Below are 288358 nucleotides of genomic sequence, written 5' to 3'. Positions count from 1 at the left end.
ATAGTGTTTTCTATTTAAAGTGATTCAACTGAGAAGAACCAAGTCTTTCATAGGTGGTCATCACATAATCTTGCTAATAGTGTGTACAATGTGTTCCTTGTTCTTCTTGTTTCACTCAGCATTAGTATGTGTAAGTTTTTCCAGGCCTTTCTAAAATCAGCCTTTTCATCATTTCTTATAGAACAATAATATTTCATTACTTTCTTATATCATAACTTAGCCATTCCCCATCTGATGGGCATCCATTCATTTTTCAGTTCTTGCCACCACAAAAAGGGCTGTTACAAACATTTTTGCATGTGTGGGTCCCTTTTCCTCCTTTATGATCTCCTTAGGGTACAGACCCAATAAAGACACTGCTAGATTATAGCCTTAGGGCATAGTTCCAAATTACTCTTCAACAATGCTTGGATCATTTCACAACATGACCAACAATGTATTAGTGTTCCAGTTTTCCCACATCCCCTCCAATATTTGTCATTATCTTTTCCTATCATCTTAGCCATTCTGAGAAGTGTGTAGTGATACCTCATAGTTGTCTTAATTTGCCTTTCTCTAATCAATACTGATTTAGAAATGCTCTGGAAGGAAAAAGGACCCACATGTACAAAAATGTTTGTAACAGTTCTTTTTGTGTAGCAAGGAACTGGAAAATGAGGGAATACCCATCAGTTGGGAAATAGTTGAATAAGTTGATATATAAGAGTGATAGAATATGATTATTATATAAGAAATGATAAGTAGGCTGATTTTAGAAAGGCCCAAAAGACTTACATGAAATGATGCTGAACTAAACAAGCAGAATCAGGAATACATTGTACACAGTAACAGCAATATTATGTGATGATCAACTTTGATGACTCTTTTCAACAATGAAGTGATTCAAGACAATTCCAATAAAAATCCACATCCAGAGAAAGAACTATGGAGATTGGATATGTATCAAGGCATGGTATTTTCATCTTTTGTTGTTTGTTATTGATTGTTTTCTTGTTTTTTTTTCTTTCTCATGTTTTCTTCCCCCTTTGATTTGATTTTTCTTATGCAGTATGATAAATATGGAAACATATTTAGAAGAACTGTCCATATTTAACCTATGTTGGATTGTTTCCTGTCTTGAAGAAAGGAGGAATTTTGGAATTTTAAAAGGTTTTGGAAAGGTGAATGTTAAAAATTATTTTTATATGTATTTGGAAAAATAAAATACTATTAAAAAATAACACTTTAAAAATAGACTAGGCCAAATGGTAAAAGAAGTCCAAAAATCCAGTGGAAATGAGCTCCTAAAAAGCAAAATTGGCCATATAGAAAAATAGGTATAAAAATTCCCCAAAGGAAAAAAAAAAAAAACTCCTTAAAAAGGGGAATTAGCTAAATGGAAAAGGAGGTCTTGAAGAAACTAATTCTTTGAAAGTTAGAATTGGGCAAGTGGAAGCTAATGACTCCATGAGACAATAACAGTAAAATCAAAACAATGAAAAAATAGAAGAAAATGTGAAATGTCATTGGAAAGACTTTTGACTTGGAAAATAGATTGAGAAGAAATAATTTAAGAATTATTGGACTACCTAAAAGCCATGATAAAAAAAAAAGGACCTGAACATCATCTTTCAAGGAATTTTCAAGGAAATCTGAACCTGATATCCTAGAACAAGAGAGTAAAATAGAAATTTAAAGAACCCATTGTTCATTACCTAAAAGAGATCTTAAAATTAAAACCCCCAAGAATATTGTAGCCAAATTAAGAAGCTCTCAGGTCAAAGAGGAAATATTGCAGACAGCCAGAAGGAAACAATGCAAATATCATAGAGCCACAGTCAGGACAGTACAAATTTCTTCCTATGCTGAAGGATCAGAAGACTCAAAATATAATCTTCTGGAAGGCAAAAGAATTGGCGTACATCAAGAATCACCTACCCAGGAAAAATAAGTATTAATTCTTCAGACAAAATTGGTTATTTAATGTAATTGAGAGCTTTCTGTAATGCTGGAGAAACTGAGGCAAGATAGAGATTAGAGAATATTTAATAATTTATTTAAAAGGGAAAGATTTACCAGGACCAAATGGATCCATGGTTTGGTCCCAGGGCTGAATGAAACTATAGTCTCCAAGAATCCATTAAACAATGTGAGTTCTCAATGATCTATATACATGTGGTTCAGATTCAAGAGGGTAGACTGAGGCAGGAGTGGAGTCAGGGTGCTGAGAGAGGGAACAGGACTCTGACGGGGTGGGGCAAGCCACCAGAGCTGGGATGGTATAATGGGGGAAGAAATTGGAGATGGGGAGAGGCATCTTGATAAAATAGTATCTGATATTCCGATAGTTTGGGATGGGGAGAGGCATTCTATTATTCTAAAATATAATATCTTTTATCCTTATCAAATATTCTGATTAAGAGGGAGGGATGGTTTTACAGGATTGAGTAGAACAATTAGGGAAACTGAGTCAGGACAATAAAAGAGAACTGTGGCATAACAATTCAAGCATTCCTGATGAAAAGACAAAAGCTGAATAGAAAATTTGATTTTCAAATACAAGACTAACTAAAAAGCTAAACATGAAAGAGAAATCATAAGAGATTCAATAAAGTTAAACTGTTTACATTTCTACATGAGAAAATGATATTTATAACTCCTAGGAACTCTTATTATTAGGGTATTGAGGAGTACGCATAAGTGAAGGACATAGGTGTGAGTTGACAATGGTGAGATATCAAAAAAAAAAAAATTAAAATGTGAAGATAACAATGAATTGGGAGAGGGGGAAGGGATACATTTAAACTAATATCACATAAAAGAGGCATGAATGAGAGTTTTTTACAGTGGAGGGAGAAATGGGAACGAGGGAGTGGCAGGCAATGCTTAAAGCTTACTCTCATCAGAATTAGTTCAAAAGGAATAACACACCCACTTGGTTGAGTATAGAATTGTATCTTGCCCTATGGGGAAATAAGAGGAGAAAAAAATAAGAGTAGGAATGGGATGGGGAAAGACTAATAGAAGGAAGGGTGGGTTGAGGAAGGTAGCAGTCAGGGGAAAAACATTTTTGAGAAGGGACAAGGTGAAAGGAGATAGGGAGAAGAATAAGTTGGGGGGGGGAGTAGGATGAAGGGAAATAACAATAACTGTGAAGGTGAATGGGATAAATGCACCCATAAAAATGAAAGTGGATAGCAAAGTGGATTACATGATTTATACATATGGATGATACTGTAAGCAAATTAGAGGCATACAGAATATTTTATCTGTCATATTTATGGATAAGGAAAGAATTTGTAACCTAAAAAGTGTTGGAGAGCATTACAAAATATAAAATGGATAATTTTGATTAATTTAAATTTAAAAAAGTTTTATACAAACAAAACTAATGCAGCAAAGATGAGAAGGACAGTAGAAAACTGGGGAGTGGGTAAATCTATAACCAATTTATCTGAAAAAGATCTTATTTTTCAATATATAGAGAACTAATTTGTAAGAATACAAGTCATTCTTTACATGATAAATGGTCAAAAGATATAAATAGTAAATTTTCAGTAAAAAATCAAAGGTATCTAAGGTTACATGAAAAATACTTTAAATCATTATAGATTAGATAAAGGCAAATTAAAACAACTCTGAGATACCATCTCACACCTATCAGATTGGCTAATATGATAGAAAAGAGAAATGACAAATGTTGGGAGGGATGTAGGAAAATTAGTTATATATGATTGTGATAAAATACTATTCTGCTACTAAGAAAAGACAAACAGGATGATTTCAGAAAAAAACTAGAAAGACATGAGATTTGATGCAAAGTGAAATGAGCAGAAGTAGGAGAACATTATACATAATAGAGTTAATATTATATAATAACTGTGAATTAGTTATATATTCTCAGTAATACAAAGATCCAAGACAATTCTGAAGGACTTATGCCCATGTTATTTTCATTTTTTTTTTTTTACCTTTCTCATGGTTTTCCTTATATTTTTCTTTTTCACAACATGATTAGTATGGAAATGTTTAAAACATTGTACATGTATAACCTATATCATATTGCTTGCTGTTGTGGGAGGTGGGGTGGGACAGGGAAGAAGAGAGAAAAATTTGGAACTTAAAATTTTACAAAAATGCATGTTGAAAACTATCTTTACATGTAATTGGAAAAATAAAATACTATTAATTGAAAAAAATGCCTTTACATTTCCAAAAAAAAAAAAAAAAAAAGGGAGGGGAATTTATTTATAGTTTGTTCAACTTATTTTTTCTAAGATTGCTATAATGGGCTGAGGCTTGAGTTGATGCACTGAGGTCCCAAGCACATGAGGCTAAATAGTAATTGGACCATACTCTATTAATATATGAGCTTGGAGAAAGAATGGCCCCCACCCACTCTTTGTGCAAGTCCTGATGTGTTGTATAGGAAATGACAATTTTGGTGGGTGGAGGCAGGGGAGTGGAAAAGGAAGGGGAAGGAGAGACTGCTTGCATTTGCCACTGCAACGGCTTTTCAGCTCAGATTCCCCCCGTTAGCTGGCTTCCTGTCACAGCTGCCCATATTGCTATCGCAATCCTCATTCATCTCTTCACTTCAATAAAGATTGAAGATTTTTCCCTTAACCTGAATTCCTGACTCCAGCTGATTTTAAATACACAGTCATTACAGGTTGCATTATTTAAGTACTCAATTTCTTGTTCTAATAATCTGGTATTTTCTATTTTTATACATATTTATCCATTTCATTTAGATTATCCATTTTATTGGCAAAGTCATTCCTATAATTTCTTTTTTGGTTGTTAATTCACCTTTTTCATTTTTGATACTTTAGTTTTCTTGGTTCTTTCTTTTACATCAAGTTAGCTAATGGTTTTAGTTTATCTATTTTTAATTTGAGATTGAAAGCCCATTTACATAATACCTCACTGAAAGAGATAATTACTAAATCCTTCATGCCTGCAATAGAGCCATTTTGATTATATTTAGTTAAAAAGTTTTGGTACAAACAAAGCCAATGCAGATAAGATTAGAAGGGAAGCAGTAAATTTGGAGGGGGGGGGAAATTTATATCAAGGGTTCCGATAAAATACCTCATTTCTAAAATATATAGACAATTGACCCAAATTTATAAGAATTCAAGCCATTCTCCAATTGATATAAATGGTCAAAGTTTATGAACAATTTTCAGATGAAGAAATTAAAACTATTTCTAGTCATAAAATGCTGCTCTAAATCACTATTTATCAGAGAAATGCAAATTAAGACAACTTTGAGGTACCACTACACACCTGTCAGATTGGCTAAAATGACAAGAAAAGATAATGATGAATGTTGGAGGGGAATGTGGGAAAACTGAGACACTGATACATTGTTGGTGGAATTGTGAACTGATCCAACCAATCTGGAGAGAGATTTGAAACTATAGCCAAAGGGCTATCAAATTGTGCATACCCTTTGATCCAGCAGAGTTTCTACTGGGATTATATCCCAAAGAGATCTTTTTTTTATTTATTTATTTAATAATAACTTTATATTGACAGAATCCATGCCAGGGTAATTTTTTTACAACATTATCCCTTGCACTCATTTCTGTTCCAATTTTTCCCCTCCCTCCTTCCACCCCCTCCCCTGGATGGCAAGCAGTCCTATATATGTTAGATATGTTGCAGTATATCTTAGATACAATATATGTTTGCAGAACTGAACAGTTCTCTTGCTGCACAGGGAGAATTGGATTCAGAAGGTAAAAATAACCCGGGAAAAAAAACAAAAATGCAAATAGTTCACATTCGTTTCCCAGGGTTCTTTCTTTGGGTGTAGCTGCTTCTGTCCATCATTTATCAATTGAAACTCAGTTAGGTCTCTTTGTCAAAGAAATCCACTTCCATCAGAATACATCCTCATACAATATCGTTGTCGAAGTGTATAATGATCTCCTGGTTCTGCTCATTTCACTTAGCATCAGTTCATGTAAGTCTCTCCAAGCCTCTCTGTATTCATCCTGCTGGTCATTTCTTACAGAACAATAATATTCCACAATATTCGTATGCCACAATTTATTCAGTTGTTCTCCAACTGATGGGCAGCCATTCAATTTCCAGTTTCTAGCCACTACAAACAGGGCTGCCACAAACATTTTGGCACATACAGGTCCCTTTCCCTTCTTTAGTATCTCTTTGGGATCCAGTAGTAGCACTGCTGGATCAAAGGGTATGCACAGTTTGATAACTTTTTCCCAAAGAGATCTTAAAGGAGAGAATGGACCCACATGTGCAAAAATGTTAGTGGCAAGAAACTGGAAACTGAGTGGATGCCCATCAATTGGAGAATGCTACATAACTTATGGTATATGAATTTTATGTAATATTATTGTTGTGTAAGAAATGATCAGCAGGATGATTTAAGAGAGACCTGAAGAGATTTACATGAACCGATGCTAAGTGAAATGAGCAGAACTATGAGATCACTGTACATGGCAACAACAAGATTATGTGATGATCAACTTTGATAGCTATGGCTCTCTTCAACAATGAGATGATTCAGACCTGTTCCAATGATATGGTGTTGAAGAGAGCCATCTATACCCACAGAGAGGAGTGTGGGAACTGAGTGTGGATTACAACATAGCATTCTCACTCTTTCTGTTGTTATTTGCTTGCATTTTGTTTTCTTTCTTATTTTTTTCCTTTTAAACTGATTTTTCTTGTATAGCATGATAATTGTGGAAACATGTATGGAAGAATTGCACATATTTAACATAGATTACTTACTGTCTAGAGGAGAGGGTGGGGGGAAGGGAGGGAAAAATTTGGAACACAAGACTTTGTAAGGATGAATATTGAAAATTACCCATGTATGTATTTTGGAAATAAAAAGCTTTAATTAAGAAAAGAGAGAATGAAGACATATAATTTCAAATTTTTTTCAGGTTTCTGAAAAAAGAGTAAGACTTGAAGAAGAAACTAACTTGTAGAGGAGTTGGCATCTGCATTATGTCACATGTCCTTAGTTTACTTCACTAAAGACTGGATAATTTCCCTGTGGTGAGATCTTGAATATTCTTTTTATTGTCTGGTACATTTCCCTTTCCATACCTTCTGAGATTTCTCTTTCCTCTCAGTTTGGATGAACTTATTCCTTTGTGTTTCATTACATGTGTTCTTTGCATAATTGGCATTGTTGGAAAGGAGTTGACTTTGGATATATAGCTTAGGGCCCTCTTCCATTAAGAGATAGCAAAGTTCAGCTTGAACCTAGAAATTCTCTCCTCTGTACTAACAATATTTAGGAAGAGGAGGAAGATAGATATAACTCTACCTTAGTAACTTCTCTCTAGGGAGAACAAAGTTACCAACCTCTGGCCCCAACTTCTACTCCTTTTCCTGGCAAAAATCAGTCTCCCTTGGATAAAAGTATGTGAAGTAGAAATATCTATTCATCCCTCTCTGCAAATTCAAGACAGACCCAATATAATCTACATGACCAATACACACCACCTCTTGCATTTTTTTTTTTTTTAAAGGTCCCAGTTTACTAATTTTGTATCTTTGGTTGTTGTTGTTTTTGTTTTGATTTAAACTTTATTAACCTCTGATTTGCTAGGTTTCTATTTTGGCATTTAATCAGCAATATTTAATTTCTTAGTTTCTTAGTTTTTTAAATTGCTGCCCATTTAATTTTTTTGTTTTCAAATGAGGGGACCCTGGAATATTTTATCTGTTAGACCTATGTAATAAAGAAAGAATTGACAATCAAACATGAAATAGCATTACAAGACATAAAATGTATAATTTGTTTATATCAAATTTAAAAGGTTTTGCACTATTCAAAACCAATGCAGTCAAGCTTAAGAGGTTGCAGAAAACTGGGAAGTGGGGAAATTTATAACCAGCTTATTTGATAAAGATCTTATCTTTCAAGAATGTAGAGAACTAAGTCAAATTTATAAGAATACAAGTCATTCTTCACTTGATAAATGGTCAAAAAATATAAATAGTAAATTTTCAGCAAAAGAAATCAAAGCTGTCTAAAGTTCCTTGAAAATACTCTAAATCATTATAGATACAGATAAATGCAAATTAAAACAACTCTGAGATACCATCTCACACCTATCAGATTGGTTAATGTGGCAGAAAAGAGAAATGACAAATGTTGAAAGGGATGTGGGAAAAATGGGACATTAATATACTGTTGGTAGAGAAGTGAACTATGCAACCATTCTGGAAAGCAATTTGCAACTGTGCCCCAACAGCTGTAAAATTGTGCTTACCCTTTGATCCAGCAATATTACTAATAGGTCCATATCCAAAAGAAATTTTTTTAAAAAGAAAAAAACCTATTTGTACAAAAATATTTATAGTAGCTTTTTTTGTGATAGTAAATTAGAATTTGAAGGGATGTTCATCAATTGAGGAATGGCTGAACAAGTCGTGTCATGTGATTATTATGAAATACTATGCTATTAAGAAATAACCAGGATGATTTCAGAAAAACCTGGAAAAATTTTCATGAGCTAATGCAAAGTGAAGTGAGCAGAACCAGAAGAACTTTGTACATAATAACAGCAATATTGTAAATGATCAACTATGAAAGATTTCGCTATTCTCAGCAATACAAAGACTTAAAACAATTCTGAAAGACTTATGATGAAAAATATTCACCTCCAGAGAAAGAATTGATGGAATCTAAATGAATGTTGAAACACACTATTTTTCACTATTTTAATTTTTTTTGTGTGTTTTTTTCTTGGTCTTTTTTTTTTTTTTTCCCAACATGACTAATGTAGAAATACGTTTTGTATGATTGCACATGTATAGCATATGAAATTGCTTGCTTTCTCAATGAAAGAGGAGATGAGATAGAATTTCAAACTCAATTTTTAAGAAAAATAATGTTTAAAAGTGTTTTTACATGTAATTGTAGAAAATAAAATATTATTCAAAAATTATCTGATTTTTCATTCTCTTATTGATGAAAATGCCATCAAGATATCCAAAAGATGAGAATGACTCTAAAACATCTAAAAGCAAAGAGAAAAATGTAACTTGGCCCAAACCTAAAGAAGAAAAACGTGTTTGTTTTTAGTTTAAAATTTTTTTTAATAAATGAGAGTGCTTGAGGAAAAATTGCTAGCAATAGTAGTAAAACAAGAGAAAAATGCATACATATTGGCCAAAAAAAAAAAATTAAGATATATAAACAATTTACAGATATTTTAGGTTGGGTCATTTTTCACTTGTGTCCCACTTTTTTGACCCTATTTGAGATTTATTTAGCAAAGACATTTGAGTGGTTTGCCATGTCCTTCCCCAACTCATTTTACAGATGAGAAAACAGAGACAAACAGAAGTGAATTGACCAGGATCACACAGGTAATAAGTGTCTTAAGGCCAGTTGAACTCAAAAAGAAGAGGCTTCCAGACTCCAGGAATTTTATGTACTATACTAACTACCTTCCCTTAATAGATATGTATTTACATATATATATATATACACACAAAAAACATTCCCCAATAGATAAGTGGTCAAAGGATTTGAATTAATGCATTTCAAAATATCTGCAAACTATTAACAACTATATGAAAGGAAACTCTAAATCATATGTTAAATGCAAATAAAACAACCCTGAGGTTTTGCCTCATACCCTGAAAATTGGCAAAAATGACAAAATAAAGGAATATTGTTAGGAAGGTCATGGGAAGGTAGGCACACTAAGGTGTTATTGATAGACATTTCAATAGGCACAATCATTTTGCAAATCAATTTGAAATTATGCAAATAAAGTAACTAAAATTTCCATACCCTCTTACCCAGAGATAGGCTTAATACCAAAGTGGCCATTGTTAAGAAGATAGTCCTCATGTATAGCAAAGTATTTATAACAGCACTTTTTGTGATAGCAAAGAATTAAAAATGGAATATATTCCTACTGACTAGGAAATATCTAAACAAATTATAGTGCATGAATATAATGGAACATTATTATGCTGTAACAAATGATGAAAATAATGAATTACAGAGAAGCGTGGAAAAATGTTATATGAATTGATAGAGAGTAAAGTAAGCAGAACCAAGAAAACAATCTACACAATATCTACAGCAATGTAAATGAAAAGAACAACTACAGAAACTTAAAAGTTAACATTGTAAAATTATAAAAAACAAGCATGATTTGAAAGAAAATATATGAGAAAACTCCTCTCACCCTCACAAGTGTATACTGCTCATATTTTTAGATTTTTTCAAAATATTGGTCATTTATATTGATTTTTATCCTCTCTATTTTTCTTCTTCTTTTTTTACTTCAGAAAAGAGTATTTGTTACATGGAATGAATCTTGGAGAAAGGGAGAGGAATACTAAGGAAAATTACAATAATGTTTAATGATATAAAAATAAACAAAATATTTAAGAAAAAAGACCCAAAATATAGAAATACAAATAAATAATATAATTATATGGATATTATTATATAAATATATAAATGAAACAATTGTATTAATAAATATGAAATATAAAAACAAAAAACAAAATATATAAATAAAAACTTATTTTAAAGAAAAAGTTCATTGATAACTTTTAAAAAGACAGCTTCAGATTAGTGATAACACCAGAAGTCAGGAGATAAGTAAAATGCTAACTCATGGTTAATCATTACATTGCTAAGATTTTAAAAATCTTTTAAAGTCAATTTTCTTTCTATTCTGTTCTAATCACCCATCATAAATTAAAAGAGCAAGAAAGAAATTACTTGTTAGATCTACAGATAGGAAAAGAGATCATAACCAAACAAAAAGATCACCGAAGGTAAAATGGATTCATTATATTAAAGTTTTTACACAAGCAAGACCAATACAACTCAAATTAGAAGAGAAGTAGGTAAATGGGGGAAAAATTTCTGCATCAAGTTTTTCTGTCTCATTTCTAAGATACATAGGGAACTGATTCAAATTCATAAGAAAAAGAATTACTCCTCAATTGATAAATGATCACAGGATACAAAAAGGCTGTTTTCAGAGGAAAAAATCAAAGTTATCAATTTTGCTGTTTAATCATTTTTCAATTATGTCCAGTCTTTATGACCTCTTTGGGAGTTTTCTTGGCAAAGATACTGAAATGGTTTGCCATTTCCTCTTCCAACTCATTTTACATCTGAGATGTAATTTGCCCAGGATCCATAACTGTCCAGGCCAGACATTTCTTTTCTACCCAACAGCATGATTTAAACTTTTCCAACATGCACCTAGTCAGATACTTTTTCTCCCCTCTTCCTTTTGTCTGTTGTCTTTCCTCTTAGATCATAAACTCTTTTAGGTAAGGACTGTTTTGTATTGGTGATCCCCATGCCCAGGACATAAGAAGCACTTCCTAAATGTTTATTAACCGGCTGATGACTTTTTTTTAGTTATCTTTCTCATATGTTTAAGATAGAACCTGTAAACATAACTGTTTGAGGACAGATGTGAACTCAGGGATAATTTGTCCTGTCTACAGGCTCTGCACTCTATCCACTGTGCAACTTAGATCCCAACTTACCAAGAGCAGTATGAAAAACTCTCTAAATCGAAATAAATGAAAAAATGCTGATATTTCACCTATATACCTAACCACATCTACCTTATTCCTATCAGATTGGTAAAATTGACAAAAAAGGGAAAATGATAAAGGTTGGAGGGGATGTGGGAAAACAGGTATATTAATGCATTTTTGGTAGAGCTGAGAACAAAATGTTATGCTAAAAAAAACATTGTTCTAGTTTTGCTCATTTATGTATCAATTCATACCCATCTTTCTAAGTTTCTTTGAATCCATCTCTTTCATAATTTCTTAACATAATGGTATTTATTCCATTACACACACACACACACACACACACACACACACACACACGAAACACAATTTGTTTAGCCATTTCCCATTTCATGGAAACTCTTTTATTTTCCAGTTCTTGATTACATCAGAAAGTGCTGCCATAAATATTTCCTTTATGTTTGGGTTCTTTCCCTTTAACTTTGATTTCTTTGGGGTATAGTCTTAGTAGCAGTATTGCTGGGTCAAAGAATATGTCAAATTACTTTCCAAAATGGCTAGACTAATTACAGCTCCATCAGTACTTTGCCTCTCTCCCAATGTCTCTTCAAGGAATTTTCCTTTTCCTTTTTTTCTTCAGCATGCCCCCAGGAACCTGTGAGGAACCTCATTATCCTACAACAATCAGTTTTGCCAATCACACCTCATCAGGATTTTCTCCCTTTCTGATTGGAGGATAGAAGGAGGAGCAGTTCTCAAAATGTCCAGGCCAGACATTTCTTTTCTACCCAATAGCATGATTTTAAACTTTTCCAACATGCCCCTAGTCAGATACTTTCTCTCCCCTCTTCCTTTTGTCTGTTGTCTTTCCTCTTAGATCATAAATTCTTTTAGGATAAGGACTGTTTTGTATTGGTGATCCCCATGCCCAGGACATAAGAAGCACTTCCTAAATGTTTATTAACCAGCTGATGACTTTTTTTTAGTTATCTTTCTCATATGTATAAGATAGAACCTTAGTTAAACCTAGCCACCATCATAATAGAACTTCTGTGCATGTGTTCAATAGTGTGTGACTTCAAGAATCTGTCTGGGTGTTTTTTCAAACAGTGCGGGTTGTATTCCTTGCACATGTTAGAGGAGTCGGGATTTGATGGTCCACTTTTTTTGTCAGGGAGCTTCCATCACTGCAGTAAGCAGACTGTCCTCAGAAGCACAACCACTACTACTCTCCAGGATGGTATTCAAAGATGTAGCAGCCAGGTAAAGTTGTATACGCTTCCCAAAGGCTACTGCAACTGTGAAGGGCCACCTAGTGGTTCTCTCCAATAGCTCCATCACTTCATTACTACAATTTAATGGCATTTTATTTTTAGTGACCAATTGGAGAAAAAAGAGGGAAGAATCAGATGGGAAAAGACAGAAGGGAGTTTGGAAAAGGTGAAGTAGGAGGAGAGTGAATGACCTAACAAGATTAGGATGAGAAGAAGCTTTGATGTATGGACAGAGATGACAAGGAATAGTTAGACAAAGTGATAGCTTTTAGAGAATAGGGTTACATAATTACACTTAGTAAGAAAAGGAAGCAACTCCTTTACAAAGTAATGAAAAATGGGTGAATAAATTATGAGTTATTCCTGTCTTACTGTGTGAATCTTGGCAAGTTACTTAACCTCTATCGCCTCAGGTTCCTCATCTGTAAATGGATATAATAATAAAAAGCACCTATCTCATGTGGTTGTTGTGATGGTCAAATAATACGCCACAATAATCTCTTCCCACTATAAGAGGGATTCCTTAGTCAACTTGTTGATTATTTGTTGTCAGCCTGTGGCAGGTATCTGAGAGGCACCTGTCTCATCCCTATTTCTGAATTTCTGCTCCTGTAGTTGGGTCTGTTTTTGCTGTTTGCCTTATTTGTCTCAAGAGGATATTTATTGTTCCTTCTTTTATTCTGGTTTTGCCTATCTTGAAATATATAAATATTTTCCCCTATTAAATATATCAGGGCTTAGCACTTTTGTTTGCTATAGAGTGGGAATAACTGATAAACCCACTCAGTCACATATACACCCTTTATGTTAATATTGGAAGTTGCATTTTATCTGAATTGTGTCATTTTTTATTGTTGTTTGACAATTCTCTCAGTGTCAATTCCTCCAAGTCTTGTGAGTTTCTTCAAATTTGTTATATTCGTTATTCCTTATGTTATGACAATATTCTCTTACATTCAAGTCCACAGATTGTGTCCCCATTTCCTTGTCAATGAGAACACATTTTCAATTTTTTGCTTCTGAGAAGTGCTGCTACAAATATTTTGGCATTTCTGAGCCATATTTTTTCCTTGGCATATGTAACTTCATACTAGCATTGCTGGGGCAAAGTGTCTGGACAACTTAGTAATTTTTCTTACAAATTTCCAAATTGTTTTCCAGATAAATCCAGATAAATAAACACATTTCTGGATACATCCCAGGATCTATATCGCTAAATGTTTCTGTCTTTTATCATCATTTAAAATTTCTTAGTTGGGGCAGCTACATGGCTCAGAGTATAGATCACCAGCCCTGGTCTCAGGAGGAACCTGAATTCAAATGTGACTTCAGACACTTAACCCTTACTAGTTGTGTGCTGCTGTGTGTACACTAGCAAGTTTGCTGTCTTCAAAAGTAAAAATATATGTACTTAATTTAAAAAATTAAATTAAAATTTGATGGCTATAAGTTGAAATCTCATATTTTATTTTATAATTATTTTACTATTATTTAGAGCACATTTCCCATATAGTGAATGATAATTTACAAATGATAATAGTTTTTAGAAATTGTTCATATCCTTGGTGCACCTATTGAGCAGTGATTTTTAGGTTTATGAATTTGTGTCAATTCTCTCTATATTTTGTATGGAAGATTTTTCTCATCAATACTCGTCATTTGTTTTGTAATTTTGTTATGGTTAGAATTAAAAATCACTTATTAAGCACTTATTCTGTACTAGGCAAGCTTTTGATGATGTTCCTACAAACTCTTAAATTTTCAAAAATTTTGCCCCTTGTAATTGATTACCTCTATCTTTTGTTTGCCTAGATTTTAGCCAAGCATTTTACAAACTCAGTCTGCATTAACGTGCCACGGATTCTATTCTATTGAACACTTGTAATACTGTAAGAACTAACTGCCTCTTCCCAGCGATTAGAGCTAGCCAAAAGTAGCCCAGTGCAAGAGGGCAGAGATTGTCATATAGCGACAGGCATTTAACTTAAACAAACCCACTACTGTGTCGCGGAGAGGAGCCCGCAGCGGGAGTCAGAAAACCTGGATTCCACTACTTACTAGCTGTGTGACGTTTCCCAGCCCCCAAACCTATCTGCACCTCGGCTGTTCGCTGTGCGGAATGAACGGCGGACCTGCCATGTAGTAGATCTCTGCCGGCTCCATTCCGGATTTACTGTAGTCGCCTCTCCAGGAGGGCTGATCAACGGAGTCTGGCTCCGCGATCCGGGGCCTGCCGTCAGGAGGCGCTGCGGGGCAGCAGCAGACCCGCCCGGCGCGCATCCTTCCTCAGCCCAGTCCCTAGTGGTCTCTCCTCTGCGGCGGGCCCCCCGGAGCCGGGGCGGAGGCTGAGCGTAGGGAAGATCCTAGCTTCAGGGCTCGAACTTCGGTAGGAAACGGATGGAGGACGGATGCAGCCCATGGAGCCGAGGGCAGCATCTCTCCTCCGTTGTACAGAGTAGGAGACCGAGGTCCGCGCTCAAGATCCAACCTACGCTCAGGGAGTCCAATCTGAACTCATTATCTGAGTCCTCCCTCCTCCAAATTTTGTTCCTGTGGAGGGGACTATCGATCTCCCAGCCGGGACTGGGACACTTAACGTCACCCGTTCCTCCCCACCTCCCCTTTCCAATCAGTTGCCGAGCTTGTTGATTTTACCATCTGAGCATCTCTTCAAACACCTCCTCAGCTCTGACCCTCCACCACCCTAAAGAGGGCCCTCATCAACTCAAACCTTGACTATTACAAGAGCTTGTGGGTTGGTCTCTCGGACTTAAACCCCTCCCCACTCCACTCTCTTCTCCATTCAGAAATCAGACTAATTTTGCAAAATTGTAGATCTGACCATGTCATCACCCCCACTCTCAACCAAAACGCTGCTTTCAGAATTAGAGACACTATTCATTGGTTACTATTTAAAGCTCCTCCCCCTTCTATCTTTCTAGTCTTCTTACTCCTTCCAGCCTCCCCCTCATACATATGCGGTAACCCAATGTCACTGACTTTGTTGTTGTTCCTCTCATAAGACTCTCCTTCTCTCAATTTTGTTTCATTTGCTGTCCCTTGGAGCTGGAACCGTCTCCGTGCTCTCTAGTCCTGACTTTCCTGGCTTCTTTCAAGTCTCTGCTACGTCTCTACCTCTTGTATGAGGTCTTTCCTTAAAGCTAGTGCCTTTCCTCTTTTAATTATCTCAGATTTATTCCATCTACATCTTGTTTGGTCATAGTTGTTTGCACACGGTCTTTCCCATCAGACTATGAGTTCCTTGAAGGCAGAAATGGGCTTTGTATCTCCAGTATTTAGCACTGTGCTTGTAGCACTTATTAAATACTATTGATTTGATCAGAGTTCTGAAGCCTTTTCCAGTCTCCTTTCCAAGCTATACACCATTTTTCTGCCAAAATAATCTTCCTAAAGCATGTGTTTGATGCTATCTTTGCTTTACTTATAAATTTTTAGTGGCTCTTTATTGCCTTTAGGATGAAATACAAACTCCTCAGTTTGACATTTAAAGTCCTTCACAGAATTTGTGTAACATTAATCTCCTCCATGCATTCTAAGTTTCAACAAAACTGTCTGTTTGATATTCCCCAGGCTCAGCTGTCCATCTATCTCCTATGTCACTTGTGTTGACTGTTCCCACTTCTTTCTCTCAGAATTTTTAACATTGTTAAAAAACCAGCTTTAGGTAGCCTCATCCTGTGGAAAGCTCTTCTGACTCCCTTTCTAGTATTCTCTCTGTTTTCATAGTAAATTTATTTGTCAATTTAATCTTTCAGTATCTTTCAGTAGAATGTAAACACCTTGAGGGCAGGAATTTTTTTTTCTTTTATCTTTGTAGTAATCAGTACAGTGCCATATACATCATTGTTGAATGGAAATGACAAAACTTGATTTCCATTTCAACACCATTGCACTACATTCTAGCGGAGGATTTTGTGAGAATTGGGTTGATCATGTAGCTTAGGTATGTTCACATAGATCTGTTTGGATGTGGGTCAAAGAGAAACATGAGGAAGTATCTCTAGAACACCCTCTAGAAAGCATCCCCTGTTTCTAAGAGAGATTCTTTCCAGGAGGAGAGCAAGAAGTTGGGGCCAAAAGCTTTCCTCAGAGCTAGGGTACCAGGCTAGGATTATATCTGTCCACTTCCTTAAATATTATTAGTCTAAGGGAAGTTGTTTTTAGGGTTGTGTGGGTCAGAAACCATTAATAAAACAGCTGGATAGATCTCTAGAAGCAAAGCAAAGTTTATTTACGTTCTCGCAAGAATCGGGCGTCCCACCACCAAGCAGACAGTCGAAGGGAGGAAGCACCGTAGGGGGTAGGGTCGGCGCTTTTATCCCTAACACAAATTCCCCCTCCCACCACTGACCCTCATCCTTATTGGGTAAGGATCTTACATTCTAAACGCAGGAACTACCCAAGAAATTGAACTTGGCCAACAAGTACATAGTTGCCCATATTTGGCTGAAATAGGGAGGATAACAAGAAGGGGACTTAAGTATGCCCTTGACCTTAAAGTCCTTCAGGCCTACTCAAACTTTGAAATAGATGAAGCCTTACTCGATTTTCACAACTGTCTTGAAACATCTCATTTTATCTTGTTCAGTCCCCCCTCTTATTTATACACTGAGATCTCTTCAAATTCTTTTTTTTTAATTTTTATTTAATAATTACTTTATATTGACACTCGTTTCTGTTCCGATTTTTTTTTTCCCCTCCCTCCCTCCACCCCCTCCCCTAGATGGCAAGCAGTCCTTTATATGTTGGATATGTTGCAGTATATCCTAGATACAATATATGTTTGCAGAACTGAACAGTTCTCTTGTTGCATAGGGAGAATTGGATTCAGAAGGTATAAATAACCCGGGAAGAAAAACAAAAATGCAGATAGTTCACATTCGTTTCCCAGTGTTCTTTCTTTGGGTGTAGCTGCTTTTGTCCATCGTTTATCAATTGAAACTCAGGTTTCTTTGTCAAAGAAATCCACTTCCATCAAAATATGTCCTCATACAATATCGTTGTCGAAGTGTATAATGATCTCCTGGTTCTGCTCATTTCACTTAGCATCAGTTCATGTAAGTCTCGCCAGTCCTCTCTGTATTCATCCTGCTGGTCATTTCTTACAGAACAATAATATTCCATAACATTCATATACCACAATTTACCCAGCCATTCTCCAATTGATGGGCATCCATTCATTTTTCAGTTTCTAGCCACTACAAACAGGGCTGCCACAAACATTTTGGCACATACAGGTCCCTTTCCCTTCTTTAGTATTTCTTTGGGATATAAGCCCAATAGAAACACTGCTGGATCAAAGGGTATGCACAATTTGATAATTTTTTGGGCATAATTCCAGATTGCTCTCCAGAATGGTTGGATTCGTTCACAACTCCACCAACAATGCAATAGTGTCCCAGTTTTCCCGCATCCCCTCCAACATTCATCATTATTTTTTCCTGTCATCTTAGCCAATCTGACAGGTGTGTAGTGGTATCTCAGAGTTGTCTTAATTTGCATTTCTCTGATCAATAATGATTTGGAACACTCTTTCATATGGGTGGTAATAGTTTCAATTTCATCCTCTGAAAATTGTCTGTTCATATCCTTTGACCATTTATCAATTGGAGAATGGCTTGATTTCTTATAAATTTGAGTCAGTTCTCTATATATTTTGGAAATGAGGCCTTTATCAGAACCTTTAACTGTGAAGATGTTTTCCCAGTTTGTTGCTTCCCTTCTAATCTTGTTTGCACTAGTTTTATTTGTACAAAGGCTTTTTAATTTGATGTAATCAAAATTTTCTATTTTGTGATCAGTAATGGTCTCTAGTTCATCTTTGGTCACAAATTTCTTTCTCCTCCACAAGTCTGAGAGATAAACTATTCTATGTTCCTCTAATTTATTTATAATCTCGTTCTTTATGCCTAGGTCATGGACCCATTTTGATCTTATCTTGGTATATAGTGTTAAGTGTGGGTCCATGCCTAATTTCTGCCATACTAATTTCCAATTATCCCAGCAGTTTTTATCAAATAATGAATTCTTTTTCCAGAGGTTAGGGGCTTTGGGTTTGTCAAACACTAGATTGCTATAGTTGACTATTCTGTCTTGTGAACCTAACCTTTTCCACTGATCCACTAATCTATTTCTTAGCCAATACCAAATGGTTTTGGTGACTGCTGCTTTATAATATAATTTTAGATCAGGTACAGCTAGGCCACCTTCATTTGATTTTTTTTTCATTAATTCCCTTGAGATTCTCGACTTTTTATTGTTCCATATGAATTTTGTTGTTATTTTTTTTAGATCATTAAAATATTTTCTTGGAAGTCTGATTGGTATAGCACTAAATAAATAGATTAGTTTAGGGAGTATTGTCATCTTTATTATGTTTGCTTGGCCGATCCAAGAGCACTTAATATTTTTCCAATTATTTAAGTCTGACTTTATTTGTGTGGAGACTTTTTTATACTTTTGCTCATATAATTCCTTACTTTCCTTTGGTAGATAGATTCATCTCTTCAAATTCTTGTAGCATAACTTCACATTCTCTATCGAATTTCTCATCCCCTTCTGGTTCCTGCCTGCCCCCTTGGACCACTGGTTCCCACCCTTGTCCTTTTAACACCATCAATCTAACAGACCCTTCAACATTCTCTTCCAACCTAATCATTCTAGATAATGAGGTTTGGACTATTCTGGTTATTAATCGGATCAAACAAGGTATGCAAATAGGGAGCAATATAACACTGCTGAGTGCTATGAGGCCAAACCAAAGGAGCTGTTTCCACCAGCTTCCCCCAAACCAGGACCACCAAGAAGTATTGAACGGTGAAGTCCAGGTCTGTATGGGAACATGAGCAAGTTTCCTAATGTTCTTAGTGATTTCTTTTACTATATTTCCATTGTCATCAATCTTTATACAACATGTTGATAAGTTCAGTTTCGCACAGACTCCCCCTTCCTCAGCTAACAAATAATCCAGCACCAGTCTATGTTGTAAAACAGCTTCTCTGGTTTGAGTAGCTTGGTCAGCCAAAAGATCTAGTGCCTCAGCCGTCTGATTAGTAATAATCTCTACAACTGCTTGAAGCCTAATTATCCTGTTCAACATATATATTGGGGTTCTATATCCCCAACTTCCATCTTGAGCCCAAGTGGCTGGCTCATACTCTATTCTTTCTGGAGGCCAGGAATCACCCCAACCATTTGCATCTCCAGTCTGGAGGTATACCTCTCCAGTGGAGGTGTCTAAACCCCATTTCTCTCTTCCCAAATCACCGTTTGCCTATTCAGGAAGAAAGAAAAGTTTTGGCCTTATTAGTCCAAGTAGGAGAGTATAAGCAGTTAAGCCACAGATCTAATAATGACCCATTAGAATAGGTTGTTCCCTCAAAAATATGTCTGAACTATTCCTTGTAAAAGGGCAATATTGCTGGTCCCTCATCCCTAGGGGATCTTCCCCTACAAAGGTGACATACTGACATTTCCATAAACCCTGATCCTTCCTCCTACAACTGGCAACTGGCCATTGACCTATTGGGTTAGAGGTATGCCAAAATGTGGGAAACAATCCCATGTTTCCCAGGTATCCCTGCGGTGACATGGTACCAACCCATTGATGTCAGACAAGTAAAAATTTAAGTTTTCCAAATCTTTGCAGCCTCCCTCGTGTCTCCTAGAGACAGAGCAGACAAAGGAAGTCCTTTGTCAATCCGCAGCAATTCCTGAGGAATTGTGCCAGAGCTCCCAAGAGCTCCAAATGATGACTGCAATGTACATTTGACAACTGCAGTGTCCACTACAAGATAAGGAAAGAAAAAGTCCTTGTTTTCCCAGCTCCTTGTTTAACAAATCCTATCTTCTATCAATGGCCACTGATATTTCTCTTCTAAGTTCCAGAAATCAGCCCCATTATGAATTGAATTTGGGATCAGTTACTAAGGATCCAGGCGGGGCTTAAAAGGTATAGGTTCCCATGGCCATTAGCTCAATCGTTGGGATCCACCAATTGATCCAACAATTTGATAAATTAAAAGTTCTCCCTATATTCTGCATGAGCAGGAGGAGCTGGTTCTCATCTCTGGAAGATAAAGGTCTGGTTTCTATGCTATCATGAGGAAATAGGCAGACCCAAAGCTCAGGAAAAGCCCCATGAGAATTTCCCAAAGTAATTAATGTAAGAAAAGTCATACAATTACAGCGCACTGGATTCAGAATGTGTCCCATTCAGTGGAAGTCCCCTCCTCAAATGTAATTTGAGGTCTCCCCATCTTCAACTGTCCACTCAGATAAAGGTGACGCCACAGGTCCTTTTGTTCTGGTGTGGTGTGTCCAGCCTCGCTCCTGGGTGCGAATTGCAGTGTCCGAGAGATCACTATTATCTGGTAGGGTCCATCAGGGCCTGTCCCAGCAGAGTCAGCTTCTCATCCTTCCAGGAATGGATTAACACCCAATCTCCAGCTGAATTCTATGAAGAGGGAACCCTAGGAGTCTGAGCTATTAACCCTTCTGTTGAAATTCTTGTAAATGTCTTAGCAATGGTTTAACACCTCTTAAGAAAAATCCTTTGTCTCCAAGATAGGGCCCCAGTTTCCCATAGGACAAGCCTAGAGAGGATGACCATACAATACTTGAAAGCCCAATTTCTCTACATGGCTTAGTTCTGATTCTGACCAGAGCAAGAGGTAATTGGGTCTCTAAACATAATTTAGTCAGTTGCCGTTTTATTTCCTGGTTCATCCTTTCTACTTTTCCAGAAGAGGGAGGATGCCAAGGGATGTGGAGATCCCAAGTGATTTGATCACATTCTGCAACACCTGGGCAGAAAAATGCCCTAATCCAAGTCTATCCTCTCCACTATTCCATATCTAGGAATAATTTGTTCTAATAAGACCTTACTGTCGAGGCAATTGCTCGGGCTGAGGGGAATGCCTCCACTCATGAGGTCAGATGGTCCACTATGACCAGCAAGTATTTGAGGCGACCCACTGATGGCAGCTCAGTGAAGTCCACCTGGATGCTTTGGGATAGTATGATTCCCGGAGGTCGTCCCCCTTTTGGGATCTGGCGTTGAGCAGCCTTGTTGTTAGTCCTTCGACAAACAAGACAGCCGTCCACCAATTGTCGGGCCATTGTATATAGGCCAGGGGAACATACCTTGTCAGCACAGCATCACAGGTTTTGGACATCCCAGAGACTACCCTGGTGCAGTTGCTGAAGGACCTGCCTCATACTTGCTTTGGTCAGTACCTCTCTGCCATCAGGTAAGAGCCATCGTCCTTCCGAGTTCCCAACTGCTCCGAGAGTCGAGGCCTTCTCTTTTCTTTCTAGTAAAACTGGGAGAGGGTAGACTAGGGGGAAGTACAGGTATCACAGTCATCATGAGAAATCTCCTGGTCTCCAGCTCCCTTGGCCTCCTCATCTGCTGATCTATTTCTCCTTGACTCAAAAGAGCTTCCCATCTGATGTCCCTTTATATGTATTACTGCTAGGGGCCAGAATGTTTTCCAATACCTCTAACTAGTGTATAATGGACCAGTTCTTCTCCTTTACTATTTACAAATCCTCTTTCCTCCCAAATCCTTCCAACTACATGTACCACACCCCAAGCATATTTCAAATCAGTATATATATCCCCATCTTGGTCCCTCAATAATTTCAAGGCTTGATTTAAGGCATACAATTCACAAGTTTGAGCCGACCAATGGGCAGGCAGACTGCCTCTAGTAACAGTGGGAAGTCCTATCTCCATCCACAATAGCAAACCCATTTTTCCTTTTCCCATCTACCCTCTAGAGGATCCATCTACAAACCAATTTACTCCCCCAGGCATTGGGGAGTCTTGTGAATCCTCTTACTTTCATTTGAAAATCGATTTAACTCTAAACAACAATATTCCTCTGCGGGGGTTGTTCTGTTCCTGGGGACAGGAGGCAGGGTTAAGATTATCAACTTACTTTCTGAAATCTGTGAGCTATTTCCCAGCCCTCTGATTTAATAAGAGTTTTTACTTGGTGTGAGAGACTTACTCTAATACTGCCTCCAAAGGTGAGCTTCCTACTGTCTTCTACCAAGAGAGTGGTAGCAGCTACTGCTGGTACACAGATCAGCCATCCTTTGGCTACCAGATCTAATACTTTAGAAAGGAAAGCCACTGGTCAGGAGCCTTTGCTCCAGCAACATGGGCAGCTGATCCTACAAGCCTCCTTCCCTTCACCTAGAGTGTTCCCCTTCATTTCATTTTCTCCGCGTATATAATGGGGAATTGTGCGGGTGTCAAATGTTCTCTTCCCATATAGCGCCCCCCATGATCATGCAAAACATGAAAAACACATCTGAGGACAATATAGATCTTTGATAAGTAAATCAGGGGCCTAGGATTAGGGTTCCAGAGATAGCCCTGCCCTCCATCAACACACAGTGTAAAAGGCTCTAGGCCTAAATCTTAGCCTAATCAGGGTAATGAGATTTCCAGCTTTCTCAAAAGGCAAGGTGGGAGTGGCCCCAAGTACTTGGGCGAAGTAAACCTTTAGATAAAGAAACTCTAGCCCCAGGAAGTGAAAAGGTTAAAAGATTAATAGCAGCAACCAAACTCTGGCTGCGAATTAAAATATCTATTAATGCAGTTTTACTTCAGGTAACTGTCCTTAAGTTTTAACCATTCTACCTTTTGACCTATGCAGTCACACCTGAATTCAAAACTCCCAGCAAATATTAGCTGCAGTGCCAAAGGATTTTATCTTCTACAGCAATTATTAATCAAGGGCTTCAGATGAATCTAGTTCTCAAGAATCACAGTAAAGGGTTTACAGCTTATACAGCTATCTTTCTTATCTAAGTAGATAGTTCAGATCATTTGCCTTTAAAATACTCAAATACAAAGAAAAACAATTCTAAATTGCATGTTGTGCTGTAATGTCGGAGAAACTGAGGCAGGAGAGAGATTAGAGAGTTTTAATATTTTTATCAATGGGAGAGTAAGATTGACTGGACAGGACTCTCGTCTCAGATTATCCAGTCAGACAGAAATAAGTATACTGGGACCAAGGAATCCATATTGGTCCCAGGGCTGGAGGACCCAAAGAATCCAGCGTCCAGCATACAGCTGCCAGACACCATTCTCCAGCAATGAATGGAGGAACCCCAACTTCTTAAATACCTTTTTGGAGACAAAGAAGAGAAAGGGAGGGAAAGTTTTTATCAGGGAGGGGAAGCCATAAAACCCTAAAAAATCCGGAGACAAAGAAGTAAAGATATCGTGGGTTATCTTGGAATATTCTAAAGGAATATTGTAAATCCATAAAAGAGTCAGGAGATCTACTCTTTTTATCTTGCTAATTTATAAGAGACTGAGACAGAACAGGTAAGGAAACTGAGACAGGGGAAGTCAGGACAGTTAAAGAGAACTGTGGCATAACAGTGCATCCGTTTCCACATAAAAGAAACTTTTAAATCTTTCAGATATAACAATATTCTCTTCATTCTAAAATAAAGAATTTTTGGTAATAACACTATCAAATTATCAGATCAAATTAAAATCCTGCTCTAGTAATTTTTTTATCATCTTCCTTAAACAAGGAGATTACCATGCACATAAATAAGCATTAAATAATTTGCTTTAGACAGATGGAATCTTAGTAGAAATAAATCACTTACAGTTCCAACAAACTGCTTAGAGCAAACTTAAAAAAAAAATAAAAATTAAAAAAAAATAAATAAAACATTCAGTTATTAATGTAATGCCGGAGAAACTGAGGCAGGAGAGAGATTAGAGAGTTTTAATATTTTATTAATGGAGAGTAAGATTGGCTGGACAGGACTCTCGTCTCAGATTATCCAGTCAGACAGAGATAAGTATACTGGGACCAAGGAATCCATATTGGTCCCAGGGCTGGAGGACCCAAAGAATCCATCGTCCAGCATATAGCTGCCAGACGCCATTCTCCAGCAATGAATGGAGGAACCCCAACTTCTTAAATACCTTTTTGGAGACAAAGAAGAGAAAGGGAGGGAAAGTTTTTATCAGGGAGGGGAAGCCATAAAACCCTAAAAAATCCGGAGACAAAGAAGTAAAGATATCGTGGGTTATTTTGGAATATTCTAAAGGAATATTGTAAATCCATAAAAGAGTCAGGAGATCTACTCTTTTATCTTGCTAATTTATAAGAGACTGAGACAGAACAGGTAAGGAAACTGAAACAGGGAAAGTCAGGACAGTTAAAGAGAACTGTGGCATAACAGTGCATCCGTTTCCACATAAAAGAAACTTTTAAATCTTTCAGATATAACAATACTCTCTTCATTCTAAAATAAAGAATTTTTTGAAATAACACTATCAAATTATCAGATCAAATTAAAATCCTGCTCTAGTAATTTTTTTATCATCTTCCTTAAACAAGGAGATTACCATGCACGTAAATAAGCATTAAATAATTTGCTTTAGACAGATGGAATCTTAGTAGAAATAAATCACTTACAGTTCCAACAAACTTCTTAGAGCAGACTTAAAAAAAATAAAAATTAAAAAAATAAATAAATAAAACATTCAGTTATTAATGTAATGCCGGAGAAACTGAGGCAGGAGAGAGATTAGAGAGTTTTTAATATTTTATTAATGGGAGAGTAAGATTGGCTGGACAGGACTCTCGTCTCAGATTATCCAGTCAGACAGAGATAAGTATACTGGGACCAAGGAATCCATATTGGTCCCAGGGCTGGAGGACCCAAAGAATCCATCGTCCAGCATATAGCTGCCAGACGCCATTCTCCAGCAATGAATGGAAGAACAACAACTTCTTAAATACATTTTTGGAGACAAAGAAGAGAAAGGGAGGGAAAGTTTTTTTATCAGGGAGGGGAAGCCATAAAACCTAAAAATTCCAGAGACAAAGTAGTAAAGATATCATGGGTTGATCTTGGAATATTCTAAAGGAATATTGTAAATCCCTAAAAGAGTCAGGAGATCTACTCTTTTATCTTGCTAATTCATAACCCGAGAGCAAATAATCCTTAGTTTTACTGGGTCAGAGACAGAACAGTTAAGGTAACTGAGACAGGGAAACTGAGTCAGGACAGTTAAAGAAAACGGTGGCATAACATTAACACCATATAAATGTAGGCTGTTCCTTTACAGTAGAAGCAATTGATAGCCCAACCAGTAAGGTGTTGTAGCCACCATACTTAATGGAGAAGGGGGATTAGATCACCTGACAGGGTCCCTTCTCCATGTGGCCACTCTTCCCCCACTCCACCATGCTTCCCAACCCTAACTTATCTCAATTAACCTTTTTTTTTTAGGGTGCCGTTTCCCCAGGATCCAATCTGCCAGCTCAAGATAGGCCCCAACCTCATGGGCTATATCTCCTTCTCCCATGGCAAATGGCAGATTCACGAGGGAATTTGCCTTTTTCTTCCCCATTTTTGGAGAGCTATTTTCCTCTCTTTTTCTCTCCCACCATCTCTTCCTGCCCCATCTCTCTCCTTCCAAAGCTTATTTGCTTAAACCTTCTCCGACATAAGTTAAACACTCCCAAACCAATACTAGATGCTCCATTTAAATTATTGATTGCTTTTGCAAATCAATCTTTCTTGTCTCTTGTCTTTAAAACTTAAAACTTCCAAGATTCTCAAATAACTGAACCAAATTTCATAAAACTTATAATTGCCCAACAGAGATGACAAATTTTAAGGCATAACTCAATTACAAATTACCCAATACCTCTAGAACACTCACCATCTAAGTAGGGAGATACAACCCCAATCTCCCCTAAGGTAAACTACCAGCATTTTGTTTTAATAACCTATATTTTTCACCAAATAGCAGTTTCTTTCCCTTGGTCCCACGTGGCCCTGCTGCGGTCAGGACCCATGGGAGGGAAAGGAAAGAAGCCACACTCTCTCGATCCCACATACTTCCCCGATGTATAGGGTGATTATGATCCCAATTGGGATCTGCTAACCGTATTTCTGGTTAGCTGAAACTACTCCTGCAGCTGGAGGGTTTCTCCTGATCCACTCCTTCATAGCTGCACCTCTATTAGTCCCCTCTCCTCTAGTGAGGAGAGAACATTCAAAATTGACATAAATTCTCCCCAAGTAAAAAGATTAGGGGCCAGGAATTGATCAAACTGTTCTGCTAGCCCAGTGGGGTCTTCTATCAAGGACCTCATTTCCTTCTTAAAGGCCCTGACTTCTGCGGTGCTCAGGGGAGCGTTCACAAATCCTATACCTCCCTGGGCCGAAGGAACCTCTCTTAAGGGATATAATTTAGGACTTGGGGTTTTAGTTCCCGGCAAAGGATAATTTCGGATATCTCTTTGAATTTGATCTAATTCCTTCCTTAAAGAGGAGAATGACTCTTTTCGGAGTCCAGGTGGGGTCAATCGAATTAAATCCTCCCGTGCCCTAAGGGGCCCTGGAGGAGCTGATGGGATTAAGTCCTCTCCTTTCCTTTCAGATCCTAAGACCATGGCTTCTTCTGGGGGTGGGGGTAAGTATGGAGGAGGGAGAGATAACAATGGGTCCCATTGCTGGGTCTTTAAAGTTTCCTCCTTTGTGTCCTTCACACTTCGACTCTTACTCAACATTATAGAAGCCCCGGAAAGCCATAGTCCTGCGTATAGAACCTTCTCTGGATTAACAGGTTCTTTGTTATTAACACACAAATTCAGTATTTGGCACACCCAATCTTCAAGGGAGCCAAATTTAGGCCAAATAGTGCCTCCACCAATGTCTTTGTCACCCCAGACAAAGTAGCAATACCTTATCATCTTTTTCATGCTTTTTCCTTTATATTTTGGCAGTTTGTTCCAATTACTTATTTATTTTCATCAAATATCAATTTCAGAAAGAACACTAAGAACACAAGTAGTGAATGTCAAATAAGCACACTTATTTGAATCAATAAAAAACAGAAATGAGAGAGAGAGAGAGGGAGAATGAGAGAAAGGGAGAGAAGGAGGGAGAAGGAGGGAGAAAGGAAGAGAGAGGGAAAGAGAGTGGGAGAGACAGAGAGAGAGAGACAGAGACAAAGAGAGACAAAAAAAGAGACAGACAGAGACAGAGACAGAGACAGAGAGACAGACAGAGACAAAAAAAGAGACAGACAGAGACAAAAAAAGAGACAGACAGAGACAGAGACAGAGAGACTGACAGACAGAGAGAGAGGATCAGTTTCAGTTCTCGACCCAAGGGAAATTCCACCAGTATGGGGAAAGTCTTATACAAATGGGCTATGAATCACGATTATTCATTGCTGGGTGGTGGCAGAGGGAGTAAACTATGCCTTTGTTGCCCTTTAGGGTTTGGTTAAGGAGTAGTTTCCCTCCCCTGCCCTGGTTGCCTACAGAATGCAAACTGAGGAATTTTGCTAGTTCTTCTAGTTTAGTAGGCCTGTTGGCACATTATAATTCCATTTTTACAAACCAACCGTTTCCCTCTAAATACAAGCTTCTTTTTTTCTTCCCATCTGCAGATTTGTTCTTCAATTCCCAACTGGATTTTTTCCTGAAAGAGCCAGTTTAATTCTCATCTACCTCAACAAGGTATCATCCAGGGTTTCAGAAATTCAGGTTTTCAGGGGGGAAATGGTGTGGAATGGGGGGACATCCAGCTAATACAGAAGAAATCTGCTCTAGGTAAAGATAAAAGATGCAGATGAAAAGGAATGGAAGATAACGGGGACAACCTCAGGAAGAGAGAACTCAGGGGATGCCAGAAGAAAAGCAGCTCCCAGAGAAGATGAAAGGGAACTAAAGGCAGAAGAGAAGTTTAAGGAGAATGACCTTGACTTGTCTCAGCCCCATTTCTCCCTATCTTTTAAATGTTACCTCATAGAAGATGTCAAGAGACATGTTAACAACCAAGTGTCCTTGCATTAATTATATCTAATATTGAACAGTTACCTGAAAAACTTCGAGGAAATGGCACTTGCAGCTTACCATTACTGTTCCAATGATAACACTAGGCTTGGAGAAGATAAACAAGATCTTAGAGCCATCTGAGAAATAAATGTTGGTTTATAGCACCATACTAAAAGGGCTAAGGGAAAAAGAAGTTAGGGTTATTGGGTTAGATAGAACCTAGGAATTAGTTAATTAGGGAAATATTTTGAATATGACAGTAGGTAGGGGGCAGGGACAGATATGTGTAGGAGAAATGGAGAGGGGGGTAACCATATCATCTTAGTTATGAGAAATTGTTGAGCTCTTAGAATTGTCCTAGACAATTTTTTGATTGATTTTGTTTTTTGGTGGGAGGCAATTGGGATTAAGTGACTTGCTCAGGGTCACATAGCTAATAAGTGTTAAGTGTCTGCAGCAGGATTTGAACTCAGGGCCTCCTGACTCCAGGGCCGGTACACCACCTAGCTACCCTACTAGACAACTTTTGATAGGCTCCAGAAATAGACTGGGAGTTTCAAAGTTATTCTATTTTTCATTCATTAGTTTCCTTCACCATCTGAGGACCAGGATAGAATATTGATCTGGAGTCAGGAAAACCCAAGTTCAAATCTGACCTCAGATACTTACAAACTGTGTAATCTCTGTTTGCTTCAATTTCCTCAACTATAAAATGGGGATAATAATAGTACTGCTTCCTAGGGTTGCTGTGAGGATCAAATGAGAGAATTGTAAAGTTCTTGACACAGTGCCTGGCATGTAATAGGTACTTAATAAATGCTTGTTTCATTTCCTCCTTCCTTCCTTCCCTCTCAGTACTTCATTAGTATTAACTGATGGCATAATCTAGTTCTTGTTCTATGATGTTCTAATAAGCTACCATAAGATTTAAAAGCATTATAGATGGCACAATAGCATGGATGGTAAAATTAGCCTCAAGTACAAATGCATTCTAACAGTTATTGTCTTTTAGAACTAGAAGAGACGATTGAGGAGTAAAGTCCAACCTTTCATTTTACAGATAGGGAAATAAAGGTTTAGAGAGTGTAAAGTAAATTGACCCCAAGTGAGACAGCAAGTTAGCAGCAGAACCAGAAATAAAACTCAGATGTCCAATTATCAGCCCCTTCCTGTGTTTGATACTGTAGACACAGGTCTATTTTCTAGCTATAAAAAAGAGGTTCAAGTACTTCAAAGCAGTACCCAAGAAGTTATATGAATTTAAGCTCTGGATTCCTATATAGGGACTGAAGAATGGGCCTTCTTGTATTTTGCTACTTGCCAATAACGATGGAGAGAAATGAATAATAAATGAATGAATGAGAAAGCATTTATTAAGCACTTACTATGTATTAAGAGTTGGGGATACAAATACAAAAAAGTAAAACAGTGCCTGCCCCAAGAGTTTATATTCAAATAGAAGAAGATAGTAGCCATGGAGGGATGTTTTGTTCAAGGAAGTCACAATAATAGTTAGAAAGATGGGGAGGGACATGAAGATGACCAGAAAGGAGCAGATTGGTGGGTCTGGCTAGTTCCAGAGGTCACTTCTTAGTCAGGGGTCCAGAGCAGATCTAGAATGTCTGCTAGTGGAGGCTAGATCAAAAGACCATAGTTGAGAGGACTTCAGTGGCCTTCACAGGTAGCCACAATGTGGGGGTTTCTGGGGCAATATTGACGCTTCTAGGTAGAGGTAAATGGAGACTGTCAACAGGTAGGCTCTCCTTGGTTTCTCTTTGCCTCTCCCTGTTTTGTTTCAAAATGCCAGCTATTCACTGAAAGTGTTGCCAGTCCTCCATCAGTTCCAAATTCTTTCCCTCTTTCCAGCCTCTCCCCAACACATTAAGAAGGCAAGCAGTACGATAACTATTATACTTGTGAAGTCATGCATTTGACTTCATTTAGCCATTTGAAAAAAAAAGTAAGAAAAAAGTAAAAAAAAAAAAAAAAGCTTCAATCAACATTCAAAGTTCATCAGTTCTAATTTTTTTGTTATTGATTATATAGGGTTCTTTAAATATGGCAGTATAACTTTGCAAAGAGTGATAATTTTGTTTCCTTGTTACCTATTCTTTTTCCTTCAATTTTTTCTTGTATTATTGCTATACCTAACATTTCAAGTAAAATATTAAATAATAATGGTGATAATGCGCATTTTATCTTCATCCCTGATCTTATTAGGAAAACTTCTTGTTTATCCCCATTACAGATAATACTTGCTCTTGGTTTTAATAGATACTATTTATCAGTATAATAAAAGTTCTACATGAGCAGAATGCTCTGAGAAGTTCTGATCTCATCATGGGCTTCATAAGCTTTTCTTGAGGCTCTCTCTTGTGTGAACCTAGAGATCTACCTGATTGAAGCAGACCAGATCTTGTCCCAGCACCTGCCTTGATGGAAACACTCTAAAAGGGAATCCTACAAAGCTGTGAATTTTGACGTGGTTTGGGTTTTCATTTCTTCTTCATCTGTAGAGGCTGAAGAGTGGAAAGTATAGAATCACATCCCTTCCAGAGGAATCATCAAGGCTCTAGTCACCAGCAGGAAAATGGGCCCTGGATTAAATTCAAGAAAGGACATTTGACAATGGAGGATTTTTTTTTTTTTTTTACAGGAGTTTAGGATGTATGCTCCAAAATGATAAAGTTGCTGAGGCTGGTTGACTTATTTTTTCCTATGTTGGCCAGTAGGCAAGTCAAGAAGCTGTTTTTGGTGATAACAGAAACAACAAATCGAATCTGAGTGGAAGGCCTGAAGATTGCAGTTCTTAGTAATAATTTACCAATTAACTTACTAAATTTAATAAAAATATCTCCCTAATGCGGGGGAGCTTTTGCTTTTGGACTAGAAACAGTTTGATGTAGTTGCTGAATATTGTCTAGAAGAGATCTATAAGCTGGACTCTGGTATTTGCTTACTGCAGGTAGAGCCTGCAGAATCCTCAGACCACTGAGAGTGTATGAACTGGAAGACCTTCCAAGTGGCCATGGGGAGTTCCTACTTGGGAATGTGCAGGAACCTAAGGACCACATGGTCTTGGGCTTTGGCTGAGTCTTTAAAATCACCCAGGACCAGCTTGGCCCCAGGAATGCTGGCTTTCATGAAAGCATAAGTGAAATCCCAAAAGGCATTTAGGAAACTTCTAGCAAAGTAGGGCACATTTTAGCCAATATTGCCAAATACCAGGCTGATGTTGTTCAGGCAAGACTGCTTGTTTTGAAAGCTGCCCACCTCATGGATGTAGCAGGAACCAAGGCAGTTGTTCAGATGTAGCCATGATCAAAATGGTAGCTTTGACCATGGGCCTATAAGTGACAGACCAAACTATTCAGGTTCTTGTAGCTATAGGACTGAACAATGATTCTCCCTGGCCCAGCTTTTTTTTTTTTCCAGAGTGAGAATACTATGGTTAGCCAACAGATGTGACTGACAAGGTTACACAGTACCCCAGTGACAAAGACAGAGTTAAAACACTAGATTGCTGAACACAGCACACATAGCCTTAGTGGGAGGAATTAGAAAATTTGGGGATTAATCATGATGTAATTCAAAGAGGCTTCTGTGACTTAGGGTGGTACTTCTTTCAATATGTTAGATCCTAGGAATAATTATTATGTTTTTTTGTTTGTCCATCTTCTGGAAGAAGATTATCAGGGAGGTGATAAAATGATATGCAAGTGAATTGTATTTAAGTGAAGAAATTCTGTACAAAGTCACCAGCTTTACTTTCTCCTTCAGAGTCATCTGGATCCAGTGGCAAGATATATACCTAGCTTAAAATCAATCTGGTATCAGAAGATCTTCAGGTTTTTTGGCCAAAACAGAAACAATTGTTATTTACATTCAATCTGAACAATTCAGGGCCCAAATAACGACCAAGTGGAGCTTGTTTTGGGACCTATTATTGGTCAATCAATTAGAGTCAGAGTGAGTCAGGTTTAAGATATGGTCTAAGCTTGTAAATCCCAAGATCTCTTTGGAGGTTTCAGTGGTCAAAATTTAAATTCCTTTGCACAGAGAGAAGAGAAAGGAAAGGAAAGAAAAGAGACCATTTTCTGCCTCATTTCTTACCCAGCCATCATCACTGATTGGGTATTGTTTCAGTTAAATTGAAACCAGTTAAAAACCTTAGCTTAATTAATTAACTAATTTAGTTTAATTGACTTTAAGAGACTTGCCCAGAATCGCATAGCTAGGAAGTATTAAATGTCTGAGACCAGATGAACCCAGGTCCTCCTGATTCCAAGGCCAATGCTCTATTCTCTGTGCCATCTAGCCGCCCAAGATCTTAGCTTTAAAAGGCCAAGGTCTCCAAATGCATCCAGTTGCTCTGATCCACATCTGGCCATTGGACCCAGATGGCTCTGGTGACTTTTCACAGCCTCCCTCACTTAAACCCAATTCATTTGCATGTCATGGTATCATGTTCTTGATGCTCTTCTGAGAAGGAAGGATGAATAAATTCGAATCAGGCTGTGTTTAAACTTATGTCTTCCTCATTCTAGACCCAGAACACTCTCCACAGCACCATCTAGTTTTCTCAACAGAGGTTTTATTTTGTTTTTTGAAGTATTTTATTTTTTTCTAATTACATATAAAAATAGTTTTCAAGATTCATTTTTTGAGTTCCAAAACTTTTCTCCCTCCCTCTTTCATCCTCCTTACCCAAGATAGCAAGTGATATGATATAGGTTACATATTTCTACTTTAAGTCATGTTGTGAAAGAAGAAACAGAACAAAAGGGAAAACCCACCAAAAAAAAAAAAAAAAAGAGGAAAACAGTATGCTTCCATTGCATTCAGATTCCATAGTTCTTTCTCTGAGTATAGATAACATTTTCCATCATGGATATTTTTGAATTGTCTTTTATCATTGCATTTCTGAGAAGAGCTAAATTTACCAGTTATTTATCACACAATCTTGGTTCTGCTACTTCACTCAGCATCAGTTCATGTATGTCTTTCCAGGTTTTTCTGAAGTCTGCCTATTCATTATTTCTTATAGAATAATAATATTCCATTATATTCATATACTTGTTCAGCCATGTCCTAATTGAAGGGTATCCCCTCAATTTCCGATTCTTTACCACCACAAAAAGAGCTACTATGAATATTTTAAGATTTCTCTCCTTTTTTAAATGAAATTTTTGGGATACAGACCTAGTTGTGGTATTGCTGGATCAAAGGTTATGCACAGTTTGATTACTCTTTGAGCATAGTTCTGAATTGCTCTCCAGAATGGCCATATTGGTTCATCCTTCCACCAACAATGGATTAATGTTCCAATTTTCCCATTCTTCCCATTTTTTCATTATCTTTTTCTGTCATTCTAGTCAGTCTGATAAGTGTGAAGTGAAATATCTCAGAATTGACTTAATTTCTATTTCTATAACAAATAGTTTTTTAGAGCATTTTTTTATGTAACTATAGATAGCTCTGATTTCTTCTGAAAATTGTCTCTTCTTATCCTTTTATCATATCATGACCTTTTATCAACTGGGGAACGACTTCATACTTATATATTTGACTGAATTCTCAAAATATTTCTAAGAAAGATCCATGGCTGGGGATTAACCTCTCTGAAGTTCTTTGATTTTCTCCTATGCACCTTATTTACTTTACTCTTTTTACTCCCTTTCATCCATCCAAACATCTCCAAGCAAGCTGCAGTTAAGAAAAGATATATTTACATTTAGATATGTAGATAAATACATACATACAAATGTTCACACACACATACATATACCACATATACACACATGTTTTTCTTATCCCTGCTGACTTTAAATTCTGCTTCTTAGATTGCCTTGCTATTACTTAACCTCCCCCACCCAAATATCTCTCTCTCTTGTCTTTTCCTTCATCCTTTGCTTCCCCATCCATCCATTCCTCCCCCCTTATTTCTTTATAAATTTTGAAGGGACTTATTCAATACTGAAGATAGCTAATAATAATTGTAACACTAGCCTAAAAGATATATAAACTCTGGCATTCAGATTAATAAATGGAGATTGCAAAGCTATTTTCCTCCTGGTCTGGGATATTCATTCACACTTTTGGTATTCACTGGACTCCAACATAGGATTCTAGTTTTTGATCCATTCTACTATTCATTTCCAGTTTATAGGAAATTGCACTCCATTCCCATTCATAGTTATGATTACTATGATTATTTATCATTCTTCCATTTCATGTTTCCTCTATTTATACTTTCTCCTTTTTCTCCTTTCAACCTGTCTCTCCTCAGCAGTGTTTGTTTCTGACTATGTCTCCTTTAATCTGCCCTCCTCTCTATCACTTCCCCTTTTCTTTTTCTCTTCCCTCCTTCCCTAGAGAATAATATAGATTTTTTTTTTTAGGTTAAAGATATGCATTTCTTCTAAACATATTTTCACATTTATCATGCTACATGAGAAAAATCAGATCAAAAAGGAAAAAGAAACGAGAAGAAAACAAGCAAACAAACAACAACAAGAAAGGTGAAAACACTATGTTGTGATCAACATTCGGTCCCCATAGCCCTCTCTCTGGATGCGGGCTCTCTCCATCACAAGTCTATTGAAATTGGACTGAGTCATTTATCTCATTATTAAAAAGAGCTAAGTCCAATTACAGAAAATCATCCCCAGGATAATACACTGTGATCAAATAGGATTTACACCAGGAATGCAGGGCTGGTTCAATATTAGGAAAACTATTAGTATAATCAACTATATCAATAACTATCATCAATAACTATATCAATCAACAATAACAAAAATCATATGATCATCTCAATACAATCAATAGATACAGAAAAAGCATTTGATAAAGTCCAACATCCATTCCTAATAAAAACACAAGTATAGGAATAAATGGACTTTTCTTTAAGATAGTCAGGAGCATATATTTAAAACCATCAGTAAGCATCATATAAAATGGGGAAAACTGGAACCTTTCCCAGTAAGATCAGGAATGAAACAAGGTTGCCCACTATTACCATTATTATTCAATATCATATTAGAAACTCTAGCCTCAGAAAGAAGAGTCAAGAAAGAGATTTAGAGTAGGTAATTAGGAAATCAAATTATCACTCTTTGCAGATGATATGATGGTATACTTAGAGATTCTACTAAAAAGCTTTTAGAAATAATTCACAACTTTAGCAAAGTTGCAGGATACAAAATAGATCCACACAAATCCTCAGCATTTTTATACATCACCAACAAAATCCAACAGCAAGAGATACAAAGAGAAATTCCATTCAAAATAAGTGTCAATAGCATAAAATATTTGGGAATCTATCTACCAAAGGAAAGTCAGGAATTATATGAGCAAAATTACAAAACACTTTCCACACAAATAAAGTCAGATTTAAATCATTGGAAAAATATTAAATGCTCTTGGATAGGCCAAGCGAATATAATAAAGATGACAATACTCCCTAAACTGATCTATTTATTTACTGCTATACCAGACTCCCAAGAAACTATTTTAATGACCTAGAAAAAATAACAAAATTCATATGGAAGAACAAAAGTTCAAGAATTTCAAGGAAATTAATGAAAAAAATCAAATGAAGGTGGCCTAGCTGTACCTGATCTAAAACTATATGATAAAGCAGCAGTCACCAAAACCATTTGGTATTGGCTAAGAAGTAGATTAGTTGATCGGTGGAATAGGTTAGGTTCACAAGACAAAATACTCAATAACTATAGCAATTTAGTGTTTGACAAACTCAAAGATCCCAACTTTTGGGATAAGAATTCATTATTTGACAAAAACTGCTGGGAAAACTGGAAATTAGTATGGCAGAAATTAGGCATGGACCCACATTAACACTATACACCAAGATAAGATCAAAATGGGTCTATGATTTAGGCATAAAGAACGAGATTATAAATAAATTAGAGGAACATAGGATAGTTTATCTCTCAGACTTCTGGAGAAGGAAAAAATTTGTGACCAAAGAACTAGAGATCATTATTGATCACAAAATAGAAAATTTTGATTATATCAAATTAAAAAGCCTTTGTACAAACAAAACTAATGCAGACAAGATTAGAAGGGAAGCAACAAACTGGGAAAACATTTTTATAGTTAAAGGTTCTGATAAAGACCTCATTTCCAAAATATATAGAGAATTGACTCTTAATTTTTATAAGAAATCAAGCCATTCTCCAATTGATAAATGTTCAAAGGATAAGAACAGACAATTTTCAACTGATGAAATTGAAACTATTTCCACTCATATGAAAGTGTTCCAAATTTCTATTGATTAGAGAAATGCAAATTATGACAACTCCGAGATACCATTACACATCTGTCATATTGGCTAAGATGACAGGAAAAAATAATGATGAATGTTGAAGTGGATATGGGATATTAGGACACTGATGCATTGTTGGTGGAGTTGTGAACAAATCCAACCATTCTGGAGAGCAATCAGGAAGTATGCCCCAAAAGTTATCAAACTGTGCATACCCTTTGATCCAGCAGTGCTACTACTGGGCTTATACCCCAAAGAGATTCGAAAGAAAGAAAAGGGACCTGTATGTGCCAAAATGTTTGTGGCAGCCCTTGTAGTGGCTAGAAACTGGAAAATGAATGGATGCCCATCAATTGGAGAATGGTTGGGTAAATTGTGGTATATGAATGTTATAGAATATTATTCTTCTGTAAGAAATGACTAGCACGATGAATACAGAGAAACTTGGAAAGACTTACATGAACTGATGCTGAATAAAATGAGCAGAAGCAGGAGATTATTATATACTTCAACAACAATACAACAACAACAACAACAAAACTTATGAGGATGTATTCTGATGGAAGTGGATATCTTCGACAAAGAGAAGATCTAATTCAGTTCCAATTGATTGATGATGGACAGAATCACCTACACCTAGAGAAGGGACACTGGGCAATGAGTATAAACTGTTTGCATTTTTGTTTTTCTTCCCAGGTTATTTTTACCTTCTGAATCCAATTCTTTCTGTGCAACATGTATAAGACTGCCTGCCATCTCGGGGATAGGGTGGAGGGAGGGAAGGGAAAAGTCGGTATAGAAGTGAGTGCAAGGGATAATGTAAAAAATTATCCATGTATATATACTGTCGATAAAAAGTTATAATTAAACAATGACAGTAAAAAATTTTTTTAAAAAAGAAAAGAAAAGAGACAAGTCCATCACAATTGATCATCACATAATCTTGTTGATGGGTACAATGTTCTCTTGGTTCTACTCACTTTACTTAGCATCAGTTCATGTAAGTTTCTCCAGGTATTTCTGAAATGATCCTGCTGATCACTTCTTATTGAATAATAATATTCCATTACATTCATATACTATAACATATTCAGCCATTCCCCAAGTGATGGGCATTCACTCAATTTCCAGTTCTTTGCCACTGCAAAAATCCAAATAATGATAAATATTGGAGGGGAATATGGGATTGCTGGATCAAAGGGTATGCACAGTTTTATAGCCTTTTGATTAATGTCCCACATCCCCCTCCAATATTTATCATTATCTGTTCCTGTCACTTAGCCAGTCTGAGAGCTGTAAGGTGGTACCCCAGTTGTCTAAATTTGCATGTCTTTAATCAATAGTGTTTTAGAGCATTTTTTCATATGACTAGAAATGGTTTTAACTTCTTCATCTGAAAATTGTCTGTTTATATCCTTTGACCATTTATCAGTTAGGGAATGATTTGTATTATAAATTAGAGTCAATTCTCTATATATTTTAGAAATGACATGGTAAGATACATTTCTTTACCCAATTGTATGCTATTCCCTCTGTGAGCCAAATCCAGTGAGAGTAAAATTCAAACAATGTTCAGCTCTCCTTTTTTCCATCTACTGTCTTTTCATGTGATATAATTTGCCCCATTCTGTCTTCTCCCTTTTCTCTTCTCCCAGTATAATCCTTTTTTCACCCCTTAATAAAGTATTATTTTTTATTGTAACATCAAAGTCAATTTATACCCATACCCTTTAACTGCCTTAATAAAGATCGTTCTTAAAAGTTACAAATATCTTCTCATCTTGGGATGTAATCAGTTTAACCTTATTGAATACCATCTGTTTTTTTTTTCTTTCTTTTTTACCTTTTTATGTTTTTCTTCAGTCTTGTATTTGAAGATCAAATTTTCTATTCAGTTCTTTTTATCAGGAAAGTTTGAAAGTCCCCTGGTTCTTTGTCCATTTTTCACCTTAAAAGATTATACTCAACTTTGCTGGCTAATTGATTCTTGGTTGTAATTGAAGCTCTTTTGCCTTTTGGAATATTACATTCCCCTCCCTCCAGTCCTTTAATATAGAAACTGCTAAGTCCTGTGTAATCCTGACTGTGGCTTCTTGATATTTGAATTGTTTCTTTCTGGCTGTTTACAATATTTTCTCCTTGACCTGCAACTTGACTATAACATTCTTTCAAGTTTTTACTTTGGGATCTCTTTCAGGAGGTGATCAGTGGATCTTTTCTTTTTTTTTCTTTTTGCTGAGGCAATTGGGGTTAAGTCACTTGCCCAGAGTCACACAACGAGGAAGTATTAAGTGTCTGAGACCATAATTGAACTCAGGTCCTCTTGACTTCAAGGCTCTATCCACTGTGCCACCTACATGCCCCATCACTGGATCTTTTCAATGGCTATTTTACCATTTGGTTCTAGGATATCAGGATAGTTTTCCTGGATAGTTTCTTGAAAAATGCTTCCCAGGCTTTTTCTTTTTTTTCTTTTGATCATGATTTTCAGTTCATAATTCTTAAATTATCTCTCTTAGATCCATTTTCCAGGTCAGTTGTTTTTTCCAATGAGGCATTTTCATTTTATTCCATTTTTTTATTCTTTTAATTTTGTGTGACTGATTCTTGATATCTCATAAAGTCATTCGTTTTTACTTTCCTAATTTTAATTTTTTAAGAAAAATATTTTCCTCAATTTGCTTTTGTACCTCCTTTTCCATTTCTCTAATTCTACTTTTAAAGGAGTAGTTTTCTTCAATGTATTTTTCCTTCAGTTGATCAATTCTATTTTTTAAGGAGTTATTTTTTTCAGTTAATTTTTGTACTTTTCCAAGCTGTTGATTCTTTTTTCATAATTCTCTTGCGTAGCTCTCATTTCTTTTCCCAATTTTTCTTCTACCTCTCTTACATGATTTTTAAAATCCTTTTGGAGCTCTTCCAAGAGAACTTTTTGAGTTTGAGAGCAATTCATATTCTCCTTTGAGACTTTACATATAAGTATTTTGACACTATTGTCCTCTTCTGAGTTTATGTTTGCATCTTCCCGATTGCTATAAATAGCTTTCTATAGCCAAGGCTCTTTTTTGTTTTATTTTTGCTCATTTTTAGCATGGGACATTATCCCATGTTTCTCGCACTGGGGCCCAGGGCCTGGTCACTGGCTTTCTATGCTGGAGCTCCTGAGGCTGGCATCTTGCCCACTGTGCTAGGTGGTCCTAATCATGCCTTATGTTTCCTGGCCAGTCTTGGTAGTTTGCCTTCTGTGGTAGGGCTGGAGGCTTCACAGATGGCCTATAGTGCCACAGGCCTGCTGAACCTGGATCATTGTGCTGTTCTGTGCAGTGACTAAGAGCATTACGCTGACTTGCCCAGATACTGCCTGTACTGACTGTGTATTCTTTTACCCACGTGAAGCAGACTTTTCCTGAAGGCCTTCTAAGTTATCTTGGTCTGGAAAATTGTTTCACTCTTTTTTGTGGATTCTGTCACTCCAGAATTCTTTTAAAGGGTTTTAAAGGGTTGATTTAACATGTTCCTAAAGGAAACTGGGGATAACTCATACAACTTCCTGGCTTCTCTCTTCCGTCTGGGTTCTACCCCCAGGACTATTGTTTTTGTACTTTTTCACCTTCATCACTGAGTACCAGTACTCTATTCCTGCTGCAACTCATCCCAGTGCTGGATAAATCAAATTAGGAAGTTTTTCATTACATCATATTTACCCTTTTGCAGATTCTATCCATTACTACCAGTTCTACCTTCTTTCGTATTCATATTCTCTGGGATGGACATCTTCATTTTCTCATTTGGCTTTGTTTTTTGGTTTTTCTCCATCCTGATTAATCATATCTGGACATTCCCTAGTTTATCAGTGTCCCTTCTCTCTCTCTCTCTCTTTCTCTTTCTCTCTCTCTCTCTCTCTCTCTTCTTTCTGACTGAGGCAATTGGGGTTAAGTGACTTGCCCAGGGTCACACAACTAGGAAGTGTTAAGTGCCTGAGGTCAGATTTGAACTCAGGTCGTCTTGCCTTCAGATGTTCTCTCCATGCACTGCTTTGCTGCTCTGTTAGTGTCCTAAGTTGTGATTGAACACACTTTTGGGGCAGTTAAAGTGTCAGACCTAGAGTCTGGAAGCCCTGAATTCAAAACTGGCCTCACTTAACTGACTATATAATCTTGGGCAGGTCACTTAACCTTCTTTTGCCTCAGTTTCTTCATCTGTAAAATGGGGATTAAAAATAACACTTACCTACCAGGATTGTTGTGCGGATCAAATAACATAATATTTGTAAATTGTTTAGTACAGTATCTGGCACATAGTAGATGCAGCATAAATGTTAGTGATTATTATTATTGCTCTGCAAATGGTCTGACCAGGGTAGAATACAATACGGCCATTGTCAGTCTAGTCCTGGACACCATGTCTTTCTGAGTTTCTCTGATTCCTAAGATTGCATTTACTCTCTTGGCAGCCCTTATCACATTTTTTAGTACTACTCAATTTACATCCTGTGAAAATCCTGATTATAAGTCAGAGAGTCTGAGCTTCTTTTCTGGCTCTGACACAAATAACCTCTGTTAGCTTGGCAAATGAGGTGACCTCTCTGGCTTTTGGTCATATATCTCCTTGTGATGATCTCAAAACATAAGACACGTCGACATTTGAAGTACAAAACAAAAGCCCATAGTTCTTCTGCTTGGCTGAACTTGTCCTTCCTGAAAGAGCTTAAAAAAAGAGTTCTCTTTCAATTCCATTAAACTGGCTAGGTTCAGAACTATAGGGCTTTGGAGATCATCTCTGACAATTCTCGAATTTTATAGAGTAAGAAACTGAGTCCAATAGAAGTTACACGGGGTGTCAAGAAGTAAAACCAAGGGTGGACCCTGTCTTCTGACAATCCAGAAATCTTCCCGATATCTATATATTCTCTGTCTTGCTGCTGACTATGTGAAGAAGGGGAGGGGAGCATGATCAATAGACATTGAGACTAGGCAATGTTTGTTGTCACCTAAGCAACTTCAGCAGGGTAATTAATGAATAACTGCCCCAGGGACAGTAGACCAGGCAGCTATTTGGGAGCCATATTCTTAGCTATTTGAGAGCCATATTCTTAGCTATTTGACTTCCTGGATGATAATCCCAAGGTAAACTCTTAAAATACGTAATTCTTTCTTTTTTTTCCTTCTCTTTTTCCTTGTTATTTACTTTTATTTTATTTTTTAAAAATCCTACCTTTTCTTTTTTATTATTAAAACTTTTTATTTTCAAAATATATGTATAGATAATTAACATTCACTCTTGCCAAATCTTGTGTTCCAAATTTCCCTCCCTTTCCCCATCCCCTCCCCTATATGAAAAATAATCTAATATATGTTAAACATGCAATTCTTCTATACATATTTTCACAATTATCTCGCTGCACAAGAAAAATGAGATCAAAAAGGAAAAAAAAAGCAAACAAATAACAACTTTGAAAATGAAAATACTGTGTTGTGACCCACTCAGTCCCCAAAGTCCTTTCTGTGGGCACATATGGCTTTCCAATGGAACTGCTGTGAACCACTTCTCTGTTGAAAAGAGCCACTTCCATCAGAATTAATCATCATATAATCTTATTGTTGCTGGTGTATGTATAATGTTCTCTTGGTTCTACTAATTTCACTTAGTATCAGTTCATGTAATTCTCCCCAGGCCTTTCTGAAATCATATTGCTGATCATTTCTTATATAACAATAATATTCCATAACATTTATATAATTTAAATTATTCAACCATTCTCCAACTGATGGGCATCCACTTAGTTTCCATTTCCTTGCCACCAAAAAAAAGGTCTGCTACAAACAAATACAAGCTTCTTTGTGAGCATTTAATGATAAGGAATCGAATCTTTCAGGTATGGCTGACCAATGTGAGCAAAAGGAAGAAAATTCCTTTAATCTTCCCACTTTCAAGCTAGAAAAGGAACAAGGAACTGTTTGTAGGAACCTGCTGTCTCCTAGTATTATTTACCTTGGGCTCTAAAAGCAGAAAAATCCCTTTTCTGGATTAGTAGGGCAGTTTAGGGATGAGGGAAAGTTGGCAGAAACTAGCTAGCTGTGGAAAGAGGCCATAGGATCTGAAGACTTGAAAAAAGTTAGAAACATCCAGGATTATAGGATCATAGAGCTACTAATAGTTGGATGGCACCTTAGAGGCCAAATTTAGTCTAACTTTGTTTTTTTTTTTTTTTCTTTACATGTGAAATTCAAAAATCATTTTATTTATTTATTTTTAATTTGAGTTTCAAATTTTCTCCCTCTTTTTCCCTCTCTGCCTCCCTTTGTGAGGCAGTAATTTTTATACAGGTTAAACATGGAATATTCAGATTCTTACAGTAGTACATTTTAAGACGTGACATTTTAAGCTACCAATATAACATGCAATCTTTTTTTTTTTTTTTTTTTTTTTTTTTGTGAGTGGGTTGGGGAGGAGACATTTATTTGGTCACTCCAAATACAGGATTTGGAGGCACAGGAGTCAAGGGCATGTTACAGTGTGTCTGACCACGGGAAGCACAATAGCAAATGAAAAGAACATCGACTCTGAAGATAGAGGACTTGAATGAAACACTTGTGTCTTGCAGTGTATCCTTCAATTTCTCATCTTTGTTGAAGCAGTTGTAGGAGGAGTTGGGTTGAACTGTATTCTCTTACTTTACTATGTTGTCTAGTTTTTCCTTTTTCTTCTTCTCTTGATTCCTGTTGTTGGAGATCAAATTTTTTGTTTAAGTCTGGTTTTTTCCTTAGAAACAGATGGAATTCCTTTATTTAATTAAATGTCCATCTTCTTCCATGGAAAAAAATACTCAGCTTAGCTGGGTAATTTATTCTTGGCTGCATTCCAAGTTCTTTTGCCTTTCGGGTTATCTGATTCCAGGCCCTTCAATCCTTTAATGTTGAGGCAGCCAGATCTTGCGTGACCCTTATTGTGGCACCTCGGTATTTGAACTGTTTTTTCCTGGCTGCTTGTAAAATTTTTTCTTTAGTCTGAAAATTCTGAAGTTTGTCCACAATATTCCTCGGAGTCTTTATTTTAGGGTCTTTTTCAGAAGGGGTTCGATGAATTCTTTCAATGCCTATTTTCCCTTCCGGTTCTATTACTTCTGGGCAGTTCTCTTTGATGATTTCCTGTAAAATAGTATCTAGGCTCTTTTTTTCATCATAATTTTCTGGTAGTCCGATGATCCTCAGGTTATCTCTCCTAGATCTATTTTCCAGGTCTGTTGTTTTTCCAAGTAAATATTTGACATTTATTTTTCCAATCTTTCATTTTTTTGGTTTTGCTGGACTGATTCTTGATGTCTCAATGAATCAGTCATTTCTATTTGTTCAGTTCTGATTTTTAGTGAGTTATTTTCTTCATTAGCTTTTTTTACTTTTTTTTGTATATGTCCAATTGAGTTGTTTTGCTCTATGGAATTTTTTTTTTTTTTAGTGAATTTTTTTTTTTTTTCTAATTCACAAATTCTGTTTCCCTGCACTTCTTGGAAGTTTTTTATCTTTTCCAATTCACATTTTAGGAAGTTGTTGCTCTCTCTTTTTGAGGCTGGATTAAATAGTTGGTTATGAGGGGAATGAGAGGAGCTTAGAGAGTCGTGTGTGCCTGCTCCGCCATCTTGGCTCCGCCTAAAATACATAATTCTAAATTAGAAGGCTGCTCTTTATTTATATTTATGAAACTGATTTGTTTTATCAGATCTGACTCTTTGTGACTCCATTTGGAGTTTTCTTGGTGAAGATACTGGAGTGGTTTACCATTTCCTTCTCAGGATCACTCTATAGATTAAAAAAAAAAATGAAGAGAACAGGTTTAAATGACCTGTCCAAGGTCACATAGCTAACTGAGGCCAAATTTGAATTCAGGAAGATAAGTCTTCTAACTTCCTGACTCTATCCGCTAAGCCATCTAGGTGCCCCCATGAATCTGGTACATAATTTTTTTAAAAATGATTTTATTTTAATATCACATTCTTCCTTACCTGATATTGTACCAGAGTTCCTTTTAAAAAAAAATTAAGTTATGAAGCCTTTATTTTTTCTCCTACCTACTTCCCCTAATCACTGAAAGAAAGGAAGCAAGTAAGGGAGGAAGGAAGAGAGGGAGAGAGGGAGGGAAAGAGAAGAGGAGAAAGAAAGGGAAGAAAGGAAGGAGTAAAGAAAGAAAGGAAGGAAGAAAAGAAAGGAGGGAAGGAAAGAGAATGAGAAAGGAAGGAAACATTATCAAGGAAAACACATTCCCCACACAGGCCACATCAAAAAATGTGTTTAGCTTATCATTTCTATTATGAAGTAAACAGAATTCTTTGGTCCTCCATTATCATGATCAGTCATCTTATTGATCAGAGTTCTAAAGTCTTTGAGAATTGTTCATTTTTACAATATTGATATTAAAGTATAAACTAATCTTATTCTGTTTATTTCATTCTGCATCATTTCTAAAAGTCTTCTGAGATCTCTCTGAAATTATTCATTTCTTACACTTCAAAAGTATGATATTTTATTTGTGTTCAACGATTCACCAACTAATAAGCAATCCCCTAATTTTTATCATTATAAAATAATTGCTATATTTTTGTACAAATAGGACCTTTTCTTCCTTTTTTGTATCTCTTTATGATAAAACCTTAATAGTGGTATGGTTGGGTAAAGGGGCATGTTCTATTTAGTAACTGTTGGGGCATAATTCCAAACACCTCCAGATCCTATTAACAATGTACTAAAGTACCTATTTTTCCATAGTCCTTCAAGCATATCTCATTTTCCTTTTTTGCTAATTTAACCAATTTAATGAGTAGAGGTGAAACCCAAAGTTCCTTTTAAATCTCATATCTCTAATTATTAGTGGTCTGGAACAATTAAAAAAAATTTTTTTTCAAAACATACGCATGGATAATTTTTCAACATTGACCCGTACAAAACCTTGTGTTCCAAATTCCAGCCTTCTTCCCCAACCTCCTACCCTAGATGGCAAGTAATTCAATGTATGTTAAATATGCGCATTCTTCTATACATATTTGTACAATTATCTTGCTGCCCAAGAAAAATCAGATCAAAAAAGGAAAAAACTATAAAGAAAACAAAATGCAAGCAAACAACAACAAAAAAAGTGAAAATACTATGTTGTAATTCATACTCAGTTCTCACAGTCTTCTCTCTAGATGTAGATGGCTTTCTCCATCATAAGACCATTGGAACTGGCCTGAATCATCTCATTGTTGAAAAGAGCCATGTCTGGAACATTTTTTAATATGGCTACAAAGAGCTAAAATTTTTCTCTCAAGAACTACCTTTTCATATCCTTCAATTATTTACTAATTTGGTAACTGCTCTTATTCTTACAGATTTGAATTAGGTCCTCACATATAACTCTTTGAAATGAGGCTTTTGTCAGAGTAATTTGCTGCAAAAATTTTTCCCAGTTAATTGGTTTCCTTCTTTTACTACATTAGACTTGTTTATGCAAAAATTTCAAATTTAATATCATTAAAATGGTTCATTTTCTCTTTTAAGTAAATCCATATAAATCCTATGGCACTGAATAAGTAAATTAATTTAGATAGTATTGTCATTTTTATTATATTTACTTGGCCTACCCATGAGCAATTGATATTTTCCAATTATCTGTATTTATTTCTGTAAATAATGTTTTGTAGTCATGCATATGATTTTTATGTATTTATTGGTAGGTAGATTACCAAGTATTTTATATATGTTGCAGTTTCTCTCACTGCTAAATTTTATAAGTACTATATAGAAATTCTGATGATTCATGTGGATTTATTTTATTTAGTATAATTTTGATGAATTTAAATTTTCAGTTAATTATTTTTTATTTTTTATAACAAAGATTAAAGATGGAAAAAGAAAAAAGTCTAGCAAAACCAACCACCACACTGTCCTATTCAGTTTATTCACTATACTGTATCTCTAACTCCCCCACCTCTTCAATGAGAGGAGAAAAGTATATTTTCTCAACTCCTCCTCTAGAGCCAAGTTTATTCACTATCTCATTTTGTTGTTCTTTCCAATTACACTGTAGTAACTATTATATTGTTTCCCATATTCTGTTTATTCATATCCATAATTTCTCATCTATTATCCTATGTTGTCCTGAATTCTTTGTTAGTCTTCATTCCTTATTGGCTTAATAAAATTCCATCACATCCATGTGCCATTCCCTAATTGATGGGCAACTACTTTGTTTTCTCTTCTTTGTTATCCTACAGGCAGAATACAATTACTTAAACCATTGATTTAAAACTTCTGGTTGAAGATTAGAAGGGAAGTAGAAAACTGAGGGAAAAAAATTTATTTCCAGGGTTTCTGATAAAGGCCTCATTTCTAAAACATAGAGAGAATTAAGAGAATTAACTGACTCAAATTTATAAGAATACAAGCCATTCTTCAATTGATAAATAGTCAAAGCATTTGAACAAACCATTTTCAGACAAAAAAATTAAAGCCATTTCTAGTCATATGAAAAAATGCTCTAAATCACTACTGATTAGAGAAATACAAATTTAGGCAAATGAAGAACCACTTCACACCTCTCAGATTGGCTAAAATGACAGGAAAAAAACAGTGATAAATACTGGAGGGAATATGGGAAAACTGGGACATTAATACATTGTTGGTGGAACTGTGAATGGATCCAACCATTTTGGAGAGCAATTTGGAAGTATGCCCAAAGGGCTATTAAATTGTGCATACCCTCTGATCCAGTAGTGTCTCTACTTGGTCTGTAGATCATAAAGATCATAAAGGAGGAAAAGGGACTCATACATGCAAAAATGTTTGTGGCAGCCTTCTTTGTAGTGGCCAGAAACTGGAAACTGAGTGGATGCCCATTAATTAGAGAATGGCTGAATAAATTATGTATATGAATGTTATGGAATATTATTGTTCTATAGGAAATGACCAAAAGGATGATTTCAGAGAGACCTGGAGAGACTTCTAAGAACTGATGCTAAGTGAAATGAGCAGAACCAGATCATTGATCACAACATGTATTCTTACCTTTCTTGTTGTTTGCTTGCTTGTTTTTTTCTTTCTCATTTCTTTTTCCTTTTTGATCTGATTTTTCTTGTGCAGCATGATAAATATGAAATTATGTTTAGAAGAAATGAACATAGAAATTCCATAAGACTCCTACAGAGTGGATTTTTAGATGAGAAGGGGCTTAGAGATCATCAATCTCCTAATTTCATGAAGGGGAAAATTGATTTTGATTGATTATTTAGGAATCACCCTAGATTCTCTGACTCTTCCCCCACCCCCCAAGCAATTGTTCCCTCTGCTGCATTAGGTTTCCCATATGAATTTTTTGTTATTATTGTTTTGTATTGTCTTTTTTGGTTTTTAAATGAGATGATATATACTGGCAACTGTACCCTTGATCCTTTTTTTTTTTTTTTTGATAGAGAATTTCAAATATATTTATGAGAAAATCTGACCCTTACTATCCCTGGAGACAGATTCTTGAAGAATTTTTTGTTTTTGTTTGTTTGTTTATGTTGCTTGGACCTAACTTTAATATTAAGTCACAATTATCTATATCTTCATTTTTTTTTAATAACTTTTTATTGATAGAACAGGGTAATTTTTTACATTATCCCTTGCATTCACTTCTATTCTGATTTTCCCCCTCCCCCAGATGGCAAGCAGTCCTTTACATGTTGAATAGGTTACAGTATATCCTGGATACAATATACGTGTGCAGAACCGAACAGTTTTCTTGTTGCACAGGGAGAATTGGATTCAGAAGGTATAAATAACCCGGGAAGAAAAACAAAAATGCAAGCAGTTTATATTCATTTCCCAGTGTTCTTTCTTTGTATATCCCCATTTCTAATCTGCATCTTTAAATCCTTGTCTGAGACACAGCCTTGGGTACCAACATATTGGGATGGATTCTGCAAACTGAACTTCTTTCTACTTCTCCTTTGATACTTCCAATTTATGTGAGTCAGTTGGAACAAATCACTGTATTTCCCCAAAACTGTTTCCTTATCTGTAAAATGAACATGGAATTTCAGAATATCAGAGATGGCCAGAGATTAAGTAAGAAAACCTGCTGAAATTAAGTCCTTTGGGAGAGAGATGGCAAGTACAATGGAAAGAGCACTACATATAGTAGTTCAAATCCATCCCTGGTGCTTATTCCCTTCTTGTGTGACCTTAGACAAGTCAATCAGGCCTTAGTTCCTTCGACTGTAAAATGAAACTAGATGATTTTGTACTAGATGATGTCCAGGATCCCATCCAGTTCTGAAGCTATGCTCCTATGGTTACTCTGGATCTCAGATTTCTTACCTGTAAAATGGGAATAGAATCATAAAATATGAGATCTTCAAGGGACATAAGATATCATTTCATCTCTTATTTTACAGATAAAAAGTCAGCTCAGAGAAGGAGAGAGGTTAGCCTACAGACACATATCCTAATAAGAGGCAGAGCTGAGATTCAAATCAAGGTCTTCAGAATTCTTCCCTCCTAGAGGTAAGATGAGGAAAACACTTTGTAAATGTTAAAGCTAAGACAGAAATAAGAGCTGTTATTTTTTCCAGCATGAATAATACTTGTGGGAGGAATTCCTTTTTTGTCAGGCAGACAGCCACAAGCCAAACCAGTGTTTTCTAGGAGAATTACCAGCCACCTATTATCTGACCCCATTGTCATTGTTGGATGGATGCTACTTCCCATCTGGAAGCTGTACATTCTGATACAACTTCAACATCAAATTGGGTATCCATTTCCTCTTCTATAAAATGATACCCTTCAAAGCACAAGGCCATGGGGTTGTGCAGGGCTATCCAATGAATCTTTGGGTACCAAGGAAGCCAAAGGAAGCGAGTCCAGGGAGCCCTGGTCAAGAAATTTCCCACATTACCCTGATTTGTACTTCTCGATCAGGAAATCTTATGTGACCCTGTAGCTATTGTGGGGAGCAGAACTTGGTCCTGATCCGGGATTGCATCTAAGGTGAGAATCCCCACTGAGGAAATTCTCTATCAATGAAGGCTGGAACCTTGTTTTTCAATTTATTGTCTTAGGTTGTATCTGGGGCAGCTAAGAGGCTCGAGGACTTGCCTAGGCTGTATCACGGCGGACACTTGGACCTTGGTCTTCCTGGCTTTGAAGTCAGCCCTCTATTCACACCACCGTGCTGCCTCTCTGGGAAGATAAACCAGAAATGAGAGAATCTTAGGTCCCAAAGGGAGCCCAGCCAATCCATGGCTGAATCAGAATCCTTTCCTCAATAGACCCAAGGTTCTCCTTGAAGGCCATCAGTGAAGAAGCCCATTCCCCTAATGATAGAAAGCTCTAATTGATAGGAAGTTTTCCCTTGCACCCAGACCTAAATCTGGCTCTCTGCTTCTAGTCTTGGCTCTGGCCCTTACTAGCTGTGTGATGTTGACTAAATCACAATGTCTCCCAGGAGCATCAGTTTCTGTATCTGCAAAGTGGGGATGAAAATATTTACACTGAACTACTGCACAGGATTTTTGCCTATAAATCCTAAATGTGCAATTGAACTGTTCTTATTATGAGCTATTGTTACTCATGACTCCCTGGTTGTGTGCCTCCATTCTGGTAGATGCTCTGAGGGACTAGTGCTGCTTAATTGGTCTGTTAGATTTAATTGCTGGAGAACCAAAGATGATAGGACTAACCCATTCAATACACATATAACTCTTGTATGTAAAAAGGCTTTACTAAAACATTAAACAAATCAATCAAATTTTCCTCTTATCTATGAACCATAGAAACTCCAATAAGAGCAATACCAAAACAAACAAATAAATAAAACACAGAATATTTGTGATCTGCTCTTGTTTTTCTAACTAATGGTTTCTTTATCTTCCTCTCATAGGCTGTCACCATTTATGGCCTCATTCGTTTCAGCCTGTAACCTGTACTTAGGGAGATCATCAGCAAAAATCCTTTTTTATATTATTGCTCTGTAAGGAATGACCAGCAGGATGAATACAGAGAAGCTTGGAGAGACCTACATGGACTGATGCTAAGTGAGATGAGCAGAACCAGGAGATCATTATACACTTCGACAACGATATTGTATGAGGATGTATTCTGATGGAAGTGGATTTCTATGACAAAGAGACCTAACTGAGTTTCAATGGATAAATGATGGACAGAGACAGCTACACCCAGAGAAGGAACACTGGGAAACGAATGTGAACTATTTGCATTTTTGATTTTCTTCCCGAGTTATTTTTACCTTCTGAATCCAATTCTCCCTATACAACAAGAGAACTGTTCGGTTCTGCAAATATGTATTATATCTAGGATATACTGCAACATACTTAACATATATAGGACTGCTTGCCATCTTGGGGGGGTGGAGGGAGGGAGGGGAAAAAACAAAACATAAGCGAGTGCAAGGGATAATGTTGTAAAAAATTACCCTGGCATGAATTCTGTCAATACAAAGTTATTATTAAATAAAATAAAATTTAAATAAAAAAAATCATCTCCTTATCTTTTTTTTACTTTTACTTAGCTGAGTAAATGCTGAATATCCTAGTGAACAGTAAATTTCTTGAGGTAGATAAATGTCTAGTTTTTGTGTCCCCAGCTCCTGGAACATAATGAATGCTTTATAAAAGTTGGCAAAATGAGCTGTCTGGTATTCTGCAGAGAAGCTTTCTCTATAGGTGTAGGTTTCCTCAGATCAGTGATTTCCAGAATGTACAAGGGAGTGTACAGGACATTGAAGTATAGGAAGACATTTTAGAACGTATATTTCTATCTATTTTTAAAAAGAAAAGGAATTTAAGCTTTACTAATTTTTTGGTATCTTGACTGGACCATAAATCAGATTGTTTTGTATGATGGAGGTGAAATATCTTGAAGAAGGAGTTGGAATTTCATTCCATGGCGTATTTGACTGTGGCACCATCAATCAAGCAACTAAGCAAGCCTGTATTTATTCCACTCTGTCTATGTTCCAGACATTGCTCTAAGCACTGGAGAATACAGAAAAAGAGAAAAATATTGTCCTCTCAACATGAGGGTGACAACATGCACATGACTGTGTTAACAACCAAAAAATAACTATCATTTATATAGTGCTTAAAGTTCATTTATAGTGCTTTGCACAGAGCCTTACAAATATTATCTCATTTCTTCCTCACAACTCTTAGAAATAGGTATTATTGTCATGCTCACTTTACAGATGAGGAAACTTAATTAAAGGTTTAGTAACTTGTCTAGAATCACAAACCTAATAAATGTGAATTAGGGTCTTCCTGACTTGGTTCAGTATTCTATCCACTGAGGAGAGGGACCCACAGATGAAAAGAAAGTACCTTTTAAATGTATGACCAGTTTTGTCTCAGCCAATAGTCACAGAGGCTCATATAGCCAAATATTCCATGCGTGCTCATAAGGGCTAGGCTTAATCAGAGATCCATTATGTGTATAATTTAGAAATAGAATAAATATATATATAGATTGAGGACATACACAATTTTTTAATTTAATGGGGCTTGTGATTAAAACAATCAGGAGACTCCTGTTCTAGATCCCAGCTTCTTAAACCGTGGTTCATGACCTCATATAGGGTCTCATAATTGAATGTGTGGGTTGAGAGGTTATGATTTATATTGGTAAATATTTCATTTGTAAGTATCTATTTTATATATCTATATATGTTTCTTGGGTGAAGAGGAATTAAGAGTGGGAAAAGTTTCAGCAGCTCTGTTCTTTTTTTTTTTTAAATGTTCAATCATTTTTTAAAATTTTTAATAGCTTTTTATTTACAAATTATATGCATGGGTAATTTTGCAGCATTGACAATTGCCAAACCTTTTGTTCCAATTTTTCCCCTCCTTCCCGCCCCCTGCAGATGGCATGATGACCAATACATGTTAAATATGTTAAAGTATAAATTAAATACAAAATAAGTATACATGTCCAAACTGTTGTTTTGTGTACAAAAAGAATTGGACTCTGAAATATTGTATAATTAGCCTGTGAAGGAAATCAAAAATGCAGGGGGGCAAAAATATAGGGATTGGGAATTCTATGTAATGTTTCTTAGTCATCTCCTAGAGTTTTTTTTGCTGCGTGTAGCTGGTTCAGTTCATTACTGCTCCATTGGAATTGATTTGGTTCATCTCATTGCTGAAGAGAGCCAGGTCCATCAGAATTGATCCTCATATAGTATTGTTGTTGAAATATATAATGATCTCCTGGTCCTTAAGCAGCTCTGTTCTAAAGGATTTACCTAGTCCCTCTGAAAATCAATGATGATGTCTTGGGCTGTGAAAGAACGATTTCCTTTGCATTATGGCCTGCTTTCTTAAAGAAACAAGCGTGCTCCAAATGTGTTGGACTTTACACAATTGAAAACATAGTCTAATAAAGTATTGTTGGCTTTTTATTATTTTGGTTTCTTTACATCTCCCAAATGAGTTTCATTTTCTGGAGTTCCAACAAATCCCATGCAGAGTCCATCTGGTCCAGTTGTTTGCAGCTCGGTGCCCAGGAGGCCAAGGACAGAGGGAGCAATGTCTGCATCCTGTTTAACTTGACGCTGACCCTGCTTTGCCTTGGCCGGTGACTGACCTAATTCCCCTGCACAGATGCCCGCCCAGAATCATGGAGTAAAAGAGCTAGGATGGCTCCTGAGGGATGGGAAAGCAATTGGAACCATGACATCTTGAGCCAAAGAAATTCGGATCTCCTTGGAAGACTGCTTCTGAAGTTCCAGGGCCATTTCTGAGTGCCCATCATGAAAGCAGATTGACAGACTGGGGTATATAAAAGTGATTAATGGATTAATGGGAGGAACTGGAAATGCTTATTGTCTCTGAAAGGCTAACCTGGGGAAGGCTAGCATCAGTCCCTTGGGTCCAGATGGCAGAACTAAGGGCAGTGAAAAAGAGATGCAGAGAAGCAGGCTTGATTTGAGAATTTCAACCAATTAGGTCCAGTCTTAAATGGAATGGACTGGAGGGAGCATATGTCCCATCTTTGGAGGTCTTCATCTTGTTGATTTAGTATTAGGTCTGGGTTGGAAACAAAAGAAGGCCTTGCATGTGCTTTCAAACTCCAAATGATGTGATTCTGTGATTTCGAGATTATAACCCTACTAATGCAAGTCAATATATATAGTGAAGCAGGTGCCGTGAGGATCTGAGTGCAGATTACTCAGAATAGTAACCTATTTACATCGCTTTTTAAAGTTCCCGAACTGTGAATAGGGGAATTATTCAGAGCCTTTCTGGCAAGGTTTGTGTTTTGCTTCCTCCAGATCACAATGACACACTAAGGTAGGATTTTGTAGAGTGTGTACAGCTACAATTACTGACCTCCCTGGCTTCCTTTGAGTCCCAACTAAAATCTCACTTTCTACAAGAAGTCTTCCCCAAGCCTTTTAATTCCAGGCTTAATTTTCTAATTATTTCCTCTTTGCTGTAGCTCCAAGGAGCTGTAGCATACACAGTGGCCAGACTTGTCTGGCAGATGGGCTAAACCAAGTTGAGGGTAACCTGTGAGGGATCTTCCTCAAGCACGTGAAGACTTACCCTTGACAGAATGGGCTGATGAGAACAATTTGTTCCATTGACTACAAAGTTGGTTGAAGCAGGAACTGAGGAGAGCTTAGAACTTGGTCAGGCACTGGAGATACCAAGGTCATCCACTACATCCTCAGAACACTTCATCTGCCTAGCTGTGTGACCCTGGGCAAGTCACTTAACCCTAATTGCCTCAGGGAAAATAAGTAAATAAATGCTTGTTTCCTTTCTTCTCCACCTGAACCTTCCTTCAACATTCCACTACCCCTTGACTTCTCTTCCTCTGTTAGTGAGTTCTTCCCAGGATGAGGCTGGATCTGATCTCAGAACTTCCTGACTCCAGGTGCATCTGTATCCCCAGCACAAGGTAAGGTACAAGGTAAGCACAAGGTATCCTGGCCAAGGAAAGACCTTCATAAATGCCCCTTTCCTTGCCTTGCCTGGCTTCCTCCAGTATTCAGTGAAGGTTCCCTCTGAGGGATTTGTGACCCCCTGAAGCTGTCAGGGTGCCTTCCTCCTGAAAGCCCTCAGCTCACAGTTATGGATCTGGTCTGCATTTCTCCATGGGCCTCTCATAGCCCCCAGAAGAACCGATCCCCTGAGACAGGAGGCCTTCATGAACCTAGACTTAGCCCTGGCCCTAGATCAATGTTTGTTCGTTTGAAAGAATGCTGGGAAAGTAAAGAAAGCAGGGCAAAGAACAGAGTAACAGGTGAGACAACAACCCCTCACCCCGACCCCACCCTGGGGCAAACATGGGGAAAGTGGGGCTAACTAACAGCTGACAAACTGACTTTTCTTCCCATCCCCCGCCCCACCCCACACTTTGTGTTTGCCCGGAGGCGTCCTTTGTGTCAAAATAAAACAGAGCAATATGGGAGTTGTGGCAGCTGCTGGTAATCCTGGGTAACTGGGTGATCGCAGTTCTGGGCTGCAGTGGGTTAAGCTGATCAGATGTCCATGCACACTAAGGTCTGCATTATAGTGATGGAGGAAGGGAGGGAGGAAAGGAGAAAGGAAGGAGGAAGGAAGGGAGCAAGGGAAGAAGGAAAGAAGGGAGGAAGGGAGGGAGGGAAGGAAGGAAGGAAGGAAGGGAAGGAAGAAGGAAGGGAGGGAAGGAGGGAGGAAGGAAGGGAGGGAGGGAGGAAGGAAGGAAGGGAGGGAGGGAGGGAGGGAAGAAGGAAGGAAGGAAGGAAGAAGGGAGGGAGGAAGGAAGGGAGGGAAGGAAGGAAGGAAGGAAGGAAGGAAGAAGGGAGGGAGGAAGGAAGGGAGGGAGGAAGGGAGGGAGGGAAGGAAGAAAGGAAGAAAAGGAAGGAAGAAGGGAGGGAGGAAGGAAGGGAGGGAAGGAAGGAAGGAAGGAAGGAAGGAAGAAGGGAGGGAGGAAGGAAGGGAGGGAAGAAGGAAGGGAGGGAAGGAAGGAAGGAAGGAAGGAAGGAAGAAGGGAGGGAGGAAGGAAGGGAGGGAGGGAGGGAGGGAAGGAAGGAAGGAAGGAAGGAAGGAAGGGAAGGAAGAAGGGAGGAAGGGTGGGAGAAAGGAAGAGAAGAAAGGAAGGAAGAGAGGAGGGAGGAAGGAAGGGAAGAAAGAAGAATAGAAAAGAAGGAGGAAGGGAGGGAGGAAAGGAAGGAAGGCAGGGAGGAAGTAATGAGTACCAGACGTGGAATCAAAGAACCTGGTTTAAATCTGGCTCAGTTCATTAAAACCTACACATCCTTGCACATCCTCTATCTGGCCTCTCACTCTGCTGCCATTTGCCTGGCTCATTGTGAAAGGCTTCTCCTTCAGAGTGAAGCTTCCCTTCACCGCTGGATGCCTAGTGCTCGAGCCTGGGCCGGGGGTCAGGAAGAATCTGACCTCCGAGTGATCCGGGCCCGGCACTTCACCCTGTTTGCCTCAGTTGCCTCTACTTGTCTATTTGTCTTCCTGCAGAAGGAAAGGGCAGACGCTCCAGGGCCGCTGTCAGGAAAGCCTCAGATGGGCTGGTGAAGAGTGGGGCCCGGCAGAACCCCGGGGCTGGACAAGACTCCCAGCAGGGAGCCCGGAAGGCGGCTGGCCCACACCCTCTCCCTGAGGACCTCCACGGAGGCAACTCTGGGAAATCCCTTGACAATGCTTGTGTGACTTTGGGCAAGTCACAAGCAGACACTCAAGAAATGTTTATTGATTCCTTCATTCCCTGTGGCGCGGCTGATTCCGGACTTTGCCACCACAGGAGAGCCGCCTTCTCCCCTATCTGGAGCATGCCTCTGCCATACCAGCCCCTTTCTCCCATGGGCAAGTTCCATTTGCTTTGCCTGTATTTGGGACGTGGGTGCTGGGCACCTGTGCTTCATTCCCTCCTGGCTGTGCTTTAGACTCCAACTTCATGCCCCTCTGAGGACCTTCTCTCCTCTCTCCACTGCACTCCATTCCTCTTTCCAATTCCCTTTTATGTGTTGTCTTTCCCCATTAGAATGGAAGCTTCTTGAAGGTAAGAACTATCTTTCTTTTTGCTTTTATTTATATCTTCAGCCAACAGCTCCTGACACATAGCTAGAACTTAATGAATTCTTGCTGCCTTGAAATAAGAGGCATAGCTTGGGTTAAATCTAATAAAATAAAGCATAATTGAGATAAATGACTTTTCATAGAGTTGTTTTAAAAACAACAATAGCTTGCTAAGATCTGGATGGATAAAGCACAATGAGATAACAATTTAGCTAAAAAAAGGCCTGAAAGGTTTTAGTGCCTTTAATGGCACTCCAACACACTTCCCCTCCCCCAACTTCTCCCAGAAACAAAGACCTATTTTTTATTTTTTAAATAATAAAATTTTCAAAAATGTTGAAGTCAGGGCTGCGAAGAAGAATTATGCAACAGAAGTGTTTTTGGTTACCAAAAACTAGATAAGGTGGACTAGTCATGTAGTAAGACTAAGTCCTCATCTTCTCTTTAGGCTTGGACCCAGCTGACCAACCCCTTCTTGGGCATAAGTTTTCCTTGAAGATGGGATTTTTTTTTGATGGGATTGTTTTATGTCAAGTAGGTAGCACAGTAGGTAGAATCCTAATTCTTTATTTTTTTTTAAAAAAACTTTCCCCCTTCAATATTATTTTATTTTTCCAATTACATGTAAAAATAATTTTCAGCATTCACATTTGTAAGATTTTGAGTTCCAAATTTTTTCTCCCTCCCTTACTTCCCCTTTCTTCAAGACAGCAAGCAAATGATAAAGGTTATATATATATAATCACTTTAAACATATTTCCATATTTGTCATGTTGTAAAAGAAAAGTCAGAAAAAAAAGGAAAAAATTTGAACAAAAGTGAAAATAGCATGCTTTGATCCACATTCAATCTCTCTCTGAATCTAGATGGCATTTTCCATCACAAATCCATTGGAATTATCTTGGATTACTGCCATGCTGCGAAGAGCTAGGTTTATCATAGTTGGTCATCACACAATCTTGTTACTGTATACAATGTTATCTTGATTCTGCTGACTTCACTCAGCATAAATTCATGTAAGTCTCTCCAGGCCTCTCTTAAATCATCCTGCTGGTCATTTCTTACAGAACAATAATATTCCATAACATTCACATCCCCTAACTTATTCAGCCATTCTTCATGATGGGCATCCATTCAATTTCTAAGTTCTTGCTATAAACACTTTGCACATGTAGGTCCTTTCCCCTCTTTTATGATCTCTTTGGGATACAGACTCAGTAGAGACACTGTATGCACAGTAGATGGAATTCTGGACCTCACATGAGGAAAACTAGTGCCTTCAGACACTAGTTTTGTATCCCTGAACAAGTCACTTTTGCCTCAGTTTTCTTATCTGGAAATGGGGATAATCATAGTAGAGGTGTCAGGAGGATCAAGTAAAATAAAATTTGGGGGAGAGGGGCATACCAATTTGGGCATTGCTTTATTTTTGCTATTAGTGGGATCTTGAAACTCCTAAAATAACATTAATTAAGCGAGGTACCAGTTGTACAATTTCCAATTTGACCACTGTCTTTTCAGCACTTTGAGCAATTACATGATTCTCTTAGTCTTCTTTTTATAGAGCATCGTTGGTAGGGAAAAGTGCCTGCATCTTTCTTCTCTCCTGCCTTGCCACATAGGGTCTTTTGTTTGCTTCCATATCCTCACACTGTACGTGAATTATTCAGCCAGTTTAACACTATCCTTGTTTATGAGCTGCTGAGAACTGCAGGAAATTTTGCCTTAGTATTGTTGTACTGCAGTAGAGACAAATTTTTTTCCCCTAGTGTATGAAGCACACACTTCTTTGAGTACAATGGCAAAGAAGAGCAAAAGGTGCAAAAGGGCACACTTCCTCCTCAATCTTGCAGAAATTTATTTGGATTGACTCCCCAGGAACATTCTGTCATTGCAATAGCTCAGGCACTTGAGAGGTCTGTTTCTCTCTCTCTCTTTCTCTCTCTCTCTCTCTCTCTCTCTCTCTCTCTTCCTCCCTCTCTTCCTCCCTCCATATCAGTTCCTGTTCTGTATTTTAAAATGGATTTATGAAAGGCTGCCATCATGGACATTAGATACCCCAACATCTGGAGTGTGTCCAATTTTTTCATAGGATCAATTTTTATTTGCAGCTTGGGTTTTTATATGAAATTATGTTGTTATTGTGGAAAAACTGTCACCTTCAAAATATATATACTGGTAGTCTAGACTGACTTATTTTGGTTTGATCACTGATTGGTAAAAAGTAAACAGAACTGCTGCTTTAATACTGGTATTTTGGGTGAGGTTGAAAGTTCTGTGAGCTAAAATAATTGAAATAGTCACATTTCAAGTTCTAAAACCTGCATTTGCTGTGGAGTAAATCTGTCTTGTGCTCTAGCCATCCAAAATATGTGTAACCAAGCTGTCTGTTCAAAGACAGCTTGTATGTCATTAAAAAAAAATAAATTCACTTATTAAACTGAAGTTCACTTTTTGAAAATTCACGAGTATATCAAACATTTTGCCCCTTGTTTTCAATTGACAGAGTAAAGACAAAATTATCCGTTCCCACCTTAGTGGAAGTAAAAGGGGAAAAGAAAGGCTCTATATAGCACGTGGATTGGGGTTTCACTAGTTTGAGCTAAGGTACCTCTGGAGCTTTAGGGATCATTTAAATACAATAGCAGTAGGTTTGTGCCAGGTGGTAACACTGACTTTGTCTTTAACTGCCAGGAGCCATCCAGTATTTAGTTGGTAGAATGTTTCTAAATGCAATTAGAGCACGCCTTCTAAGAACCCTAAGTACCTGGTGCCTGAGTTATGTTAGAAACCTGCATTTGTCTCTCCCTGGGTCCTTCAGGGGCCTTAGGAGCAGTCAGGAAGTCTAGCAAACAATTCCCTAGTTGTGTAGTCAGGCAGTTCTCCAGGGGAAGGCTCTTCTTGCCACTGAAACTTCCTCCTGCCTTGGAGCTGACGGGTTGGCTTTGGTGATGGGGATGATCCCTTTATGGGGAACAGAAAGGGTTGGGGAAGACCACGGGAAATGATGCAAAGTCCTGCCTTTTCAAATTCCGTTTTCTCTCTTGTGTGGAAGCTTTCAGTAGAGCTGCTGGAAAGTGCTCTTAAATCGTAATTATTAACCCTTTAATTCAGCAGCCAGCTCCACTACGAATAGCATCTAGCTTCTTGGACTAAGAGTGTTGATTCTGCTCTTTGAGACAGCTTCCTAGGTATTGGGAGATCAAGGAGAGATAACATAGCCTAAAGCAAAGGAGTTTTGGGTTTTGGCATCTTATTAATTTTTTTTTTTCTGACACCAGGGGGTTCTACCCCCTAGCCCTCTTCCCTGTCTTCAGCTTTAGTTATCTTATCTACAAAAAGAGACAATAATACTTAAGTAATATGGTAAGGAAAGCCTTTATAGGCCTCCAATAGTCAGTCTATCAATAAGCATTTATTGAGTGCTTATTATGCAGCAGACACTGTGTTAAGTGCTGGGGATTCAAAGAAAGGCAGGAAAAAAATCCCCACTCTCGGGGAGTTTACAACCTACTGGGAGAGAGAATATGAAAACAATTATGTACAAAGAAGACATAGCCAGGATAAATTGGAGATTTGTGGCCCAGTGAGTAAAACACCAATTAGGAAGAAGATCTTCTTGAGTTCAAATTCAGACACTCGTTTGGTGACTCAGGGCAAGTCACAACCCTGTTTGCCTCAGTTTCCTCATCTGTAAAATGAGCTGGAGAAGGAAATGCCAAACATGTCAGTATCTCTGTCAAAACAAACAAACAAACAAACCCAAATGGGGTTTGAACAACAGAAAGAAGGTTGCTTTAAGAGCTTCTTGGAGAGGGAGAGATTTTAGTTGGGACATGAAGGAGGCCAGGAGGTGGAGATTCCTTCCATTAGGTGAAAAGGGAGAAAGCTCCCAGGCATGAGAGAGAGCCAAAGAAACTGCAGGACCTTGAGATGGCAGATCTGGTTTAAGGACAAGTCAGTGGGTCAGGTTTACTGTATCTAAGATAAGGGATGGTGATGATGAAGTCCTGGGTCTCTAAGTGGGGACAGCTTGAAGTAGGAACAAAATTACTCCTTGAGGGAAGCAGGGAAGGACACAGATGGGATTAGCTCAATTTTATAGTGCCATCCCTGTGGAGGTTCTGGGAGGGGAAGGTGAGCAAAGAGCCGAAGGGGAAAGGGTGGGATTTAAGAGATAAGTCTGTGTAAGGTCACCTGTAGGTCACCTAGGCTGTGTAAGGTCACCTGCCTCACTTCTCCTTCAGAGCCGCCTGAGTCCAATGACTGGAATGGGAGACCTAGGTCTTTTAAAGCTAAGGTCTTTTACAGGTTTTCATTTGTCTAAGGCAGCATTCATTCAGTAATTAAGACTAAGTAAGAATGGAGAATTTTACCCAGTCCAATTAAAAAAAAATTCATCTAGGAGTAGGAGACCTTCAGAGTTCCTAAGCCAAAATAGAAACATTTGTTATTTACATTCACTCGGAGCCAATCTGGGTCCAAATACTGAGCAAGAGGGGCTCACTTGCGACCTATTGTTGGTCAGTCAATAAGAGCCAGAGTGATTTGGGTTTAAGGTTAGGTGCTAATCTGATATATTGCAAGTGCTTTATCGATCAAAATTAATATTCCTTTGGCCAGAGCATCCACAGATAAGGGCATGATACCCATGTAGATAAGATACCCATCTCTTGTAGATGGCTTAAATGCAGAAATGGACCTTCGGACTTCCTGCATCGGAATTTATAGATTACAACAGCTGCTAATTAAAATTTTAACTCCACTACAGGAATTTCTCAACCTGGGGTCCATAGATGTGAGACAAGGATCCGTGAAAGGAACTGAATGTGGATCAGAAAAAAAAAAAAGTACATCTTTTCATCATCCTCTGATGAGGATTTAGCATTTCCTTCAATTATTTAAAGACATAATTCCGCAGAGGCAATATCCTCCACCAGACTAGGCTGTCACTAGGGAGTTCAGGATTGAGCTGAACCCTGTTTCCACGACCCTCTCTAGGGTTTTCTTGGCAAAGATTTGGAGGAGTTTGCCGTTTCCTTCTCCAAGCGTAAATTTCTAAGATTAAGTGATTTGTCACACGGCGATGGCGTGTCTGAGACTGCGTTTGAACTCAGGACTTTCTGACCCTAGCGCTCTACCCACTGGACCATCTAGTTGCCTAAAAAGTGCTTGCTGGACCAGGGGGATCTTTCTAGGTCCCAACACTGCCCTCACTCTGCTTCCACTCCGCTTCCCTCGCTTTCCCGGGTCCGGTCGGCTAATTGATCCCCCAGAGCCCTCCCAAAGCACGAGAGCAGCAGCGAACCAGCAGTCGGCGGCGCCAAGGTCCATGACCTGGGGTTCCCTCCCCGATGGAAGTGATGGGTGGGGCTTGGAGGTGGTGGTGTGTTCCCCGTCCCTGGCCCCTGATTGGCCGCGTCATTTAGAGCGCGTGCACGGCCCCGCCTCCTGAGCCCCCCCGCCGCCCCTGCCCCCGCTGCGACTCGCGGGTCAACTAGTCCCGCCACCGCCGGCAGGCTTTGGTCCAACCTCTTCCAGGCAGACGTCGCGGCCCGCCCCTCGGCTGGCTGGACTAAAGGCGGCGGCTCCGCGTGCCGAGCCCGCTATCGCAGCTTCTGCCGCTACTCCGAGGAGCCGGTGCCGGGTGGGCGGGAGGCTGCCTGCACCCCTACCTCAGGGTAAGGCGGCTCTGGCTCGGCGGGGGGCCCGGACTTCTTCCACGTGCGCCTTAACAGCTCGCCACCTGCGCGGCTCTGGGGAGCGTGTGTATCATGGGGGCTAGGGGAGACCCCTGCTGGATTTCCGCACATGCTCTCCGCCTGCCTTCTGGGTCGCTACACATCCCCCCTCCGCCTGCCTTCTGGGTCGCTACACATGCTCTCCGCCTGCCTTCTGGGTCGCTACACATCCCCTCCGCCTGCCTTCTGGGTCGCTACACATCCCCTCCGCCTGTCTAATGAGTCTACACATGCTCTCCGCCTGTCTAATGAGTCTACACATACTCTCCGCCTGCCTTCTGGGTAGCTACACATGCTCTCCGCCTGCCTTCTGGGTCGCTACACATCCCCTCCGCCTGTCTAATGAGTCTACACATCCCCCCTCCGCCTGCCTTCTGGGTCGCTACACATCCCCTCCGCCTGTCTAATGAGTCTACACATCCCCTCCGCCTGCCTTCTGGGTAGCTACACATGCTCTCCGCCTGCCTTCGGGGTCGCTACGCATGCTCTCCGCCTGCCTTCGGGGTCCCTATATATCCATTCCTTCCGCCTGCCTTCTGGATCTCTCTATTTGCCCTCCGCCTGCCTTCTGGCTCCTTTTACGTCCATCCCCTCCGCCTGCGTTCTAGGTCTCTGCACAAGCCCAACTCCCCTTGCCTTCTCGCTCCCCTCTCCCCTCCACTCTGCACTTGTGCCTACATTCTGTCCTTCCCTTCGGCTCTGCTCACTCTCCCCTCCTCCCTTCCCCCTCCCTGAAGCTCTGAGCTTCGGGCCGAAACACCGGAGAATTAGGTCCGAGTCCCCCGACACTTGTCGTTGTGGCACTTTGGGAAAGTCCGTCAGTTGCCGTATCTGGACCCTTGCTTCTGCGGGTCCGCCCAGCATCCCTCAGTGCTCCAAAGTGGAAACTGCCCGTGGGGTCCTTTTCGGTCTTTCACCCTCCAGCCTCGACTGCTTTGTGGGTGCTTTAGTTGGTGGCCGGCTGCGGTGGAGGAGAACCACCCCCAGCTTGATCTCACTGCCTTCCCTGGGCACTCTTGTTGGGGAAGCTTCAGACTGAAGGCTGGCAGGGAGTTCCTAGGACTTTGGGACTAGAGACAAGCGGCCGGCTAGGGAAACTGAGGCACGAGTGGGCGAGTCAGAACTAGCGTCCTGATCTCTTCTCGGGGTCCCTGTGCTGTTCCTGACATCTCCCATAGCCCTTATCGATCCCTAAGTTGCTGTGCAATTCCTTCATTTTTCTGAGGGAACAGTGACACTGAGGGAGTGTATAGCACTAAAAGGGATCCTTGAATAAAAAGTGATGGTGAGTTAGGAATGCATGCAGGTGAGTACTTGGTTGGACTGGCTTGTCCCCCCCCCAAAAAAAAAAAATTAGAATAGTGGTTGCAGTAAAGGGGAACACTCAAAAGTTAGTTGTACTTGAGGTCAGTAGGTCTGGGTCCCTTATCAGTTCATGGACCATTCATGGGCAATGGTAAGTCATTTTGGAATCTGTTTCCTCTAACCTGTAGTGGAAGTAGCATTTGGGAGACAGCCTCTCAACCTGCATTACAAAAATAAATTACACCTGTTGATCTTATGGAACAGATCTTTGAAAACCTTAGAAAGCCATCAAAATACTTTTTCTTAGAGGCTTTTGGGGTTTATGGGAGCTGCCTTTGTTGGATGCACTCTGTTGTTATTCCATGGAGAGGGGAGCTGATGAAAGGTCTTGACAGGATGAGATTAAAAAAAAAAAATCTCTCACCCTGGGAACAAGAGCTAAGGAACAACAGCTCCAGCTGCTGGCAGACTCTCCCAAGAGGCACAGAGGTAGCCTGAGCCCTCCCCCTTGTTTCAGGTGTTGTGGGAAGTTAATCATAATAACATCTCATATTTCAGTATTACCTCTGTTAAATCAGCTCTGGCCTCCAGTAGCCCTGGGGTGTACACGGGGAGTGGCTCATCATCCCCCACTTTGACAGATGAGGAAGCAGATATTTTATCTGGAGGTGGGAGCCTCCCTGGCCCTGCAGCAGAGGACTGTCTAGAGCAGCTGGGAGGGTGGGGCCACCTGGGGGCTCAGGCAGGGGTCCTCCCCATTTCTAGTTGATAAGGGACTAGGCACTCTTCCTTGCTCTGCTTTTAAAAATCTCCATGGTTGGAGGACTTTTGAGGAAGGACAAGAATGAATTCTAAAACAGAGGCTGTGTTAGGTAGAAGGGTTAGTAGGATGTAGAGGATTTCCTAACAAAAGGGACCTTAGAACATGGGATGTCAAAGCTAGAATACAGAACATCAGAGCTGGAAAGGACCTTTGAGATCCCCAGAGCCTAAGGAGAGGCCAGGGGGAGAGGAGGGCGGTTCCTTATAGAGGTGGGAAACAGCAGGATGAGAGGCAAAACTGAACCCAGGATCAGAGAGGCGCCAGCCCCCCCTAGCCATCTGAATGGCCTTCTCCATCATCTGTCTAGATAATCAATTTCTAGATAATTCCAGAAGTTTTTTGAAGTCCTAGTCTAAAAGAGCTCAGTATTGACTTCTCAGTGGCAAAGAATTTTACTAAAAATATAAGTTTTATTGATATCTTTTTGCTAATTGCCTGATTTCCCCTTGTAGCTTTTCCCCCAACCCAGAGTACCATCCTTTATAACAAAGAATTTTTTTAAAAAACTGAAAAAATGTCAACAAAACCAGTAGTGAAACTTTTAAAAAATCTGACAATATATGCAGTATTTCACACCAGTGGGGGACCTCTACCTCAGTAAAGGAGAAGGGGGAAGTATCACTCAACTGGAATTAAGTACCTGTAATGTTCCAGTTAAGCAGTGGGAATAGATACAGGGAAAAAAATACAAAAGAAGGCCCTGGCTTTTCAGGAGTTCATGGTCTATGGTGTCTTCTCATTTCTCTGGACATTTTTAGGAATTTTGCAACCGTTAATTTTGGTTGTTTGGTTTTTTTATAGTCACATATATCTTACTTTCTTGGCTCTTTTTCAATTGCATCAGTTAATATAAGTCTTCCTATACTCTGTTTTTGTCACATTCTTTTCTTTTTGTTGTTGTTTATTTCAGTTGCGTCTGACTCTTCATGGCTCCATTTGGGATTTTTTTAGCAAAGATATTGGGATGGTTTGCCATTTCCTTCTCCAGTTCATTTGACAGATGAGGAGGCAAACAGAGGGAAGTGACTTGCCCAGAGTCACACAGCTAGTAGACTTCTGAGCCCATGTTTGAACTCTTATCTCCTGCCCTCTGCAACTTCTAGCAGACCAGTTAAGCTAGATTGGGCAGAAGAATAACATACTGTTACTGTAGAAAATTAGTGTAAAAAGGTGGCCACCTGCCAAACATGGGATTTCGTTATTTTATCTAAGAGACAGAAGGCAGCCAGGGGATTGATAACTTTTGTTTCTGCTAGTTGCAAAAGGGAACGTGGAAGATGTTCTGAGGGTCAGCTGGGCTGTGAGCTTCCAAGTAGTCAAACCTTGGGAGTGTAAGCTTGGAAGTGATTGATTTATCTTCAAGAAGATAAATCTTCAAAAGTGTTCAAAGGCCATAAATGGTTAAACATAACAATTACAGTGATATCAACTGACATTTTTTATGGTATATTAAAATGAAGTGCTCTACAATAACTTTTCTTATTTGAGCCTTACAAAGTTAGAAATTACAGTATTATTATCTTTATTTTATAGATGAGGAAATCAGAGTTCAAAGAGGTAAATTAACTTGTAATTCATTGTAATTGTCAGTAGATGTAGAGGCCAGATTTGAAACCTTTCTGACTCAGTCTTCCATCTACCTTTTGGAAATGGGGAAGCTAAATACCTTCTAGCAAAGAAGCTAGTGGCTGGGAGTGGGAGTCCCAGAATGAGAGCATTTCAGTATTAGAAGACCATCTAATCTGACTCATTTCTAGAAAAAAGTTCTTGCATCATTTCCAGGAAGTGCCCATCCAAACAGCCTTTGCTTAGAAATCTCTCTAAACTGGCCTTTCCTCAGATCCTGATGTTACTTCTAATTGTTCCTTAGCTTTTTCTTTTTCTTTTCTTTTCTTTTATTCATTCATTTATTTATTTATTTATTTGGCAAATTTTTTATTTTAAACTTAAGTAACAGAATGAGAAAAGACAAAAAAAAAAAAAAACCCTATTGCCATGTACACAGCAGATAATAAGTAAGGATTCATTATAAAATGATAGATTTCCATTAAAAGAAAACCTATATAATAAATACTATACATTGTCTCCAAAGCTGCCCAGCTTTCCTTTGCTTCCTGATTGGTTTTCTTTTTGTTCTCTGCTATGCACTATTTACTTTATTTTTTCCCCTTTCTCCCCCATCACTCCAAAAAAGGCTACGATTAAGTGTGGAACTAAATAGATAGATTGATACATTCACATATCTCTATATCTATCTAGAGATCTCTCTCGATAATCATCATTCTGTGTGTGTGTATACACACATGCACATACACATATAAGACTGAACTATACTTATTTACTCCTATCATGTTTCTCTTCATAAGTCCAAGTCTTTTCATGTTTTTCTAACTCAACCAACTCATTTCCCACACCATAGCAGTATTCCAACTGAATCATATCCTGTCTGAAATTTGCCTATGAAAGTTTTTTTCTCTGTTTTCTGCATTCTTTCTTTTCTTGGCTATATAAGTTATATTCATATAAGAAATTTTTAATTAAAAAATCAAAATGATTCTTTTTATACTCTAACAATGCTCTCATCTTATAATGTAGTTTTAAGGTCTAATACTGCTGAATCTACTTCTTTTGCATCATTTTCCCCTGGTCTCTTCAAAGCTCTTGACCTTTTTTTCTTCCAAATGAGCTCTGGTAGTATTTTTTCTCAATAATTGAATAGTTAATTTTTTTTTAGTAATGTAGTTGAATAAATGGATTATGTAAAATTGTCATTTTAAGAATTAGCTTTACTCACTCATGAGCAACAAATATGACTTCAGTTATTTAGATCTGAGATTGTATAATAAGTGTTTTATGTTTATGTTCGTATAATTTCTGTGTCTGTTTTGGCAGATGTACCTTCTTGTGTTTTATAGCATCTAGGTATTTTAAATTATCTAAAATATTATTAAATAATGTTGCTGACACATAGTGTAGTTTGTTTTTCACTTTTGATTAAATCTATTATAAATTTAATTTTGAGATCATGATTACTATTCCTGCTTTTTTTATATACTAAATTCTGTTTCCCCTCTTTATTTCTATCTTCATGTATATATCATTTTTTTAATGTTTCCTGAAAGCAACATATTGCAGAATTCTTTTATCCACTTCATGATTAAATTTATCCTATTCACATTCTCATTCACTTTCTCAGCTATAATTACTTGTTGCGTATTTCTTCTTATTTTTCCTCCCTATTCTTCTCACCCTATTTACCCTATCTCTCCTCACCTCCTATGCTTTACTTCTCCTTGGTACCTTGATCTCCTTTAAGAATCTTTTCACTATTTTCTCCCTACCTCTTGCTCTCATTTCTTTCTGAATTTAAAAGACTTTTATATCATTCTAGATATATAATATTCCCTTCTTTGATCCATTCCAGATAAGAGTAAGATCCTAATATCCCCTCCATTAACTGCTTCTACATCAGTTTTATCTTTTATGCTTCATTTGTATAATTCCTGGGTTTTTTTAATCTTTCCCTACAGAGGTTTTTTTTTTTTTTTAAAGACTCACTCCATCATATTCAGCTCATCCCATGCCTTTCTTTCAAACTACCCAAATAATGGGTGGTGATCAGGGAATTTTTTTTCCCCTATCTCTATTTGTTCTAAAACTAAAGGGCAATTTTCCTTGATAATTTCTTGGAAAAAGATTCTTTTTTTTTCCTTATAATTTTCAGATAGCCCACCTAATATTATTTCTCCTTGATCTATTTTCCAGATTGGTTATTTTACTAATGAGATGTTTTACTTTCTTTTTTATTTTTTTATCCTTTTGATTTTGTGTTATAATTTAGGTTTCTTAGAATGTCATTAGCTTCCCCTTGCCCAATCCTAGTTTTCAGGGAATTATTTTCCTTCTTAAGTTTTTGATTCTTTAGTTCCAACTGGTTGACTTTCTTTCCACAATTTTCTTGATTTTTCTTGAATTGCTTCTTTTTCCCCCCTATTTTTTCTTTACCTCTTTTATTTAATTTTTAAAGTCCTTTTAAAGTTCTTCCAAGAACTTTTTTTGTGCTTGGAACCATTTGGCATTTCTCATTGAAAAAGGATTAACTTTTTAAATTCCATTGTCTTCCTCTGAATATTCTTCTGAATATTCCACATCTTCTCTATCCCAATAATTAACTCTCTGTGGTTGGGTCCTTTCTCCTTTGTTTTTTATTATTTATTTATTTTTAATTAAAAAAAAGTTTTTTATTTCTTTTGTTTATTTATTTATTTATTTGTTGTTGTTGTTGTTGTTTTAGCAGCTATTATTGTAATCAAGTTGTTGTCCCCAATATATGGGAAATGAAGCCTTAAGTCTCAGGTTCTTCGGTTATTTTCTGAGGTCTGTCCCAGGGCCCAAACTTGGGCTCACCCCTCTATTACTAAGTCATGGCCAGGGCCCTCCAATCATGCTGCCCTGCAAATGATCTTGCCCCCACAGCTTTCTTTTCTGAAACCAGGGATCCTTCCCCTGGGTAAGTGCCCACAGCCAAAAGGGCCCTTAGCCCTCCCTGTTGCATTAACCAGGTTTATACAAGCTGTCTTCTCTCCGCAGCTGCAGCCCCAGAGGCATGTGGTCAGCATCTCTCAGCCAGGGAAGGTCCTTCCACCTGCTACTCAGCCCTCAGTCCCCAACCCTGCAAAATGAAAGTTTCTAAAGCTGAGGCTGCCTCCCAGGCCGGCTGTCCTTAGGGATGGTCGTTTTGTTGATTCTGCAGTGGACCTGGAGGGGTTTGCATGTGGGCCAGATCTAAGTCCCTGGAGGTTGGGTCTTTCCTTGGCTCTTTTCAGATTGTTTTAGGAGAACCACTGCTTTACTTGTGTTTATTTCTGCTGCTCCCAGTCGGCGATTTTTATCTGTGTAGAGGAAATTTGGAGAACCAAAAGTTTTCTGCCTATTCTGTTATCTTCCCAGAGTCCTTTCCCTCCTTAGGTTTGTTCCCTTAAATGAACCTTCCTCTTGCCAGTTTCCAGTCATTACTCCAGATTCTAACTTCTGGGGCCAGAGAATATCCACTAAGGATATCATCTGGGTCATTGCCTCTATGTCTGAAGCCTTTCCCAGTTTACAGAACAATTTTGAAAGGTTCATTGCTGTGCCTCAGGCCTTTCCGTCTGAAATTCTTATTAAAAACTGGGGGAGAACTAGAAGGGAGAGGGGTGCAAGTGAGGTAGTTTTTGGAGAAAGGGGAAAAACTGCTTGTGTATCTGCACACAAAAAGTTAGAGGCTTTCCTTCTTTGGGAAAGTATAGAAAGATATAGAAAGAAATGTGAAAGGTCCCTTTTGGGACGTAAAGCATAGACTGACAGAGCCAGAGAAGCAGGATGGAGATATATATGTATAAAAAATATATGGCCAAAGACCATATCTCTAGCCTAATTACACCTTTCTCTATTTTACAGATTGAGAAACCGAGGCCCAAAGAGGAAAGAGGCCCAAGAAATTTGACAGTGGCACTCACCTTTTTCTTGTAGCAGGAGCCTCAGAAATTTGTCCAGGAGTTTTCGGTCAGTCTTCCTTGATTAAGTAATAGAAATCCCTCTGTCCTTTAACCTTTTTCTGAAGCTTCTATTATGGGGACTGGGCCACACTTAGAGTCAGGAAGATCTGGGTTAAAATTCTGCCCAAGAAACTTAGCAGTTGTGTGATCTGGGTGAGTCACTTAAACTACTGTCTCCCCTAGTTTCCTGATCTGTAAAATGGGGATAAGAGAACTTAGCTCACTGAGGATGTTGTGGAATCAACTTAGATTAAGTGGGTTCTTTGCAAACCTTAAATCTGTTCTAGAAATGTTAATTATCATGTGAAATTGGAATTGGGGGCGGGGAGAAGAGGGCAGTGTATCCCCTGTACTTTGCTCTGAATGGAGCTGTACACCTGGTTAGAGGGCTGGGAGAATGCTCTTTAGGAAAAGTCTCTGTCTTTTGAAGTCCCTAGGAGGTGTTCTTCCCAAGTCAGGAAAAGAGGTAGAGAATGACTGGTGCAATAGTAACAGCACTCATGCTTTTCTCAGTCCTTAAACAAAGATTATTAACCATTTTGTACATCCTGGACCCATTGGCTGTCAGCCTATGAATCCTTTCACAGAGTAAATGTTTTAAAATATATTTTTAAAAACCCAACTCAAAACAAAATTATCATCCTGGATGATAATCAACAGGATAATCAATGGTTAAAAGCCTATCCTTTGAGTTAGCCTTAGTTATCTGAGAATCAGTTGACATGAGTTTGAATCTCCAGCCCTCTCCTGAGCCTTCTGCTGTGTTAACCTTGGTTGATTCATCTGTAAAATGGGGATAATAATTCCTGCTCTGTGATTCAGGGAGATGAGAAATGTGGGAATAGAATCCCACAGTCTAGCTTATGAGGTCTTCAGGATGATTGAGTGTGGCCCCTTCCACAGGAAGTCCAGAGGGCAGAGCCAGAATCCAAATCCCTGTCCCGGGCCCACCACTGGTGCAGTGGCCGGAGAGCAGCCTAGTGTAGCTAGAGATTTCTTTAGAGTTCTGGGCTGGGTTACTGTAGGCCGTTAGCATTCTTGGCTGCTCCCACTGCTTTAATCCCTGTCCCTTCCTAGCCATTTGATCCTATGTGATTTTTGTTCTTTCTATAACTCTGGAGGAGCCACCCCAAAACACACTGGTTAGTTTGATATTTTGAAGTCACAGCATTTATCTGCCATCCTTTATTCTTGCTCCTAACCAACCAACCTTTTCCCTGATCATAATGTGGATAATTTCTGTGTCCAGTTAAACAAATGGCCTTTGAAGTAGGCAGTGCTGTTATTATCCCCCTTTTATAGGTGAGGAAACTGAGGTCTGGAGGGGTCGAGTAAGGCTTTCATAGGCTGAAGGGGAGGGGAACCTTCTGAAGCCAGCTAGTTCTTTAGTCCATGGAGACTAACTGTCCCACCCAGGGTCCATCAGCATCAGAGGCAGGATTTGAACCCAAGTCTTCTGATGTCAGAGCCAGGTACTTTTCTTGATGTCTTTCCTGTACCTTCTCCCTTGTAAATGGCATCAGGCTATATCCTACGTACACAAACCATGTGATCTTCAACTTCCCTTTGGGGATCCCTGGTGGCTGTCCAGCCCCAGGAGTGACGTCTGACCCCTGGCTGCAGGGAGGTCCGGGGGAGGCTGAAAAAGCCCAGCCCGGGGCCTCTGCACTCCCTGGAGGCCCTGAACCTTTGAGAGACCCATGAGAACCCATGATTTAGCCAGCCTGGTCGGTTGTGCTTCCCTGAAATGTTCGCTCTGGGAGGCCTGGGCTGCCCCCACTTCCTGCTTGCTTACAGCTGACCTGATCGTGCAGTCAGGAGTCACTGAATCACAGAGCGAGGGCGATCGGAGGGTTTGGGGGTGACTCTCCAGACCCCTGCTAAGGCTTCTCCATGCCTTACACTTAGCAGAGCTCACTCCTTTCCCAGGCAGCCTGTCACTGTTCTGGGGGATACTTCTCCAGACCATGTCCTTTCTGGGCTTCTTGGGGCCCTTCTTGGGGCTCCAGAGAACGAGTCTGACTCCTCTTCTAGACCTCTGGATGACCTCATTGCTGTTTACCAAAGCCTTTTTTGGGCAGGTCAAGGAAGACGTTAGAGGAAGAAGTTGCCCACAAATATTTGACTGGAGATGCCCCTTGTAAAACCCAGGAGACGTTCAGAGCCCAGCCAGTTGGTGGTTTGGGTCTCTGCCAGTATTGGCAAAGAACTGGTGCTCAAATGATCTCATTGATCCTTCCCACTCCTGGCCATCTCTTGAGCTGTGTATACTTCCTGTTCTCTCAATAAAAGACTTGTCTTTCACTGGGGATATCAAGTTCAATTTACCTTCTAGGGTTGTGGTTCACAGGTTCATAGACTCAGAGCCAGAAAGGATCTTGGGGGGAAAGTATTTGATCTAACCTGTTCCTGTTACAGATGAGCAAACTGAGGAGAGAAATAAGGTCATGGAGGGAGTCAAATCGGGACCCACATCCACTGGTTCCAGACCCCATGCTCTTTCCACTATATCAGGATATCTAATTAGTCAAGCACTTGCTATGTACTTGATGCTATGTTGTATACATATTGGGGATATAAAGACAAAAAATGCAAGTAATCCCTGCCAGCAGGGAGCTTACATTCTGTTGGAGGAAAATAGCATGGATATAGAAAAGGAAATACAAAATATACGTAATGAGAATCTGGCACCCTATTCAGACTCCATCAGTTGTTGAGATGGCGTCATCCATGTAGAAGTTACCGTTTTAGCAGACTCAGACATTCACCCAGAGCTCCCATCCCTCAAATACTTCTGCCACTCTTCATCTCACATAGAAAGGTGACGGCTCTTGCCACAAACTCATCTCTGCACACAAGTGATCCCCTTCATTTCTGTCCCCTCTTTTACCACTGTTCTATCCTGAATCTTTGGCCTCTCCCTACATACTGGCTGCTTCCCTACAAACACCTATAGGGGGTGCCTATAAACACCCCCAAGTTTCCTGCTTCCTTAGAAAGCCCTTTCTGTATCCATCCATCTTCTCCAGCTATCATCCCATATTTTCCCTCCCTTTTATGGCTAAAATGCTAGAGAAGACTCAGCAGTTGATGTCTCCATTTCTTTCCTGTTCACTTTCTTAACTATCTTCAGACTAGCTCCTAGCTTTACTTAGCCTTAAACTGATCTCCAAAAGGACTGGTGATCTTCCAAGTCCCAATTCTAATGACCCTTTCTCAGGTATCTTCCTCTGGACTTCTCTGTTGCCTTTGGCACTCTCAATTACCTTCTTGAAAAGACTTGTGTGACCCTGTCTCTCTTGACTTTTCTGCTATCTATTTGGCAGTTCCTTCTTAGTCATCTTTGCTGGATCTTCAACTACCATATACATCATTATGGTGTCTCCCTCTATACTATTTCACTTGGTGATCTCATCAGCTCTCATGATTTCAATTATCTCTTATGTTGATTCTCAGTCCAGCCCTAACCTCTTTCTTGACCGCCAATCTTTTATCTCCAAATAGCTATTGGACATTTTGAACTAGTTGGCCCAAAAACATCTTAAACTCAATATTTCCTAAACTTGAGTTCATTTTTTTCTCCCAAGCTTTTCCTTCTTATAGCCTTCAGGTAGTCCATTGATTCTGATATTGTCTCTCCTGGATCTATTTTCTAAATCAATTGTTTTCCCCTTGAGATATTTTATATTTTCTTCTATTTTTTTTCCATTCTTTTGAATTTGTTTGATTTGATTGATTCTTGATTTCTCAGTCATTAATTTCGACTTACTCAATTTTAACTTTTAAGGTGTTATTTTCCTCAATTAGCTTTTCTACTTTCTTTTCTATTTGGCCAATTCTACTTTTAAGTGGTTTTCCAAGCTATTAACTCATTTTTTCATAATTCTCTTGCATCATTTTCAGTTCTTTCCCCAGTTTTCTTCTACCTCTCTTATATGATTTTAAGGTCCTTTTTGAGCTTTTCCATGAGTTCTTTCTGGACTTGAGACCACTTCACGTTTTTCTCTGAGGTTTTGCCAGCAGTGGCCCAGGGGAGCCTGTGTCTGGTACTGCCTGAGGGCTAGGCTGAAGGGGGCAGCTCACCTGGTACAGAGCCGGCTCCTAGTGATCTTGTTCGGCTGTGCTGAGGGCTGGTGAGCTAGAGGACACCCCTGTTACTATCCAAGGTTCCTCCTGGTTCCTTAGCCTGTAACCCAGGTGTAACTCAGCTCATTGTTAGACTTTCGAAGATCTGTCCTCTGACCTGTCCCCGACCAGATGCAGGCCCTGTCTCAAGTCCCTTCCCATTCCAATGCTGTTAAACTCATCTCCTGAAGCTCTGGTCAGCTCCCTTTTAAATGAAATCTAATGGTTCCTTGCTATCTCAAGGATCAACTATAGAATCCTCTGGCTTTGAGAGCCCCGACAATCCCTCCTGTCTTCCCAGTCTCTCAGGCTCCTGCCCACCAAAAACTCTTTGATCCCGGGCCTCTGGCCTCCTGGCTACGGGATTTTGATCACCGCAGCTCTCAGCGTGGCGGCGTTCTCCCAACCAGTGGAGATGGAGCATCTGGTATGAATCAGCCCTGTGTTCTCTGACTTCTTCAGGGCCACCTCCTAGAAGGTGCCTTGCCCTAATCTCCATTCTAGGGCCTTCCCCTCTTGTCTGTTTCTTATTAGCCCAGAGTATCTCTTCTGTTAGACTGGAGCTCTTTGAAAGCAGGGGCTTTGACCCTTCAACCCCCGTCTTAGCAAGATGCCTGGTACCTGGTAGGCACTTAATAAATGCTTACTAATTGAAGGGCTCTGCCTGTGGTATCAGATGCCCGTTGTATATATGTGAAACATTTTCAGTGTGAAGAGTACTATCAACTGGAAAGGTTCAGGGGGGTGGGCCCTTTGCTGAGTCTTGATGAGATTTCTAAGAGGCAGCAGTATTGAGCTGATTATGTAGTTAGCATGAGGTCTAATAAGAAACATTTAATAAGCACCTACTGTGTGCCAGGCATTGTACTAAACACTAGGGACACAAAAAAGGCAAAAGACAATCCTTGCCCTCAAGTAGCTTACAATCTAATGGGGAATTTTTGTTGTTGTCTTGGCAGAGAGATTGGAGAGAAAAAGTGTGAGTGTGTGTGTGTGTGTGTGTGTGTGTGTGTGTGTGTGTGTGTGTGTGTGTAGAAGAGAGAGTAGGGAGACAGAAAGATACAGAAAGAGAGGGAGGGAGGGGAGGAAAGGAGAGAAAGGGAGGGAGGAGGAAACAGAGAGAAGGAGGGAGGGAGACAGATGGAGGGAGGGGGAAAGAAGGAGGGAGAGAGAAAGATAAGGAGGGGAAGGAGAGAGAGAGAGAAGGAGGGAGGGAGAGAGAAAGCAAGGGAGAGACAGAAGGAGGGGAAGGAGAGAGAGAAGGAAGGGAGGGAGAGAGAGAGAAAGAGAAGGAGGGAGAAAGAGACAGGAAGAGAGAGAGAGATGGAGAGAGAGGAGAAGAGAAAGAACTCAGGAGAGCAAGAATGAGTAGGCTGTATGCAAGATAAATGGCAAATAATTAGCAGAAGGAATTGAGAGGGGCTGGGGAAGATTCCTGAAGAGGTGGGATTTTAATTGGGATTCGGAGGAAGCCAGGATGGTCAGTAGTAGGAATAGTGGGGGGATTGTTCCAGGCACGAGGCCTAGCTGGAGCTGAGGTGGCCGAGCTGGAGCTTGGAAGGGTATCCAGAAAGAGGCCCTCGGACAGATTTTCTGTGAGAAATTTATGAAAAGCTGGAGATGGAATGGCCGAGGCTGAGGGTCCCTGAGTACGGTTTGTGGCTCCAGAGAAGCAGGCTTTGGGAATGTCCTTTCCATGCTTGTGAGGAAAGTGCTTGGGCAGCCTTAGAAGCCCCATCTGTGAGGGTGAGAGTATGAGCTGGCTGAGGGCCCTCCCCCTCCTCCCAGTTCTTCTTTGTTGACTTCAGGGTCAGGTGTGTAGTAGCGTGCTCGGCGGGGCAGGGGATGGAGCAGATGCCTGCAGACTGGTCCTCCTGAGCTCAGAGCTGGCCTCAGACATGTCCCAGCTGGGTGACCCGCACAAGTCCCCAACCCGGTTTGCCTCAGTTTCCTCCTCTGTAAAATGTGCCGAAGAAGGAAATGGCACACAAGACCCAGAGAATGTCATGGAGGCCCAGTGGAGGCTTTATTGACTTGAATTGTTGACAGGTGGAATTCTTTCCCCACAGAAGCTTACAGTCCAGGAAGTGTTTCTCTGCGGAGTGGGGAGAGGCAGGCCGGCCAGTCTGTGTTAGGGGCTGACTTGATGCCGTGGAGTTCTGGGGGTGGAAAGCATTGGAAAGAACCGCAGTGCAAAGGAGAGAGTTTGTTCAAGGCACAGCGCCCTTCCTAATCAAAGGGAAGCTAAGCCTGTGTTTTCTTAGCTGTGACCCAAAGAACTGTTGCTCTATTGTGCCTCAGGTTTTTTCTGAGAGATTTTTCTAAGTGTTATTGTTGTTCAGTTATGAAAATAATTTTTTGTGATCCTGTTTGGGATTTTTTTGATAGAGATACTAGATATTTTGCCATTTCCTTCTCCAGCTCATTTTACAGTTGAGGAAACTGAGACAAACTGGCTTAAGTGATTTGTCCAAGATCCCATAGCTAGTAAGTGTCTGAGGCTGGATTCCAGGCCCTACAATAGCCATCAAGTCATCTTTCTGTCCCCATTTAAAGTTTTCTGATGAATCTATCTATCTATCCATAATCTGTCTATCCATCTAATTTATCTATCTATCTATTCTTTGCAAATTTTATTTTGACATGAAAATAAGCTCAGTTTTCATGTTTTATTTGTAACAGAGAGGCAGCATTGTGTGTACAGGAAGGAAGACTTGAGTTCAAATCCTACCTCTCACACTTCCTGGGTTCTCACATGTGACCATAGTAGAAAAAGATGGCTTTAGAGTCAGAGGAGCTGGGTCCAAATCTTGCATCTGATGCTTACTACCTATGTGACCTCTTGGGCAAGTTACTTAGTCTCCATGGGCTTCAGTGTCTTTATGTGTAAAATGAATTTGATTGTATTTAATGGTCTTTGACATCTTTTCTAGCTCTAGAGCTCATTATTTTTTAAAATAGTATTTTATTTTTCAAATACATGAAGATAGTTTTCTATAGAGAGCTGACACTCTGGAGAAGTATACTTGAAACAAGGTGTTAACTCAGTGTGATTGATGAGATGATGGTTCTTTAGTTTACATAGATACTTAGTATTTAGTATGGTGATGTAATGGTTCTCTAGTTCACACATAATCAGTATGCTATAATGATGAAATTACAATAAGGTGTATAAGGGCTAAGAAGGACTGGAAGAGAGATATTCTATCTTTGACCAGTCTCGTGGTAGCTGTCCTGCCTCCTGCACTAAGATCAAGGCTGGTATACAGGAGTTCTAGAAAACTAGCCTGAACATTATAGTTTTCAACATTTATTTTTATGAGACTGTGTTCTAAATTTTTCTCCCTTCATCTGTTACGTCTCCCCTCCCCAAGACAACAAGAAATCTGACAGGTTAAATATGTGCAATTTTTAAAAACAATTTTTCATATTTGTCATGCTGTGTAAGAAAAAAAGGAAAAAAACACAAGAAAAAAAAACAAAAGGTGAAAATACTATGATTGATCTATTTTTCGTATTCATAGTTCTCTCTCTGGATGGGGATGGCATTTTCCATCCTGAGTCTATTGGAAATGCCTTGAATCGCCACATTCTTGAGAAGAAACAAGTCTATCACATTTGATCATCACAAAGTCTTGTTCTTATTGTGTACAATGTTCTCTTGGTTTTGCTCACTTCACTCAACATCAGTTCATGTGTTTCCAGGCTTTTCTGAAACTACTCTGCTGATTATATATAATTTACAATAATATACATACAATATATAGTAATATATTATAGAACAATAATATTCCATTACATTCACATACCATAACTTATTCAGCCATTCCCCAGCCAATGGGTAGCCACTCAATTTCCAGTTCCTTGTCACTACAAAAAGGGCTGCTGCAAACATTTTTGTACATGTGGGTACTTTCTCCTTTTTTATTATCTTGTTGGGATACAAACTCAAAAGTAAGATTGCTGGATCAAAGGGTATGCACAGTTTTGTAGCCTTTTGAGCGTAGTTACAGATTGCTTTCCAGAAAGGTTGGATCATTTCACAACTCCACCAAGAATGTGTTAGTGTCCCAGTTTTCCCTCATCCCCTCCAATATCCAGTGTTATCTTTTCCTGTCATTTTAACCAATCTCAGGGGTGTGAAGTGATAACTTAGAGTTATCTTAATATGTATTTCTCAGTAGTGATTTAGAGCATTTTTCTATATGATTAGAAATGGTAGAGTTCATATTTTATGACGTTCTCTGGGTCTCAGTTTCCCAAGACAGGATAATGACTCTCAAGGGGATGTTGTCAAGTTCAGGAGAGATCATACACTCTGTACATTTCATGATTTTCTTCTTTCCTCACAAGTTTCATCACTTTGCCAAGGATGTTCCAGGTGCTGCCACCGTCCACAAGTGTTTCTGGGCCCGTCCAATTTGGGAAAGGTTGAGTGTGCCGTTGATCCCTCTGCACGTCAGAACCCTTGACCTCGAGACGACCCTCCTCTGACCTCAGCAAACTTCTTTTTGTAGGGAAACATGCCTAATGAATATACTCTGTGTGCTGCAGTTGCAGAGTCGGGGCCTGGCCCTGTGCTCTTGAAGTCCTACGAAACTCTGCCCGAGAGCTTGGCTCTGGACAACATCTCCGTGAACTCTGCCTCCAGGTGGGTCCCATTTCCTCATGTCACTTTCTGTAAAAAGTTTTAAAAATTCTTTTCAGTGAACAAGAATCAATTTTCTCATCCTCTTATCCCAACTCTCTCTACAACTTGGGGGAAAAAGAAAAGACAAAGCCAAAACTTTTGGTAAATAATACGAATCATTCAGCTGAACATTTCTAGCCTTGGCCATTTGAAGTCAAGGGCCTTTCTGTACACCAGTCAATCCCTCTGGCCATTGCATTAATCAGAAATCCTAGTTTTCCATCACAGGTTTGTCTGTACGGCGTTGTGGTCACTGTGTAAGTTTTGCTCCCTTCACTCAGTATTTTTTGATATGAAATATATTCATATTCTTTCTGGGTCACCATTCCATCTTGTAGGGGGATAGATTTTAGAGCTGAGAGGGCCCTCAGGGACTAATTAGGCCAGCTTCTTTCCTTTACACATAAAGTGATTTGTCCAAGGTTATGCCAGCTGGAAATAACAAGAGCTGGGATTCAAACTGAGATAGTTCCACCTTTCGCTGAGACTCCTCATCTGTAAAATGAGGAATTATACGGACGGACACAGTCTATCTCACAGGGTTGTCTTACAGATGAGGAAACTGAGGCTCCAAGAGGGGAGGAATCGCTTAAGATTTCAGGGCTGATAAATAAGGAGAAGAGTAACTTCACCATGTTGTCTGGAGAATGGGCTTCAGAAGGTCTCTGATTTCATGTGCAGAGTGCAGGGACTCCAAGCATATTCTCACAGAAAAGATCTTGAGATGTAGAGTGCAGAATGCCGGGGAGGAAGAGATCTTGGGATGGAGAGCCTGATATTTCAGAATGTGATGGTGCCATGTGCCCGTCTTATTGGAGCCATTCTGGAGAAGGAAAGGGAACCTTCGAGACCGTCAGACCCAAGCCTTCCATTTTACAAATGAAGAAACTCAGCCCAGAAGGGGAGCTGTGTTGTCCAAGAGTCTCCTAGGAGGATGGATGCCTTTTCTGCAGCTTGTCCATCTGGTCCCTGGCAGAGGGCAGCTCAGCCTGGCAGGCGTCAGCCGGGGGACCTCAACAAGGAGGGAGAGCTAACATTAGATAGTAGCCACCGTGTGCCAGGCACCAAACCCATATCTCACTCAAGCCTCACCACAGTCCTAGGAGGCAAGTGCTGTTAGGAGCCCCATTTTACAGATGAAGAAGCTGAGGCAGGTGAAGGTTAAGTTACTGATCCAGAATCACCCAGCCAGACTGTGAGCCTGGGCTGGCAACCTGCCCTGTTATGAAGTGTATGGATCCACACCACCACATTTGGAACCAAAGAGGGCCGAGCCACTGCAAGGAGAGCTCAGGGCTGGGGAGTAGCTGGCTTTTAATTCCGCCTCCAGCGCAGATGTCCCATGTGTAGGAACAGGGATCCCAGTGCAGGCAGTCCCACGGAGGAGGCATTTGCTCCAGGTTGCAGGTCTGGGTAGATCAGGTTCTGCAGCTTAAGCCTCTGTTCCCTGACTCTGTGGTTCATTAGAAATTGGAAATCATCATTATAATAATTAATCAGAAAGCCTTATTAAGGGCCTCTCTGCACCAGGCCTGTGAACTCAAAGAAGAAAACAGTTTGTCCCCAAAAGACTCCGGAGCTCTACGTTGATATCCCCTCCTTGGGAGGTGACAATGATCACAGTTAACATTTGTGTCGCCCTTGCTGAGTGCCAGGCAACAGCCTTGGAGGTGGGTGCTATTAGGATGCCCACTTCACAGAGGAAGAACTGGGGGCAGACCAAAGGGAAGCGGCTTAGGTGTCTGACACCAGAATCGGACTTGTCTCCCTGACCCCAGCCCAGAGGAAGCCGGTGGTTCTCAGCCCCTGTGCAAGCCAAGGAACAATTGACTACAGGCCCCATTTGGGGTCTGGAAAGAACCTCAGATCAGTTAGTCCAACCCCATCATTTTATAGATGAGGAAACCAAGACCCAGAAATAACAAGGAATGGGTCAAAGTCCTATGGGTAGTGAAGGGCAGCGCAGGGATTCAAGCCCAAGCCTCCAGATCCAATTCTTTTGTCTGGAGATTAGGGATCAGCTGGGATCTTCCTGGCCTGCCTTCGGGGGAGTCACACATGAAGGTCTCCAGGGCTTTCTGATGCCAGGAGTTCTAACAGAACCCAGCTGTGAGACCCTGGGACCCTCAGTGGGTCACAAGTACAGGCAGAAGGCTAAGACTAGCCAGTGCCGCCCTCGGGCTGAGGGCCTGTGGTTGGGGCTCCTGGGAAATGGGCCTGTTCCATCCCAGCTTTCCTTCTGGCCTTCCTCCTCAGGCCTTGGGGAGGTTTGGGGGCCTGCTCTGGGCTGAAGGCCAAGCAGGATCTTCTGATTATAACTGGGAGGGGGAGAGGTGCAAGGAAGCGAATGAGCATTTATATGAGCCAGGCACTGTGCCGAGCACTTTTACAAATATTTTCTAACTTGATGCTCACAAACTGAGAGGCAGAGGCTGTTATTATTCCCATTTCACAGTAGAGGAAACTAAGGGAAGTGTAGGTTAAATGATTGTCTGCGGTTGCTTGAGCGCAGTTCTTCTGGATTCCAGGCTCTGTTTTCTGAGCCATCAGTCAGCTGCAGTGTCTCAAGAAAGCAGATGAGGACGAGGACCTTCTTCTTCTTCTTCTTTTTTTTTTTTTTTTAATTTTTTGATTTTTAAAGTTTTTATTTTCAAAATACATGCAAAGATAGTTTTCAGAATTCACCCTTGCAAAACCTTGTGTTCCAAATTTTCCCCCCTCCCTTCCCCCCTCTTCTCTTAGATGGCAAGTAATCCAGCATAGGTTAAACATGTGCAAATCTTCTATACATTTCCACAATTATATTGTACAAGAAAAATCAGCTCAAAAAGGAAAAAAAATGAGAGAGAACAAAAAGCAAGCGAAAAACAACAGAAAGGGTGAAAGTACTGTGCTGGACTCCACACTCAGCCCCCAGAGGGAGACCCCCAGTTGTGTCCGGTGTCCAGCAGAAGGAGGCCATCTATAGGCTGATCTTGAGCCAGCCTTGCCTCCTTGGGCTGGATGGAACCCCCCCTCAGATGGGGAGGAGGGAGGGTGAGAGGTCACAGTGATGTCATAAGTGCTAGCCAGCCAGGAGAATTCCGAGAAGCTGAGTTTTCCCGTTTGAAGGTCAGGGGAAGTTACCAGCCTGCCTACCACAACCAGCATGCCATCTGTCAGCCATCGGTGACCAGAGCCAGAAAGGGAGGAGGGTGCCACCCCTAGCTCCCTGTGGGGCAAGCAAAGTTAGTAGAAGGGAGGGACACGGGGGAGAAACTGGGGGTTTTGGCCGCCCAGCCCCTTAGCCAGTGAGGGACCAAGGGCATGGCCCAGGAGTGACAGGTGTCAAGAGGAAGGAGAGGGAGCCACTGGGCGTGGTCTTATTAAAAGCCCAAAGGGAACTTAGCCCTGCCTTTTTACAGAAGAGGCAAAAGAAGCATTTATTGGGCACCAACTGTATGCCGGGCTCTTCATAAATCTCTCATTTGATCCTCACAAACACCTGGGGAAGTTAGGACAACCCCTATTTTACAGAGGAAACTGAGGCAAACGTGTGAAATGGCTTCCCTACAGCCAGTAAGTATCTGTGGCCAGATTTGGACAGAGGTGTCCCTGGCTGCAGGCCTAGCCCTCTGCCCACTGCAGCACTTAACTGCCTAGTTACTGAGCTCATCGAAATACCTGAGCCTCATAATAAGCCTGTGAGGTAGGTGCGGCTATTCATCTCCATTTTTGTGTAGACGGGGACACCGAGGCAGCCAGCCGTAGGCAGCCAGTGAGTGTCTGTGGCAAGATTTGAACTTGGGGGCTTCCTGACTTCAGGCCCAACACTCCATCTTGGAGCCACCTGGCTCTCTCGACGAGCTAGCATACCAGGTACCCTGGAGCGAAAATAATTTATCCTCTTATAAAGGTTTCTAAGCTTTTTTGACTGAGCATGGTGATCCGTTAATAACTTTATACCTCCATCTCTATCCCCCTGTCATGTGGCATTTATTTACAAATTATTATTCTACTCTACTGCAATGTGCATGTACCATGTGCCACTGATGATATATATGTAATATATAATGCTTACATAAATTAGAAAATTTTAAAAAAGGTGAGATGGACATGAAATAATATTTGATAATGTTTTCTAGAGTCACTAGAGAGCCATTGCCATTTATAGAGTAGAGGAGTGACCTTGTCAGACCTGTCCTTTTGGAAAATCACTTGAGAATAGAAGACAGATTGAAGAGGGGAGGCAGGGAGGCCAGTCAGGAGACCAGGCAGATGGCCCCCTGAGCCAGGTCCTGAGCCATGTGAGTGACATCAAGGAGCAGATGGGAGACAGATGGTGGGACCAGATTTGGCCAAGGCCTGAGGAGGCAGGAATGGCCAGCCCCCTCAGCGGAGAGGGGATTGGGAAAAAGGCGAGCTTTGGGCATGACAAGTTTAAGATGCTTGTGGGACATCCCATTCTAAATGTCCACTAGACCCTCTGTGATATGGGATCTGTGCAGAGGAGACAGATCTGGGGCAGGGCCCAGGATCAGGAGGACCTGTGTTCCTAGCTGTGTGGTCCTGGGGAAGTCACTTCACATGTTTGCCTCAGTTTCCTCAACTGTAAAAGAGGGGTCGTAAAAACCTACCTTACAGGGTAGCTGTGAGGATCAAAAGAGATATTTTTTAAGTGCTTGGCACATAGTAGGTACGCAGTAAATGCTTGTTTCCTTCCTTTCTTTCTCCCTTCTTTCCTTTCTTCCTTCTTTCTTTCCTTTTTTCTTCCATTCCCTCCTTCTCTCTTTCCCTCCCTTTTTCCCTCCCTTTCTTCCTTTTTTCCTTCCCCCATCTTCCTTTCCTCCCACTTCCTCCTTCCTTCCCCCCTCCTTCTTTCTGTCTTTCTTCCTTTCTCTTTCTCCTTCCCCGCTTTTCTTTCCTTCCTTTTTTCTTCCATTCCCTCCTTCCTCCCTCCTTTCTTTCCTTCCTCTCTTCCACCTTCTTTCCTTCCTTCTCTCTCTCCCTCCTTCTTCCTTTCCATCTTTCTTTTTTCCTTTCTCTCTTTCCCTCTCTCCTTTTTCTTTTCTTTTTTCTTCCTTCCATTCTCTCCTCCCATTCCCTTCCTCCCATCCTTCCTTCTTTCTTTCCTCCATTTTTCTTCCTTTCTTCCTTTCTCTTTGTCCCTCTTCCCCCTTCCTTTTTTCTTTCCTTCTTTCTCTCCTCCCATTCACTTCCTGCCTTCCTTCCTTCCTCCCTTGCTCCCTTGCTCCCTCCTTCCCTTCCTCTCTCCCTCCCTTCTTTCCTTCCTTCCTTCCCTTCCTCCCTCCCTGCCTTCCCTCCTTTCCTCTGTCCTTTCCTCCCTTTCTCCCTTCCTTCATTCCTCCCTCCCTCACTCCCAAAGTCACCAGGTGAGAAAGGATAGAAAGAAGTGGGCCCTAGACAAAGCCTTGGGACACACATACCCCTAGTTAGGGGACTGAGGAGGATGCTGACCAGGAGAACTAGGAAAGAGCAGTGTCACAGAGACAGGGAGGAGAGAATCCAGGAGGAGAGGGTGGTCCGGTAGGGCCAGATGCTGCCAAGATCCAGAAGGATGAGGCCTGAGAAAAGACCATCAGATCTGGCAAGTAAGAGATTGCTGGTGACTCCGGAAAGGGTAGCTTGACTTGTGTGAGGTGTCAAAGAGAAGGCAGAGGCTGCTGACAGAAGCAGGGACACTTGGCAGGGGAAGTTTGGGACTGCCAGTCCAGGCTTGTAGATTTTGTCGTCCTCCCACTTTCTCATCAGCACATAAAAGGAGCATAAGGGAGAAGAGAAAGATGGCTCTAATTCACTGGCCACTCCTGGAAGCCCTGAAGGCCAGCTGTGGGAGATGATGGCCTGGGGCCAGGAACTAGAACCAGGTGTTGGGGTGGTGTCGAAGACAAAGCTGTGATTGGTTGGGGGAGGGTGGAGGGATGGACCCACTTTCCCGCCCTTTGGTTGGTTGATTACCCATTCCCTGGGGTCCAGCCAACCCTGTGAAAACTGCTGGTTATAATTAGGGGGAAACTTTGAAGACAGTTAGGCTCTTGCTTCCCGGGCTTCCACCCCAACCCTTTCCTACCTGATAGACTCCACTTAGTTCTGCTTTGAGAAGCCAGGGATCCCACTGTGCCCTGAGAGGGCCATGGAGGATAACTTTAGTCTTAATGTCAGTTGAGCAAGCTTTCATTGTGCACCCGCTGCGTGCTGGGCCCGGTGCTGGGCAATGAGGGGGCAAAGGCAGGCCTTGTTCGCCTGGCACTTGCGTTCTGTCAGGGAGATACAACGGAAACGCAAGTAAGTGAGAGCGCTGACACCTGCAGAAAGAGGGCTCTGAATCTGTGCGGGGAGAACAGCAGCTGGAGCCAGGGAGGTCTACCCGGGCAAGTCTTCTCCGTTTCTTCACCTACAAAGTGGGGATAAGAATAGCATCTACCATCCAGGGTTGTTGTGAGGACCAAATGCCATAATAATTGCAAAGTGGCACACAGTAGGCTCTGTAATAATGTTAGCTTTTTGTATGGCTTTTCTTTTTAAGTATGTAATAAATATAACATGTTACTTTGAAAGCTGTCTTGATTGTGATTCCTTCTGAGCTTTCTTCTGTTCTCTTCTGGGCTTTTCATAAACATGTTTCAGTCACTTTTTTCTTTCTTTTTTAGCAGCATAGCTTCCCTTTGCATCCCCACCTATCTAGGAGGGGAACAAACAACAAACCTTTGAAAGACAAAACAAATTCCCACATTGCCTGTCTGAAAATGTCTTCTTCTGTATCTTGAGACCCATCCCCTCTCTCTCTCAGGATGCTTCCATGGCGTGCTGCTTCTGTAACTGTTCTCTGCAGAGTTGCTCTTTGTATTGGACAAAATTCTTAGGTCTTTACAAGGCAATTGTTATATAAATTGTTCTCCAGACTCTGCTTAATTCACTCTGTATCCCTTCATGTAACTCTTCCCAAGTTTCTCTGAAGTCAACTCTTATCGTGTGTTATGACAGAATAATGTTCTGCTATGTTCAGATGCTGTAGTTTGCTCAGCCATTTCCCCACTGATGGGCACCCTTTTGGACATAAGAAATATCTATATTGGGGCAGCTAGGTGGTGCAGTGTATAGAGCCCTGAAGTCAGGAGGACCTGAGTTCAAATCTGAGCTCAGGCACTTAACAAGTTCTGACTGTGTCACTTAATCCCAACTGCTTCAGCCAAAAAAAAAAAAAAAAAAAAAAAAAAAAAAAAAAGATCTGTATTGCTATAAATAGGTACCTAGAGGTCACTTTTCTTTGATCCCTTTTGGGGCATAGGCCTGGTAGTGGTATCATTGGACCAAAGAATATGTATACTTTAGTGACTATAAGTATAGTTCCAAGCGCCTTTCCAAAACATCTGCATCAATTCAACATTGCATCATTTTCTTTTTTTTTTTTTTTTGGGGGGGGGGGCAGTCTTTGCAATTTGATGAATATGAGGTGGAACCCAAGAAATGTTTTTGTCTATTTCTCTGATTCTTTGTGATTTGGAATACTTTTTCACATGCTTGTTTGCTTGAACTTCCTTTCAAAACCACTTGTTAGTGTTTATTGACCATTTATCTTTTGAAAAATGGCTGTAATACTTATGAATTTGAATCAGTTCCTTCAATATTTTTGATATGAGGCCTTTATCAGGGGATAAAAGTTTTTCTCCGTCATGGACACTTTCTGCAAGGATTTTTTTCCTAGTAAACTATTTCTTTTCTAATTTTAATTGCACTTTTTTTTTTTTTTTTTGTTTTTGCAATGTTTGCCTGGGATAAGAGTTAGTAGAGAGAAATAACGTGAAATAAGCAGAAGTGGGAGTCAGATTGTAGTCTAACCCTGTTAACCCTATGTGTAAAATAAATTTTTAAAATTCCTTTCAGGTTTACAAAACGCTTTCCTCATTCTGTAAAGTAGATAGTATAAACATAGATCCTTAACCCTGTTATATAGATCAAGAAATTAAGATTGAGATGTCATGTCTCCTACCCTTGGGCATGTAGTACCTTCCTAGAAGACTTGGGCCTTGAACCCATGCTTGTTACTCCTGGGTCCATTGTTCTTTCCATTGTGCCTCTAGGATGAAGGATGAGTGATCTCTTCAATCCTTACTAGCTAATTTAATGCCCCAAATGTCTTAACATATTGTCCTACATGCAGTATAGGTCCTCAGTGATTAACAGTAGGTGCTTCATGATTAATAAAGCTTTGCAGAGTGCTTTAATATTGTTTCATTTGATCCTCACAAGAACCTTATCTCTGAGATAGAAATCACAAATATCATAGTCCCCATTGTCTATATGAGGAAACCCAAGAGAATTATTGCCCATAATTATATAGTTCCATAGTTAGGGTTTAAATTTGGGATTTCCCAACTTCGAAGCTGTCACACACTATTGGGATGAACTAAAAAATACTAAATAGTTTATGGCTTCACTTGCACCCAGTTTGATCTTAGACTTGGAGAAAACTAGCATCTCTCTGCAGGGAACAGGAGGAGACAGGAGGTGAGGAAAGTTTGGACTGTTCTTTAATTGATCAACAAACATTTATTAAATACCTCCTGTGGGCCAGGTAGTCTGTGAAGTGCTGGGAATAAAAAGAAAAGCTAAAAATAGCTTTTGCTCTTGAGGAACTCATTTTATAGTAACATGTAAAGAACTAGGAAATACCAAATGCATAGTCAATGAAAGGCAGTCTAGAGGGAAGGGCACTAGCCATTGAGAGGCCGAAGACAGGCCTTTCCTGCAGAGGAGAAAGCCAAAAAAACAGAGAGGCAGAGATTCCCGCCAGGTTGGGATTCCCCACATGTAAAGTGGGCAGTGGGAAGTGGAGAATTTCAAATGGTGTAGCTGGATTAGAGTGCAGGCAGGAGAGCAGAGAGGGAGAAAGGGGAAAGATGAGGAGGGGCTGGATGGGAAAGAGATTGAAAAGCCCCACGGACGAGTTTAATTTTCCAGATAATAGGGAGCTCCCAGTGTGGAGAGGGGGAATCATTCAGCACCTGTGTGGGAGAAATAGGAGACAGGAACCAGGGAGGACCCTGGAGGTCTGCTGAGCACAGCAGGGAGTTTGACCCAGGGCTAGTGACGAATGTGCAAAGGACAAGAATTGGCAACTTGCATGTGGGAGTGAAGGACCAGGTGGGCCCCGGAGCTGTGAGCTTGGGAGTTACAGGGGAGACTGGCATGTTTTGGGCATGTTGAGTTGGAGAGCCTGAGGAGACCTCTGGGTCAAGATAACGACCTGGCACTCCAGTGGGAGATGAGAACTGCTTAGACAGCTAGGATCCTACATCAGCATAGAGGTGATCATTGAACCTAGGGGAGTTGATGAAATCTCCAGGTGAGAGTCTAGAAAAGAAATAAAGGGGGCCCAAAAGAGAGTTTTGGTGGCCACCCTCAGTAATGGGAATGAAGAACCAAGAAAGCAAATGGAGAATGAGCTGTCACAATAATAGGAGAGATGAGGGAGAGCAGGGTTATAGTAGCTGACTGAAGGGAATAGTCCAAAGGAAAAGGTTGTTAGCAGAGTCCAGAGGATGAAGATTGAGCAGGGCTTTTCACATTTAAGTTGGCCATTAGGAGACCTTCAGTCACTTTGGGGAGCAGTTTGTTAATAGTAAAGATTGGAAATCAAATAGTTTAGAAAAGAGTGGGAGGAGAGGAAGCAGCTCCTGTGTAGCAGGCTTTCTCTTCAAGTTTATCCAAAAGGGGAGGTGAGTTACAGGATGATAGCTCAGGTGATGGTAGGACCAAGTAAAGGTTTTGAGGGAGACACAGATGTGTTTGGAGATAGCAGGGAAGTAGCTAGTGTAGAGATGGAAGTTTAGAGAGCATGAATATTGTAGGTGTAGAGGATGGGGGAAAAAATCCAATGGAGAAGATGGGAGGGAAAGAGATCGGACACATCTCTAGAGGAATTGGTCTTGGTAAACAGAAGAAAATTTTGGAGAAGGAAAGAAGGGGTACTCTCATCCAGTGACCTCCATTTCTGTGCTGAAGTATGCTGTGGAAGGTTTGTGGGGAAGAAGCAAAGGTTTGGAATAGCTGCTGTGGGGCCCTAGTCCTCACATTCAATCTTTATTTTTCAGCTCTGGGACAAACAGTCTCCATGTTCCAGAAAAGGGTAAAACTGAAAATACCCAAGAAAAGGAACCTCAGGCAGAAACTCATCCACCCAAAATGGGGGAAGGTAAGGAGATGGGCAGAGCAGGGCTACAATAAGAAGGGAGTTTGAGGCTCCAGATTTGTTAGTTTGAGGCTCCCAGGAAATGAGGGAGATTTCAAGGTCCTTGCTGAAATTTGGAATGCTTGAACATCTATTATTCCTAATCCTGATTATGGTTTGAATGTGGCCTCAGACACTTAACTAGCTGTGTGACCCTGGCTCTGTTTTCTCATCTCTTTTTCTATTTCCTTCCTTCTTTATTCCACATGAATTGAGAAGGAAATGGCAAACTACTCTATAATCTTTGCCAAGAAAACCCCAAATGGGGTCGTGACTGAGTCACAACTCAGATATGATTTATCTAGATCAGAGGCCATTATTATTCTGAATGCTCCATCTCTCTTTCGTCATTGATTAAATATCTACTCTATTCTAGACACTCTAACTGTTGAGGGTACAAAGAAGGACTAACAACCCCCCCCCCAAAAAAAAAAGTCCCACTTTTCCTGCCCTCAGGGACCTTGTGTTCTAAGAGGACTAGGGGGTAAGGGAAGACAAAAGCTACATAATAAATACCAACCAAGTAGAAGGCTGGTCCTCTCACTTAGAAAGGCCTCCTATCAAAGAGTTTCTGGTTGATATCCAGAGCACCTGTTGCTCCCCTGAGCTCATTCTGGGCCTTTGTGTTTTTGACACTATTGGCCCAAGACCACATCCGTATTTAGTTCCTGCCCCACACTTTTCCCTTCCCCAAGTTCCTGTAGAAAACCTCAGTTTGATGAGCTCCCTTTGCAGCAGCCCGAGATCCTTCAGGCCCTTGTGGCCCACAGATCGGGCCGGCGGCCCTTTGCAGCCCCTTCCCTTTGGGGACCCTGTGGCTCCGCGGGCAGTGGCTCCCAACAAATCCCTTCGATTAACCTCCTTAGATGGTCATGCTCTCTGGACTGTGCGGCGGGATGGAGAAGTCCAACTAAGGATAGAGAAGTTTGGCTTTGGGAGTGAAACTCCGATGACCATCCATCAGTTCGTGAGGGAAGCGGTTGTCAGATATGGCCAGTACATGGCTCTTGGAACGAAGAAGAAAGACCGCTGGCACTTGTTGTCTTACACAGAGTATTACTACGAGTGCTGGAAGGCTGCCAAGTCTTTTCTCAAGGTAAGCCAGTGTTCTTCCTAACTGGGCTGAGGGAGTGAAGGACCCGGGTCCAGCAGGGGTGACCACGGCTGCCCAGCGCCCTCCCAGCTTGGAAAGCCTGCGCTGCCGTAACTCACGACGTTACTTGCTTCATGTTAAAGAAATGAACCCCAAAGTCTTAATATGCTGTCATCCTTGTGGGCACAGAGATGGGCTGCGTGTCCGGCTCCTGGACAAGATCCCGCTGGAGTCCCCAGGCTCCCGGCCGTGAGTGCTGCAGAGGCGGGGTTGGTAGGCTCAGAAATGCTGGAAGACAGAAGTTGAAGCAGGGGCAAAGGTTAGAACTTGCATCCATGGAAGGAGTGCCGGTACTGGAGAGAAATGAAATGGTGGTTTTAATAAGGAAAACCAATAAGATGAGGAATAATGCCATGTCATGAGAAATGTTCCCTGCGGGGCTCTTTAAAGGAACAAATTGCATTTCACAAAACTGGACTTGTCCTCCCAATGCAGTGCTTGTGACATCAGGGTTGGGCAGCAGGCCAGAAGGTCCCTAAGGACAGCTCGTGTAGACTTTGCTTACAAAGCAGTGACCCTCCAAGGTGGGTAACTCCATTTTAGAAACAGGGAAATCAAGGGTTCAAGATCACCTAGCTTAGGTGCTGCCTCTGGGAGTCCTAGGAGGTTTTAAAGACCTCCCACAGATCTAGAGGCCACTTCACACTGTCTGCCATGGTTCTAGGGTCTCAGAGATGCTCTGAGAATACTTCTACCATGATGGGATGAGGCGGGCAGCCCAGGCACTGGTGTTCCAGTTTACAGCTGAGCCTGTAAAGTCTGACAGAGGCTAAATAGGTAGTCTGCTTGCTCAGGTCACACGGTTAGTAATGGTCAGAAATGTGCATCAGACAGAGGCCTCGCCTGCCCCTCAAGTTCTTCTGGACTCATGGCCCATCAGGGGAGGGAGGTGGTGACAGGAAAGGTCAGAGCCAGGTGGTGTGCCACAGGCCTGCATCACACAGCTTCCTGCAGGAGCGCCTCAGACAGTCCTGTGAACTAGCTAGCCCAGCCCTCCTAGCCAAGGGGGCGAAGGCCTGAAGTGAGCTGGACTAGCTAATGCCAAGGTAGATTTCACACCCAGGTCTTCCTCACTGCCTCCGGGCACTGCCCTTAGGTCTCCAGGGCCAGCCAGAGGGGATTTTTCCATTCTGTTTTTCAGACCACAGAATCTGCCAAGGATGCCTTTGTCAAACACCTATTTACCTTAGTCCCCTGTCCCCCTGTGTTTGAAAACCCAGGTTTCCAAAACACATGAAACACAAAGCAGGGTTTCCCTTGGAGCAAAGAAGGATAACTCTCTGCTTCTTACCAGTAGAAAGCCGGGGCCGCTGACTTTGCAGGGTCCTGGGAGCCTGCTTGCACGTCCACCACCCTTTCTGCCCTCCCCCCTTTCTGTGTGCCCTCTTTCCAACCCCCAAAACACAAGAGGCAGCAGGAGGGCCCAGGTTTGGACAAGTTCTGGCCTGAAAATTAAGTGGTCCAGTTCTGCTTCCTTCTCCTCCTGCCAAAGGGGTATCTGCCTGGAGATGCACAGAAATGAGGCAGCCACACTGTCCTGGGAAAGTGCCCTGGTACGTGTTGGGGGACCAGGGCCCAAGTTCTGATTCTGCTAGGAATGCTTTTACAAGCTACTGCTTCTCCCTGGGCTTGGTGTCCTACCTGTAAAGTGAGGAGGTCAGAGTCCTTGTATTAAGTCTGTTGTCTTCTGCCCTAGTCAGGCCCCTTGCTAAAAACTTTGTGTCTGGTGTGTCAGGGCTACAGTTTTGGAAGGGACATTTCTTTAAAAAAAAAATTATTTTCCCCAGTTACATGTAGAAACAACATTTTTTTTGTTGTTGTTTATATAGGTACAATCTTTAAAAAAAAAAAAAAATTTCCTCATGAATCATGTTGGGAAAGAAAAATTGGAACAGAAGGGAAAACTCACAGAAAGGAAAAAAAAAAGAAAAGGAAAAAAGTGAACATAGCATGTGTTGACTTACATTCGGTCTTTATAGTTCTCTCTTTATTTGGATGGCATTTTCCATCCAAAGTTTATTGAGATTGCCTTGGATTATTGAACCGCTGAAAAGAAGCAATTCCATCATAGTTGATCATTGCACAAATTTGTTATTGCTGTGTACAATGTTTTCCGATTTTGCTTTTGTTTCTCTCAGCATTAATTCATGTAAATTTTCCTAGGTCTTTCTAAAATCAGCTTGCTCATCATTTTTATAGAACAAGATATATACCATATCTTATTCAGCAATTTCCCATTATTGGGGCATCTATTCATTTTGCAATTCTTTGGGCCACAAAAAGAACTGCTACAAACATTTTTGCACATGTGGGTCCTTTTCCCTCTTTTTTGATTTCTTTGGGATACAGATCCAGTAATGTCACTGCTGGGTCAAAGAGTATTGCAATTTTATAGCCCTTTAGATATAGCTCTAAATTGTTCTTCAGAGTGGTTGAATCAATTCACAATTCCACCAACAATACATCAGAGTACTTGTTTTCCCACAACCTCTTCAACATTTATCATTATCTTTTTCCTGCCACTTAGCCAATTAGAAGTGTGAGGTGATAATCAGTGTTGTTTTAATTTGCATTTCTCTAATCAATAGTGATTTGGAGCATTTTTTCATATGACCTTATTCATCTGAAAATTGTCTATTTATATCCTTTAATTATTTATTAATTGGGGAATGACTTGTATTCTAATAAATTTGGCACAGTTCTTTATATATTTTAGAAATAAGGCCTTTATCAGAAATACTGGCTGTAAAAATTTTTTTCTTTAGCTTTCTTTTTCCCTTCTAATTTTTTCAATTGAATGTAATAAAAGTTGTCCACTTTGCTTTTCATAATGTTTTTTAGTTCTTCTTTGGCCACAAATTCCTCCTTTTTCCCTTTGTTTTCCTACTTTGCTTTTAGTATCACCTCTTATGCCTAAATCATGGACCCATTTTGATCTTTTCTTGGTCTGTTGGTCTATGCCAAGTTTCTGACATTATTTTCCAGTTTTCCCAGCAATTTTTGTGAAATAGTGAGTTTTTATCCCAGACCTTGGGAGTTTGAAGGTTTATCAAATATTATATTATGATACTCATTGATTCTTGTGTCATGTGTATCTAATCTATTTCACTGATCCACCACTCTGTTTCTTAATAGTACTATATGGTTTTGATGGCTGTGCTTTATAATAAGTTTTCCATCTGGTATTGCTAGGCCATCATCCTTTGCATTTTTTTCCCATTAATTCCCCTTATATTCTTGATCAAAATTTTGTTCTTCCAGATGAATTTTATTATTCTAGCTTTATAAAATATTTTTTGGGAGTTTGGTGAACAACTAGACTAATTTAGATATAGAATTGTCATTTTAATTTTATATTAGCTTTGCCTACTCATGATCAATTAATATTTTTCCAATTGTTTAGATCTGACTTTGTGTGAAAAATGTTTTGTGATTGTGTTCATATAGTTCCTGCGTTTGTCTTGTAGACTCCAGATATTTTAGTTAGTCTACAGTTATTTTAAATGGAATTTTTCTTTCTATTTTTTGCCACTGGGTTTTGTTAATAACATATAGAAAGGCTGATGATTTATGTGGGGTTATTTTATATCCTGCAGCATTGCTAAAGCTGTTAATTGTTTCAAGTAGGTTTTGGGGTGATTATCTAGAATTCTCAAAATATATCATCATATCATCTGCAGAGAGTAATACTTTTATCTTCTCATTGCCTACTAATTCCTTTCATTTCTTTTTTTTTCTTATTGTTATAGCCAACATTTCTAGTACAATATTGAATAAATCTGGTGATAATGGATATCTTTGTTTCATCCCTGATCTTACTGGAGGGAGATACAACTATTTTCTCCCCATTACAAGTAATGCTTGCTGCTGTAGATAGATGCTGCTTAACAAAACTGCATTTATTCCTATGGTCTCTGGTGTTTTTAATATGGGTGCTGTACTTTGCCAAAAGCTTTTTCTGCATTTATTGAAATCATCATATGATTTCTATTAGTTTTGTTATTGATATGGTCAATTATGCCAATAGTTTTCCTTATATTGAACCAGTCCTGAATTCCTGGCATGAATCCCACTTGGTCACAGTATATTAATCTGCTGCTAAATCAGCAAACTCTTTGCTGATATTTTATTTACTTGTTTGTTTGTTTGTTTTCACAATTTCATTTTATCATGACTCCATGGCTACACTATTATGTTTTTATTTTTTTTTATTATAATAGCTTTTTATTTATAAAACATGTGCATGGGTAATTTTTCAACACTGACCCCTACAAAACCTTCTATTCCAAATTTTCCTCTTCCCCTAGTTCCCCTAGATGGCAGGTATTCCAATACATGTTAAAATATATGTTAAATCCAATATATATACACATATCCATACAGTTATCTTGCTGCACAAGAAAAATTGGATCTAGAAAGAAAAAAAAAACCTGAGAAGGAAAACAAAAATGTAAGCAAACTACAACAGAAAGAGTGAAAATGTTATGGTGTAGTTCACACTCAGTTCCCACAATCCTCTCCCTCTCTTCATTGGCTCTCTTCATTACTGAACAATTGGAACTGGTCTGAATCAATTCATTGTTGAAGAGAACCACATCTGCTGGTATTTTATTTAAAATTTTTGTATCAATGCTCATTAAGGAGATTGGTCTGTAATTTTCTTTGTTTTGGCTTTTCCTGGTTTAGGTGTCAGCACCATGTTTGTGTTTTAGAAGGAATTTGGGAGGATTCCTTTGCCTATTTTTCCAAATAGTTTACATGGTATTGAAATCAATTGTTCTTTAAATGTTTGGTAGAATTCATTTGTAAATCTATTTCAAAGGGACATTCCTACCTACCTGTGTAGGCTTTGGAAGGGTAGTGAACCTCAATGAGCTTTAGCTAGGGCAAATTGGGGATCTGGATGAGAAGCTTTTTAAGGATCACTTTCAAGCCCTCCCAATCCAGGAGTCTGGGGTTCTGGAATGGGGAATTTGGATGGAGTTGCGGGGAGTAGGATTCTTAATTAGCTTTTGGGAATCAATGACTGTTTGATAAAAAGGATCGTTTTTCTGCTAAAGTCTTTCATGTCTGAAAGCTAAATGTTTAAAAGAAGTAGAGTATATAGAAAAGCCCTGAACCTCGAGTCACAAAACCCAGCACTGCTACTTGAATGAATGAGTGAAAAAGCATTGATTCAATGTTTAGTGTGTGCCAGGTTTGGTAGTCATCATATAGTGAGCAAGGAAAAGGGGAAGAGAGAACTGGCAGGAAGATTGTGGGCAGAGAGGAAAAGATTCCCGTGATATTTGGAACCTTAATAGCTCTATATATCTTTATATAAGGTACTTGCTTGCTCTTAGTTTCCTCATTTATAAGAAGAGGACAGTAATCATTTTTTAATTCAAGGCAATTCTATTTACTTATTTAATATTTCCCCCCAGTTACATTTAAAACAATTTTTTAACATTTGTTTTTAAAATTTTTGAGTTCAAGATTCTTTGCCTTATTGCCACTCCTGGAAGTCCCCATTAAGCACACATTTGAAGTTATGTAAAACATTTCCATAAAAGTCATGTTGTGAAAGAAAGCATAGGTTGCCCACCTAACCCCCCCAAAAAAAATTCTTCAAGAGAGAAAGGGGGGAGGAAAGAAGGGAGAAGAAGAGCAGATAAACAGAGACACACACACACGTGCAAAGAGAGAATATATTTCAGTTCGTATTCAGACACAATTAGTTCCCTCTCTGGGTATGGATAGGATTTTTCATCCCAAGTCCTTCAGAATATTCTTGGATTATTATTATGTTCCTGAGAATAGCAAAATCATTCACAGCTGATCATCTCCCAACATTGCCATTACTTTGTATACAGTACATTTCACTTAGCTTGGGTTCAAGGAGGACTTTTCAGGTTTTTTCCTGAGAATATCGTGCTCAACATTTCCCACAGAACAATAATATTCATTCTATCATAATCACATTACAACCCAATCAGCCATTCCCCAGTTGATGGGCGTCTCCTGACCCTATCTCTCCATCCTGAGAAGAGAGCTGCTATAGACGCTTCAGCACTTATGGGTCCCCTTCCTTTTTCTTTTATCTCCTTTGGGATCCTGCTGTGGTCAGGTCAGAGGAAATGCATGAATTTATAATCCTTGGGCTTAGGTCATGTCTTTTGATCATTTATCAGCTGGGGTGTGGTTAGGACAGTAATCCTTGACAGACAGTTAGGCAATTCAGTGGATAGAGTGCTGGTCTTGAGCATTCTTCAGATTGAAGAATTGGAGTTCAAAGACTGAGTTCAAATGTGATCTTAGACTCTTAATAACTGCATGACCTTAGGCCAGTCACTTCAACTTATTTGCCTCAGTTTTCTCATCTATCAATGAGGTGGATAAGGAAATGGCAAACCCTAAATAGGTCAGACATGAAGAAATGACTGAACAACAAAAACCTTCATGGACAAGAAAGAATGCAGTTTATAAACTTCAAAGCTCCACAGAAATGCTCCTTGAGATTTCCTTACTGTCATAATTAAGCAGTTGGAGAACTCTGATCTGAAAATGGTAAAGGCAGGATTTGGGGATGGCAAGCATTATTAGCATTTACCAAACTTTAAGCCCCCTATCTTTCTCTCCCCTTGGACTCTGTAGGTACTTCCTACTTAGGAGAGTGACCAGGTGATTGCTAGGTTCAGGCTCCCTAAATGGAGCGTGTGCAGGGCTAGACAGTGGTAGCAGTGTCTGGAGAGCTCTTGGGTGTGATTTCTGAAAAGAAACATCTGCTTTGCAGTCTGTAGGCTGTATTTAAGAATCCCTGTGTTTGTGTTTCTCCAGCTTGGCCTTGAGCGCTTCCATGGCGTGGGGATCCTGGGATTTAATGCGGCAGAGTGGCTCATCGCTGACATTGGCGCTATTTTTGCTGGGTAAGGTACCTTCTGGGCAAAAGTTGTGGAGACACGGTCTTCAGGCAAGACCTAGTGCTTGGTGTTTGCCTTTTCTAAACAGCAGTGACCTGCTTCCAAGTGTGAGGCCCCTCTAATTACGGTATTGGACAAGGCGGTATTTGAAGGTTATTTGGCAGTCTAACCCTGGCCCCCTGGTCTTCCTCTGCTTCATGAACTCCTGGAAAGCCCTTTTGAAAAGATGCCTTAGTCCTCTTCCTTTGAGAAAGGAAGAACTCATAAGGAAACTAAGAGGCCTTTCAGAATGACTTGAGTGATGGGGAATGGGCCCCATGTCCTTCAGCTTCCTTCCTCTTCACCCTTCTTTTGTTCCCTTGCCCTTGCAGAAAGGTTCTAGAGTCCACGATTCCTGCCTTAACCCGGCCTGAAGGTGATTTTTAATCATTTTGCTCACTTTAAAAAAGTGACTATGAAGTGCTTGTTATTGAATTATACTTAATTTCAACATGTAAAAATTTGTGGAGTCATTCCCTTTGAAGTCCATCAGAATTTTTTTTCCCCATTCAGTTCTCTTTGCCTCTCATGTGGCCATAGGTAATATGGACTTCATTCTTCTGACTTTTTTTTCACTTGCATTCTTTCCATCTTTATGTTATGATATTCTATTATATTAATGTATCATGCCTATTTCACCATTTTTCTGTTGCCAGACATTGAGGTAATTTGCATTTTTTTATAGTTATAAATAATATGGCTGTGAAAAATCTTTGAATAGATGGTTTTTTTAGGAGAAAAAAAAGAGAGATATGAAATTAAAACTTTCAGGTTCTCTTCCTAGCAGTTAAAATATTGGCCCCACAAAGCATGATTATTTTTTGTGTGTTCTTAACAGATTGCTCTCCAACCAGATTCCATGAGTAGCTAGACCATAACTTGTTCATCATTAAATAAACACATACATAAGCATATATGTTATTATATATTAAATTGCTTTGAATACTTTTGCAGGTAGTAAGTACTTTGCAAAACAAAAGGTTGTTTATTATTTGTTAAAAGAAAATTGGGTGCTTCTGTTTTAATTAGTATCTCTACTGTCTAATTTTTTTATCTCTACTTTGTTGCTTTTTTCTTTGATATAAATTTTATATAGTTGTCATTGTGTGTGTGGTTTGGGTGTTTTTTTTTTTTTGACAATTGTTTAATGTAAGTCTTTGTACATTTCTTTGAATTTTTCATATTTGTTCCTTATAGTAGAGTTAGCACCTTCCATTTATACACCAGGACTTGTTTAGCATTTCTCTAATCACTGGGTAACAGTATCAATTTGACTATTATCAATTGCCAGTAACCTCCACGGAGCTCATTAATTGTGGATTCATTGGGTCAAAAGATAGGAACAATCTTGTTTTTAATCTGAAAAACAATGTGAAATTCTAGAACAGTTGGAACAATTTAGAGCTCCTCTAGCTGTGGATTACCCACCATGCCTGTTTTCCCACAGCCTTGCCAACACTGCATCTTTCCATCTTTGCCAATTTTATGAATGGATTGGATGATGTCTCAAACTGTTCTGACTTTGAATTCTCTGAGTAAATTTGAATATTTTTAAAATTATAGCTTTATAAGTTCATAGATATAAAGCCCAAAGACCATCTAATGTACTTTACAGATGGAGAAACTGAGACTCAGAGAAAATGAATGGCTTGCCCAAAGTTCCTTAGATAATGAGAGGATTTGAATACAAGTAGTCCTTGAGTATCTGTATTGGGGGGGAGGTGGAGAATTCATAGTTTGTTTCTGTCTTTTGTCCACCAGGATTTCTCTTTCTTTCCCCCTTTTAGTTGGGCAAGTTTTAATACAATTAATAGGTAGTGCCTCTTCTCATACAACTAAGATTTCCTCCTTTGGGGGTGAAGTAACTCAAATTCAAGATAGTATTTTTGTTGTTGTTGTTGTTTTTCCTGAGGCAATTGGGGTTAAGTGAAGATAGTATAATTTTACGACAACTAAGCTGCCATCAGGATGCCTGGGAAGAGTGGGCAGGTACCAGGCCTTCCCCACACTAAGGTCCTTTCTTTGTCTCTCCCACAGGGGATTGGCTGTTGGCATTTATACCACTAATTCTCCTGAAGCTTGTGAGTACGTCCTTAACCACTCTCAGACCAACATCTTGGTGCTGGAGAATGAAACACAGTTACAGAAGATTCTCCAGGTAACCAGAGGCTGGCCTTGCTTCTGATGACATCGACCTTGCCCAGGGACCCTTAGGTCCCCTTGGAGATCCTGGACTCTCCCAGTGGGAGCGGAGTTCTAGGGGGATAGTGACAAGAACTCTGGGTTGGATGGCGGTTTTTGCTCAGTATGACCCGAAGGCATTTTCCATTTGTAGGAGTCGTTAGTCATCATTCTCTATTTTTCTAGTTCCTTACAATTAACCTGATAGCAACTTCAAAGGGAGGTGACTGAGTATTACTATCCCCATTGTATAGAGGGAAAGACCGAGCCAGAGAGAGCTTGTGATTAACACAGGATGGAACTATTAAGCAGCAGAGCATCCACCGATGTCCTTGCTACCACTTTGCATAACATCATGGACCTCAGAGCTGGGGGCACAGCTTGAGAGAACAGGACAGAACAAGAATCCTCTCTACGACATCAGTCAGCCAATGTGCATTTATTAAGCACCTACTAAATGCTAGTCACTGAGAACACCCACAGAGAAAAATAAAACAGTCCCTACCTCTGAGGACCTTACATTACACAGCAAAACAGCATGAACACATACACATGCACAGTATGTGCAGAGTAAATACGAGACAGAGTAAATTTCTCCCAAAAAGGGAGAAATACTAGTAGTTGGGATAGGGGGGTGGAAAGACCTTATGAGCTAGGAGTGTAATAGTTGCCCTGACTTTGGAAGGAAGCTGGGGCACCTAAGGGGCATAGATGGGGAAGGGGGAGAGCTCCCGGGCAAGGGTACAACCTTGGCAAAGACATCAGGATGGCAGAGTCGACCAGGTTGGATGAAGTGCGTGAAGGGGGAGAGATGCTTGTAACAAAGCTGAACTGGAAGGCCAGGGTCAGGTGGCCAAGGGCTTAAGATACCAAATGAAGCCCCTGTCCAGGTTTCTTCCTAGTTCTCATGCTGTGACTGGCACTTTGCTCTCTATTCTTATCCGCTGCATTTGCCTGCTAAAATGTGCTCCCCTCCTTGGCCCCCAGGTGTGAGACAGGATAGGTATTGCAGTGCCCTGGATGCTTTGCCCCTGCTTGGTACAGCTTATGTGAGATTTTGTGGGTGCTGTGTGGGTCGTCCTGTTGTAGAATTCTAGAGTCTTAGAGCTGGGAGGGACCCCAGCCCATCCAGCCCACCCTAGACTTGATTTGGTTTGGGTTTTGGGGGTAGGCAGGGTCAAGTAACTTGTCCAGAGTCACACAGCCAGTGTCCAGGGCTAGATTTGAATTTGGGTCCTCCTGCCCCTGGGCTGGTGCTCCATGCAGCTCCCCACTTAAACTTGAACAAGATTCTGCAACCTTAGCAGCCAGGGATCATCCAGCCTCTGCTTAAAACTCCACTTTTGTCAGGGAGCTTTTCCTTCCATCAAGTTCTCCCTATAGGGCCCAGTGGAATGCATCCAGGCCCTCGTGTCCCCATGACAGGTACTTGAAAACAGCAATCATTCCTTTAACTTTAACTTTTCTAGGCCAGATAGCATCATTTCCATTAACCCAGTATTCCAAAGTAGTGAGCTGTTTTCTAGGTCTTTTACCATCCTCATCTCATCCTCTGTATGAATCTTGTCTCATCAGGCAGAGGACAGGCCTGTTTTTGAGGTTAGTGAGGTGCTGAATGGTCCTTCTCTTTATCCGAGATCATACCTCTCAGGACCAAGGGAAGTCACAGGTCTTGGCTTCATGTTTCATGCCTGAGTCATTTTGAGGTGGTGGTCTGTGATCACCTCCTTATCTTTCTGCCATAACCTCTTGTCCTACCCACCTCCTCCATTTTCTGTACTGATTATCTCTAAATTTGCCTTTATTGGGTTTGGGCCATTGTATCTAGCCTGTCTCATTTTGGGTCTTGTTCACCCGAAATGTTAGTAATCTCACCCAGCTTCCTATATTTATGTATAAATGTCTCTGTTTCCCCTTATGTGATGATGATGTTGTTTTTTATTTTAATAGTATTTTATTTTTCCAAATACATGCAAAGATAATTTTCAACATTCATCTTTGCAAAATCTTGTGTTCTAAATTTTTCTCCTTCTCCTCTCCTTTCTCCCCTTCTAAGACAGCCAACAATCTGATAGAGGCTAAACATGTGCAGTTCTTCTACATATATTTCCATATTCGTCATCTGTGCAATAAATATCAGATCAAAAGGGGAAAAAAATCACAAGAAGAAAAAAAAAACCAACTAACCAGAAAACACCAAGAAAGATAGAAATACTATCCTTTGATCCACATTTAGTCTCCATAGACATCTCTCTAGATACAAATGGCTTTTTCCATCACAAGTCTATTGGAATTGCCTTGAATCACCCCATTGTTGAAAAGAGCCAAGTCTACCACACTTGATCATCACATAATCTTTTTGTTGCTGTATATAATGTTCTCTTGGTTCTACTCACTTCACTTAGCATCAGTTTGTAAAAGTCTCTCCAGGCTTTTCTGAAATAAATCTCATCATTTCTTATAAAACAATAGTATTCTATTAACATTCATGTATCATAATTTATTCAGCCATTCTCCCATTGATGGGCTTCCATTAAGTTTCCAGTTCTCTTCCAGCACAAAAAGGACTGCTACAAACATTTTTGCACATGTGGGTCCTTTTCCCTCTTTTATAGAGTTCTTTGGGATACAGACCCAGAAGTGAGAATACTGGATCAAAGAGTATGTACAGTTTGATAGCCCTTTGGGCATAGTTCCAAATTGCTCTCCAGAATGCTTGTGTCACTTCACAGTTCCACCAACAATGCACTAATGTCCCAGTTTTCCCACATCCCCTCCAATGTTCATCATTATCTTTTCTTGTCATCTTAGCCAATATGAGAGTTGTGAAGTCAGACCTCAAAATTATCATAATTTACATTTCTCTAATCAATAATACTTTAGAACATTTTTTAATATGACTAGAAATGGCTTTAATTTTTTTATCTGAAAATTGTCCATTCATATCCTTTGACCATTTATCAATTTGGTGAATGGCTTGTACTCTTCTAAGGTTGAGTCAGTTCTCTAAATATTTTAGAAAAAAGGCCTTTATCAGAAACCCTGGATGTAAAAATTTTTTCTCAGCTTTCTGCTTCCCTTCCAATCTTGGCTACATTGCTTTTATTTGTGCAAACCCTCTTTAATTTAATATAATCAAAATTAATGGATAAATGTTGTTGAAATGTTGTCAAAGATGGATCCCTTGAGAGTTCTGTTAGTGTGGTTCTTCTACTTTGGCCTGGAGCTATTAGTGACCACCCTCTGGGTTTGGTCCCTCACCTAGTTCTGAATCCCTCTAACTGTTCTTTTTAAAGCCACATCCTTCTGTCTTGTCTGTGAGGAAAGCATTTTCAATTTAGCAAGTGCTTACTGAGCAGGCACACTGACTTAGCTGTTGTTTTGTCCTGTTTGACTCTCTGTGAGCCCACTTTGGGTTTTCTTGGCAGAGATACCAAGCCATTTCCTTCTCCAGGTCATTTGACAGATGAGCAAACTGAGCCAAACAGGATTTTTCTCAGAGTCACACAGCTAGCAAGTGTCTGAGGCCATATTTGAACTCAATGGAAAGAGTCCTCCTATTCTAGGCTTAGGTTCTATCCACTATGCCAGCCTAGCTGCCCGAGGCTGGGCTTATTACCAAGACAAAAAAAAAAAAAAATGGAACAACCTCTGCCCTCAAGGAGTTTCCCTCAGGGAAAACCATTAGATAAGTAAATACAAGATCTGCCAATCAATCCAGAAACCTCCCTGTTGTGTACCAGGCACTGTGCCATGCCCTGGAGATACAAAGGAAGGCAGAAACAATTCCTGTCCTAAAGGAGCTCTTATTCTCCTAGGGCAGGAGAGTGTAAATAAGAAGGTACATGGGAGATATGTACAAGATAAACTGATGAAGGTTAGAGATAGACTGCTTAACAGGTGAGGAACAGCAAGCAGCCCTATTTAGCTAGCATACCTGGTGTGCAAAGGAGAGTCAGGGGCAGTCAGCCTGGAAAGAGAGCTTAGAACCAGATTCTGGAGGACTTTCTGAGTCAAACCAAGCAGTTTTTATTTCATCCTACAAGCATGAGGGAGGCAGTGGAAATTTCTTGTCTAATTCTTTATTGAAATCCAGAACTTTTTCCCTCCTAAATAATAGTATTTTATTTTTCCAAATATATGTAAGATTTTGAGTTGCAATTTTTTCTTCTCCCTCTCTAATCTCTTATTTCCTCAAGATAGCAAGCAATCTGACATAAGTTAAATATAAGCAATTCTTCTAAGCATATTTCCATATTTGTCATGTTGTGCCATAAAAATCCGGCCCAAAGGGGGGAGGAGGGGACCATGAGAAAGAAAGAAAAAAACAAATTAAAAAAAGGTGAAAATATTGTGCTTTGATCCACATTCAGTTCTCTCTCTGGATACAGATGATATTTTCTATCCCAAGTTTATTGCAATTATGTGACATTTTCTAATCTTAATTGTTTAGTTGTTTTCAATAGTTCTTGACTCTTTGTTTCTGCCTTTTGGGTTTTCTTGACAGAGATACTGGAGTGATTTGCTCATTTTACAGATGAGGAAACAGGCAAACAGGGTAAAGTGACTTGTCTAGAGTCACATACTAGTTAAGTATCTTAATAATAATAACTGATAATCCTGTTGAAAAATGAGATGAGGTTATTCTGGCATGAATCTTGCTTAATGAAGCCACTTTAGTGCTTGTTGATTCCCAGGGGAGGTAGTCTGATGTATAGGATTTTGAATTCCACCTCCCACAGCATCTAGTTCTGCTGTCATGAACAAGTCACTTACCCTCTCAGATCTTCAGTTTTTTCATCTACAAAATGAGAATAATAATATTTACCACTGCCTTAAGCCTCATGAGTTTTATTGTAAAGAGGCATTTTGCAACCTCTAAAATGCTATAGAAACATGAGCTACGCTTTCTCACAAACCATTCTTTAATATTATATTCTAGGATTTTGCAAGGAATTGAAGTCCATTTCATGAGGCTATAATTTGAAGATTCTGCTCTCTTTTTATAAAAATTGGCAATTTTGGGGGTCCTTTTTTATGCCACTTTTTCCTGTTTGCTAAGATTTTTTTAAAGTGGTCACCAAAGGGCTCAGCAGTCGCATGTCAGTCCTTCCAGTATTCTGAGGTGTGGAGTTCACTAGATTCATCAAAGGCACCTCTCTTCTGACTGACCTTATAGTTCAACTCTTTATTTTTTGCTATCCTCCTCTGACCTGGAGCATTTTCTCTGAAAAGAAAACTGAAGTAAATTAGGGATCGAGTAGTTCTGCCTTCTTTCCATTGTTTGTTGTCATCCTCCTACCTTTCCTGAACAACAAATGGTCCTTGATCATGTATTAGCTCCAATCATAAGCCTTTATCAGGGTCCTACTATGGACCAGGTACTGTGCTAACACTTTAGCTATGTCATGACCTCCTTTTGTTTGCCTGCATCCTTCAGCAGGTCCTGCCTTTTTTCTGAATCTCATTTATGTCCAGACTATCCCCAGTTCCCTCCACCACTGCACTTTCTGTTGGAATCCAAGCCCTGGGTCTGTCTGGGCTCTGCCATTTGCTTTCTGTATAAGACTCAGGAAAAGTCCCTTTATCTTCCATGACTTGGGGGGATGTCGGACTAGAGGATCTCTAAGTTCCTTTAGCCCCAGAGCTGTGATCCTGAGATTGCAGTCTCTCCCAGCCCTGATCTTCCCTGTTGTGACGTCCTCCTCGCCAGCTCCGGCCTGTCTGTGTTCTGGCTCAGAGGACAGTGTGCTTTTGGGGATCCTCTGAGTGCCGACCCTGCTGGGGGGAAGAGGAGGGGATTCCTGCTTATCTGGGCTGGCTTATCCACCCAGGCCTCCTGAACTCAGTGTAGTTTAGGATGCTCTGCAGCCACAGGATTGCAGAAACCCTCTGGCTTAGTGGTGGAAGGGTCCGTCTTGGTCCTCTGGTCTGAACCTCCCCTTTGGCAGATGAAGATGCTGAGGCTTCGAGGGACCTGCCAACTTGTCCTAGACACAGAATTAGCTAGTTGGAGAAATAGAATTCAAATCCAAGATTTCTGACTCCTAAGTCCAGAACACTTCTCCAGGTCATGAGACTAGAGGGGACTCTCTCTGCCCTCTGTGTGAAGGTCAAAGAGAAAAGAGAACCACCACAAATGCTTGAGGGAGAACCCCTTTCCCAGAAAATAGGCCACTTACACACCTGCCCTGTGAAGGGCCCATTGCTGGGCCTTGGTATTTCCCTCACACCCCCCCCCCCCCCCCCCCCCCCCCAGAGTTCACTTTGCTTTAGGCTAATGGACTATTTAACTGTGAGCAGAGTGTCTGTAAGTCAATTATTGCTGTCCTTGGGACCCCAGTACTCAGTGTGCCATAGGCCCCTAATAAATGTTCATGGGAGGATTGAGTGTTGGAAAGGGAAGGAGGAAGTATCTCATCACTGCTGGGTCATTGGGGGACATTTCCACCAGGGTTCTGCTTAGTTCTGGATCCTATCTGCCATGGCCTTTTGGGTGGGGGGAGGGATCTGATGGTCAGCTGAGTAGTTTTTGGTCTGTGTGGTCTTGGTGCTGCTGTGAAGTTGGGACAACTTGGAAAAGGGAGGACTTGGGGGGCGACCATAGGGGAAGCTGAGCATTGCCCTTTATATGTGAAGGAGTATCAATGAACAAAGGGAAAACATTTGGTCTTTAGTGCCCTGAGATGGGGGGAATCTGGCCCAATAAAATTGGGAATATAGTGAGAGGTGGCAAATTCTGTCTTGGTGTGGGGAAGCACTTTGTAGAAACAGAAATCTACATTGAGAAGAAGTGATAAGTTTTCCTGTCCAGAGGAGCCCCTATGACTTGCGCTTTAGTTATAGTCTGAGTGAAGTGGTCTCTTTGGATCTTCTCAGTTCTGAGATTCTAGGGTCTTCTTTCAGATACTCCTTTTCTGCAGCATCATCACATTTCTTGGCTGTGGTCTCCCCCACTATAAAAGTCTAAAAGGTTGGATGAAATGATCTCCTAGCATTCCTCCTGGCTTTGAATCCTGTGACCCTCTCTGACCCCACCATTGAGAACCAATCAAATTCTTTTTCAGGTTAAGGACAAATTAAGTCATCTGAAAGCAATTATCCAGTACAGGGGGAAGATCAAAGAAAAGGCTCCACACCTTTATTCCGTAAGTGTGAGCTCCAGGCCAGGGGATGGGGTGGGGGTGAGCAGGAGCTCTGGGGGCAGTGGGTGAGGGACATCAGAGAGCTTTGAACTTGGCCAGTCTGTGGCCCTGGGCTTTGAGGAAGGCTGAAGCTGGCTCTGGGGTTTGGGGAAGGCCCAAGGAGGGCTCCTGGGCTTTGTGGCTGCAGAGAATTTAGCTGAGTCTGCAAAGTGGTGGAGACAGGTAATGGAAGTCGGAAATGACTTCCAGGAAGCCCAGGGACCTCTTGCCTCTGTGTCCCTGGAGGGTCCACTTCATGTCCCTTTGACATCTCGGCTCTCGGTGGGCCCCCTCTCTCTCCTGGTACAGTGGGATGAATTCATGGCCCTGGGGAAGGATGTGCCCGATGAAAAGCTGGAAGAAATCCTCGACTCACAGAAGCCCAACCAATGCTGCACGCTGATCTATACCTCAGGGACCACAGGGCAGCCTAAGGGGGTGATGCTCAGTCATGACAACGTGAGTGTCTTCCTCTTCCCCGTGTCAGCTCAGGTGACATCAGTGCGTGTTGAGAACCTTCAAAATAGTTTGCCTCAGAGTAGTGAGCCCCCATCTTTGAAGGGGTACAAGCGGGCAACCCCTTTTCAAAGATATTGCGGATCCCTTCTGGCTCTCAGATTCTGTGATGACACATGACACCTTTGGGTCCTGGGAGGACACTGTAGGTGGTGGAGAACCATATTTAACCCTCCGGGGACTAGACCTGATTTGTTAGCAATCATTGACATGTTATTCTCAGTTCTTACCCTGGAAATCTTTGGGATATGGATGCTGTTTTCAATTGAAGACTGCTGATCTGAAGGCAAGAGTTTACTTCCCCTGCAAGCCAGAGATTTGCCATTAATCTTTTGGACCTCCCTGTTTTTCCCACCCTGTTTGTGTTTAGTTTTGACCCAAACCTTCTCCACAAAAAAATGGCCTTTCCCCTGTTCCCACGGCCACACGCTGTGTCTGGACTTCTGCTGTCTGTCTATTTTGAGTCCTTGGGCTCATTCTTAATTGGGTACTGGCGCTGTGCTCTGTGAACAAGCAGTAGCTCAAAAGAAATGGGAGAGATGTAGTCTTAGGGACTTCTCCATCCCAAATATTCATGCAGACTTTTTGTGCCCGACTGTGGTAGAGCTCTCTGAGCCTGTAGTGGCCAGGTGAGTCAGGGTCGGACATGCTGCAGCTTGACCCCGAGGTAGCAGTCCTCCTCAGGCATGGACAACAACCCGCAGCTTTTGGGTACACACGGGGTAACCCTCAGTTCACTCTGCTTTTAAATGGGGTTCATCCTCCTTGCTCTTCCTCCCTTGCTGTGGTTGAGGCTCTGTGACCTAAAAGTATGCTCACTTTCTAATCTGACCTAAAAGCTGATGATTGATTTAGCAAATATTAATTCGATCCTTATTCGGGGATGTTTTGGTTCTTCAGACACTTGTCAAGCTGCCTGCCTTGTGTAGTGTAGGGGACGGAGAGATGAAGTAGGTAACCTGCGCTCAAGGAGCTGGCTCTTGTTTGGGAGGAGAAATGATGGGGTGTGCCCCCAGGAAAGGACAGCGGGGATGCTGGGCTGCAGGCCCTCGTCTACAAGGAGGACTGTCTTTCAGATCACGTGGACGTCCGGCGTGGCCACGAGCAGCCTGACCTTGAGTTCCCCTCCGAACCGTCAGGAGATTGTGGTGAGCTACCTCCCCCTCAGCCATGTGGCGGCCCAGATGATGGACATCTGGTTACCCATGAAGATTGGGGGGACCACATACTTTGCTCAGCCCGATGCACTCAAGGTAAGGATGTCCAGGGGCAGTCTGGGTCACCTCCAGCGTTTCATTGTGGGGTCCAGGGAACAGAACATGCAGTTTGGTGCCTGGCAGTAGGCCTGATGCTTGCTCTTCTGCAAGTCCTTCTGGGTTCCAAAAGGCCTAAGACGGAGAGGGCACCCCCAGCCCTCACTGCTTTTCCCTGTCACGTCGTCATAAGGCTTTCATTTCTGTTATCCATGACAACCCTGTGAGGTAAGAGATATAATCCCCATTTTACGGATGAGGAAACTGAGACAAAGGGATTAAGTATTTTGCCACAGTCACGTGACTTCAACCCATCTGATTCTCCAGTCTCCTCTTGCCAATAGACCGCATCCTTGCATGTCCTTGCTATGTGGGGAGGTAGTGTTGAAAAATGGAAGTGTGGACTTGAAGCAGTGAGAGGCGCGAGCAAGAAGCACTCGCCTGTGTCCTTGTGTCCTGCTCCTGGAATATGAATTGTGGAAAATGAAGACTGAGAGGAAGTCTTTTCCAGCCACAATAATAAAGCAGAAAAGGGTTCCATGAGTAATCCTGCCTCACGGCTACCCTGGGTGTAGCTAGTAGGTGGTCTTCTGCCCATTTTACAAAGGAGTAAACCGAGGTTGAGGTGAAACAGCTTGCTCAAGGTTGTATAGCTTGTATATATCTGCATAGGTTTTGAACTCAGGTCTTTCTGATTCAAGTTGAGTTTTCTATTTGTTGGACTTGGAATCAGGAAGTGCCCAGGTTCAAATCTTGCATCTGATATATATTAGTTCCTTGATCCTGGAAAAGACTTCCTCTCAGTCTTCATTTTCTCAACTGTAAAATGAGGATTGTAATATTAATAACACCCATAATTCCCACCTTATGAGATTGTTGTGAGCTTCAGGTGAGAGTCGTGAATAAGTCATCCCTTAGCCTGACACATAATGTATTTATTTGCTTTTTAGCTTATTCAGAGCTCTAGAAAAATCCAGGGATGTGTTTTTTTTTTTTTTTGGGCATATTATTTTTTGTTGACAAAATTGTAATCTCTAATTTACTACTTTGGGCCCCTATTCCAGTTCACAAAATATTAATGATTTAATGAACTGGAGAAAACCTTTTTCTTAGAGGTGATTGGTTTTTTTTTTTTTTTATTCTGTATAGTGAATGACTTAATTTCCTCTGATTAAATATTAAAATCACTGACTTTCATACTATTTATTAATACATTTTGTAAACTGTCACTATTTATACCAGATCATTTTTTCCCCCTGGTGAAAGCTTAGTTGCACATTAAGTTTTCTCAAAATAACAACTCTTGAGCTTCTCTCAAGCTCTGTTCCCTTTTGCATTTATATGTCTTTCTAAAAAAATTTTCTCACAATTACATGTAAAAATTTGTCATATGTCTTTTAAAAATAATTCTTAACTGATTTCTTTTGCTTTTACATTGCCTGGATTTTTCATGGTATTCTTCTCCCTTATCTCTCCTTCCCTTGCCCAGAGCCATTCTTTAATTATTTTTAACTTAATAGTATTTTTTTCTAATTACATGTAAATATAGTTTTTCAACATTCATTTTTATAAGGTTTTGAGTTCCAAATTTTTCACCATTTTCTTCTTCTCCCTTCCTCCCCAAGATGGCAAGCAATCTTATACATGTTATACATGTTCAATCTTTTTTTTCTTTTTAAAAATAACCCATTTGACGGACAAAAGCAGCTACACCCAAAGAAAGAACACTGGGAAACAAATGTGAACTATCTGCATTTTAGTTTTTCTTCCCGGGTTATTTATACCTTCTGAATCCAATTCTCCCTATGCAACAAGAGAACTGTTCGGTTCTGCAAACATATATTGTATCTAGGATATACTGCAACATATCCAACATATAAAGGACTGCTTGCCATCTAGGGGAGGGGGTGGAGGGAGGGAGGGAAAAAAAAAATCGGAACAGAAACGAGTGTCAATATAAAGTAATTATTAAATAAAAATTAAATTTAAAAAAATAACCCATTTGATATTTTCCCCCATTAACATTTAAAACAATTTTTTTTACATTTTTAAAAAACTTTTTGAGTTCCAGATTCTCTCCCCTTCTAGCCCCCACTAAGAAATCATATATGAAGTTATGCAAAACATTTCCATAAAAGTTGCATTATGAAAGAAAACGGATTCCTCCACCCTAATTAAAAAAAAAACCCTCAAGAAAAATAAAGTTGTTAAAAGAGAGAGACACAATAAGTTTCTTCTTTGGGTATGAATAAAATTTTTCATCATAAGTCTTTTCAGAGTAGTTGTGGATCATTGTACTGCTGAGAATAGCAAAATCATGGATAATTATTTTAAACATTTCCATATTTAGTCATGGTATGAAAGAAAAATCAGACTAAAAGGGAAAACCATCAGAAAACTGATGGATTTCTCTTCTTCTTTTAAAGAAAATTTCTTTCTTACAAAGGATGGCTTTGCATGTGGATTTCAGAAAGGAAGAAGATAAAAAAAATTAGAAAAACCTGGAAAGATTTACATGAATTGATGCCAAGTGAACTGAACAGAACCAGGAGAACATTGTACACAGTAACAGCAAGACTGTATGATGATCAGCTATGATAGACTTTGCTCTTCTTAGCAATACAGTGACCGAGGACAATTCCATAGAAAATGCTATCTGCATCCAGAGAGTGAACTATGAAGACTAATACAGGTCAAAGCATATATTTTTCTCTCTCTTTTTTAATAATAGCTTTTTATTTTCAAAATATATGCAAAAATAGTTTTCAACATTCATTCTTGTAAAACTTAATGTTCCAAATTTTTCTCCCTCTTTCCTCCACCCCCTCCCCTAGATAGCAAATTATCCAATATATGTTGAGCGTATTTCCATATTTATCATGATACAGCATGCTCTTTTCACTATTTTTGTTTTTTCTTTCTCATGGTTTTCTCCTTTTCTGATTTTGCTTCCACAACACTTCACATGACTAAATAGGAAAATATTTTTAAAAGCATTATACATATGTAACCTATATCAGATTGCTTGCCATAGTCAAAACAACCAGAATTTGTTGGAGATGAGACTTGAACCCAGAACTTTCTGACTGACTAGTTTTCTTTCCTTTATACTACATTTTCTCGATATTCTTATTTTTCCTTTGGTTTCAATCATGTCCAACTTTTCGCAATCCCATTTGGTATTTTCTTGTCAAAGATGCTGGAGTAGTTTATTGTTTCCTTCTCTTGTTCGTTTTACAGATGGGGAAACCGAGGCAAACAGAGTTAAGTTGCTCAGGGTCACCCAGCTAAGTGTCTGAGGCTAGGTTTGAACTCAGGAAGAAGAAAGAGCCTTCCTGATTCCCAGCCCAAGGCTCAGTGCACCATGGCCCCACCTAGCTGCCCTGTTATTAGTAGCCTAATAAATACTTTTGAATTGATTTGAATGGATGAGCATCCTATTTGGAGTCAGGTGCAGGTGTTTGAATCCTGGCCCTAATACTCCTATCCTGTGTGACTTTGGGCAAACCATTTCTGTTCTTTGGGCCTCAAGTTTCCTTTCTGTAAAATGAAGGAGTTGGACTCAGTGACCTGGCTCTAAATGTCCACTTTCAAACCCAGTCCCTTTCCCGCTGCCCTGCTTGACTCCTTCCTTGTTTGCTTAGCTTCGGTATGTGGGAGTCACCTGCTACCTTGTTACTTGGTTCCCCGGTAGGCTGGAGCCTTTCATTCAGCATTTATCAAACTCTTAATTTGTTGTGAGTAGTGTGCTGAAGGCTGGGGGAAATTCTAAGAAACCCAGGTAATCATTCTCCTGGTTTGGACCTCCTTCTCTTTTAGCCTTAGGTCTGTGTCTAACCCTCAGAGCTTTAAGTTGATGGGGCTGAGGCTGAGTCTCCTTAATCAGAATGCTGGGAGGAGAGAGTGGAAGGAGAAGGCGGCCTGGGGAGTTTATGGGGATAGTGTTTAAAAAATTTTTTGAATAGTTTTTTATTTTTCCAAATTCATGCAAAGAGTTTTTAATATTCACCTTTGCAAAATCTTGTGTTCCAAAATTTTCTCCCTCCCTCCTCCCTCCTTTCCCTCCCTTTCAGTGAGCAATCTTATATTGCAATTTTTCTAAATATATCTTCATATTCATCATGCTGTGCAAGAAAAATCAGATCAAAGAGGAAAAAAAAAAGCCGCAAGGAAAAAACTCAGATACAAAAAATGGTTGGAAAAAAGCAGACCAAAAGGGAAAAGAAAACCACAAGAAAGAAAACAAACAAACAAAAAAAGGTGAAAATACTGTGCTTTGATCCACATTCAGTCTCTGTAGCTCTCTCTCTGGATGCAGATAGCACTTTCCATCCCAAGTCTATTGGAATTGCTTGGATCACATGGTGAGGTTTATGGGATCAATTGGAGGAGAATAGACTTGAGTTCAAATCTGGCCTCACATGCTTACTGTGTGACACAGGACAAGTCACCTCATCCTGTTTGCCTCAGTTTCCTCATCTGTCAATGAACTGGAGAAGGAAGTAGCAAACCGCTCCAATATCTCCAATATCCAGGAAACCCCAGAGGGGATCACAAAGAGTCAGACAAAAAAACTACTGTGCACTGACATGTGTGGGGCCTTACTCTCCCAGTAACTGGCTGGGTGACCTTGGGAAGGGGGCTTAGTCCTGGTTGAGGAGAATGTGGCTGCCTACATGCCTGTGATCAGAATTGGCCCTAGGGCAGCACTGGGACTGGGGGGGGGGTGTGAAGGGGGGAGATTAGGAGGGAGAGAAAGGTGGAGAGCAACTTGTGTAAGCCAGCAATGGAAGTTTCATTGTAGTGTTTGATTCTAAGGTTTCAGTTTAATTCAGCGAATGCAGCCAACTGTTTTGTAAGGTTCAGTCCCCAGTGTTGTGCGCCTACGTGTGCCTGAAGTACTGTAACTGCTACTGCCGAGGGTCTTACTCTGTCATGGGGGAGACATGTACATATAAAAATGTCAACAGCCTCCAGTTAACAAATGCACATGGAGCGGGGAGGCAGGAACAGTTGGCATCATCAGGAAAGGCTCTAGGTAGAAGATAGCCCTGAGCTGCATCTTGCAGAGAAATCTCTTATGAACCATAGGAAAGGGGGGGAATCTTTCAGACATGAGAGACATGGTGATGGGTTCCAGCTTTGTAAGGGGCCAGAGTTTGGGAGAGGGCCGGGGGGAGGGGGGAGGGTTAGTGGTTGGGGTTCAGGTTATATAGACTTTGAAAAGCTAAATACTGAAGTTTCTGTTGTTTCCTGCCAGAGGCCATAGGATGCTGCTGGGCTGGGCATCCTGTTTAAATTAGCTCCTGTCCTTGTGGAACTCACAATCTAACAGGGATGTAAAGAGCAAAGATAGTATTACAGTGATTAATCTCAGTGTCCCCGTGCTTGTTGCTAGAGAAGATGCCGTGGTAATGCAGTAATAGCATTTATACAGTGCTTCAAGGTTTACAAATTATTTTACATCTATTACTTCATTATCTTTCCCATTTTATGGTCAAATCATCTGGGGCAGGCAGAGATTAAGGTCCCCCAGCTAGTAAGCATCGGAGGCAAGGTCTGAATTGGATTCTTCTTGAGCCCGAGTCTGAGAAGCCTCACCTTCCCCCCTCTGCCCATGGGGTGGTCTCTGCTAGGAAGCGGGTGACTTCTGTTAATTCTGGGGGCCACGTGTCTCCAGCCCCATCTTGAGACTGTGTCTGTGCCCCTGGGAGCTTCCCCTGCCGGTTTAAAGCTCCAGAGGGAGACCTCCACCCTGTCGGTAGCTCCCGGGCTTATACTGCCTAACCTGTAGTGCAGTTAACAAGCACTCGCATTGATGGCTGGGTAGCAGGCCTTGGTCTAGGCTGAGACCCAGTGGGCCTAGAGCTGGGGGTACCTCCATGGATGAGATCCTTGATCCACTGAAGGAGCTCGGGGCTTTCCGTTGACCCCAGCATTGCCTTCCTTGTGGCTATTAGCTCTGGAAGGCCTCGTGTCCATGGAGGCCCTGCTGTGGCCCAGCAGATGGGAAGCGAGCCTCGGAGTCTGGTCTCTGGGGTCTGGTCCAATCTCTGACATCTGTCCACGGGGCCTTGTGACCTTCTCGGGGCCGCAGGGAGCTCTAAGACAAGAAGTTACTGACCTGCCTTCAATTCAGTGAGCATTTGTGAGGTGCCTACTATGTGCCTGATACACTAAACTAAGCTCCGGGGGTGCAGAAAGATGCCCAAAGAACTTGCAGTCTAATGGTGAGGGGGAGGATAGCATGCAAAGAAATATATACAAAGCAAATAGGAAATAATGGAGGGAAGGCACTAGGATTAAGAGGAGTTGGGGAAGGCTTCCTGTAGGAAGTGAGATTTTACTTGGGATTTAAAGGAAGCTTTTCTCTAGTTGCTATTTTTGTTCCATATAAGTTCAGAGACTCAATTGTAGACTTTTGAGGTGGAAGGGGTCCTAGCCCAGTTCCCTCAGTGACACTGGGGAGACAGAGGAGCAGTATTCAGGAATATACTTATATCCATGTTGTCTCCCCATGACAGAGCAAGCCCCTGGAGGCAGAAATTTTTCCCCTTCGCACTTGATGTGTAGCAGGTGCTTGATAAATACTTATTGATTAGTTAGCCAGAGAGAGCTGGGGGCTCAATAATGGAAGCCCCTAGTCGGGGTCCAAGCTGAAAGCTCATCATGGCCGCAGTTCTTTGCTATCTCTCCCGCCGCCAGGTCGCTTGGACCTCCTGGCGCTACCTAACCCTCCTGCTTTCCTCTGCCTGGCTCAGGGCACCTTGTCCACGACCTTGCGGGAGGTGAGGCCCACGGCCTTCCTGGGTGTGCCCCGCGTCTGGGAGAAGATGCAGGAGAAGATGAAGGAAGCCGGCGCCAGTTCTTCCTCGTTGAAGAGGAAGGTGGCCACGTGGGCCAAGTCCGTCGGTCTTCAGCAAAACGTGAAACGGATGAACGGGTTAGTGTCCAGCCTGCCGCCAGTGGTCTTTTCTTTAGTGGGGGCAAGAAGAGACTTTGGAGGTTCCAGCCTCCATTTAAAGGGACCTCCTTGCCTCCCTCACGAGGCAACCCATTCCTCAGTTGGTTAGACTGTAAGCTCCTTGAGGACAGGACCCAACTCCCCTTTTTCTCTATTCTTGGCATAGAGCCTGACACAAAGCAAGCATTTGATAAGTGCTTGTTAACCAGATCACTGATAGTTCTGACTGTTAGGAAAGTTTTCCCGACATCAGGCCTAAATGTAGGCTGAATTCTGGTCCCCGATCTGGCCCATGATTTCTGGCCTCTAAAATGAGGATAATCATACTCATCCTCCAAGGCTGAGTCTAAGGAAACTGGGCCGGAGTGAAGCAGGCCCCCAGGACTCTTGAAGGCCCCAATGCCTCACGCTGATGCGGTCCTGGTTCTGTTTTCTTTTGAAGGGAGAACGATTTTTCCCTGCGGTACCATCTGGCCAAATGGCTGGTGTATTCCAAAGTCCAATATGCCCTGGGCCTAGACCGTTGTGTTCAGTACTTCAGCGGGGCTGCGCCCGTCACCAAGGACACCCTGGAGTTTTTCCTGAGCTTAGACATTCCCGTGTGTGAGCTGTACGGCATGAGCGAGAGCACGGGGCCCCACACCATCACCCACCGAGACTGCTTCAGGCTGATGAGGTACGGGGGGCAAGCCTGGGGAGGGGGAAGGGCCCTCGCGGCATCCCGGAAGGAAGAGGAGCACCCGGCTTTTCCATGATGGGGGTTAATCGGGGTTGTGACGGGCCCAGGGCCCCATGTCGAGGCTGGGTTTGAGCACAGGTCCTCCTGATTGCGGTGCTCTGTCCACTGTGCCTCAGTAGGTAAAGAGCCTAAGCTTGGGGTGGTGGGGGGGCGCAGGGATGCTCGCAGCCTCAGGCTCTTTAGCTTATGTAGCCTCATCATGCAGGCGACTGAAGCCCCTTGCATCTCTGGAGTTCTCCATCAGGTTTTCCAAACTGCTGTGAAAAGGTTCAGGCAGATGGTGAGAGGTCTGGATGTGGGGGCCTCCCAGGGTTTCTGAGACAGCGTTCTCTCGTGGCTCTCTGCCATCCCTTCTCTGCCTTCAGCCTCATGGCACAACTGGGCAGGATACTCATTGGTAAACTTGATGATGTGGCTACTATTATTGAAGGGCATTGGAACACAATGTCAGGGCTGGAGGGCCCTTAGAACCCAGGGTGTCAGAGCTGGGAGAAACATCAGACCTCAGAATATCAAGGTTGCAAAGGTCCTTGGAACACAAAATATTAGAACCAGGGGAGCTTAGAACACAGAAGGTATCAGAGCAAGGAAGACCTTAGGGAATAATTTACTCTACCCTCATTATTTTGATGTTTTTTTTTTCTTTTTTTAAAGACGGAAACTGAAGCCACGAGGTGGGAGTTTCAGGATCATCTTTATTTATTTGATGACAGAATTGAGATCAGGATCTAAACAATGCCTTAAACACACACACACACACACACACACACACACACACACACACACACACTTTTCCAAAAAATCATATTAATCTTCTTTCACTATGATCTAATCCCCTTTCTATCTCTTGGCCATAGGTTAAAACCTAAACTTGGTATTAGGACAGAGCGATGGCTCCAAGGCCTGATCACTTAACAGTTCCCAGTATAGTGCTGGAACTAGGGATAAAAAAAGTTACAGAGATAACCAGAAGAACAACTAACTCATCCAGCTCTTTAATGCTGGCAGAGCATTTGGCCTGAGTTAGCTTCTTTGACCCTCAAAGCAACTCTGTGAGATCACTACTATCATTATTCCCATTTTATAGATGAGAAAACACTGTGAGGATATTACATGACAGGGTCACACAACTAGTAAGTGTGCAAGGCAAGCTTTGAACTTGGGTCTTCTGACTCCAGGCCTCGCCCTCCACCCACTGCACCACTTAGCTTGCCTTTCAAATGGGAGTTTGGCTTCAGAGCCTGCAGACCTCTGAATGCAGGGGCATCCAATCTAGTTCATGGCTAAATAGGAATCTCTTCTGCAATGCACTTTCAGCCATTTTTTAGGCAGCTAATTTCATATTCGTTTAATTGTAAGGTTCTCCTTCCCTAAATCTGTTCTCTTAAGTCCTCCTTTTTAGTTCTGTCCTGTGGGCGTCAAGCAGAGTGAATCTGATCTTTCTTTTCAGCCTTTTAAATGCTGTTCTCCTCTCCTTAACATGGGGTGACCAGAATTGGATGTGGGATTTCTGAAGGGGTTTGACCTGGGGAGAAGATAATGCAGCCATCTCATAATTTAGCCCAAGGTCTTTCATTGTTTTGGGAGGAAAAAGTATGATTTTTTCTCCCTTTCTTTTAATAGTTTATTTTTATTTTTCAACTCACTATGAAAAAATTATTCTACCCTTCCCTCACTTGAGCAGATTTTTTTTCTTTTTTTAAATAATATTTTATTTTTCCAATCACATGCAAAGATAGTTTTCTTTTTTTTATTTTAATAGCCTTTTATTTACAGGTTATATGGATGGGTAACTGTACAGTATTGATAATTGCCAAACCTCTTGTTCCAATTTTTCCCCTCCTTCCCCCTCCCCCCTCCCCCAGATGGCAGGATGACCAGTAGATGTTAAATATATTAAAGTATAAATTAGATAAACAATAAGTATACATGTCCAAACTGTTATTTTGCTGTACAAAAAGAATCGGATTCTGAAATAGTGTACTATTAGCCTGTGAAGGAAATCAAAAATGCAGGTAGGCAAAAATATAGGGATTGGGAATTATATGCAATGGTTCTTAGTCATTTCCCAGAGTTCTTTTGCTGGGCGTAGCTGGTTCAGTTCATTACTGTTGAGCAGATTTTTAAAAAATATGTCTATACTTTGTGGCACAATCCACCAAAACAATGCTTTTTTACATCAATCATGTCTGAAAACATACATCTCTTTTTGCATTTTTAAGATCACCGCCTGTGCCAGGCAAGGGATGTGTTCTATCTTCTTTTGGGTTCTTATTTCATCATTGGATTGCTGAGTTTTAAAGTTTTGCAAAGTGTGTTTTCTCTATAAACTTGTAAGTGTAGAAATTGTTCTCCTGTTTCTGCTTTAGCTTGTAAAGCTCATTATCCTTTTTGGCTCTGGTGTCAGTAGGTTCACCCAGACTCCAAGAACGTTTTCCCCAGGAGATATGTCATCTGCCCAGACCTTCTTCATCTGGTACTTAGAGGCTTGATTATATAGGCCCTGTCCAAGACTTGGTGGCTTTCCTCATGCAGTTTCATCATCTTAGATTTGTTCTCTCATTTTGGAACCCTAACACTGGCCCTCCCTCTTGTGGGTTCAGCCTCGTTCCGTGCCATCCAGTAGAGCCTTCTTTCCTACTGTCCCTTCCCTCTACCCAGCGTTACCCTTTCCTTAGATGTTCTTTCTCTCCCTCCTGGAACCTCTCTCTCCGAGACTCTCCTGGACTCTCACAGAGACCTCACCAGTGTGTCTGGCGTAGATCAGAACTGCCTGGATGTCCTGGGGGAGGATAGAGAGAGAGGTATGAGATGGAGGCTAGGCTCCTGAGCTCCACTAGGCTCTTAGGAGGTGCTTCATAAATGTTTATTGATTGGTTACTGATTGTAGTAGAAAGAACTCTGGACTTGGGGTCAGTCAGGCAAGCCTTACATCTAAATCTGGGCCTGGACACTTTTTCTGCAGTCTTGGACCTTCAGTTTCCCCCATCTGTAAAATGGGTATCGATCTTTGCACTACCTACTTCATTAGATTATTATGTAGAAACTCTTTGTAAACCTTAACTCACATTGAAATTGGATCAACTGAGAATGAGAGCTTATATTTCTCTTAAGCTTTACTCTTTATATAGTATTGATAAGATTCTTTAGCAAAAGTATTTTCATCCTCTTTTTTTATAAAAAAAGAAACTGAGACCTGCAGAGGAGAATCAGGTTCTCCATGGTCCCTGGTTGGGTAAATGGCAAGCTGGGGGCCCTCTGAGGGGCCCCGCCCCGCCCTCCACAGGCCGGGCTGGCCAGGGCACTCGTTGGTGAGGCTCCTCCTCTCTCCTGCCAGCTGTGGGAAGGTGATGCACGGCTGCAAAAACATGATCTACCAGAAGGACCACGAGGGCGTCGGGGAGGTCTGCTTCTGGGGCCGCCACGTCTTCATGGGCTACCTCGACATGGAAGAAAAGACCAGGGAAGCCATCGATGAAAAGGGCTGGCTCCACTCCGGAGACCTTGGGAAGATGGACAGTGATGGCTTCCTTTATATCACCGGCAGGATCAAAGGTAATCTGTGGGGAGAAAGGGAGGCGGGAGGAAGGAGGGAAAGGAGGAAGCCACTTAAGCTGCCCCTGTACTCCAAGTGCTTTAGGGAGATTTCATATGATCCCTATGATAAGCCTGGGAGGAGATCACTGCCATTTTAAAGGTGGGAAATTGAGGCAGACAGAGGTTAAGGGATTACCTGAGGTCACCCTGCTAGTAGGTGTCACTGAGTTCACATTTCCTGACCTTAGGCCCACCTAAGTTGTTCCTGAGCTCGGGTCTGTCTTCAGACGCTCACCAGCGTATGGCCATTTATTTCCCTCAGTTTTCTCATCTGTAAAATGGGGCTAATAATGGCACCTAAGGGCAGCTAGGTGGCGCAGTGAATAGAGCAGCAGCCCTGAAGTCAGGAGGAACTGAGTTTAAATCTGGCCTCAGACACTTAACACTTCCTGGCTGTGTGAGTCTGGGCAAGTCACTTAATCCCAATGGCCTCAGCAAATAATAATAATAATAATAATAATAATAATAATAATAATCAGAGAATGTTTGTAAAGTGCTTAGCAGATGGCAGCACCTAGCAGGGGCTGGAGGCGCGTCAGCCATTGGTGATGAGGGTTTGTGACGGGTCCAGGTTCAGTTCTGCGCAGCAGATGTTCCTTGGTGCCTTTTCCTTGGGTCCTGGGCTCACTGACCTTGGGAGAGAGCCCTGACTCTCTGCTTTGTTCCAGAGCTCATCATCACGGCTGGAGGGGAGAACATCCCCCCCGTCCCCATCGAGGACCTGGTCAAGGAGAAGATTCCCATCATCAGCTTTGCCATGCTGGTGGGCGACAAGGCCAAGTTTCTCAGCATGCTCCTAACTCTTAAGGTAACCCCTGCTCTGGGGCCCAGGAGATTTCCTGGGCACCGGGCAACAAGAGATGGAGCCCCGGGCGGCCGGCCCCCCAGCCGGCCTCTTCGGGGCGACCTTGGGGTATGGGTGCGTGCTCCATCGGCCTTTCTTCTCCAACAGTGCCAGGTCAACCTAGACACTGGGGAACCTGAGGATGACCTTTCACCCGAAGCCCTGGAATTTTGCCGGAAGTTGGGGAGCAAATCAAAAAAAGTATCAGACATTGTGAATGGCAAAGATCCCCTTGTCTATGAAGCCATTGAGAAGGGCATTGAAGCGGTCAACAAAGAGGCCACTTCCAATGCCCAGAGGATCCAGAAGTGGATGATATTAAATAAGGACTTTTCCATTGTTGGTGGAGAGCTGGGTAAGCGGCGGCCTGTGGGATTCTGGGGCTGGAGGTGGGATGGGCGGGCAGGGAGGGCTGGATAGCCGGGAGGAGGGAGGTGGGCCTCTAGGGAAGGTTCAGACCCTGCTCCGCTTCCTCAGGCAAGCGTGAGGGACCTGAATGGCCCTGAGCTGAGCATTGACCTCTGCCATCCTCCTCTCCTTGGCTGGAATCTGCCTTGGGCCCAGGATCCCAGGTGGCTCTGCTTGGAGCAGTGAGGATATCTGGGAATAGGAAAAGGCACTTGCCCCTATAACAGAATACTTAGGGCTGAGGGCTCTAAAATCCATCTTTTATAGCCATTGGGGGGACTTCACCTGGGAAGGTGAAGGGAGGGGATAACTGAGAGAGGCAGGATTTGAACCTGGGACTCCCGTCCATAGAGCAGTGGTCCTTCACCAGTTTTTGTGTCCTGGCCCCTTTGGGCAGTTTGAAAGTCTATGGACCCCTTCTTACAACCCCATTTGTATGTGTACAAAATAAAATGCACAGGTCACAAGGGAGCCTATTATATACACTTATCAGAATATTTAAAAATATCAAAAATGGAAGAGTAGTAAAAAAAGAAAGGTTCCCAGACCTCAGATGTAGAATCCCCACTCTAGGGTCATTGTATCAGTCATGGGTGAATGAAAAGATTCCTTTTTCCTAGCTAATCCAGTTGATTTCCATTCACCCCTCCTGCTCCTGCCTTAGGAAAGGGAACCATTTACCCTGTTCCTCTCCTCCCTTGGGGTCCTTTCTTTAGGGAGCACTTCTAAATTCACACATATGCCTTCCTCACAACTACAGTGGGACCGGGGAGAGACTTCTTATGCCCCCATTTTGTAGATTAGAAGACATTTAGAGAACATTCAGTGGCTTTGCCTCCCTCGGGTTCCATGCCCCGCCAGAGGCAGAGCCAGGCCTGGGTCTCCTGACTCAAAGCCCTGCCATGTGGCAGGAAAGGGTATGGGACCCTGAGCCTGCTCTCTAGCCCTCTGCTATTGACCTTGAACCCTTTCCGCCTGTAGCACTCCCACTCATCTCGGAGGAAAGCCACGGTCTGAATTTTCTCCCACAGGTCCCACCACAAAACTGAAGAGGCCCGTAGTGGCCAAAATGTACCAAGAACAGATCGAGAGCTTCTACCAATAGCTTCAGGCCGCCCGGCTCGGGGCTGTTTATCTTTGTAAAGCTTAGTTTTTCCAGCCTGGAAGGCTGTGCAGTGAACATTTCCAATCCTGCAGACTGGCGCTGAAACCTCTGCCTAGGCCCACACGTCCGTCTGAAGACGCGCTTCTCTGGGAGTGAATGAAGAGAAGAGTATTCTTATTTGTATACATGTTGTCCATTATATCTCTGGGTGCTTAGCCTTCCATGTGGTCTGAGTACTTCCTGGAGCTTCAGGACTGGGCTCTGGGAGGGTGGGCCCAGCTACCTCCACCCTTCCCTGCCGGCCCCCCAGGGCAGCCCCTGCTTCAAACATGAGAAATTATTTATTCTCTACCAAAGTTTTTCAGCATTGAATGTCAAGTACCTTGTCTGCCTGCACCTAGCACGGAAGGTGTAGAGATGGGGGAATGCGCCTCTTGTGTCGAGCAGAGAGCTTTTGACGTTAAACACACAAACCTCTCTCTCTCTTCAGCTTTCTCAGGACACATCCAGGGGAAGAGGGGAGTCACAGCATCCCAGCAGGCAAACAGGAATCCTCCCCTCTTCTCCCGCCCCACCCCTCACCGTTTCACCAGCATGATGGGAATTCCCTCTAGTCCCTTGGCTGTCACTGGGCCCCAGTCTGCACAACTGATTTACTTGTGGGTCTCTCAGCCCCTTTGGCTTTTTCCCCTCCTGGCTCAGATAAGAGCCGTCAGACCCCCTAATAAAATGAGACCAGCTTTACTGCATTAGTGCAACAGCTGAGTCGGGGACCAGATGATCCTGAGAAACCATGAATGGATAGTCGATTCCAGAGTTATTTCCCCATGGCCCTTTTCTTCTTTTATGTGGCCCAATGTACATACAGTTCAGAGATTTGACTCCCTCCCTGGAATCCACCAAAAACAAAGTAGAGCATGGAATAAAGGGCCATTTCAGAAGGATGGCAGCCAAGGACAATGCTCACTTTGTACAGGTTAAGAGGTTTTTATATAGGATATTGGATTTCTGATGAGACAGGACCACTTTTGGGAACCCACTCATTTTGCAGATAACAATGGGGCCAGAATAAATTTCCAAAGTGAAGCAAGGTTGTGAGGGGCAGTGGTGGATTCAGACTCTGCTTCTCAACTGCAAGCCCCTGCTCCTTTTCCACTTTAGTTCCAAAGAAGGAAACAGGTCACCTTCCCATGATTTTGATACTAGTGGTGCACACCTGTAAATCATGGGGCTGGTTGAGATGGCTTTCAGCTCCTCACCTGCAATTCCCATTTGATGCTCAGGAACAAATATTTGTTCAATCTCTGCCTAATACAGCGATGATGAAAATTTTAGAAATAAAGCAAACTGTGGCGGGGTCCTCCAGCCCTTTTGAAGCAGTGGGAACTCAGAGGATTTCCCCACCTTTCCGGTAATGGGTGAGCACCATCCTAGCTGTGATAGTTGACACGTTTGGGGCTTGAAGATCTGCAAATGATTCTTATTTGGGGTCTCGGAGGAAGGAGGTGCTCCTATTGCTGTTGTATAGATGGGGAAATTGAAGCAAGGGTCATATATAGCTAAGTATCTGAGGCTGGATTTGAATTTGGGTCTATCTGCCTCTCAAGTGTGGCCTGGTGCACTGTCACTTTGGGCTTGGCTCTGGTAAGTGCATCCATATCCTTTGTGAAAACAGGGCTGACAAATTGGAGACACCTTGCTGATTTAAAAGGCCTGCTGGTGAGCTGTATCAGCAGGTGACAGAGTCTAGCAGGGGCCTTGGCCATTTTGGAGTGATCTTTTCAGGAGACAAGGCCGGTCTTCACCAAGTAGCTCAGGAAACCAGCAGTAAGCCCTTGCCTAGACTACCTGAGACTCCACCAGGATGGTGGAGCTCCATTGTGTCTCGGGTTGCTTTTTGCAGGGACTGTCTGTCAATAAAGCATTTCTTTAACCAGTTCCCATGGTGTTCTGTTCTTTTGGATTGGGCCTTTTGTTTTGAAAATGGCAGCCTTGGATTCCTCAGTGTCATGTGTATGGCATCCTGGCAAATATTCTGGATTTTAATATAAAGTGACAAACTTGGCTGTCTCAGCCTAGCCTGAGGCTTTTCTTTCTCAGCTCCCACAGCTTTGCTATTTTGATGGATCTGAGAGTTCATCAATATGGGGACTTATTCCATAGAGATGAGTCACACCCTATGTGCCATCTCATTCAGGGCCATGTTTAAAAGTCTTGCATAAAGCCCAAGGTATTGGGCACCTTATATCCCTATAAAAGTCTGGACACTAGGGTGATTCTCTGCCTCTCTCTGTCCCTCCATTATTAGCCTATTACTATTCACATATGCAGTTATAGGGGATTGTGAGCCCCAAGTAATCATGGAGAGGCCCCAAGTTTTTTTGCCTCAGTTTACAAAGAAACTGAAGGCCCAAGAGGGAAAGGAAATCAGCATGTGTGAGCTGGGATTTAATCCAATTTCTAAATCAAGTATTCTACTGTCTATTGAAACAGTCAGATCAAAACTGATAATATGGTGGGCTTCATACTTGCCCCCCCCTTAATACAGTTTTCCCCTACTCTGCAAAGAAAAGCCCCCTTAATTGCTAAGGTCAGGAACTCAACTTTTGAGAATGTAGTATATCATTAGTTGTAGGGGGTGCAGCTGGTTTCAAGGGGGAGTTGAATTAGGCTGTGCCTTGTGGGGAGGCTCTCCTGACACAGTGCTCTGAATAAAAGGGATCTGGGTGGCCAGGGACAAAATCCTTCCAGGAATTGACACTCCTTTAGGCTGTTCCAAAGCCCTCTCCTCTGATCTGATCTGGAGGAAACGCTGTTTTTATGGGATTGTAGAGATGAAAGGGACCTAGAAGGCAATCTAATCCAACTCTTCCCTCTTCCTGTTACAGATACAGAAAAGGGAAAAGAGGTTAGGTGAATGTCCCTCACTGCTCCTGGGTTTCTATAACTTGAACTATATGGTCTTGATTATTTTCATCTCTGAATCAGCTGCCTTGAGCCCTTTTCTTCCTACTGTTTTCTGTCTCTTAGATCAGATACTATAGTTTGCAGGATTGTTACGGGATGTACTGAGCTGGTGGAAATCTCCCAAGCAGAAAGAATCTGCAGAGATTTCTTTGTCTGATTGGAAGTCCATAAACTTGTTGATCATTATGTCTGCAGGTGACAAAACCCATGGTGGTAGTTAACAACTGTTCCAAAAAAGATCAAGGCTAGTTAGAATTTTGGACCAAATCTGGTGAGATTAAAATGGGATAAGTTTTAAGTTCTGCTATTAGGATAAAAAAATCAACTCCACTAGTACAGGTTGGAAGATAGGGCCTGGACAGGTGGTAAAACGTTGTCCTTCATAAAAGATGTGGGACTTAAGTGATTTAGAAATGAATTAAATAGCCTGACAATCTGGCATCCTCCCCCCAAAAAATATCTGGAGGTTTTAGTGGACACAGCGTCTATATAAGTCAGAAGTGACATAGTTATCCAATAACCAGTGCAACCTTGGAGTTCATTGAGTGACCTAATGCGCCTGCTGTTCTCTCAGAAGTGTTCAGTCTAGGTGTTGCATATTGATGTTCCAGGATGGTCATAAAAAGCAAATGTTGGAATTAGACATGATCCTTATGAGGAAAGGAAGGGGGAGAGTGCCCTAAAGAAAAACTTGAGTGTCATCCCCGAGTTCTCACCCCATTGAATAATTCCTATTGGTTCTTGATGATTTTCTTACCTTTGTCCCTTTCCCCTCATATTGCCATCATCTTAGTCGTCATCTCTCACCTGGACTATATCCTTAACTAGAAGTTTTATGATACAACTCCTGAGAATTCTTCTAATTAGCATCCTGCTTCTAGGCTCTGTTCTCCAATTCAATCATTTCTAGTTGCCAAGAAAAAGCCTTCCTACTATACAATATGTCTCAAACCTTGTAGCTCCTTTGCTCAAAAAACTCCAGATTAATGGAGGGACCTCCCATTTAATCCTCCCCCGGATTGCTTCCTGCCTGCATTCAGAGACTTATCAGCTAGTCCCTACATAGTTTATTCTGCATTAGTCAAAAATATAAAAAAATAAATCATATCCTAGTTACAACCTGGTTTCAATCCCACCTCTCATCTCATATGGTATCATTTGGACTTTTGTATGGCAGTGATTTACTACATGGGGTTTTGGGGTAGCCAGCCTCAGAGAACTTTATAAAATGTAAAGCCTTTTGCCAGATGTTCAAGACCTTGCATAGTTCAACACTGCCCTGATTTTCAATTCCATCTTTATTAAAGACCTGCCATAAGGTAAAAATTGGAAGAAAAAAGAAGACACCGTCTTCAAGATACTTACCATCTCCTAGGAGGGAAGTCTACAAAATAAATACAATGCAAATAAAGGAAAGAGCCCTGATTAGGTTTCTAAGAGATAGGGGTAAATCGGAATTAATTCTCGAAGACGACTAGGATTCGAGGATTCTGAGGGGTGGAAATGGAGGTGAGTATTTTAAGCATGGAGAAGGTGGGGAAGAGATGAACATCTCAGTGGGATAGGGGCTAAGAGATTTATGAGTTTTTGTTTTGTTTTATCATTTTGATTTCTTAATTCAGAAACTGGCTAAGATAATGGAGAGAAGGCCAGGAGCTTGCTGACTTGAGCAGGTAGCTGAAGGCTTTGGGCACCATCTGGTGGCTTACCTTGCAACAGTGCACTGAGTGACTTTCCCAGAAAGTTTCTTAACCCTACGATAAAGCATTTGTCCCTGTGGGACAGAGAACACCTTCCAAGGACACGGTAATGATCCCTATCGGGGCCTTATCCCTCACTACTGTTCACTGTGGTTTCCACGGGGGCAGGGGTTTTAGGCTCAATGTTTTGGCCCCAGCCCAAGACCCCGCAGTCCTTCTGGAAACACATTCCCCGCTATCACCTATTGAAGTAGGTGCCCAAATCCAAACAGGTGACTCTCCACGTGCCCTCAGGAATGACAGGGCTCAGTCCCCCGCTGTCCACAGGTGCCGTCCGAATGCTCAAGGATAACAAAGGCGGACTCTTTGCCAACAGACTTGTGGTTTTGTGAATCCAAAGAGTCTAAAACTAGAGGAGAAAATTGAGGTCCACACTGGGAAAAGAGACTTACCTAAAGTTAGACAGGTAGTTAGCAAGGATCTCTCCTTCTAAATCAGTCCCTTCCTTTCTCTGAATCTCAGTTTTTCTATCTGTAAAATGAGACAGGATCTGATGATCTCATGTTCTCTTGGGAATTACACGTTGACAGGGAAGGGAAAGGCTGAGAACACCCGGGCGTTAACCTTGCTCCTGTCCTAGGGTGACCCTTCGGGCCATTTTTGCATGATTTCTTCTCCTTTGGCCCTTCTGGGTCTCCTTTTGTTGCCCAAGTAGATTAAGAGTTTTAGAACCAAGGGTGAAATCAGCCTCAGCCATCAATGACCCTGGGGAATGAGGGGAGCCCAGCTCACTTTTTAGGTGATAGGAATACACTATATTCACAGAATCCCCCCCCCCCCGCCCCCTCCCGCCCCTGCTTTCACTTCCTCCCTTCCCCATCCATCCATCCAAAAAATCCTAATTCTGCTGAGAAACTGAACAGGGAAGGATTTGTGTGCACTGAGGGGAGGAAAATCACTCGCCTAGAATCACAGGAGGTGAGCAAACTGGAACTGGACTTCTTCCCATTTTTTCCCCATATTTCCATCTCTTCTGATTTTCCTCTTTCCTTCTTCATATTTTTTCTTTCTTCCCTCCCTCCTTCTTTCCCTCTTTCCTTCTTTCTCACCTTTTTTTCTTTCCTTCCCTCCCTCCTTTCTTTCCTTCCCATCTTTTTTCCTTCCTTCCCTCCCTCTGACTTTCCCACTACCGGCCCTAGTGCAGGGCACCTGACTTACTGGGCACGCGTACAGACAAGATAGTTCAGCTACACACCTGTGGCCAATATCTTAGGGTTAACCTTTATTTTAGATCACTTAGCAATAATCACTGAACCTAGGACTTCCCCATTACATTCATAAGGTCTAGAACTAGAGATCTCCCATTTTATGGATGAAAAGATTGAGGCTCAGAGCAAGAAAGTGAATTACCAAAGAATACACAGGGAATCACGGTTCAAATGCAAGTCTTCTGGCTCCACGTCGGGGTTCTTTCTATTTACCATGTGGTTGTCTCTTTCGTTAAATACATGTGAGCTGAGGGAAGTTTAGGATTCTTGTGGGAGACGGAAGGTCTTTTGGCGAGAGCCAGGGCGATATCGAGGAGCTGATGTGGACCCCCGTGCTCCTGGGACTGCAGGTGGCTCACCAGGGGATGGGCTGGGGAGAGAAAGGGCACAGTGATGTCACAAGTGCTGTCTGGCCAGGAAAGTTCTGAGAGTTTCAGTTCCCCTTTGAAGCTCAGGGAGGGAGCAGCTTTTCTGTTCCCGGCATGCCATCTGCCAGCCAGCAGTGAGCAGGCCCCGGAAAGGGGGAGAATGGTACCCTCTCCCAGGGTTCCTGTGAAGGGAGCAAAGCTGGTGGAAGCAGGAACTATCTGGAAGTTCTATGTGTCCCAGTCATGTTTGTTAGCCACTGAGGGACCCGAGGGTGCAGCTGATGGTGAGACAGGTACGGTGGCTCTGGGCCCCAGGAAAGGGGAGCTGGTGCCCACGGCCAGGGCCAGCGGGGCCCACACCCACCCCGAGGTGTTTATTCCCTTCTCACCAGGCACCAAGAGCAGCCACAAACAACAGTAAAGCACCGGGTCCCCTTCACTGGACCCCATACCCGACCCTACACTGTTCATTTATAGGGTCATAAAGCACTGGAAGGGCCTTAAGGAATGTCTAGTCTTGCCCCACAGTCAGTAAGGTAGCCTGGCGTAGCAGAGGGAGAGCTGGGTCAGGAAGCCCTGGACTTTTGAGTCCCACCTCCCACATAGAACCACTGTGTGACCCTGGACAGATAACCTAACCTCAGGACCCTGGCCAGCTCTCTACCACTCTAAATAATTCCAAGGCAGTTGTGGATGGGAAGCTCCTTCCTACCTTTCCTACTCCCTCCCTCCCTCCCTCCCTTCCTTCCTTCCTTCCTTCTTTTCTTCCTTCCTTCCTTTCTCCCTCCCTCCTTCTCTTCTTCTCTTCCTCTCCTTCCTTCCTTTCTTTCTTCCTCCCTTCCTCCCTCCCTCCCTCTCTCCTTTCCTCCTTCCTTTCCTCCCTTCCTCTATTCCTGCTTCCTTCCTTTCCTTCCCTCCTTCCTTCCTTCCTTCCTTCCTTCCTTCCTTCCTTCCTTCCTTCCTTCCTTCCTTCCTTCCTTCCTTCCTTCCTTCCTTCCTTCCTTCCTTCCTTCCTTCCTTCCTTCCTTTGCTCCCTCCTTCCCATGACTCACATGGTCACAAACTAAGTTTCAGAAGTTGGATTCTTATCTTCATCTTTCTGAATCCAAGCCTAGCTCTAGACTTATGTCCTCTAACTTACATCCTGTGATGCTTTAATTTGCCTAAGGTGATATCCAAAGGGCAGAGGAATCCCAGTCTGTAGACCAGGAGATCTGCTGCCAGGCTTGCTCCTCGTAGGTGGCAAAGTCTCCAACAAGTCAGTGCATCTGAGCTTAGGGGGAGAATCTTGGGACCCCAGAACTCTAGCGTGTGGCAGCTGAAAGGGACCATTTCTCCCTCATGTGTTTACGGCCTCTTGGAATCTAAAACTGGAAGGTACCATAAAGAATCACTTGTCTACTCTCTGCATTTTACAGATGAGATAGAATTGAGATTCAAAAAGAGACTTATCCAACCAAGGCCGCAGTTAATAAGTCAGAACAGTATTCCAGCTCAAGTCCCTGTGGCTCACATTTATCATTCTTTTCCCTGGATGAGGAGGATTAGGTAGTGGTAGGCAATGGAGGAGGGGAGAAATAAGAGGGAGACAGAATAAATACTTGTTCATTGACAAAATTTTAAAAGAAAAAAAGGAAATCTAGCAACCATAAATTATATTTATATGACCATAGAAATCAATACACAGAAGATGAGGAAATATTAAATTTGCCAAATTTATCAATAGCAAACCCATCACCAAGGTGCCCATTGGGCTGCTCAGGGGGACCTCTAAATTTGCTTTTTGGGCAGCCTCTCTGGGGCTGAGCCGGGGTGAGGGTAAGTGGGGGTGGCACAGAGATACAAGACAAAGTAGACAAAAACCAGGAGTGGAAGAGACACTGCTGCTTCTAACCCTACTTCTGCTCTGTGCCTGCAGTTCTGAGAACAGCATCAATGCAGCTACAAAGTGAAATCTAAGAAGTTTGAACAAAGGAAACTGAAGCAGGAGAAGCTCAATTAGACATGCATAAACCAAGTGAGTTTATTTCTATAAAAACCTCTTATCAGTTACTACAGATTGGGTGGGTAATATAATTGGATCAGTTATTCCCCCCATGTATTTATCCTTGAAGCTTGTAGTTTGCCAATAAGTTGAGGGAATCCATTAAATGTTATTTTTTTGGGGGGGGGTTGGAGGATGGAATCGGTTGTGCTAGCCCCTCTGGAATTAAAAAAAAAAAAAGGGAAACTTTGAAGGAATAAAAGAAGAAATTAACAACATTGTTAAAAGTCTTAATCTGAACCTTACATCAGAAGCTCCTTTCTGATGACATTTTAGGGACCTCCTTTTTATCTGGTTCCCTGACTCCTAACCAAGTGAAAACTGGGAGCATCAGAATGTGGAATTCTACCAAAGATTGACTCTGAGTTTCTTTTATAAGAAATAAAACGTACACCAGTGTTATTTACAGCCTAAAATATGCAGAAAGGAACTCCAGTTTAAACCTAAGAGATTTTCTTCCTCTGTATCCCACCTGCAGTTAATCATCTTTCTTCCTGTGACTTACCTGTACAGTTCCTGTATGTTACAGTTATTCTTTGTCTTTGCTGATGATGGGACCTTAGGGTTCAAGAAGGCAACTCTGCTCCCTTTCCACTTGCCTTGCTGAAAAAAATCTTTGTTCTGCTTTCCAGGTTTTTCTGAGAGCATTCTGCTCATCATTTCTTATAGTGCAATAAAATTCTATCACGATCCTGTAACACAACTTGTTCAGCCATTTGCTGATTGATGAGCATCTTCTCAATTTCCAATTTTTTGTCACCACAATAAGAGCTTCTATAAATACTTTCATGCATATAGGTCCCTTTCCTTTTTTTTTTTTAATCATTTTGGGAAATAGACCTAATAATGATATTATCTAATCAATAGAGATTTAGAACTTTTTTTTACATGACTATAGATAAATTTGGCATCTGAAAACTGTTTGTTCATATCCTTTGATCATTTGTCATTAGGGGAATGGCATTAAATTTTTTTTTACAAATTTGACTCAATTCTTTATATATTTAGGAAATGAGACCTTTATCCAAGAAACTTGCTATAAAAATTATTTTGTTATGCTTATTGTGTATTTCCCTTCATTCTATTTTCCTCTTGTCTGTCCTACTCTGTCCCTCTCTTTCTCTCTCTGTCCCTCTTTGTTTCTGTCTTTGTGTCTGTCTATTTCTCTCTTTTCTTCCTTTCACCCTTGTAAATGGATACATCCTCAATAGTGTTTTGCTTCTACCTCCCTCAATCCACCCATACCTTTCTCCTATTCCCTTTCTCTCCTACTTTTCTGTAGAACAAGATGGATTTCTATACTTAACTGAGTGTATATGTTATTCTCTCTTTAAGCCAATTCCAATGAGAGTAAAATTCAAGTGTTTCCTTTTCACCTTCCTTTCTACCATAAAAGCTCTTTTGCACCCCTTTTATATGAAATAATTTACCCCATTCCTCCTCTTCCTTTTCTCTTCTCCAGATGCATTCTTCTTTCTCACTCCTTTTTAAAAAATTAATGTCTTGGGGCAGCTAGGTAGCCCAGTGGATAGAGCACCAGCCTTGAAGTCAGGGGGCACCTGAGTTCAAATCTGGTCTCAGACACTTAACACTTCCTAATTGTGTGATCCTGGAAAAGTCACTAACCCCAATTGCCTTACCAAAAAAAAAAATCCCATAGTCAACCCCTACCAATGCCCTTTGTCTATGTATACTCCTTATAAGTGCTCTAATAATTTATCATTAGAAATTACATGTTATCATCTTCCCATGTTGAAATGAAAACAGTTTAATGTTATTGAATTTCTTATGATTTCTCTTTCATGTTTGCCTTTTTATGATTCTCCAGAGTATTGTATTTAAAAATCAGATTTTTCTAGTCTGCTTCTGGTCTTTAATAATTTTTACTTTTTTAAAACAAAACTGAATTCCAAATTCTCTTTTCTTCCTTTGCCCTTCACTTAGAAGACAAGCAAATTGATATGTTATATATGTTCAGTCATGTAAAACCTATTTCCATATTAGCTATGTTGTAAAAGAAAACCAAGACACTCCCCCCAAATAAAATAACTAAGAAAAATAAAACTTTTTTAAAAATATGATTTGATCTGCATTCAGACTTCATCAGTTTTTTTTTTCTGGTGGTGGATAACATTTTTCATAGATCTTTTAGAATTGTCTTAGATTGTGATATTGTTGCGGAATTAAATTCTTTACAATTTAACATTGTACACTATTGCTGTTACTATGTACAATGTTTTCCTGGTTGTGCTCATTTCATGGTAACTTTCTATGATTAGAATATCTTTTTTTGGTAGCTTGCTCATTTTTAGCTTGTTTCTTGACTTTTAATTCTATATTAAAGCTGTTTCTGCTCCCAGTGTAAAGTGAGTATTGTCTCAAGCTTCGAGTTTTTTGGGCAGCTATTTCTGGGGTTCTGTATGTTTTTGGTTCTTTCAAAGTGATAAAATCTAAGGAGAGTTGTGTTTCCTACTCTCCTGACCTGCAACCACAAGCACTCTTTTCCTTGTTGGAACCATGACCAGAAATTCTGCTTCCCTATAGCCATAAGATTTGCTGTCCTTGTCCTAGGCCTCAAGACTAGGACCTAGATCCATGTGTGGACAACACAGCAGAACTCTGCAGCAAGTACCAGTAAAGGGAGCCCCGCCTTCTCCTGCTGGCCAGTCCAACTGCCTTCCCATCTGTGGGAGCAATCGCTGCTGATTCAGTTGCCTTAAGGCCTCTTGATGCTGGACTTTGCTCCCTTCAGATTCTGGGACAACAGGTCTTTCTTGCCAATCTAAGTTGTCTTGGGCTAGAATATTAATTCACTCTGTACATTAGTGGATTTTGCAGTTCCAGAATTCACTTTAAGGCCTTATTTAGAACTGTTCAGAGGGAAATTTTTGAGAGAGCTCAGTCTTTCTCTGCAATCTTGGCTTTGCCTTTTACTCCCAAGATTGGAAAACCCTTCCTTAGTCACCAGTACCATATATGTATTGCCTTTCCTTATTAAAATGTAAGCTGCTTGAAGACAAGGATTATCTCCCTGGATCCTTGTTATCTAGCAAAGTGCCTGGCCCATAGTTAGTGTTCAAAATATGTTTTTTAATTCATTCATTAATTTGTTCTTAATACAATCTTAAATCACATGAGATTTTTTTGGTTGCCATTTCATAGCTGAAGGTGAACTCCCAGAAAGGGAGACAGAGTCAGATGTTTCCATGGTTACCTCAGGGATGAGTGTAGTTACTCTGAAAAGAAAAATGATTAGAATTCTGTTGATCTTATAGATTTGCTGATCTAATAGAGGGAACAGCTATCTGTATAATGACTCATGTTGAGCTCGTAGTCTAGAACTTTTCATAAGAACTGTTGACCAGACATACTTGCTTTGTTCCATGATGATGGAATTGATCTTTTGAACTAAAGTATAACATTTATTCAGATACAACTATAATCTTACCCACTTGGATGTTCTCCAATGATACAGATAGCAACTTACATGTGCCTACCAATTCTGCATGAATTTTTTTATTCTACAAGTTCAACAGCTAAGATCTCGCTTACTTTCTCAAAGATAAAACAGAGTATTATTTGGGCTGTCCTCCAGCAGTCCCTTTTCTTCATTATATGGCCAATCCATCTTTTCTAATCATATATTTCCTTGACAACATTGTCTATTCTTGTTCTTTTCTGAATTTGTTCATTAGTTCTAGTTTGATTCCTGATCACACCCACCTAAACCTCTTTTTTGCCCGATACTAATTTCTCTTTAGAGATTTGTATTCCATATTTTGCCTACGTATAGCAACCTTAATATTGATATTAAAAGATAGATTTCTGTTTCTGTTTGACTGTCCTCCTCTTTTTCAATTCTGTGTCCAACTCATCATTCATTTATATACTATCTGTGCTGGCATGCATAGTAATGGACAAACTATAAGATGACTTTTTACCGAATATTATCATCTAGAGTAATAGACATGCTTCCTCTGTTTAGTCTGTCTTGTGTGAATAGTCATTCCAATTTTTTTTTTCTAAATGGTTACAGATCTCTTTCAGGAAGTTCTGTAGGGTTCTAAATCTTGATACAGCCAGCCAGTCATTCAATAAGCATTTACTAAGTGTTGTTATGTGCAAGGCACTGCGTTAAGCATCTGGATTACAAAGAAAAGCAAAAGACAGCTCCCGCTCTCAATGGTGAAAATACAAATAACTATGTACAAACAAGATATAGTGGATACATTGAAAATGGTCACCTGAAGGAAAGCATCAGATTAAGGAAGATTCTTAAGGTGGTGAGATTTTATGAGCAGAACCACAAGATTGTAAGATGATCAATTCTGATGGACATGGCTCTTTTCAACAGTAAGATAATTCAGATCAATTCCAGTGATCTTGTGATGAAGAGAGCCATTTACTCCCAAAGAGAGAACTGAGGGTGGTTTACAACATAATATTCTAATTCTTGTTGTTGTTGTTTGCTTGCATTTTATTTTCTTTCCCTTTTTTCCTATTTGATTTGATTTTTTTGTGCAGCAAGATGATTGTATAAATATGTATACATATATTAGATTTAACACATTTCTATCATGTTTAACATATATGGATTACATGCCGTCTAGAGGAGAGGGTGGGGGAAGTGGGGGAAATTGGAACACAAGGTTTTACAAATGTTAATGTGAAAAATTATAAGAATAAAAAATAAAAATAAATGCTTGTTCCCTTCCTCTAAAAATAATGATGAGATTTTGGCTGCAACTTGAAGCCAGGGAAGCCAGGTGGTAGAATTTAGGAAGGAGAGCATTCTAGGCATGGAGAACAACCAGAAAAGGTATCTGGAATTAGAGGATGTATGTGGAGATCAGCAAGGAGGCTAAGGTTATTGGATTGCAGATTAGAGGTGGGGAATAAGGTGTAGAACAAGTAAATAAGGCAGCAAAGAAGGGCCCAAGCAATGAAAGGCTTTAAAGGCCAAAGAGAAGGTTTTATAATTGTTCCTGGAGTTAACAAAGAGCCAGGTAGGGGAAGGGGGATTGAGATGGGTTTAGGAAGATCACTTTGATAGATGAGTGGAGGATGGATTATAGAGACTTGCGGTATAGAGAACAACCTATTGGCAATCATAATAGTTGGGGGGGGGTGAGATGATGGGGTCCCGTAGTGGATGATGGCAAGGTCAGAAGCAAAAGAGCCCCATGTGAAAGATGCTTTGAAGGTAACATTGACACGACTTGGCAAACTGATTGACTATGGAGGGCGAGACAGGAGAAGTTAAGGATTACAAGGTTTCAGTCCTGAATGATGGGAGGATGGTAATATCCTCCACAACAATAGGAAAATAATTTGGGGAGAAAGATAATGAACTCAGTTTTGGACATTTATGGGACACTGAATTCCATAGGATCAGCAGTCACTTGGAGGTGGGAGTCTGGATGTTAGGGAAGGATGGAAACGTTCATCTGAGAATCATCAGCATAGAGATGATAATTGATATACAGGAGTGGATGAGCTCAGCAAGTGAAATTGTTTAGAAGGAGGAGGATTGAGGCTTAGGAATACCCATGGTTAATGGGCTTGACCTGAATAAAGATCCAATAAAGGAGACTGAGTGATAGGGAGAGAACCAAGATAGAATAGTGCTATCAAAGCCAGACTACTGTCATTTGCAAATGGGACATTTTATTTAAACTTCTGTATAAAACTATTCTCATCAGTGGGGATGCCATTTCTGTTCTTCAGTAACCAATTTTTTATCATAAATTACTTAGTCAAATAATTTAGGATTAAATTATTTCATTGTTTTCTTTTTTTTTTTCCTGCTAGCTAATGAATAATTTTGATCTTTGTTCTACCGCCATCAAGGATCTGACTGGAGTTGGTCAGGTCATTCAGAAAGACAGCCTACTTCAATAGCCCACCTTATAAATATATTCAGTCTCATTGTTTGTGTCTGGTGTTATTTATTGCTTGCCATGTCTAGTACGTACCAATTTTGCTCTTGAAAAAAAGTATTTATGAAATAAAAGCATGAGATTTTGGTGTAATTTCTACATCTGGCCTCTCCCATGCCTTCTTCCTAATCCATGCTTTGTGACATATTTGTGACCATCTTCACTTACTAAATTACCAAGTATCAGAGTATATGTTAATTTAATTTGGAGACTTTTTTCAAGGCTAATTAGAATTTTTCAGCTTCTTCATGTGGGGACATATGCTGCATTTTTATAGTGATCTTTTTGCCAATATTTATTGTGATGACCCCAATTTCCTTTTTTCTTCTGGTTTTATTCATAGCAGGAATCTCAAAATTTATATGACACCTTCTTCTCCCACAGCATGTCAATTTGTTGGCCCTTAGACAAGGATCTCACCATTCCAGTACCAACAGCCAAGTCAACGTTTACAAAGGATCTAGATTTTTTTTGATTCTTAAAACTCTCTTGTCTGCTTTTCCATCATCCTGACCCTATCACTTCAGAAGCAGAGGGAAACCACTCAGGGTTGAAGGCTATTGTGTATTTTACTTTCTTTCTTGGGTTGCCAGAGTGAAAAAAAAAATTAAACAAGTATGTCAGCCTCCTGGAAATGAGCCATTCTATCTAACCAAGTTGGTCCTTAAAAAGTAGACTTAGTTTGTGTCAAGACTATATTCCCTATTAAATTTTATGTAATTAGATAGGCTCAATTAGATAGGATCCTCACTGGATCTTTTTGGAGACTGTCACACAACAATTTAGAAGTCTTTGATGTTTTTCTGAAAAATGTTACGGCTGAGGTCAGAGCCCTAGCACATTTCTCCCACTTATATCATCTACCTATCATTCATTATTCTCTGGGTCTAGTCTTTCAATTGGCTTTATTTGGTTTTGTACTCTTTTCTACCTCATATATTTCCATTCTTTCCACAAAAATAGCACGAGAGATTATCAAATGCTTCACTAAAGTCTAGTTATATTGTTGATTCTCCTAATCTATGCAGTCTCTTATATATTAAGGCACCTGCCTGCAATTTAAAGTACACCCAAAATAACCTGGGAGAAGATGAGAACTTCTTTTCTGGGCAGATACCAACAGTTAACTCACAAAAAATTTGTGCTTATGAGAATTAACTGATGCCTCTGAGAATGTGTGGAAAGACAATGTGAGAAACTGAGTAAGCTCATTCTGTGCAGAAAACATTCTGAGTTCCTTTCTATAATAATATGCCAAAGTATACAGAGCACTCAGAATTTCCTGTGTCTCCTATCATATCTGTAATTACTTGAGGCACAATATCTATAGACCAGCCACCAGATGGTGCTCCAAGCTCAAATCACTTGAGGTCCACTGACCAAGTAAGTATCCAAGTAGCTCCTAATTTTATTTTGAGCTATTTTCTACCAAATAGGTAAACAGGAATCCAGCTCATCCTCCCTCTCATTTCCATTCTGAATCAATCAGCAATCATTTATTAAAAGCCTTCTATGTGGCAGGCACTATGGTCAAGAATTTTGACTTTACAAAAATGAAATATCCTACCTTCAAGAAGTGAGATGAGGATTATAATAAAACTTACTTCACAGTCGGTTTGAGGATCAAATGAGATCCATAAAGTGCTTTGCAAACTTTGAAGTGATATATAAACGCTGTTTATACGGTAAGACAACATATCTCTCTCTGTGTGTGTGTGTGTGTGTATGTATATATATATATATATATATATAATATATATATATATATATATATATATATATATGAACATTTTGGGGGAATGCTTTGTAATTTGGAGGTGGCAGTAGTCACAGAAATTAGGAAACTCCTAACATAGAACATAGTACTTGAAATGAGCTTTGAAGAAAAATAAGGATTCTCAAGAGATGGAGGTGAGGAAGGAGCACAGCATTATTAAGGGGAGGGAGAGATAGTCTATGCAAAAGTACAGAGAATGGAGATGGAGTATCATATATAAGGTGGCTGGCTCAACTACAGAGTTCCTGAAGTAGGTTAGTGTATGAAATGAGACAAAAATAGGTATTTTGGAGCCAAGTTGCAAAGAGCTTTAAATGCCAAGGGGAAGAGTTTCCATTTTCTTCTAGAGGTGATAGAGAACTACTGGAATTCACTGAGGAAGGGAATAAGATGGTTAGATCTAGTGGTGCTTTAGGAACACTCTTTGAGCAGCTCAGGTGGAAGGTAAATCGGGGCTGTGACCTGAGGCAGGAAGACAAGCAGAAGGCTATTGAACTACTCCAGGAAAGAAGTGATGATGGAGGGCATTTTTGATGTGGTCTCTTTATTTGAGTCTAGCCAATGCTAGCTTGCCCTTGGGACATTCAGCAAAGGGGTCCAGGGGGTTATCTCTCTTCCCCACCTGTAGCAGCCATGGTCATTATAAGCACATGGTGTCAAGAACATTTGTTTATCCAAGAGCTTCTGAGACTAGATACAAGTTTTTGGCTGCCTCTGCTTAACACAAGTGGCTAAACAGCATCTCCAGAGATGAATGACTCCAGCTTTTTTGGCTTCTGTTTGAGTTTGAGTGATCCCAAGTTGGGATGTTTGCCAAGGAAGAGGTGATTTCCACAAATACTTCACAGAGGAGGACTTTTCCTGCTAGGACGTTCCTTCAACTGGAAGGGAATTGGTCATTGTGACCGCTAAGGTGGGAAAACTAGGCATTTTTTTCTGATCCTCACTACCTTTCAAATCTTTTCAAAATATGAATTATGAGTAACAGGTAAAAACAATGTCAGTTTTCTCCATAATTTAGTATACTTAGAACTCAAACAAGACAAAAACTCAATGAACTAACAACAGAGGGTAACAATCTCTAATCTCTAAAGAGAAATGATTGGCAGAATCAAAAACAAAACAAAACATGAATTTGTGGTTACAAGTCTAAACAAAGAAACAATAGAGAAGCATAGATGATTGAGAATGTAAATGCATGGAGGGGAATGACAATCTGGAAGAAAAAAAGTGAAAAATAGTAACATTAATAGTAACAACAAAAAAAAAGTAACATTTTGCTTCATTGAGCAAAACATTGATATCAAGCACAAGACATGTAAGGATTATAAATCACTCAGAACACAATAAGTAAACAAACAAACAAACAAACAAACTTGAATACACTAGTGCAAGAAAAAATACCCCCAAAATTGCTTAGAATGTTTGAACATAGAAAACAATTGGAAGATAATCTCTAAGAAAAAACAAAACAAAAACAAAAATATGTTTACAAACTCTAAGACATATAGTGGCTCCATTGAGAAACAATAAATTCTATTAGTGACAAGGAGAAAGATCTTCAAATATGAATGAATGGAAATTTGAATAAGACAAAATTATTATGTACCCACCAGAAAACACAGGAGGAAATAGAATAATCGGTTCCAAATCTCAAGATGCAGTTCAGTGTGACAGATCCTATAAATCTGAGTGTGATTATAAATGAAAAAAATATGGTCAGTTAAAAAGAAAGGAAAAAAGAGGTGTTCTGATCATGCCTACAAAGAAAATTATACTTGAAAAAATTATTTGCTTCTTAAATACTCCAGACAATAGAAATAAAAAAAGAGCAAACAAATAGAACAACAAAATAACATCAGAAAGAATTCCTTCTAAATGAGGAGATAAGAGTGAAAGTAGAGATCAAATCAAAGTGATGAGAAGGAGAAAGTGATGAACTAAACCTCACCATACCTTGGACAAATGTTTTTTTGTGGGACTAAATTACAGAATAGGAGGATTAATAAAAGGGTAAAGGGTATAGGGGGAAATATAGTGATACTTTAATAAAGTCAAAAATTAACAGTGAAGGGAAAATGTAGTCTTTGGGTAAGAAAAGAGCTTACAGGAAAATGATCAAGGAGGAAAGGAAGAAATTAAAAGAGGGAGGAAATCTTGTTTAAATTGTGGGAAGGATTACCATTAATGAATATTCCTATGGGAGAAGAAAGAAATAAACTGTTATCCTCTCCCTAACTACTACTTTGGAAGGGGGCCAGTGTGCATGTTTAGCCCCATTGACCCCATGACATTTAGTTTTAAAAAGTTTTACTGGAGTTGTTTGTTGTTGTTGTTGTTTGACATCGCAAACATTTCCTAATAACCTTATGTAACCTCTTATTGCCAAAAAAAAAAAAAAAAAATGTTAAGCTAAACCAGAGCTTCTTAAACTTTTTTCACTCATGACCCTTTTTTGCCTGAGAAATTTTTACGTGACTCCATCAAATCTGAGCCAAAGTATTTCTGGCAGTGGTTGTGCATGTGCATGTTGTGTTTTCAGAACAAGGTTTCAGGGAAGTCAAATGATGCAACACAAGCAAACACTGCCAGTAATACCTCAGATTCATTTGTTTGATTTTTAATTAATTTTTGGTCGTTCCCTTCAGAAATTTTACTGTTGTCAATTTTTTTGCAATTCCCACATTCAATTAAGTGACCCTATTTGGGGTTGTGACCCATAGTTTAAGAAACTTTGAGCTAAACCAATTAATAAAGCAACTGTAGCCGGCAGTGTATGCAACATTCTGCATCCATAGTCCTCCACTTTTCTACAAAAAGGAAAGAGTTGTATTGTAATGCTGGAAAAACTGAGGCAGGATAGAGATTGGAGAGTTATAATAATTTATTTATTGGAGAGCTTAATTAATTGACTGGATCGGACTCTCATCTCCAAGTATCCAATATGGAATGTGGGATTCTAGAGATTCTTTATAGGGTTTTGTTGTTTAACAAGAACAATGACAGAATGAGAGAGGTACCAGACATTCTAATAAAGTGGGATCAAGAAGACCAATGCCAGAATGGGGGGAGGAATTGGATATTTTAATAAGTAGGGAGAGTCTGGGGTCATGATGTCTAAGACAGAAAATCTTTCTCCTTATCAAACATCTTTATGATTAGGAGGGAAAGGTGGTGCTGTAATCTGGGGATTGGGGCAGAATAACTGAGATAGAACAATTCAAGGAGATTGTAGTGTAACAGTATTTGTCATTTGCCCTCTGCAATTAATACTAGTTTTTAAATTTGTTAATTAAAGCTTTTTATTTTTAAAACATATGCATAGATAATTTTTCAACATTGATCTTTGCAAAGCCTTGTGTTCCAAATTTTCCCCTCCTTCCCTCCAACCCCTCCCCTAGATGGCAAATAATCCAATATTTGTTAAACATGTTAAAATATGTTAAATCCAATATATGCATATATACTTATCCAATTATCTCACTGCAAAAGAAAGATCAGATCAAAAAGGAAAAATAAATGAGAAAGAAAATAAAATGAAAGCAAACAATAACAAAAAGAATGAAAATGTTATGTTGTGATCCACACTCAGTTCCCACAGTCCTTTCTGTGGGTGTAGATGGATCTCTTTATCACATGATCATTGGAACTGATCTGAATCATCTCATTGTTGAGAAGAGCCACATCCATCAGAATTGATCATTGTATAATCGTGCAATTAATATTAGTATTTTCCTTTCATCTGAGTTCAGCTGATTTTTAATGTTATTAAATTATTGTATGCAACACATGTGAACTGGTTCTGCATGCTCCTCTCTGCATCAATTCCTATAAGTTTTCCCCCATTTCTCTGAACTCTTCATGTTTGCATTGCTTTAGGAGGAAGCCAGACCTAGACTTTGAGTATGAATTCTAATCACTTGTTTGTGGCAGAAAAACAAAAATTGTCTTTGACATTCAAATCACTGTGAGATTCTATCTACTTTTTACATTTACTGGAAGGGTAATTCTTAGTTCTTGTGGCTGTTAGTAGCTTGTCTAGAGATATTTGTTGTGTCTTATCACTTATATCAACAAGGCTGGTGATAGGTTTTCTCATTTGTTTCCTTCTGCCCATAGCACAGTCCCATAAGAATATTTATTCTGTTTTTCCTTTCCACTGAACCTTCCTTAGATATTTTCCATTATATAGATTTCTCATTAAATATATCTTCTCCTGAATATGCAATGCTATTCGCTTTTTCTTATTCTGTAGTCTTTTTGAATAAAGAATATTCTTCCATGAATGGTTAAAAAATAACTTTTTAAACACTTGTTATCTGTGGAGCTCTGAGGAAGCAAATGGAAAGGCAAGTGGTAATTCCCATTTACATTCTAGCAAAGGGAGATGATACCCTACAAGTGTAGTGCCTACTGATGGGCAATGGGAGGTATTTTAGTTGGGAAAATTAAAAGGAAAATATTTTACTTTATTCCATTTCATATACTTCATCCTTCTAGCTAATGTTGGGGGCCATAAGGGGCCACCCAAGCTGCGGTTGAGGTCTGGGCCAGATCAAATTCAAGGATAAGAATTTCAGGTGGTGATAAGTGAGATCCCACATCTCATATTTAGCATGTATAAAGTACTTTAAGCAGACATTGTATTTACAGATATTGTTTGAACCTTATAACTACCCTGGAAGGTAAATACTATTCTGATATACTTTTTTTTTACATTTTTACAAATGGGGAACTGAAGGCTCAGAGAGGTCATACAATTAGGAGGTGTCAGAAAAGTGGTTCAAACCCAGGCCAAATTCAGCCATCAAATCGCTATGTCATGATTTGCCTCAACCTGCTGACTCCATTCACAGAGACCATCGGTTTCTTCACTTGTCATCTGGATGGTGAAGTTATCCTGAGGGGGGAGAAGGAAGAAGAAGGGCTTCACAATGCAATAACTATTCATGAGCTGGTGCTTGAGGCGGCCACTAAGTATCCCCATTTCATTGCTCTGGGGACAAAGAAAATGGATGAATGGGAAACCATAACCTATATCGAGTATTATGAGTTGTGTCGGAAAGCAGCAAAATCCTTCCTCAAGGTAATGTGGTACCATGTTCTTTGTCATCATGAATGTGGCTCATTAGCCTTTGGTTAGCATCCAAGCCACAATAAAGATCACAGCTCCTCAAAATGTGTCACTGAAAGGACCCTTAGATGTCAGGTCTGTGGGGGAGTGAACTTAGAACATAAAATGTCAGCACTAAGAAATATCTAAAAATAAAAAAAACGGATTTGGAATCAGAGGACATGAGCTTGAATTACAGTTTTGATGCTTATGGGACCTGAGACAAGTCATTTCCTCTCTCTAAATCGGATTTTTTTCATTTAGAAAAAGGAAGGATATTTAAGGATTTTTCCTGTCTTCAATTTTATAATTCTGTGAACACAGACCCTAGAATGTCTGAGCTGAAAGTGTCTTTATAGGTCATCTAGTAGTTTAACCCCCTTCTTTTTACAGATGAGAAAATGAAGGCCCTGACTGGGGGAAAGTCATAAATGAAGTCCCCAGGTCTCCTAGCCTTCCAACTCAGAAATTTCTCTACTGTATCTTACCATATCCATGTTGTTGGCAAAGCCCACTGAATAGATTGGGGGGCATCCTGAACCCACAGTTTATGTAGGCCCTACAAGTAGGATTCCAGAGCAAGAAAGGACCTTGCATGGGCTCTGAGATTTATCTTGTTCTAAATCCTTGATCCTGGGCTAGGCAGGGCTTATGAAAGATTAGAAAATTCTTTAGGGCATTCTAATGTCATATCTTTTTCTTTTTTATTATAATTTTTTATTTTCAAAATATATGCAGGGATAATTTTTCAACATTGACCCTTGCAAAACCTTGTGTTCCAAATTTTTCCCTCCTTTTCCTTCACCCCCTCTCCTAGATGGCAAGTAATACAATATGTTAAACATGTTAAAAATATGTCAAGTCCAATATAGGTATACATATTTATACAATTATCATGTTGCACAAGAAAAATCAGATCAAAGGGATTAGGTGGCGCAGTAGATAGAGCGCCAGCCTTGAAGTCAGGAGGACCTGAGTTCAAATCTGATCTCAGACACTTAACACTTCCTGGCTGTGTGGCCCTGGGCAAGTCACTTAACCCCAATAGCCTCAGCAAAGAAAAAAAAAAAAAAAGAAAAGAAAAAGAAAAGAAAAGAAAAAAAAAAAAAAAGAAAAAAAGAAAAATCAGATCAAAAATGAAAACAAAATGCAAACAACAAAAAGAATGAAAGTGCTATATTGTGTCACATCTTTTTCTGATGTTATTTTATTTTACTTGACCCAAATTTGGATTAATAAGCCCAATGGTGATGGGTACAGGTGTGTGTTGTGATATCACCTCTGAAAGAATTCAGGCTCAGTCTCCATCCCAAGCAAAGGTACTTATTGAGATTTACATCCTCTGTGGTCTGCAATTCTTAAGGGAGACAGCAATTGAGCAAAACAAGACTAGGATTTTTTATAGAGTAAAAGATACTGATTACGTCACAAGACATGTAAATTTTGAAGTTATAGGAGGGAGGTCTTAAAGCCTTGGAGGAATGGCACATGTATATATAGAATGCATATAGAAAAGCCCACTGGGAGTGGGAATGGTATCAATAATATTATAATAAGGATGCCTGTGTCATGACTTCACCTAAGGAACAGCAAATAAGGAGAGTGAACGGGTCCCATACTGGGTAAAGTCCTTTCTGTGGTTTGCACTCCAATATCCTGCTCTGCATCCATTTCTTATTGACTAATTTCTGGTATGTCTAACCAGATGGAGTGGTCACAGAGCATGCTGACCTGCTTGTTGCCCATGATTTGTGTGGGATTCTGGTCTCAGGTTCGGGGCAACAATAAGAATTTTATCAACGATGTTCTCTGATATCACCTTGTGACATGGTAGGGAGCCAGAACTTGGGAAGTCTCTGCCAGTGGGATTCTGGCCTTATTTAGTTTGAAAGACTTCACAAAGGGGACCAGCATGTGTCTCTAGATTTAAGACATGTCTTGAGACTGATAATACTCCCCCCTCTCCTTTTTTTCCCCTTCCTTCCCTTCCCCCTTCCTTTCCCTTTTCTTCCTTTCCATGTCTTTTTTTCTACATCTTCTCTTCCCCCTTCTTCCCCTTCCTCTTTCCCTTTTCCTTCTCCTTTTCTTCCCCTTTCCCTTCTCCTTTCTCTTTCCTTTTCACTTCCCCTTCCTTTTTCCCTTCCCTTCCCTTCCTATTCAAACAAACACTAATTTTATGCCCAATGAGTCATGTAAGACATCAGACCAAATGCAAGAGTACGAACATGAAAACCTTTCGTCCTCCTTGCTCTCAAGTTGCTGCCAGCCTTCTAGAGGGCATAAAGAGAACCCAACATTTACGATGAGAAGCACAACATGAAGTATACTGTGATGGGGCAAAGGAATGATCCCTCTGTGTACTTTGGGGAACATGGGGTGGTGGGCTGGAGGAGGGCATTTTCAGCTGGAGAGGGGGATCAAGAAAGACTCCAAGGAGGGGAGGGTGGCCCTTGAACTGAGTCTATCCTTGTAGGATGAGAGGAGAATTTTAACAGGTGGAAATGAGAAGGAAGTCAGTTCTTGTCCTAGTAAATGGACTGCCTGACTACAGAAGAGTGGGAGCCTCTCAGATTTGGGAAGTTGTGGAGGGTCCAGTCTATCTGAAGGAGATTCACATGAAATAAGGCCAAAAAGTGAATTAGAACTTGACTATAATTATTATCAACCGACTGCAGGACATAGGAAAGAATGCTGGATTTGGGAGTTGGAAGATCTGAGTTCAAATTGCACTTCTATTACTTCTTGTGTGACTCTGGACACATTGTTTATTCTCTCTGTATCTCAGTGTCCTCATCTATATTTATGGAAAAGGGCTCATCTATAATGCATACCCAGAAGTCAACTTACCAAGGGATTAGAAACAGGTAGGGCACAGTGTTCATATGCTAAAAATATTAACCCTAGGCCTTTACTAGCTATGTGATCCTGAGCATTTAATCCTGATTGTCAAATAAATGAATGAATAAATAAATAGAGAGATAAACCAGCAAATGAATAGATGAATGAATAAATGATAGACCTTTTTCCACTCCTAGTCCAAGGGGGAAGTTAAAAGAGTGAGCCTAAATATGAATCGAGGAACTAAGTGGCACTGGGGATAGAGCTGTGGACTTGGAGTCAAGAAAACCTGAGTTGAATCTTGATTTAGACACTTAGTAGCTGCATGACCCTGGGAAAATCACTTAACCACCATCTGCCTCAGTTTCCTTACCTGTAAAATAGGGAGAATGATAGCACCTATCTCTCTAGATTGGTGAGAGGATCATTGTAGAGTGCTTTGCAAAGCTTATAGCACTTTTGTTGCTGTTATTACAACTCTAAATCCAAGTCCCTATCATGAGGATGGGGCTGAAATCAATCTACTCCATTTTATATCTTACCTGAGTGAGAATATGTCTCTGTTGTCAAATCAATCAAAAGACCTTTGACTAAGGGCGATTTTTTTTTTTTTGGAAAAACTTGTTAGTGAAATGAAATAATGACAGATAAAAAAATCTATTCCAATTGACTGGGGTGATACTAATGGTGGTGAGGATGGATGAGAAAATGGGTTAATTATACCCTCAGGGTCTTATATAAAAGCATCAAATTAGAATGGAAAAATTTCAGAAAAATTAGTGTATGTGGAGTTTTAGTTCTCCCCTCTGAGAATGAGCTTCCTGGAGGAAAAGGACAAATTTAGTCTCAATCAGGTCCTCTCCCATCTCCTCTACCCCTTTTCTCATCTATGACCAGAGAAGGATTTTCTAACTTCAAAGGTTCAGATGATATTGGATGTTCAGTTTTCTCATTATTGTCATAAATGTTGCTTCTGGATCAGCTGGAGTTTTTGTCCATCACTGGGGGCCAAGGACAGACTGGGACTCAAAGTTCTACAAAGAATCCAATACAAAGACCGTGTCTGGGGAGAATTTTCCTATGAATGGAAGAAAAGTATTTCCTGCATCCCAAATCTGTGATCTGGCCCTTGATGCTATCTGTGTTCTCTGAGCTTCAGACGACTTTCTCCTGGACCCTCTATGTGCAGTATCAGATTATGTCACAGACTTTTAGGGGGGAAACTTTGTACCACCTTAATCCTTTCTAAAAGCTATTTGAGCTTAGCTAATGGACTGGCTTTCAATTAATAATTTTCGGGGGAAACACCAATAGGGCTCAAGGCAATGCCATCAGAGAATAACCACTGACCCTTCAGAGTTATCCCTAGGAACATTTTAGGTAGATGCTCTGTGGACCTGACGGATTGAGATAGTTGAGTTAAACATCTTTAGAGTTTGTCTGGGTTATACTATAATCCTTTATCTGGACATCCTTGGGATATGTTAAACTCAATTGTTCCTCCCCCCCCCAAAAAAAAAATCTGTCCTTCCTCCAAATTTCTTATTTCTGTTGAGGGCATTACTCTCCATTCCACCACTTAGATAAACAAGAGGTCACTGGTCTTTTATAAAGTAATTTCAGTAAAGTGATGGAATCAATTGTACTATTGAGGGATAAGTGGAGAGGCAATGGAGGCAGCCAGTGCAGATTATCTTAAAGAGATATAGTTAGAGACAGAAAAGGAGGTGTAAGACAATAGCTTTAGACAATGTTCTGAGTCAGTTAAAAAGGGGATTATTGTTTTTTTAGAATGGGGAAACTTGAAAGATGGCATGTTGATATGTAGTGGTTTCCAAAGTGAAGTGTACAAAATCTGTTGTAACTCAAAATGGATAAGTTGGCGTAAAAGAAATCTTGCAAAGAAACTCAGATTTGGTAATATAACTGATACAAGTTTGAGTAAAGAACGAGAGAATGGCAAAGCTACAAAGCTTCTCGATCCCCCTTCTAGATCTTTGATAGCCCCATTAGAAGTAAATCTAGCCTGATAAACCTGCTTTCTCATTCTCCACACATTGAAATAGTCAATAATATTATTTTAAATATGGATTTGTATGTATTTTTATTAAAGATCAACCTTGTCCATAAGAATGAAAAAAATTAGAAGAAAATCTGGGATACTTGCTGGAAAAAGAACTCCCTGGAAAAATAAATCGAGAAGAGATAATTTTAAAATTATTTGACTTGGGGCAGTTAGATGGTATGGTGGATGGGGCACTGGGCCTCGGAGTCAGATGGACCTGCATTCAAATCCAGCTTCAGACACTTAACTCTTCCTAGATGTGTGATCCTGGACAAGTCATTTAATCCTAAGTGCCTGGGGGAGGAGGGGGAAGAAAAATTATTAAATTACTTGAAAGTCATGATTTAAAAAACAAACCCTAGATCCTGGACATTATACTTCAAGAAATTATCAAGGAAAATTTCCCCAATATCTTAGATCCAGAGGGTAAAACAGAAATGGAAAGAATCTACCAATTATTTCCGGAAAGAGATTCCAAAATTAAAACTCCCAGGAATATTATAGGTGGGTCAAATAATCCCAGTCAAAGAAAAAACAGTTCAAGCAGTCAGAAAGAAACAATTCAAATATTGTGGAACCTTAGTCAGAATCACACAAGATTAACAGTTCCTATATTAAAAGACTGCAAAAGAGCTAGGATTACAACCAAGTAACACCTGCTCAGAAGAATTAGTAATTCTTCAAAGGAAAAAAATTTTTTTAAATGAAATTGAGGATTTTCAAGCTCTTGAAAAGACCATAGCTGAAGAGGAAATTTGACATTCAAACAGAAGAGTCAAGAAAAGCAATAAAAAAGTAAACATGAAAGAGGATTCATAAGAAAATTTTGATGAAGTTAACTTTTTTGCAGTTTTTTATTATTAAAGCTTTTTATTTTCAAAACATATGTATGGATAATTGTCAACATTCACTCTTGCAAAATCTTGTGTTCCGAATTTTTTCCCTCCCTGACCCATACCTCTTCTCCTAGATGGCAAGTAATCCAATATGTGTTAAACATGTGCAATTCTTCTATATGATAGTTCCACAATTATCATACTGCACAAGAAAAATCAGATCAAAAGGGAAAAAAGAGAAAGAAAACAAAATATGAGCAAACAACAACAAAAAAAGAATGTTACGATGTGATCCACACTCAGCTTCCAAAGTCCTCTCTCTGGGATGGATGGCTCTCTTAATTACAAGATCATTGGAACTGACCTCAGTCATCTCATTGTCGAAAAGAGCCTCGTCCATCAGAATTGATCATTGTATATAGTTTTGTTGCCATGTATAATGATCTCCTGGTTCTGCTCATTTCACTTAACATCAGTTCATGTAAGTCTCTCCAGGACTCTCTGAAATCATCTTGTTGGTTGTTTCTTACAGAAGAATAATATTCCATAACATTCATATACCACAATTTATTCAGCCATTCTCCAACTGATGGGCATCCATTCAATTTCCAGTTTCTGGCCACTACAAAAAGGGCTGCCACAAACATTCTTGCACATACAGGTTCCCTTTCCTTCTTTAAGATCTCTTTGGGATATAAGCCCAGTAGTAACACTGTTGGATCAAAGGGTATGCACAGTTTGATAATTTTTTGGGCATAATTCCAAATTGCTCTCTAGAATAGTTGGATCAGTTCGGTTCCACCAACAATGCATCAGTGTCCCAGTTTTCCCACATCCCTCCAACATTCATCATTATCTTTTCCTGTCATCTTAGCCGATCTAAGAGGTGTGTAGTGGTATCTCAGAGTTATCTTAATTTGCATTTCTCTAAGCAATATGGAGCTAATTTCTTCATCTGAAAATTGCCTGTTCACCTCATTTGACTATTTATTAATTGAAAAATGGCTTGAATTCTTATAAATTTGAGTCAATTCTCTATATATTTTAGAAATGAGGCCTTTATCAGAATCCTTGAATATAAAATTTTCCCTAGTTTATTGATGAAATTAACTTTTATTAAAGTTTAATAAAATTAAACTTTTAAACAGTTAAACTGTTTAATATTCCTATATGGAAGATGATATTTATAATTCCTAAGAACTGTGTCATTATTAGAACAGTTAAAAGAAGCTTACATAGACAGAGGCATGAATGTAAGGACAATGCTTGAATCTCACTTTCATCAGAATTGGTTCAAAGACAGAGGAATACACACATATACAACATTCCAGTTGTGGATAGAAATATAACTTATCCAATAGGGAAATGGAAGAGGAAGGGGATAAGAAAAAGGAGGAAGATGATAAAAGAGAGGGCAGTAGTTAGAAACAAAATAATTGGATAGGATGACCTCATCCATAAAATGGAAGCATATGGCAGAATGGATTAGAAACCAGAATCCAACAGTATGTTCTTTGCAAGAGATACTTGACACAGAAAGACAAACCATTAAGTTAAAATAAAAAATTGCAGCAGAATCTAATATGCTTCAACTGAAGTTTTTTTGAAAAAAAAAAGGCACAGTAGCTATCATGATTTCAGGCAAAGTAAAAGCAAAAACAGACCTAATTAAAAGAGACAATGAAGCAAACTACATTTTGTTAAAAGGTACCATAGACAATGAAGCAATATCAAAAAATTTTCTTTGATAAAATCCTCATTTCTTAAGTATATACTGAGTTGAATTTGTAAAAATGAGAACCATTCACCAACTGATAAATGGTCAAAAGATACAGACAGGCAGTTTTTAGAAGAAATCAAACATGGATAATCATACGAGAAAATGCCCTAAATCATTATTGCTTAGAAAATGCAATTTAAAACAACCCTGAGGTGGTACCTCATACCCATCAGAAATGACAAGTCTTGAATTGTTAGTAGAATATTGAATTGGTCTAACCATTCTGGAGAATAATTTGGAAGTGAGCCCAAAGATCTGGACATACCCTAAAAATAAACTATGCTATACATAAATACATGCCTAAGTAACACTGTGCATATCCTTTGTTCTAGCAATATCACTACTAAGTCTATATCAAAGAGATCCAAGAAAAAGGAAAAGGGACCCATATATATATATATTAATAGCAGCTTTTTTGTGGTGGCAAAGGAGAAAATGAGGGGATGTTTATTGATATGGAGAACGGCTGAAGAAATTGTGGCATATGATTATGTGCTATATTAGAAGTGATAGGTGGGATAGTTTCATAAAAACATGGTAAGATTTATATGAACTGATGACAAGTGAAATAAGAAAAACTAGGGGGTAATTTTGCACAGTAATAACAATGTGTAATGATGATCAACTGTGAAAGATTTGTATTCAGGTCAATACAATGATCGAAGTCAATTCCAAAGGACTCATGATTAAAACAAAAGTTATCCATCTCCACAGCGAGTGAACTGATGGACTCTGAATGTAAATTGAAGTATAATATTCCACTTTATTTTTCTTGTTTTTAAAAAATATAGCTAATATGGAAATGTTTCACATGATTTCACATGCATAATTGATATCATATTGCTTGCCTTTCCAATGGATGGAGAAAGATGTAAAAGAGAGGGAGAGAATTTTGAACTCAAAATTTATAAAGAAAAGTTTGCTAAACATAAATGAATAACAAATTGATTTAAAAAAATAAATAAAGATAAATCTTGTCTTGAGATTATTGTGACAAAATATTAATTAACGAAGGTATGAGTGTTTAGCAAGACATTTAAAAGCATAGTTTTGTTGCTGAAAACAGTTGTAGGTCACCTGTGAAAACATTCACATCTGAACACTTTAAGAACTTGGAAACAGAACTATTTGAAAACTTCTAAACAAAGAGTTTCCATGAACTTTGATTCATTTGTTATAAAATAGAAAAATATACCACCATCTGATTGATATATAAGAAAAAAATCAGGGGGCAGCTAGTTGATGCAGTGGATAGAGCACCAGCCCTGAAGTCAGGAGGACCTGAGTTCAAATTTGACCTCAGACACTTACCATTTCCTAGCTGTGTGACCCTGGGCGAGTCACTTAATCCTAATTGTTCCAGCAAAAAAAAAGAAAAAGAAAAAAACAATCAATATCAGGGAAGATAAAAATTTATTGGCCAAATTTCAATAAAATAAAAAGTCTCTCCATAATTGGTAGTTATGATTGAAAAAAAATTATCCTGATTTAGTAAGTATAATCCATAATGTACTTCTTCCACATGGATCTCTATTTCTCTTTGAGATTTTTTAAAAACTAAATTCACCAATCAGACTTCCAAGAAAATATTTTAATGATCTAGAAAAAATAACAAAATTCAAATGGAACAATAAAAAGTCGAGAATCTCAAGGGAATTAATGAAAAAAAATCAAATGAAGGTGGCCTAGCTGTACCCGATCTAAAATTATATTATAAAGCAGCAGTCACCAAAACCATTTGGTATTGGCTAAGAAATAGATTAGTTGATCAGTGGAATAGGTTAGGTTCACAAGACAGAATAGTCAACTATAGCAATCTAGTGTTTGACAAACCCAAAGATCCTAACTTTTGGGATAAGAATGCATTATTTGATAAAAACTGCTGGGATAACTGGAAATTAGTATGGCAGAAATTAGGCATGGACCCACACTTAACACCATATACCAAGATAAGATCAAAATGGGTCCATGACCTAGGCCTAAAGAACAAGATTATAAATAAATTAGAGGAACATAGGATAGTTATCTCTCAGACTTGTGGAGGAGAAAGAAATTTGTGACCAAATCACTATTGATCAGAGAAATTCAAATTAAGACAACTCCGAGATATCACTACACACCTGTCAGATTGGCTAAGATGACAGGAAAAAATAATGATGAATGTTGGAGGGGATGCGGGAAAACAGGGACACTGATGCATTGTTGGTGGAGTTGTGAACGAATCCAACCATTCTGGAGAGCAATCTGGAATTATGCCCAAAAAGTTATCAAAATGTGCATATCCTTTGATCCAGCAGTGTTTCTATTGGGCTTATATCCCAAAGAAATACTAAAGAAGGGAAAGGGACCTGTATGTGCCAAAATGTTTGTGGCAGCCCTGTTTGTAGTGGCTAGAAGCTGGAAATTGAATGGATGCCCATCAATTGGAGAATGGCTGGGTAAATTGTGGTATATGAATGTTATGGAATATTATTGTTCTGTAAGAAATGACCAGCAGGATGAATACAGAGAGGCTTGAAGAGACTTACATGAATTGATGCTAAGTGAAATGAGCAGAACCAGGAGATCATTATATACTTCAACAACAATACTATATGAGGATGTATTCTGATGGAAGTGGATTTCTTCGACAAAGAGACCTAACTCAGTTTCAATTGATTAATGATGGACAGAAGCAGTTTCATCCAAAGAAAGAACACTGGGAAATGAATGTGAACTATTTGCATTTTTGTTTTTCTTCCCGGGTTATTTTTACCTTTTGAATCCAATTCTCTCTGTGCAACAAGAGAACTGTTTGGTTCTGCAAACATATATTGTATCCAGGATATACTGCAACATATTTAATATACATAGGACTGCTTGCCATCTAGGGGAAGGCGTGGAGGAAGGGAGGGGAAAAATCGGAACAGAAACGAGTGCAAGGGATAATGTTGTAAAAAAATTACCCTGGCATGGATTCTGTCAATAAAAAGTTATTATAAAATTAAAAAAAAAAACAAGTAAATTCAACTTAGAACCAGAGCTTTGAATTGCTGTATCACAAAGACAGGGATGGGAGATGGAAGGATACACATATTTATTAAGTACCTTACAGTTGAAGAAACTCAGACAAACAGAGGTTAAGTGATATTATTCCTTATTCCACTTAGTAATGTTAAGGTGAGAATTGAACAAATAATAAAATATTTAATCATATTGCTATTATTTAAGAATGATTTATCATAATTTTTAGTGACAGCAAAATAACTTTTTGTACTATGTAAAATAATTATTTAAAATATATTGGTTTTATTTTTATCTCATTCTTTAGAATATCTATTAGCATGTTTTATAATGTAAATAATATATTAGTACATGTATATAACTTAAGCATCACTAATTATGTTTGTTATTGATGTGGACTGGTGCAAAGAAGGAAGGGATGAGTAGTGGAACAATGCAAGTTTTGAGATGTAGGGGAGGAAGATGGAAAGTTCAGCACAGAAAGTCTTAATTTTCTTTGTAAAGTTGAAGGTGAATACATCTGATGAAGAGAGGGAAAGGAAAGGAAGGGGAGGGAAGAAAAGGCAAAGGCATCTTATAGATGAAGGAACTGAGGCAAATGGAGGTTATTACTTGCCAAGGGTCATACAGGAGATTTGAACTCAGATTTTCCTGACTCCAGTCTCAGTGTTGTATCCACTGCACCGCCTAGTTGTGGGGAGCTTGTTTCAGGGGGCACTTGGGGCTTGAAGAAAAAGAAAAGATAGGCAGTATGAAAGGAAGTCTATTAGAGATTAAAAAAAAAGATTACTAAGAATTGAGTTACTTAATCATCCTCCTTAGAAGCCCTAAATTCAAGTCCTGCCTCTCTTACCTATGTAGTTATCAAAAAGTTAAAAGTTTGAACCTCAGTTTCCCCATCTATATGTATTACTATAGCAGAATGTTACATGTTAAATGAGAGAATTTGCTTTTCCAAGCCACAGAAGAGGGAAGGGGCAGAGCTGAATGGGGGGCAGAGGATGAGACTTTTATTCAAGAAACAAACGGAATGCTTCTTAGTTGAAATAATACCCAAACAATTACAATTGTGACAATAAAATTCAATTACCTCGTGAGAATGAAAACCAGATAATCAGAATAGGAAGGGCTCTTAGGAAATATCAATACCCTCTTTTACAGATGAGGGAAAATGATTTGTCCATCCCAATTGACATTTCACCATAGCACCCCAAGGGATAGCTAATCCTTTCTATTGCAACCCTCATATAAACTCCTAGATCTGGAAGAGAAATCAGGATGCCTTTGGTCCAATTCTGCATGAGCATGATTGATTGAGCAAAAATTCCCTGCAGAACAAATATCTTGAATTAGTGGTTATCCATGCAGCTCTCCAGCTAAAGGAAATCCACTCCCTCCTCCAGGAATTCATTCTGCTTTTGGACAGCTCCCCACATAAGGGAGATTTCTCTTTTGTTGAACCTAAATCTATTTCTTACCAATTCCATTCATGGTTCCCAGTTTTTTCCCTCTTGGGCAAAATAGAACCTATCTTATCTCTCTTCCATATGGCAGCCTTTTGACTATTCAAAAACAACTGTCATGCTGTTCCTAAGTCCCTTATTCTCTAAGCTACAAATTCCTATTTCCTTTAACCGGTCCTCATGTAGGACTATAGAATTTAGTCTAGAAAGGACTTTCAGGATCAACTGATCTGACCCCTTCTTTCAAGGACATCAAAGTCCAAACTCAAAAACCATTTTTCCAATGGACAAGTTGAATGGCTTGTCCAAGATCACAGAGTTAATCACAGAATTAGGAGTTTTGACTCTTTCCCCATCCTGATTGACTTTCCTGAAACATGGCAGGTAAAACAATATCCCAAAATGTAGTCTGACCAGGGTAGAGATCAATAGGATTTTCACTTCCTCCTATGCTTTCCATTCATTATTCTCCCCATTCACATAATCGATGTGGTTGTAAACCCTTCATTCAAATCATTGTCATAATCCATTGGTCCATGAATGGGAACAGTTCTTTAGAGGCTATTTTAACTGAGCTTCTACTCTGACAGAGTTTTCCAGACTAGCAACATTTACATTCTAAGCCTGACAACCATAGGGGAGTCTTTCCCAATCCCCATCAATTCTAGCACTTTCCCTCTGGAGATTATCTTCAATTTATCTTGCCTACAGCGTGTTTGTAGAGAGCTGTTTACATATTGTGTCATCCATTAGACCATGAGCTTCTTGAGAGCAGGCCTTTCTTTGAGTCCCTATACTGCTTCCTGTTGGCTTGGGATCTGTGGGAGAGAACCCCCACATTAATGAAATTATGAGTCACTGAAGTTTTGAAATATTAGTCTTATCATTATCATTACCAGAGAAACCAACTCTAGTTTCCTCAAGTCGCATGTATGCTGGTTTTGCTTGATCCATGTTTTGAGTATCTTGATAAGTTCCTGAGAAGAACAGAAATATTTTTGTGTTTCCACAGCTTGGTCTCGAGCGCTTTCACGGTGTGGGGATCCTGGGCTATAATTGCATCGAATGGTTCGTTGCTGACATTGCCAGCATTTTTGCCGGGTAAGGAAAAAAATGGGGTTGGTTCAGGGATGTTTTGGCTGGTTACAGTATGGGTCTTGGAGATGAGAATCTCAGACACACACACAAAAAATTCAAGTCAAGGATGGGATGGGGAGGGTCTTAGAAATCACCTAGTCCCACATTTTAAAGATGGGAAAATCAAGGCCCCAACAGGGGAAATGGATTGCTCAAGGTCATATCACAAGTAAATAATGGAGATGGGTCTTGTACCTGGTCTTCTTTTCCCCTATGTGCTATTCCTGTCATGTTAGGACTAAATGTTCGTTTTCTTTTAGTAATAGTAAAGCCAACTTGGACCATGAAGAAGTCAGTTGAATTTGGCTTTCTCTTCAGGTGCCTGGGGGTCTGTGATAATTGCATTCATTGAAGGGCGGCAATATATAGTAGTAAAGAATTCAGGACTGGGAACCAAGCAAGCTGGATTTGAGTCCTGGGACCAACAATTACTATGTGACTTTGGGCAAATGTCTTTGCCCCTCTGGGCTTTATTTCTTCCTTGGTATAGTGGGAATAATAATATTTTCATTCCTTTCTTCAAAGACTTATTGGTGCTGAAGTACTTTGTAAATTGCAAAGTGTTAGAGAAACATAGGTAAGAATCTTAGTGGGAAGCAGCTAATAGGAGAGGGTGACATTTTTAAGGATGACTTGACTTTGTGCTTTAATTTTGGAGCAACCTGAATCTAGAGCCCCTGAATCCAAGCTCAAATGTTTTCCCTTGGAATCAGAGGAAATGCTACCAATTTCATTTAGTAACCATTTACCAAGTGCCTACCAAGTGCCAAAGGTGAGCTCTAGGCTCTGCTCTGCTAGGATCTGAGGGAGATAAGCAGAAAGAAGAGATAAATGGACATTAGACCATATAAGGGCTGGTGGAAGGATTAGAGAGGTTTAGCTTAGAAAAGAGATTTAGAAAAACATGAGTTTTGGCCCCAGAGGGAAGAAGTGGAAATATTGGAGGAAAAGAGGAGTTTCAGAGAGGTTTATTTTGACTAGGCAAAACAACTGGCATTTATATAGTGTTTTAAGACTTAGGAAACGCTTTACAAATATCATCTCATTTGTCCTCATCACAACCTTGAAAGTTAGGTGCGATTTCTCATTTTGCAGAAGAGGAAACTGAGGCAGATAGTAAAGTGACTTTCCTAGGATCACACAACTAGTTAAGTGTCTCAGACTGGATTTGAAATTAGGTCTTAATAATTCCAGGTTCAATGCTTTGTTCTTGTATTACCTGTCTGCTTACAAGGAAAAAAAACAAACAAACATTTCCTAACAATGAGAAATCTCTGAAAGGCAAATGGGCTTCCTCACAAGGTAGTGGGCTCTCCATCATTGGAGATTCCCAAAGTGAAGCTGGAGGACCACTTATTGGTGATACTGGGTAATGGTGTACAGGTGCTCTCTGAGGTTCCTTCATCCTCTGGTTGAGGAATGAGCAATGAGGAAGGAGCAACAATTCTGCTCACAAAGACTTGGATTCAAATCATGCCTACAGCCATTTCTAGCTGGATGACTTTGAACAAATCTCTTTTCCCTGAGCTTTAGTTTCCTCATTTTTTAAATGAGAAGAATGGGACTAGATGAATTCTATGGATCTTAAAATTGGAACATAAATACTGGGGAAATCTCTGCCTTCTCAGGATCCTTTTGGCTGTCATTTTTTTTGCTTTCAGAGGCATTTGTGTAGGCATTTTCCCCACCTACTCTTCCCAAGCCTGCCGGTTTATTGCTGACAACTCCAAAGCTAACATCTTAATGGTGGAGGATGACTGTCAACTTCAAAAGATTCTCAAGGTAATTTTCTCTTTCCCAGGGCAGAGAGTCCGACAGAGCAGCAAGTCTTGCTGAAATTAGGGATTGAGACTCCTGGTCTCTTCCTGGATGTCCAAGATGAGGCAATTGATGCATCCTCTTTGTGATACCCATCAATTCAATTAGTGTTGACCAAATGTCTACTGAATATTTAGCCCAATGGTCAGTGCTGAATGAATTTTGTGGAGGGGGGGGAACTGGAGAGAGAATCTAAGATATAGATAGGAGAACCCATCTCTTGTTGGAGAAACAATATGGCAAATACTTATCAAGGACCTACTGTTGCCTGTATTGGATTTGTACTGGAGATAGCAACCAAAAAAATTCTAAAGAAAAAGAAGAGCAAGTAAGTAAAATGTCTGTCTGGGGATGGATCATAAATATTTGAGGAAAGAAGGAAAGGAATAGATGAAAGAGCAGGGGAGAGTTATATCCAGCCGAATGCAGAATTACAGAAAATAGCAAACAGATAATAAGGTTGTTTTTTTTTTTTAATGGGCAATGAAAAGAAATAAAAGAAAAGAGTACAATGGGAAAGACAAGAGATTTCTTCAAGAAAATTAGAGATATCAAGGGAATGCTTCTTGCAAAAATGTGCATGACAAAAGACAAAATGGTAGTGATATAATTGAAAGGGAGGAGATTAAGAAGAGGTAGCAAGAATACTAGAAGAACTATATAAGAAAGATCTTAACAACACTGGTAGCTACTATAGTGTAATTACTGATCTAGAGCCAGATATCTTGGAGAATGAAGTCAAATGGGCCTTAGGAAGCATTGCTAACAATAAGGCAGGTGGAAGTGACAGAATTCCAGCTGAGCTATTTAAAATACTAAAAGATGAGGCTATTAAAATGCTGTACTCCATAGGCCAGCAAATTTGGAAAATTAAACTATGGAAATCCATTGAAAAAAAAATCCGTTTGTATCCTGATCCTAAGGAAGAGAAATACCAAGGAATGTTCAAGTTACAAAACTTATTTCATACAACAACAAAGTTATGCTTAAGATCCTACAAGTTTAGTTTGTGAACTGAGAATTACAACAAGGGCCAGTTGATTTTCTAAGAGGCAGAAGAATCAGAGACCAAATTGTCAAAATTCTCTGGATTACGGAGAAAGCAAGGGAGTTCCAGAAAAGCATCTACTTCTGCTTCATTGATTACACCAAAGCCTTTGATGTGTGGATCATCCCAAAATGTGGCAAGACCTCAGAGAGATAGGAGTGCCAGATCATCTTATTTGTCTCCTAAGGAACTTGTACAAAATCAGAGAAACAACAGTTAGAACCGAACATGGAATAACAGATTGATTTAAGATTGGGAAAAAAGAGTATGACAAGGTTGTACATTGTCATCTTATTCATTTAACTTATATTCAAAGTACACCATGTAAAATGCCAACATGGACAAATCAAAAGCCAGAATTAAGGCTGCTGGGAGAAATATCAATAACCTCTGATATGCAAATGATACCTCTCTGGTGGCATAAAGTAGTCTTAAGTCTCTTGATGAGGGTAAAAGAGGAGAATCTAATAGCTGACTTGAAGTCTTAGTTTTCTCATAATATAATAATATTATGTCATAATATATATAATATAATCATAAAATAATAATAATACTAATAGCTCTTATCTTCCCAGGTTGTTGTGAGGATTGCATGACATAACAAACCCTAAGGAACTATACAAATGTTAACTATTATTCTTATCATACATTTATAAATATCTTGCAAAATATACTTATTTAACTGTCAGCTTTTAAATGATGATGATGAGGAGGAGGAGGATGCTATCCATTAGATTGTAAACTCCTTTTTCTTTTTTTCCCTTTTATCCAGTATTTAGCACTTTAATCAATACTTGATTGACTGATAAGTACATTGGGCAAGGCAAAACAGTTGATATCCCATTTTATAATATATAACTTTATGGATATAACATGTATTTCTAAATTATATATAGCATATATAATATCATATACCTTTATAATATGTAATATAACTTTCATGCACCCCAAACCCTGAGTATTTATCTGTTTATTTCTGCTTTGCCATATTCTTTTTTTTTTTTTTTTTCAGATCCAGGATCACTTACGTCATCTGAAAGCTATTGTCCAATATAAAGACAAACTGACAAAGAAGCTACCTAACACTTACACTGTATGTATGAGCTATGAAGGAGCCAAAGGGATAGAGAGGGAAAGACTACTGAAAATACTGGGCACTAATTAAAAAGGGATGGAGGCCTGTGGTGAGACAGGTTGACCACCAGATCAAGAACTGAGCACATAGAGCAAGTGGATGGATATATCTGGTGGCCTAGGAGGAGACAGGGGTATTTTTCTCACTTTTTCTCCAATCTGAATTATGAGACTATGGTAGACCGACCAACCAGTTGAAATATAATGATTACATGACTATGGCCACAGTGCTGAACTTGGCTGGGACCAAGAGCCAGGAGGGTCCAAGAGCTTCGGGGAAGGTTCAGTACACATTGCAAGGCTCATCAAAATATTTGAGGACCTTTATGTTAAGGAAAGGAGGATTGTGGAAATGGTTTAATTATACTATGAACAAGGAGTTGAAAATGACTTAAAGGGCCCCTGATGGTTTCTCATAATTACTTGGGGAGACTGGTTTCCACAATTTCTCTTAATGATTTAGAGAGTCAGGCTATTGATTCTCCTTTATATTCTAGTCATCTGTGTGTTTTTGCCTCTCCACCTACCTATATAGTGGGAAGAATTCCTCACCCTTGGGAGAAATGTTTCTGATGAAGTGCTGGACAGGGTCATTGATTCACAGAAACCCAACCAGTGCTGTATGCTGGTCTATACCACGGGGACCACGGGAGCACAGAAGGCAATTATGATCAGTCATGACAATGTAAGTGTCTTCCTCTGAGGCCCCCAAATCTAGGCCCCTATGTCTTCTGAAGGCCCTAGACATGGGCACTAGAAAGCAGTGTAATAGATCACAGGGATTCTACATCCCATGACTTAGCAATCAATGGGGGAGGAGACGTCTAACTTCTTGGGGTCTGAATTCTCCTGTCACTAGGTCCCCTAAAACACTCTTTATGGACTTATGTTTCATCCTTTGTAAAGTGACAGGGAGAAGGGGTCACTTGTAGATGAACCTTTTTAGAACTGACATTTTAAAATTTTATAATTTATAAATTGGAAAAACTAACATTGTACATTTTCCTAACATTTTGAAGGTATGATTATAACAGCAACCATAGTGATGTAGTATTTTAAATTTTGTTAAGTTCATTCATATATATTTCATTTGAATTCACCATAAACCTGAGCTAGGTATTATTATCTGCATTTTATAAATTAGGCAAGTAAATCTCAGAGAGGTTAATTCCAATTTACAAATTATAAAAATGAGGCTGATAGAAATTAAACTACTTGCTAATGGACGTATGATGTTAGAGTCAAAGTTGGAACTTAGGTCTCCAAATTCCAAGACCATTTCTCCTTCCAAACTCCCCTGTTACTGTTGAGGGCCCCACCATATTTCATTGTTTGATATGTTCAGTGTTTGATTATCCAGATGCAGTCCATTCTACTCTTAAAAGCTCCATGTTGTAGGGTGTTTTTCCCAAGCGGCCAGCCAAAATCTGTCTCTGTGCACTGGCAATCATCAATGGATCTAAGAGCTTTTATGAAGGACCTATTATATGCCAGACATTGTGGGGATATAAAATCCATCTTTGCATCAGCAATTATTGATCGATATGACTGCAGTCATGAAGTGCCTACTATGTGCCTGGCACCTTAGAGATACAAAATCCACCTCTGCATTGGCAATCACCAATTAATCAAACAGCATTTATGAAGGGCCTACTATGTGCCTGGCACCTTGGGGATACAAGGAAAAATAAAAATAGTTCCTGCCATAAAAGAACTCAGTGTAATGACCACATGCAGACAACTAGGTCCCTACAAGATACAGAGCAGGTAGATGGGAGGTAGAAGTGGAGGTGGGGGAGAACCGAGAAAGGCTTCTGGCTACAATGGAATTAGAGCTGATTCTTGAAAGGAGCCGTATCCAGTGGGTAGAGGTCAGGAGAAAGAGCTTCTAGGAAGGGAAAGCAGACAGGCCTTTGGGTCCTGAGCTGGGAGATGGGACATGGGATAGACTAGTATAGGGAGATAGGGCAGATTATATGAATGGGAATCCAAGACAAGAACAGAAATGTAGAAGAGATTCAGGTGGCCAACGACCAATGGGGGATTTTATATTTGCTCCTAGAGGTAACAGGGAGTCATGATGGCTGCAGTCAGTAAAAGGGCTGGGATTTCAACCCAGATTTTGTAGTTCTCGATTTATTACTACTCTGCTGACCTTTAATAATCAACATTCTGAGGAAGAAACTGAATCCCATTTCACATAAAGATAAATTTTAGGCAATTCCCCAGGCCCTGGATCTCCAGGAACTCAAACAGTAGCTAATTCACTGATGGATTGTCCTGGAATGTCTTGTATCTTAATAATCACAGCTGGTAGCTGTTGTGACCCTGGCCAAGTCACTTAACCCAATTGCCTCAGCAAAAATAGTAATACTAATAATAACAGCTAGCATTGATATAATACCTAGTTTGTGCCAGGCACATATCCAGATGTTGTCTCATTTGACCCCCACAACAACCCTGGGAGAATAGGTGTTATAATTCCCCCATTTCAGAGTTGAGGAAACTGAATCAAACAGTTAAGTGGTTAAGTGACCAATCCAGAGTCACTCAGTTCATGAGTGAAGTGGGATTTGAACTTCGGTTTTCTTGACTTCAGGCTCAGAGTGCCCTCCATTGTACCTACATCTGTGAGAATGTTATAGGAAAATGTTTTAGCTGGATAGACCCGTCCAGGTGTTCTTAACTTTGTGTCCATTGTAAGTAGACTCGAGAGGAGTCCATGAACTTGGATGGGAAAAAAAATATGGCTTTCTTTTAACGAATCTTTAACTGTAATGTATTTATTTATTTATTTTACTTTAATTGTAATTTAGCATTCCAGCCAGTTATTTAAAAGTATTCTTCTGGAACACAAAATTATGCAAATGTTAAATTTGTTGTTAATTTGTTAAATTCAATGTTAAAAACTATATTTGCATATATTTGGAAAAATAAAAAGCTATTTTTTCCTTAAGATTCTTCTTTAATAAAATTTCCTCGATATTTGATTTTTATTGTCATGAGTGTATTTCTTTTTTTTTTTTTTTGTATTGAAGCTTTTTATTTTCAAAACATATTCAAGGATAATTTTTCACCACTGACCCTTGCAAAATCATTCCTCTCTTCCCAGCCCCTCTCCTAGATGGCAAATAATTCACTATATGCTAAACATGGTAAATATATATTTGTAAATCCATATTTATACAATTATCTTGGAAAAAGTTAATTTTTAAAAAATATTGTTCTAAGGAGAGGGATATAGTCTTCCCAGACTGCTAGTGAAGTTCAGGACCTCTAAAAGGTTAAGAACCTCTGATCTAATTTAATCTCCTCATTTTAGAAATGGTCACATGAAGGCCAGAACTGGAGTCAGGGGACCAGAGCTCCCCACTTGTCCAAGGTCACATACAAGGTCAGGAATTGTATCTGGGCTAATGATTCCTATTAATTAGAGGTAGCTAGAGTATTCAGGGCATAGAGCTGGCCCTGGAGTCAGGAAGAACTGAATTCAAACGCGGCCTCTAATTCTGACTGCATTTAATCAGTACTTCTTCTCTTCCCCACTTTTCCCCACTTACACAACCTGTGTTTCAGATCACATGGACCACAATGGCTGTGCTCCAAAACCTTCCCTACACTTATCCCCCTGATAATCAAGAGATGCTGGTGAGCTACCTCCCCCTCTCTCTGATCACAGCTCAGATTTTTGAAATATGGATCCCTATCGCCATTGGGGCTGCCATCTTCTTTGCTGAACCTGAAGCCATGACGGTATGTGCCCCTGGGGGTAAGTGCAAGGTTTGAAATCCCAGCAGACAAAAGCAGCAGGTGAGACCCGGCTACGGAAGCCCATTCTAAACCTGGAGCCTCATTTAAAGGCAAACATCTCCCTTTGGGGTAATGGGTGCTGGGGTTATTTCATGTAATTCTCTGGTGTAAGTCAATGTACCTATAAAGACTCACTCTGTTGCCCGGTCTCTGCAGGCAATACAGGGGAATTATCATGGGATTGCAGGCCAAAGAAGGCATCCAAATACAGCAAACTCACTGCTGTGTGAGCTTCTATTCTTTTCTCCTCCTCCTTCCCCAACATCATGGTTGGAGAATCTTATAAATGGAAATGAACATGAAGCTTACCTGGAGAGAGAATGAGAATACTGGATTTGGAACCAGATAATCTAGTTTTTCATCTTTTCTGTCACTTACTATCCATATGACTTTAGCCCCTTTTCCTTTATGGATATCAAATTCCCCCATCAGTCAAATGAAGGGACTGGCTTTAATGGTCTAATCCAGCCAAAATAAACATATTATAGTAGAAAGATCACCACATCTTGAATCTATAGATTTAAGTTCAAATCCCACATCTAATGCTTTCTACTTTGTGTGATCTTGGTAATTTAATCTGCTTGGCTGTTAGTTTCCTCATCTGTAAAAGGGAAGGGAAGAATGGAATAAAACTGGATTAAGGGACCTCTGATTTTTAATCTCTTTCATCTCCAAATGAAATCAGTATGTACAAAACTGAGTTCATCTTAACTGAACTCAAACCTTCCCTTTTTCCTAAATTCTCTATTTCTCCTAAGGGTGCCATCATTCTCCCAATCATGCTAATCCAATTTAACAAAGTCTATTGATTTAAGTTCTTCTCCTCTTCTTTTTCTAGCCCTTCTTTCTTTGATTTCCTTCCTGAGCTTAAACAATCTATAACTCTTTAGTGATAGAAATGACGGTAAATGAGGTTAAGTGAGCTTGGAAATAACACAGATATTAATGCTAACTCTAGCTCTTGCTGTTCAAATGAATGTAATCGCGTAATACCAAGGATTGAATCCCTGAGTCCATTTATGCTGAAAATGGAATGTTAGAGATGGCATTAATCTTAGAATATAGAACATAGAATATCAGAATGGGGAATGAACTCATAATCTACAAGTCAGATCTGGAAGGGTCCTTTGAACCCTAAGAACTGGGAAGAATCTTTAAAACATAATCAACAAAAAGTTATCATGTGTTTATTAAATGCTTATTACATGCCAGCCACTATGCTAAGTGCTGGGGATAAAAAAGGCAAAAATAGTTCTTACTTTCAAGGAGTTCAGGGTTTTTTTGTTATATTTATTTATTCATCCATTTATTTAACTGGAGACAAAATGCCTTGTAAAAATATAGTCAGCTAATAAAAATATTTAAATAGAATAGGAAATTCCCAAGGGTAAAATGATGCTATCCAGATTTTTTTTAAAACATTCATTAAATTTTTTTTTTGAGTTCCAAATTTCTCTCTTCCTCCTTCCTCAGTGAGCTGGTAAGCAATTTGATATAGGTTATGCATGTGCAATCATGTGAAACATTTCCATATTATTCATGGTGTGAAAGAAAACACAGATGCAAAGGAAAAAAAAATAAAGTGAAAAATAGTATACTTTTATCTGCCTTCAGACTCCATCAGTTCTTTCTCTGAGAATAGCAGTTTTCATCATGAGTCCTTTGGAATTGTCTTGGATCATCGTATTGCTGAGAATGAACTCACACCCTAATGGGGGAGACAATATGTAATATCTACATATAAATAAGATGCATACAGACTAAATTGGAAATGATCAACAGTGGTACTAACAGTGAGAGAGTTAGATAAGGCTTCTTGTTGAAGGTGGGAATTTAGCTGGGACTTGAAAGAAGTCAAGGAAAATGGAAGGCAGAGATGAGGAATTTTTTTTTTGAGTGAAATTATTCTAGTCCCCTGGAGGACAACTAGAGAAAATGTCCTGAGTGCTTTTTGAGGAGAACTGTCAGGAGGTAAATGTCACTGAATTACTGAAGATGTAGAGACTAACGAAGAGACAAGACGGTAAGAAGGAGCCAGCTTATTAAGGCTTTATAAGGCAAACAGAGGATTCTTTATTTGATCTTGGAGGGATAGAAGGCCATTTGTTTAGATGAAGAAGAAAAAAGGGACAGGACAAAGCTTAAAGGGATCCTCATGGATAATGGGAAGAGCCTCTGTGAAGAAAGAGCATAAAAGGCTAAGAAGGAACAGTCACAGAAAGGGAGAATTGGGAGGGAAGAGTATCAGGAAAACCTAGGAGAGAAATGAGGAAAAGGGGAGAGGGTACAGAAAGGTCAAGGAGATGGAAGACTGAGAAAAGCTTGAAAAAATCAGAACGATAAGGGACTTTATGATTTAGACTATCAATGCTAGAACCTAGAATGACAGAACCAGAAGGAATTTAGGACTTAGAATGTCAGGGCTGGGAGGGTTCTTAGAACCCAGGATGTCAGAGCTGGGAGGGCCCTTAGAACCCAGGGTGTCAGAGCTGGGAGGGCCCTTAGAACCCAGACTGTCAGAGCTGGGAGGGCCCTTAGAACCCAGGATGTCAGAGCTGGGAGGGCCCTTAGAACCCAGACTGTCAGAGCTGGGAGGGCCCTTAGAACCCAGGGTGTCAGAGCTGGGAGGGTCCTTAGAACCCAGACTGTCAGAGCTGGGAGGGCCCTTAGAACCCAGACTGTTAGAGCTGGGAGGGCTCTTAGAACCCAGGATGTCAGAGCTGGGAGGGCCCTTAGAACCCAGACTGTAAGAGCTGGGAGGGCCCTTAGAACCTAAGATGTCAGAGCTGGGAGGGCTCTTAGAACCCAGGAGGTCAGAGCTAGGAGGGCCCTTAGAACCCAGGAGGTCAGAGCTGGAAGGGCCCTCAAAATCTGGAAAGTCAGACCTGGGTTGCAGTCTCAGAATAGAGAAAATTGCATGCCAGTGGATCTTAGAAGATATTCTTTGCAATGGAACAAAACAAATATTTATTTAGTGCTTGAGTATATTACTGCTTTAGAGGCCAAGAAAGATAGTTAAGATAATGTCCATGTCTTCATGGAGGTCACCATCAAATGGGGGAAATAAGATACCAAAATGGATGGTTACACTACATAAAAATTACATTTGGTAAAGCAATGGAAAATCTCAAAAGAAAGTTTCTATGTGAAGGTTATTGGGGGTTTATGGGGAAGGTTATTACCAACAAAAGGGAAGGGGCTTGGACATTAAAAGAGAATTCTCTTTCTGGAGAAGGTGGCATTTGAACTGGATTTTTGAATTAAAGATAGAAATTCAACAGATGAAGAGGAGGAGGGAGATAGAAAACAGTGTGAACCAAAATTGGAAATGGGAGAGTCCGGGATATATTTGGGAGAAAGAGAGTTCTCCAGTTTGAAATGGAGCTTGAAATTAATAAACTGGAGGTATGGGTGATAGTAACATGGTGGGGGTTTGTACCAGGTTGTGAAGGATGAGCTGAGAAACCTTAAGTTTCTCAGATCTAATTTGATGCCTTTCCTTTGATAATAAACCCGAGGCCTAGAATGGATTAGGAACTTGGGTCAGTGGCAAGCCTGAGACTTACTTGAGGCCTTCTGGCTCCCAGTCTAGAGAGTTTTCATAATTCTTTTCTGATTTCTTGATCTTCATCATGTTAGATTCGGGAATCTCTGATAAACACACTGCGGGAGGTGAGACCTACTACCTTCTGTGGAGTTCCTGAAATCTGGGAAGAGATACAGCAGAAGCTGTATTCAGAACAGATGCTGGCCACCTCCTTCAAGAAGTCTATGATCGTCTGGGCCAAGAAAGTGGGACTGAAAACAAACCTGAACCGGGAAACTGAGTGAGTAGGAAACCATTGACTTTTTCTCTTTCTTTCTTTTATTCTCTCAGCATTGACTCTACAAACATGTATTAAGCACCTAACGATATACAGAGCACTGGGCTAGGCTCTGGGAAGGTACAAAGATAAACAAGGACAGAGACCTCTGGATCCCCAGCTGCTTTCTACCTGGGTGGCTCATAGGTATCTCCAACTGAGCTGATCCGAAATGGAACTCCCTCACAAGGCCCAGCTCTGATGAACTTCACCATTATTCTTCCAGTCACCTAGATGGGCATTTCTGGAGTTTAGGAAGGAAAGAAGGAAGGAAGAAAGGAAGGAAGGAAGGAAAGAAGGGAGAGAGAGGGAGGGAGAAAGAAAGGAAGGAAGGGACAGAGGGAGGGAGGGAGGAAGGAAGGAAGGAAAAAAAGGAAGGAAGGAAGGAAAGAAGGAAGGAAAAAAGGAAGGAAGGAAGGAAAGAAGGAAGGAAAAAAGGAAGGAAGGTAGGGAGGAAGAAACTTAAACTCCTACTTAAATTTAAAGGAAGGGAGGAAGAGATTTAAACTCCTAATATGAAAGTTACATGCAAATCAATGCATGGCATATTTAAAGAAATTAGGTAAAAATTGTTACTGGAGAAAGACACAAGAACAAATAAAGAGCTCATAAGTAGCAAAAATATTGTAGAATGGATTAAAACTATTATTGAAAGCTAAGAGAAAGACACAGAGACAGTTTTTTAAAAACTTAATTAAATTTAATCTACTTAAAGTAGATTTACTAATTGAAAAGATACATTTTGTTCAATTAAAAATTAACTCTGAGATACAACTTCACACCTCTCAGATTGGCTAAAAGTGACAGGAAAAGACATTGGTAAATGTTTGAGAGGATGTGGGAAAACTGGGACACTAATACATTGTTGGTGAAGTTGTGAACTGATCCAAGCATTCTGGAAAGCAATATGGAACCATGCCCAAACTTTGCATACTCTTTGATAAAGCATCTTACTACTGGGCTTATATCCCAAAGAGATCAAAAAAAGGGAAAAGGACCCACATGTGCAAAAATGTTTGTAGCAGCCCCTCTTTGTAGTGGCCAGAAACTGGAAATTGACTGGATGTTCATCAATTGGAGAATGGCTGAAGAAATTGTAGTATATGAATGTTATGGAATATTATTTTTCTGTAAGAAATGGCCAGCAGGAGGATTTCAGAAAGGCCTAGAGAGACTTACATGAACTGATGCTGAGTGAAATGAGCAGGACCAGGAGATCATTATATACTTCAACAAAATACTATATAATGATCAATTCTGATGGATGTGGCCATCTTTGGCAATGAGAGGATCCATATCAGTTCCAACTGATCAGTAATAAACAGAACCAGCTATACCCAGTGAAAGAACTCTGGGAAATGAATGTGGACCACAACATAGTGTAATGTTTTTCTCTAAAATGTAATGTTCTCTGGGAGCAGGTTTCTCCAGGGGCTTCTGGAGGCAGTCTTTGTTTCAGTTCCATGTAATCACCCCAAATGCAGCTAGGAGTTTAAAAAGTCCAAAACCTTTATGTATCCTTCAAAGTCTTGTCTCCTTCACTTGGGGCTCGGCGAGTTTTTCTTAGAGGCCTTCTGTAGTCTTGATTCCGAGAACTTAAGCTGCCTTCTCTGGCTTGTGAATCTCCTTGGCTGAATCCTGGCTGAGGCTCAGAAAGTTCTAGTGCATTTGTGTGTCTGGCCCTGAGAGCTTCTTGCTTATATGCTGTACACTGAGTACACACCAATCATTATAGCACTAGGAAATCATTATTTGTTGTAGGATTAAATCAATTCTAAACTAGATTTAACCACTGTCTCCTCAATTCCACTTACTTAGCACCTTGTAAGAATCCTAACAACATAGCATTTACACTCTTTCTGTTGTTTGCTTGCATTTTTGTTTTTCTTCCCAGTTTATTTTTACCTTCTTTCTAAATATGATTTTTCTTGTGCAACAAGATAACTATATAAATATGTATAATATATTGTATTTAACATATACTTTAACATGTTTAACATGTATAGGACTGCCTGCCTTCTAGAGGAGGGGATGGAGGGAAGGAGGGGAAAAGTTGAAACAGAAGTTTTTGCAAGGATCAATGTTGAAAAATTACCCATGCATATGTTCTGTCAATAAAAATCTATAATAATTAAAAAAAGAAATACATGCAAAAAAATTCTTCCCAGAATTAATGAAATCAGTTTCACATTTCCACTGTGAGAAGTTCAACATTAGAGATAACCGCTAGGGTGAGGAGGCTTTTGTGGCATGGTAGGGACAATCCTAAGAATAAGAGAATCAAGAACAAGTCTTTGAGAGGAATAATCTCAAAGTTGAAGTTAAAATGGAAAGAATTCAAATACATAATAAGGACTTTATATTTATATGAAATAATTCTATTAAAATTGAGAGTGTATCAGTTTAAAATAAAATTTAGCATTAAAATCTATAAGAAAAAGCTTGCAGATGCACAAGAAGAAATTGCTAGATAGGAAATCGTATGAATTAATGAAGACTGAAGTAAAGAGTAGGAGGAAAACAACATATACAATGACAGAAACAACATAGAACAAAAAATACCTGTCATATCATCACAATAATCAACCTCAGTCCAAAGGAGAAAATGTATCTTCCTACAAACAGAGGGGATAGAGTGCATATGATGAGATAGCTTCTTATACAAAGAATTGAAAAGGAAAAAAAAGTTTATATATGACAATATCAATCTCTGTTTTATGTCTTGTTTTTTGTAAAGTACATTTTAATTTAAACATAGTTCAACTTTCTAGTTTGTGACCCTTTCTGAACTTTTTTTGTTTCCTTTGACATGTATAAAAAATGTTTTATTGATAGTTTCTTATTTTTTTAAAAAAAATTTCTTTTTAAAAATTTTAAAATTTGTATGTCTATGACTACAGATCCTCCACCCTCATAATTGCCCTCCTTCCATTTCAGAAACCTCTCCCTTGTAACAAATAAGTCAACAAGCAAAATAGATGCACATATTGGTAATGTCTGGAACCGAATATTTCTGTCTACACTTCTAGTCCCTAACCTCCTTGCCAAGAGGTGGGAAATTAACTCTATTATAAAATAACACTAAGGACAACTAGATAGTACAGTGGAGAGAGCATCACCTCAGTTAGATCTGAGTTCAAATCTAGTTTCAGATACTTAACACATCCTAGCAATGTGATCCTGGGCAAATCATCTAATCCCAATTGCCTTGAAAGAAATCATTTAAAAAAAATGAAATTAGATATTTATTTCAAAGCTACAAAATTTAAGAGTAGTTCAAATTACATTCTTCACATCAAGTTCTTTCCAAAGTATGAAAAAATCACGTGTTCATGACTAGCCATTACTTTGAGCATAGTTCTTAAGTCTTTCACAATTGTTTTCCTTTACAATGTTGTATCTCATTTTATAAATTGTTCTCCTATTTCTAGTCACTTCACTCTGTAACATTTCATACTAGATTCCTCTGAATCCATCCTTTTAAAATTTTTGAATGACACAATAATATTTTATTACATTTATATGCTATACTTTGTTGAACTGTTCCATAAGTCATGGGATACCTAGTTTGTTTTCAATTCTTTGCTATGGTATAAGTCCTGCTGTAAATATTTTTTTATCATTTACTTTCCCTCTTTCTTTGATCTCTTGGGAAAATGTAACCATTCAGTAGCAACAATGAATCAAAGAATATTCACAGTTTAGTGACTTTTGGAATATACTTATGAATTACTTTCCAGAATAGATAAATTAATTCACAACTTTGCTAGTGATGCACGTGTGCCCATTTTTCTACAGCCCCTCCAAAAGTTATATTTTTCCTCTTTTTGAACATCTTTGAGAACCTGGTGAAAGTAAGTTAAAATAACCTACAAGTCATTTAAATTTACTTTTCTCTTATTAATAGAAATTTGGATAATTTTTTAGGGTTATTAATAGATTATATTCCTTGTTTTTTAAAACTTCTTTTTCACATAGTTCAACCCTACAATTTGTATTTCTACTAAACCATCACTGAAAAAAGATAATCATTTTATTTCTCTTTAATTTTGTTTCACATTCTCACTCTTAATTTTGTCTTTTTTCTTCAACGGCCCACACCACCCACTTAGGCTATCTTCGTGCCTTGATTTAAGCTTTAATGATAAAATAAAGATTATTTCTTATGAGTGCCATCTTTTCTTCTCAACATATTTTTCTCTTCTTTATTTTATTTTTTCAAATACATGTAAAAATTACTTTAAGATTCATTTTTAATAATTTTGAACTCCAAATTCAATTCAATATAGATTATACATGTGCTATCATTCAAAATTTATTTCAAAATTATCCATGTTGCAAGAGAAAACACAAAAGAAGAATTAAATTTAAAAAGGATGCCTCTATTTGCATTCAGATTTCATGTATTCTTTCTCTGCAGATAGATAGCATTTTTAAAAAAATCACAAGATCTTCAGAATTATCTCAGATCTCTGCATTGCTGAGAATACCTAACTACTGTAGGATTGTCTGTGGGATATTACTATTATTGGGTACAATATTCTCCTGGCTTTGCTTACTTCACATTGTATTGGTTCATGCATATTTTTCCAAGTTTTTTTCTGAGAGTATTCTACTTGTCATTTCTTAGAGCATAATAGTATTCCATTACAATAATATATGACCTAACTTGTTCAGCCACTTCCCTATTGACAGACATCTCCTCCCCCTCAATTTCCAATTCTTTGCCACCACAAAAATAGCTGATATATAAACATTTTTGCAGATATAGGTCCTTTTCTCCTTTTCCTTTTTCCTTTGATTTCTTTGGGATACAGACATGATAGTGGTATTGCTGGGTCAAAAATCATACATAGTGTAATAATCCTTTGGGCATAATTCCAAACTCTTCTTCAGAATGGTTGATGAATTCACAATTCCATCAACAATGTATAAGTGTCCCAATTTTTCCACATCCTCTCCAACATTTATCATTTTCCTTTTCTGTTTCATTAGCCAATTTAATAGGTGTGAGTTCTTATCTCAGAGTTGTTTTAATTTGCATTTCTCTAATAATGATTTAGGGCTAAAGATAGCTTTCTCTCTCATGTGGCAGCTTTGATTTTGTTTGTGAAACATCTTTTTAATCTATCAATTGGAGAATGACGTACATTCTTATAAATTTGATTCAATTCTTTATATATTTGAGAAATTACTGTCCTTTTATTTTTTTTTCAAATATTTCATTATTTGCCATTAGATATAAAACTTCTAACATTAAAAAAAACCTGAATTACAAAGGGTCTCCCTCCCTTCCTTCACCTCCCCTTTACTCTCTCCCCTGCCCATTGAAAAGGAAAATAATTTGATAATAGATTAGAGATGTACAGTTATGCAAAGCATATTTCCCTATTAGTCATGTGAAAAACACACACATGTACACAGATCAAAAACCTCCTCCCCTAAAAAAATAAGAATAAAAAAAGCATGTATTGATTTGAATTCAAACTCCATCAGTTCTTTATCTGGAGCTGGATAGCATTTATTGTCATGAGTCCTTTGGAATTACCTTAGATAATTATACTGCTAAGAATAGTTAAATCATTCATAGTTGGTTATCTTAGAATGATGCTATTATTGTGTACAATATTCTTCTGGTTCTGCTTACTTCACTTTACATCAGTTCATGTTAAGGGTTCCCAAGTTTTTCTAAAAGTATTATGTTTGTAATTTCTTATAGCACAATAGTATTCCATCATAATCATATACCACAACTTGTTCAGCTATTCCATACTTGAACATCTCATTTTCCAATTCTTTAGCAATACAAAAAGAGCTGCCATAAGTATTTTTGTAGATATAGATTTTTTTTCTCCTTTTAATTTGATGTCTTTGGGATACAGACCTGGTAGTGATATTTCTGGGTCAAAGTTATACACAATTTAATAGCTTTTAGGGGGCATAATTCAAATTATTCTCCAGACTGGTTGGATCAGTTAACAACTCCATCAACAATGCATGAGTGTCTTAAATCTCCTAACATTTATTGTTTTTCTTTCTTGTCTTATTAGACAATCTGATAGGTATGGGATGATACCTCATTTCTCTCACCAATAGTGATTTGGAGCAATTTTTTCCATGTGACTATAGATAGCTTTAATTTTTTTCCTCTGAAAACTGCCTGTTTTATAGTCTTTGAACATTTATCTTTTGGGAAATAACTTGTCTTATAAATTTTGACTCAGTTTTTTTTATATTTGAAAAAATGAGACCTTTATCTGAGAGCCTTACTGTACAAAATTTTTGCCCAGTTTTCTTCTTTCCTTCCAATCTTGGCAGCATTGGTTTTGTTTATACAAAAGCTTTTTATTTTGATGTAATCAAAATTATCCATTTTATATCACATACTGCTCTCTATTTCTTCTTTAGTAATAAATTCTTTCCTTTTCCATAGATCTGACAGGTAAACTATTCCATGCTCCCCTAATTTACTGATGGTAACACCCTTTCTGTCTGAATCATGTACCCATGTTGACCTTATCTTGGTATACAGTGTGAAATGTTGGCCTAGACCTAGTTTCTACCAAATTGCTTTCCAGTTTTCCCAGTCAAATAGTGATTTCTTATTCCAAAAGCTTGGATGGTTGTATTTCTCAAACACAATTATTTTATGGAGAATTCACACATGACACAAAGCCTATGAACAGCTGGCATGATTCTCGAACTTTGTGCATTTCATATTTCTTCAGAGCTAATTCAATTCTGCTTTGCTCATAGAGCACAGGATTTTCTTTGATGAGGGCACGCCATACTGGGTGGTCCTCCTGTGCCAATATCTCCCATGTCATACAATCAATTCTAAAGAAGTTCTTGAGATGTTGAGAGTGTCCTTGTACTGCTTTGCACTGTATGAGTTCTCCATAAAATAGCCTGGACTTTGTTAGTAATATATAAAAATACTAGTCATTTCTGTGAATTTATTTTATATCTTGCAATTTTACTGAAGTTGTTAATTATTTCAACTAAGTTTTTAAATTGATTCTTTAAGGTTCTCTAAGTATGGCATCATATCATCTGCAAAGGGTGACAATTTTATTTCCTCATCGACTATTCTTATTCCTCCAATTTCTTTTCTTTTAAAAATTTTTCAATAGTATTTTATTTTTCCAAATACATGTAAAGATAATTTTCATTTCATTTTTGTAAGGCTTTGTGTTTCACATTTCCTCCCACTCCCCCTTCCTTTTCCCCAAGACAGCAAGCAATCTATTAAGGTTATATATGTGCAATTCTTTTAAACAGATTTCCATATGTCATGTTGTGCAAGAAAAATTAGACCAAAAGGGAAAAAAAACTACAAGAAAGAAAAAACAAGCAAGCAAACATAAAAGATGAAAATATTGTGTTTTTGATCACATGCAGTCTCTCTGGATGTGGATGACATTTTCCATCTTACATCTATTAGAATTGTCTTGAATCACTGCATTGTTGAGAAGAACCAAGTTGATCACAATTGATCATCAGATAATCTTGCTGATACTTTGTGCAATGTTCTCTGGTTTTGCTCAACTCACTCAGCATCAGTTCATTTAAGTCTTTACAGGCTTTTCTGAAATCATCCGCTCCTCATTTCTTAGTATTGTATTGATAATAGTATTAAAAATACTATTATTATAGTATTTTATTACAGCATATCGCATTATATTGATAATAGTGTGATTATGAACCTTGCTTTATCCCTCATCACCTCCTCTATTTGACTCTTAAAACTTTTTATAATCTAATCTCAACTTACCTTTCCTACTCCATTATACATTATTCTTATTGTATTGGATGTGGTCCAGCCAAAATACCTTTCTTACTGTTTCTCACTTGTGACCACTCTCTGAATTTTTGCCCTGGCTGTTTCTGATGACTGGAATATATTACCTTTCAGCTTTAACTCTTCTGATCCTTATTTCTCTAAAAATTCTTCTCCAGCAACACCTTCTGTCTTTCCTGATTCTCTAACAATAGAGTCATTCCTGCTATGTGAAATTTATCCCGTATCAAATGAGAAATATATGTAAACCACTTAGCACAGCACCTGGCACACAGTAGGAACTTGACAAATGCATGTTTCCTTTCCTTCCTTTTCTCATTTACTTATTTATTAATATTATATTTATTATATATACTATATACAAGAATGATATATGTATTATATATAAAATATATTATTTATATTTATATACTATATTTACTATTTTACATTTATTTCTCTGTGTACATATTGCCTCTCCTGATAGACTGCAAGCTTGCTTGAGGACAGGGACTCTTTCATGTTTATCTTTGAATCACCCAGTGTAATGTATAGTGCATAGTGAGTCCTTAATAAACATTTATTGTTTGATAAGAGTACATACACTGTGTAAATACATATATGTAATATATAAATTTATATATAACATATATAATAAATTAGACATAATTTCATGGGGAATGTTTCACTTGAAGATTAAGGAAGACTGAGAAAGATTTCTTATAGAACATAAGACTTTAGATGAGACTTAAATGAAGTCAAAGGAGCTAGGGAAGGTAGGAAGATAAGAAGAGGAAGCTGGATCCCCTGGGGACAGCCAATGAAAATGCTATCATTTTTTTCTATCAAATGAATCAGGAGGTGGAATGTTTTGTTCAAGGAACAGCAGAGACAGGTGTCACCAAATCAAACAATATTTATACAGTTGAAATAGAGTAGAGTAAGGTTTGTAAGAAACCTGGTAAAGGTCTCAAACTCAGTTTGCCCAAAATAGAACTAATTTTCTTTCCCCTCAAACTCAACCCCTTCCTATTTTCCCTATTTCTATCAAGGGTACCACCATCCTTACAGACATCCAGGTTTGTGATCTTGGAGTAGCCTTTACTCTCACCCTAGATATCAATTAGTTGCCAAATCTTGTCATTTCTACCTCCAAAACAACGCTTTTTTTTCCCCACCCCTTTTCTCCTTTTGGATTCAATCATCACCCTATTTAGGGCTCTCACCAGGACTCTTTATTAAGATTCTGCCTCATCTCTTCCTACTCTAATCTGTCCTCCAAGCACTACATTATTTATGTGGAAAAGATGCTGGGTACTCTTTTTTAATGGGAGGCAGAATACCTTTGGTGAGGTCCTGGATCACTAGGGTTGGCAGCCTGAAGTACAGATAAAATTACTCCTTAAGGCAAGTAGGGAAGGTTACTGAGGGGGATCAACTCAGCCTTATAGTCCCACTCTGTGGAGGTCTTGGGTGGTCCCAGTTAGAAATCCAAGCTACGTCAAACCCCTGAGGTTAAACTTCCCCTAAAAATCTGTCCATGGCTCACACGATCTTTACTGAATCCCTTTAACTTCCCAAGGTTCTTCCTCACGGTGTCTTTCCTCTCTCCCTTTCCCCATGGTATCTTTCCTTTTATCCATCATGTCTTATGATGTCTTTTTCCTTCTTCTACTAACTCACTCTTTTAGGGCGCAAAATCCCTTTTAAGATTTAGCCTGCTGGTCAATGGCATACTCCTATCTCATGGATTATTTCCTTTCTCCTGGTTAATTGTGAGTTCCACTAGGGAACTTGTTACTTGTTAAAACCTTTTCTTGTCTAACTATATGCTCTCCCAAATCCATTCCATATTTGCCATTTCTGGTATTTATTGTATCTCTTCATTTTGTCTGTAACCTCTTCTCACTGAAAAAAAAACAAACCATTTTTTGCCAAAGTGAATAGACACTGTGAATTCTTCACATGATCGAATCCCAGTATTTGGTGTCTCCATCAATCTCACCATTTGGTGCTGAGATGTTCAACATATATATTGGATGACTTGCTGACTAGGGTGTGGAGGGAAGGGAAGGAAAAAATTAGAACAAAGGTTTTTGTAGGAGTGAAAGTCGAAAATTAACCATATATATATATATATATAAAATAAAAAGCTTTAATTAAAAAAATTTTTGGTGTTGAACCCCCAACACATTACCTTAGTGGAAAGAACATTTGTTCTAGGTTCAGAGGACCTGAGTTCTAATCCCAATTCTGACACTTATTACCTGAGTGACTTTCAGGAAATCATGTTGCCATCTTTAGATTTCAGTTTTTTCTTCTGTAAAGTGGGAAGTTTGGACTATATGTCCTCAGACCTTCCAGCCCCAATTTACAATAACAGTCTTCTAGCAATATCATACATCTGTATCATGAAATGACATCTTAGTTCATCACCTCTCACCTGTTTTATTGCCATAGCCTTCTAATTGGTCTTCCTCCTTCTATAAATCCGTTCCCCACCTAACCATCAGATTCATATTCCTAAAGCACAGATATGACCATGCTATTCCAATGAACAAAAACCTTCAGGAATTTCCTCTTACCTCTAATACAAAATATAAACTCCTTTTTTTGACATTTAAAATAGTTCATCTCCAAAGAGATTTCATATTACTCTTGTTGTGTCCTGGGCAAACTGGCCCACTTGCCATTTCTCATATCTGATATTTCATTTCTAGGCTTTATGCCTTTTCAATATCTGTTTCCCTCAAGACTTGGAACACTCTCTTTACCCTTAACTATAAAAATTCCTAGTTCCCTTTGAGAATCCTCTCTTAAATGCTACCCCTTAAAAGAAACCTTCTTAATCTTTCTACTCTCGCTTCCACCAGTTGTTAGCACTCTCACCCACTTGACACTTGAATTATGTCATAATTAATAACTTAAATTTAATAAATTAAATTATGTCAATGGATTATTGAATTTTTGTCTTATGCCCCAGAGCCTGGCATATAGTGTTTTTGCACATAATTGCTGTTTGACAAATGTTTTATTAAATTTAATTGAATGAAAACTGAGGGATGACCAAAGAGTGATAGAGAGGTTCAAGGGAGGCAGGAGCAAACTACAAAATAATTTAAAAATGAAAAATTATTCCAGAATAGTGGAATTTGACAGGTTATCAGAGAAATGTCCAACTGCAAAAAAGGAGATGATCATGTAATGACCATAACTGCTGTAAAGTCCACATAGTATCTCCATTGGTTTCTGTACCAGTCATAAAGTTGTGTTGAATCCCTTTCACAGATTTATGGGAGAATATAAGTAAAGGTCAAAGGGCTATGAGAACATGGATCTATTGAACTATCGATAATTTAAATATTTTTCTAACATCATAAAAAATGAAATAATAACTTACCTCAACTACAGAGAAGAGGAACGTCTTAATTAAGAGGAAAAAATATTAGGGACATATAACTCAGTTTATACATAAAAGGATTCTACACATCCAGAATCAACACTTCTAAAATAAAAAAGAATAGGAGTTAATGTGAAACAAATATCTGCAATAAAAATGAGATATAATGATGATTTAAATAACAGTAAAGCATACTTCCCACTAGTCAAACTAGACAATATGAAAGAGGAGATATAATATAAAGTAGTACTAATATAAAAAGATATGGCAGTTTTCTAATAATCAAAGAAATACAAATCAAGACCACTTTATAATATTATTTTATATCCACCAGGACAAAAATAGCAACAGATGATAAAATTAAAAACTGACAGTACTGTGGAGAAATAAGTATTCCACAGGATTTTTGGTGGAACATTGGACTGATGCAAACTTTTAGGAGGGGAATATAAAAATAGACCTTTATAAAGTGCTTGAGGGTGTACTGAATATTTTATATATAATACTTTGCATTTGCTTAGCACAGTGCCTGATGGGTGCTTAATAAACGTTTATTGAGATTATTTGTAAACTATTATAAGGCCATTTAGAAAATATTTAACAAATAGCTTCTATAAAATAATATCCCATAACACTTTTCAAAAAGAAAAAAAAAACTTTTTTAAAATTATGAGTTAAGTTGTTTTCCAGTCCTGTCCAACCCCATTTAGGATTTACTGAGCAATATGAATGTTATGGAATATTATTGTTTTGTAAGGAATGACCAGCAGGATGAATACAGAGAGGCCTGGCAAGACTTACATGAACTGATGCTAAGTGAAATGAGCAGAACCAGGAGATCATTATATACCTCAACAACAATACTGTATGAGGATGTGTTCTGATGGAAGTGGATCTCTTCGATAAAGAGAGCCTTAATTGATCAAAGATGGACAGAAGCAGCTACACCCAGAGAAAGAACCCTGGGAAATGAATATAAACTGCTTGCATTTTTGTTTTTATTCCCGGGTTATTTATACCTTCTGAATTCAATTCTTCCTGTGCAACAAGAAAACTGTTCGGTTCTGCACACATATATTGTATCTAGGATATACTGTAACCTATTCAACATGTAAAGGACTGCTTGCCATCTGGGGGAAGGGGTGGAGGGAGGGAGGGGAAAATTCGGAACAGAAGTGAATGCAAGGGATAATGCTGTAAAAAATTATCCTGGCATGTGTTCTATCAATAAAAAGTTATTAATAAAAAAAATACAAAAAAAAAGGATTTACTGAGAAAGATACTAGAGTGATATGGTAATTCCTTCTCCATCATTCATTTTACAGATGAGAAAAATGAGGCAAATAGAATTAAATGACTTACCCAAAGTCACATAGCTAAGGGTAAGTACCTAAGGCCAGATTTGAACCCATCTAAATTTTCCAGACTTAGCGCCCTTTCCACTGAACCACCTAGCTGCCCAACTTATGAGTAGTACAATGGAAGTTCAACTATCTCTATCTTATCTTGGAGATTTTTAATTCTGTAAAATTTTATGAAATTATAGTAGAACTATTATTGTAAAAACCAAATTGACTTCATAAATCCTTAATTTAAACATTATAAATGTTAATTTTATACTACTTGGCTTTTGAACTGTGTATGTATTTGCATATTCTTAATTTTTCAGCAAATAAAAACTTCCTCATAAAAATTATAATGCTAATATCTTTCCCATTTCCTTATTCGATGTCCATTTTACCACACTTCATTTACAGAACAGAGAACAGGCCAGGAGAGCAGTGATCACATATCTCTTTAGATCATACTATCTTAAAATAATTGAAAATTTACAATTCCCTCCTTCTCCCAGAACTAGTTCTGAAAACAGCAGCATGAAAAAACTGAAGTTTGGAACAGTTCTCTCATTTACTCTGGGAGCAGAGGACAACTTTAATAAGTTTAAAAAATGAAGAAACAGGCTAGAAAAGTAGTAAACAACAAGAAAAGAACATGACCTTTGAAAGTTACTATGGTGACAGGGAATATCAAAACACACCCAGAAGACAATATAATCTAAGAACCTACATGCAAAGCCTTCGAGAAAAATGTGAATTGGTCCTAGGCTCTGGAAAAGTTAAAAAAAAGGGTTTAAAAAATCAAATAAGAGAAGGAGAGGAAAAATTGGGAAAAGAAATGAATGATGCAAAAAAAAATCATGAAAAAAGAGTTAATAGCTTGATAAAGAAGGCACAAAAAATAGTAAAGAAAATAGCACCATAGAAACCAATAAAAAAGAGGCATAAAAATCCATTGAAGGGAACTTAAAAAGCAGAATTAGTCAAGTGGAAAAGAATGTATAAAACCTCACTGAAGAAAAAAAATTCCTAAAAAATTAGAACTGAGCAAGCAAAAGCTAACAGCTCCATGAGATCAAGAAATAATAGAATAACAACAATAACAAAAGAACAAAGAAGAAGAAAATATGAACTATCTCACTGGAAAAACAATTGACCTGAAAAATACATCAAGGAGAGGTAATTTAAGAATTATGTAAGAATTATAGGACCATGATCCAAAAAAGAGTCCAGATATCATCTTTCAAAAACTCATCAAGGATTATTGACAGAACCTATGCCAGGGTAATAAAAAGCAAAAAAAAAGAAAAGAAAAAAAGTCATCAAGGAAAACTTCCCTCGTATCCTAGAACCAGAGAGTAAAATAGAAATTGAAAGAATCCACTGTTCACCTCTTGACAGAGATCCCAATATGAAAATTCCCAGTGATAATGAAGCCAAATTTCAGAGTTCACAGGTCAAAAAGAAAATATTGCAAACAGCCAGGAGGATACAATTCAAATATTATGGAGCCACAATCAGGATAACAAAAGATTTAGCAGCTTTACATTAATGGATCAGAGGGTTTGGAATATGATATTCTGGAGGGCAAGAGGAAGCAAAATTACAACTTACCCAGAAGAAAACTGAGTATAATCCTCCAGGGGAATAAAATGAATATTTAATAGAAATAAGTACTGTACATACTCTTTGATTTAGCAATACTACTGTATCCCAAAGAGATTTAAAATAAAACCCCCAAAGGAACCTATTTGTATAAAAAATATTTTTATCAGCTCTTCTTGTGGTGGCAAAGAATTGGACACTGAGGGGATATCCATCAATTGGAAAATGACTGACTAGGTCAGTATATTATTGAAATGGAATGCTATTATTCTAAAGAAATGATGAGTAGGATGATATCAGGAAAATCAGAAACAATTTACATGAACTCAAAAATTTTTAAATAGAATGTTTTTTAAAAAAAGAATGACAACAATGAGACAATATAACTAAAATTTATGGGATGAAACCAAAGTAGTACTTAGGGGAAATTTTATATCTCTAAATGTTGACATCAATAAAATAAATAGTAGTTTGTAACTGGAAAAAAAACCAAAAGTCCCTGATTAAACACAGAATTAGAAAACCTAAAAATCAAAGGAGAGATAAATACAACTGAAAGTAAGAAAACCATTGATTTAATCAATAAAACAAGGAACTGGTTTTATGGGGGGGGGAGAGAAACAATAAAATAGATAAATTACTGATTAATTTGATTTAAAACAACAAAAGAAAAACTAAATTACCCATATAAAAAATGAAAAAAGGTGAATTTATTACAAGAGAAAATGTAAGCAGTTATGAGGAGCTATTTGCTCAATCATATATCAGTAAATCTAAGTAAAATAGATGAATATTTACAAAAATATAAATTGCACAGATTAACTGGATTAATTGAAGAGGAAATAAGAATAATTAAATCATCCTATTTTAGAAAAAGAAATTGAACAAGCCATCAGTAACTTCCTAAGAAAAAAAATCCCCAGGACCAGATGCATTTACAAGTGAATTCGACCAAACATTTGAAGAACAATGAATTCCACATCATATAAACTTTTTTTTTTTTAAAAAAAAAGGCAACAAAGAAGTTCTACAAAGTTGTTCTTATGACACAAATATGGGGCTGAAACCTAAACCAGGAAGAGCAAATCAAAGAAAACCACAGAGCAATTTCCCTAATGAATACTGAGGCAAAAATTTAAACTAAAATATAAGCAAAATTATAAGAACATATCAAAAAGACCATATGCTATGACCAAGTAAGATTTATACCAGAAATGCAAGTTCAGTATTTGGAAAATTATGAGTATAATTGACCACATCAATAATCATACAGTTGTTTCAAAAGATGCAGAAAAAACTTAACAAAATACAACACTCATTCTTATTAAAATACTAGAAAGCATAGGAATAAATGAAGCTTTCCCTAAAATGGTAAGTAGTATCTATCTAAAACCATTAGCAAGTATTATCTGTAATGGGCAAAAGGTATATATCTTCCCAATAAGATCAGAGGTAAAGTATCACCTCATTATCACAGTATTATTCAATATTGTACTAGAAGCTAACTATAGCAACAAGGGAAGAAAAAGAAATTGAAAGAATTAGAATAGTTAATGAGGAAATAAAACCTTACTCTTTGTAGATTATATGATGGTATATTTGAAGAACCCTAGAAAATCAATTTAAAAACTTAGTTGAAATACTTAACATCTTAAGCAAAATTGCATGATATAAAATAAGCACACAAAAATCACTGGTATTTCTACATCAAACCAATAAAGTCAACCTAGAAGAGATAGAGAGAGAAATTCAATATAAGATAAATGTGGACAATACAAAATACATGGGAGTCTACCTGCTGAGACAAGTTTAAGAACTATACAAACACAATTACAAAATACTTTTTATACAAATAAAGTCAGATCTAAACAATTGGAGAAATATTAATTGCTCATGGCCAGTCTGAGTCAATATAATAAAAATGACAATTCTACCTAAATTGAGTTACTTAGTGCCATAACAATCAAACTACCAAAAAATTATCAAAACAATCTGGATCTTGCTATGTATTAGAGTGATGGATTAATGGAACAGATTAGGTACACAATACATAGTAATAAATGACCATAGTAATCTTTGACAAATGCAAACATCTAAGCTTTTGGGACAAGAAATCACTATTTGACTAAAACTGCTGGGGAAATTGGAAAGCAATTTGATAGAAATTAGGGTTTAGGCCAACATTTCAAACTGTATACCAAGATAAGGTTAACATGGGTCCACGATTTAGATATAAAGGGTGATGCCATCAGCAAATTAGAAGAGCATGGAATAGTTTACTTGTCAGATCTACGGAGAAGGGAAGAACCTTTATGACCAAACGAGACAGGGAGAATTATGTGATATAAAATGGATAATTTTGATTACATCAAAAGGCTTTTGCACCAAACAAAACTAATGCTGCTAAGATTAGAAGGAAAGCCAAAAACTGGGAGAATTTTTTTAATATTAAGTTTCTCTGATGAAGTCCTCATTTTTCAAATATGTAGAGAACTGAGTCAGATTTATAAGATGACAATTCATTCCTCAATGGATATAAAGTATATAAACAGGCAGTTTCCAGATGAAGAAATCAAAGCTATCTGTAGTCAATGGGAAAATTACCCTAAATCACTATTGATTAGAGAAGTACAACTTAAAATAACTCTGACATACCAATTCACAACTACCAGATTGATAATATGACAGATAAGGAAAATGACAAATGTTGAAAAGGATGTGGAAAAATGGGGACACTAATGCATTGTTGATGGAGTTGAGAACTGATCCAGAGCAATATGGAATTATTTCCATAATTCCACATAATTCCATAAAACTGCATAACTTGACCCAGCAATACAACTTCTAGGTTTTTTTCCCCAAAGAGATTTTTAAAAGGAGAAAAGGGCCTACATGAACAAAAATATTTATAACAGTTCTTTTTTGTGGTGGCAAAGAATTGGACATTGACATTGGGGAATGGCTGAACAAATTGTGGTGTAAAATATATCATTTTAATGGAATATTATTATGGTATAAGAAATGATAAAGATATTTTCAAAGAAACCTTGAAAAATTTACATAAATTGATGCAAAGTGAAGAAAGCAGAACCAGGAGAACATTATACACAGTAACAGTAATATGGTATAGTGATCAACTAAAAATAACTTAGTTATTCTCAGAAATACAATGATCCAAAACAATTCTAAAGAATGCAATAGATTCTGAATGTAGATGGAAGCATTTTTTTTTTTTACTTTATTTTTCTTAGGTTTTTTTGGGGGAGGGGCTGTTTTTTTCCCTAATCACCAATCACTAATATGGAAGTTATTAATTTCCATCACTAATCATCTAATCACTAATTTTGGAACATTACTAATGTGGAAATATGTTTTGCATGAATGTGCATGTATAACACTATAAAATTATTTGCCTTCTCATTGAGCAGGAAGAGAGAGAGAATTTGAAATTCAGAATTTTTTTAAAAAGCCCAAATGTTAAAAAATTTTATGTAAAAAAAAATAAAATTTTTTAAAAAGAGGACACATTTTAATTAAAAATTAAAAACAGAGAGGGTCTTGTTTTTGGAAAAGGTAGGAAGGTCATTGGGCTACAGAATATGTGGAGAGAAACAAGGTATAGGAATACTGGAAAGGTAGAAAGGGACTAGATTACAAGGGTTCTGAAAGCCAAAAGAGCATTTGTATTTATTCCTCGAGGTCAGAGAACTACTGAACTACTGAGTACAGAGAACTACTGAAGTTTATAGATTTGGGGTTAAGGGTAGAGCTGATGTGATCAGAACTGCAATTTAAGAAATCACTTTAGTGATTGAACAGAGGATAGATTGGATATCAAGCCATTGACAACAATCTAGATATGAGATGATTAGGGCCTGGACCAGGAGGTTGCTAATGTCACAGGAAACAAGGGAGTGTTCGCAAGAGATTTTGCAAAAATGAAATTAATATACTTTGGTAAAAGGTTGGATAGTGGGTATAAGAGAGTGAGAATTTCAGGGCAATTCCTAGTTGTGAGCCTGAGGGAAGGCCTATAGTAATAGGGAAGAAAGTAGAATGTGGTGAAGGAAAGATAAATTGTGTTTGGACATAATGATGTCTACTGGACATCCAGTTTGAATGTCTGAAAGGCGGTTGGAAGTGTGAAGGTAATGGGGATAGCATGGGCAGATAGCATAAAGATGGTAATTAAATGATGGGAGCTGATGAGCTCATTGAGTGAAGTATAAACAAAGGAGAGCAGAATAATGAGGAACATCTCTGGTTAGGAGACATGATCTGGACAGAGCAAAAGAGACAGACAAGAAGCAGTCAGGTAGGCAGGAGGAGAACCAGAAGAGAACCTAGAATTCCATTGGAACTCTGGAGAATAGTTTGAGGGGAATAATAAGGTTGCAAGTCAGATTATAAGGGAAGGATGGGAAGGAGTGGAGTTCCTTTCCAAGGACTTGAGCTACAAAAGCAGAAAAGATACAGGGAGATATTTAGCAGGGATGGAAGCATCAAGGGAGACTTTTCCAAGATGGACATAGAGACAGATGCATTCCCTGGTTTTGGAGGCAGAGAGGGTGGTTTGAATTCCTGACTCTGTTAGCTTCTGTGATGACATGTATAAGACAGAAAATGACTGAGGAAAGAAGGTTCTTCAGTCATCTTTCCCCTGTCATATTGGATGACTTTGAGGTCAGTTATTTCAAACTCTTTAGACCTCAGTTTTCCCATCTATAAAACTGGGGGGTAAAACAAAGTGATTTCTAAGGTCTCTTCTAGAAATAATTTGAGAAAGAACTAGATGTAATTTATAGAATTAAAGTTGGATTAAAATTCTGACTCAGACATTTCCTTGCTGTGTTATACACCTACCTCACCAGCTTTGCAACCCTGAACAAATCACTTAAACTTACATAAATCTCACTTTTCTCACCCCCAAAATGGAGAGTATAATTGCATTTGCTTCATAGGTTGTTGTAAGGATCAAATGAGAAAAATGCTTCGCAAACCTTAAAACTATGTATGGAGAGTTTTTCTACAGCAGTATAAGGTTTTCAACCTTATAAATTCTAACCTTTCAGAGATGTAAGATTATTTTCCCTATTTTACAGATGAAGAAACTGAGGTAGATGGAAGTTATATGATTTGCACATGGATCTGAACTCAGGTTTTCCTGACGAGTTCAGGGCTCTATAACTTTGAGCTGCTCCCTAAATTTTTCTAACCTACCGGCCCCCTCGTGTTTGCTTCTTTTAAAGTGACCATGCTCCTGTTGGCTTCCGCGTGGCCAAGAAGCTGATATATAAGAAGGTCCGACGGAATCTGGGCTTTGACCGCTGCCTCCAGTTTCTGAGCTCCGGGTCTGGTTTCTCCAGGGAAGTCCAGGAGTTCTTCCTCAGCTACGACATCATTGTGTTGCAGACATATGGCCTGACAGAGTGCACGGGAACTCATTCTGTCTCCAGTGGGAAAGACTTCAAGCCATACAGGTACTTAGGCTATGGCTGGGGAACGAGGGGCCAAAACCCAGACAACAGGAGAGACAGGAACCAAGGGTGTTGGGTGGGCAGGTGAGGGGGAGGGAAGGGAGTGGAGACTTTCTGGGGGTGGTCTGACTCCAGGATGGTCTCTGAGCCTTGATGGAAGGAAAAGAGCAGTTGTCATTCTTTCTCTCTTCCTAATCACCCAGGGGCCACAAAGGGCTGTCCAGAGAAGGAAACAATGAACCCTGGAGGATATTGTTTGATGAGTCACTTTTCCCCTGTGGCTCAACAAAGTGCCTACTAACTGTAGAAAGCTATCCTATACACTGAGGGAAGGATGGGACTAGGAAAGAATAACTATCATTTTGGAGCTCACAATCTAGTAGCAAGAAGACCCAAACACAAGGATGGATCACAATAGCCAAGCTTTAGCTGCAGGAGGATCCAAGGAGAAAGTGGCGGCTCACTAGTGTATGTCTGAGACTTGGGAGGATCAACTTGAGCTGGACCTTAAAGGTTGGGTGGTCTTGTAGCTGACCAGCTTTTTAAGCTCTGTGAAGATGACAGGGGTTATCTTCCATGATTAACCTAGGAGTCTTGAATGGGATAATGGCAACAAAAGTGTATCTGATGAGTATGAAGTCCTGATGTCTAGAAGGGCTTGGTAGGAGAGCTCTTTGACTCAGTTTTCTGATCTATAAAATGGGGAGAATATTATCACCTATTATCACCTATTGTGAGGATTATATGAGATATCTGTAAAGTTTTTTGGAAACCTTGAGGGCTGTATAGTTAAGTACTATTATTATTAACCTTTAACAATATTGTAATTATTATCACAATTGTAAACAATACCTGTAAAAACTCTGAACTGCAGCCTTTAACATAGGTTGAATATCTTCTGTTGACACTTTTCTGGTTTCTCTCTTGTGGTTCTCCCCTTGGCTGGCTGCTCACTCCTCAGTATCCTTTGCTTAATCATCAGATCACTGAGTCTAACAACAGCTGCGTCCCAAGGTTACATCTGAGACCCTCTTTTCTCCCCACTCCAATCTATTCTCCATGAAGTGTCTTCCTAAAGTGCAGGTCGCTCCCATACTCAAGAACTATTATCTATAGATTCATCAATAAACTCAGGCCTTTAAATTTTGTCTCTTCCTACTTTTAAGCCTTATTACATTGTTTTCCTTCCCCTACTCTCTGGTCCAGCACAACTGGACTTCTTGGTGTCTCTTACATATCCCATTGCTGGACCTTATACTGTCTATCCCACAGGTCTGAAATGTATTCCTTCCTCATGGCCACCTCTTAGAATTCCTAGTTTCTTCCTTCAAGACTTAAGATCAAGTGCCTCCTTCTACATGAAGCCTTTCTTGACTTTGTTTATGTTGCCTCCCTTTCCTTTTCAAAAATTGGCTTGTATTATTATTATTATTATTATTGCTGGGGCACTTGGGGTTAAGTGACTTGCCCAGGGTCCCACAGCTAGGAAGTGTTAAGTGTCTGAGGCCAGATTTGAACTCAGGTCCTCTGACTTCAGAGCTGGTGCTCTATCTACTGCACCACCTTGCATTATTTTAAATATATTCTGTACATGCCTATTTATGCATACATTATCTCCCCTGATAGTATATAAGCTCCCCCAGGGCAGGGGACTTTCACTTTTGCTTTTATACCTCCAGTATCTAACACAGTACCTAGCAAAGAGTAGGTGCCTAATAAAAGCTCATTCGTTGGGTATTTGGATGTTTTGAGTAGGAGGGTCTTGGACTTGGACTTGGTTCTTAGGCTTCTTTTAGCCCTTAAAGTCTTGTGGGAAGGCTATGCTGATACTCAAGTTCCCAGTTACTTTTTTTTTAAATTAATTTATTTTATTAAAGCTTTTTATTTTTCAAAACATATGCATGGATAATTCTTCAATATTAACCCTTGCAAAACCTTGTGTTCTGATTTTTCCTCCCCTAGATGGCAAGTAGTCCAAAATATGTTAAATGTGGTAGAAATATGTTAAAGCTAATATATACTTACATATTTGTACAATTATCTTGCTGCACAAGAAAAATCAAACCAAATGGAAAAAATGAGAGAAAATAAAATGCAAGCTATCAACAACAAAATGAGTGAAAATGCTATGTTGTGATCCAAGTTACTTTTAAGTAGCTCCATTCATGCCTTCAAACCTTCTCTTCCACTTGGGGAAATCAACATATGCAATATGCTTTCTGCAGCATTCCTGCCTTTGCCTAGGCTGTTGCTTATGCATAGAATGCCCTGTGCTTCCCCTATTGGAACACCTTTCCTCAAGGCTCAGAGCCAGCTCAATTGCCATCTCCCATCTGACATCTGTGTTCATTTGCCCAGTGGTTACAGCTGCCCCTATTTTCTTTATAATTTATTTGTATTTATCTTATGTATATTTTACATTTATTTGTCTGTATGTATATCATTCCTTCCAGTAAGACTAGATGGTCCTCAGAGAACTTCTAAGACTATGAGGACAAAAATAAAGGGCAAAGTAGACTCCTTGAAGATTTGGGAGGGGAATTTATTCAATTTATTTTATTTATTAAGCACTCGCTAGATGTTTAGCACGGTGCTATGTACTTCACAAATAATCTTTTAATATAATTTAATAATTAATGGGTTCTTATGACATCTCTAAGAAGTATGTGCTATTATGACCCCATTTTACAATTGAGAAGGTTAAACGGAGGTTAAATGATTTATTCAGGGTCACAACAAAGATACCAAGTGCCTGAAGCCAAATTTGAACTCAGGTCTTCAGGCACCAGACCTAGCCTTCCATCCAATGTCGACAGGGACTTTATCATCCTCAATTCAACAAACATGTAAAGACTTTTAATATTCAAGATACTGTGCTGGATGCCAGGGATACAAAGACAAAAGCTTCCTACTGAGGTGACAAAGAATAGATAAGAAACATATGAACACAATCCAGTCTTGGGAGGGAGAGGTCACTAAGAGCTGGGACTGGGATCAAGAAAAGACCCTTGGAAAGAAACCAGGCAGAATGTCACTGATGGGCAAGTTACTGGTGCAAGTTAACTAGAATGGAATGGAGTTAATATGGGTTGGTACCAGCAAGATGGATAGAAACCAGTATGATGAGGGTCTTGAAGGTCAAAGAGCAAGAGTGGAGGGTAGATGATATTATTAGCTGTCTCTTAGGAATATTGTGTGCAGCTGGTGAAGGATGAGGAAGGGATTCAAAGCAGGGATCTTTGTGAAGACTTGTTGAGTTGAAGATGAAAAAAAGGGCAAGTTTTGGTTGAGTGCAAAGGAAAATATATTTGTAATCCTTAAAGCTATCCTGAAGGGGAATGGGCTAAGCCCTGTTTTCTAACAGAGAAGAGGTAACAGGACTGGAACCTTTGAGGCCCTGAGGGAATTGATTCTGTGAGGTGGAAGACAAAGGATGGGGAGCAACATAGGGGCCCAAATTGCCTCTCCCTGTGTGAGGAGGTGCCTGAATCCTCAGCAGGTCCATGTGGGGGGCTTAGAAGGAGGGGATTTTCCTACTGATGTCCTATCTCTCTTCAGCAGTGGAAAGGCCATCATGGGCGCCAAAAGCATGATCCGGTATCCAGACCAAAATGGTCTGGGCTACTTCTGTATCTGGGGCAGGCACCTGTCCATGGGCTACTTGAACAATGAATATAAGACAAAAAGGCTTTTTGACAATAAAGGCTGGCTGAACACTGGAGACATGGGCACCCAGGATCCCGAGGGCTACATCCACATCACCGGCAGGACAGAAGGTAACTGAGAGGGACATACATTGGCCCACTTTCTCTCAATAGCCTTCTTCTCCCTTGATGACTTATGGATAAATACAAGAAATAATGAAAGAAAAAGCATTTAAGAACTCTTACTGTGGGTCAAGGTGCTCTGCTTAGTGCTGCAGGGATAGTCTCTGCCCTAAAGGATTTCATATTCTCTGCCCTAAAGGAGTTTATATCCTGTGCCCTAAAGGATTTTATATCCTCTCTCCTAAAGGATTTCATATTCTGATTGATAGAAGGGAAGATAGATGGGGGAGTGCTGGCCTAGGTGGGCTCTCTTGCTCAGAGAAGTCAAGGAATGATAGGTGAGGTTAACAGGGCAATAGATTGTCCAGGAATAGCAGCACTGACTAGATTACTTTTCCCAAATTAGGGCAAAGGAGTCATTATGATAGAAAGATGGTAGGAATAAGCATATATAGTGCCTACTACAGGTCAGGTGGTTTTGCAAATATAATCTCACTTGATTCTTACAACCACCCTAAGAAGCAGGTGCTAGTATTATCTCCACTTTACAGTTGGGGAAACTGAAGCAAGTTAAAATTAAAATGACTTACCCCCCAGAGCTACATAACTAGGATGTGTCTTAAGGTTATATTTGCACTCAGGTCTTTCTGACTCCAAACCCAGTATTCTATCCTTTTTTGCTATTAGTTGCCTCTGTAGCAGCAGTCAGCTAGTTTCTGGGTTAGACTAGTTACAAACCCCAGAATCCCAAGAACCTAGGTAGGGACCAGAGTGTCAGTTTGGAGGTGAACACTAGTTTGCAGGTCCTCCTACTCATAGGATCATAAACTTTGAACTAAAACCTTTAAGATCATCCAGTTTTATTTTATAGAGCAAGGACTTAGGTGATTTAAGCGGCTTCCTTGAAAGTAATGAACTTCATGCAGGTAAATAAATAAGCCGGAGTGAGAGAATTCAAATTCAGGTTCTCCAATTTAAGTCCTCGGCTACTTCCATTCTACCTCATCCCAGAATAAGACTTAACAGAGATTTTTAAAGTAAAGTTTTAAAGTAAAATTTAAGAACATAGGAATCAAGGGAATAGGGTCCACTGATAATCTTGCCCCCCTTCTCAGGAAACAATTGCCAGGTGCCAAATTAATAGCTTTGGATCCACTGGCAATTGTTCATTGAAATTGCAAATTAATTATGTGATTGGATTCATCTGCTCCTCAACATGTGGTCCAACATTCATTTTTATAAAAAAAATTTACAAAATATTGTCCAATATTCATTTTTCCAATAAAAGGAAAGATACTGCCTAGGACCAAACTGACAGCAGAACCAGGAGTAGAACTTAAGATCTCCTCACTTCCTACTCAGAATGTTCCTCGTAGAACTGTGAAAAGGATCATGGCAGTTCGCATTTGCAAAGTACATAATAGAGCTCTATGGAATATTTTCTCTTCATCATCATATTTAAAAAGTACTATTTTCATTTTATTGATAAGGAAGCTGAGACCTGGAGAAACAAAGTGAGTTGTCGCAGCTATCATCCAATTAATTGTTGAAGCTGGGACTCAACCGTAGATTTATTTAATTATTTTGGCTCCAAGAGCAGGATTTTTTCTACTATTCTACATTACCTTTGGGATGATAATGACAAAATGGACATGGAGGCACTTTACAAATTGTGAGCTTTGTAAAATGTGGATTACTCTGCAAACCGTAAAGTGTTCTGAAAACTGTCAAGTACTTTTTTTATAATGAGTTTCTTTGTAGATTGTAAAGTATTGGGGGGGGGGGATAAATTATTCCTATCTTGAGGAATATAGTTGCTTTGTTGACAAAACAAAACATTCCCTTGTGTCCTAAAAGCTTTATTGGGGGTGGGGGGTATTGTTTCAGAAATCATCATAACCAATCAAGGGGAAAAAATCTTTCCTGGACCAATTGAGAATATGCTGAAAAAATACATTCCCATTGTCCGCTACGCTTTGATTGTGGGACAACAAGCCAAGTTCCTGAGCGCACTGCTGACGCTGAAGGTCTTCTGCTTCTAGTAACTGGTCCTTAAGGACACTGGGCGTGTGGGGGGTGGTACCCTTGCCCAGCTCTTCGGTGGGGAGTCTATCTAGGATCCATGGTCAGCCAAAGCAATGGTGCCCGCCTCTGCACCCTGGGGAAGGAACCCCTCCCTAGATGTCTTCCATACACAGGTCTTTCCCGACCCTACTGTTTCCATTTGCTAGTGCTCCTCCTCAAAATTACATACTTTGTGTCTCCTGTATTTTACAGACATTTTATAATATACGTCGTTTACACAGTATTTATTGTTGCATTTTGCGTCCACCTGCAAGGGGCCACAATGGGCAGCTTGGGGCCAGGATGACTTCCGCAGGTGGCCACTATCCCCCTCCAATGCATGGGTGATCTCGGGCTGTTCACTCAGCTTTCCAGGCAGCTCTCTGGGAGCGCCAATCTGAAGTGGAGAGGAGGCAGTTTCCTTACTGGAAGTTCACCTATGCTAATGAAATCCCTGGTCTGGTCCACTGATATGGGAATCCCCAAGTCTCAATGCAGGTTTTGGGATTCTCCAGCATATTTTTAAGGGCTTACACCACCACCACCACCGAGGCTCCTGGGACACCCTGAGTTCAGGTTTTGGTTTCCCTTGATGGAGGGTCAGAGTGCTTTTTTTTTCTTTGTATCCCCAAACTAGGGCAGTGCATGGAGCATTTAAGACAAAACATCTCATCTCCTCACTCCAGGCTTTTCACTAGCTGTCTCCCTCATCCCTCTCATGGTTTCCCTGACCTCCTTGGGCTAAAATCCCACCTTCTCCAAGAAGCCTTTCCCAAGATTGTCCCATTTCATGCCAGTGATTTTTCTCTGCTACTTTTCCCCAGTTTATCCTGTCTACAACTAGTTTGTACTTAGTTACTGGCATGCCATCGCACCCATTCGACAATGCCTCTCTGAAAGCAAAGCCTTTTACTTTTTATGCCCCAGAATTTCGGTAGCAGACAGTGGGCAATAATAAACATTTGCTGACTAATGTGTGTGAACTAAAGTGTTCGCAATAAGTCCAGGAGAAGCGGTTCTTGGGTGGCAGTTTTTTTGAAGGGCCTAGCTGAGTATCTTGACCCACCTCTGGACACAGCAGTCTTTGGGGCAAACCCTTGGAGTCATATCCAGGGTGAGAGACGGGGACACCTTCAGTGCCAGTGAGTTGGGGTGATTTCTCTCCCACAGTGTGAGATCAATCTGGACACTGGTGAGCCTTGCAATATGCTGACACAAGACGCCATCAATTTTTGCCGAAAGCACAACAGTAAGTCTGTCAAAGTGACAGACATCATAGATAACAAAGATACCATCATCGACGCAGTAATACAGAGTGGCATCGATAAAATCAACCAGAAAGCCGAGTCTGATTCTCACAAGATCCTCCGATGGAAAATCTTAGAGAAGGACTTCTCAGTTACAGGTGGAGAATTAGGTAGGTAGGGATTGCTGCTCATCCTCCAAAAACCCAGGTGGGGGGATTTTTAGGGTCCTGGATCATCAGTCATAAGGCATCTTAGAACACACATATTAGAGCTAGAAAGGAACTTAGAATATAAATTCTCAGGGCCAAATGGGTCTTTAGAATAATTCTCTCTGCCCCCTCCTCCTCCCTCTTCCCACCTTTGTAGTTCTGGGGAAAATTGAGGCTAGGGAGTAGACAATATGTTCAGTAAACCAGTGTTAGAGCCAGGACTACAAGGGAGAGAGTCCCTTATTCCTGATCTCCATGCCTTTCTTCCAAACTGTAAGCACTGAGGGCCGGGTCAATGAGGTAGAGTAAGAGCTTGATTCTTAAAGATTAAGCTGCATTATTGGTATTTTTTCATTACCTTATTAACTCTGAAAACCAAGAAAACAAGTCCTAATTTGTAGTATTTAAGATTCTGTCATTGAAAATTTAACTAGAGGAGCTGGCCTAGTACACCCACCCTTATTCTTCCCTCTACCTCGCTTTTTCCTTAGTAAAGTGGGGCCCCTCCTCAATAATGTGCCCCAAGTTGTGTGTATGTATACATAGTGAACATGAGAAAAGACCTGTTTGCTCAGAGCTCAGGGTTCAGCAGCTGAATAGGAACAAAGGTAGAGATGAAAAGTAGGAGGAAGAGCTTGAAGTCAGAGGACCTAGGCTCATATGCTGTCACTGTCATTTGTATGATGTTGGGCCATCTCTCTGGGCCAGTTTCATCAAAGGGAAAGTGAGGGGAAGCCTTTTCAGCTCTAGATTCATGTATCTACAAATACAACTTTTGCCTAATTTTGTGTGTCAGTCTCTGTTTAGCTGTCCTAAAAAAAATCTTACTTGGTCCTATGTTTAAATAATGGGATGTGTTTAAAAGAGCATCTCCTGACTGACTGTAAACTAGGAATGGTAACTCTTGGGTTGCTTTCCCTGTGTACCAAGGAGAGAGGACTTTGTAAACTGGAAAGCACTCCCATCACATGTAAGCTATGATCCTTCTGAAAGCTTTTCAAGCACAAACAGGGCAAAAAATAAAACAAACAAAACACCAATCTCCAGCTTCTCTGTTCTCAGTAGTTTCCAAAAACATTGGCAGATGTGACTTGCAGCAATGTGGGTATCCCCTCTCCTGGTGTCCGCATCCTCCCACGCCACCGCCATGACTAGGAGGGAGGCAATTCTGACAGTCTGTCTCCATCTCCATCAGTTCTACTTCCCTTTTGATGCACACCTTTTCTTGTAGATGCTACCTCCCAGGTGTTCCGGGTAGCAAGCTGTAGTTTGCTTATATTGCCCAGGTGTCTTTCTGTTCTTCCTTGGTGCCCTGCAGGTGTGATTAATTTGACATCCTGTTGTCCATGATTTAGTCTTAGGTCACAATTAGAGGAACAGTAGCAGCAGGAGGCCATACCTCTTTGGCCCTTTCAAGTATACAAAATGTCAAGGAACATAACACAAGAATTATCCCCATTTTATATAAAAACTGAGGCTTAAAGAGTTAACTAGAACCCTGGTGTGGCTCTTGACTCGTGGGATTTGTCAACTGTGTGAAAGGGCACATCTGTCCCCCTCTCTGAATCTGTTTCCCCTTCTGTAAAAAAAAAAAGGGCTTAGATTGGGTCTCTAAGAGTCCTTCCAGGTCTAGATGTTCTGAGGGAAAATGAGGTGCTCAAGAACACTCAAGATGTTAGAGTTGGAATTCAAAAGTAGGTCTTTTGATCCCAGTTCCTCAAATATACTCTGACTTGGGGTGTCTCACTCCCAGGCACTTGAGAGCCAGCACCAAGTGGGATCTGCTCATTGTCCTTCTCTCCCTCAGGTCCCACCTTGAAGCTGAGACGGGCGCATGTCACCAGAATGTACCAAACGTTAATCTCCAGTTTCTATATCTAGCTCTCTCTGTGGTCCAGGTTGCCATGGACTGTGGAAGGCTCTCTCCTTTTTTATCATGCGAATGTGACTCCATGAAGAACGTGATGATCCTGAAGTTGTCAGTGTTTATAAACCTCCTCTTGGGGAACAGGTTTTAAAATAAAATTCTATCTCCCACAGGAGATCAGGAAAGCCCACAGTAGCATTATTTAGTCTCCGTAACCAAAAGAATGATGTTTTCTATGTGGGATCTCCCCCACCAGAACAGGTCCCTGGCACCCCAATCTTGGAGAGTTCTGATGTCCTTCTAAAAAATCCTCCTTAGAGGATCTTGCCGCTGTACCTCCAGGGTTTCTGATGTTGGGGAGTGCCTGTTAGCCTCTCTCTTTGTTAGACATCTGCTTATCTCCTTTTAGTCACACCTGTCTTTTGGTGAGACCAAATTTTTCCTGACCCCCCTGTATTTACTGATTCACCTAATACAAGATGATATATCAAAGTAAGTAACAAAAAACTGAAGTGTTAATCTGTTTACTGCCATAGAGCAGACTTTGAAGTGTGGAAACTGAAATCATAAATTCAGGATACTGACATCTCAATTTTCTTCATGGCTTTTCACTACCCTGAGCTCTGGGAATAAACAGATTTTTAAGTCTCAAACTACAGCACCAGATCATGAGCGCAAAAGCCCCTTTCTATCCATTTTAATTATAAATCTGCCATAGGAGGATGAACTTTTCAACCATAAAAACTCTTGAAAAACTGTCTACCATGTCCCAAATTGTAGAGTTACACAATCCGACAATCTCGGAGACCTTCGAGTCCAAGCCATACTTGGATGAGATTTCCTCCACAACTGCCAATACATAGTCATTCAGTATGCTCGAAGACCCTCAGTGAGGGCAGACCCAGGACTTATTAGGAAGTTGTTTCTTAATCTGTAGAGAGCAAAATCTACTTCCTTGCAAATTCTGATCACTGTGATGTGTTGATGGAGAGTATATTCACACTGACAAAATTGCACATCCGTGAAATTTGGAATAATTCCAGCACATAAAACATGTTTTTTAGTACATTTCTTGGAAGGACCCCCATGAAACAACAGTCTGGGGGCTCTTCCCCGAGTTAGCATTTCAAAAAAAAAGGGATGGGAGGAGAAGGGCACTAGGAAGGGTGGACCATGAAATAATGGCTAAGAGCTCCAACCATTAATAACTGACTGTCTTCTTTTGCTCAAGTCTGAGAGTGGGGTCAGATAGTATGGACATACTGAGATCAAACACTTACTGGTTTCCAAACCTTGTGGTCCCTGTGAAGCCTTATGAGCTAGTTTCCATTCCTGGAAGCAAAATCAGGGCACAATAAGTCCTTTTTGTCGCTAAGCCTCAGTTTTCTCATCTTAAAGTAATGGGGATGGACTTGTGGGACCTATAGGATCCTTTCCAATTCCAAATCCTTGATTATTTAAAGCATTATATCTGGTGAGTGATGGGAAGTTTGGTTTCTCAAAGCTGATGAAATCCTCTTACTCTTTCTCTACCTTTTCCTTGAGGCCAGATCAGATTATCCAGGATATTTTAACAGGTCAGAAGAACTCTACAGACACAGAAAACCAAGCATCTTTCCCAAGCATCTACTAAAAGTTTCTCATGCTATCCTTGGGCTGAGATGGAAAGACTTGAGTTAGATGAACCTCTAGGTAAGGGCATTCCCAAATACCCCCAAGAGCAGAATCTATTGTAGGAAGGAGTAATCATACTAACAAAATCCTAGATGCTTTAAAGTAAAGCCACAGGCTCCGAAGGAAGCACCTCATTTCAATATTGTATTCAGGTGATGGTAGGAGGTCCATCCTGGTCTTTACTCCCAGACTGGAAAGAGCTGTCCTAACAAACAATTGCTATTGCACACTTACAGAACAAAGGCTTACTGACCAATTTTTTTTTTTTTTTTACTTTATGATAGCAAGCATATGCATGGACACTGACCATTAAGTGGTAGGGACAGAACGTTTTGCTTGAATGTATGGAGAGTTGTGCAGAAATATAATGAGAGTAGCCAAGTCTTCAAGCAGAGGCCAAGAGCCGCCTTCTGCAGGGATCGGCCCACTGGGCAGGAAGTTGGACTGGATGCCTTGAGATCCCTTCTAGCTTATATTCTATAGTTTCATCCTGACTTTCACGGTGCTGACTGTCCCATTTCCTCTTGTTCCTGTTCTTCTGCTCAACTAGTTCACAAATTCTCCAAGAAGTGTCTTTTCAAGAACTATGGGTGAAAGTTGGTCTCATGAGCTAAGATGAGGCCATTTCTTGTCCTGATTGATGACTGAACCCAGTACTTGCCTTTGGACATTTCCCTGGGTCTCCTGTGCCTTTGTTTTTCTCAGATCTTCTTTTCTGTCTCCTCCAGCTCAGTCTTTTGTGTTTGAGCACAGCAGAAATCAGAATCCAACCCTTGGGAATGAAAGCTGATTGACCCTAAACAGCTGGAACCAGAAGAGCCACAAGAGACAGAGGGCCCCTAGGAGTGGGCTGGGGCCCAAAACGCTCCCTTATATTCTACGCTCCTGGAATTCAGGTTTATTTTGTGAGGCAGCCAGGGCCCCATGCCCATCTACCATGTGATGAAACTGAGACTTGCATATATACAGTGACTTGTCCTGAGGTTCCATGGTCAGTATAAAAAAGCAGACTAGGTCTGTTCAGGGCACTGGCACTTCAAACAAGAATGAGTCCCAAGGAAAACCAGCCCCATCTGATTTAGACTGATTAAAAGGGCTTGGGAGCCTGGGGGCTTCAGTAAGGGTCCAGCAATCCTGAAACTAAGGAGGCTGTTTCCTCAAGGGGAGTCCCCACTCCCATGGCAGATCTCTAAAAGTCTAGATGATGAACCAGAATATTAAAAAACAAAACAAAACAAAACAAAAACTAACAATCGTCTCTAGACTTTTCCCATCTTACTTTATTTCACTGTTTTCTATAAAACTCCTCTGGAATTTCACAATTTAACAAAAAAAGTTTAAAATCCAGGACACAAACAATCCTGTAACTTATTACAAACATGATTCTCCTCATTTCTTTGATCCAGGAGTCTGTCTCCAGCCAGAAGAACATATTAATTAGTTCAGTGCCAGAGATGTTCTGTTAAAAACCCTCCTGTGATAGAAGGTATTTAATACCTTTGCTTTCGGCATTTTTTTTTTTTTTTTGTTCAAAGACACAGCAGAATACAAGGAATTAACACTCAGTTTGAGGCTTACGTACTTACATACTGTTTGTAAGGAGTGCAAAGGCAAGTCCCTCTCTCCTACTCCAGTCTTGCAGAGTCCTCCCCTGCAGAGGCGGGCCCCACAGCAGGCCGAGTGTATGTGTGAGGGGGTGCTCCTGAAACCCTTACAGGCTTCTAAAGAAGCCCAAGTGTACAGGGAGACCCCCACAGCCTGCCACATGGAAGGGACACCTGACAAACCTTAACAAGTATAGGGACTTTTTTTCCCTTAGGGAGTAGGGGTGGGGTAAAGGAAAAGAATTTAGGATATTATCCAGCAGAGTGAGTGAGAACAATCCAGCAGGCAAATTACAAAGGGACCGAGGACTGGGTCCCTGCCCTCATCTCCCTCACTCCTTGTGTCCAGGTCTTCTGGAGGGAAGCCAACCTTCAAACTAACCAGTGCTTAAGAAATCTACTCCACATTCAGGGAATAAACATAGGCTGGGGTTAATGGCCCTCGAACCCCCAAAGCGCCCTTAAAAAAAAATCCTGATGCCACAGATATTAAAGACTGTGGCAAGCTGTAAGGTGACCATTGGCAATTCAGCTGTTGGCTACCCACGCTCTCTGCCTGCATATTTTAAGACAGCTGGTTTTGTCGATGTTTTTGTGGGGGAAGGAGAGGCTGAGTTTCAAGGCAATGCCAATCTGAGGAATGCTGGAAAATCTATCTCTCAGACCTGTCTGCCCTGAGTGTGGAGTACAGGAGATGTGGTCTGTACTTTCTAGTACTCCCAAGATATGGCTGTCACCCCAAGTCAGGACAGAGGGAGGGCAGGAAAGGAGAAGCTTCTCTTTTGAGGTCTGAGGTACAGAATAGGTCCTTGAGGGGTAATCCGATTGCAAAAAGCACCCATTGGAATTTTCCTTGAGGGCCTCAAATGATGGGACTTTCCAACAGAAAGCTGCCATCTGGAAGTGCTAGAGGCTACCAAGGAAGGAGAGACTTAGAGTGCTACCCCCAGAGCCAAGAAGACTTGTTTAGGGGAATCCCATCCCCAGTCCAACTGGGGGACAGGGAGGCCCTGGCTGCGAGTGGATGGGATGAGGTCCATGGGGTCTGAGGGATGCTGCAGGAAGGCCCCCTGCCCCATGGCTCCCAGCAGAAACACAGACCCAAGTGCCAAGCCCCAGGTGCCTGGGAGAAGGCCGCAGAATTTGTTCTACAGCAAAAGGAAAGAGGTGGGCATGCTTTCAGGAGAGCTGGGCTGGGACTAATGCTGAGTCGGTAGAGATCTCTTGTTCTTATGGGGCTTCTATCTAAGCTGGTGCCAGAGCCAGGGGAAGAACTGACCTGGCCATATCTTGACGATAAAACAAACGAGGAAGAGTAGGGGAGGGAAGGTGGCACACAACGGGCCCCTAGTGAACAGGAAGAGGATCCAGGTGGCCCCACGCTAACATGCTCATTATCTATCACCACAGAAAAAACAGCTGCGCCAGAGCTGGCAGACAAATGGGAGGAAGCCAGGATGGGGGAGAAGAGAGTCCGGCTGTTACCTGGAGCAGCGGGGAAAGCGACGAGGAGCACCCCAACCTTCCTGGGGCGCCGTCTGTTCCAATCTTGCTTTTCTCCCACCTTATTTGGCAAAAGCTCCATTTTCAAAGTTCAAAGAGTACTAAGCAAAGGAAGAGCTGAATCCAGGAGACAGCTTTAAGCGCGCTGTATTCCGGCTACGGAATAGTCGGTGCTCAGAGACCGCTGCTAGTTTCACTAGACAGCCATGCGCTCGGTGTCAGAATGCTCCCTCCTCTTAGCTAGAAACCGCTGCTCCTTAGTGTTCACTGGGGAGGAGCCAGAAGGCCTTCAACTTGGCCAGAGCAGGGCGGCGTCCACACCCCAATGTTCCCTTGTTCTGGTTTCCTTGGGCACAGTCAAAAAACTGGTAGGGAAAGGGCTTGGAGGAGCGAGGCAGTGGTGATGGGAACATCCTGGACGACAAGGCCCATTCTGGCCAAAGGAGTCTCACCCTGACTGACTTCTGGATATGGCAACGAAACCAACCCTCCCCACATAATCCCCCAAATCCTTTGTTTTTAGAGTCAAACTTTACTAACTGCCTTCCTCCTCCCATGTGCCATTGAGATTCACAACAAGAACCAGGTACATACACCCTAAAATCAGAAGCCTGACTCGGCGCTCATACATACATACATACATATATAGAATATATAGAGAATATATACAGCATACAGAGGCTTGGAATCCTAGGACAGTTAAAGCAGACTGGTAGGAGGGAGGCTCTGAGGTTGGCCACCCTGCTCATGGCTGAGACACAAGGCATCCCTGCCATAGAGCCAGACTGATGCCTTCCCAAGACCCGGGGTAGGGTGGAATTGAGGGGGTGGGAGGGAGAACTTTACTTGTACCAAACTGTTTGGGGAGGGATAACAAGGCAGGACCAAAGGGTGGGGGAAGGGGATTAGGATTTCTATTCCACAGGAGCCGACCCAGACGGCTCAGGAAGCCCCAACTGTCAAACCATTGCCCCCAACAAACCCCCCTCCCCAGAGCTGGGAAAAGGCAGCTGCTGCTTGGGGGGGTTGGTCGTGAGGTCAGGTGAAGAAACCGTTTGCTGTAGCGCCAGTTAAGTTCTTCCTGTCTCAAAAGAGAGACCTGATGTGTTTCTTGACATAAAAGCAGTTTTCAAAGTAAAACCGAATACGATGACTCTCTGTGGGGGAGGGATGTTCGGCTCCTCTTGCTTTGCTCAGACCTGTGCCCAGGACTCTCCCCGTAGCCAAGGGGAAAGGCCTGTTGAGCTGTGCATTCAGAGAGCATGGCTGTTTGCTAAGGCAGTGCTGCGGGTGAATTGAGAGAGTAAGGTCTACTTGTGGGGACTGGTTTCCTGGTACTGGGAGACTGGCCTGACGGTTTCCCAAGGCGCCTGCCATCTGGACCCAGTGTCATGTGGCCCCGGCCTCGAGGTAACTCTGCAGCTTGCGGACGGTGGTCTCATCCAGAGAGAAAAGGTCAAAGTCAAAGGTGGTGTTGGTGACATTAAAGTGTCCGGTCTCCTCGATGAGGTTGACAATCTAAAAGATAGGAGAGGGGGAGCTCATTTAGGGAACACTAGGTAGAGGGAGGCCAAGGCCAAAAAAGGATACCCATTCTCCAGAGGCATCCCCAGGAGGGAGGTGTGGGGCAGCGAGAGAATGGGCAGCCATTCTTAATGCTAAAAGCCCTTGGAGTTAGAGGAGAAGACACCCTGGTCACGGAACCCCAGGATGATGGTCTGGTCCTCAAGTCCAAACATGGAAGTTAAGAATATAATGCAGTCAAGGGCAACCAAGTATAAGGCCATCTCTGGGTCCCAGGCTTTTGTGAAGAAATCCTTATTGGTAAGGGCGTCCCCACACTAAATTCCAGGGCTTCAGGGGCCTCTGGAGAGGTTTAGATCCTGTCATCTGCTCCCTAACACACAAAACCTACCCTCTGCATGTGTATCAGAGGGGGTAACATGTGGTACACAGAGTTACACTTCAGGGATCATTAGAGGTGCCTCACATCTACAGGGCAGAGGAGGACCCAAGTCAGCTCCTCATGTGCCATCCCAGGATCCAATCATCACGCCCAGGAACACCGTCTACCTGTTCTTGATAGCTAGACTCTGGTTCTGTAGGTGAAGTCTCACTACACCTAAGGAATCTGAACCAAAGAGACCATAGAGAAAGTAATGATTGATACCTGCTGCAGCACATTGCGTTCACGGAGGGCCATGAGCCGCCGGTGAAGCTCCACCAACTCATCCGTGTAGGCCTGCAGTGGGAAACATGGGTGAACTTAAGTCTTTACTCAGGCTATTTCCCCTTCTGCCCTGCAACTGATCACCTGAGAAGCGATGAAACTAAAGGGAAATCCAAAGGCAAAAAGCAAGGGAGTTCCTGACTCACACTTAGGATTTGTCAGAGAAGAGTAGCTGCTCACTAACTTAGTTCAAATGAAATCATTTAAAAGCCCAGGAAAGGCAGCTTCAGATTATAGATCCTCAAAGGTTCCATTTAACTATGTCTTCCCTTCTGGAAACCTGTTGTGGGCCAGGAATCTGTGAAAGACCAAATGGGTCAGCTCCACTGATGACTCTTGCCAATGAAAAAAAGTGAGGCGGATAAAAGATCCTGTCCCTAACACTGTCATCTGGGACAGACATTTAAGATCCAGGGAAGTGGAAGGAAAACTGTGACAAGGAATCCTTCAACCCCCCCCCTTGCAGTCTTCAGATAGATGTCCCAGGCTCTCTGGCCCTTTTCATGACATTTTCCATATGACCCAGTCCCAATCCCAGTTCACCTTGTCATATGTCCCCTTCTTTAGAATTTTTTCTGGTTTACTGCAGGATTCTGGACTCTTCCTTCCAGATGCCTAAAGGATTTAAAAAAAAAAAGAAAAGAAAAGAAAATTTCAGCTTTGTTAAGTTTCAGGTAATATATCCAAAAGCTGGAGAATGTCTTAGTATGAGATAGTATGGGAACACAGTTATATTAAGGCATTATTAATATTTTTTTTTGGGGGGGGGAGCAGAAGGGGGAGTGAAGTGAATTGTCCAGGATCACACAGCTGGCAAGCCTCTGAGGCTGGATTTGAACTCAGGTCCTTCTGACTCCAGGCCACTATTAATGCTATTGCACTAAGAATGACACATTTGAAAACTACAAAAGAATGCTGGGATCTGTGGCAGAATGAATCCAGCAGCACTAGGATGTTAACAAAGCTAGATAAAAATGTCAGTCCATTCCTTTAGTTTCCTTTTTCATGTCTATCTCCAATTCAATTGAATCTCCTCAGTTACTAAAGTGATTTTTATTTTTTTTTTAAAGCAAAGGTCTGATGATGTTACTCTGTATTCTTCCAGCTCACATATCCCCCAGCTCCCTCTTGAAACTCTTGGATCAAGTATAGGTATCCCCAAAGTCTAAGTGCAACTTTAAGCTTCAATCTTATTCAGTAATAGTATAAACTTCTTTGGCATTTAGAACTCTACAATCTATCCCCACTATTGCCTCTTGTTCTGGACTCTGGCCAGCCAGACTGGACCCTATGTTGCACCTCTGGGTCTTGGCACTGGCTATTGCCAGGAATGGGATCTTTGTCCTGCTCGTCCCTCTCCCTCTGAGAACCCTTGACTGCTGTCTACTCTTAGCTCAGATCAGCTTTGGCAAGAAGCCTTTTGCTTCTGAAGTTCCTGTAACTATTCTGGAGGTACATATTTATGCCCATGTTCATTTCTCTCATTAGAATGTACATTACTTCACGGCAGAGTCCTGCCTCTCAAGGCACTGTTTATGCCAGTGTAGCCTAAGAGGGTATTGACTTTTCTGAACTCTTTGCTCCTAGGAAGCAAATGGAGTTTGAAATCCACTAAAATCTCCCAACCTTTTTCTATGAACTATGGACTAATCAATGTCTCCCTAATTCTGGTCTTGGATTCACATTCCTTAGGAAAAATTTTTGGTATTGAGGCTGATTAAACTGTGACTAAATGCCTTGCTAAGGAGAACCCTGAAATTTTGTTGTACAGGGGCTCTGCAAAGCTGGGACACCATAAGAATAAATCCACACTGATCACAAGCTCATCTAGGTCTTAAGACTTAAATGTCTGGAAACATCTAAGTAAGCCCATCTATCATAGGTCTTTTTTCCTGAAGAAAATGCTATTGGGAATGGATGTAAAGGGCAGGGCTGAAAAGAGGAATGGTTTAGCACATATGTGCCTCCTTGCTCTCAAATACCTTGCTGTTGGCCGGAGGCATTTTCTGAGCAGGAGGGGGCTCTCGACTGGGCAGGCAAGAGTCTGCACTGTTGTCACTGTCACTGTCACTGAAACTCAACCTGAAAATGAGAGAGGAGAGTGTGTATAGGTAAGCAATCTACTTGTATGTTCTTGTACCTTGGCAGAACCTCAGTGTATTTTACATGATAGTGATCCTATGCCAAGAGGTAGGGTTGTGCTGAGACCACTCCACATTCAGAGGCCTCTATGACCAATTGCTGGCTCAGTACTTCTAGGGAGACTTCTTCAAATCCAGTTGGATTTGGTCTGAGAATTACTGAACCAAGAAAATTAAATTCTTCCCAATTCCCAGGGCCCACAATGATTTTATAAGCTGGCAGCTCACAGAGTCTACATTATGACAACTGGGGCTCCAGCTTCACCTCATGGGCTGAAAGAAACTGTGTCCTTAAGCTATTTTTTCTAAGTGGAACACCCTTGCCTTTTCTCTTTACCTGATGAATTCTTACCATTCTTTTAAAGCTGAATAAAACACAACTTCCATCGTGATCCTTCCTGATATCAGCTTCCTGGAAGCTGATAAATCCTACTCCTCAGAAGTCTGTTTGTTCTCAGACCTGTCTAATGCAATAAGTATGCAATACTGTATATTACCTTATCCTTTATTCCTACTAGGTCATGAAATTAGGGACTTCTTAGTTAACTTTTGTCTCTCCCTAGTATCTATTGCAGAATTCTGTGACAGGAGGTACTTCATACATATTAATTCTTGTAAGGGAAAGAGGGCAGGTCCAAAAGGGATTTGCAAACCAGAGTGCTTTTGCATGAAGGTCACATATGTGAACTACCCCAAAAGCCAATATTAGACTGAAGTGGATGTTATCTCTCAAGTGAGTAAACAGCCAAGCAAACTAGAGGTACAGTATGGAACCTGGATGTTAATGGCTCACGGTAAAGATATAGGCAGCCTGCTATAGTTCTTGACCAATCTGAACAGTATTCAAAAATAACAACTTCAGAGAGGGCTCAGTTGCCTATCCTTAGAACAGAAGTATTAGACTTGAGAAACTAGCAATTTTCTCCCTGACTGCTTAGGATCACAAGGCTGGGGGGAATACTGCAGAAGATTTAGATATTTAACAGATGAGGAGACCAAGGCCCAAAGAAGGGGCATAGTAAATAGCAGAGCCCAAGATTAAAAAACTCAAGTCCTTTAATCCCTTAATCCAAGGCTTTTCCTTTGTTCATCAAGCTATCTTCTTCAAGGGCAGAGTGTAAAGATCAGGGAGAAAGCACCTAGAAATGTTTTGTACTTTGAAATTTAAGAAAGTTTATCTTTTGAATCATGAGGGCCTCAATGACCAAACCCTCATATCATATAAAACCTACTCCAAAGCTAGATCTTTCTTTATCTTGGCTCTGGTCTCGATGAAGGGAGTTGGATGTACATCCCACTTCTGATTAAAAGAACCAAAAGATTCTAGACCATGCACTGCAACTGATTCCAAGTGAAGATTCCTTTCAGCTCTTAACATTCTATGCTATATATTTTCTAGCTTTTATATTTTGTCTCCATTTTCCTTCCAACTCTAACATTTTATGTTCTAAGGTTCTTCTTAGTTTTAGCATTTTATCTTTTAAGGTCCTCCCAGATAGAGTATCACCTGCCATAATTCAAGGCTAAAGGGAAAGATTCTCCACTGTTGCCTGCAGGCTGATTCTAACTCTAGAGCATGGATAGGAAAAGGATGCTCTTAGAAGTCATCTATCACCTGGAATCTCTGCCTGGATTCGTTTTGACAGCAGCATCCTCACCAGAAGAGGAATCATCTTCATCTGATTCCTCCGATTGCAGGTCTTCCACCATAGAACGCAGAGGGCCTAAGTTTTCAGGGGGAGATGGGAAAAGACAACAATAAATTAAAAAAAACAAAAACAAAAACAAAAACAAAATCTCTACCACAGTCAAAAGAATCTCTGACATTGCAATAGATATTCAACAGACCATAAAAATCCCACTCCCAAATTATTTTATTGTGATAAAGATAGCGCTGCATCATATTAGATCAGAAGAGACCAAATGGACTCACATTCTTTTTTTTTTTTTTTAAACTGAATGACAGTTTGATTTTAAAAAAAGAGAACATATTTGGTCCCTCATTTTGGGAGTGGGGTCTCCTCAACTCCAGTTCCATTCAAGAATCCCTTTCCTACCTTTCTGACTATAAATTGAAATTTCTGGGTCAAGTCAGAGCCTAGACCCATGATGACACATTGGCTCCACAGTTTGGAAGAATAATAAGAAAGCATAACTGGAGCATTCAGAGCAGGGACACCACCCAATGTGTGCCAAGAGGTTGAGAGAAATGGCAAGCCTTACACTCCCCTCCCTGCTTCTTCTTCCTCCCAACCCCTCTCCCAGCAAAGACAATACTAGAGGGGACAGATAAGCAATGCATCTCAGAGCCTATCCTGCAATGCTCTCGCTCTGGGGCAGCTTCCTCACTCTGATGAAAATTGGTATAGGACTTTTGACTTAGGTCTCTATTTACTTCACTCAGTGATCCCATCCCCTCCCAGTCAAGCATCAAATCTTCAGAAAGGCTAAAAGCTCCCCACTCCCTACAAACTGCACCTGGCTTATATTCTTGTTTCCATAGCAACAGAGGGACATGAAACACCGCCCCCACACACTTGAGTCACATGGTACTGTTTCAGTCTATCAAAGACAGTTGGATTAGATGGTCTCTAAGGTTCCCTCCATCTGGAAAATTCTACAATTTGATGTCTCTCTCTAACCCCTGATACAAAAATCTGTCAGATTCCTAATCTAATAAGTAATTATTAGAATAATCAGCATAATAAAAAAGCAGTTTAAGTAATAGAATTGAAAATAGAACCTTGAAATCTAGGGAAGAGAAATCCCTAGTCAAACCTATTAGAAAGAGGAGCTTGTCTAATTAGGTCTGACTTATAGCATGCCTAGAGGTTCAGTCAAGAGGCTGACCAGATAAATGGATTAACTCCCAGCTTTAAAACTTTAAGATGAATGGACTTCTAAATGCCTGATGATGTAAGGGAGCCTAGCAATCAAGAAGTGGGGGCATGTCAGAAAGACAGCATTCCATGTGCGGATCCTAAGCTACAAGCTCTGCATTACACACTTGTTCATCTTGAGACAATATTCTAGGCAACTTGTCACTTTTTGAACAAACTCTTTATTTAAAGCTTTGACTTTGACATGGTTTATTATTATTATTAAGGGTTATTAGACCTCCACATGGGAGGTCTGCTAAAATAATTTTTAAATAATATTTATTTTTCCCCTATTGAATAAAAAAACCAACTTTTAGTATTTTTTTTTAAGTTTTGAGTTCCAAATTCTATCCTTCTTTCCCTCTTTCCCCTTCCTTGAAATAATAAGCAATGTGATATAGCTTAAAAATATGTGATAATGTAAAACATATTTCCATATTAGTCATTTTGTGAAGAAAATAGAGTATTGTTTCCAACTGGCAAATTTGAAAAAACTCCATTTTCTTGTATTATGAATTTAATGAGCTTTGAGGGAAGGCAGAATCATCAGAAAATAAATGATAACTTTACATGTAAGCATTATTATGCAAATGTCTTAAAGAGAAGTAAACATTTTCTCCAAATCACCAAACCATTTAAAGTAAAATCTAGATTATTTCAATATTGAATTACTGGTGTATGCTGACAAGAGCTTTTTTGCAAGAGGGCAAATGGCTAGATCATATGCTTAGGCTAAACACTGACAAGCCCAAAGACAAGAGTTTGGTCCCAGTGGCTCAATGGGAGGGGCACATGGCAAAGCTGACCTTGGATAACAAAAGAACTAATAATGGAGCTGACAAAAAACAGGATTCCAGCTCACATCTGGCAACTGGCCCAGGCATAACCAGAGCATCAATTCAATAAGCCTCCATGTGTTAGTGCTCCTATAGCCCAAACTGGAGAAATACCTATCCTCCACTTTGGGTGATTCCACCTTACTGTTTTTAGCAAAAGCATAAAATACAAAATTATCATGTATTTTAAGTCATTTGCTTTATCTCCAGTCATTTCTAGACTAGTGCTTTGGGAGCTGCCATCTTGCACAATTCAGTTTACAAAGTTCAATGTGGACACAAGTAAAATAAATCTGCTGGCAGGTTAGTCACTGGGGCTTGGCCTTCCTTCTTGAAACTTTGCCTACTACCTATCATTGGTACATTAAAAACAACCCCCCCACCCAAAAAAAAAAAAAAAAAACCTTATGGCTTTGGTGGTGTATTTCCTTAGTTGGTTATTTTTTGCCTTTGAACACTGAATCATTCGTTGTATTTGCCTGAGGACTTTTAGTTCATTCAAAGAGCTATTTTAAAACATACAAAGTGAATGACAGCTGACCCACTTGAGCAATGTGTAAGGCTGTACCTCCCACATGTAATGCTCTAGTAATTAATTTTGTAAGGTCACTTCCTGCCCAATCTTTGTTTGAGTATCAAAACACAACTCTCTTGTACTTTTCCAACTGGCCCTCTGCTGTGACCAAATTGGGAGGAGAGGGTTTCCCCATGCTCTAGGCCCAAGAAGTAAACTCTGGATTTCAAGAACTCTTAAAAAGCAATCATAATCACATCTACTAATATTCCTTTCTTGTAACAGACCTTGACTGTGGTTCTGAGATGGCTCAAAATCCGAATCTGAACTGGAATCCGAACTGGAGCTGGAGTTGGAAGGACTGGACTGGACAGACTTCACCCCCCATAAAAAGGAAAAAAAAAGGAAAAAGAATCTTAATCTTTCAATTCACAGCAGATCAGGGAAACAATTGGAATATATCTAATAGTACAGATACTTGGGCAAAACTGCGTCACGTTTTATGTAGCAGACCTAGTCTCCTCAAGGTTAAGAAAAGTTAGAGACCTATGCTCCCCAGAAAGGATGGCAACTGGCATTCCCATCCCACTCTTTTGAAAGCAAGCAACCAAAAGTGCTCTGACATCATTGTCCTTGGCTAAGAAATCTCTGTCCTATGGACTTAGGAGCAGTGCAAACTGTTTGATCCTGGGCAAGTCATTTCCCTATTTTGGGTCCTATTTCACCAAATTAAAAAATCTTTTATGAAGTTTCTGTGTGTATACGCATAGCATCATGATACTAGGAAACAAGGTTAAAATAAGACGATTGATATTTATATGATCCTGGAGTCACTTCTCTGAGCCTCAGTCCTCATCTGTAAAATAGAGACAATAACTGCACTCACATCATGAAATAGTTGTGAGAATCAAATGAAATAAAATAAATGGAATGCTTTGGGAATCTTAAAATGATACGTAAATGTGAATTTTTATTAAAACACAGTTCTGCTACTCAAAAAGCTTATAGAAATACCACTTACACAAAGTGTAACATGATCTAGAAAAATGTGATAAGAGAATGGAGGGAAGATGGAGACTGCTTTTAGTTTTTTAGCTGGCTCAGAGCTCGAATCAAGGAATGATACACAGGATCATAGATTTAGAGCTAGAAGGGATCTCAGGACCTAAATAGCCCAATCCTCTTCATCTAGAGATGAAGAAAGAGAATACAACAAATTTGGGAGTTGAACCTATCCCTGGAGCACCAAACCAGTGCTTTTTCCAGGGAAGCATGGCAACTGAGCTGGCAGGATTTGAAAGATTTCAACAGGAAGAGGTAATGGCAGTGAGACCTTTTGCAGAGGTAAGGAAAAACATATGCAAAGATCCATAGGTTGGTAAGAACACAATGGGAAGTGGTGACAGCGAGTGACTGATTTGGTTGGTACGTGGAATATGCAAAAAGGAGCAGGTGGCTTCTATAAGCCTGGCCACTTTCTTCTGCCATCTGTGACAAGGGCTTTAGCAATGGATGCCAAATCTACTGACACGGACAAATACTTGACAACCCAACTGAGGCCCACATGTCCAACAACTACCATTGATCGAGGCCTGAGGCTCTAGGCTCTGACTAGTACAGAAGTTGGGGCGGCCTCTCCCTCCCTAACACCCACAATGTTCATGACCTTCCCTGACCTATAAGGGACAGACACTGGAACCCATTTCAGTCACTATCTGATAAAGGCATTACTTTCTATGTCAGTGAAAACAGCATTTTATCCCAGACAAGAAGACCATTATTACAAGTTGACCACCAGATGTCAGTAAGTATCTCTCAGAATGGTTTTCAGAGTTCTCTTCCTCAGAGAAAATTCTGAGCCCTCAAGCAAGAGGAATATAAGCAATGTAAGGAAAGGTCCCCATCCCCTTAGTGAACTGAAAAGCAGGATGATCTTCAGGGATAAAGGAGCTCCTTCAATTCAGTATCTCCATTTGCAGTGAGGGTCCATGTTTAAGGAGGACTCCAAACAGAGGTATCTATCACAAGATAGCAGAATAAAACCTGAATAATGAATCTAGTGTTGATGTAGCAGCTATTTTGAAATCTTGAGCACAAAGGCCCGGGAGAAGGATCTGCTTAGCACCTATTCTTTGTGGATACTCAAAGATTATTGACAGTGGTTGAATGGTAACATTTACTAGTTCTTTCATTACCTAAAAAGTAGCTCATTTGGGGCCCATAACCAGAATTCATCAAAGGATGATAGTTGGACTCTGTCTTATAATGGAATCAACTCCCTATTAATTTTATCCAGCACATTTCCGTACAAAGATCTTTCTTGTTGGCAAAGAAAACAAAAGCAAAATAAGCTCTATATTCTTTCCATCATTCCATTCGTCCTTTGAAGCAGTGTTAACCCTTCTTTGATTCCCATTTCCTAATGCAGTTAGAAAAAAATGCCCTGACAATCATTGACTTTAGCTTTCCTGGACAGTCTTTACTCATTCTGAACTTCCATATTTCTGATACTGTTTTTAAAGAATTATGATACCTGTCAGACTGGCTAAGATGACAGGAAAAGATAATGATGAATGTTGGAGGGGATGTGGGAAAACTGGGACACTAATACATTGTTGGTAGACCTGTAAATGAATCCAACCATTCTAGAGAACAGTTTGGAACTATGCTCAAAAAGCTATCAAAATGTGCATACCCACTGCATATCCAGCAGTGTTTCTACTGGGCTTATACCCCAAAGTGATGTGAAAGGAGGGAAAGGGATCCATATGTGCAAAAATGTTTGTGGCAGCCTTTTTTGTAGTGGCTAGAAACTGGAAATTGAGTGGACCTATCAATTGGAGAATGGCTGAATGAATTATGGTATATGAATGTTATGGAATACTATTGCTCTATAAGAAATGACCAGTAGGATAATTTCAGAGAGGTTTGGAGAGACTTACATGAACTGATGCTGAGTGAAACAAGCAGAACCAGGAGATCATTATACACAGCAACAACAAAATTATACTACCATCAATTCTGATAGATGTGGCTCTCTTCAATATTGAAATGATTCAAACCAGTTCCATTTGTGCAGTGATGAAGAGAGTCATCTACACCCAGAGAGAGAACCATGGGAACAGAGTATGGAGCACAACACAGCATTCTTATTCTCTTTATTGTCATTTGCTTGCATTTTGTTTTCTTTCTCAGTTTTTCTTTTTCTTTCTTCTTGATCTGATTTTTCTTGTGCAACAAGATAACTATAAATATGTATACATAAATTGGATCTAACATATATTACAACATATTTAACATGTATTGGACTACCTGCCAGCTAGGGGAAGGAGGGGAAAATGTGGAACAAAAGGTTATGCAAGGTCAATGTTGGAAAAATTACCCATGCATACATATGCTTTGTAAATAAAAAGCTTTAACAATAATAATAATAATAATAAAAAGAACTACATCACTTTTTTATTGCCACACTATTTCTACTCTTGTCAGTCCCTGCACCCATTTTCTGCACATCTTTAAAATTTTAAATGACTGACTTGGACACATATGGGTCTTGATCCTATAACACCAAATCTAGTGACCTGGATAGGCCCATATCTACATTTTCAAGGACAGCAGCCTAAAATTCAGTAAAGCAGAATGTGTCCTGAAAGATTCTGACAAGCAGGTCCTGATACTTGGTGGATCATAAGGCCTTTTAGAATTTGGCAAACTAACTGCCCATCACCCTAAAAATCTTGAAAACCAGAAAGGCAGCTTAATAGCACTGTAGGTTCTTCTCTTGACAGTCAAGTATAATCATTCCTGCTAAGAATATCTTTTCTCTACAGATCACAAAGGATTATTAAATGAATCTCAGAGTTGCAAAAAAAATTTCATAGACTTCTAGTTTAGTTCTGACTTGAACAGGAATCTTTTCTATAAATGTAGTGGTCATCCATCTAGTCCCCACTTGAAGATCTCTAGTGATGAAGAGTTTACACCTAATAGTACCTTGGTGGCACAACAGATAGAACTGGATCTGAAGTCAGGAAAATCTAAGTTCAAATATGGCTTCAGATACTTACTATATTCAGATAACTTACAAGTCCTTTGATGGCTGTCTGCCTCAGTTTCTTCAAGTGTAAAATAGGGATAATAGTTGCACCTGCCTCTCAGATTTGTTGTGAGGATGAAGGGAGATATTTATGAAACATCTGCAAACCTTAAGGCACTCTATAAATACTAGCTACTTATTATTAACAAGGTAACTCATTCTGCTTTTGAAAAACCTCATTAGCAAAGCAAGATCTTTCTTTCCTTTTTTTTTTTTTTTTTTTTTAAATAATTTTTTATCGACAGAACCCATGCCAGGGTAATTTTTTACATTATCCCTTGCACTCAATTCCGATTTTCCCCCTCCCTCCCCCAGATGGCAAGCAACTTTCTTTCTTTTTTTTTTTTTTTTTTTTTTTTTTTTTTTGTGAGGGGGAAGGAGAAGGAAAGAAGAGGGGAAAAGAAAGCTGAAATCTGCCTCGGTGCAACTTTCCTAAGTCATTAAAGTAAGTGCAATTCATTAGTTTGGTCTTCACTCAACAAGCATTTATTGTCTGCAAAACTGCAGGTCCTGTGTTGAGTGCTATGGATAAAAAGACAAGAATGAGACAGTGCTTGCCTTCAAAAAGCTTACATGAAGGAAATAACATGTACAGTCAAAGAAAACACAAAATGTATAGGAATAGCAGATTAAACTAAGTAACACTCAGAGCTGTCCTCTTGTGGAAGAGACTGCTTCAGAAGTCCCTATATGGGTATTAGCAGAGGTTGTCTGACCTCTCTCCTGATCATGGAAGCTGCATGGCCTGGTAGTGAGCAACAGGTATCCTCTCGGGTCCCTTCCACTTCAAAAGCTCTAGGCAAAACTGCAGTGACTTGAATCAGCATTTTGGCATCTCCCATTTGGCTTTCATTTTTGCTTTTTCGAGCATGTACAAGAACCCCAAAAGCCCAGTGACAAAAACAAAATTACCAGGGAGGGGAGAGTCTTAGAGTGTCCAGATGTCACTCAACTCATAGCAGAAGGGTCAGACTTTTCCAAATACTAATGTATGGGACTATAGTATAAGAATCACAAGAGTTGTCCACTGACAGATGGTGGCCTGCATAGTTTCCAGCTCTACTTCTTGCCTGACATGATGCAGCAGCCTTTAAATGATCTCCCATCTGGAGAAATCACAACTCTAGTAAGTACACAAGGATAAAAAACCAGTTAGTATCTCTCTGATTCATCTTAATTTTCAATGGTCCAACCACATAGGATACATAGGATGAACAGTGATGTAAAATCATTTGAAAAGTAGTATTTCAGCATGATCTCACATGTTACCTCCTTTCTCTGAGCCTTTGCTGTTTTATCTGGCTAAAGAGAAAGTGTTAACTGCATTTTTGTGCAAGTACTGGGTACTAGTTGCTATAAGGAAAACATTTTACAAATCTAAAAATGCTACAGATGTTACCACTACTACTGTAATTGTTACTTCTTCAAAGTGCCAGGATTTTGTTGGTGTGGGCAATCCTTTCTTAGAAACACTGTATCATAGCCTCAAAAGCCAAATTAATCTAACTCCGCAATTTTAAAAATGAAGACCCTGAAGCTCAGAGATATTACGTGATACGTCCAGGATCATACAGCTAGTGTCATGGGTAGCATTTGAACCTGACATTCTATCCACTATACTGCGTGACCATCCATAGCTTAGTAGAGATATTGATGAGTCTTCAAAAAAATGCCACAGGGGTCCATTACACAAAAAAAGATTAAGAAGTTAGAAGTTTTCCATTCCACTTCTTCCAAACAATGTCTATATAAAACAATGATACTTTTCAATTTGGAATTTCAAAAGGAAAAGGAAATCTCCAAATGAGGTCCTTGAATTCCCAAATAGCATCATTGGTAAGAAAACAGCAACTGAAGTTTGGCTGGCAATTGAATATAATCCAGCCAATTCTGCCCCGGAACCCACCAAATCTACATTGCAAAAAGGAATGAAAATGGGCTTGAGTTCAGATATGCAAACATCAGGAGCCATTCAAGAAGCAATTTTACAACTCTCCATTTCCCCATTGCTCAGAGGAAATCCATCATTGACCTTGGCAAAGCCTGGGATGGTTCCCATGGGGGCTCTAAGTCAGACTGCACATTTGGCCCTCTTCAATTCAGCTTGCCAGTATGACCTCTGTAAGTTGCACCCCTGAAAGCGTAGGCAATCATCCCAGGGTCCCACCATACATCTTCATTACCACGGCCAAAAGTATCAACTTGGCATCCAATTGTGGTACAGTTAAAGGTGAATATGCAATATAAAATTGTATGGCTATTTTCGTTCCCCTTATATCAGATCTTATTAACACATCCTAATGTGTACTACTAATCCCTTCAAAACAGTTTTCCTGGGATGCTTAGTCTGACAAAAATGCCAACTGCTAAACGTCTAGCAGGTCCCTCTCAGAAAGGGAAATTTTGTACCTATGAGTAATGCTTTCAAAATGGCTTCTATGGTAGCAAACCCTTTGCCCTTTAAATTTGAATCTGATTCTTGAAATGTTCAAAAGTCACAAGGAACCAAGGAAAAGTGATGGCAGGTGATGATGCACTCACTCACTCCCATTCATTCATTAAGTGGCTACAGCATGTAAAGAGATTATAGGAAAATGAAAAGGGCAGAATTAAGCCTCTGGAGTCCTGAAGTCTGGTTTTGGCTCTGCCGCTCATTTATCAATGTGCACTTGGACAAGTCACTTCTCCTCAAAGCCTCAATTTCCTCACATCTTCTTCACTTGGAGTTTGTGAAAATCCACTGGGACAATATAGGTTAAAAGCCTTTGGACCCTACAGAGGACTATAATGAAAGGTTTTTCAGTATTACCAAGGTAGACAGTACTGTTTGGTCATAAAAAATTAGGTATTAGTACAATATAAAAAATTGCAAGTGATTGAAAGGAGACCCTGATTGGTGTTAAGGAGGATGCAAAATACTACCAATATAACTACTTGCAAGAAAGAGTAGTGCAGGGAATGTATGAACACATACTCTGATCATACAAAATCTGATGTATAGTTAGGAAAAGGATGTAAGTCTTGTAGCAAGAGTAAAAATGTAGCAGCACTATATATTGGACTAGTACCTAGTAAATGTGAAAGAGATACAGAAAGGAGGATTTCATAATGTTGGGAAGATCTTTACAAAGGATTCATGGGGAAATACAGGAATTACAGAGAGAGTTGCAAGGGCTCTCCAAGGTCTAGAACAACTCTCTTATTTTATAGATAAGGAAACTGAGGCTGAGAAAGGGGAAGTGATTGATTTGTCCAAAGTTATACAAAGTGTCTCAATATCTGAGCCAGGACTTTTATCCTGATGCCCAATTCAATAAGTGTGCACTTTCCCACAAAGGAAGACAAACACATCTCACATGATGAGTGTGCATGGCTTGTAGTTAAGACTATGGGAGAAAGCAAAGACACTGAAGAGAGCATAGATTGACTGACTCTCCAAGCAGGGCCTGGCTGGCCTTCCAGCTCAAAGGTGGTAACTCCCAGGGAGGTTCAGTGATGGGCCCTCAGTGCACCTGGCCCTTGGCAGTTACTTATCTTTTTATGTGTACGTCCTGTCTCCCCAACCAGGCTGGGAGAGCCCCTGCCCTAGAGGGCAGGCACGTCTTCGTCCTCTTTGAAAGCCCCAGTGCCTGGCCCAGTCTGAGTAAAGGCGGTCTTGTTTTAATAGGCACATGCCAGCCAAAGTGTCAGCTCTGAAGGCTGTATGAGTTCTGATGTTTGTTAAGCCATTAGTCACATGACTTTATAGTCCCACCTCATCCAAGATGTATCCAACTATAAGAGTGATGGAGACAAGTATTTTAGATCAACCATCAAGTTCACAAAACATCCGAGAAAATCTTGGTTTCCTCCCCTCATTAGAAAAGAAATAGTTCTTAGAGATCATTTAGTCCAGGGGTTGGCAAACTATGGCCCACTTCCTGTTTTTGTACTGTTCCCAAGGAATGCCTTTGGTACTTCAAATAAAGTTTTACTGTATTTAAAAAATGTCAAGACCACTCTTAACAAAGAAGCCCTGATCTAGTCCAGATCCTTTCATTTCCCAGAGGAGGAAACTTAAGTCTACAGAAGCCCATAGGCCCATGAGAACTAAGACTTGAACCTAGGTTTTCTGGACTCCAAATTCAGTGCTTTTTCTACTACATTTGAATCTTAGGAATGGCAAACACCAATGTGCAAGCTTCTATTTTTTTAGAAAGAGAATTAGAAAAAAGTTTCCAAGGAGAGACAGCAGTACAGTGAAAAGAACACTGAATTTGGGAAAAAAAGGGTCTGGTTTTCAATCATGGCTCTGCTTCTTACTTGTATGAGCTTAATCATGTCCATTCTCTCTGTATTTCCTCATCTGTGAAATGAGAAGTTTGGGCTTAGTAGATTCCTTTAAGTGTTAAATGTTATGGCAGACCAACCCCATATAAAGGTTAGAAAAAAGCATAATAAGCAGCTAGTAACTCAGGGAAATTTTTAGATTATAATACATTTAACAAATTTACTTATTTCCTATTCCCCCAAATCACTGAGGGCATGATTACTTAATCTAGATTATGAGATGATTTCACCTCCCTATCTCCCATTTAATTAACATTAAAAGCACCTGAACACCCACAAAACATTCAGGAAATTAGAAGGGATTTGCCCCTCTGCCCAAACTGAAGGGTTTACTTCCCCTCATTCTCAGTGAGAACACTATCTCCCTTGGGCCTGCTTTACACATGGCCCTTGCTGTTAAAGCCCTTCTTTCCTGGCAAAGTACTCAGGAGATGACTGACTAAAGAAAGGAAAGAAACCACCCTCACCTCGGACTTGAAGGAAGCTTCATCTTCAGAATTAGACTCTTCCAGATCCACAGGTTTTTTGATCTCCTTGGGCTCACTCTCTGATTTTACCTTCTCAGCTTTGGCATTCATCTTCTCCTTAGTCTGCTTCTTGTCTGAATACGAGGAAGACGAGGTCCGGGGAGAGGTTGCCAAGATGTTCTTTGTGCCTTTGGAGCTGCTTTTTTTTTGTTTTTTGGCGCTGGGCTTTGGTGAGTCCACATTGGCAGGCCGCTTGCTGGAAGGCTTAGGCTCAGGCTGGGGCCCACCTTTTGGAGACATATTTTCCAATTTGGTCTCCTTTACTGCCAGTTTTGGTTCCTTGAAAGCTGCTTTTGGAGGTACCTTCTCCTCCTTAGGCAATTTATTCTCAGGGGGTTTCCGGGAGCTGTCCTTCGGTGGCTTAGTCTGCTCACGATCCAGGTCTTTGGAGGAGCCTTTGCTCTCAGAGTCTTTCCTTGGCTTCTCTCGATGTTCCTTGGTCACTTTATGGGGTTTGGAGGCCTTATTGCTTTCCTTATTTGCATCCTGAAATACAGGAGGAGAAGCAAAGTCAAATGAAGTCCCCTGGAAAGAAACTGCCTAGGAAGAAGAGTATCTTTTACTTTTACTACCCTGCCTCCCTTCTCATTTCCAAGAAAAGTAAACCCTGTCCAGTTCAGAATTGAACACTTCCCCCAAAAGTGCAAAAGTCAGCCAGCAAATTAAATTATAATGAAGTTTTAACAGACTTCCATGGAAGAAGACTTCCATATATGCGGCAATGACATTTCCTGATGATTAAAATTATGCTAATGTTATGTCGGATATTGTAAAGGTCCATTTAATAAAGCCACATACACACCACCATCCCCACCCTTGCTCAAAAACTTGCAGTAGCTTCCCACTGTCTAGAGGAAAAAGCTGAAACCTCTTAACTCAGTGTTGGTGGCCCTCTATGATTTGACTTCAACCTACCTTTCCAGCTTTCTCCCTCACAGCTCCTCCTTACAGGCTGACTGCTTCTGCCAAGCCTGGTTTAGTCACTGGCTCCATGCTACACCATGCACATTTGATCTTAGCTCACTTAGGCTGTATGGCCCACCAGAAATGATCTTCCCTTGATTCCTGCCTTTATTCCCCCTTCTTCCCCTCCCTCCCCCACCTTCCATCCCTGATCCAGGTCCTGCTCTTATCTCAAATCATCTCAAGCAATTTTCCCCACCAGTCTTCAGGAGATTTTTCTCTTTTACTTCACTATCCATTGAATCAACCAATCCTTAAGAAATACCTCAGTATAGACAAATGTTTAATTGATGCTGATACTGAGGTGAAGGATATAAAGAAATCTTAGTCCTTGACCCACAGATGTTTTGCTAACTTGGCTCTCACTTCATTCTCCCTCTGGTACTGTTATTTTTCATTTATGTGCATTGTCCTTGCTCTTCAGTCAGGCTGCCAGCCTCTAAAGGGCTTAGATCTCTCTGTTGCTTTAGCAACCAGCACAGTTTCTGTACACAGCAGGTATTTAATATAGGTTTGAGTTAAGACGAATTGATAACAATGACAATTCCTTATTAGCTCTGAAAGTTACAGCTAATCAATTACATCAATGATCAACTCTTCTTATTCTCATGAAAGCATGTCTGTACTAGATGACAAATAAAGACAGCCAAGACTAGAATCTCCTCCGATTAACTTGGGCAGGAAGGCTGGAAATATTGGGAAAAATCATTATAACTTTTATGCTGAGCCCAAGCTAAGTAAAGGAGATACTTCAATGAAGGTGTCATCCACCAGTTCCTGGGGTTGGGGGAGAATGCTCTGATAAAGAAAAGAAAAAGAAAAGCAGGAAGGTTCATCTGAGTAATAAAGCAGTATGACCTCTACATTCACTTAGGGGCCTAGTCAATCTGATCATCTTTGCAGTCAATCTAAGGCTAAGGGAAATTACCCTAAGGAAGAACAGAGTAGAAGGAGCAATCTATTTCTCTCTTGAAGGACTTACATTTAAACACCCCAAAATTCCCACATTAGATCTAAACAACTTAATAGACATTCATGGCCAATACTTGGGCTTCCAAGTGAAACTAGTGGGAAAGGAAGCACCACATAAAAAGTACTGTATTCCAAGTCAAGAAACTCAAGTTCAAAATCTGGCTCTAAGACTATGAGCAAATAGGCAATTTAATTAATTTTGTACTTGTTCTGTAAAATGGGACTATTACAAACTAAATATGCATTTTTATTACCAATAACAATAATCTATATCAAAAACTAGGGTTTTTTTCCCTATTCCCCCAACATTCTCTCCCCCCTCCCCCACCAATCCACAGACTTTAAGCTAATAAGGGTACTTCCACATACGTCAAGGAACCAATGGAAAGGACTACTAATACTTTCTGACTCTGGATTGACTGATACCAATCCCATGAAAACAGCCCCAATTCGGTAGGGAAGAGAAAGACCAGCATGCAACAGGATAAATAGTACCTCCATCCTTGGCTCAATCTATATATACTTCATTTCCCCGTAATCTTCTGTTGTGCTAATCTCCCAAAACAACCCTGTACACGTTAACAACTCTTACGTCACTCAATACAATCCACTGGAATCCGATCAACGAGAGTCTTCACTTGAGAATTCTGAAGACTCATCCATTAACAGCTTGGGCTGCAGTCACCAGGTGGAATTCTTGGCCACAAAGAGGTCAACGAAGAGAGGTCCTGTTGTTGGTTTACCAGGATGGTTACCAGGCCAATGGCCAGGAACCATTTGTAACCAGACTAGTGTCTACTTTATACCTTCCATAATGAAAAGAAACAATGGACTATAGAAATAAAGTGCTCTCTACCATTGTTTTAATAAATACTATCAATATAGCTTCTTTCAACATGATAGAAGCATGGTTTTTTTGAGCAGAAAGGAGCCTTAGAGGTCATCCAGTACAATCCTTTATTTTTAAGGAGAAAACCAAGGCCCAGTGAATCATGAAGGTCCAGGATTTGCTGGTGGTGACACAGGGTAACTTTGCTTACTAAATAGATTAGCCTAAGATAATTATGATAGAATCCCAGAGTCCTCAGAGGATTCAAGTTTACCTTTCAGTCTATCCAACTGAAGAAGGGACTATGCTGAATTCCTATCTGATATGCAGCCTTCTCAAAGTTTGCCTGGGATGGATCTTGAGGGATACAGAAATCATCTAGTTAACTAGGGATTTTAATCACTGGGTTTTTTCTTCCCCTGCCTACTTAAAAAGATAGAGAGAATAGAGCAATTATATTCCTGTAGCTGTCCAAGGGAATGGAAATAGGAAAGGAAAGAGAAGAAGAGCTACAAAAAAGCATACTCTAAGCTTTCTCCTCACCCATTGTCTCCTACTTGGCCCCATTTGTAGGAAAAGAGTAAGCACTCCAAGAAATCAGAAGAAATTAAGGTTTTTCTCTTGTATAAAGCTTATGGGGTCATAAAGACAGTCTAAAAAGAGTGTTCAAAGGAATAAAGTTTCTGACAAGATGGAGAGATGGCACTTCTTGGGCCAATCTACTTCTAAGATGGTATAATCAGGGATTGACTTAAAATGTCATTACTGAGGAAAACCAAGTCAAGAGGGAAAGTTTTTAGAGGCAAGTACAGAGTATGCATGCTTCAGTTCTCAATTTTCTTTCTGCTGATTGAGAAACCTAAATGGACTTGTACCAAGTAGGCAACTGATAATTCACTTGGCTCAAGAAGGCTGCAATTGGAAGCTCATGTACCTCAAGACCTTTTTCTTTAAGGGCAAGGGATTCTGGAAGGAGATCTATCATGTAACATGATACTTGGTCACTCTCTTGAACTATGCAGCTTTGGCTAAATGATAACCACAGATCCAACTGCCTAGTTGGGCTACTTCTTTCTGGGTTCAGAACCAGACTCTTCTCAACAAGTTCTGGGTGACTTTAGAATGATCAATTAGCCACTGCATGTTATAGGAATGTGGGGGTAGACTTTAGTCAGAAAACATAAAAATGACATATTAAAAAATCTTCAAATGACAAGACCTTTGGTGAAAGAAGAATTCTTTCAACAGTTAGACCATGAGGTCAAAGATGAACCACTAGAGTCAACAGTAGAGAAAATTCCAAATATGTACATCCATTCTGTCCACTGATGTTTTGATAAGAGTTTCATATATTCTCCAGATTGGAAATGACTTCAGCTAGTTATATAAATTCCCCTCTACAATGAAATGTTTATTTCAGAACCATTTGACTGGCATCTCAAGGGGGAAAAACAAGTAAGACACCTAAGAAGTTCCCACTGACTCAGATAAGTGTAGCCCTTTTGTACAAATAGCCTATTCTGTAGAGTAAGGTACCACAATCTCATTTATGTTGGCTTTTTTATTTTTCTTACTAAAAAGGTCAATGACATAAGAAAGCTAGAAAGAAGAAGATAAATTGGCTTACTAGCTGTTGTTACAAGGAGAAAAATAGCTACTTCAAAGACTGAATGTACCTAAGCCACTAGGGATAGTTTAAAAATGAGGGGAAAATGAGGGCACCAGATGGTGGATGACAAACGATCATTAAGAAGTTTGTATTTATATAGTAACAGCTAGTGGCATTTCAAAGGGCTGATTCTGTAACCTTGCCTCATATACTTATTCAGACAGAGATGATTCATAAAGATAGAAGGTAATCTGAGTGGAACTGGAAGAAGACATGGGTCTCTATAAACTATACTTTCTATAACCCTACGGGTAAGGAATTAAGGTGGATGTATTGTACTCTACTCTCTATCCATCCAATCCCAACAGTCTTTTGTGATAAGTTTTCAGTCAGTACTGAAAAAGCAATGCTGCAGAAGCATCCTTAATACCACATGTGATGACTCATGGGTTTGGCATTAAAGCATTGGTCTAACAACTGTGTGTAAATAGTTCAGGAGATTTGAGAAGACCTGCAGAGAAACTCCAGAAGGAAAAAGAAACTCTGTTCACTGAAGATGATCAAAGATGCCAGCCCATGGTCCATCATGCAAGAAACAAGCAGCGCCACTAATTTTAAGCTGAGCACAGTAAAAGAAGCATTTACTACTCTGTCCAGTCATTTTCCCAAATATAGGAAAGCCTGTTACTCTGGGTAGAGGAACTACTCAAAGATAAGTACATCCCAAGCCAGGGAGAGAGCAAAGAGGGAAGATGCCAAGGGGAGGGCATTCCAGAAACTCAGAATCAGACTACACCTGAGGGAATTGCACTTATACAGGAACCCTCCAGCAGCTGGGCCACAACGCTCCCAAATGACTGTGTCTCCAGCCTCACTAACCTTGGAGCCATGGGATGGTTTGGTCTTCTTGGGATCTGAGAAGGCAGAGAGTGGTATTGTGGGCAACATGGGGTAGTCAGGACTGGGCCTGGATACCGTTTCTGCTCCTTCTGGCATTACCATCACCTAGTAATAAAGAAGAGACAGATATTATCAATGAGCAAGGAGAAGAGTGGAAACCCAAATGGGAGGAGATAGATGCTGTATCAGCCACAGCTAAAAGCACCTGGAAGTCTCCTTCATAGGCAAGGGAAAGGGTGGTTTATGGTCCTACTTTCTTCTAACAAGTCAGACATTTGTTAATGCCATTAACTTAATTCTCAGCACTCAAAATGAAGGGTGATGAGGTGTACTATTACATGCCGGTCCTACCAGGAAAGACAGAAGGATTGCTGTGACCAGGGAGCAGCCAATATGAGATACACTGAAGTACCATGTGCAGCACATTTTGATACAGATGTTCCTAGAAGAGTGCTATGGATACTTTGAAGAATTAGGGCTTCTTTTTTGCTCAAATTTGGCTTTTCCTCTGTTTTTGCACAATTTTGGGAACACAATGAGAAGCTGGATAATCTTAGTAATAAGCGGTCTTATAATGTCTTCTGCTAAACGTGAACAGATGAATAATAATCTATGAAGTCCCACATATCCCTAATCTAATGTAGTAGGCAAGATTTTTCAGGTAGATGGTGATGATTAAGAAACAAAGAAATTGTTAAGTGACTTGTCCAAGAACATTTAGCAAGCCTAAGAAAGAATCAGGAGAGGAATCAAGATGCTGAGATTTAAGAAGGACACTTCAGCTCTTCTCTTTGCAAATGCAATTCCTCAATACAACTTGGTACAGAAGAGCTCTTCAATGATCTTTTGTTGAAAAAGTACAGGAAATTAAAGGATCCAGAACAACCACAACAGTGTGAGCTCCCAGGGAATCCATACCACAAACCTTTCCCCAACAGAAAGAAAGTTTGCCAAGCCAGCTATTATGAGCAAAGAAAGCCGAACAGGGAAGGAACTAGCTACCTGAATGCTAAAAGATAACATTTGTTGCTCATTCCAGAATCTGGGTCACAGAAAGATGTGCAATAAAAAGACAGGAATAAGCCTTTTCAGAACTTGATTCAGTCAAAGAAGCATTAATTACATAGTCTACCACTTTTAATTCCATAGTGAACAAAATTAATAAATTTAGCATAAGCTAAACTGAAGCAGAAATTATGAGGGCACCTGCCCAGAGGAATGTTTGAAAAGAGGGCTCATGTGGCCTCTTACACTAACCACTTTGAAACTGTAAAGCATGAGGCCAAAGTGAGTTATCAGGACATATCTTACTGTGAAATTCATGACAGTATCATTAAGAAGATGGTTCAAAGAAATTGATCCATGTGCTTCCCACCAGAATGACTACATTAGCTGAAAATAAAACAGGAATAAGATCCCCCATACATGTAGGCTCCCAGAAAAGAGAAATGGTAAACAAGTACAGGGAAAAGATGCAAGGGAAAAACTGAATCCCTAGTTAAATCTGTGGCCTCTGCTTTATCCACAGATTTCCTTGAGGTTCCCAGACTCCTTTGGATTGCACTGTCCATCACAAGTCTTTTCCTTCCACTTAAAAGCCAAACTTGATTCTCGCTCTTCAAATTGACTACCTTATACCCTATATTCTGATACCTTCCTAAGGTAAAATACTTTTTGTTTTTTTTTTTATTTTTCTTAACAAAGTTAAATCCTTAAAAAAAAAAGAAAAAAGAAAAAAAGGAAAAAAAGAAAATCAATTGAGTGTAATGAACAAACCCCACAGCTTGAAGACATCATTAATCATGTATTTCAAACTCCATTAACTTAATAGAGGCACAGAGCTGGTGATATCTCCACCAGAATGGTGAATATTCTGTCTAAATCTATTTTGGATCAAGTCTCACACCAGCAAAGCTAATAACCAAGCCTAGGGCATATGTGCAAGCAAGCCAATTATTATCTTACTATTTAGCTTCATTTTTTTTTTTTTTTGGTAGAGACTTGAGGGGAAAGCAACTAGTCTGTTCTATTTTCATAGGTTCTTGAGAAGTGAACACATAAGAAGATGCTAAAGGCAAAGCTATCCAACAAATAAAAAATGAGTCTTCCTCATAGATTTCAACAGGATATGTGCCAAAAAGAAGTAAGGTACTGTTCTAGGTGTGAAGACTCATTCTTCCCAATCCAGAAGTCTTGAGACAGAATATAGCTAGATCCCTTTTGTAGGATGTTGGCTTTGGTGACACTAGACTTCAAAGCAGTAGCACAGCCAATGCCAGTCTTGGGACATCAGTAGCAATTCAACTTGCCTGATTGGCTGTAGAAGAGTTGCATGAAAACCACTGGATTACAATCCTCCCCCTCTTTAAACCCTTATTACTACTCCCCACTCTCCCCAACAAACAGTCAGCATCATTTAAAGGCCTTGGTTAGAGATAATTCAAACCAGTCCCTAACAAGGCCTTCTTCCTTTTCTCAGTAGCACCCAGGACAAAGACCACTAATACTTATACTCTGTATTCCATAGCTCACACTCCTTCCTTACTGATGATACCCTTTTAAAATCTGGTTTGTAGAACAGCTAAATTATGGCTTGTATTTCTCCTACCCATCTTTCTTTTTTCTATCTTTATTTTTCAGATGCTATTATTACTTACTATCTCTTTCTCTCCTATGAGAAGAGATAGCACATCAGAGTCCTGAAGCTATTTGGAGAAAAGGTTTAAATATCTACTGTGAAAACACATCTAGACTCATTTAGTGCTGAACTTTGGCTTTTGCAGAGATCCCCATAGCCAGCAGGAGACTTATTAGCCAATAAACTTGGTCCCTTTCCCTTTCTTCCCATCTCTTTTAAAAGGGGGAAAAAAAAAAGAAAGAAAAGAAAAGAAAAGTTGACAGAGCTGGACAACTATGGAAGGAAATGCCTCCATCAGCAATGTACACGAAGAGCTCTCCTTCTCAAGCCCTAGTGTCTTCTTTGTCAAATGGGTAGTTTTCCTGATCAGTAAACCTAGTTTTAGTAGTGTCTCTTACTGGTGGAACTCTGGGGAGGCAGAGGGACTTAGGATAATACAATTCTTGCTTTATGTTTTCTTACAGAATAAAAATTACAGCTTTCTCAATCCCTTTTTTCCTCTATCACTCTATTATTCTCTACTACCAGTCTCTTCCCCCCTTGTCCCTCTATCATTTTATCCCTCCCTCTGTAGTCTTTCACCCATCCCCTCTCTTTCAGTCTCTCCTCTATCAAGTTTTTAGTACATGCTAGGTTTGAAACATTTTACATAATACTTTATAATTAAATCCCTAAGAAAATGAAGACAAAAAAAGAGCACAGTGTGAACAATCCCCTCAAAGTTCAGAGGCTTCATTTCATTCCAATTTCTAGACATTCATTCACTTTGGGCATTGCTTTTCCATTTTGCTCTTCAATGTTCAAATCCCCCAAACACCTTCTGCGATCTTCAGCTATAGCCAAACAAGGCTTCTAAAGATTTGTGTCCTTTCATGACTTCTAAGTCAAATTTGTAACCTGAAGGTCTCAAACCCCTGGAAGCACAGCATATCTCTCTTTCAACATTTCCCTTCCCCACAGCAGCATCACCAACTCTTCCATGCAGGGCAGAGGCGTGCAAACTAAGGACAAGCCAAAGCAATCATGACACTTCTCACAGCTCACCAATATGAACACAGCTGTCACTAGAAGCTTTTGACACAGTCTAAAGACATGGATAACTCAGCAAAACACACAGAGAAGCCACTTGGAACATCCTAAAACTGAACACAGATCCAGGAACCTGCCTCACCAGGAACCTCCAAACCAATGGGCTTAGGAAAGTGACTGATAGGCCTCTCACCTTCTCTCTCTTCATCCATCCCATTCATTGGCAGTAATTTAACAGCAGGCAGCCAGAAAGGTGAGGGGGAGACAAAGAGCATCAATAATCCACCAATTAGATAATCAGCTCCTAAAAAAATCCAGAGTTGACTATACTTTTGGGCCTGACACCTAGGGACTGTCCTAGAAAAATCCTGTGTTCTTATCAGAATCTATTATTAACTCACTATATTGCCTAGACAAATAATCTGCTCTTCTCTCAGCCTCACTTTCTTTATCTATAAAATGGGAAGTGGGGAAGGGGATCCAATTATATGATTTTAAAGTTCTTCTAGTTCTAATAATCTAGTGCTAAAATTCTGAAAGGAGCCAGCTAGCTGAGAGGAATGTAGATGGCACCATCTGCCAGACAGGAAAGGCAGGGTTTTAATATCAACAGAAAACCAGCTTTATTATGTAGCAGGCACACATTTCAGCCTTAGGAGAGTTTCTATTTCACAGAATACCAGGTGCCTCCTCCCTGGCAAAAATGAAAACGTTTCAAAGCCTGCCCCTTGGGCACTCACCCCTCCTGCCCTCAGAAGCTTGGATCTAAATTCCTTGGTGGGGTTGTTGAAAGTCAGTTTTTCACAACGAAGATGATTCACAGGCGGATTTCCCTCAAGATTCAGGAACAGGTCATATGTGAAGCAAACCTTCTTCGGCTCCTCCTTAAATCAAGAAAACACAGAAAACCAGTTTTAGAGCTAAGACATGGGATTGCAGAGATATCAGTGATACATGCTGCACACCCAAAAAAATTTGCAAACATGACTTAATATACAATTTTCCAAACACATTCACTAACTCACTAGCCATCACAGAAGCCTTTTCCTACCAATTTTCTTTACATTCTCAAATCACTTACCTCCCCTCTTCCCCCCATTTTTATCCCCTTTGTCTCTCAGGAACTCAAACTACCATAACCACTGCCTCTGCCCAGCTGTACTTCTTGAGCAAGTGGCTGTCTGGAGCCATATTTGGAATGCCCCCAACTCAAGTTGCTATGGAAAGGTCATAGCCCAGCTTGAATGGGGTATAATGGAAAGAATGCTAGACCTGAAGTCAGGAGACCTAAATCCTAATCCTAGTTTTGACACAAAAACTGCAGACCTGTGAATAAATTCTTCACTCTTCTTGAATTCAATATCCTATTCTACAAAATAAAAGTAGCATTACTTTCACTGTCTACCTCAGTGGTTGTGTGAGAATCAAATGTAAAATATTTACATAGTGCTGTAAGTCAGTTTTCATCCTTAGGCTCTCAAAACTGAGGGGGGAGGGGAAGAGATAGGGAGAGGAGTGTCAAATCACAAAAAGGACACTGAAGTTGCCCCTCAAGGGAGTTCACAGAGTATTGCTCCCCTGACATGCTTTCTCTGAATCTCCTGTTCATATTCATCAGGAGGGCATTTGAATGCAGGGCAGAGATGAGTAAAACAAATTGGTGGTTGTACTTTGGAGCCCAGAAAAATTCCCTCTGGTTAATCAATTAAAACCTGTCTAAGGGGCAGAGAGCAGCATGATATAGTGGAAAAGAACACAAAATTTGGAGAAGTTAGGAGACTTGGGCATAAATGCTCAAACTCACTACATAACCTTGGGAAAATTACTTCCCTTAGTGAGTCCTTAGCTCATCTGTAAAATGTAAGAGGATGAGAAATAGTTTCTTTCAGTTTTAAAGTCTGATTAACTATTCCATAGATAAGAAATAAAATAATAGGCATAAGAGACAGAAATTAATAACAATTAATAGCTAAACTATTTTACCTCTATCATGCTTGCCATGTTCCAAGCACTGTGTTAAGCATTTTGCATATATTATCTTATTCGATCCTCACAACAACTGTGGAAGGTAGGTGGTATTATTAATATTATTATTCCCTTTTTACAGATGAGGCAACTGAAACAACACTGAAACAAACAGAGGTTAGGTGACTTGTTCAAAGTCACATAGCTAGTAAATGTCTGAAGCCAAATTTGAAATCAGGTCTTCTAAACTCCATGCTCTACCAATTGTACTATCTAGTCCTGAAATCTTAAGTCTAATAGCTAAATATCTCCCAAAATTTCTGAGTTTGGGGTAAGAAAATTTACTGAATCTATTCATGTCATGTAAACTCAGATCCATGATTCATTTACTTATTAAAAGTACTTGGGAGGGAGCAACTAAGAACTTTATCAATATTAGGGACAGTTGAAAGGAGTTTACGTAGACAAGGGAGCAATGATTTGAGTTAATTATATTAGAATGATCCACCCCCCAAAATGAAGGAATAAGGAAGAAGGATGCACTAGAAGAAGGGAGAAAGGAGAGAGAGAATGAGGGCTATTTTCTCATATAAAAGAGAAGTGCAAGAAATAACTTTTACAATAAAGGGGAATTTGAGGTTAGTTCGCAATGCTTGAACCCCACTCTCATTTGAATTGCTTATCAGAGGGAAGAATATATATACATTCTCACTTGTGTCCAGAAATGCAACTTAACATAAATAGGAAGGGAAGGGGATAAGAAAAGAGGGGATGGTGACAAAAGGATAATTTAAAAGAGGTAGTAGTTAGAAGCAAAACAGACTTTTGAGAAAGAACAGGATTAAAAAAGAGGTGGAAACAGAAGCCCTGGTGCTGGAGTCAGGAAGGAGGGCCTGAGTTCACATCTAACTTTAAGATACTTAATTGTGTGACCATGGGCAAGTTACTTAATCCCAAATGTCCCTTCATATGCTCACCTCTAAAGTTTTGGGAAGCCCAAATACAGGGAACTAGTCAGAAATAGTAGCTCAGCAGCAATTTCAGATACTCTCAGCCCAGAGATGGTAAGGAGATTGGAAAAATGGTCAGAAAGAGATTAAACGGGATCCTTTGCTGATAATGACTGGCAGCTCTACTGCCCATAAGCAATTTGGGTTGCAATTCCAATGTGGAGAAGAACACTGATGGCTGATAAGTGGCCTTAGTCACAGTTCCAAAGCAAAGCACTAGTGCTAATGGCTGCTGGAGCTAACAGACCCTTCCTGGGTAAAGACCAAAATGCTGAATAGGAAAGCAATAACCACACTATCCTGGAAGCACTCAAAAGTTGTAGACTTCTCCCACCCCAACCCCCCCAAATTAGATCTGAAAATAGCAGCACAATAAACCTTGAAGTTTGGCACAGTGCCTCCCTAGCTTTGAGTGAGCAGAGCCCAAGTTTAACATAAAATTCAAAGTTAAGAAATAGGCTGGAAAAATGAGCCAACAAAAACATGCAAAAAATTTAACCATTAAAAAAAAAAAAAACTATTACAGTTGCAGGGAAGATCAGACATAAATTCAAAACAGGAAAACAGCTACAAACAAAGAAAAATGACAACTGAACCCAGGACCTACAAGAATTCTTGAAAGTGTTAAAAAGATAAAAAGTGGTGGAGGGAAAACTGGCAAAAGAAATAAGAGTGATGCAAGAAAATTATGAAAAGAGAATTAACAGGTTGATAAAACAGATATAACCCCCCCCCACACACACACACAAAAACACTGAAAAAAATAACATTTTAAAAAGCAGAATTGGCTTAATGGTAAAAGCAGCACAAAAATTCACTGGAGAGAACACCTTAAAAAAGCGGAATTGTCCAAATGGGAAAAAAGGTACAAAGATTCACCAAAGAAAAGAACTCCTTTAAAATTAGAATTGGGCAAGTGCAAGCTAATGACTCTATCTGACACCAAGAAACAATAAAACAAAATCAAAAGAATGAAAATTAGAAGAAAATGTGAACTATCTCAACTGATGTGGAAAACAGATCAAGCAAGGAGAAAGAATTTAAGAATTATTGAACTACCTGAAAACCATGATAAAAAACAAGAGTCTACAATTCCAATGAACATGTGATGGGAAGAGCTACCTCCATTCAGAAAGAAGACTGTGGGGACTAAATGTGGATCACAACATGGTTTTTTTGCACCTTTCTTTTTGTTGTTGCTTGCTTGCTATTTTTTTCTTTCTCATTTCCTTCCCTTTTTGATCTGATTTTTCATATGTAGAATGATAAATATGGAAATATATATAGAATGACTGTACATGTTTAACGTATCTTGGATTGCTTGCTGTCTTGGGAAAGAGAAGGCAATAGGTGAAAGGAAGAGGAAGAACTTGGAACATGCAGATTTATATATTTATATGAAGACTGATAACTATTTTTGCATGTATTTTGAAGATAGAAAGCTATTATTTTTAAAAATAAATTCTATCAAAAACCAAAAGACAAGAGCCCACACATCATATTTCAAGAAATTATCAAGAAAAACTGCTCTAATATCTTAGGTTCAGAGGGCAAATTAGAAGAAGAATCCATTAATTATTTTCTGGAAGTAATCCTAAAATGAAAACTCCTAAGAATATTACAACCAAATTCCAGAGTCCTCAAGTCAACAAGAAAATGCTTCAAGCAGTCAGAAAGAAAAAACCCAAATACTGTGGAACCACAGCCTGAATAATACAAGATTTAGCAGCTTTCATGTTAAAGAAATGAAGGGTTTGGAATATGATGTTCCAGAAAGCAAAGGAACTATTACAACCTAGAATTACCTATGTAAGGAAAAAAAAATGAGTATAATTCTTGCGGGGAAGAGGAGGGAAGCAGAGAATGGAAATTTCATGAAATAAGATTTTCAAGCATTCTTGAAGAAAAGACTAGAGCTGAATTGAAAATCTGTCACACAAACAGAAGACTCAAGAGAAAGATTAACATGAAAGATCTTATAATTACAAAGGTTCCAATTTACGTTCCTATATGGGAAGATGTACCTCTAACTAAATAAGGTTTTATCATTATTATCATGAAAGGAGTTTATATAGATAAGGAAGCATTAATTTAGTTTTACTGGAATAATCTAACTCAAAAAATGAAGGGGTGAGAAAGAGGGATGCATTGGAGAAAAGGGGAAGGAAGAAACAGAATGAGGGATATTTTCTCACATAAAAGCAAAGTGCAAGTGATGAGGGGAGCCCTGAAACTCTCTCTGGGACTCTGGGAGGAAAGTTGGGAAAATCCCTCAGAGAAGTTCTCCCCTAAGAGACACAGCCCCCTCCCCTTTCCCCCCATCAAAATTTCATTTTCATTCTGTTTCTGGGTTTCATTCTGCTATCTGAGTGGGACTAATTGAGTCTAGGACCTCTCTACTTAGCCCAAGCTGGAGATGAGATTTCTATCCAACTCTATTGAGTTGGAGATTAGTCCAGGGACACTCATTCAAATTGAAAATTTCTATTCAATTCGAAAATCTCTGTCAGATTCCAACTCAAACTGACCCCCCCCACCCCCAAAGTTTCCATTATAATAGTTTCCAGCCAAAGTTTCAATTATAAAAACAGACAACTGGGGGATCATTCCTTGAAAAGGACCTAATAATGCCAAGGAATCTCTCTCTATCCTTGGCATAGCTGCAACCCTCTGCCCTGAAAAGACATTCTCTTTTCAGCATTATTCCCTCTTTATCTCTCTCACTTACTATTTACCTCTCTTGTCTGGATTTCTCTGCTAGAAACTTACAGCTTGCAAAAGCTGACTTCTCAGTTCTAATAATAAACTTCTTTTGCCAGTTAAACTTTTTTGGTTCCTAAATTTATGAAGGACCTGCACCGACCAGAAGGGGGTTCCCATAACTCCCTATCCTGCATTGAACCTCATCACAAGGAACAACTTTTACAGTAAAAAGGAAATTGAGAGTGGTAGGCAATGCTTGTACCTCACTCTTAATTGGAATTAGTTCAAAGAGGGTACACAATGCAACTTAAGGTAAATGGCGAGGGGGGGCGTAAAATAAGAGGGGACGGTAATAAAAGGATAATTTAAAAGAAGTAACGGTTAGAAGCAAAACAAGACTTTTGAGAAGGGACAGAATAAAAAGGTAAAAACAGAAGAAAATGGGATGGAGGGAAATATACAATAATCATAACTTTGAATGTGAATGGAATGAGCTCACCCATAAAACAAAAGTAGATAGAATGGATTAGAATCAGAATCCAACAATATGATATTTACAAGAGACAAACATGAAACAGAAAAACAAACCCAGAGTTAATTAAAATAAAGGGTAGAGTAAAATCTAACACACTTTAGCTGAATTAAACCAACAACAAAACCAGACAGGAGTAGCAATCATGATCTTGGGCAAAAGAAATGCTAAAATAGATCTAGTTAAAAGAATTTTTTTTTAACCCTTCCTAGCTGTGTGACCCAGGGCAAGTCCCTTAACCACAAATGCCTCAAAAACAAAACAACCAAAGAAAAGATAATTTTTGCTACCAGATAGTATATATGATGAAATAATACAAAATAGTTTTATATCAAGATTCTCCGATAAAGGTCTCTTTTCTCAAATATATGTTGGATATAGATCTTAGTTAAACATTCATAAAAATAAGAACCAATTCCCCAATTGATAAATGGTCAAAGGATATAAACAGGCAGGTTTCAGAATATGAAATCAAAAGCCATATTATCATGATATCAAAAAAAATGTTCCAAATTATTTGAGAAAGGCAAATTAAAGAAACTCTTTAGGTACTATCTCATACCTGAGGGGAAAATAAGATACACTAATAAATTGCTGATCCAACCATTCTAGAGAACAATTTGGAACTATAACCAAAGGGATGAGATGTGTGAATGAATGAATGAGATCCCTCTGCTGGGAGGCTAGAGGTTCAGAAGTGAAATTCACTAACCCCAGAGTCTGTGGCAAAAAGATTTTATTTTACACTAAGAGGCTTTCCCTTAGCGGGCCTATTTCTTAATGAAGAAATATTTTGCCAAGAATGATTGGCAAAGACCCACTTTAAGAGCAAATCTGGGACGGTTTGAATTGATAATCAGACCAGGATTTCTCAATTGAAAGAAAATTTAGAATTTCCTGAATGAGGATGTGACTTCCCAAAAGATCAATGGGAGTTGATTTGCCCTTGAATAATGTTGCTTTATCTCATCTTAGGAGGATGGGCCCTCTCTTGACTCCTCAGAGCCTGGGAAACCCTGATTTCTCTTCTTTGCAGATCAAAGAGCACATGATTTTTAGTGATTATTCTACACAATTTTTCAGTGATTATTTTACACAATTTTTACAGAGTTCACTCACATCAAAAGGGCTATAAAAGTATACAAAATCCTTTGATCCAGTAATACCACTACCAGGTCTATTTCTCAAAGAGATTAAAGAAAAAGGAAAAAGACCTATACAGCATTTATGAAAATATTTGTAGTACTTCTTTTTGTGGTACATCATTATTACTTAGGGAATGCTGAAAAAGCTGTGAATATGATTCTAATGGAGAAGAAATGAACAACCACAAAAATAAGATTAGATTATACTCACTAGACTGGCTAACTCATAAGGAAGTTTCCTCCAAAAACATTTTGGTTCTAAACTTTTCACTCCAGCCCTCCCTGTAAGACTTCATCATTATATGGAGGTGAAATTAGATTCCTGAAAGATGTAGCAGCACACTGCAAGCTTTGGCATGTCCTATCTTGCTAAAAACATTTTGAGTTTGGGTCTAGGATCAGACTCTGTGTTTGTTCTTTGAAGCCCAGACTAGTTAAATGAAAAGACTCATCACAAGAAGATATTCAACCAGGTAATAATGTTTTTTTCAGCCACAGCAATTCATGCAAGTCTCCTAATATGATAAAAGGTTGTGATCTGTGCCTAAAACACTGATATTTTGAAATGATCTTTTGAAGTATTGGCATGTAGGAGGTAAATTTTAGGTACCAGAAAATTTATTTTACAACAACTAGGTAATTCTCTCAGATGAACAGATTTAAGCTGTTGAATAAGGTTCACACAGCCTTTTATTTGATTGAAATTCACAAAACGTTTATTAAACATCTCTAGATGCTGGGGAAGCAAAAGTAAAAACAAAATACTGCTCAACTTTTCATCAAATTTAACTTAAGGACAGCTGAGGGTCACAATGGGTAGGACACTGGCTTGGAGTCAGGAAAATCTGACCTTAGACATGTCCTGGGTGGCTTTGGAGAAGTCACCTAATTTCTGCCTAAACTGGAAAATGGGAATAACAACAGCACCTATTTCACAGAGTTTGGGTGATCAAATGAGGTAATATTTGTAAAAGTCGGGCATATAATAGACATTTAATTTTCCTTATTTCCTACCCCTTTCCCTGTTTTGTTATTATTGTTCAATTGGATCAGTCTTGTCTGATTCTTTGTGACCTCATTTTTTTTTTTTTTGGCAGGGACACTAGAATGAATTGCCATTTCCTTTCCCAGCTCATTTTACAGATGAAGAACTGAGGCAAACAAGATGAAGTGACTTATCTACAGTCACACAGCTAGTAAGTATCTGAGGCTGGAGTGGAGCTTAAAAAATTGAGTTTCCTGACTTCAGAACCAGCACTCTATCTACTGTGCCATCTAGCTGCCTTAATTCCCCTTTAGCAGCTTGAATTTTACTGAGGCATACAAATATACACTAAAAGTATTGTGCAAGAAAAAAAAGAGAGCTTTAGCAAAGCAAAGGGTAAATGACAGTAAAGGCTGCAAGGAAGAAGTGGCACTTAAGAAGAAGAGTCTTAAAATAAGATGAGGATTCTCAGGAACTCTGAAGAGGTTTGAGTTAGAAGGAAGAATGTTGGATTCAGAGGAATAACTATGGTCTAGTTTGCCTGGAATGCCGAGTTCATGAAAAAGAATAGTATGAAAATAAGACTAGGAAGACAGTGAAGAAGGCCTTAAATACAAGCTAAGAAATTTGTGTTTTTCCTTTGACAATAGGGAGCTACCCAGAAAGGTCTATTTTAAAAGTTATTTTGGTAGCTGGTAAAAGATGGAAGAAAGAGGCAAGAGAATGGAAAAAGGGAAACCAATTAGATTATTTCAGGAGTATTTGGAAGTAGCAGTAATACCTGAGCTGGGGTGGTGCCCATGTGAAAAATGCTAAAGTGGGAAAACTGACACAATTTGGTTAAAGGGAGAAGGGAAGGATGGCTTTAAGGTTGTGAATTTGGGTGACTGGAAGGATGGTGGAATCTTTAATAGAAACTAATAAGGTTAGAGAAAGGGTGACATGTTCAAAATGGTACTGATTTTTTGAGATGTTTTGTTTGAGATGTTTACAGGATATTCAGTAGGAGAGAGTCTGCAAGAAGCTGATACACACTGGAGTTCAGGAGAAAAACCTAAGCAATTATGTAGACACCTGAACTCTATGCAATTCAAAATACACTTTCTTGACTTCCCAAACTGGCTACAGCTTAGAGGGCGTTACTGCCCTCTAAAAATACATCCCCCCATCAAAAATACTTAAAGCAACTGATCAGAAGATTTTTTAAAAAATTAAACAAACAAAAACAACACAAGTTGCACACTAAGGACAAATTCATACTGTTCTGTCACAAATGAACTGCCCTTTGACCTTTACCCAAGTCTAGTCACACAATATCCCTTCTGTTCTGGTCCATTAGTTAGCTTAAAGAGAAAAAAAAAAAAAAACTCCCTACTCGAATCTCTGGGTAATGGCATTCTTCCTCAGCTACATAAAAACCAGCCAATTGTCCACACATCACATAGCAACCATCAGAAGCCAGCACCCTGGAGAGGCTGAGAGGCTGAAAGAGACAGGCCTGCTCGCCTTCTAAACTGCAGAATAGCCTTTGGAGGCAAGGAGGGGGAACTTGCCCCAAGTTGGCAATTTGGGAGGCCTTCCTCTTCCAAAGGATAAGGGAGAAAGAGATAACAGTTCAAAAACTAGTTTAAGACAGAGTCAAGGGATAAAATCAATTAGGAGGAACTGTTTGAATAAATAAAACAAATCCCTATTTGAATAATAAATTTACTCAAGACCAACCTAACTGACTTGCATTTTAAAAAGTCAAGCAGGACCAATTAACTAGAACTAAAGTTTAGATATTGGCAGAAAAGGCTTTTGACCCCATCTCATTTCAGCTACAAAATTTGTGTGCAAAGAAAAGGAGTGGAGTATGGATTTTATTCTTTGGGCACTTGGTCAGATTCTTCAGCCAAGAACTAATTAGCATATCCAAAATTCCAACAACAAAAGGGGTCATTGTGTTCAGGTGCTGATCCTAGCCAGCAAGCTCAGGTCAGCAGAAGGGCCATAAGTATTTGGAGTCTCTTAGGATCCCTCTACTTGCTTATTTTTATTTTTTGAAATTTATGGATTTTTAAAAATAAAATGTTCAAAATTTGTCCAATGAAATACACAAGTAGTCCTTTAAAAAGTATAGATAACTGCTGACAGAATTGTCAGGTAGCAGCATGGTATACACAAAGAACAAGAAACCTGTTATCTGAGGCTTAGGGTTCTAATTTGTAACGTGACTACTTCTATGAACTTGGACAAGTTAACAAGCTCTTGTGCTCTTAGTTTCTTTATCAAGCAGAAGATTTGACCTGGATGATTTTTAAGGTTTTTTCCAACTTCAAATGCTATGTTTATGTTTCTAAATTCACAATTGTGGCTAATGTCCAAATACTCAATCACCATTATAAATTTTCTCATAAATTAGATTAAACATCTAATAAATGTTTAAGGTGAACAAAGGAAAGCAACTGTCATATCTTCTTTGGCACTGCTGTGGTTAATCAGCAAAATTAATTAGAAGAAAAAATGTTCCCACCTCAATGACTTTTTTCTGAATACTTAAACCAGTCTAACTTAAACAGCTGGTCCAATATTAGAGATCAGATTTCATACATGATTATTCTATATCATCTCATAGTTCTCATACCCATTTATGTTTGACAGAACCTTCATTCCAGAAACTTAATTCTTAATTTAAAAAATCATGACCACTAGAATATCACTTTTTTCATATTATACACACATATCTGTTTGAATACATATCATGGGAATACACAGTAATTTATATGGGAAGGGATTAAGCTTTATATTGTACCCACTATATACTGCATTAAGCATTTTTTATAAATATCTCAATTGATCCTCATAATAATCCTGCAAAGTAGGTGCTATTATGTTTCTCATTTTACAGTTGAGGAAACTGAGACCAAAAAGGTCAAATTATTTCCCCCAATGTCACACAGCTAATAAATGTGTAAGGTCCTATTTGTATTGAGATCTTCCTAATTCCAGGCCCAAATCTAATCAGTGTCACCAACTGCCTCCAACTGCTTTTCTCACTACAACCCTACTGATGTAAATAAAATAAATATTGTTGTCACCTCCCTTTATCTGTCCCCTTTCCCTTTTAACTGATAAACAGGCTCTAAGCAGCTAAGTGACTTGCCAGAATCATAAAGCTCAGGATTTAAATACAAACACAAAAATAAATCATTCCCTATACTACCTCAGAGCTGTTTAGTCCAAGTATTGCAAGAGCTAACAAAAGGTATTTCTCCAGAACTCCCTCCAAAGCCTAATATCATTAGCACAGGACCCGGATCATAAAGCAAAGAATTTCAGATGCTTAGAAGAAATTTAGTCCACAGTTGTGAACTTAAAAAAGAAAAATTTGTAAGTGTATTTGAGTATGATTGACTTGCTTTGTAATCCTATCTATTTTATGCATTTAAAAACATTCTCAGGAATGTTAGGCTTTCCCAGATTGCCAAAAGGGCCCAATTTACAAAAGGTTTAAAAACCCTTAATTTCATCTAATCCTCTCTAGCAGATGTGGAAATTAAATCTAGGTAAGGGAAGTGGTTTGCCCAAGATCACAGAGGGCATTTATACCATGCTCAGGACCATATCTATTTTGTGTAGTTTATTACACTTCATTATTCAAAGGCAAATTCCAGCTTTAAGTTAACAGTATTCAAAAAAGGCCAAGTCCAAAGCTGTCCTGAAGCCAGTCCTAGGTTATCTCCTTTTCCTTTCTGAGGTATTATTTTGAGTACATTATCACAAGTAACCTCAGGACATGAGCAAGTACTTCCTGTGTGGCACTACTTCAGGGTTATTTACTGAAAACATCAAGATAAGGTCTAAAATGTTTTACACTAAAATAAACCTGCCACATTTGGAGAGTCAACACAAAAGAGGGATGTAGGCAATACTAGAAGAGAAGTTCTTTTTAGATCAAATGTGTAAAATATCTGCCAGTTAATCTACCAAACTACCCTTAATACTTTTATAGATAGTTACAAAATGCTCTTTAAAGAAATAAAAAATAATTTAAATAACTGAATATGGTCGAACCATCCCAATTTAATAAAGACAGCAATATTACCAGAGTTTAGAGATTTAGTATTATACCAATGAAATTTCAAAAGAAATATTTCAGAGACCCAGGCAAAATAACAAAATTCATATGAAGGAACAAAAGAGCTAAAATATCAAAAAAAGGGGGAAAGATAAAAACAAAGGAGAATAGCATTCCCAGACCTCTAACTATATGTCTGAGCAGAAATCATCCATCAAAACCATTTAGCATTGATTAAACCCAGGAAAGTAGCTCAATGAAACAGCCTATACAAAGAAAAATCAGAAATAAATGAACTGTTGAGTTCATATCAACTCAAGTATTCAAAAACTGAAAAATATAAATTACTTAGGAAAGAACTTCCCATTTGACAAAAATTGCTGGGAAAACTATAGAATAGTTTGGCAGAAATTAGATTCATATCTTTTACCATATCAAATAAAAAATTCAAAATAGATATGACCTGAATAATACCATACAAAATTGATATCATTAACCTTTCACAACTATGAATAAAGAATTAGTTCTTAAAATTTTTTTTATTTTGATCTTAAACACCAAATAAAGTAAAAATTTCCAAATAAAAAGCAGAACAGAAAGAATTATATCTAAAATTGAAAATTTCGATTATGTACAATTACCTATTCCTTTAAAATATAATAAATACAACACCTCTCTTTTTTATTTTTCTCTTCCTCCTTCTATTCCTTTTCCCCGGTCTACTTTTCTCTTTCCTCCTCAGATAAAGAAAATCCTTGATGTAAATAGTCACACAAAGTAAGTCCCAGAGAGACTTTTTTAAATATAAAAAAAGCATGTATCTTTCACCTGAACTATCAAAACCCTTTGCTAGGAGATAAGGAAGAAGCTTGTTCCTCATTGGTGCTCTGGAATTGTACCACACCTATTTTCAATAATTCATCTGGATCTCTATCTTAATTTTCTGAGATCTCAAAAGGAATCCTCATTAAAAATTTTTTTTTAATTTAATTTAATTTAATTGATTAAAAAAAAAAAAAAAGACAAACCTCAAACTTTTCTTCTCCATGCCCAAAATTAATGCATCTAGGATAAGAATGGCATCACATTCTCAGATAAAGGCTTGGTATCAAAGATATAGAGATAACAGAAATATACAAGATCAAAGTCAATAGATAAGTAGTCACAGGACATGAACAAATAATTATCAAAACAACTGTAAACTGCAAGCAATCACATGAAAGAATGTTCCAAATTACTAATAAGAGAAATACAGATCAAAGCATCCCTGAAATTTCACCATACACCAACACACATTGGTAAGATATTTAAAAAAAAAAAAAAAAGTCAATGTTGAGAGGGTGTGGAAAGATAGGACAACTAATGCATTGTTGTTAGGGTTCTGAGTAAATAAAATCACTTTAGTAAGCAATGTGGTATTTTGTAAGTAAAATATCTATATTCTAATCCAGAGATTCCATTTATAAGTATGCATCCCAAGGAAGACACTGATAATAAGGCAGGCAAAATATTTACAGCAATAAATGTGTTGGTAAATAATTAGAAACAAAGTAAATGCTCATTGTTGGAGAAATGGCAAAACATTGTGCCATTATCAATGCAATGTAATAGTAATATGCTACAAAAAATGAATATGATAAAAAAGAAAAATTAAGTCATTAATATTGAAAAATATAACTTACATGAAATAATAAAGAATGAAATAAACAGAGCCAAAAAAACAAAATACACACTGACTATAAGGTAAATAGAAATAATCATTAAACAAAAGTGAATACTGTAAAAGAATACATGGCCCATAAAAAGAGAAGAGAAATAGAAGACAGTTCCCTTAAATCCTTTTATAGAGGAGTGAGATCCTTTTCTGCCATTTTTCTGTTAAATTTTTTTTTTTATGATATGGGATGACTCTCTGGGACAAGGGAAAGAGGAAGATTCAGGAGGAAATTTATAGGGCAACATAAAAGCAGAATATATCAATAAAATTTATTTTTATTCTGAACTTAAAGAAAAAAAGGAACATTTCATACAGAAATTAAAAAGAGGGTTATATATAAAGTAAATCTCTATTTCACATCACTTTTAAGTATATGACAAATTTCACGCTATTTTTAGAATTGTCCTCTGTATTTTCTTCTGAACTTCCTTCTGTTCTCTTCTGTGACCTTAAAAATTGTTACAATGGGCCCACTCCTAGCACCCCAATTAAAAACAGAAGAAAAAAGAAAATAATCCTTATAACAAATAAGCATTGTCAAGCAAAAGAAATCCCTGCTGTAGCCATGGTCAAAAATTTTGCTTTCTGCACCTTGAGCCGTGTGTGTGTGTGTGTGTGTGTGTGTGTGTGTGTGTGTGTGTGTTGGGGGATGGAATGTTAATATAATTCACAAGAATTTGGGAGACAAAGTTGGTCCTTTATCAGTTCTTAAATCTTTTCAAGACATTTTTCTTTATAATGTTGTCCTTATATAAAATATTCATCTCGTTCTGCTTATTTCAATCTGCTTAACTGCATCCTACCCAAGACTTTCTGAAATGGCATTTCTTTATGGCAGAATAATATTCCACTACATTTATGTACATTGTACTATAATTTGTTCAACCATTTTCTTACTGATAGGTGTACACCTAAGAGTCTAGTTTTTTACTGAAATTCACACTTTAGGAACAGAAAATTGGGAACACGGGGAAGTTGTTGGTTTTTTACTATTCCTTCCCTCTTAATCTGTCATCTCCATTCCTATATGTTAAGTTTGATAAGATTGAAGTTTTTCAGATCAGATGCCCTTCTTCCCTACCTCCCACCTCCCTCTCCATGTTTGTGTACTTTTTTTCATTCACCTTAATTATGAGAAAAATCAAGTCCCAATGTCTATATAGAACTTTGGTATGTCACTTAACATCTCTAAGTTTTGGCATTTTAATTTGTAAAAATGAAGAGTTTGAACCAGATAGCTTTTAAAATTCCTTCACATTCTCAATGTATAACCTAATGGATTCTATATACTCTCAATCTTATATCTCCTTTTCCTCCTATTTTACTTATCACTGTCATTATAATCAAATCCTTTACTTATCAGTGGTTTGTCCTTATTTTACTGCTCTGCTAGATTTAAGCAGACTTTTGGAAGTAGTAAGTTCCATCAGATATCTTCAACTACAGACTGGCTATTTGGTAGGATGTTGTATAGAGTTCATGTAAAGGTCTCAAAATCTCTTCAAACTTGGATTCTGTGAATTTGCCTCCATCTTTAAAAAGCCACCACCGAATCCTACATCTCTTCCTCAAACTCCTGCTCTCCTTCCTTCAATATCTAAATCTGCAATTTTCCTTTTCATCTAGACTTTCATAAACACTTTTGATTTTAATGAACATTTTTTCTTTTTTCTTTTAAAGAAGTACTTCAAAATAACTGTATGGACATATATACATATATTGTATTTAACTTATACTTTAACATATTTTACATATATTAGTCAATCTGCCATCTGGGGGAGGGGGTGGAGGAAGAAGGGGAAAAATTGGAACAAAAGGTTTTGCAATTTCAATGCTAAAAAATTACCCATGCATATATCTTGTAAATAAAAAGTTATAACAAGATAAATAAGTAAATAATAAAGAAGTGCTTCATTCCTCTCTGACTTGTTTCATGCTGTTTCTTCCTCTCCCTCAAACTCATCTATTGTTACTTAGCTATAAATCTGATATATCTTCTTATAGCACTTACTTCATTTTATATCATACTTCAATTTCAACAAATGAGCATGTTAAAACCCTTTCTCTCTCACCCACTATTAATCTGGCAATTTCTGCCAAGGCTGTTAGAAAGAAAAAAAAAACAGACTAGCCTGGCATACCTACTACCCACAAGAACGCCTGCAGGTACCTGCCAGTATAAGCTTCCCTATCAGTATTCTAGGTTCTTGCTCTGTCTATTCTGTTCTATCAGCAAAGAATTATAGGAAATACGAGGGTAGCTCTGGATAGAACATCCATCCAAGTTGCTGATATCCAAGCTATCGAAAGAGAAAGAATTAGTTTCAAGCATCCGTGATGCCCTTCAATACGATTCAAATATATCTCAAATTCAAATAAGTGCCTTAGTAAAATATAGCAAAGAAATTTCACCAGACTATCTAAAAATCCTAATGCACTAAGTAACAAAAGTTCTCTGAAACTCTTAATAGCTTTTTCTTTAAAACACTTTTAATACTGAATGGAATTAAAGGATTTGTTTTAACAATCATCCTTACCTTAACTCAGTTAAATACTTTTAAGTGTGGCTTAAGGATCAATTTATTTTCTCTTGAAGTGCTATTCTTGCCAGTAGAGAATAAGAAGTAAGCAAAAGTCTTTCAAATACCAATTTCTGTTTTATTATTAACCAAGTCACAACCTAAGCCAAAGTTTATTTTTCAAAGTAATAACTACCAATCAGGACACACAAAAGCATTTGGACTTGCAAGCAACTTTATCAACTGGTCAAGAAAGCAATTATGCAAATACCTTTGGATTAGTTCATATTCTTTCAAGTGGGCACAAGAAACTGAAGTTTATAAAAATACTATTTAATTAATAAGATACTTATGGCATTCAAAGGAGGCCAGCTCTGTATATCAGTTGTATGTGTGATGTAACCATTTAACTTTAACTTAACGACAGTACCTCCTTTCAGAGATCCAAAATGCTTTATTAGCTGAAAATGTGGTCACAACTTTTAGACTTCCTTCTACTTAGGTCTTCAGACCCATTTTCTTTCTAAATCAGCCTATTCTCCAAATCTATGTCTATTCAACTTCTGACTGTCCCTTCATCTGTCCATTGGGGTCAAGCAGATCACATATAGGGAATTACCCTTTCCAAGCGACAGCCCTTCAAATACTTGAATACAAGTCTCTGCTCTGTAGACTAAACATCATTAACTACATGCTCGAATTAATCCTGGTACAGCAGGATATATCCAGGCACTTCTTCATTCTGGTCTCAGTCTAGCTAGTCCATGTTCTTTAGGAAAAGTGAAATGAGTACAAGACCAAAAGTGTTCTAAGCAATGTAAAGTAGAATAGGAATTCAGTAACAGGATTCCTCCCCTTACTGTATTTTAAGACTATTAGCTCAAGAATTGCACATGTTTAATCTTTATTGGATTACTGTCTAGAGGAGGGGGGAAATGAGGAGGGAGAAAGAAAAATCTGGAACACAAGGTTTAGCAAAGGTGAATGCTGAAAAACTATCTTTGCATGTATTTTGAAAAATAAAAAGCTATTAATTTTTTAAAAAGACTTAGCTCTTTTAGTTGTCCTACCATACTAGTGACTAACTTCAAACTTAAATCAAAAGACCTAAGATCTTTTTTCAGACAAATTAATGTCTACCTTTCCCCATCTTCTATCTATGATACTGATTTTCTGAACTGAAGTAAGACTTCACATTTATTCTTATTCAATAATCTTCTTTATGTCTGATGTTTTTGTCTGATGAGATCTTTTTGCATCCCCATTCTTTCACCCATTTTGTTAGCTATCTTTCTGTGCTCTGTCTATATATGTAACAAAGTCTGCCCACTGTACTTAACTTCAACTAAGCCATTGACAACATCAAACACTACAGGGCCAAAGAGAATCTTGCAAGGACTCCTGCTTCTTGCAAAATGACAAGGAACTATTAATGACCATTTTGGAGATAAGGTTATTTAACCACTTTTGAATTCATCTAACTATACTACTGACTCCTTCATTTCTCTTCTCTCTCATCACATCATCTTATATAAGAATAACATGATGGATTTGCCAAACACTATTAATAGAGTCTAGGAAAATTGTATCTAAAATATTGTCCTGATCTACCAATCTAATATGCCTGTCAAAAAGTGGCACTAGCTGGTGCAACGGATATAGTACTGGTCCTGGAGTCAGGAGGGCCTGAGTTCAAATCCAGCCACAAACACTTAACACTTACTAGCTGTGTGATCCTGGGCAAGTCACTTAACCCCAATTGCTTGTCCTTAACAAAAATAAGTGGGTGACCACTTCCCTTTCCAGATATCCACTAACCACTACCTTAACAATCCACTACATTTATTATTATTATTATTAGTATAGCTTTTTATTTACAAAACATATGCATGGGTAATTTTTCAATACTGACCCTGGTGTAGAGGGCTGAAATGCCAAAAAGGTATGCTTGAATCAGACAACTGAGCACTTAAGGCTAATTACCTCTTTGATGTGAGACACTGGCTCTATTAGCATATATTTGGATAATGGCTCTTCACCATTGGTGCTTGCTAAATGTTTGGTGTTAAGATAATTTTAGACAGGAGAGAGAGGAAAGGAAGAGAAGTAGAGTGATTTGGTGGGTGGGATGAGAAGGAGGGAGGTTGGTGACTCTGGACTCCAGAATCCAGGATTCTGCTTGCCTGCCTCCTTCACTTCTCCCCCTAAAGACCAAGGGATTTTGACTCTGGTTGACCATGAGGCCCTCCAGGGAGCTAGCCTGACTTTACACCCTTGCAGAATCTTCTGTTCCAAAATTTTCCCTCCTTTCTCCCACCCTCTCCCTTGGATGGTAGGTAGTCTAATACATGTTAAATATGTTAAAGTATATGTTAAATCCAATATATGTATGTATGTGTATGTATATATATCCAGTTATCTTGCTGCACAAGAAAAATTGGATCTAGAAAGAAAAAAAAACTTGAGAAGAAAAACAAAAACGCAAGCAAACAATAACAGAAAGAGTGAAAATGCTATGCTGTGGTCCACACTCATTTCCCATAGTTCTCTCTCTGGGTGTAAATGACTCTCTTCATTACTGAGCAATTGGAATTGGTTTGAATCATCTCATTATTGAAGAGAGCCACGTCCATCAGAAATGATCTTCGTATAGTCTTGTTGCCATGTACAATGATCTCCTGGTTCTGCTCATTTCACTTAGCATCAGTTCATGTAAGTCTCTCCAGGACTCTCTGAAATCATCCTGTTAGTCATTTCTTACAGAACAATAATATTCCATAACATTCATACACCACAATTTATTCAGCCATTCTCCAACTGATGGGCCTCCACTCAATTTCCAGTTTCTTGACATTACAAAAAGAGCTGCCACAAACATTTTTTGCACATGTGGATCCCTTTTCCTCCTTTAAGGTCTCTTTGGGATATAATCCCAGTAGAAACACTGCTGGATCAAAGGGTATGCACAGTTTGATAATTTTTTGAGCATAGTTCCAAATTGCTCTCTAGAATGGTTGGATCCTTTCACAATTCCACCAACATGTACCAGTTCCTAGTTTTCCCACCTTCCCTCCAACATTCGTCATTATCTTTTCCTGTCATCTTAGCCAATCTGAGAGGTGTGTAGCGATAGCTCAGAGTTGTCTTAATTTGTATTTCTCTGATCAATTGTGATTTGGAGCCAAATTTTTTAAGAAATCCAAAATTTTTAAGAAATAGTTTCAATTTCTTTATCTGAAAATTGTCTGTTCATATCCTTTGACCATTTATGTCAATTGGAGAATGGCTTGATTTCTTATAAATCTTAGTCAATTCTCTATGTATTTTGAAAATAAGGCCTTTATCAGAACCTTTGAATGTAAAAAAGTTTTCCCAGTTTATTCCTCTAATCTTGTCTGCATTAGTTTTGTTTATGCAAAAACTTTTTAACTTAATATAATCAAAATTATCTATTTTGTGATCAATAATGATCTCTAGTTCTTCTTTGGTCAAAATTCCTTCCTCCTCCACAGGTCTGAGAGGTAAACTATGCTATATTCTTCTAATTTATTTATAATATCATTCTTTATGTCTAGATCATGAACCCATTTTGACCTTATCTTAATCTATGACATTTTTAATGAATTTTTTTTTCAATATCACCTTCATTTTCAAATATATCCTTCCGCTCTCTCCCTCCCAATGGGCTATCCTTAGTAACAAAGATTTAGAAAGGAAAAAAAGCAGTTTCGCAAAATTAGGGAGGGAAGGAAGGAAGGAAAAGAAGTACATTTTCTCCTCTTTGGGGCTAAGATAGATTATTTAATTATGGATAATTTAGTTTCATTTCTGGATTCTATTTACATTTTTGTGGTCACTTAACCAGTCCAGATCCCACCATTATCTTCCTTTCCAGACAATGTAGCCTAAAGACCTCTGCCCCTTGTTATCATCTCTGTTGCTGAACTATTAAGGACTACCATTTTACCAACTCTGCTGTTCATCTCTCCCATAAGTACTTTCTCTGTAATGAAAAGCAAGGGATATATGGGTTTTTATTTGTGTTCCTAGAGATTGGTACATAATCAGTGCTTAATAAATGTTTTTCTAACCTATACACTGTTTTCCTGGATATTCTTTATATCAGTTCATATTCATCCCCTTTCTTCTTACCTAAGCTTTATAGTTATTTCTTACAGCACAATAATATTCTATTACATTCATATAACAATCTGTTAAAGCCTTTTCCTTATTGATAGGCATTTCCTTTATTTCTTAATGATCCATTTTAGAATTATACCAAAAAAGAAAAGTCAAGTTTAGTGACCTATAGTTTGCAGGATCCATTCTCTTTCTTTTTCGAAAATGGGGACAACTACCTTCTTCAATACTTAAATGTGTCTCTTGCTCACTACAATTTTTTTTCAAAGATTATAAACAGTAGCTCAGCAATCATATCTACCAAGGACTCCAATACCCTGGGATATACTCTTTTTTAAAGGTCTTTGCCAATATTTCTTTTTAAAAAAATCATTTTATTTACTTAATATTTTCCAATTACATGTAAAAAAATTAACAACCACTTAAAAAAATTTGAGGTTCTAAATTCTATCCTTCTCCCTTTTTGAGAAAACAAATGACTTAATATTGATTATACATGTGAAGTCATGTAAAACATTTCCATATTAGTTGTGCTACAAAAGAAAACACCAACAAAATAAAATAAAAAATATGGAAGGTGGGGGAAAAATGTTTTATTCTGCAACCATAACTTAGGAAAGTTCTCTCTCTGGAAGTAGACAGCATCTTTCATAATGGATATTTTGGAACTGTCTTGGGTAATTGTCAATATCAGATTAGCTGAGTTTCACAGCTGATCATCCTGAAATATATTTCACTAACATTTTATGATTTGAACTCAGCAGGAACTCAGCATGGGATGTGATATCATACCTCCCTATTTATCTGGGATATCAACTCCCTATTAACTATTTTGTTTTATATTTTCTACTCCAAAGGCCTCTCCTTGGCAGAGAAAAGAGAAGCAAAGTAATGTTAAATAATATTACCTTCTCTTGATCATCTGTTATCATCTTATTAATCCCAAGTAGTGGTCATAGCCATCTCTTTCCATTTTCAGATAGAAAACACAGGCAAAACCCACTGGCACCTGAAACATATTCCTGGGCAAAGCTACCCAGTAGAATCTTAGAAGAATTCTACCTATATTTTTTCTGAACCCATTGAAATTCTGCTCTCCAAAAATCTAGGGTACGGGTCAAAACTAATCAGTTTTCCTTTCCTTCTCTATCACAAATTCTAAAATGGACCCAACACTTCCCTTAGGTTCCTACCATTTCCATTCCAGAAACTAGTTAGTCCATGTTACTTTTACCATCATTTGAAAGTTGAAATCATCATCTATGCAAGCCAAGAAATTAGAGACCTCCAAAAAATATGGATGACTGAAGTCTTCTATCATTAATAAATAATATTTTCTCTGTTTCTCTGTCCCTCCTTTCCTTATAATTTGGTTCTTTTTAAGGTAATACTGCTTAAAATTTTTCTATAATCATCCACTATGATTTTACAAACCATTTGATCCTTCTAAATTAGTGGTGTCCTAACCACATTTCTTCAATCTACTCAGCCCTCAAATTCTACTCTTCCATTCCACTTAACCTACACAGAAATAGTCCCGCCCTTGATCTTGCCAATACCCTTTAAGTGGTCTACTTCCTTTATCAAGACATATGAAATTCCTTTATCCTCATTTCATACTTTACTGAGAAAATAAAGAGTAGTTGATATGAGTTCCTTCTTTTTCTTCTCATTTTAAAAACCTTTGACAACAATTACTCTGTATAATATCTTATGAAAACTCGGTATATACCTTAAAAGTATAGTTGTCAATTCTGATGGACCTGGCCATCTTCAGCATTGAGATGAACCAAATCAATTCCAATGGAGCAGTAATGAACTGAACCAGCTACAATGAACTCTGGGAGATGACTAAGAACCATTACCTAGAATTCCCAATCCCTATATTTTTGCCCACCTGCATTTTTGATTTCCTTCACAGGCTAATTGTACAATATTTCAGTGTCTGATTCTTTTTGTACAGCAAAATAACGGTTTGGACATGTACACTTATTTTGGATTTAATTTATACTTTAACATATTTAACATGTATTGGTCATCCTGCCATCTAGGGGAGGGGATGGGGGGAAGGAGGGGAAAAATTGGAACAAAAGGTTTGGCAATTGTCAATGCTATAAAATTACTCATGCATATAACTTGTAAATAAAAAGCTATTTTAAAAAAGTATATAGTTGTGTGCATGTTATTTTTCCTTAGTTATGTAAACTTCTTGACAGCAGGGGCTATTTTTGCCTTTCTTTGTATTTCCACAGTGTCTGACACATTAAAGATGCTTAATAAGTGCTTGGTGACTTGATTACCATCTCCCGCTACCTTCTCCTTTACTGCTGCCTCTGATCCTAATCCTTCCCTTAGGTAGGACCTAACTATATGTTATCTTGACCTCATCACTTATCTTCTCTAGTAGACTGCCTACACCAGTGGTTGTATGATCTAGAGAATCCTGGGGATCTGTGAAACCCTTTTAGAGGGTCTACAAATTCAAATATGGTAAATAAAAACTCTTTGGAGAGATACTCAATAATTTTTAATAGGATAAAGATACTGAAAACAAAAGTTTGAGAACCACTGGCCTATACTATCATTCTATCTCTCTTATTCTGATCTTCAGTCTTTTCATCCCTATTACCTAAAAATGTAACCAAATACCTTGCATTCTAAACAAAAAACAAAACCAAAACTCATTAGATTCTACTATGCTATAAAGCTTTCCTCCCTTTCTCAGCTAAATTCCTTGGTAAAGACAACTAAAGTCAGTTTCTCCACTTCTCTCACACTCTTCTAAACCATTTTCAATCTGGCTTCTCATATCATCATTCAAGTGAAATAGCTATCTTCAAAATTACTAATAATGACCTAATTGCCAAACCTAATGACATTTTGGAAATCCTTACTATTCTCAATCTTGGTTGCATGGCCACCACTCTCTTCCTGAATAGTCTTTCTTTTCATGATACCCATAACTGTACCCTCCAGGATTTGAGGATTCTATCTTAGACTTCTCCCTATGTTCTCTCTATATTCTATCATTTCATGACCTCATTAGTTCTCATTAATCATAATTATTTCATAACTATGTAAATGACTCATAGATATACACATATGAAATCCAAATTTCTCTCTCTGCTTCACATCACCAATACTGACTTCAAAATATATATTTCATTTAAAAATGACTTTCATAGACATCTCACTCAAATTAAACACAACCAAAACAGAATCATCATCTTTCCTTCTAAACCCATTCTCCTTTTAAACTTTCCTGTTTCTGTGATAGGCACAATTACCTTTCCAATTCACCTAGACTTACATCTTTGGTGGAGATGAGATTCTTTCTCATCTGACAGAGCCAATCAGTTATCAAGATCTATCATTTCCCTCTACATAAGATCTCCTACATCTATGCCCCTCTCTATTTACACAGCCACACTCTTCCTACCTCAAGTCTTTTTCTTTTCCAACTGATTCTCCACTAAGTTACCAAAATGATTTTTACTCAGCAAATTCCAATGGCTCCCTAACACTTCCAGGATGAAATATAACCCTGTTGAGCATTTAAAGCACTTCACAAACTGGTTCCACTCTTAAATCATTTTCTTTCAAGCACCAAATACGGGCCCATCTAAACTAGCCATGTAACTATTTTGTACTTGTGATGCTCCCTCACCTAGGCCCGTGTTTCTGGACTGGCCATCCCCCACACTTATCAGCTCTGTTTTTTTGAATCCCAGGTTTCCTTCAGGACTCAGTTCCAGTACCCAGTCCACTTAGCTATAGAAGCCTTCGGCTTCCATCTGATACCTATAGATGGGCACCTATAAGGTTGTGAGTGTTTTGTTTTTGTCTTCAGACCCTTAATACTTTGAGCAGTTCTTGGAACACAGTAGGTGTTTACTAAATACTTGTTTTGATTTGGCTCTCCATAGCTGCTATCTCTTGTCAACTAGCAAGGTGATTAAAGTGTTTGCTGGATGCAGAAGTTGCTAGGGTTTTCTGGTCTCCTTATTGTGGTGATTTAATTATAGTAAACATTTCAGAAAATAGTGGTTATTACTGTTATTTTATCCATTTCCCATTTTTTAGTTGTAGCACCTTGGAAATATACCTTATTTTATCATTTTTATTCTTTCTTGCTTTTTTTTTCTTTAATAAGTCAGTGATTTGGGAATCACTCATATCACTAATCAATTGTTTCCTGTCCTAATAAAATTAATTTTTGTATGTATTCACAATGATCAACTCTGCTTGAATTTTTTTCAAGGAAAGAACTTTGTTATAGCCTGATATAAGACTTTTGAATAGTCTACAATATTTTGGCCTCTCGTTTCTCATTGCTAAACTATTCTGACAATATTTTGGGAACAATAATTTTATATGTCCATTTCTGTGATAAAGCCACTATTATGTATTGATTTAATTTGGAGAATCCTATCAAGTTTGTCATAGATTTTCCCTATTTTCTCATTTTCTGCAACAAGAATGGTGCATAAGCTACAATTATATTTGTGGTAGTTTTTCAGCACATACTTATTATAAGAGACCAAAATGAGAAGACCAAATGTTCCATGAAATGTTTCCCATTGCCACTGGACATAAAATAAAATCAATTCAGCAAAGCCTTTTATTTGCCTTTCAAAGAAGAATCTGTGAGCCATCCTTCCACTGGGCTCTAACTTCCTTTTGTCTTGTTATACATATTCAGAATGTTGACACAATATGGTTCAGTTCCTCCAGTAGTATGGCCATGCTTTGGTCACTGAACAAGAATGTCCCATTTAGAGTGTCAACAGTTAAGTTAGTATTTACAGAATGTCTGGAAATTGTATGATTCTCAACACTTTCTGCCTTTTTTCAGGCTATCATAGAAGTAAAAAGGGAATCAAACAGAATTAATAGACACTTTGTATATTCATTTTTTTCAATATCATAGAGGTCAACTTCACATCAGGATGAAGACTTTATATCTGACTTAAGCACGTGTTACAAAAACATACTAGCATGCATCATCATCTAAATAATTGCGATTGCCTTCAAAGTTGTCACCTGCTAGAAGGCCCAGGAAATAAGCATCATTTTAATGACATTTATGGAAACTGTTTTCTGAGCCTAAGTCAAATGCTTTTCAATAGCTTTGATAGTGGGAAATCTTTGTACTTTTGGTAATGGATTTGATTTTTTGAACTAGCCAAGAAATTCAGAGTATGGTCTGGTGAGTAAAATGGATAAACATCATTTGAAGTCAATAAGCAATATTGTGATTTTCCTTGTGACCCTGAAGGCAATTCCCATAGAGGAACTTCTAAAATACTCTGAGCAAAGATTGACCACTGGAATAAATGTGCACCCTTTGAAGTGATGATTCTGAAGGACAGTTCCCATTAGAAGGTGTAAGTTCTGTCTAGTTTCTGAAATAAGACCTCACCATGTGACAAAAATGGCTGGAAAAACAGGAAAATAATGTTAGAAACTCAGCATAGACCCACATCTCACACCCCATGCCAATCAATATAAGGTCAAAATGAGTACATGATTTGGGCATAAAGGATGATACCATAAACAAATTAGGAGAGAAAGGATAATTTGCCTTTGGAGAAGGGAGGAATTTATGACCAAAGGAGAACTAGAGAACATTATGAAAAGCAAAATGGACAATTTTGATTACATTAAATTAAAAAAGTTTTTGCACAAACAGAAAATTTTGTACAGGAAAAAAAAAGAGAGAGAGAAACAAGATTAAAATGGAAGTACAAAGCTGGAAAAAAATATTTATAACCAGTGTTTTTGATAAATGTCTCATTACTAAAATATATAAAGAACTGTGTCAAATTTATAAGAATACAAGTCATTTCCCAACTGATAAATGTCAGAGGATATGAACAGACAATTTTCAGATGACAAAATCAAAGCCATCTATAGTCATATGAAAAAAACGCTCTAAATCAGTATTGATTAAAGAAATGCAAATTAAAACAACTCTGAAGTACTACTTCACATCTCTCAGGTTGGCTAAGAAGATAGGAAAAAGTAATGATAAATGTTGGAGAGGATGTGGGAAAATTGGGACACTAATGCATTATTGATAGAGTTGTAAAATGATCCAAACATTCTGGAGAGTAATCTGGACCTATGCCCAAAGGGCTATCAAACTGTGCATACCCTTTGACCCAGCAGTGCCATTACTGGGTCTGTATCCCAAGGAAATGATAAAGGAGGGAAAAGACCCACCTATGCAAAAATGTTTGTAGCAGCTCTTTTTGTGGTAGCAAAAAAATGGAAAAAAGAGTGGATGCCCATCAATTGGGAAATGGCTGAATAAGCTGCGATATATGAAAGTAATGGAATATTATTGTTCTATAAAAAATGATGAACAAGCTGATTTTAGAAAGGCTGGAAATATTTATATCAATTGATGCTGAGCAAAATAAGCAGAACCAAGAATACATTGTACACAATAATAACAAGAATATGCAATGATCAACTCTGAAAGACTTGATCCCAATAAACTTTGGATAGAAAATGCATCTAGGAAAAGAATTATGGATATTGAATGTAAATCAACAATGTGTTATGTTCACTTCTTTTTTATTTTTTCTCTCTCATGGTTTTTCCCTTTTGTTCTGATTTTTCTCTCCCAACAAACCAATATGCATTAAAATAAATAAATTAATTAAAAAACAAACAAAAAAAAAAGAACACTTTTTTTTTTTTTTGAAAGTTTGAGTCAGACGATATTATCTTACTCAAAAAGCTCCAGTGGCTTCCTAGAGCCTCTAGGACCACATCCAAACTCCTGCTTAGCACTTAACCCTTATGCCATCTGCTTTTGGTCCACCTTTTCAGTCTTGCTGCACACTATTCTTTACACCTTCTATTTTCCAGTCATATTGACCTCCTTGTGCTCATCACACGACATTCTCTTCCATCTTCAGGCCTTTTCACAAGCCCCTTCATGCCTAGAATAAACTCCACTCTCATCTATACTCTAGAATCTCTAATTTCTTTCAAAATTCAGCATAAGGGCCACTTTACATATAAGGCCTTTTCTGATCTTCTCTACTAACATTCCATAAAAATTACAGTTGATTCTTGTCATCTGAGGTAATTACATAACCTATAAATCATTGTGAACATTGAATCAGAGAATACTGCACTACTCTCACTAGAGGAAATACAGAGTTGGGAGCCTATGAGCCTCTGGTCATAACATTTACTTAGCACTTTCTGGAGCAGTGTCACTTGCAGAACAATAAACAATCTCTTCCTTTTTCTGGATGCACTATATTGTTGATCAACAGAATTCACAGTCAATAGCACTAGCACCCATGCTTGAACAAAGCATATATTTTCTCCATAAGACATCTCAGTTTTCTGATGCTTAAGAATGCTTTGGGAATCATTTTAAACAACAAAATCACCAATAAAAGGCACAAAAATGTGGGGAAATGTGGCACTAAGTAGATTGAGGAAAGAACACTTGTTTATACTTAGTATAAGAACTCAAAAAAGGTAGAACACCATTTTGTTCAAACTCAGATAGGAATATGCCCGAGAAAACATTTTTATGTGTTCATAATGCTTCTTCCCAGTAGAATGAAGTTCCTTAAGAACTGGGACGTTTTAATTTTTGTCTCTGTATTACCAGAATCTAGGCTGATGCCTAGATTGTAACAGGTGCTTAATATATGCTTAATTTTTTTATTGGTTGTCCTCAAAAGCTTTACTGAAATTCGGTGGGATGGGACCAACAACAAGAATTCAGCACTGGAAGGATATATATTTTTTGAAATGAAAAAGAAAGAAGGGCAAAAGGAATGATTATGATAATGGCTATTTATTAAAAAGATAATTTTTTTGAAGGTGACCTAGCTGTACCAGATCTAAAATTATATTATAAAGCAGCGGTTACCAAAACCATTTGGTATTGGCTAAGAAATAGTCTAGTTGATCAGGGGAATAGGTTAGGTCCAAAGGACAAAAGAGCCAATAACTTTAATAACCTAGTGTTTGAAAGACCCCAATTTTTGGAATAAGAACTCACTGTTTGACAAAAATTTCTGGGAAAATTGGAAATTAGTATGGCAGAAACTAGGCATTGACCCACACTTAACATTGTACAGCAAGATAAGGTCAAAATGGGTTCATGACCTAGGCATAAAGAATGAGATTATAAATAAATTGGAAGAGCATAGGATAGTTTACCTGTCAGACCTATGGAAAAGGAAGGAATTTATGACCAAAAAAGAACTAGAGATCATTATTGATCACAAAATAGAAAATTTTGATTATATCAAATTAAAAAGGTTTTGTACAAACAAAACTAATGCAGACAAGATTAGAAGGGAAGCAATAAACTGGGAAAACATTTTTACAGTCAAAGGTTCTGATAAAGGCCTCATTTCCAAAATATATAGAGAATTGACTCTAAACTATAAGAAATCAAGCCATTCTCCAGTTGATAAATGGTCAAAGGATATGAACAGATAATTCTCAGATGAAGAAAGTAACTCTATTTCTAGCCATATGAAAAGATGCTCCAAGTCATTAATCAGAGAAATGCAAATTAAGACAACTCTGAGATCCACTACACACCTGTCAGATTGGCTAGAATGACAGAGAAAGATAATGCGGAATGTTGGAGGGGATGTAGGAAAACTGGGACACTGATACTTTGTTGGTGGAATTGTGAATACATCCAGTCATTCTGGAGAACAATATGGAACTATGCTCAAAAAGCTATCAAACTGTGCACACCCTTTGACCCAGCGGTGTTACTACTGGGCTTATATCCCAAAGAGATTTTAAAGAAGGGAAAGGGACCTGTATGTGCCAGAATGTTTGTGGCAGCCCTCTTTGTAGTGGCCAGAAACTAGAAACTGAGTGGATGCCCATCAATTGGAGAATGGTTGAATAAATTGTGGTATATGAATATTATGGAATATTACTGCTCTGTAAGAAATGACCAACAGGATGATTTCAGAAAGGCCTAGAAAGACTTATATGAACTGATGCTGAGTGAAATGAGCAGGACCAGAAGATCATTATATACTTCAACAACAATACTATATGATGATCAATTCTGATGGATGTGACCCTCTTCAACAATGAGATGAACCAAATCAGTTCCAATAGAGAAGTAATAAACTGAACCAGTTGTGCCAGGGAAGGAACTCTGGGAGATGACTATGAACCACTACATAAAATTCCCAATCCTCTATTTTTGTCCACCTGCATTTATGATTTCCTTCAGAGGCTAATTGTATGCTGTTTCAAAGTCCAACTCTTTTTAGACAGCAAAATAACTGTTTGGACATGTATACATATATTGTATTTAACTTATACCTTAACATATTTAACATGAATTGGTCAATCTGCCATCTGGGGGAAGGAGGTGGGAAAAAGTTGGAACAAAAAGATTTGCAACTGTCAATGCTGAAAAATATTTAACATGAATTGGTCAATCTGCCATCTGGGGGAAGGAGGTGGGAAAAAGTTGGAACAAAAAGATTTGCAACTGTCAATGCTGAAAAATTACCTATGCATATATCTTGTAAATAAAAAGCTATAATTAAAAAAAAAAAGAAATATTTAAAAAAAAGATAATTTTTTTGAGGGGAGGGGGTATTCAAAAGATTTATTGTACTAAATACCAGAAAGAACTAGATTAAAATGATACACTTAAACTATGTGAGGAAATCCAGAAACTAGGGAATTCTGGATAGAGAACATTTGGGGAGAGTTAACAGAGGCAGAAATAGAAACAATGTCACCTTAGTATATACAGTAAACCACCTGAACAGAAAAAAAAAAAGCAGAGATGATGGCAGACTAGAGAATTCATAAGACGTAGGCATGATATAGTAGCAATGTGACTTCGATTATTTGGATACTTGCCCAAAGCAAACTATCAAGGCAAGCTAAGAGTAACTGAAATGGATTTGGAAAAGCTTCCCTGGGGAAAATATGAAAATCACATATAACTGAGATGGACAAGAAAAAATCTTGGAAATGGAAAGGACAGAACAAAAATGGTGAATAAAGATTTGATGTTTAAGACAAATAAGGTGGTGGTAAGACAATAGCTACCTGTCCTTATTGAATGCAAAACACCAGAATCCAGTAAACTAGATCCCAGAGTACAAGAAAATGTGGTAATTGAGACATTCAGTGACCTCTGAAAGAACACAGAGATTTGGAAAAAGGCAAATGTCCCAATTTTCAAAAAGGAAGATTTTGGAACCAATGATCTATTGCACTTCACTTCACTTTCTTACAACATTCTGAAATACATTGTTCAAGCGATAGTATGCACTTAGAAATAGAAGTGGTGTCAGCTTAGTTTCATCCAGATTAACCTCATTTCCTTTGACAAGGTTACTAAATGGTAGAGTTGTGGAGAATGCCATAGTTAGAGATTTAGCAAAGTAATTTACACAATCTCTTATGGAACTTTTAGGAAAAAAAGAGAAGTGAGCTACATGATAGTAAAGTAAAGTGGATTTAAAGATAATTAAATTAAATGATTTTGACTCAAAGAATTATTCCTGGATCTATGTCAGCTTGCAAAGTTTCCACTGGAATACTTTAGGTATAATATGTCAGCTTGGAAAGTTTCCACTGGAATACTTCAGGTATAAATACTTGGCTAAGTGTTAACATTCTCAATAATATGTTTATCAAATCTGCAGATGACACAAAACAGCAAAAAAGGAGAAAGCAATGTCATGAATACCCATAAGTGAGACAATATACACCAGTAACAAAGTGGTCAATGGTATCAAAGGCTGCAGAGAGGTCAGGAACAATGAGGACAGAGGAGACAACTTTAGTTAGAATCATTGTTCAATGATTACTAGTAAATTTGAAAAAAGTGTCACTTTAGTAATTAAAGTCAAAAGTCAAAATACAAAGAAATCATAAGGGAAAGAAGAAAGTAAAAGCAGATTTTTATTGTTTAGTTATTTTAACTGAAATTTCTCTTTCTATCTCTTGTTGGGCTTTCTTGGTCATATAAAGAAATGCTGGTGATTTATGTGTTTTTCTTATGTCCTGCAACTTTGCTAAAGATGTTAATTATTTCAAGTAATTTTTTTAGTTGATGCTCTACAGTTCTCTAAGTATGCCATCATATCATCTGCAAAGAGTGAGAGTTTTATTTCCTTATAGTTTGTTCTAATTCCTTTGATTTCTTCTTTTTCTCATTGCCTCTCTTCTTCAGAGACTGGAGAACAAAAGAGTAGAGCAGAGTGAATAAAGTCTCTTTCAATAAAGCATCAAGTAAGGTCTAGTACTGAGAAGAAAGACAGGAAAAGGTACAAAAGATTTAAAAGAGAAGTAAAGTTTTGCAACAACTGCTGTGTGAAGTGAGACTTGTCTTTCTATACTGACAGCTCATCTGCAAATAGACAGCAAACCTCTCAAAGTACCATTCGGCATGATTCTATGACTTTTTTTTAGCTCATTCAGCAGCACACTGAGTATGAGTATATCAGGAATAATCCAGAGTTAGAATTTGGTGAGTCATAAGTACTCAGTAAGAAAGCAAGAAATTCAAGCTCAACAAGGATCAAAGGATGGTTAGATATCAGTCTGACTAAAAAGACCTGAGTTTTTTGGTGCATTGTAGGCTCAAAGAAATCAAGAGCACAATAGTTCAGCCAAAAAAAAAGCTAATACAGTATTAAATGGAAAATTGTCCAGGACTAGGGAGGGAGATCTGTTGTACTATGGCCTTACCATATCAAATCCAAAATAGTTCAATTATGAATATATTTTTACGAATACACTAAAAGGCTGCAAATATACAGAAAAGGAATATCAGAGTAGTAAAATGCTTTACTTAAAGTGTGAAAGAAGAAGGGGAAGACTTAATTAAAGAGGCACGTGACAGTAGTCTTCAAGGATCTGAAGGTTTATGACTTTGAAGAAGGATTAGACTTGTTTTGCAAAACAAAATGTAATGCCCTTGATATAGATAGGTAGATTTAGGCTTGACATAAAGATAAACTTCCTAAGAATGAGAGTTCTCTAAAACCAAAATGGGACAATGATGGACAATTAGTTGGTCCCCCTGCAATAGAGGTATTAAAGCAAAGGTTGAATGATTACAAATCAGTTACTGTATGATGGAAAGGGAATTCTTATGCAGGAATGGTTGTGGAAACTTCCATCTCAGATTTCATAGATGACTGGGCTAGGTTAGATATTACCTTTAAGACTCTAGGATTTTATGCTATTAAGGGGATTTCCTGCTTCAGATAAGGAGAGGAACTCAAGATTTTAGAGACAGCACAAGCACAATCGATAAAGAGCAATCTTGGAGCTAGGAAAATATGAGTTCAAAGACCATCTCAGATACTTATTAGCTGTTCAATCCAAATCAATTTATTTGACCTCTCTCAGCCTCAACTTCTCGTTTGAAAACACCTATTCTCTTTTATCTGTTTTCAAATGGGCTCTCACAATAGCAAAGCAATTTCACTTCCTATAGCAGTTGCAGCAAATCTTTACTTCTCCAACACTAGATCCTGTCTGTCTCTCTTCTCAGCAAAGGAACTTAATTATTTTACTATTTATATTCATACTTTACTGAAATACAGAGGTCATCCAACCATGATTCTTTTTCTTCTCTGCTACATATTTTAAAACACCTTGATTCCTCATATGCTGGTACCAGGCACTGTGCTAAGCATTTTACAAATGTATCTCATTTGATACTCAACAACCTCGGGAGGTAAAGTGTTATTATTACTATTATTTTACAGAAGAGAACACTAAAGAAAACAGAGATTAATTTACCCAGTCATCCAGCTAATAAGTGCCTGCGGCTAGATTTAAACTCAGATCTTTCTGACTCCAGGCTAAAGTGGATAACACTTAAACCACAAGGGATGGTTGTGAAAATGAAATGAGATCATATATTTAAATGCTTTGTGAAACTTTAAAGTGCAAAACCAGGAAAAAATATATATACAATGATGATATACAATGATAATGACAATGAAATGCAAAGAAAGAAAAAAAAAAAAAAACATCATAACAACTAAGTTTGTCCCCAAGAAAAGAGAAATTGCATCTCCTTTCCTTTTCAGAGGGACATTACATTCTAAGGCACAGTTGATGTGGTCAGTTTTGCTAAAATGCTTCTCCCTCCCCTTTTACTTTTATTGTCTGTTAAAAGACATCTCTGAATAAGAGAGGCGATGCATTTGGAAATTTTATTTAGACAGAGAGACTTTGCATAATATATTCTTTTAGCTCCTAGGAGGAGAAGAGGGAAATCAGTATTAATACATCAGTGCCTACTATGTGCCAAACAATGTGCTTTATAAATGTTATGGCATTTGGTCCTTACAACACCTCAGGGAGGTAGATGCTATTATTACCCTCATTTTACATCAGAGGATACATTTGAAGTCAGGTCTTCCTGACTCCAAACCTGGTGCTCTATCCATTGCACCATCTAACTGCTTCTTGTTTTTTTTTTTTTTTTTTTTTTTTTTAATTTTTATTTAATGATTATTTTATATTGACAACATTATCCCTTGTACTCGTTTCTTTTCCGATTTTTTTCCCCTCCCTCCCTCCACCCCCTCCTCTAGATGGCAAGCAGTCCTTTATATGTTAGATATGTTGCAGTATATCCTAGATACAATATATGTTTGCAGAACCGAACAGTTCTTTTGTTGCATAGGGAGAATTGGATTCAGAAGGTATAAATAACCCGGGAAGAAAAACAAAAATGCAGATAGTTCACATTTGTTTCCCAGTGTTCTTTCTTTGAGTGTAGCTGCTTTTGTCCGTCATTTATCAACTGAAACTCAGTTAGGTCTCTTTGTCAAAGAAATCCACTTCCATCAAAATATGTCCTCATACAATATCGTTGTCGAAGTGTATAATGATCTCCTGGTTCTGCTCATTTCACTTAGCATCAGTTCATGTAAGTCTCGCCAGTCCTCTCTGTATTCATCCTGCTGGTCATTTCTTATAGAACAATAATATTCCATAACATTCATATACCACAATTTACCCAGCCATTCTCCAATTGATGGGCATCCATTCATTTTCCAGTTTCTAGCCACTACAAAGAGGGCTGCTACAAACATTTTGGCACATACAGGTCCCTTTCCCTTCTTTAGTATTTCTTTGGGATATAAGCCCAATAGAAACACTGCTGGATCAAAGGGTATGCACAATTTGATAATTTTTTGGGCATAATTCCAGATTGCTCTCCAGAATGGTTGGATTCGTTCACAACTCCACCAACAATGCATTAGTGTCCCAGTTTTCCTGCATCCCCTCCAACATTCATCATTATTTTTTCCTGTCATCTTAGCCAATCTGACAGGTGTGTAGTGGTATCTCAGAGTTGTCTTAATTTGCATTTCTCTGATCAATAATGATTTGGAACACTCTTTCATATGAGTAGTAATAGTTTCAATTTCATCCTCTGAAAATTGTCTGTTTATATCCTTTGACCATTTATCAATTGGAGAATTAACTGCCTCTTGTTAAAGAAATTCCTATCAATGCAAAATAGCAACTCTTCTACAATTTACAAACATAGAAAGTATCTGGGACACTAAGAGGTTGATTAACTTGTGCAGGATCACAAAGCCCATATATGTCAAGAGATAATACCTAAACCCAGGTCAAACCTTTTATCTACTATACAAGGCTGCCTCTCTAACTTTGTATACTTTCTTTACTAATCTGTGTAATTTGGGGTTTGAGGACATATTTCTTCCACAATAAAATGAAGAATCAAGGGGATGGACTGTTTCTTGTCTTTGTAGACCCAGTACCAAACATAGTGCATACCACATAGTAGACAAATAACAAATGAAGTCAAATAAATAGTTTTAACTCCCTATTCCATGAAAACAGAAATGTTTATCTCAACTTTGTACTTATCTCTATACACAATATATTTTCAAAGTATCACATCCCTAATGCTATATGAAAATGGTAACAATGAAGCAGAATCAATAATGCAAGATTCCTAATATGGGGTTAAAACACAAGCAAAAAAAAGTTTTAACCCACTTGTCATGAAAAAAATCAAAAAAGTAATTTTAAAATGGATCCAGATAAGTTCTGACCTCAAATAGCTCCAGCTTGGCATTAGAGCCAACAATCAAGACTTCCTACTTTCCTTCAATAAACATAATTGAACATTAGGAGAAGCCCTCCAAAGCAAAATAAAATACTCACTATAAATCATGAATACCATCCTGATTTCAGAAAAGTCTGGGAAGACTTACATGAACTGATGCTGAAAGAAGTGAGCAGATCCAGGACAACATTGTTCACAGTAACAGCAAGATAAATGTGGGTTAAAGTATACTATTTTCAAATTTTTTGTATTTTATTTGCTTTTTAAATTCATGATTTACATTTTGTTCTGATTTTTCTTTTACAACATGACTAATATAAAAATATGTTTAAAATGATTGTACATGTGAAAAAAATAAATAAAACAATGTCTTCAAAATCCTCTGGGATTCACAATTAAGTCTGAACACTCCATATTATGTAGTTTGGAACTCTGAAAAAATGTTCAATGATGCTCTTAGTATATTAAAGAACACAGGCCTAAAGTTCCACGTTCTCCCCTTCTGGTCTGTACATTAGACAGCAAATACTGTTCTTGGTGCAATGCCTGGACTTCTTTGAAAGGAAAATGCTATATAAATTCAAAATATAACTGGAAAAGGAGCTCCAGCTGCCCAACAGAAAAAACCTATGGATTTTCAAAAAGCAGTCAGAGATTAGGAGGGAAGGAGAAAAGGAAGGGGGCACATATAAGTCCTTTAAGGATAAGTATTATTTCATTTTTGTCTTTGTAGTGTCAGTTCTTAGTAGTGACTTCTTCATAGGAGATTCTTAATCATTTTTTTAAAAGTAGTATTTCAAATACATGCAAAGATAGTTCTCAACATTCACTTTTGCCAAATCTTGTATTCCAAATTTTTCTTTCTCTCTTCCCCTTCCCCAAGAGACCAAGTAATCCAATATAGATTAAACATGTGCAATTCTTCTAAACATATTTCCATATTTGTAAGGCTACCAAGAAAAATCATATCAAAAGGGGAAAATACTATGTTTGATCTACAATCAGTCTCCATAGTTCTCTCTCTGGATGCAGATGGCATTTTTCATCACTAGTTTATTGGAATTGCTTTGATTCACCTGTTAATAATTTTTAATCTCTGAGAATAAGACAGCAACTTTATATATTGCCCACGATGAGATAATACATTATGTTATCAGTCAGTAAACATCTATCATCTGCTATATGCTGGGTATCACATGCACTAAGTACTGGGGATATCAAGAAAGGCAAAAAGTAGTCCCTGATCTCAAGGAATTCACAGCCTAATGTACGAGATAACATGCAAAAATATCTGTACATGTAACTATATACATACTATATGCATACACACACAAACACATACACACAACCTATATACAGGATAAATCAGAAATAATGAACAAAGGGAAGACACTAGTAGTAAGGGGTTCTGGTAAATGTTTCCTATTGAAGATAGAATATTAGGTGTGACTTAAAGAAAGCCAGGAGGGAGAGATGAGGAGGGAGAGAATTCCAGGCTTGGGAGACAGACAGCCAATGAAAATGCTGTGTCTGAAGATGAAGCAGCTTATTCAAACAGCAGAAGAGACCAGTGCCACTGGATTGGAGGGAGGAAGAGAGGGAGAGAAAAAGATAGGTGGGGGGAGGAAGGAGAGAGAGAGAGAAAGAGAGAGAGAAAAAGTATGCATGTGTGATGGTATAAAAACAACTGAAAAGGTGGAGAAGCTTATGAAGAACTTTGAATACCAATCAAAAGACTTTACATTTGATCCTGAGGATGATAGGGAGCCACTGGAGTTTATTGAGTAGGTCAGATCTGTACCTAGGCAGATTATTTTGATGGCTGAATGAAATGGACTAAAGTGGGGAAAAATACTTGGTACACTATTGCAATTGTCATAAAGGCCTAAAGGAACTGGATCTATGATCCAGTGTGAAACTTTTTGCATTTCCATAGCACCATAAAGTCCAACCAATCTTTCAAGTTGAAATATATGGGAATTTAAATGAATGAAAATTTGCTGTTGTTTACTAGTAGCTTTTCAGTCGTGTCCAATTATTTGTGACTCTATTTGGGGTTTTCTTGGCAAACTTATCAGAGTGGTTTGCCATTTTTTTCTGTGGCTCATTTTATAAATGAGGAAATTAAGACAAAAATAATTAATAGTTAAGTGACTTGCCCAGAGTAACATAGCTATAATAGCTAAAATAACATCCATTTAATACTTTAAAGTCCAAAAAAACTGGGTTCTCACTTAGAAATATTAATAAACACATATTAAGTGTTTACTGAATGCACATAACACTGTGTTAAGCTCTGATGAGAGCCTGATTTCAGGGAACTCTATTGCTTGATAAATTTTCTTCACTGAAGGATATAATCTCTCTGCTACTTATCCAATGACTTCTGCCAATGACATCAAACATGTAGAAAAGTAGAAATACAACAATAAGCAGTCTGTTTCAAAATCTGCTTTACTGTCTAATTTCTACATCATAAAATTGGTGACTACTAGTACCAGGAACTTCTCTCTAAAGGTAAATCAGGAATTAAGAAACAGATTCCAAATCAGGCTAGAGCTCACATGAAGACTCCAAAGACCACCTGCTGTCCTCAGTCACAGGATGGAATTGACCTTGGGAGTTCCAACTTGAGAATCTGGTTCCCAGTTTCAAAAGCCTTAAAAATAAGGTTTGGCAGCCATTAGAGCTTGGCTGTTTGGCTTCCAAACGAAACTTATGTGCCACTTTTCTATCAAGTTCAAAGTGACAATGTGAGTCAGTCTATCAATCAACAAATCTAGTCTGTTAAACACTGTGGTTTCTAACTAAGAAGATAGGGGACAAACATCTAGTTCTGACAAGTGTTCTGAAAGTTAGATCACTCACAAAGGAAAAGGCAAAGCAGGTGCACCTTTCCATCATAACTCACACTTTTAATCACTAAAATAGTATTTCATAGCCCTCAAAACATAATCTCTCCACATTATCTGGTATTCAGGAACTACACTGACAAAAACCAACCGTCCCTGCCCAGAGGAAGAAGACACCACTGCTAGTCAGAAATTCCAGTAAACCATGGAAAGAGAAGTATAGGGTGGTAACAAGATTGGAGACTTACTAGACAAGATTGAGACAGACTGGTAGAACTTGTAAATTCCTGCCTCAGCATGCCATTTGACATCATAAACCAATACATCTATAGAGCAATTTTAGTTCCAGAATAAACACTAGCTGGAGAGGTAAAAAGAAGAAAACAAATATTTATTAAGTACCCACTATGTGCCAGACACTGTGCTGGGAGTTACCAATATTATTTCATTTGGTCCTCACAGCTCCAGAAGGGAGGTGCTATTATATGAGCTGAGGAAACTGAAGCAGACAGAGGTAAAAGTAACTTGCATAGTTACACAGTGTCCTGAGGCCAAATATGAACATGGAGCTACTTGCAAACTCCAGGTCCAGTTTTCTAACCATTGTGCCACATAAAGAAATGATTTAGGAAGAAAAATTCAAATCTAGTAATTAACAAAATTCAAAGAACTTCATCAACATTAAGTTCCTTCACATAAAATAAACTTAATTCAAAGATAGCTACATTTATTTTACCTAGACAAACATTGTTCCTACCCCCCCAAATAACAAGAAATAATGCCATTCCCTGTATACAGTTCCTCATCTGCTAATACCATATAATAAGCTTAAGAAAAAAAATGTACAGAATAACACCTATTAAGAACACTATTAAGAACAACCCTTTCCTAGAATAAATCCTATCCCGTAAATGAAAGAATGCTATCTACCCCCTGACAATTAGATGATAAGAATAAATAGGCAGACTGAGACACATTTTTGAACAAAATGAAACCAGGAATTCATTTTGCTTATCTATGCATTTTTGTAATAAAAATTTTGTTTTTGTTTTCAACTGGGGACACTGAGGAGAGAAAATAGATACCTGTTAATTTAAAAAAATTAATAGTTAAAAAAAGAATATCAATTAGGAATTTAAGGTATGTCCAAAGTCTAAGTAAATATTCATTTCAAAAACCATTTCCTTGTTTTCTTACATACACATAGGAACTAATTCTACTCAATGATTTAATCCATAATAATCCAAAATAGCCTTTTCCCCACCAAAATGAGTCTTTTTTTAAACTCTTAAAAGAGACAATATGAAAGCAGGTATTCTATGACAGAATATATTCCTGCAAAAATAGCACACAATTTCTGCTCAGACCAACTTCCAGTTGGGTGAGATATCTAAGTTTTTTTCTCTAAAGTTTATTAATGTAAAAAATTTGAGTTCACTCACCCTAACACATTCACTTTGGAAAGTAGCATGAATGATCAAGATAGCAAGAAACTTTCCACTCTTCACACAACACTAACAGTAAAGTTACTAATTCTTTTAAGTCAAGTCCCTCAGCAAGGCTTTCTTGTGACATGGAGGTGATGCTGGGTTCCATCAGGTGATGCCCCTGGAGCTCAAACTTCAGGAAACCCTATCTAAGCCAAAGAGTAATCAAGCACAGGTCAGGTAATAAACTATGCTCTGTCTTCTAAGGACAGACTTAAGAAAAAGAAGCTTCACATCAGAACACTGACTAATAGAAAAGTACAGCAATTCAGGAAGACATATCTATTATGGCATAAAAAAAGGGGTTGTGTTGGTGAAGGAAATACCCAAACGATTAGATTTGGGACTGAGTTTTATTTATCAGAGAAAAAGAAAGCCAAGTCCTTCAAGGTCAGGAAACTCAAACCCCAACCACATACTAAGCCTAGGAAGAATCAAAGTTAAAGAGAGCAAATTCTTTACCTTGTTCTTGAAGTGAACTTCAATGGGCATGATGAAACCCGCATAGCCAGACTCCTCCACTTTGTAAGGGGGCTCTTTGCACACTAGAAAGGAAGAATTAGAAATTGTTAAATTCCCAACAGTAACTGCCTAGCCATTATCACCTTTATTCACACCAAGCAACCTTATTTATTGTTTGTTAACTCTATCATTAGTCTCCTTTTCAATAACGGATTTTGGGTGGTGGGGCTTTCATTCAGAAATATCAAATTCCACATCCTCCTTTATATCATGCCCCAAACAGTAGATACCTGTGAAAGACAAAGTTATAAAAGTCTACAGGGGTAAAAATAAACACTGGAAAATCAACTTAGCTAGAACATATAAAAATAAAGAATGTCAAAGTTGTAAGAATACTTAAGAGATCATCTAGTCCAGGAGTCTTAAGCTGGGTTCTGTTAACTTTTTCTTATAATAACAGTATTTCAATACAATTGGCTTCCTTTCTAATTTTATGTATTTCATATATAATACATTTTAAAACATTATTCTGAGAAGGGTAATGGCTTCCTCAAACTGCCGGAGAGATGTACATCTTGATCTAGCCCAATACACCTTCCCCTAAAAGATAAGGAAGGAGAGGTCAGAAGGGCCTTGCCCCAAGATCATGGAGTCAGGAATGCAGGTCCCTACTGGGGCCAATGGCCCATTTCAATACACCATGCAAGTTTTATTTCAGGCATGAAGCCCTCAGACAAGCTCTCACTTCAATACTTCCAACATGTAATCCAATCACTGTGGAGAGCAATTTGGAACTATGCCCAAAAGGCTATCAAACTTGCATACCCTTAGATCCAGCACTGCCACATCTAGGTCTGGAATACAAAGAGATTTTTTTTAAAAGCCCAGGAGAGGACAAAACCTTTCTGTACAAAAACATTTACAACAGCTCTTTTTTCAGTGGCAAACTGAGGGGATGTACATCAACTGGGAACACTACTATGCAATATAAGAAATGGTAAACAGGATGACTTCAGAAAAATATGGGAAGACTTATATGAACTTATGGAAAGTGAAATGAGCAGACCCAGAATATTTTATACACATAACAACAATACTGTACTATGATGAACAGTGAATGATCTAGCTATTCTCAGCAATACAATAATCTGAGACAACTCCAAAGAACTCATGATGAAAGATGCTATTACCTCCAGACAAAGAACTGAAAGCGTCTGAACACAAAATGAAGCATTCTACTTTTTATTTTCTGTATGTTTTCTGTAGTGTTTTTTTCCTTTGGGTCTGTGTCTTCTTTTACAAAATGATTAATATAGTTATGTATTTTGCGTGACTGAACACATATATAAATGATGATAATCTGATAAATACATTGCTTACCATCTCAGGGAGGAAGTTGTTTTGAAGGAGGGAGAGAGAAAATTTAGAACTAAAATTTTTCAAATGTGAATGCTAAAAATTGTCTTCGTATGTAACTGCGAAAAAAAAATTATTTCCCCCAAAAAAGGATTTCCAATATGAAGCCTCTCCTGATTCTTCCCCTGACCACTAGAACTCCCTCCCCAAAACTACCTTGTATTCATTTTGCATATTATATTATATAATAATACATATAGACACATATGCATATACATCTATGTGTATATAAACCATATGCATGTTTTCTCCATTAGAACATAAGCCTCTCAAGAGGAGGAATTGTTTCATTTTTGTCTTTATATCCCCAGTGCTTAGCAGAGTACTTAGCATGGTAGGTACTTAAAAACAACAAGTGTTGGTCAACTGACTTCTCTGTTAAGCTATAATTCATTTTAACTTCCAAATCTGTAAATGAGACAAATTTTGCCTATTGTTCTATAATAGGCAATTCTCAGAGAAAGCATATATATAGATAAATAGATGGACTTAGAATCTGAGGATGAATCTATATGAAATTTTTCAGATCCCAGTACTAATAAACTACATCATCTTGGTCAAGTCATGTCAGTTCATGCTAGTTTAGTGTCTTGCATCTCAAAAATGGGAATAAAAATATCATACTTGAGGAAAAAAAGCTACACACACAACACACACACACAAGATTGACGAATAAGAAGTTTGTTCAGAGTATGGCAATTCAGGAGAAATATCTATCATGTTATGAAACTAGAGGACTATTGTGAAGAGCTGCAGTGAAAAAACAGAAAAAGTTTGGTAAACCATTAAACAAAATTTACTGAGTTATTATCAAACTTGCTATAAAAAAGGACAAAGATAAAGGACCAGGAAGAGTTTCAATAAAAATGATGACTTCTTATGCTGCCAAATATTTCCAATTCCTCCTGCAAACTCCCACTAGTTCTTTTAATTGATCATCCTGGACATTATGCAATCATACAAGGCATTGCCAGGCAAATGATTGTAGAAGATGGGAAACATGCATGACTAACAGAGTAGGTCAACTCAGTTCATAGAAATGGAAGACATCATGGAGATTATCCAGGTTCAGCCCCCTCATTTTTATAGACAAAGAAGGGAGGTCTAGAGAGGTTTCATGACTTGTTCAGGTCATATAGTTAAGCACCTGAGGCAGGATTTGAACCTCCCTCTGGTTTACCTGGCTCAATATACTACATTATGTTGTTCCTGAGACAAAATACTGCATAAGTCTGGTAGCTTACATGTTCTAGTCCCTTTCTTAAGGAAAGCAACAATTGCTAAAGAAGCCACAGCTATACCTAACTGTTCCTCACTTTTCCAGAAACTAAGATAACTAAGGCCAAGGTAGTCCATTTCCCTAAGACCTAAAAAGCTTTGCTAAACTATCAGGAGAGTAGGTTTTTGGCAGGAATAGTGATATCTCACTGAGCCATCTATATTCCATTGCTCAGTCATCCTAAATGTAAGTATCAAGTAAATAAATAAGATCAAAAGCAGCAGATTCCAGGGACTTAGAATAGTTCCTGAATGGTCTCCTTAGCTCCACCCTTTTCACGTCTTCTCTGTGTAATAAACAACTTCTGATCAATGTATTCATACCTGTCATGGAAGCTATGGAAGCAATTTGCTACAATCATAACTTCTTATATGTAAAAACCAAAATGAGATGCAAGCTTTCTTATTGACTAAAGCTCACCCTAAAGTAATCATTGAGTTATTCAACTGTTGTCATTTACTATTTATAATAACAGTTGAAATCTATAGAGTACATTAAATTTTATAAACCATTTTTCTTATGACAACCCTTTAAGATAGGCAAGATACCACAGTCTCCATCTGTAGAAGAGCGACCGGAGACTCGGTATCTAAGTGATGTTATGAAAATAAAGTAAGCAAAACCTGAAGCTATTTTCCTGACTCTAAGTCAGTGGCTTTTTTTAATTAGGTCATCCTGACTTTTTCTAAGAGATACAGAGCAAAAAATGGATTCTTTCCATGTTAAACTAGCAGACCCCATAAAATTAGAAGGCAGACAATAAAGAGCTAAATGCTATAAAACCTGAAGACAACTTAAATGGCTTAAACCTAGTTAATGGCATCTCAAAGGATATAGGAGTGCCCATTAAAAATCACAAAGCAGACAATGGCTTCATTTCTAGATATAATCCCCAAAGACCTCCAGTACTGGGGCTGAGCCAAGGATATCAAGTACTACTAAACATTACCAATGCCATACCTCTTCAGAAGGGTAAAGACCTTGTCTTCTGATTCATTGGCATCCCCCCATGTGATCCCACGAAATATTCTATACATTGCAGGATCACAGAACTAGGAGAAATTAAATCCCCTCTTGATATCCTTGTAAAAGGTTCACCATTCAATGAAGAAATAAACTGAGGAATTAAAAGGAAAAAAACAAACTGAAATCTAAGGCAGTGCCTATCAACTGGGGAAACATTGAGTATGTGACATATGAAGGCAGTAGATTATTGCACCATAAGAATTTATGAAAGAGATAAATTCAAAACGAAGTAAATAATATAAATTGGTACAGAGTAAAAAGAACAGAACCAACAGAGTAACTTAGAAGATGGTAACATTATAAAGAAAAAGAAATTGTGAAAGGGTTAAGAACTTTGTTCAAAGAAGTGGTGAAACAAGCCTTCAGAGAACATAAGGTGATATTTTCCAACTCCTGATAGAGAGGTGATGAAATCAAGATGTATAGAGAAACACACTTTGGACCATGGCAACTATGTGCATTTCTTTTGCCTGACTATGCTTAGTTGTTTGTTTTTGTTTTTAAAAATATCTTGTTTTTATAACTGAAAAGGTTAAAGGGAGAGGAGCCTTAGCAATAGTGATGCCTCGCAACCACCCCCCCCTCCAAAATTAAAAATTTTTTTAAATGGAGAAAGAAAACGGAAGAGAGCATAGACTAAAAGGAGTTTTTAAAATATAGTATGTAATTATATATGTTTAAGTAAACATGGTTATCTTGCTTGCCTGTATTTCTTGCTCATTAGTTTCTTCATCTGCAAGAAAGTGTGCATAATAATAGCACCTACTTCCTCAAGTGATTATGAAGGTCAAATGAGATAATTATAAAGCACTTAGTGCAGTGCCAGGCACATAGCAAACATTATGTAAATGTTAGCTATTAATATTATAGTACACATAATGATATTGCATGATGCTATAATTATTTATATATATATATAAAAATGCATGCATGTGTATATACATTTATATATATATGTATATTACCCACAAATATATATATGTGTACACACACACACACACACACACACACACACAGAGTCTCTCTCTCTCGCACATAATTCTTTAAAAAATTTTTCATCCTCAGCAATTAGTAGACTACCTGGTATATAACACGCACATAATAAATACCTAATCTATCTAAAAACAAAAAAGAGCTCAAGTAAAAGAGAATCCATGAACTCCTGAGGCATTTGATTCTACTTTTGAATATGTCTCACTGTTAGAATTTTTTTTCATCTATTTAGCTTAAACTGTTCTCTTCAATTTCCACTTGCTATTCATCTCTCTGCCTACTGGGACCAAGCAGGTTCATTCATTTATCCTTCAATAAGCATTTGTTAAGCATCTAATATGGGCAGCACACTGGGGATAATAGATGGTGGGAATAACACAAAAAACATAACCCTGCCCTGAAGGAGCTTATAGTCTTCTAGGGAAAAGATCATGTATCCAGATAAGTCAATAAAAAACATATAAAAAGCAATTCCAGGAAGGAAAATACACACACAACAGTTTGGAAGAGAGAGGGTTTGAGGGGAGAAAGATCAGAGAAAAGCAATCAAGAAAGGTTTCAGACAGGAAGTGGCTTCAAGCTGAACCCTGAAAGAAACCAATGATTCCAAAAGGGAGAGGGAGGAGAGAGCCACATTTTGGATAGGAGACGTCTCTGAAAAGGCAGGGAGTTGAGGACAGAATGCCATGGAACAGCAAGTGGGCCAATTTATCTCCTCCAAAGAATGCATGAGCAATATGAATTGATTTGGAAAAACAGGTTGGAACCAGATTATGATGGTCTTTACATGGTTTCTGTAACAGAAGTGATGCTGAGCCACTAGAGGTTCTCAGGCAAACAAGTGGTGCGATAAGCTCCTAGGCTTTAGGAATATTGTTTTGGAAACTGTAAAAGATGGATGAGAGAAGGAAGAAACTGACAAGAGGAAGACCAACTGAGAAGTTATGAAAACGAACTAGGGAAGAAATGATAAGGGCCCAAACTAGATTAGTGATCAGTGAGGAGAAAAGAGGTCAAATATGAGATGCTTAAAAGGAAGCATCAACAAGACTTGGTAATTGAGTACGTAAAGGAGGTAAAAGTGAAGAGTTCAGGACTTACTATACTATGACTTCTGGTGACTTCACAAATGGTAGTATCCAAAATAGAAAAGTGAGAAAGTATGGTAGATTTGATGGACAGATAAACTGTTTGGCACATGTTAAATGTAAGATGTCTATGATATTTCAGTTGGGAAATATGCAAATGAAGTATACTCTTGTAAACATTCTTGTGTAATAAAAAATAATAAATGAGAAACTGAGACAATTTCTCTATGGGAAGAATTGTTTGGATCCATACACAGAATGACTAAAACAATACAAATAAAAGAACAGATCACTTGAAGGAGATGAAATTCTGAATGGATGTTTTCATATCCTTTAGGACCCAGGTTCTAATTTGGACTCAGCCACTTACTATACTTGTATATGCTGATTCCAAATCCAGCATTCTTTCTACTTCACTTTTAACATATATACATTGAAAAAAAAAAAAGTGTGCATATGTGTGTGTGTGTATGGAGTTGGGAATATTTAGGAAGACTGAGCTAAGTATTGAATTCCTTAAGAAAGAAGAGAAAATAATCTGGGACTTGTAAATATCTGCCAAAAGGATCTTGAAAGGGTGACACTTAGATAAAATGTACTTCCAAAGTTATAAAAGCTGCTCAGTAATCAAGGCAAAGGGAAGGTCTAAAAGGTATGATGAAAAGCAAGGCATATGCCTACTCTTTCTGTCTCAATAAGTTGCTGAGTATGAAAAATGGTATATGCAATCTAGAAAGTGGTAGTGTCCTGAGAAGGCCAGAAAAAAGACTAAGAAGAAGAAAATTTTGTTGATAATAAAATGGAGACTCCAAAGAATTCAATGGAAGAGGTGAACAGAACTGGAGAAAAAATTTGGGAAAGGTAGCACTGAGATAAACAGGGATGAGAGAAGAGAGAAATAATAGCAAGTCCCCTCAGACAGTCAGGAGTCTACTATCATTATAAATCTATTCTCTCCTTCTAAATAACAACCTTTTTGGAGAATGGCTAAATAAATTATGGTATATGAATGTTATGAAATATTATTGTTCTATAAGAAATGACCAAAAGGATGATTTCAGAGAGGCCTGGAGAGACGTATATGAACTGATGCTGAGTGAAATGAGCAGAACTAGGAGATCATTATACACGGCAACCGCAAAACTATACAATGATCAATTCTGATAAGAAGTGGCTCTCTTTAACAATTAGTTGATTTATACCAGTTTCGACTGTCCAATAATAAAGAGAGCCATCTGCACCCAGAGAGAGAATATGGGAATTGAATGTAGACCAATAACATAGCATTTTTACTCTTTCTAATATGGTTTGCCTACATTTTTGTTTTCCTTCTCAAGTTTTTTTTTTTCTTTCTAGATCCAATTTTTCTTGCAATAAGATGACTGTATAAATACGTATACATATATTGGATTTAATATATTTAACATGTATTAGACTACCTGCCATCTAGGGGAGGGGGTGGGAGGGAAATTTGGAACAGAAAGTTTTACAAGGATCAATGTTGAAAAAGTTATCCGTGCATATATTTTGTAAATTAAAAAAATATAATAAAAAGTAATAAAAATTTTAAATACAAATAAATAAATAACAACCCTTTAACTACTTAAAAACAATTATCATGCTTTTCTAAATCTTCTTTCTCTACGCTAAATCAGTTCTTTCAACCAGCCTTCATATGGTCTAGTTTTCTTTTCTGTAGCTACTCTGGATAGCCCTTTTCTATACAGGTCCCTATATGTAAATGCCCTTCCTTGATGTGGTATCCACTTTATGCTAATCAATAAACATTTATTAAGAATATATATGAATGATCAAAGGGTAAGAACAGGAAGTTTTCAGATGAAGAAATTAAAAGGTATCTATAGTCATATGAAAAAAATGCTCAAAATCATTATTGACCAAAGAAATACAAATTAAAATAACTCTGAGGTACCACTTCACACCTATCAAATTGGCTAAGATGACAGGAAAGGGGAACGATTAATGTTGGAGGAAGTGTAGGAAAACTGGGACACTAATGCACTGTTGGTGGAATTGTGAACTGATTCAACCATTATGGAACTATGCCCAAGAGATAATAAAACCGCAAATCCTTTGATCTAACAATACCACTATTGGGTCTATATCCCAAAGAGATTATTTGGGGTGGGGGGTTGTGGAGGAGGACCAACATGTTCAAATAAAAAGCTCTTTTTGTAGTGGCAAGGAATTGGAAATTAAGTGAATGCACATCAGCAGGGGAATGGCTGAAAAGGTTGTAGTGCATGAATATAATGGAATACTATTGTTCTATAAGAAATGATGAGCAGGCAGATTTCAGAAAAACCTGAAAAGACTAACATGAACTGATGATAAGTGAAATGAGCAGAACTAGGAGAACATCGTACACATAAAACAGCAACACTGTGTGATAATCAACTATGATTGTTAACTCTTCTCAGTAACAGTGACTCAGATAATTCCAAAAGATTTGTAATAGAAAATGCCATCCACAACCAGATAAAGAATTATGGAAACTGATACAGATTGAAGCATACTATTTTCATTTTTCAATTATTTTTTCTTCTTTTGGTTTTCCCCTTTTGTTCTGACTTTTCTTTCACAACATGACAACTATGTTAACATGATTGTATATATATAATATATATCAACTTGTTTGCTGTCTTGGGGAGGGGGAGGAAAGAAAGGGAGGGAGAAAAATTTGTAACTAAAAATCTTATAAAAATGAATGTTGAAAACTATCTTAACATGTAATTGGAAAAAAAAATACTATTAAGTGGAAGGGAAAGAGTATATTATGTACCAGGTACTCTAGTAATCACTGCGGATATAAAAAGAGGCAAAAGACAGTTCTGTCCCCCAAAGAACTTATGATTTAAAGGGAGGGAGAGTAGAAAACATGCAAACCACTATGTATAATGCTATTTCCTTTAAAATCTATTTGTAGGATAAAAAGGAAATAATCAAAAGAGGGAAGAACTAGAATCAAGAGATGTTGGGAAAGGCTTCCTGAAGATGAGATTTTAATTTGGACTTGAAGAAAATCAGAAAAGCTAGTAAGCAAAGATGAAGAGGGACACCATTCCAGACAGAGGTATAATCTGAGAAAAAGGAGGGAACAGTGTTTTGTTCATGGAACAGCAAAAAGGCCACTAATGCATTAAATAGTACATGGTGGGGGAGTGAGTAATAAGACTGGAAAAGTGAGGTGGGATGGGAACATTAGATTATGAAGTTAAACAGAATTTTGTATTTGAACCTGGAGGTAACAGTAATCAATGAAGTTTACTAAGAGGTGATATGATTAGTCTTGTTATTATCACTTTGGAAAATCATTTTGATAGCTGAATGGAAGATGGATTGAATTTGGGAGACACTTGAAACAGGACAACCCATCAGCAGGCTAGTGAAATAATCCAAGTGTGAGGCAAGATACTGGAATAATGGCAGTATCAGAGGAGAAAGCTGGGGGGGAGGGAGGGGGAATATTCAAGAGATGCTGCAAACATGAAATCAAGGCCTTGGCCACAGATTGGATGTGGGCAGGTGAGAGACAGTGAGGAATAGAGGATAGCAGCGAGGTTGCAAGCCTAAAAGACTGGGAGGTTGGTGGTGTTCTCTAAAATAGGGAATTTAGGAGGTGGGGGAGAACTTAAGAAAGATGATGAGTTCAGTTTTAGACAAGTTGAGTTTAAGATCTCTACTAGATATCCAGTTTGAGATTCTCTCAAAGACAATTGAAGATGCAATTTTGGAGACTGGCAGACAAATTAAGGAAGGAGAAGTATATTTGAGAATCATTAGCATGGAGATGGTAATTAAACCTGTGGGAACTGATGAATGTACTCATATCAAGTAAAATAGTATAGAGGAAGAAAAGGGCCCCAGACACGATCATAAGGAACACATATATTTACAGAGCATAATTTGCATAAGGACCCAGCAAAAGAGACGGAGAAGTGATCTGATAGGTAGATGGAGAACCAGGAGAGAGTGGTACCCTGAAAAACTAGAGGGAAAGCTATAGTATATAGTTATATGGTCTCTTTTTTCAAGAAGACTGCATTAACTTTTTTGGCTGCCATGACACACAGATAACATATTGCAGTAGACTTGCAGTAAACTAATCACCTCAGATTTTCACACAAATTGTTCAAACCTGTACATAAACATAGATTTTAGTGGTGTAATGGAGAGTAGAGACCATTTGTTCCAACTTCTTCATTTTATAAATGAGGGAAGTGAGGGAAAAAGAAATTAAACAATTTGCCTAACGACAGAAAAATACTAAATGGTAAAATTAGAATAGTAGCTGACTTTTTGAATCCAAGTAAAGTACTTTAAATTTATCTCTATTAGGTTTCATTTTGTTATCTGACCAATATACACATAGAACATGATTATAATCTATTTGTAACTGTTGTTGCTATTGCACTTATTAGATAAAGAGACTTAACAGTTTGGATTTAATAGATAGGGCCCTCTAAAATGTCTCTCTAAAAATGCCATATTACCCACTACACCATTTTCTAGACTGTCCTCAAAAATACCACAACAGAAAGGCAGAAACCCTAGAAAAGAAAGTAAAGTCACCTTTGATTATCTGGGAATCAATTTTCCATATTCTAAACCAACCAAGCCTTTCTTTTCCCCTAACTGACTGACTCCCTATTAGGCTATTTCCTTTCTCCTCAAATAATAAAGAATAGTCTCCAGGTTCATATGAGTGCAGAATTCAACTCTGGCAAGTTTCCTTTACTGGCAGTTCTTTTAACTGATTGGGGGGGGGGGGGGGTAGGGGAAGGGGAAGGTGAAAGGGAAAGGGAAAGGGGAAGGGAATGGGGAAAAGGGGAATGGGGAAAAGGGGAAGGGAAAAGGAAAAAGGGGAAGGGAAAAGGAGAAAGGGGAAAGGGAAAGGGAAAGGAGAAGGGGAAGGGGAAAGGGGAATGGGGAAAAGGGGAAAGGGGAAAGGAGAAAGGGGAAAGGGAAAGGGGAAAGGGGAATGGGGAAAGGTGAAAGGGGAAAGAGGAAAGGAGAAGGGGAAGGGGAAAGGGGAAAGGGGAAGGGGAAAGGGGAAGGGGAAAGGAGAAGGGGAAAGGGGAATGGGGAAAAGGGAAAGGGAAAGGGAAAAGGAAAAGGGAAAGGAGAAGGAGAAGGGGAAGGGGAAAGGGGAATGGGGAAAAGGGAAAGGGGAAAGGAGAAGGGGAAAGGAGAAAGGGGAAAGGGAAAGGGGAAAGGGAAAGGAGAAAGGGGGAAGGGGAGGGGAAAGGGGAAAGGGGAAAGGGGAAAGGGGAAAGGGGAAAGGGAAAGGGAAAGGGGAAGGGGAAGGGAAAAGGGGAAAGGGGAAGGAGAAAGGGGAAAGGGGAAAGGGGAAAGGGAAAGGGGAAAGGGGAAAAGGGGAAAGGGAAAGGGAAAGGGGAAAGGGAAAGGGGAAAGGGAAAGGGAAAGGGGAAAGGGGAAGGGGAAAGGGGAAAGGGGAAAGGGGAAAAGGAGAAAGGGGAAAGGGAAAAGGGGAAAGAGGAAGGGGAAAGAGGAAGGGGAAAGGGAAGGGGAAAGGGAAGGGGAAGGGGAAGGGGAAGAAGAAGGGGAAGGGGGAGTTTTTCCAAGTAGGCTGCCCCAGTTCTTTCTTCCTAAATGAAAGTGTAGTATAAGGGAAAAGTTACTGCGTTTAGAAGTCTTGGATTCAATTTAACAAATTACTATCTGCCTGATATTAGGCAAGTCCCTTTACCTCTGGTAGCTTTAGTTTCCTCTATCTCTTCTATCTCTATCTCTAATCCTTATGATTCTATTATCCTAATAAGGAAAGAAATGACTGAAAATGAAGGTCTCTGCTGTGTATGTTGAGTTTTTAATATCTTAATAACACACCTACTGGGTTAAGTGTATGAAGTGGAAAAAAAGAAATGAAAATCGGAAGTGTTGAGAAAAAATAAGGGAAAGAAGTAAGATGGGTTAGCAAGTAATTAAGTCAAACATTTATTAGTTACCAATTACTACATATCACGACATTAGGGCAGCCTTTGCCCTCAAACTAAAATTTAATATAAGAGAAACCATAATAGAAAGAAGGAGGAAAAGTTATCTGGCCACCACCAATCCATTTGGAGCTATTTCTCATCCCTATCAGCTACCCATTGATGCTCCCTGCTCTGGCTCAATTATTCAGGGATTATCCACATTGCTTTCATCTCTTTGTTGACATTACCACCTGTTCCATTTACTTCATTATTGACATAACTGTTTACTCTTAGAATTCAATCAGCAACTTAAGCTCAAAAGGAAAGTTAGAGGTTCTCTCTTCATACTCTAGCTTAGTTATCAAGAAAGAGCATTTAAATTAAAAAAATGATTACCATTACTGTCCCCTATATCCACTAAAAATGAGTCACACAGCAAGCTTAATAAAAAGATCAACTTCACTTGCCGAAGCTTTGCATCATTCTGAAAGCAGCAGCTTTCCATTTTCTAACAGTGAAGCTGGACAAAAGAAGGCTAGCAGAAGGTTAAAATAAGCTTGCATTTAATGAGCTTGTTTTCATTATTTTGTCTAAAATGTTGTTCGGTCTCAAAAAACTCCCTTGGAATTATAAAATTATATAAACAAATATTAACTATTTTAGACTATCCTGTTACTCTTTACTTCCATTAATAAACTAAGAAACAAGTTCATTCATCAGTCACTGTGTCCTCCTTCTTCCTAGAATTAATTCAAACATATATGTTCTAATGGTCCAAATAAGAAAAGAGAGAAAGTATTTGTTCTTCAATGAAAAGTCATATCCTGTCTAATCACCTTCTAAACAAGAGAGCCCAGAGATAAGATCTCTAAAGTGAATATATAATATGTGCTCTACTGTTCCCTTGGAAAAAGTTGGAATAAAACTTAAAATATCTGAAGACTAAGAAGTTTGAGGTTACATCCATTCCAGGCAAGTTTATGAGAACCTGGATAGCACTCACCCCGTTTGGGTTTTGGAAAGCTATCATGTAGGCGAAACACCACTCTTTCCACGAAGTGTTGGATGTCACATTGCTCTGGACCTCGAACAAACACCATCCAGTCATGAGTGAATCCCTCAGTGGTGGGCTTCTTCCTCAGCTGGGCTCGGTGTCCCAGCTCTAGCTTCACCTGTACAGTGCACTAAAAAGGGGGGAAAAAAGTTTGACTGGGGCCAACACAAAATAACCAACAGAAGAATGTGGTAGGGAAGGGTTAACAAGCTGGGATTCTAATATGTCACACATGGTCTTCTATAACAGAGAGGTTAGCAAAGGAACTATACAAAAAGCCTCCTACATAATTCCAATATACCTTCAAGATATCTACTTTCTTGGATTAACTTGTGCCTTTACACTCTCCTTCACCCCAAATAGAGAACAAAGAATTACTTTTCAGGCATGCATATTATCAACAAAAACATCAGCTGTAAGTTTTCAAAGCAAAATCTTGATTACCCATGAGGATGTAAAGGCAAAAATGAAGCAACTCATTTTCACATTATAGCTGCAATCAGCAGCATAGTTCACTTAACTACAGAAAACTGATTTATTACTTAAATATAAAGAAACCAAGTATTTTTACAGTTATACTTAAAATTTCTATTTCAAAGGGTCATCATCACATCAGCCAATCAGCACCATTTATTAAAAGCCCACTATATGCAAATCACTCCATTAAAAAACAAAAACAGAAACAAATTTCCCCACAGCTCCTAAAAAGCTAACACAATTGGACAGCAAGCTGTAAGTACACCCAGGGAAGAAAAGCACAAAGCAACACAAAAACAAGTACAATGGGTAATTTAAGTGCAGGGAAGACAGACAGGATAATCAATCAATCAGCTTAATTCATTCACTGAACTGAAGTTTACTAAGCACCTACTATTCCACAATGCCCTGGGTGCTAAATGTTGTGGGAAACACAAAGATAAATAAGTCCAAATCCTTGCCCTCGTGGAGCTTTGTAATAGAGCTAAAACAGGAACAACAACAACAAAAATGTAAAGCAGAATGTAATAAATACATGAATGTGATAAGTCATCAGGAAACCTTTCCTAGAGGGAGATTAGGCCAGTGTTGTGAAAGATAGGTCTTCCTTATGATAGAAGAAAGGAACACGACAAAATATTGTAAACCATGGTCAGATGCAGTCTCTGTACTAGATTTTTTTTTTTTTTCTTGGTTGTTTTTCTTCACCACAGGGAAGGTGTTTCTTTTGGCCTTTTCCCCAGAAAATACTGGTGTGCAGAAAGCATTCATCCATCTATGCATCTACATATCTATCTTTTAGGATGGGAAGAATGCTGACTGGCAGAAAGTAGAGGGGTAGTGGAAAAGTGTGTGAAAAAGCACTTGTAAGGTTTGGCATTGGTGAGAATAGGAATGGAACTAGTTCCCTTGGCAAAAGACAATTGCTATTGAGAAATTTTTAAAAAGGGGAATGAGCTATGGAGAAGATTAGTTGGTAGTGGGATTCAAATTTTAAGCTTTTAGGCCTGATCTTATGGAAATAGGAGTTGACGGTAAGTTCCTGAATGATGAGATGGAAACAATATGTAACTGGGATTATTTTTGTAGTTCTATGTAGAATACTTTCAAGAAAGAGCTGCAAGTTCAGAATGGTAGAGAAAATCAAATAGAATTATGTCATATTTGGAAGGCTGAAAGAATTAGAAAGATGGTGGTGCTAGAGAGAAAGGGATGAGATTGGTTTACAACATGTTAAGCTCCAGGTGTTGGTGAATATCCAAGTGTAATGTCTTACAGTCAATATGGAATGAAAGAAAGGATATGGATGGAAAGGTAGGTTTGAGAACCATCTCTAAGTATCTGTAGTGAACAAAAACCTTACTCACTGATTATAATAGCAAATAAGTCTTTGTACTTTCGGATGAACCATAATGATCACAAAGCTATCAGCCACTGACTGGCTTTCTGCATGATCTGTTTTTTTCAACTAGGTTGCTAAAAAGGTTACAGGCAAAAATACTTTGTAAAATGGATTGAAGTCTTTGAAGATTGTTTGATCTTTTAGGTATTAAGATTCTCTGAAAATCTCCTTGAGGGTAGGGGTCACATTTTACTATCCTTGTATTGCCCACAGTTTTGCTCCAGGGCCTTGCACATACCAGGCACTTAATAATATTTCTAGAATTCATTCATTCAACACACAATATTCAAACACCATACCACTGTTAGTATCTTTTGTTCACCCATTCACAACGCTTAACAAATTACCCATTGGCTTTCTGGTATTTGTGATTAAATTTGGGGTCCTCTACAGGACATACATGTTGCGATACAGTTACTGGAAAAGAATGGGAGAAAGCAATTTAATCAGGAGGGAAAACATAAGAGCCAAAATAAGCCTCCCCAGCCAAAGTCAACAGGCAGCTTGGAGGCAGTGGCAGGCTATTATTTCAATTCATGTGCCAGAATGAAGGAATGGCATAAAATGCCAGTATCCTTTGCAACAGCAACCTGGTCTAATGTTGTCCAAAGACTGGACATCAGATTCTGGCCAGAAATAATTTGGCTTTTAATTGCTTCTTGACCTGACCATGTTAGGAAGAAACATTGCTTCAGCCTGGAATATATGTATCAGTTATTTACCAAAGGATAGAGTGAGAAGGAATGCACTGATAACTGTGCTATAAAATAAAAAAAACATGAGGCCAAAGACACTTCATCCCTTTCCTGCCATACAGAAGAAGGAATTAATGATGAAACATTTATCTGTTCAAGGGACAACATGATATGTCAAGATGAGAAATTTGTCATTTGTCAACCTGGCTAACTGTTACAATTCATTTTCTAATTATAATATGTTGTTGGCACATGGCCAAATCATATATTGGCAATGGGAAATGATTTAATCAATTCCAATCCAGGAGGAAAAATATTCAGTTTATATCCCACCCATTCCTTATTCCACCTCCAGATATTTTGATCATTTCTTTTTAGAATTTTAGAACAAAGAGGCAACATTATATAGTATACTGAGTGCTGGACTTGAATCTGAGTTGGGTTCTAATACTTTGAACACTAACAGTGTGATCACACAATCATTCAATCTCTCTAATTTCAGCTTCCTTATCAATAAAAAGGAAATAATACTTTGAACTACCTAAATCATATGGTTGTTGTAAGGAAAAGTACTTTGGAAACCTCACATATGTTTGTGATTTGGGTTACTGTTCAATTTATTTAGTTATTTCTTTACAATTCTTATCAAGAATAAGAGAGCAGAAGCAGTGAAACAAATGGTTAAGTCAAGCTTGGAAGGTCTAAGAATTTCATTTATTCCTTAATATGGGAGTGGTTAAGGGAAGGATGGTGAAACTCTTTCCAGGTATCAACACCATCTGATAGAAAAATACCATGCAAGGCCCTTATAATCATTAGGTGAAAAATGACTTCCTATTTACTACCATTCCTTAGATTTTCTGAGGATCCCCTTTCCCTCAAAAGAACAAAAGAAAATAAATCAAATAGCTTTTTGGGCCATTTCCAAACACTCCTGGTTATCCCATACCAATGCCAACGGATACCTTGAATGGAATTCTGAAAGCAACAAGGGACAAGGAAATTAGCAGATTTTTTTGCTTCAACATTGCAAATGCTGTACCCCTAATCCTAAATCCCACAGGGAGGTCTTTATCACGAATTTATATATAACACTTCCCATGAAATTCTAGTGGGAATTCTTTCCAACAGATGCACTTTCCTCTGGGAATTCACACATTACCAAGTGATATAATTATCCCTTAAGTTTTATTATTGCATCTAATTCCCTAGAACAAAACAATCCCATTTCCTAGTAAGAGAAAGGATTGCATTACTCCTCTTTTGATTCTGCTAAATCCTATTGGATCTATAATTTGGGAGCAACATACCTTTGATAAACTGCCCATATGTGGAAAATAAAGATAGGAAAAGTAATGCTTCAGTAACCCTTTAATGTGAGCACAAACCAAACTTCTCAGTTGTCCTCTGGGTACTTTTGACCTTTGGATACAGTTATGGGACCCTACAGAAAGGCCATTTACTTGATCCCATAAAGACAAGTACCACCTACTCTTCTCAACCAAATATGTAATACTAAGAGACAAAGACAATGCAAAGGGTCAGACACTTTGCTTACTGTCTTATAAGGCACAGATGCCCAAAGAATGAGTCTAGGGATCATTGATAGCCAGCACCCCAATTAAACTCTGGCTGTCTACACTATTTTCTATTCTAAGTCAATGGTGGACAGTTGAAGGGATGAACAGTCCCAAGAGCTGCAATACATTATTTCATAATCACACAATCTCCGAGTTGGAATGCTACCAATTATCTAGTCCAACCCAGACCTGAACAAAAATTCCTTTTTGTCAATCAGCCTTTGCCTAAAATCATCAAGTCAGAGAGAATCCTCACTTCCCAGAGGAAGGTTATTCCACTTTTGGATACCTCTGCTGAAAGTTCAACCAACCTGGTGTCTCACACCTCAGGTCATTGAGTGAAAGATGAAAAAACAAATGAACCAACCAATTAAAAAAAAAAAAGTTTCTAGGAATACAAATGTGGCTTTTTCCAGGACATTAGCTGAATGGATAAAAAGCATGTGCAGGTCCTTCAAGGTGGGTAAGAATTTCTCTAGTAACAGGGATAGCATAATTCCAAAGCTTAAGAACACCATCGGATTGTGCCAGTTGATTAGGTACAGGGCAGAAGTTCAGAGTGTTTTGTTATTGGTAGGAAAAAACCCCAACAACTCTTAATACAGGTCAGAGGTAATAAGTTGTTACTCCTCCAGGAGTTTGCATGCTTTCTGTAGAAACATCAATGAACTGCTGCAAATCCTTACTTTCCCAAAATAAACTCCACACTACCTCTCGCGTGGAACCCTTGAGTCCTTCAACTTGGCACATTTCACCAGTCAAGAAAAGACCACATATCCCCTCTTAAACTAAAAAGGCAATGGTCAGCCAGCAACAAAACCGCATATTTGAACTCTCTGCTACACGGATAAAAAAAAAAAAAAAAAAAAAAAAAAAAAAAAACGCTTGGATAAATTAACCTTAGACACCTAGGCCCTGAAACAACACTACAGCGTCCCCCCAATTTTTTTTTAAAGAACAACCATCAATCACCTCCTCAGCTCTGTGACCTTGTCTTACTTAACGCCGTTGATATTCCAACCAACCTTCTCCCCCTACACATCCTACCCCCGGCCGATCTAGGGTAGAGAGGATTGGGAAGGATGACCAAGTTCTGAGGGACAAGGGAGAGGAGCGCAATTTTCTGAGACAAAGATGATGAGAAGGCAGTGAAAGATTTCAAATTTGGGGAGTAAGCTGGCCTTGGGTTTCTGAAAAGGAGTTTGAGTTTTAGAAGAGGAATAAGAGAAAAGGCGACGGTACAGAAAAGATGAGAATGGAAAGGTTCTGAAAATTGGATGGACGGGAGGGGGATGACTGGGGGTTTACGAAAGTGGGGGGAGGGAGGGAAGCATAGCATGATATACCAAGAGCTGGAAGGGACGTCCGAAGTCATCCCGTCCCCCAATTTTACATGTCCCCTGGGTTCTGAAGATAGATGGGAAAGAGGTGACCCCTACGGTTTTGAAGGAGGGTGGGGAGAGCAAGGTAAATAGTAGGAAAAATAAAGGGAGAGGAGGTTTGAAGGGGAAGGTGAAGGAAACGGTGCTTCAGAAGAAACGAGTCGGGAGATTTTTTTTTTATTGTTGGGAGGTAATAGTAGGAAGAGGTCCCAGTTTTAACGGGAGTTGGGGGGAGAGAGCGGCCTCCGTGTGGGTAAAAAAATCGAAGATCCTTGGGGTTTGGTCAGGGGACATGGGTAATCGTAAAGATTTAGGATTTTTTTTTTGGCTGTCCCATTTGGTAGGGAGGCGCCAAGGCAGGGTGCCTAGTGCGAGTGAAATACACCCTTCCCAGAAGGGCGGGAGGTGGAGGGAAGACTGGAGCACAGGACCGGGCCGGGCACCGGGAAGGGGGGAGGGGACGAGCTTCGGGGAGAAGGGGGCTCCGTGGCCCAGGATCTGGTAATCTGGAGAGAAGGGCCGGGGACCCGGAGTTCCGAGGAAGGATAAGGGCAGGAAGCCGGGGGCCGGGCCAGGGCTGGGGGCGTGCGGGGCAGAGGACCCCGGGCCCGGAGGCGCCTCCTCACCTGATTGTCCATGGCTGGCGCCCCGCCCCCGCCCCCCGGGCCCCGCGTCGTCCGCCTCCTGTTCCTCCTCGCAGCCGCAGCCGCCGCCTCAGCTCACGGCCGGCCCGCTGCCCTCATTGTCTGTCAGGCGCCGCCGCCGCCGCCGCCGCCGCCGCTCCCCGGCCGCCCGCCCGCCGCCCGCCCCGCGGAACCGGAAACCGACACGACCCGGGTCGCGAACCGACCGCAGCCCCCGCCGCCTCCCCGGGCCCCGGCCGACCGAACTGACGGCAGTCGCGGCCACTGAGCAGCCGGGGCTGGCGTTTGGAGGGCGGGTCTTCCGGCCATCCTGGGGGAACCCGACTGCGGTCGGAGGGACGAGGCGGACAG

The 288358-nt window shown here is 39.1% G+C and overlaps 3 protein-coding genes across 9 annotated transcripts; 2 read left to right on the top strand and 1 right to left on the bottom strand.

Moving 5' to 3' along the window:
* The first annotated feature begins 62538 nt into the window (after window positions 1-62538).
* On the top strand, window positions 62539-124263 carry ACSBG2 (acyl-CoA synthetase bubblegum family member 2). Of its 2 annotated transcripts, XM_051971775.1 has the most exons (16): window positions 62539-62672; window positions 70300-70404; window positions 79040-79173; window positions 89307-89407; window positions 90310-90539; window positions 97413-97501; window positions 99572-99692; window positions 106783-106863; window positions 107209-107358; window positions 108492-108668; window positions 115430-115611; window positions 116075-116308; window positions 119709-119926; window positions 120637-120776; window positions 120921-121167; window positions 122252-124263. In XM_051971775.1, the coding sequence occupies exons 3-16, from the start codon at window positions 79046-79048 to the stop codon at window positions 122323-122325; spliced, it is 2172 nt and encodes a 723-aa protein (XP_051827735.1). In that variant the 5' UTR covers window positions 62539-62672; window positions 70300-70404; window positions 79040-79045; the 3' UTR covers window positions 122326-124263. The 2 variants fall into 2 exon arrangements, with proteins under 2 accessions (XP_051827735.1, XP_051827736.1); XM_051971776.1 differs by lacking the exons at window positions 62539-62672; window positions 70300-70404; window positions 79040-79173 and adding an exon at window positions 81942-82439.
* Window positions 124264-128274: 4011 nt separating this feature from the next.
* Window positions 128275-197234, top strand: LOC127544884 (long-chain-fatty-acid--CoA ligase ACSBG2-like). 4 transcript variants are annotated; one of them, XM_051971769.1, is made up of 14 exons: window positions 128277-128921; window positions 130547-130645; window positions 143130-143474; window positions 156499-156587; window positions 158285-158405; window positions 160502-160582; window positions 161159-161308; window positions 164200-164376; window positions 168073-168260; window positions 187668-187898; window positions 191457-191671; window positions 193550-193689; window positions 194897-195143; window positions 196990-197234. In XM_051971769.1, exons 3-14 carry the CDS (start codon window positions 143211-143213, stop codon window positions 197061-197063), a joined length of 1977 nt encoding a protein of 658 aa, XP_051827729.1. In that variant the 5' UTR covers window positions 128277-128921; window positions 130547-130645; window positions 143130-143210; the 3' UTR covers window positions 197064-197234. The 4 variants fall into 4 exon arrangements, with proteins under 4 accessions (XP_051827731.1, XP_051827729.1, XP_051827728.1 ...); XM_051971768.1 differs by having other exon boundaries at window positions 128278-128921; window positions 191454-191671; XM_051971770.1 differs by having other exon boundaries at window positions 128279-128921; window positions 143245-143474; window positions 191454-191671.
* Window positions 197235-199983: 2749 nt separating this feature from the next.
* MLLT1 (MLLT1 super elongation complex subunit) lies at window positions 199984-288079 on the bottom strand. Of its 3 annotated transcripts, none has more exons than XM_051971772.1 (12): window positions 287990-288078; window positions 281777-281957; window positions 269012-269094; window positions 229063-229206; window positions 224635-224760; window positions 219323-219868; window positions 210718-210805; window positions 207817-207925; window positions 206043-206142; window positions 204604-204675; window positions 204001-204072; window positions 199984-203348 (listed from the first exon to the last, which is right to left on the bottom strand). In XM_051971772.1, exons 1-12 carry the CDS (start codon window positions 287999-288001, stop codon window positions 203220-203222), a joined length of 1662 nt encoding a protein of 553 aa, XP_051827732.1. In that variant the 5' UTR covers window positions 288002-288078; the 3' UTR covers window positions 199984-203219. The 3 variants fall into 3 exon arrangements, with proteins under 3 accessions (XP_051827732.1, XP_051827733.1, XP_051827734.1); XM_051971773.1 differs by lacking the exon at window positions 287990-288078 and adding an exon at window positions 284054-284119; XM_051971774.1 differs by lacking the exon at window positions 224635-224760 and having other exon boundaries at window positions 287990-288079.
* Between the last annotated feature and the right edge of the window lie 279 nt (window positions 288080-288358).

Source organism: Antechinus flavipes, chromosome 1, assembly GCF_016432865.1.
Source record: "Antechinus flavipes isolate AdamAnt ecotype Samford, QLD, Australia chromosome 1, AdamAnt_v2, whole genome shotgun sequence".
NCBI classification, from domain to species: domain Eukaryota; kingdom Metazoa; phylum Chordata; class Mammalia; order Dasyuromorphia; family Dasyuridae; genus Antechinus; species Antechinus flavipes.
Note: the sequence above shows the minus strand (reverse complement) of the source record. Positions and strands in the feature narration are given on the sequence as shown.

Coding starts and splice junctions, on each gene's coding strand:
- ACSBG2 (XM_051971775.1), top strand. CDS start 79,046: ATGCCTAATGAATATACTCTGTGTGCTGCAGTTGCAGAGTCGGGGCCT. Junction 89,408..90,309: donor TCCACCCAAAATGGGGGAAG/GTAAGGAGATGG, acceptor TAACCTCCTTAG/ATGGTCATGCTCTCTGGACT. Junction 108,669..115,429: donor CTCAGCCCGATGCACTCAAG/GTAAGGATGTCC, acceptor TGCCTGGCTCAG/GGCACCTTGTCCACGACCTT.
- LOC127544884 (XM_051971768.1), top strand. CDS start 143,211: ATGATTTGCCTCAACCTGCTGACTCCATTCACAGAGACCATCGGTTTC. Junction 187,899..191,453: donor AAAGACTTCAAGCCATACAG/GTACTTAGGCTA, acceptor ATCTCTCTTCAG/CAGTGGAAAGGCCATCATGG. Junction 191,672..193,549: donor CATCACCGGCAGGACAGAAG/GTAACTGAGAGG, acceptor GTATTGTTTCAG/AAATCATCATAACCAATCAA.
- MLLT1 (XM_051971772.1), bottom strand. Junction 207,926..210,717: donor ATCTCAGAACCACAGTCAAG/GTCTGTTACAAG, acceptor CTGAAAACTTAG/GCCCTCTGCGTTCTATGGTG. Junction 204,073..204,603: donor AGAAGGGGACATATGACAAG/GTGAACTGGGAT, acceptor TTCCCACTGCAG/GCCTACACGGATGAGTTGGT.